This window comes from Salarias fasciatus, chromosome 23, assembly GCF_902148845.1.
Source record: "Salarias fasciatus chromosome 23, fSalaFa1.1, whole genome shotgun sequence".
In the NCBI taxonomy this organism is placed as follows: domain Eukaryota; kingdom Metazoa; phylum Chordata; class Actinopteri; order Blenniiformes; family Blenniidae; genus Salarias; species Salarias fasciatus.
In genome coordinates, this window is record NC_043766.1 from 5,344,868 (window position 1) to 5,574,437 (window position 229,570).

Consider the following 229,570-nt stretch of genomic DNA (forward strand, 5'->3'; position numbering starts at 1 on the left):
CTCTTGTTTACACACATCTTTAACTCTTTAATATAAAACTACTCAAACTGCATCTGGATCATTTAGTGGGATTGATGAGTCAGAGTCTCTCTGGGGAGGGGAGCCGGGAGCCTGTGAGAATGAACCCCATAACCCTTCCCTGCCTCCACCCTGGCTGACTCCCTCCCCCAAGCCGATCATCATCAGACACCAGCAGCTGGCAGCCTGCCCTATTCAACTCCCTCCGGCACGTACCGGGCCTGGCTAATCACTGGTGCTCAGCACCAAACTGTAGCCACCACACCTGCCCCCCTCACGGGTGGGACTGCCCCATCTGGGACCGTATGATTGGGTAATATCCAGGAGGTATCTCCGTGCTGCCCAGTCGGAGGGCTTGTTGTAGACAGCAGGACGTGGAGAAGCAGGTCTTCAATGATTGGCGTGAAATGATATCTTTAATGAGCCTATTGTTTTCAGGCTGTGGGAATGTAGAGTTCCCACTGATGAGAACCTGTGTACCTGCAGGAAATGCTTCACCGCAGCAGCAAATAACCTCAAAACAATGGCAATGATAATGTATGGAATGAAATAATTTCCCATGTACATACTTGGCAGAGTCTCAGCGGCCATAACAATACACCTCGTGACTTTCTGCCTAAAAATATTGAGTTCGATTACGGAATCATCCGTGCTTTTGTAATCAGGTTTTATCTATAAAAAGTATTGTATAGATGACAATGCAAGGCGGAAAGCTGGAGTGGAGTTTGTGCTGCGATAAGCCATCATCATTAGCAGGGACCAGATGGTAGGTTGATCATGTACATTACTGCGCAACTCTAGTATCTGTGCACACACACACACACACACACACACACACACACACACATACACACAGTGGTGATGTATTCAAATTCAGTCTCTTTTTTTTCTGTTTTTTTTTTTTAGAGAGAAGATCTTCCTCTGTTCGTTGTTAATGAAACAAATAAGTTCCTGTTTTCACACAACAAAGGCTTTGAGCTAAGCCTGTGAAACTGGGCCTTCCAGTTAAAACAAGCAACAGAAGTGTTGCTCATTTGCATTGATTCCAGCTCTCCACCCCTGCATGTTTGTCATTTTAAAGTAAATAAAATGTGTCAGCACAATTCAACTGTTGAAAACTTTCCTTTATTTTACTTTCTTAGTCAGATTCTGACACACTTGACGTCCAATTTGTATTTACGTTATTATTATTATTATTATTATTTTTTTTTTTTACATGTTCATACGAAAATATTTAACGTCATTGCCAGTGGCCATGGCTGCTCATACTGAAGCTGCTGCTGCTGATGGTGTGTTTTTATGAGGCGGGTCATATGGACGGGGTTGCTTGTCAGCTCCGAGTTCAGAGCAGACGATGAGGATTCATCTCCCCAGACACGCACTGACACAGAAAACTATATTTAGCTGCTGGCGTCCGTGCGTAAAGTGACGCTGGCTCCGACGCACGAGCACGACGGTCTGAATGCTGATGGGCACAAGGCCGAATGAAAAAACTGAACCACGTGTGTGGTGGAGCGACGCTTTTGTCAACGCACTTCAGTGAGGAGAACGTCGGTACTACAAAGGCAGATGTGGCGTGATCACCCACGTGTGGCGCTGCTAATTATTAATTTACCTTTCAATTCTGAAGTCTGATTTGAAGGTTAAAGAAATATACGTGGCTAAATCCTGAAAAAATATAAAGTTTAAATGGACTAAACAGAGTATTTCTTATGAATATTAGTCATAAGCAACCAGAGGTGTGAACTATATGGCTCGTGGCCCATAGTTGACCCTGGCAGAGTGTCTTACACAGCTTGAAAATATGAAAATTCAAAAAGTATTTAATTTTAACAGACTAGCTGTTTCTAAATCATCTACTGGGTGTTGCACTGTTTAATGAATGAAGCACAACACCTGTCCTAGGACCTGAGCTGATGCATGAGTAATGAATGCATGGGTTGATTTTTACATACATCCATGCTGAAGTCTGAATGAAACACGTTTTCAAACATCTCACTGTAATTTTACACAAAGGCATCTTCAAACATGTCAAAATGCTAAAGTTGTTCTTGTTATTTTTTTAAGATATTCATGATTGTGTACTTGTCATAATGTATTCATGTTTCACCACTGAACAAAGTAAAGCAGTTCTCTTACAATTACTATTAATTTATTAAGATTCAGATTATTTATGACATTTAATTATTGAAACAGAGAAGATAAGGGGTAAGTTTTATTCTTTTGTTCTATATTATTATTATTATTATTATTATTATTATTATTATTATTATTATTATTATTACTATTATTATTATTATTATTATTATTATTATTATTATTGCTGTTGTTGTTGTTGTTGTTGCTGTTGTTGTTGCTGTTGATGTTGTTAAATGCTTAAGTTACTTTTTTTTATCCCTGTCAGAAAAATAGAAATTGCACAGAGCTGCATTCAGTTAAAGAAACATATAACAACAGTATGGAATTACTGGATATTTTCAGGTGAGATTGAATAGCATGCAGGCGATGATGGCAAAGATGCAGGTGATGATGGTAATCAGGAAGCTTTTCTAGGTGTAGTCATTTCAACAGTTTCTGTACCTTGTCCTAGATGCTACACCTATACACCACATCACAGGTGACGCCATGTGGTAAAGAGTCTACAGTGGGGTTGAAATAAGCAAGATACAACTTTCTCTCAAAAATGTTTGTGGATCATTTTAATACTGAATCAAATAAAACGCACCTGAATTACACTTGCAGTTTCTCCTTTTAAAAATAAAAGAAACTAGATAATTCACCTGACCTATATGTGCATGTGTGGATTTGACAGTGTCCTGCAGAGAGAGAGAGAGAGAGAGAGAGAGAGAGAGAGAGAGAGAGAGAGAGAGAGAGAGAGAGAGAGAGAGAGAGAGAGGTGCATTGAGGTCATCCTCGCTACCAGCCCCCGCGGCAGCAGCTCCTGAAGACGTGTGCAGCGGTGTGTCCGGCTGCAGGTCACATCGCAGGGTTGGCTGGGGGCTGTGCGGAGGGTGTGCGGGAGGGTGTGCGGGCCTGCTGCACTTTATGAATAATGAAAAAGTGACGTAAACAATGCGGTCCTCTTTGCAGCGCGGGCGAGAGGCGGGCGCTCGGAGGCGTGATGCGGTCGTGACGTGCTTTCGGTCGGGGATCTTTAATCCTCTGCCGCAGCAGCGCAGCCGGTAACCGGAGGAGGGGGGAGCACGGTCGGACGGGAATGGACCGCACAGGCTAGGCTAGCGCTCAAGGCCGAAATAGGTCCGGTCTTTAGGTGGATGATCATATCCCGGGTGAAACGCACGAAGCGACCAGAACGAGAAGACTCTCCCCGCAGAGGCGAGACCCCCTCCTCTCGATCCGAGCCTGCAGCCCGTTTCTCGGGACAGACCTCCCCCGGACGCGCTCCTCTATTTAAAATCGGTTTCCCGTCGCGCGTTTGCCGCTTGCCGAACCCTCGACGCGGCTGTCGGTGCGTCGGTGCGCGGACGCTCGGCCTCGTCCTGCCGGTTCTTCGCTCCCCGGTTCGCCCTTCAGCCCGCTGTTCCTGTCAGCTGCTGCGCATCAGCAAAACATGCAGGATGAGCCTGTGGGGGTGACAAGCACGCAGTTACCCCCGTCAGCCGAGGCAAAGGCCCGCAGCGGATCCGACGAGCGGCCGGACCGAGCCGATGACCTCGACGGCGGCCAGCTGAGCGCATTCACGCCGGATTACAACCATCTGAAGCAGAAGATCGCTTTCCCCGATTTCGAGCCAGATCGCTTTTCCCCGACGCGGTCCGCCTGTGACCTTCAGCACGGCCGAAGCCCCCATCAGCAGTTAGGTCAGCGCTCCGAGTTTAGCCCCGCGGAGTCGCCCCCGCCCCGGGGACATTTCGGTCACCTGCCGCAGAGGCAGCCCTTCCCCAAGCCCGACCCCAGCGCCGACCCCCGCCGCTACCCAGTGGAGGAGGCTGAAGCTGATGCTGCGTCGCCATCGCCCACTTCCGTCAACCTGAACCAGATCCAAATGGACTCCCCCATCGCGCACCATATCAATAACGGCAATGGCAGCGGCGGCGGCGGCGGCGCCGGCGGTGGCATGCTGTCCGGGGGTCTCAGCGCCGCTTTCCCCAACCTCCCCGCCCAGGACATGCAGAGCGCCAGCGGGGGCTCGTCCTCGCCCTCCATCCCCGGGTTCGGCACGCCGTGGTCCGTCCAGACCAGCTCCTCTCCTCCGCCGCCGCCGCCCGCGCCCAACTCCATCAACCACATCCACCCAAACGCCATTAACCAGATGCCCAACGCAGACTCCGACAACAGCTTTTACCCAGGTATCCCCTCCTCCATCAACCCGGCCTTCTTCCAGAGTTTCTCGCCGGTGTCGGCTAATCCGTGCGCCGGGATTAATGTGCAGGGCTTCAGCGGTCCGTTTTCGCCCCAGATAAACGTCCCCCAACAGCCGCAGAGCCGCAGGTCCCCTGTCAGTCCCCAGATGCACCCGCAGCAGGGCGCCTTCCTGCAGCAGAGGAACAACTACAACCAACATCAGGTGAGCCGCTGCTGGACGGCATCCATCATGTGAAGGTGACACTGGGTGGGAGGCGGGCTGGTGCGCAGGTGTTCGCTTTTTGCATTGACCACAGCTAGTTATCATCAACCCCTGACAGCTATAAGCCTCACATAAAATGTTCATGAAAAGTTTAGGTCCATGAAGGCCGGCGCTGGGATGTTCTCAGGAGAGGAAGCGTCCTGCCACAACTTGAAAAGTAGAGCATGTGCAATGACAGCAGAGTGCAATGCAATATTTTCCTTGTTTTTCATTATTCATCATGAATAAACAGAATGTGCCTTAGAGTGGCTCAAGTCACTACTCTCAGGACATGGGGAGGGAGAGAGGGAGGGGTGAACACTGGAACAAGGCAGCATCACTGAATCTAGCTGTTGTTTTCTCCTGAAAACTGGCAGTGGGATACAGTCACATGGCACCCGACCCATCCCTGTCTTGTGAATACACAGGCTTTCACCATTCAATGTCCTAAATGGCTGCTTATATATGTTTTGCAAAGCCAAAGCATCTGTTTATGTGGATGATGTGATGGCGGTGCAGATAGGATGACCCTAAAGGAAGGACAGCGACAGTAGATGCTTAAATGAACCTTCCAGTTATGCAGCACTGGGGCTTATGTGTTAGCAGCCTGCAGCCTCAGGTTTCTCATGTGATTTGCACACTGGTGTGATTATCAGTGGGTGTGCCTTTGGTACATCTGCAGTGTTGTCATCTCACTGACCTTTAGCCTTTTGCTTTGACTATCAAGCCCATGCAAATTAATTTGCATGAAGGCTTCTCATATGAGAAAAAAAGCCAGCTTCATCTTTTTTCTTTCAGAATATGAAAGTTGGCCTCATTGATCAGGGTTATATATGCTGCCTGAGACAGAAAGTTTTAGCACAATGTGATTCAGTGTCCAGTGCTTTAGAGGGGACACAAGGTCCAGGTGAACAGAGAGAGAGAGAGAGAGAGAGAGAGAGAGAGAGAGAGAGTGTGTGTGTAAGTTACAGTGTTGGTGTTGCAGTGCACGGGATACTTAGTATTAGTCTTAAAGCCCTAAATCTTCTTATCTACCCACCCGTCACAGGAGCAGATCAAGCCTGGCTGTGGCTGACCAAGAAAAAAGAAAGGATAGAAATACAGATTACATGAAAATTAATATATAATGAATATTTGCATGTATCTAAAAGAGGTGTGAATGATTTTTCTAAACCCTGCAATGCTCTGTTTTTTTTTTTTCCTTTCACATGTGCACAGCCCATGATGAAGCCATCTCCCTGGGGCAGTCACCAGGGGAACGGCTGGGGCTCTGGTGGGATGTCCTGGGGCCGGGACCACCGCAGAGGGAGCGGTATGGGCGTACCTGGATCGGTTAGCCACATCTCGCCCCTGAAGAAGCCCTTCTCCAGCAACGTCATCGCCCCTCCCAAGTTCCCACGCCTGGGAGGATCGCTGGGACCTAAATCCTGGATCGAGGAGAACATGTTTCGCACAGACAGCAACAGCAACACCTTGTTGCCCCTGCAGGTGCGTGTTTGGGGCTGTCACTGCATCAGCTGGTGACCATGGCTTCTGTTTTAATTTGTTGTGTATTTGTGTGTGTAAGAGGAGGTTAACAGGAGGATTTACCTTTTGTCAGACACTATGGGAATCTGTGCTTTTGGAGGTGGGAAAGAACTGGAGAGAGAGGTCATTTGAACCACAAACTAGAAATTAAGGCAATAAATACAGAGTTGGCTTCACTTGAAAGCTTCTTGTTAAATAGAAACTACAGGATAATAATCATGAGGAGATGCTCTTTGCCTCATGAATACTTCCATGTTATAGTTGGAGGTCAGATGTAACAAGGTGCTCTCAGGGTTATCTTTACCTTCAACCAGCATGTTGGATTTTTAAAAAAATATTTTTATTTTAACGTGTGTGCTTTAAGAAAAGGGATTTTGCATATTGGAAACACTGATAGTTCATTAGAGAAACGTGGCCTTTCATCATCTGTTCTGATGAATTCCTCCAAGAACGAATCAGAAAAAAAAGTAGCCAAAGTAACAAAATGTGAACATTCACTTTTTTAGTGTCCTTTGAGCTGAAACCACAAACAGTATGTTTAACAAAATCAGCACAAAATCTGTACGTGTAACAGTTGCCCAGATTTTATCATATTTTACTGAACTCTAAAATATTTTATTTTATAAATTAAAATGATTAACTATTCCTGTTTCTTCTGGCTTAAAATTTTGATCACAAAGTTTACGATTATAATTTCGAATTATAAAGCTGTCAAAACATGGTGAAATACTTAAATTGAATTTCATAAAGTCTTGTTTTTACACATTGGGATAGTGGATAGCATTTTTTTTTCAGTAAGAAAACCCAGGTCCTGGTCCAGTATTGCTCCTGTTATTCAAAGGGGTCAATTTCATCGACTATTTGTAATATTTATTTTTTGTCGTCAAACTTTGTGCTCCTAATTGAATTCCTTCGTAAACCAGTTATACACAGGATCTGTTTCAAAGTTGTGAGACAGGCAACCGACACTGATTTTCCCTTCCTCCACTGAGCTCTACACCGCTTGCGTAAATGACACTCCGTTTCCAAAGAGCAGTTTATAATTCATCCTCTTCACCTAGTTACAGTTCGTGCCAAGTGAAATCAATGAAGCTCTGAACTGGGATAATGTATGTGCCGCCTGAGTGTCTTCCTCTGTTAAAGACACAAATCCGTTCCCAGAGGATGGCACTGTGACCGTGACTCACTCAGATTCAACTAATGATATCACCTTAAATAATGGTGTCACTGAACGGTTCGACTATTGCTGCGAGGCTCGGATTATTAGCGTGATCGGTGCCAAGAAGTACAAGGCTTCCTATTCCAGGAAGCAGGCCCGACTGCATGGATTGTTAATTTCCATAAACAGTGTCAGACCCAGAATTTTTCAGATTCCAAGTCTTTTCCTTCCTTCCTTTCTGTTTAATGTTTGGCAGTCAGTGACTGACTGTATCTCTGCTGTGTCATGGTTTCACCATCACTCGCTGCTGGTTTCTCTCACAGTATTATGGTTCCAGTCACTCTGCGCACTTTTCTGCTGTTAATACATGTTGTCACTATAAAACACTGTGCGGTTAAAATGGACAAAGGAACATCCAGCCCACATCATAATTCCCATTTCATTTGTTTTGTCAGGAAAGTTAAGTCCTTTACGAACATAAATCCTCTGTAAAACCGGGCCTGTCATGAAAATGACTCATACGCTCACCACCCAACTCTGGTGGCTCCATCAAATCACTACAGAGGACATCTTTAAAGGGTTTGCTATCAGCAAACGTAATGGTGATGGAATCAAGCATCTACTGAGGAACTTTATTCTAAAAAAATAAATAAATAAATAAATAAAATGTGTTCCTGTTTAATTTTTTATAACATAACCAAAAGATGTAAACAAAAGCGACTAAACAGCAATATTTCCAAGTGGAGAACATGAATCCCTTTATGGGATCAGTCCTGTCTGTGTTTCACATTTAGCAGGTGTTGTTTGTCATGTAACACACAGGAAGTGTGAACAACAATGAAGTCCTGGTGACGCTAGAAATTTCATTCAGGCAAAGTTCAGACCTAAGCTTTAGGAAGATTTGTTTGTCTTTCAAGGGACTGACGGAGCAAAAGCACCATAGTAACACTGTCTATGTAATCAGCCTACCACTAAGTGTATTCTGTACAGTAAAACACTTGTTTGTTTTTATAAAATACACAAAAACCTATTCAAGGTCTGTGAGGATGGTTAGACTGTACGGTGTATAATGTTTTAGAAGCAAAAGGGCGAAAACATGAGTGTGATGTTAACCAGTGTGATTGTTTCGTAAAATGTCCAAATACACTGTGGACCACAGTTTCTTGTTTATGGGCTGCAGAACAGTTAGAACACCTAAAACCGTGGAGCGAACAAAGATGGTGGCTTGGTCTGATCCACCTCACAACATCCGGGACTTAGAGGATGCGGTGCTAACATCCGGCATCGTAAAACCCCACTGCGGAGGTCTAGAGTCCACGCCAGAAAAGACGGCAGAAAACAGCACAATGTGCCAGGTGGTCATAAATTTATGACCAATCAGTGTGTTTGCCAGCCCACAGTAACTAAAGCAAAATGATTTAGGTGGATACATACTTCAATACCTAAACAACAGTTTAATGGGCTTTAATGAGCTGGTCTGTCATCCACTGGATTTTTATAACAGCAGTTTGCAGTAAACAGCAAAGGAGTGCTATGATGCCTAAAACCGTAAATTACCCAAACATTTCAGCTGTACACACATAATATGTGATCTTCTGTCTCGGTTTTCTAACCTTGTCCTGCAGTTGCAATACAAATAAATGTAATAAATGTAAAAATAACACCAAAGCAGCATCTCGTGCTCGTCAGCCAGCCTCGAACCTGCCATTACCCTGGGTGTCCTGAGGTAAATGAGGCAGTCGGTGCTATGCTATTCAGCAGAATGTTACCCTGTGAGTCTCTTATAGTCGGTCATTAACGTGAACTGTCTCTCTGGCCTGCTGGTGATCTCATAACCCCAGTCCCAGACTCCCAAGTCTAAATGCCACTCCTGGTTTTGGTTTCCATTCTCTCCTCGTCTGAACCAGGAATCAGTCCAAACATCCCGGGGAATCCGTTGTATAGGCCGACCATAAACTTACCCTCAGACTCCTAAAGTGAATAAATATGGAAAGAATGTTAATCCCGGCATGAGGCACGCGTAAATCTCTTGCATGTTAAGCCAAATACCCGCGCTTCAGCGGCTTTATTATTCATAAGCCAAATCATGAAAATGTGCTGGAAACGTGAGGATTTAGACGTGCGCCGTGATGCGTGCTGGATGATCTTAACCTCACACCTTTGTGTTTCCTGTTTCTTCTTTTCTTCCGCTCTCAGGACCGCTCCAGGATGTACGACAGTCTGAACATGCACTCCTTGGAGAGCTCTCTGATCGACATCATGCGGGCTGAGCAGGACCCAATGAAAGGTGAGATCGCCCTCTCCCTCACCTTTTTTGCGTGCGGGCGTCGGAACGAGACGGCCGTGTTTGTCGAGGCAACCCACCATTGAGCAGGGAAGCGACGGGCCCGCCGCCGCTCCCAGAGCTGTGTTGTTTTTCCACACACCAGCTTATTTACTTCCCGCTGAGAGCTTTAATACTTGCGCCACCAGCTGCACATTTCATGACCTTCCCGCTCTGATCCTGGAGCTGCTTAACCTGCACTGAGCACAGATCTGAATAAGAAGTGAGGGACAGGTGAGAAATTAGCCTTGGTGTTTTTGCTGTGCAGTGAGCCCCTCTCACTCAGCTTACATGGATCAGGCATGTGGCGATCAAACATGATGAGGAACTCTTGTATCGGTGGATATGTAAGCACCCCGGGTTGCTCTTGAATAATTGCTCAGGGCTTGGCAGCAGCCAGCAGAGAATGTTCTGCAGTGTGACACTCTGCCCCCCCCACCATGCTCAGCTGCTGGACATCAGAGGAGGAGTGTCAAATAACTGCACCGTTGTCAACCTCCTCTGCTACAGAAGGCTGCTGCTTGTAGCTCATTTACAGCCAGATACACTTTCACTTGAAAATACCACCGGGAGGGAGCGTCACAAGACGGCAAGCATTAAACGGGGCGGTCGGTGTGCGAGCACTGAGTGTCTCTCAGCCGGCTCTGCTCATTTGCAGTCTCCTGAAGTCGTTACTCAACCTGTGCCCTCCTTTCCTTGGGTGAGTTTCTTGTTTTTCCTGCCCAAGCAGATGGAGAGGACATGGGCCAGTGTGCACGGCAAAGACGGAGGAGGCGGGGACGGGGGTGTCCAGACTAATTTTAGACGTGATCACACTTTCACACACTGCGTATGACAGCCAAGAGAGGAGACGAGAGGGAAGGAGGGTCTGCATAGGTCTGCTCTGCCATTTATAGCGTAGCACAACACTGCATCCGGGCCAACAGATCCAAAATACAGGAAAACAGCAAGCTGCGCAGTAATGCTGCAGGTGAAGAGCTGTGTTTAAATGTGTTTATCTATTTGTTGTCTTGTTTGTATTTTTGTATTTTTGAAACTTGAATACTTGCAGCACAAACATTTTTCCAGGTCCCATGAGGTTCACCAGAAATGATGAAGTTAGTTATTTCAACAGCTAAATTGAATGAAAGTTCTCGACTGAAAGTCATGCATCACATTTCATATTTATGATAGTCATATTTGAGACTTTTACAGAGAGTGTCTTCAGTTTAAACATGTCTAACCTTGGTAAGCCCCTGTGTTATGGCTGAAAACATCTGTACAGGATGAATGGTGTTTCTTGACAAGTGATCTGATAGGACTGCAATCCCATAAGTTAACTGGAAGGGTTTTCACACTTCTCTAATAAGCCAAATTAGCAATAAATGAATATAATGTAGGATGTAATAAAATATATGTACACTTTTGTGACATTAAAATCTAAAACTGACACTGATCCACTTCGAAATCATGAAAAAAAACCCATTATACAGTGATTTTATCTGAAAACTGTATAACAACATGAATATGACAAAAAAGTACTTTCAGCTCTTAGTGACTGAGCGAGGTGAGAAGAGAAAGTCTCTTTGTGCCGGCTGTAGACATGTGACAGGCCTGTGGTAACACTGTCACAGGCAGGCATTGTACTTTAATGTGTGCGTGTGATTTGTATGTTTATTCCCACGTGCATGCATTGGCCTCAGCCTGTCCTCTCCATCTGTCTCATCCTCTGTGTGTGTGTGCGTGTGTGTGCGCGTGTGTGTGTGTGTGTGTGTGTGTGTGTGTGTGTATGTGTGTGTGTGTGTGTGTGTGTGTGTGTGTGTGTGTGTGTGTGTGGGTGGGTGGTGTGTGTTTCTCATGTCAGGCCGTGTGGGATGCCCTAACCCCGGGGCTGACGGTCTCCTCATGCTCAATGGTAATTATCTCTTAACATCGTCTCCTTCTGTGTGTATGTGTGTGTGTGTGTGTGTGTGTGTGTCTCATGACGCTGTCACTCCTCTGTTGCCTAATCACACACACTCAGCAGACTCACACGTGTGCACTTAAAACACACATTAGTAGATCTGGTGTACAGATGAGAATACCCTCCTCATGTTGCTCCGTCGTCGCTGATCTAGACACGTCGCTATGAACAGGATTGTGTTAAAATGTTGTCTCTCATGGCTCAGTTTTAAATTCAAACCCAGCTCCTGCCATCACTAACGGGGGTAAAATGAGTCTCGCACAGTCAGGGTAGTTTTACCATTGTTGTGCTAAGTCACAAGAGGACAGTGAAGGCACCGCCAGGAGAAGCTGGCGACACCTTCTCGCCTCGTGGTTGTAGCTCTTCAGGATCTTGGGTTGCCTTGTAGAGGTTTTCTCATGTTAGCTTAGCCTACTGAAATCTGGGTCAGACAGTTTCTCTTTAAAAGAAAGAAAGGAATACTGTTTTGTTTTTTTTGTGTTAGGTATTTCCTCCTGCGTCCCAACAATCACAGATTTGTTATTACCCTCTTGTTATTGCAGTTTTTGGCTGGCGGCTTCGGGGCAGTGCGTGCTGCAGTGTGTGATGGTCTTTGTCATCAGTGACAAAGGCCGTCCGGGGCTTTTCACTGCTGTAAGACGTGCAGTCAGCCCTTGACTAGTTTATTTTTCCAGTTTTCGAATTGGCTCCGAAACCTTTTTTGGGAAAAAAAAGAAAAGAACCTGAAGCTGGAGAAACATTGTCACATGCAGTCATCAGATTGTGTAATTTGTTCCATCTTACATGGAAAATACTGAAAAACATCACAAAATCATGGGGTTTATTTAATATTCATTCAGATAAGGATGTGAAGAGAGGCAGAGATTAAAAAGATGAATTTCATTTTGGGTCTCAGGAGGATTTTTGCCAATAAAATTGTCTCACTTAAGATCAATTAAAATGAAGAGCTGATATAGTTTGTAGCTGAATGTAAGTGATGAGATATTTGTAATGTGTGCAGTTGAAACACGTCTGCACACCTGAAACTTGCATTGTTGTACTTTTCTACATGCAGCGAGGAGCTATGGGAGGCGTCGAGGTAAATTCCGTTTTTTACAATGTGTCTGTCCTGTGGCCCTATTCTGCTGTGGCATGCTTCATTTCCTAAACAGAAACCAAACTGATCCCTTAATTCTCCAGTGACTTCTTTATTTTCCTGTTATTGAATGTGCTCACATGAAGCAGTGCACATGTGAATGGAAAATTTTAAGTTTTTCCTTTAAATTATAATTGGCTTTTGCAAAAAAAGTAAATTGATTCTGACTGTAGTTTCTGCACATGCATGATGCCACTGGTTTAAGGTTTGGTCATGTTTATTTAAAATACAGTGATTGTGCCTCTGCTCCATGGAACCTCAAAGTTCGCTTATTGTGGTTTTTAGCAACATTTGTTTTGATAAAGACATTATTTCTATAATAATGTATTAATCGGCACTTAATACCAAATATGTCTTTCAAAAAGGATTTAGTGTTTTATCTGTCTTTATGTTCTGTTGACATGTTTCTTAAAATTGCATATTTAGCAGTTGCAGTCAGTTTTTGTGAGTCAGTCTCCATTAGTATTATAGATTAGAGAGGACATGTATCCAAAGTATGCCTCTTTAGTATGGACAGTTATATAACAATAACAAAATAATACCTTTCTCTAACCAATGGCACACATTCACATAGGCTTGTGAGAGGTTGCTCGACATGCTTCAATATGCCAGGAATAATCTGTCCACAGTCAATAAACAACTTAAAAAGCTCTCAAACATAATTCATGATAGTGCCTTCTTTATGGTATTTTATGGGCTCTCTACGTCTGTTTCATCTGTTTGTGAGCCGAGCAGAGCCACACGTCCCTGTTTTTCACAACAATTTACTGTAATATTCTTAGTTTTCACTCTGTTGACATGAGTACACTGTGTTCACGCAGTGAATCAGCAGGATAATCCAGTTTGAGCTTTTATATTTTACTGTATTAGCTTGTATTAGTGCAAGTAAGGTAAAGACTAGATTATCAATAAGAAAAAAAAAAGACAAAAAATTATCACATTGCTATTTTTGTCACTCATTTCGTTCATGAGTGACGACTGTGTGTCTTTCGTTGATGTGATAATACTTTGGGGCTCCATGCGTCTGAGTTTTGGTATTTAACAGCTTCGCTCCTCTCGGCCTGCCTTCCCACACCTGCTTCATCTGCAGCACCGCTCAGAGTGGAGCACACATGATTGCATGTCCCAGTCTCTGATCTGCACAAACGAAATTGTACGTAATCCTCACGTTAAGCTGGTGCTTTGTCCCGCCGTCGCTCAGTGATGAACTGCAGTAAAAAGCAGAGACGCTGTTTGATTATCAGCAGCCTCTCCTCTGAGCGTGTTCTTGCCGGAGCAGAGACATAAAAGACGGGAGCTGGGAATCCACTGGGGTTTGTGGGTATCTGTGTTTGTTTGTGTTAAACAGCGTGCTTGATGTGTTCCGTAGCTCTAACCTGTTTTCTGTTGCTGTCGTTGTTCGTTAGGCCGCTCTTCCCTGTTCCCCATTGATGACAATCTCCTGGACGATGGCCACAGCAACCAGGGCGTCCCTGGAGTCCTCGGCTCCCCAAACTGTTACCCCCACCAAAACGGCGAGCGCATTGAGCGCTTCTCTCGCAAGGTGTTTGTTGGGGGTCTGCCTCCTGACATAGACGAAGGTCAGGACATGTTAAAGGTCACTTAATTGCGTTGTTCTGTTAGCATTTACCCTTCGTTGACCTCTTCATCATTCTGTAACCTCCCTCAGATGAAATAACCTCCAGCTTTCGTCGCTTTGGTCACCTGGTGGTGGACTGGCCGCACAAGGCCGAGAGCAAATCCTACTTTCCTCCTAAAGGTATTCGGAAAACAAGACTTTATAGATGATGTTGATGACCTGACACTTATATAGAGCTTCGTGCAGGATGCACAGACATTCAGGGTGTGGTAAAGAACACACTCACAGTGCAGTAAGAAGCAGAGGCTGGATGTGTGTTCGGAATGTTTTTAATCCTCTGATGGTGATTTAGCTCTGATTTAAACTGTGTAGTTTGTCAGAGTTGAGGGAGCTGCAGTAAAGATCGTCTTGATGAAGACGAGAAGCTCGATGCTGTCGACGAGGCAGAGGAGTCGGAGACATTGACAGTAGATTGTGTGACCAAGGGAAACCCGACATAGGAGGAAGAGCAAGGGGCCGAGTACTGAACCTGGGGGGACACCTTGGGAGAGGGGAGGAGGGGAGGTGCTGGTCAGATAGGATTCAAACCAGTTGAGTAGACTGAGAGATGTTTAAGATGGTCTGTTTGAGGAGGACGTGGCTGACGGTGTCATTTCTGCTTGTGTTTTCCAGGTTACGCCTTCCTGTTGTTCCAGGAGGAGAGCTCGGTGCAGGCTCTGATCGAGGCCTGCATGGAGGAGGACGGGAAGCTCTACCTGTGTGTCTCCAGCCCCACCATCAAAGACAAGCCTGTGAGTACTGCAGCAGCTCACAGCCAGCCAAAACGGCCCGGCATTTTGCAATGATATAACGGGTAACTTTAATCTTGGTTTTGTCTCCAGGTGCAAATCCGACCCTGGAACCTGAGCGACAGTGATTTCGTGATGGATGGATCTCAGCCCCTGGATCCCCGCAAGACCATCTTTGTGGGAGGCGTCCCTCGTCCCCTGAGAGCCAGTAATTACATCCACATCATTTTTTGGCAAAGCAGTGCTGCATCTTGTGTTGCCATCTGTACATTTGAAGGGTGTGACGTGGAAAGTAAGAGTGTAGATCGCATCCTCGGCCGCAGTTGGACTCACTTCCTGTTATGCAACCTCCTCGCCGCTTCCCACAGCTTTTCTTAATTGTTTCTCTGACCTATTTTTGTCTTTCCTGCTTTTCACCTTCTTGATTAGTTGAGCTGGCCATGATTATGGACCGTCTCTATGGTGGAGTGTGCTACGCAGGAATTGACACAGATCCAGAGCTGAAGTATCCCAAGGGGGCGGGACGAGTAGCATTCTCCAATCAGCAGAGTTACATCGCCGCCATCAGCGCCAGATTCGTCCAGCTGCAGCATGGCGACATTGACAAGCGGGTATGGGCTTTTGTCTGCTTTTCAGAAACTAGTAATGATGCTGGTCGTCAGAAGAATGTCTCATACAGCTTTTTAATGAAGCATCGCCACAGAAAACCATTGCACTGCAGTGCAAAACCTCATGAGGGCTGGCTGAATTAGTTTACTTTCTTGTCTGTTTCTTTCTTTAGCATTCACGCGAATTCTATATGAAGACATGTAAAAGTTAAAACGCTTTTTTATTTTTTGTTTGACCAATATATAAAGAAATATTAAGTCATGAAATTGCAGGATGGAACATTTAAGCAATGTTAGTTTCATGCATCAGGTGGCAGCAGTGAGTTAGTGAAGTACTCCTTTTAACTTCTGTCAGCTTTAGCAGCTTATTATTATTATTATTATTATTATTATTATTATTATTATTATTATTATTATTAGTTAAATAATCCATTCTCTGACAGATGAGGGTGTTTTTCTGTTATTGGACTCACCTAAATGTTGGCTTTTTTTTAAACATTTATCTGAAGGTGAGATGCTTTCATGTTTGATTGTATTTTCTGGTGCAGTCAGGCCTGGAGGACTCTGCAGATGCTTTAACTCACAGTCTGATGTTTATTCTAAATCACTCGGAGGATTCTTAGTAATTTGCTTGTCTGGTTCTTTGCTTTACATGCTGGCAGCACTCGCTTCATGAGCGTCGTAAACCACAAAGCCTTTATGTCAGAAGTTTGAATCAGCGATGTAGTAGAGCCCCTTTTAGCCGAGAATTTTATATCTAATCTAAAAACAGGTACAGCTGCGATTGTCCCAGAAATACAAAGAATTTGGGCTTCAGGAGGAATCAGCTGTGGCTCTCTTATATTTTCTACAAGCTGTGAAACTGACTGGTCTTCAGAATGAGACATAATATACACTTAATCCACACTTTGGTCTTTTGTTTGGTAGCTTCCTGTCTGGTCTGAGCGCCTCCAAGCACACTGTCCAGAGTGAAAGTTGTGACAAGTGCACTAATTGGCGTCACTTACTGGTACTTGCACACGCCGTCGGACACAATATTGATGTCTGATCTGTGTGTCCACAGGTTGAGGTCAAGCCTTATGTCTTGGACGACCAGCTGTGTGACGAGTGCCAGGGCGCACGCTGCGGCGGGAAGTTCGCTCCCTTCTTCTGCGCCAACGTCACCTGTCTTCAGTACTACTGCGAGTTTTGCTGGGCTAACATCCACTCCCGCGCCGGGCGTGAGTTTCACAAGCCGCTGGTGAAAGAAGGCGCCGACCGCCCGCGCCAGATTCATTTCCGCTGGAATTAAAGATCCGTGACGCAGGCCGAGGAAAGGGAAATGAAACACTGGCTAACAGGAACACGAGCATCGCTCTGACTCTCCTGCTTTCCTAAGCTATCAGTATAATCAAGTACGTAACACTATACAGTATATACTATATATATATATATATATATATATATATATCTATATATCTTTTGTAGCAGCCAAACACCACAAGCCTCAGTTTTTCACCAAAACCCCCCTCACATCTCAGGCTCTGACAACTCTACAACTCTTTTGTGGTACTTTCATCTTTTCTAAGAGGAGATTTAAAAATGAAGAAGAAGAGATTGATTTTTGTAGCTTTTTTTATTATTTTTATTTTTGTATGTGAGATTTAAAGTAGATACAGGAATGTTTTTTGCATGGGGGCAGCTTGTCTGTCTGTCTGTCTGCTGCTATCCACCCCACGGTGCGTTCAGTGCACACTTGTTTCTGGGAACGAAGACAAACACGAAACAACAACAACTTGATTATCTTAATGTTGACTCCTACACCAGTTCATTAACCAAAGTTAGCTTAAATAAGATAGGAGGCTTAAAATTGACACAGTTTCTGTCGCAGATAACAACGGTTGTTTTATTGACATCGCCATAGAATTCCTCCGTGAAGAGTTTATCAAAGAAACACAAAAAAGATGTTATTTTTGTGCTCGTATGACCCGCACGGTTTCTGCTTAGTATATTCAACATATATACTCAAACAAACTATTTCAGAAGCTTTCCTGCCATATATATATATATATATATATATATATATATATATATATATATATATATATATATATATATATATATATATACATATATATATATATAATGTGTAGGTATTATATTTAATGCCATTTTTAAAGCGGAATCGTGTAAAATTAAATGCAGTATGCACTCAAACACTAATGGTTCCCCATTGCCATTGGAAGAATTAGAGTGCATGTAGGCTTAGCTACACAAATAGCATGCAGGACAGATGTGGGAGGAATAAAATACCCTGAGGAAATAAAAGAAAAAGCTTAAAAAAAATAAATAAAGCATACCACTGAATCCTGATCAAAAATGAGGTGAAAAATTCTATAAACAAATAGCATGATTGTCAATTACAGATGCCGAAGAGGGAAAAAAAATCAGATGAAGATAGTTTAAAAAAAATGAAGTTTGAAAAAAATAATATATTTAAACTTGCATGAATTGATGTTTCTCTGTTGTTTGATCCGTTTACATATTGACAATACAAGAAGTGGTTATTGGTTCTTCTGTAGACTTAGTGGACGCCATCTTTTTGTGACTTATATGACGGTTTAAATGAAAAAAAAAAAAAAGACAAAACAAAAAATCCAGGCGAGAAACAGAATGGTGTTCAGTGGTTTGTGTCTGTGTGTCGTCCATGTGCTGTGTGACTGTTGTTAGTGTAGACTGAGGCTCTAGTTTAGACACCCACACACTGCGTAAGGGAGAACTCTCCATCACAGCGACTCTGCCTTCGCCCCCTTCCTTTCCCGTCCGTCCCACGTGTTGCCCCTTCCAAAGTCTTTAACCTGCTGTAGCGCTGCCCTGGTGGACCGCATGCAGGGCACAAGACTGTCGCTTTGGACGAATTAACTGGTTTAAAGAATCTTTTTAGTGCTCCTCCACTTCACCAAACTGCTGATTTTATAAGGAAACAGTCAGGCTCTGAGAAGACACAGATGTTCTCTTGAAACTCTCCTCTCTCTTTGCTTTTATTGTTTGTTTGAGTTCCACCTCGACCCTTGAAAGACTCTTTAAATACACAATTTTAGGGACAATCTTTTGTGAGGACGGCGCCCCTGCCGTCCATTCAGTACTGTACAAGTGTGTGTTGCTCTGGTGTCGTCGTGGTTTCAGTGTTTCATGCCTTGCTGTGTGCTCCTCGGTATCAGTGTTCAGGCGTTCAGTGTGTACTGTTACTTACCCCTTAATGAAGCTGAGACTCAAACTTCTCTGTCTTTATTTTTTTTAAGCTTACAGCTGTATTCACGTGATTTGCTTGTAATCTAACTACTTAACCTGTCTCGGTCTTTTTTATAAGCTATATTATGCACTAGTTTTCTATATCCTCGCCCATTTCTCTTTTTTCTCGCTCCGCCCGCCCCCCACCACCCATATGTGATTTTGTGCAGATGTGGACTCTCTGAAACCCCCTACCTATTTATAATGCCACAGATGATTTGTGAAATTTCTTATTTTTTCACAGTTGCTTATTTAGGATGTTTTGTCTGTGTGAGTAGAGCAGGAATCCTGACATTTTTCTATCATGGCGAAAGCTAACAAACGACCCTCTGCTCCTCCTCCTCCTCCTCCTCCTCCTCCTCCTCCTCCTCCTCCCCCCAGTGTGGCTTTGGTTCTCATGGTGTCCGATGATGTTTGGATATCGTCACCTGTAACACTTGACTCGTGCTGTTTTTGTGAGGTTCTATTTTCTATGTTCAACACTGTTTCTTTGTTCTGTGTGTGTCCTTGTTTTTGTAAAAATTATATTTATTTCACTATTTTTGTAGACAAAAAAAAAAAAACTATTTGATTTTGATTGTATTTTTCTATTTAAATAGGACTAATATAACGATTTATTTCCCCTACTCCCCATTCCATCTAAAACTTGTGTTCACAGACAAAGAATCATGTCATCAGTAACAACATCAGAGTTTTTGATATACAGCTGATTCTTATTTTGATACACATGACACGTTTCATTTGAAGGAAGGAAACATGAAGGTTTTACTATATTCTGGGAAGACACTTGAGATTCTCCCCTGTTGCATCGAGGCCCCGGCTGCCTGTCCTCGTAGATACTCTGAAACTTGAATATAACACATTTTGAAAGGCTGACTAACCTCGAATCTGTGTTGTGATGTGCAATACTGTTTCTAATGTTTGTATAAAAGTAAGAAATACAGTGTAAACCTTTTTAATGCAGATTTATTTTTTTCATTGCATATTTTGCAGATTTCTGATCCACAGTGTCATTTTTTACTGTCAGGAGGAAAAAATAAAAAAATAAACCCCGTTTTTTCATTGCAAGTATTTTTAAATCCAGATATCTTTGTACTGATGTAAATGATTGTAGTTATTTTGGATAGTGTTTTGCTAACAAAAGGAGAGACTTTTTCATGCATATTTCTATTTCATTTCATCTTGTTTTATCCCACATTTTTATTTCATTTAATAGTAGCAGAATTCTTGGAATAATTTTTCATATTTAAATGTTATTGGTATTATTTTGTATTTTTATGTGGAAATACACTATATATAATTTTAAGATGCTAATTGCTAATATAATATTTTGAGTTTAATTATTTTTAAAGCTAAATATTTGTAATTTTATTGTTAAAGTGACTAATTTCTAAATCAGAGTTTGTGTATAGAATCACAAAAGTGGTATATGAGGTGTTTGGATTGTAATTATTACTGAATGGTTCTTTGATATGCAAACTGAATTTCATGTTTATTTTTATTTTTGTTGGTTTTGTATTTAAATGGGGTGTTGATTACAATCTCTTTTTTTTCTTCTTTTCTTTCACTTCCTGAATAAAGACCCATTCTGTTTGGACACAATCCCTCTGTATCTGTTTTTTTTTTTTTAATTTCTTTATTGTTAATTCTTTTAATTGTTTCTGGGATTTACAGTGTGTCGGTAATGAGGCCGTAGTGTGGGTCAGTCTGGTTCATTCATAAAGTTTGGCTGAAGTTACATGAGAGAGATGGAAGTCATAAGGTGGAACGCTCACTACGTTGGCCTTTTGAATCGTAATCGGTCATTATTAATATAACACCTCTTCTTGAAAGAAACATACAAATGAATGACAATGAGAAGAAATCAGCTGAGGTGACTCTGGCTACATTACAGCTTCTGGCTTCAGTTAATGTGGAAACTAACCGCCAGCACAGAGCCTGAGAGAGACAGCAGCTTTACAACTGTCTTTATGGACAACAAGACTTTTATTTATATAAATAAGCTTAATGAATTGTCTTCCTCAACATTGCTAAGGGGAATTAAACCACATTTTTGAGTCATTTTGGAAAACAAAAGCAGGAGCTATTGTATTGAATGAAGAGAAAGTATGACTGGTGTCTGAGAGAGTATCCTTCATCCAAACCAAATGTTTAATTCTTCCCTGTAGTCCAGGAGTGACAGCACATGTGGCCAGGCAACCTGTGCACTGCTCGCTCTCAAACATAAGGTCAGTGGCCCAAAACCGGCCCAGCAGAGTGACACTTTAGACCCATAGGTTAACAAAAAAAAAAAAAAACTGAAACTGCATGTAATTTCAAATGTCACTTCTATTCCTGGTTTGTCCACAAGGGGCAGCAGGATGGCTCTCCTGAGAGTGAACATGTACAGATGAGGCACTAAAATCAACTGAGCAGCAATGCTCTTGATGTGACATTGATATGTCTCATATGTCATATTATGTATGTAAAACTCACTAAAAACCTGAGCTCATAAATCCCCCAGATCACCAAGAAACATCACTTTTGTCACCATCTAGAGGCAAATGTCTGAAACGGAATATAAAAGCCCATACTGGAGTCAAAAACACACGGCCTGGTCACAATCAACATTGACTCCAGGTGGACAGCAGACTAAAAAATTCAGCCTCAAGAAACTGTGCCAATTTTTATTTTCACTATACTACAGTTTTCGAGCAATCAGATGCAAAAAAATTCATCCAGTAATCTTATTTGGTAGTAAAATGGTGATCAGTTAAAGATGTCGAGGTAAAATGGGGTATGGACTCTACATTAGCATGACTTGGATAGCATAACAAGACTTAAAACAGATGAAGAGCATCACTACAACTTAATAAACTCAGTTGTTTGTTTAATTTAGTAAAATATATGAACAGAACTCTGCTTTATTGCCCATCAAATGACCACAAAAGACTCTATAACGTGCAAATGTGATGAAATACGTGGAAAATAAATGATCTTTTCTGCAAACTTAATATAAATGTCTGCACATACAATTTGCACATTGCTGGATTGCTGTAATGTATGTTTCTTAACTGATTTGTATCAAATGAACAACAACAACTGCATTATTTCTGAAATCTTGACACTCAGAAGTTTGTAAAACGTCCTATCGGGCCGATGAATCAGCCAATCCGATGAATCGGTCGACCTCTAACTGGTAGTGCAGTGAAATAACATAAAGTCACTGAAATTGTTGTTTAAATTATCTGGCAATTACCATTACCAAATTTACCAAATGAGAATTTTCCCGTAGCATTATGCGAGTTATTCAAAAAGAGGAATTTTGGAATTCAAAGTCCTTGCTTCGATTCTCTGCGTTAGTTTTCTGTGGGTAAAAGATGTACTTTTAGGCAAATATGTTGTCTTGAGAGTTGTAGATAAATACACCCCTTTTCAACATGCTCACATGTTCCAATAATATCAAGAATTTCAACTTTGAAGTGGAATAACAAAATGCGAGGGTATGGACACTACATTGGGTACGGACACTACAATTGCAAACAACAGATCCCATTTGCAACTGTTGTAATATTAATTTTGTGCACTATATCCACAACATATCATCATTCAAATAGTGCTACCCAGGTATATAAAATAGAACATTCAGCTCAAGCCAAATACATAGTAGGAATGAGGAACTGGATAGGGGTACGGACACTACCGGAAATTCTGGACATCGAGATACTATATTAGTTCAGCCTTTGTAACTTCATAGATAGTATATTGCTGATGCTATTTTTGGTCAGAAACTGATCCAATACCATAATAGATATATTTTAGACATGGCCTTGGCTTATATTGTGCTTATTTAAAAAAAATAAGTCTCCATTAAGTCAAAAATCAGCTGAAATAGAGAAATATATAACGAGTTGAGCTTCCAGCTTCGCGGAACACAGCTCGGCCCCCACAGCTCGAATTTGCACGAAACAACCTGCAAAATAAAAGCAATCACATCCATTATCAAAAAACATCACAGTATTTCAATATATTTCTGATTTCCTTTGAAAATGAAGCTCCTAAAATTCAAACAATCTTGTTTTGACCAGATATAACGCCCTTTTTCCTACAAAAAACCTTACATCAAATCGTCTTGGCGAAGATGATCAATGAAACATGCAGAAATAAATGCATGTTGTTGTTTCAGTAAGCCATTGGCTGTCCAAACACACTCTCAAATGCATTCAAACACTAGCCTACACCACATTAGAAGACAATAACAACACACACAATACATTTCACAGGAAGATTGTGACCAGGCCGACAGGAAGAGTCCTGTCATTCATTATTCTGGCTGAGTTGTGCTGTGGGAAGCTTAAAGGCGTCTTCCTCTGTGACATAATGAAGCTGAATCTGCAGGCACATACTGGAAAACACTTGTTTGATTTAGGAGGTTTGACAGGCTGAGGGAAGGGAGGGGACTGGGGGGAGTGCAGGAGGAGGAGGAGGAGGAGGAGGAGGCGGAGGAGGAGAGGAGAGCTGGATGGACTGATCTCAGGCTGCTGTTGCTGCTGAACAAGCCGCAGAGGAGCAGCTGAGATCTGCAGCAGATGTCCCAGAGTAACATGCTCAGTGAGGACTGCGGCCACCACCAGGACAGGGATCTCAACAGTGTGGAAGGACGGAGACACTTGTGAGGAATATTGGTGTTTTGACGATGAACAGCTGCCAAGTGTGGGGTAAGGGAAGTGGTTAGTTTCAAACTCTTCTGTCTGCACAGTTGCAGAACACAGTGAACTGGACTCAGAGAAAACAGCAGACACCTGGTTCATGAATACCTTCCTGTGGTCAAATGTGAACTCATGCATGCATTCAGGATATGTGAAGTTGCATCACATAGCAAAGAATGCCTCTTATGCAATGCATTTCAATCAGCTGCAATGTTTTATTTCCTCTTTATAAATAAAAATCTGTTCTTTCCCGTGAGAACACGAAATAATGAACTACATCTGGGAATGTGACTCAGGTCTGGCAATGATTGAAAACATATTTATTGTGAATGTTAGGAGTAGAAGCAGACCTTTTCTGAGAATGAGAGCAGCATTATGCGCCTCGATCCACCTGTACACCACAAAATAATCCCTTTTCTTGGAACGAGTTATGAATAAGATACACCTTTTCATTAGTAACAGAGCCAAGGCAGCATTCTTAGATTACAGAAGACGGTTCAGTAAAAACTTTACAAACTAGTTTCTTTAAAATGTTGAACTCTAAACCAGTTTTCTTGACACACTCCAGAAAAAATGTAGAAATATACATACAGCAGTCTTCAGTCTTCATTCACTTAGCCATATCAATTATGTTGTCTGTTCCAAAGTGCTGTGATAAAATGATCCTGTAAAGTAAATCTGACCATTTAAATATATCTTGACAGGATGCATATATCTTGCATAGATATTTTACTTTCCTGAAATGAAGACCTGTGCAGGTGTAAACCTGCCCTCTGGGGTCTGGTCCTGCACCCTGAAACCTTGAAACAGATAAAGTGACATAGAAGCTGAATGGATGCATGGATGGAAATAAGCTCTGTAATGTAGCCAGATTACTTTTTGCTTAAATTTGTTCATCATTTATGGTTTAATTGTTACTTCACATGCAATCTACTTTTTAAGAAGAGCTCAAAATAAATTTCAAAAATACAACAGCACTCCACAAGCAACCTCGGAGGAGAGCTTGTTTATGCGTATATGTCTGCACTCATTTGTTTCTTTCCTGTTTATCTCTTAGAAACAAGACATGTGATAGCAAAGAACAACATGTTATTTGGAAAAAAAAGTCTTAACAAAATTGTTCTGCATTTTTCTTTCAAAGCCAAAAAGTGGTTACTCTATCTTCGTGAACCTGACACATGTTAATCCACCCCCATCAGCTTGATATAAACAACAGATGCAGCCCTCACATTCCCACACCCACTGAGGCAAATATGCAAGCGGCGAGCAAGTGTACAAATCAAGTTTGCTGTCCTTACTCCAAAACTTGCTGCATTTCGTCATAGGAGATCACATTTTGTCAGTACTTGCGAATCTGACTTCATTGTTTTGGAATGTTTGTGCAACATCTGAAAGGCTGCCTGAGCGCAGAGGAAAGAGTGCCACTCATTCATGGCTGCTGGATCACCATCGCCAGCGCTGGAGCTTTGGCTTTCTATTTTCCGTCGGCGCAGCGCGGCTCACATTATGTCACTGTCGCCTCCCCGGTGTATTATAAATGTGTAACTTCTCCTACGTGCCATGGCTTCATGATTAGGCTCCCCTGACGGACGCTCTGCTACACGTTATGTCACAGCTTGGGAATGTCTCAGCAAAAAACAAAAAGGAAGAGAAGACTTGGAACCGAGACAGAGGTTTTGTTTGAGGTCTCTCACATGCAATTCCGTTGTTGGAGGAGAACTTGACACAGAATCAAATGGCAATTCCTCCTTGTTACAAGAAACACGTCTGGCGTCACGCAGCATTTGATCCCAAATAAGATGCAAAGATGGGAGTTATTGTTCTGTCTGTAACTGTGACGGCTGATGTCTGTCTGGTGCTGTTTTGGTAGAGATGCTACCATGTTTTAAAGTCATAAAGGTGTAAAATGATCAAAGCTCTCCTGAAATTGTTTTTGCATCGACAGATTTGAAGATGTGGGTGCTGATGGGAGCGCTCTGCCTCTGCCACAGTGTGTGTGGACAGCTGCTGGAAGCCAGGCTCAAAGGGGCTCAACGACTGATCTGCAGTGTCCCCGGCTCGCAGGGCCCGCCTGGCAAACCCGGCCCCAGCGGCCCTCCGGGAGCGGACGGGAATGTGGGTATCCCGGGAAGAGATGGCAGAGATGGCAGGAAGGGTGAAAAGGGAGAAAAGGGAGACACAGGTATAATATAAAATGCATAAACAAGATACAGCCTTAGCTTATGTTTGCTGATGAAGTTTAGAAATTCAAGAGATGGAAAAACTGGCACAGATGACTTTTTTATTTGTCAAAGAAAATAAATGAGCAGTGAAAAATGCATATCCTTGATCTTGAGAGTTTAAACAAATAGTTTAAAACCGCAGGCTTAATGATCAATGTCGAGTCAAACATTTATTATCTGAATGTTATTAAAGAACATTGGCCACAGTGAGAAATCATATCTTGAGTTGTACACCACTTCAACTGTGCACACTGCTGCCACAACATTGTTCCAAATCATGCTAAAAGCACAGATCATAGACTTCAGAAGCTAAATTTTGATTGATGTGAATGAGGTCCGTCAAGTTGAATTGAAATATTGATAATTTTAAGTAGCTCAGCCGACCCTGAGTGACCCTCGGTGACGGTCAGGGAACCCCCTGAACAGATCACCGCTTCATCAGGACTGACAGAGAAACACACAATAACCCACGACACATTCACTTTAGAAAGAAAATTATAGTCACTAGTTACCTGACTTGGCATTGACCTGTCGGGGGGGAAAAAAAAAACCAAGGAAACATTTAATGAAAAATCTGATCTTATTTTAAATATAATGGGTATAATACATGTCAAATTAGGTGTGACAGGGCCATGCTCTTGTTGCCGATCGCTCTACTTTTTGTAGCAACAGCATCTAAACATCTGCAAAGCAGAAAGCTGTCCTTTCACTGAGTTTCTGTTTTATGATGGTCCAACTGTTCCCTATTGGTGGAGAGTTTGGCCTGCGGGCAGGCCAGTGCAGCGCTCGGACTATTCTACAATGAAGCCATGCTGCTGTGATGGATTTCTGAATTTTACTCATTTTCAGCTATGTTACTGTCACGACTGCTATTCAATAGGATTTCATGCAAACTTAGATTGTTTTTCTGTTTTGTCTTGTCGTCCATGTCCAAACATTTCAAAGCATGTTGAAGTCAACCCAGTCAACATAAACAAATACCCAATGGTCTTATTTTTCATGTGATATGTTGACATGATAGTAAAAGTTCAAGTTCATGAAAATTGCAAACCATTGTTTCCTGTTTTTACAGCTACATTCATCATCTCAGCCTTTTAGAAACGGCAGATGTACGCTGCACTGTTGTACTGTATTATGTCTTTATAATGAGAGCAGAGCTGGCTGCGTCTACTCTTTTATAAGCCCTGGGACGTGGTCATCCATGGGGGTTTGGGTGTGTCTGAGTGTGGGAGGATAAACTGCTGGTAATGTCTCCCTAAAGTGCTTCTCGTTTTTACATCACATGTTTTCTAACAAATTAGGTTTTACTCTAAGATACGTCAGTACCGAACATTGCCAAAGATTCTCGTGTTTCAGAAAATCTATCATCTTCATCGGATGGCATAGATTTGTTTGTTGTTACTTTCAGGAAGAATTATGTTGGACACGATACAAAAATGTTGTTGGAGAATTGTAGCTGTTCACCCCGGCGGAGCAGATATCGTCCACAAAGTTTGAGCTCACTGTAAATCTGTCAGCAGTACCCAAAGGTTTCACACCTGTGGTTTTTCCATTATGTGTGGAAACAGGAATTCATGCGCACACCTTCAGTTGGTCATGGAAATACCCTTGCAGAAATGCCCGCAGCATTCACACAAACATACAGTGAGTGAATCATAGTGTTTCCTCGCTCCAGGGTGTTTTCTGTGTGGTTGAAATTTGCTGCATATAAGATAGTTTGGATGTATTGAGCCAAAGCTGTACTGTTCAGAAATCGAGATGGATTTTTTCCAAGGGTGACTTCACACATAACACTGGGTGTGGTGAGTTCCTTTGCTTAAATAAAACTTTGATTCTCTGGTTTAGTTGCAACAGAGTAGTAATCCATTCAGCAGTAATCTAAAAGGGAAAGAAATAACCCTTTGCTGTCAGCCAAACTAAAGCAGCCATGGCCTTTCTTTTTCAGGATTGAAGGGGAGGGTGGGACCAACAGGTAAGATTGGAGAACGAGGCGAACGAGGCCCAGCTGGGAAACGAGGCCCTGTAGGAGAGGATGGAGATTTGGGCCCACCTGGTCAACCAGGCCGCAACGGAGACAAAGGGGACAAGGGCAAACAAGGGCCTCGTGGAACTGCAGGAACCTGTAAATGTGGCAGCCTGCTGCCCAAATCAGCCTTTTCTGTGGGGATCACCAGTAGCTATCCGGTGGAGAAAATCCCTATCAAGTTCAACAAGGTCCTGTTCAATGAAGGAGGGCACTACAACCCACAGACGGGAAAGTTCATCTGTGCATATCCAGGCATTTACTACTTCTCCTATGATATTACGCTGGCCAACAAACACTTGGCCATTGGACTGGTGCAGAATGGACAGTATCGCATCAAAACCTTTGATGCCAACACAGGAAACCATGACGTAGCCTCTGGGTCTACTGTCATGTACCTAAACCCAGAAGATGAGGTGTGGATGGAGATCTTCTACCACGACCAGAATGGTTTATTTGCTGACCCGGGCTGGGCTGACAGCCTGTTCTCTGGCTTCCTTCTCTACGCAGACACAAACTACTTTGATGCACTGGCAGAAGACTATTCATAAACTATAAAAACCAAAAAACTGCTAGTCACAACAACTGGTTTGATACTTTTATTACAAATATAGTGTGTACTATATTTTTTATACAAATGTTTGTATTGTTGGTTATATATGTATAGCGAGTGTTGACAAGTGAAATTTATACTATACTACCCACATCAATAAACATTGTTGATGTTGACAGATCAAACTTGGCTTGGATTTTCTCTTGGAAAAGACATTAAACTGTATTTTGTAAGTGAAGAAAATTTCTATTGGGGCATTACTGCAGCAAAACTATTGGTCAATGCAGCCTTCCTGTGGAGTTTGTATGTTCTCCCTGTGTGTGCATGAGTTTCCCCGAAGTACTCTGTTTTCCTCCAACAGTTCAAAAACATGCATGAGAGGGTAATTGGTGACCCTAAATTGCCCCCAGGTCAATGCAGGAAACAAAAAAGGCTTCTTTTTTTTATATATTTTGATTGCTTCTTTCATTACTGTGAAATTATTACCTCGTATTTTATGAAAGAGGAATTTTTTTCTCTATTTATAGTGGTTTTCATGTTTATATTACACATATATGCATAGTATTTCCATTGAGATGACTATTCATTTGTTTGAGACGTGATAATTAGCAATAAAATAAAAAGGACACTAACCAAGATTGGGAAGTATTTATGAAATTTATAAAACAACTAAATGCATGTTCAGCCCGCTCCGAATGTAATGCAAATATATTAAAACGCTAAAAAAAAAAAATTTATTTTCTTTATGTGTCTTTTCTGCTCATTTTTGTCTTATTGCGGGTCCCGTAGTAGGCGGGTCCAGGAGCGCTCAGTCGTTTGATTGACAGCTCTTCTAACGAATCAAGTCGTCGGACTGGTAGAGTAGGTTACATCTTTACAGCTTTTAGCCAAGCTAGGTAGAGCGGTAGTGTATGGTTACTAGGTAACGGACCTTGATAAAAATAAGAGAAATCATCAAGTAAAGCTCAATTTTTGCTCAAAACTTTTAATCGTTGGCGGATTCAACATCGTTACCATCCTGGCTTCCCCAAGGTAGTTTATTCTTTAGCATAAACACACAAAAGAAGCCTAGATGAGTTGCGCTAAAGGCAGCCCTGTTTGCATTTTGCTTCTCTTTTAGCGGTATTCGAGAAAAGCTGCAAAAGAAACGAGGCGCTCTGCAGAGGACGCTCGGGAAAAATAAAAATGAAGACGACGTCCAGGTAGAGTTTTACAAGTCGTTCTGATCCAGATGGGCGTCACAGTGTGTGTTGTTAGTTTAGGCTGCCGGTGAGCTATTTCCAACATGCCTCAACTTGACTCGGTGCAAGCCAGGCTCATTTCATACACAATCAACACATGGAAACAGATTAAATACCTTCTAACCCTTCAGTGAATCTAACTATACTTACTAGGCTCTGGTACCGTCTACCAAGTTCAGTGAGGAGAAGCGTCCATCTACGATGCAGGTTGGTCTATGTTTCAGTATTTTAGGCTGTACTTGCTCTTCTGTGTATGCTGCTCCTTGCTCAACACTAATTTGCCACTATTTTTTTTACCATGTTCCAGGTTTACAATGCCAATTAGCAACACAGACACTACTTTTCTATTTACAGTCCACTGTATTACTGTCCCTGAAGTTTCTCAGAGACAGTGGTGATGTGCAGACGATGGAGACTACTGACACTTTATAATCAGGCACCATGGTTTACCTGGGAGGCAACTCACAGGACCGAATAAATCTCTCCCTGGATCACAGTCCAGTAATTCCTTACATAGCTCCCTATTAGCAGTTCATTGCATATTCCAACACAGGAGACCTCAGTCCTGCAGACACATGTGGCTGAGTTCATCCCTTGCACAAAAAATTGTCATGTCAACAATTATATGCATGAGGCTGTACAGAGATACCTACAGGGCATTTTATTTGATATTTCAGATCCATTTAGGGAGTAGGATCAGTCATTAAAACATCTATACTTCTTATACTCCTCATGACACCAGGAACTTGAAGGCAGTGAGGAAGACCCAGGAGAAACTTTGAAACGCACCTTAAAGGCTCAGAGACAGAAGAGGAAGAAAAAGGTATGTTTGTCTCTACCTTCGTCTCAGTATGACATCAGTTATTCCCACTGAACACTGTTGATTGTGTTTTCATTTATTAGCTGCTTGAGCAGTCTTCGGTTCAGGGGTACCATGATGACAAGAACGAAGAAGATGGGACTTCCGCAATTCAGTCTCATGTGGCCGACGAGGAAGCATCCAAGAAACTGGATGTTTTATCACGATCTGGCACTGGTTCTCAGAAACGTTTGTATCCATTTCAATGCCATTCTCTCCTTTTAAGATTTCCATTGTTAAAGAATGTATTGTCTGCGTTGTAATATACACATCATTATTTTTCAGCATGGGGAAAACATTTTGCCATTTAATGGTATGGCCCAAGAGTCTTTAAAATGAGGCACATTTCTGTAATTAAATAGCTATAAATGTCTGGTAATATTTATTTAATCCCAAAAGCATGAGAGAATTTGTCAACAATCACCTGCCATTTTGTAGAGAAGATAGGTGATGTCAGTTAATTAACAAGCCTGAGAAATTAAATGAAACTGTTTTCAATATTCTTTGTATTCTAGGACTCACCTCAAAAACTCATGGTTCCCCCAGTTCCCAGCATGCAGACAACTTAATGATTCGCCATTTGGAAGAGAAGCTGAGAGCTGCCATAGTAAACCCAGCTTCTGTTTTCCACTTTTTTTTTTCTTTTTTTTTAATTGTCAGTGTTTGGAAATAATAGTTATGTGTGGCCTCTTGTGTTCCAGTCTAAAGCTGAGACTCTCCAGCAACAGGAGGCACCTCCTGAGCCAGTTAGTCACCTCCAGAGCCTCACAGACAGAGACACGATAACAAGGTTTGACAGAGAGGTGAGCATCTGCAACACTGCTTCTAAAAGCAATTGGAACCTTATCTGTAATCAAAGTACAAACAGAGATCATTTATGTGCTAATAATCTAAACCCCAGAGCAGCCAAAATCTATAGACAGTTCATACAGTTTGATTCCTTGTTTCACAGGCTGATTTGGACAGAACTGGAAGAAACGATGTGCCTCCATCCCTCAGTACCAGAGTCAAGTTTCGAGAAGCAGCAAGAAGAGTAAGGCTGAATGGGAGGTTAAAACCATTTATAGAAAAAAACTGCTCATGTTCTCAGACCTCATGTTTATTTATTCTCTGTAAATACAGGCAGTGAACGGACATCCAACTGCAGAGGAAGCGTACAACTTTTTTGCGTTCAACTTTGAGCCAGATCCAATTGACAGGACTGAGAGGATTAGCAGGAAAAAACACAAACACAGAAAAACAGAAGAAGGTGGTGGTGAAGATAGAGGAGAGGAGCCTGACGAGCAGGAGGATGGTGAAGCAGATGAAGATAACCGGGATGAAAATGAAAGCCAGGTATGACACCAAAATTTTATTGCAGGTGTTGTGAACCTTTCTTCCTTTTCTGTACCTACAATTACAAGGCAGAGAGTAAATATCTTCATTCTGCCTTAGAATGAACAAGCTCCTCTCGTAAGAAGCGAAGAGGAGAATCTGTTTGCCATCGACCGGTCACCCCAGGACTTCCTGGAAATTAGGAAGGCTGAGTATTCTGGGTACAGAAAACGTATGCAGCAAGAAAGTGAACTCCTGTTTACAGCCAGCTTTCGTCCAGGTAGTGTACAATTTTACTTGATTTGCATCCACACATTCCAAAGCACAATGAAGTTTTTCCATTAACTTGATTTAACTTTTTCTTAGTTCCAACTTCCATTAAGCTCCCTGAAAATGTGCAGCCTCGCTTTTTAGAGGATGAGGGCTTCTATGTTGGAGAGAGGCCTGTTGTGTCTGTGACCAATGAGAACATTTTGGAGAATCGCATTTTGAAAACAGAAGAGGTAAACATCTACCAAGATATGAAATCGTTCTTATATTTGAATTCCTTCTGTTGTAAAACTTTATAATGTTTTGTTTTTTCCTTAAAAACTCGAAAAGGGAAAGAAATGGTTTGGAGATGATGGCAGGATCTTGGCTCTGCCTGACCCCATAAAGGAATCCTCCACTCGGCCACCTCTCTTCCAGTTTGAGGAAGACCTGGACCTTGCCCTGCAGACCGTGCACAGGAAGGTCAGACCACAGTGACACTTATTATCATCACCTCAGTCATTTTGCATATCTTAAAGGTGCTGTAGGCAGGATTTTGCTAGTCAATGCTAATTGTTCTGTGTTTTCTTTGGATTAAATGTCAGAGTATCCATTGATAATCCTTTAGGAGTGTAGCATAATTGCACTACCGCGAGGGCGCAGCGTTTCCATCTGTCTCTGTTCTGAGCTGAAAAGGAATCTCGACAGCTCCAGGTATCTTTGACCAATCTGAAGAGCCCATGAGGCTCTAACTGATTGGTCGAGGGGCATTCGTCACATGTTCTTGTGGGAGGGGCTTAACTTGCGTAAGGGCGTGTTGTCAGAGAAAACAGGACAGGATTGGCTGTGCTGGGTTTCAAGTCGCCATCTTCGATGGGTCAAATCGCCATCTTGCTTAGGTAACCCTAAGCAAGATGGCGGAGATGCCGAATCCTGCCTACAGCACCTTTAAGTACGATGCAGACTCCTGCACTGAAAACATTATGGAACTTTTTGGTTGAAACTTTCGTGTAGCTTCTGTATCTGCTAAGATACACTAAGCTAAAGTGTACATCGGTATTTTTTGCAAAGGAACAGAGTGGAGGGACTTTTTTTATTAACAGAAAAAAGAGCAGAGGTGTAGGCCAACACATCTGTGATGTTATTTCTCTTGACAATATACAGCTCCATCAGAACTCCAGCTGGGCATTGTGGGCTGTGGATCAGAGATTAAAAGCAGTTCTGATAAAATGAGTTTTTGGAACTACTGCTCAAATCACTGCAGTCTCTGATAGGTTAGAGGAACTGTTCCAGCTTTGGGAAAGGCTCTGTCCCCCAGTGCATGGTCCATCACCGCTGTGAAAGGAGGTGGGCATCAGCTGAGCAGAGCAGAGGGAAAGCGTGCTGATAGAAGAGATCACAGAGACAGAAGAGTCCCACATGATGAAGAGCTTTGCATGTGATGAGCAATACTTGAAGCTGAATGTATTATATGACAGGAAGCCAGTGAATATTGATGAAGTGTCTCATTTTATTTAGGGCTTTGGATGATAAACAATAGAGGAAGGATCCTTCAGCAATAGTTGAATCTGAAGGTGATGAAGGCAGGGATCTTACTTTTATCCAGCAGCTGATGGATTGTCTATCAGGTGGAAGAAAGCAGACTTGGTGATTGGACTGATGTGGAATTGGAATGACTCATTGCTGTTGATGATGATAGTGAATCTTTGGGTGTGTGTAGTGAAAGAGGTGTCAGCGGTGAGGGAAAACTTCTGATGATAGATTTACAGACATCGATTGTAATGTTAGTCACAGCAGTTCAGTTTTTGAAGTTTTAGTGCAGCCAGGGTTTTGTTGTGACGTTACCAAGAGGAAGCAGGTAGAAGGTCACCAGGAGCGAGCCAAGCATTAATCCGTGGGGAACACAGTATTCCCTCATCAACTGCTGGTTTTTTTTCTTCTAATGAACAAACTTTCAATTTTAAGACATATTATTTTTTTAAGTCGAGTACAAATTTTCCCAAGGTGTAGCACTCCCCAAAAATGGACATGTGTGAAGTTACAGCTGTGAGGAAATCTGATCTTTTGCAACCAAAATCTAATCACTGTCAGTCTCTGTGTGAACATGACCATATGAGGAAAAGAAAAAAACACACACACACATTCCAGGGATACTGTGCTAAAGATCGATCATAAGAGCACAACTCTGAATGTTTGACATCTGAATTTTTTTTTACTTTAACTTTGAAAACTCAATAAAAGCTCGTCTTCAACAATAGTTCTGTCAAAGAAATACAATTTAACAATGTGTGTAGGTGATGAGAAAAAGTTGAATAAAGAGATTTAAGAGAAACAGTGTAGCTATAGTAGTTTAACAGATTTTTTTTTTTTTGTGATAACCTGACCTGTGTGTTGTTTGAGCAACGATGAACCGAGTGAACAGACTACATGAGCTTCCTTTCAGCAAGCAACCGATTCCTGACTCCGTTCTTGCTCACCTGGTGTTGGCTGCGAATCACCAGGAGCTTAAAATGACAGATATGTACATCAAAACATCAAAGAGCAGTTGTCTTCAAATTTATGTTTTTATTCTAAAACGGTAACAGCTGTTACGTTTATCTCATCTTGAGATAAAGGTGGTTATTGTTGTAGTTCAGTTGGGTGCTTATAACACATTGTGGTCATGCATGAGCGTAAGGCCTTTTTGATGGTGCTATTAATCTCTCTAATTGGTTCACGCTTCCCTGACGCTTGATTACATATGTGGTTATGCAGAAATGATTCACAAGTGAGTTTTTTTTAGCAACACTCCTTTTCCAGCATGGTGCATGATGGATGATGTTCTTTAATCCCGCAGGCGCTGAAGTCCAAATATGCCAACCTGTACATCGCTGGTGGAGCGGACCCTGAGGGAAACTACCAGCTTGATGTTGACGTTTCAGGCCTAATCTTTTCCCACCATCCACTCTTCAGTCGCGAGCATGTCCTCGGGGCTCGTCTGGCTCAGATGTACGATCAGTACCTCACCAGGCAGCACAATAATCTCACGGGACACCTCACTGACAAGGTTTGACCGGTTTGCAGTTTAGTCACTACTGGCTGGATTTCTGTACATTTTTGCAGTGGTCAAAGAAATAGGTTAAGGAGAACAGAATTTTTTCTCAAGAAAAATTACTGTTTCATTGTCTCTGTTGTACTTGTTACAAGGTACAAGTAAGTTTATAAAATATGTAAATTCAAAGAATTTCTTGGAAGGAATCTCTAGGTGTTAATTTGTTTTGTAAATAAATGTTGTATTTTTGTTTTTTTGCAAAAATAATCATATCTATCTGGGACACAAATGCAGACCTGTCTTTGAATGATAATTCAAATTGTGGCTGTACCCCCAGAATAATGCTCAATTACATTAATGTATTTGTAAGTTATTGCTGGCATCCCTTGGTCACTGAGGTTTTGTTTTTCACTGCTGTAGCTGAATGGATTGAGGAGGGCGCTGCACAACATGCTGGAGATCCACGGCGGGCAAAACCTCAGTCCGGCCATGCAGCGGAGGATTTCTGAGTACAGTCTGGAAGTCAGGTAAGTTCATCTCACTGTCTCCCACTCGAGTCCTGCTCAGCATTTAAATGAACAGCACAGTTTTTGTCCTTGACAAGCCGTCTTGTTGCTGTACATTTGTCCTTCTGACTTTAATAGGAACACCCGGCAGCTGCGGGACAACGAGCAGGAGAAAGACAGGACTCTGCTCAAGAATATAGTCAAAGTGTGGAAGGAGGTCAAGGCCCTCAGAGACCTGCAGAAGTTTACAAACACCCCATACAAACTGTATCTCAAAAGGTAAATGTTGAATTCATGCGACTCTAAAAAAAGTATTCCATATTTGTTATTTTGTGACAGAAATTTCAATCACATTTTGCCTACAGTGCGATGGTCGGTGTGTCTCTCTGTGTTTGTCCTGTGGTGGACTGGTGACACCGTACTGGGATCGCCTCCCAAAAACACTTGGCGGGATGAAGCGGTTTGATAGAATGATGAAAAAAATGGGTTGTCTTGTCTGTCGCCGCTCCAGAGAAAACGTGGATCGGGAATCAGATGAGCGAGAGCACGAAGATGAAATCTTGGCAGAAGTTGTGGAGTTGCAGGCAGAGGGTGAGGAGATCTACCTCAAAAAGTTGGCCGAGTACAACAAGCAGCTGGAGGTGTGGAGACTGTGGAGAAAAAAACAGGTGCCAACCTTTTTATATTCTGTAGCTCAGCCTAGTCAGCCGCCTGCTTCTGAACCCTCTTAATGATTAGATCAGGTCTCTGCTTCTTTTCTGCATTTTCATATTGGATGTCTTATTTGATGCTGTTTTCAGAAGGCCAAAAAGAAAACGAAACGAAAGAAGAAGAAAGCCCAAGCACAGGATGACAAAGAAAATGAGGAGGACCAGGAAATGAGCGAATCAGAAGGCCACACCGAAGAAGGTCCCCCGAAACCAGAACTTCCCGAGAAGCCAGACTTTGACTCCATGGAGCAGTGGGTGAGAGAGAAGGTCGCAAGGATTCGCAGGAAACCAGGAGAGGCCATCTTGATTCCTCAGCTGACCGCCTCTGGAAACATCACTGCGACTGAACTCTGTCCCAGGTATGAGTACAAGCAGGAGTGTCTTTCAGCGCGCATAAAAAGCAGCTGATACGGTGTAGTTAGCTCAGAGCGGGGCCGGGATTTTAACACCTATTGCAAAATTAAGAGGATGACGTTGGACTTCACCTCTGACTGACGGTTTGATTTCTCACGCATTAGGGCTGAGATAGCCCGAAGAGAGGATGTGTCAAGACGCTCTCTTTTCATCAAGATCCTCTATAACGGGAAAGAAGTGTCCCGAACAGACAGCCGCGCTCTGAACGCTGACTTCAGGGTGCACTTTGGTCAGATCTTCAATCTCAAGATCATAAACTGTCCCCAGAGCATCAACCTACAGGTGCAGTGAAGAAAAGCTGAGCTTGTGTCTCCTCCGTCAAATCCACACGTTTGCTTGCTGCAGTCTGTCCTCACTCCCGTCTGCATGTTTGTACGCTGTGCCTGAGCAGGTGTTTGAGGAGGTCGGGTCCTCGCTCTCCCTCCTGGCTCAGGTCTTCGTTCCTGTGCCCGAATCCTCTGTTCTGACGGGCAACGTTCCTCTGGAGGAGTTTGAGTTTAGCAGCAATCAGCGAGTGATGTTTGACCACGAGGGAGTTGGAAGCGGTATCTAACATGTGACATGACTTCAAATGAAGCACTCACAAATGTTTTCATTATCTGTCTGACACTAATTAACTGGCCACTCCTTTCATCCGCCTCGATCTCTCACGTCTCATTCTTTAGATGTCCCCCTCTCTTTCGAGGCTGATGGCAGTAACAAACAAACCCTGCTGACCTCTGGGAAACTGTCATGCTGTGTTTCATGGGGGATTGGGGAAGACGACGTACCGCTGGCTCCTCCCGTGTCTCAACAACCTGCAGGCATGCACAGGTGATGACTGAAAAATTCACCACACACTAACACCAACAGCGGGGTTTTAGTCATTTGCTGGTCCTGAAGGTTTATGCTGCAGATACGCTCCAAGAAGAGTTTTATTCTTCATTCAAGTCAGAATGGTTTTACATTGTTCCAGGTCAGCTTCATTCAAAGAACTCAAAAAAATCAAACTTGGCGTTGTTTTACAGTCTTGTCTAATGAGATGGGAAAAAGGGGCCTAAAGCCTTTCTGAGATGCAGTCTGAGTGCTCCAACGTACAAAGTCTGCTCTAGGGTACTCATGGTCCCACTGACTGGCAAATAGGTAATTCTGTCAGAGTTAACATGCTAACGCTGTCTCGTGCCTAGAAGTGCAGCTAAAGGAGGACAGAGGAAGACCATCGTTTGTGTTTCAGCACATTTCTTCTCAGGTTCTGAAGAAACTCTTGTCTCCTGCAGCTCATGTGTTGTTTTTCTATAAGCCTCCAACATCACAATTAAATCACAAAAATTGTGCAGTTAATGAAGTAAAAAACTAATTATTGACAGTCCCAGAAAAAAGACATCCAACACGTAAGACATGATTTTCTTGACTGCCAGTCACTGTGAGTGTGGTCACACTGCTCAAAGTATTTTATTATTTGAGCTCAGGCTTCTGTTATTCATTTAAGTTGCGTTTCTTTCTTTAACATGCTAAATTACTTAACCCTAATATCTTAAATTAATACAACAAAACACACATCAGATGATCAAACAAACTTTTACAATCACACTTAATTGTTTGCCTGTGTGGCAAAGACTTAGTTTATTTAATTTCATAATGCTTGTTGTTAATAGATATTTATCACTGGTCTTGTAGAGACTAATGGGGATCCTTAGATAAATAAGAATTCACTGTGTTGTTGTTTCAGTGGCCTGGACCGCCTCGATGCTGTCACGTCCATCGGAGCATCTGGACTCTACGACATGAAAAAAATCAGCGAGTGGGCCACACAGTCACGACTCGACCCCAACGATCCGAATAACGCCTCCATCATGCAGCTGCTGAAGGTGGATTTTTGAACTGTGCTGGAGTTTTTTCTTTTTTTTCTCTGTCTTGTTTGCGCTTTGAAGATGTTTTCCTCTCTTGTTTTTCCAGGTGGCCTGCAGCGGGGAGGTAACGGCTCCAGAGTACTTCCGCTTGGAGCATCTCCAGGAGGAGTTTAACTTTGTGACTGATGAGGAGATTGAGAAGTCCAGAAGATTTCGGCTGCTCAGGCTCAGAAACCAGGAGGTTGCAGAGTTTCGTAATTACAAATACGTTCCTGCTCAGGAGAGGGAGGTTACTGATAAGGTGTTCCAGGTCCGTCCCTCAAAAGTGTACTATGCAGAACATGGCAGAACGAAGACACAGAGGGTGTACATAAATGACACTGATTTCCTTATTTGTTTGAAATTATTTCAGGATTATGAAAAAAGGTTGAAGGACGGAGACGTAATTGACACCAAGGAGCACCTGGATTCACACAGAGCTTTGGTGGCTCAATACCTGCAGAAGGTGGGCAGGCCCACCCGTTGTTTCCCTTGCTGTTAACAGATGCTTAGTGTTGTGCGATCTTTATTTTCTTCCCCAGATCCGGGAGTCGGTCATCCACCGGTTCCTTCTGGCTAAGCATCACTACCTTCTGTCTGATTTGGTGGTAGAAGATGAAATACCGAGCATTGGGTAAATACCTCTGGAGGCTCTTGAAATACCGACCTGTCATTCTTTAACAGCTGCCAGTCTTTTCTGTTTTCTTCATTGCCCTCACCAAGTATTAATTCACTCCTACTTTCTGGACAGTAATTCATAATTTCTCAGTATCACATGATTAATCATCCTATTGACAACAAAGCTGAAAACTGTAGTTTTATAGGGAAAGATAACTTGGATTACCTTTAGCCACATTCACATCAGTCAAATCAGCCCATCAGAAGGAAGGGACAGCGCTGATATAAATCCCGGCCTGATGCGTGCTGTTTGGCCCGGAGCTGCTTCAGTCCATTTGATCTCCGGCTCAGCCCGGCATTCCCCTGGCCGGGCACCGCTCGCTCCTGGAACCCGTCTCAGTGGCAATTTAAAGCAGGTTTCACAACATGTGGACATGATCACAGAAAATCAGAAGAGATCGGATCAGTTGGCATCACATTTAGTCATGTTAGTACAAGTCAGCACCAGTCATGTGTTGGATGTTACTCATTATTGAAGTCAAATGTTTTAATTTTTTTCTGTTTCATTTTCTGTTTTTCTTCCATTTTTTCTTTTTTATTTTTTTCCCAGTGGTCCAGGTACAGGGTATGTTTTTAGAGTCTTTTATTTCTTATTTTCCCATCCACCAGTCCTCTGTTTCTCCATTCAGTTTGAACCTTGTGCACCAGTGCTGTAGCAGTGATATAGCTCTTTGGAAGTACTCAGTCCTCTCAGGATTTTGCAGAATCATTTCCCAAGATGAGTCAGGTAAAGTCCAAAACGATACATAATAATATTGAAATCAGAAAAGGTAACATGAAGAAAATAACAGAAATCTTAGCACTATTTGAAAAAATGTTTGACATGTTGAATAAGGTTTTTAAATAAGAAAAAAATACATTCTCACACACTGAGAAAAGTTTGAAAAACAAAGCAGTCAACCATGAAAACAGCTGTAAGGTGATCCTCTCACTGCCACCCTGAAAACGTTTCCAAACACTGGTTTAAAAATAATTTTAAAAAAAGGCATTAGCCTGCTAAACGAAGATATGTTCATGGTAAGGTTTTTCTCTCTCTCATTAGTAACTGTTGAAAACCATACAGCGAGAAGGCAGTAATCAGTTGCATTTGTTCCAGGAGCTCCTCACACTGATAGAAGATAAGCAGGACTACTGATGTGACTTTTTTATCAGATAATAATCAGAAGAGCGTCTAGCAAATTTACAAATTGTGTCAGACGCTTTGACAGGCAAAGGACAATGACGATCACGCTGATCTGAATCAGAACTGACTGTGTTTTTGGAATGCGAATGAATTACATTTTTGCTGAATAAGAAAGTTTTCAATTCAGTGGCAATCATTTGAACAACTCATAAAAGTCCCAGAGCGACATTCTTCCCATCTGTGTTTTAACTCAGAAGCAGCAAATACCTGTGGGGACTGAGCACTGCTGGTTTTAGCTCCCCGCCTTACAGTTACGGTGTGATATATTTATGCTTGTGTCCATTTTAGTGAGAGATCATTTCAAACCCTCCGGGATCCTTGCCGGTTGGTGATTAATCCACGTGATCTGTTGACTGTGGCAATCAGGTTTCTGGGAATTAACCTGTTCAAGCTGGCTGAACCGAAGAGACCGCTGAAGCCTCAGAGGAAAGAGAGGAAGAAGGTGACGGCACAGAATCTGTCTGACGGAGACATCAAGCTACTGGTCAACATCATCCGGGCTTACGACATCCCAGTCCGCAGGGCTCCCAGCAAGTGAGTGCAGCAAGGCTCCTTTACTCCCAGAAAGCCACAGGAGAGAGTGGGTGAGTGTGAAGGTGTTTTAAACTGTGTTTCATCTGGTTTTGTTGTCACAGTAAACCAGGACAGTCGTCTCAGACCGCCATCCAGGGGAGCGACTGGTACCTCAGCCAGGTACCACACCCCTCATCCTGTCTTCACCGCTGCTGGAAGCCTGGCTCCTTCCATCAGGTTCACCAGGCCTTCTGTGTGACGTAGGTGCAGGTCAGGCCCTTCGTGGAGGTGTCCTTCCAGCGCACGGTGCTTCAGACGACCACGGCTGATGGACCAAACCCGTGCTGGAACGAGGAGCTGCAGCTTCCCTTCAGGTCAGCTACTTTACAGCTGCTTATTTGATCTGCATGTACAGAAGCGCTCCAGGATATTGTGGGAAACATTAGTTATATCGCAGCGTAAAGGACGACATTTCTTGACTCTGTTGCTGACTTGATATACTTTCTGTTGGCAGCGCTCCAAATGGAGACTACAGTACTGCTAACTTACAGTCGGTGAAAGACGAAGTCTTCATAAACATATTCGATGAGGTGGTTTTCGAGTCAGGAGCAGTAAGCACTCTTCACGTCTTTCTTTTTCTCTCTTCACACACGGCATCCATACGCCTGCCTGCACGCCGAGCTGCATTTCAACGTGTAAATTCTCCTCCTCAGAGTGACAGAGACAAAGGCAAAACGATCCAAACACGTGTGGAGAAACACTGGCTGGGCTCCGTGAAAATTCCTTTCAGCACCATTTATTCTCAGCTCAGGGTGAGTCTCTTCTTTCTCTGCTGTTGTTCAGACGCTCTGTGACGGCCTGACATCTTTTATTGCACCTCGTCTGGCAGATTGATGGCACGTTCAAAGTGAATACACCAGCTGTGCTGCTGGGATACAGCAAGGAGCGCGGCCACGGCCCCAACGGTGGGTTCGATATCTTGCGGAGCCTGAGCGAAGGAGCCTTCATCACACTCTTCATCACTATCGAACCTCAGCTGGTGCCTGGAGAGTCTATCAGGGAGAAGGTGAGTCTAGACTCTTCCTGCCTCGTGGCCTTTTCTCTCTTCATCACTCTGTTCCTTTCCACTCTGTGCATTGTTTTCTTCCTCCAAACTAGTTTTCTCGTTGACATTTAAGTTTCCATCCTTCCATCTATCCTTCCTTCGCTTCATTTAGTTCACGGTCATGGGAATTGAACCACAACAGCACATTTTATCATCAGAGAAAATGTCTAATCACGTTGGCTCATGAAAAGTTCACCAGTTTGAATGTTTGGCCACAGTTAAGCTTTTTAGTGTTGAAATTGTTAGTCCACAAAATAGAACATGTTTTAGAAGCATCAGTCAGTTTTAGCTGTTTGAACGGAACTCTTCCAGAATGTTGTTGGCTCTCTTTCTCTCTTTTCACCCAACCATTTGTCATAAATTGATTTGTTTTTCTGTTCGCCATCCTCATGTGTCACTAATTTGCCTTTGCTGTGCATCATGGGCTAGATGAAGGAAATGAAGGTAACTGTTGGGTCACGTCTCCCTTATTTCTCCTCTAATTCACCCATTTATGGTCTCATCATCCCGAGAGGGCATTGCCCCGTCTTTTTTTTTTTTTTTCTTTTCTCATCTGCTTTGATGGCGTCCTGCGCAGTCACATGTGACCTTTGTTGCAGTTTGACAGCCAGGAAAACGAGCGGTTACTGCAGGCTTCGGACAGATTTGAGAAGGAGGCGGCGCAGGGCTACCCGGACCGGCCCTGCATCACCACGGTCATAGACCTCAACGGGAAAACCGTCTTCATCACACGCTTCATTCGGCCCCTCAACCCCCCTCAGGAGTTCCTGGACGCGTTCCCCGATAAGCTTCAGGAAGCCACGGTCAGTCCGATCCAGCCACTCAGGCACTTGTTCTCCTTAAAGACACTCTAGAATTCACACCTCTTTTGCTTTCAAACCAAACAGAGCCTGGTTGCCAGATTCGTCTCGCTGATTCCTTCTCTGCCGGACCGAGTGACATTCTCTGGATCCTGCGACCTTTGGAGCACCTGTGATGTGAGTGAGCTGCCTTTGGTGATGTGTGGAGCTGCAGGTGAATGCTAATCGTTGACCATCTTGTTCTTTTTTTTTTTTAAATTGTTATTATTTCAGCAATTCCTCACATTCCTAGCAGGAGATGAAGAAGAACACGCTGTCCTGTTGTGCAACTACTTCCTGTTTATGGGCAAGCGAGCCTGGCTGATAATTGGCAGTGCCATTCCCGAGGTGGGTGACTTTCATCTGTTGGGCCTGAAAACGTTTCAGGTGTTTGATGTTCAGCTCCTGGTTTGGAACGTTGTCTGTTCTCAGGGGCCGACAGCTTATGTCCTGACCTTAGAGCAGAACCGCTACCTGATCTGGAACCCCAGCACCGGGCAGTTCTACGGTCAGTACGACACCTTCTGCCCGCTGCAGGCCATCGGCTGCCTGGTCAACGCTGAAAATGTGAGTTCATCACGGGGCTCTTCTTCTTCTTTTTCTTCTTCTCCTTCTTGTTCTTCTTCTGGTTTCATAATTCCCGGACTGGTTGTTTAATCTTCTGCTGCTTGTTGTTCAGGTTTGGTTCAACATCCAGCAGTACACGACTCCGATGAGGATGAGTTTTGACGTCACTAAAGCCAATTTCTGGAAGCCGTTTTTCTCCCGATCCTTCTCCCACCCCGGGCTGTCGAGTGTACAGGCGAGTTTTCAACACTAACACGCTTTGGATGTATTTTGTAAAGTTCTAATTCATTTTCCCTCCGTCTCTGCTTCGTATCTACAGCCTGATAAGCTGGCGTATCGCCGCACAGACAAGGCAGCTGCAGCAGAGCTTCAGGACAGGCAAGTAAAACAAAACGAGCCCTTTTTTTTTCCCTCTCATTGCTTCCAACTACAGGATGAGCTAAAGACACGCGTCTTCTCCTCTGTGTAGAATCGAGAAGATCCTGAAGGAGAAGATCATGGAGTGGCGCCCCCGGCACCCGACACGCTGGAATCGCTACTGCACCTCCGCCCTCAAACAGTTCCTGCCCAGACTGGAGCAGAGTTTGGGGCAGGACATGGCAGATTCGCACTGCCACGACCTGCAGAAAATGCTGGGCGACTACAAGGTGAATCCCGAAAACGAATCTGTACGATCCCCTGAACTGTAGCCACGACTGCAGAACATTCCCTCTGTAAATGAACGCTGACTGTATTTTTATTGGTTTATGTGTAGATTTCAGGATTCCCTCTGCACCTGCCGTTCTCCGAGGTGCGGCCCATCATTGAGGCGGTGTACAGCACCGGAGTTCACAACGTTCGGGCACCCAACGTGGAGTTCGCCTTAGCCGTGTATGTGCACCCGTACCCCAACAATGTCCTGTCGGTCTGGGTGTATCTGGCTTCACTCCTCAGCACGTGACGTCAAAAACCCGTCAAGATTTGTATATACTGACGCTGTAAGATCAGCCTCCACACTCACTGCAGTTTCAATAAAAAGTTATTTTCAGATGTTGCAGTTCTGTCTATCTGAAGAAAGAGAACTATGGAGCTTTCATTTAAGTTGCATTCTAATTAGCAACGATGGCTGCAAAGCGTCAAAGCATCTGATCAAATGTCGGTCCTTCCTCTCAACAGGGATCAGTAACGTCGCCTGATGTTTCATTTTAGGGCAGGAAAACTGAAAACCAAAGCCGTGAAGAAGTCTCTCCTACATAAAACTTTCTGTGCATTTTTTTTTTTTTTGATAAATTATTTTGAGAGTAATTGCTGGATAAAATATTCCAGTCTGAAAACAGGGGTGTCTACTAGTTTGTAACTGTGGATTCAGATCAGTAAAAAATTTCTGGAAAAATTTTTATTGTGAAAATGACTTTCTGCAAAGAATACTGTCAACAATGAAAACGCAGCCTATTCAGCTCTAGAGTTTATATTGCTGTGGGGACAGTAGTATCTGCAACATTACATACCTCTTATCTTACAGACACGCTCCTCGTTTTAACATCTGTCTCCTCTAAAGGAAAGACTCGACTCACTTTGGGAATCATTCACATTATTCTCAGAAAACATTGATCCATTTAATTTCCTGCCAGAGAACAAAAGCTGCGTGAACGTCCATCCGTTCAAAGCTCGGCTTCAATCTAAAACCACTTCTTCCCTCATTTCCCACAGAAAATAAAACATTTGATCCCATTAACTGTGTAAGCTATACCGACAAAAGAATCAACTAATGCGAGACACTCATGTAAATCTTTATTGTTGGGCTGGGTGACATGATCATGGTGCATATAACACAATGTTCAGTTTCTCTAATATTTTATTTTTGAAAACCAAAATACAAACAAATTTTTTTATTTTTTTTCCTTTTAACCAGAAATACCATTTTCATACACTTCAAATCAACCATCACCGCTGTGTTTTTTTTTTTCCTTCCTTTTCTAAAGGATTATTTCCGTTAAATATTGATGGAAATAACAGGGACAGAAGTACAGTTCATCAAGAAACCTCTTTAAGTAAGACAAAATACAGCAAATGGTATTCCCAGGATAAAGTGCAATTATAACGACAAGTGACATTCGAGGAGAGCGTTGCTTGGCAGGGTCACTCCCCGGAGCGGCAGCAGGCCCTGAAGCCACACTGGAGGTTCTGGCAGCCGCTGGCCGTGTCTGCATGAGGACCTGTAGGACACAAACACACACACACACACACACAAACACACACACACACACGGTCATCTGCTGAAAGCTACAGTCTAAAAAATTACAGCTTTTTATTTTAAGTGGGACGCTTCAACACGGGATAAACTGTTTCTACAAGTTTGTTTTTTGCCTTGATGTTTCATATAAAATATGATAAAATAGAATGAGCAACACCTTCCAAAAGAAGGCCAGTGGAGACTGAACATGCATGGAGAATGCGTTCTGTACTTTCTCTCTCACTGATGAGCGGACTGTTCACACACGGGGTCACAGCAAACGGCCTGCAGGCAACAAACCAGCCGGCTGCGTTTCCTCATCCATCCACCGCGTGTCTCACTTTTCCATGCAAGAAACTAACTTCACTGATCCAAAAGGACATGGAAATTAGAGACTAGAACCAAACATCTAACTGCAGCAGTGAAAACTCCTTTAATAGTGGATTGACACTGAAGCAAACATTAAGAAAGAAGCACACAGAAAACTCTACAACCGTTTCTGCCTCGATGAGAAGCATAAAATCTTCCCCTGTTCCAAGACGTTATTTCAGGCTGTTGTATTTATAGCTGCCGCTTGCATTATTGATATTGTGTCGGTCTGAGACAGTCTGAGTTTGAGTCTAGTCTACATGAAGGCATGGGCATCAATGCAGGCAGTAAATACGACAGGCACTGTGCACCAGCTCCACTAATGCTAACTTACCTTCACCTCGGCAGCACATTCACACGCCAACACAAGGCTGCGCGAGCGGAGGTAATGACAGTTGTTACAGCTGCTGCACACGGCCGTCACTTATGCCGCCCCTCAACCTAACATTACCGAACGCCTTCTGCCAAGTAAACACGTTCTGAAACCGCGAGCGTGCGGCGCTTCGCGTCCGACTAGTGTTACCGTTGATGTTGTCGCAGTAATAGAAGTGCTCGTCGTTGAGGGAGGGACAGGCCGACACCAGCTCCTGCAGCCCCACTTCAGTGATGAAGAGGCAGCCCGACAGGTTCAGGTGCTCCAGGGCGGGGAGCCCTCCACGCTGAGACAGCATCCTGAGAAACACACACACACGGCTTCATCACAGGTGCAACAACATGCAAACAGCGAGAAACATCTAGACGCTGATAATATAGCCTATTGCAGCCCGTTTCCCCACTGTAAAAGTGATTTACTGAGACTTTAAATCATCATCCGAACTACTAACACATAGAAACGTCCACAACGCATTCGTACGTCTTCATTCTCTCTCGTCAGGCCATGAAACCCTTTACATGAGAAACACGTATAGCACTGCCTCCGATTAGACAAAATCTGCTGCTCCCACACACACCGTTGTGTTTCAAACTGCATCAGTGACAAAAACATGTTGTGTTGAAGTTGAACTCAAGACTTAAATCACACCACAGCACTGAACTTGTAACACACCTCAATTTATCAAATAAAATGTACTTTAGTGACAATCCTTAAGTGTAGCAACAGCTGCAGAATATATATTTATAAAGATCAGACGTTACATTTTGGAAGAAACGAAAAGAGCTGTTTTTTTTCTAATAATTATTAAATAAGGCTGTTAACAGCCATTACAGAGACGTGTGGTCTGTAGCAGGACAATGGAGTTTAATATTTGTTTTTCTGCTGCTTTTCATGTACGGCAGGTGCACTCTAAACTTTGTAACTCAATATAATTCCATTCTAAGTGAAGCAGAAGCCGTTGTTTTTCATGAGTTTACCTCAGGCCCAGATCTGTGACTTGATAACATCCAGAGAGACTGAGGAATCTCAGCGGGCGTTTGGCCTCTGACCGGTCAGTTCTGTTTTCAGGCTCCACGCACTGCGGCCCCCCAGACGGGGAGCATTTAGTCCTTAGCCGTGCAGCGCTCTTCCTGATGGTGCCGAACTCGCACTGCGGCCCGGTGTAAGTCCTGAGGGCCACGTCAGCGGTGCAGCAGGTGGAGTGACCGCAGAACCCTTCCCCGGCCACGGCGTACGGCTGGTGGAAGTAGGAGGCGTCCGGGCCGGTCCTGTGCCCGCCCCTCCTGCTCCGCCTGCAGCAGCACAGGCCTCCGACCAGCTGCGACTCGAAGCATTCGGCGTCGGGGAGAGGCACCCCTCCGCGGTGGCTCCACTCCACGGCGTCCTCGATGTCCGCTAGGTCCGAAGCATCCAGGACCCAGACCTGGGTGGGGGTGCATGCGGCGCCCCAACGGCCCGCCCCCTGCTTGAAGATGAGCGCCTGCTGCCGTCGCCTCGCCGGGTGCAGTTTCCTCTCGTCCACGAGCGCGATGGGAACTTGGGAGCTCTTCAACAGCTTGGCCCGCCGGTCCGAAGGCGCGTCGACGCAGGACGGCGACGCCAGGTCGCCGAGCCCCACCGACAGTTTCTTCAGCGTGTAATCCGTGATCTTCTCGCAGCCCGACAGGTCCAGGTGCTCCAGCGAGCGGCAGACGCCAAGAGACGACCAGCTGGAGGAGTGAAGACACAAAACAGCCAGCGCTCGGTTTTATCGCTGTATCCACTTCAGACGATTAAACCCTCTAGCTTTCGTTTCATTTACCTGTCAAATGCAAAATCGGTCACATCAGTTTGAGTCAGGTCCAGATGCGTGACGTTGGGGCAAAGACTGAGGATCTGTCGAACCTGGCAGCAAAAAGTTAAAAAGGGAGGGTTCAGTTCAACATTCCAAGCTTCCTTCAATAACCTCCAACATTTCAGATGCTCCTGTAGGGGAATAAAAGCTTTTGCACCATTTTACTTGACACTGTTGAGCTGTAGGCCAGGATGATGGACTTGACTGACGGGCCCACAGCCGGCAGGAGGTTCTGGATGATCCCATTCAGGAGCCTCTTCTCCCTCTGAGCAGTGCTGATGGCCGAGGAGCCGTCCGTACGGCCCGACACGTCTGACGGGACAGCAGCAAAGATCAGCCGGTGCCCAACAACCCCGCTTGCTTCAAAACCACCGAAACTGAGATCTCACCGGACTCGTCAACGTCGGCGTCCTCGTCCCATTCCTGGAAGGCTCGACCCTCGTTCTGCCGACTCTTCACCCACGCCTCGTCCGGCTCCTGGTCCAGCTCCCCGGGGGGGCCGCTGTAGTAGTCTCCTGTTTAACAAGCACCAGAACACCGATCAGCAGCACATCGTCACAGGACAGTCTCATGAGAGCAGTGACAATCACAATCCACTCAGAGGACAGAGCCAGTGTTCAGAGATAAAGTTATTAGACATTCTTCTGATTGATTAAAGAAGAAAAAAAGGTCCAGAACGCCAAATGCTTTCAAAAAAAGCTCTTGCACCTTGACAACAGTTTATTTTCTTGACCTAATAAATCACATGGGTGGTGCAGGACTCATCACCCTGGGCCTCAAAGCAACAGAGACAAAGCTGCGTCTGTCTAATCTGGAGCTCAAGAACATATCAGAAAACAGAAAACGCTCGCTTACTGTGTTTTCACAGTAAAAAGCCTCATTTCACTGCTTAAAAGTTCACTTAGCAGCAAGCACCAGCATTCAATAATATTTAATCATCGCGGCAGACCAAACCTGGAGCTTACCTCTGGCCCAGCGCACAGGGTAGAGGTGCCTCCACAGGGAGCCCGTCTTGGCCAACTCCGACCACGAGCTGCACACCTGACTGCAGCGACACAGATCCTCAGGGCCCAAATAACGGAACAGCCTCAGCATGATTTCTGTGGGGAGCTGAAAGATGTGGGCTGAAGAATTTCTGTTCTTTTCCAGCTCTGCGGACAGGAAAACAAAAACAAAACACAAACAGCTTTACTTGAAATATAAATGTCAAACACGTTCACGAAACAATGCGTTCTTTCAGGAAGCCTGTGACTCACACAGTTAGGCACTGAAATGTTTACCACAGCAGACCGCTAAAACAATTTAGCACAGCTAATTGCGCTCACTGACCATAATCTGTCTTCTCGTGGTCGGCGTATTTGAAGGCTTTGTGCAGCTCCTCGGCCTGGCTCCACAGGCTGAGGCCCTTCAGCATCTCGGTGGCACAGGACCACTGCTGCTGCTGCTGGGTGCAGTGCTGCGCGATCACCTGCTTCTTGATGTCCTTCAGCTCCTCGTAGGTGAAGTACTGCATAAGCATAGGCTGAAACACCTGCAACAAGTCTCCTCGGTTTACAAACGGAAAGCTGCCGTGCAACTCGCTGCCAGGCGTAAACAGACGACTCTACAACACGACACGTTCACCTTTGTCGTTCGTGAAAACGAGAATTTTGAGTTATGGTCATACCTCTTCCTCCTCCTTCATGTGGGGCAGAAAGTCCTGGGTGAAAGCCTCCAGTCTCTCCTTTAGCTGCTGGGCATAGTTAAGCTGCTCATATTCACTCTAAAAACACACAAAAAAAGCAGTCAATTTGTCTTGTGAGTGAGAAATCAGCCCCACTAATCCGCTCCTCCTCACACGGCGGTCACTCGTGTGAACACAGCACCACATTCATTGTTCCTTTGTTGGACTTCTGAGGCCAGTGATGGAGGAATTGGACAAATTTCTTCAACCAAAACACTGAGCAGTTTTTCAAACAGAGGGGAACGCAAATATAATCAAAGTTAAAAAAATAAATAAATAACTGGCTGCGGAGTTTTATTTATCTTAGGAGAAACATCTTTTCCTTTGTAAAAGAAAAAAATGCAGGATGGGACTGCAGAGCCACAAAAAGTTCTTCTCTGTGCTTCATTCTGAAAAGGCTCGGCTCATGACTACAGAAAAAACCCTCACTTTTGTTTGCTGTTGAGCTGATTGAAAACCACGCCTTTAAAGCCTCCACTGATTTCTGCACTTCATCTGTTTCTATTTCCACATCAAGGTTTAGGCGAGCGACACTTTTCCTCAGCAGCATCTTTCAAATGACGCATGACACAAAAACAAACCTCCAAATATTATCAAACGCATTGTTTATCTTACAGTTTCATTGATTTTATGTTTTTTGCATTATCAATGGCAGATGTGGCCGTGTTGTATGTACGTCAGTCTGGCTGCCGGGTAAAACTTTGGACAGTTTAAGGGTTCATCCATTACCGAAGTGAAACTACAAACCTAAATTGTGCAGGTTCGGTGGTTTACAAAAAGCAAAAGTGTAGCAAACTGCTTCTTGTTTCAACAGAGTACGTAACAGTTTATATTTTCAGAAAGTGGCACATTAAATAGAATGTTTCAACCCTAAGCGTGTTCCTCCTGTCGTAGTGACTGAAGCTACTTCAAGAGCAAAGCAGACAGAACTCGTCCAACAAAACGAGGACTCTGCCGTCCCGGCACAGCCAGACGGAGACCAAACCTGAAGAATCACCAAAGCTCGTGATTCCAAACACACTGATATTCACACACAACCAGATTCTATCAGTGCTTTTCAGCTCCACTCAACACTCTGTGCACTTACATTAGTCTCTCTCTCAGTTTCTGAGCCCATGAGATCATGAGTTTCCTTCAAACTCATGATCTTTGCTGAGCTTTCTCCAACAAGTACCCGACGCCACCTTCAACATGAGGAGAGTCGCTGGAGAAGATTCACACGTTAAACTATACAGCAAGTGAGGCAATTTGCAGTAGGTCAACCATTACCTGTCCCGTCCTCACTGTCCGGCACAACGTGTTTGGGATTGGGGATCTTGGGATTTTGTTGTGGATGGCGATGGAAAGACAAATCAAAACCTTTAGACCGTGGAAGAGAAAAACTATCAAAGCGTCAACTTTCTGTCTTTGTCTTCACTTGCTGCTTGCCTCTCGCAGATCATCTTTCTCAGAGTCCTTAGCATCTTCTAGTGCTGAATACGAACCATCCTATTAACCATTAACTGATTGGCTGTTTCAAACATCACATCATATACCCCAACAAAATAACAGACACTGTTCTCTCATGCTTGAATGAGAAATAAAGCACTGACAGACTGTTTCAGTCAAATGTTGCTTCATCAGCATTGAACTTGCAGCAGGACAGCCAAATAAAATGTTTTACTGCTTGTTGATTGTTTGCAGCCATTTCTGAATTGAACAGAGACACATGGGTTCAGTTAATGTGCAACACGCCAGCATAGGCTAGGTACTGATGTAGCCACGTGTCAGCGTAATGTCATTTTCACCATTTTATTTTGGGCTGTTGTTGGCTGGGCTCAAACAACCACATGATGTTCTCACAAGTACCCCCACCACATCCCACACCAGGGAACCAGGTCAAGGTGTGCGAAACAACCGAGCAATTCTCATGATTGGACACGGGACACAAGTTCAGGCTTCATCACCCTGAAGCTGCTGCCTTCCATGAGGGCTGTCCAGCACTAAAAGGCTGAAACACCCCGTGATTCAAAACACTACTGACAACGTGTCCCGGGATTTATGTCCTTCCCATAAAAAAGACAAAACTCCCATGCAACTGTCAACATCAAGGAAAATCTCAGTGACACAAAGAACAATTTTCCATCACGTCCTGTGTTTACTGATCTAGAGAAAATTAGGAAATCTAATGTAGAAACTTTCGGATAGCCAAGGCTAAAACATAAAGCAGCTTTTAAAAGTGAACTGAAAGGCTAAAACAAACAAAGAAAAAAGGAACAGCAACAGACCACAGCTGAATAGACAGCATGCCATTATTACAGCGACATAAAAATCCCTCCTGAACTAGTATTGACAAAGTGATGTTGAACCTGAAGTTTGAAGCTTGTTACACACCAGCAGCCTTACCACACTCCTCTATATTGTATGTCGAACATGCTCATGTTGATCACTGAAATCAGGAGAGTTAAACTCAGATCCTGCAGGGCTGCAGCTCCCTGCTCCAACACACCTGAATCTCATCAAGGTGCCATCACCAACTTTAGTAGAAAGTCTGACAACGAGCCACTCATCAATACAATCAGCAGTGACATTAAAAAAAAAAAAAAAAAAAAAAACCCTGCAGGGTTGCTGCCCTCCACAATCTGCACCTCACAACCACCGATTTAAATAAACCTGATCACCGGTACTTTGACCAAAACACAATGAAGAGTGACATCTTGACAGGCGCTATTGTTTTGCCAGTGGATAGGTGCCAACAGCAGGCCGGCCCATCGGCTGCACCGATGCAGAGTACACTGGGATTTACTTTGACAGGCAGTCCAGCAGGAATGGTGCCGCCCTTCCCGTGGGTCAGTCCCCGGCCTGTGTCCTGCATTCAGAGTGAACTCAAGTGATTAACTCGCATGCTGCGCACACACTTCGCTTGCCTGACCGTCTGTATCTTCATTTTGTAAATTTCACTAGCATATGTTTGGTGATGACTTTATTGATGGTGTATGTTTTTTCTTTTGCTCTATTGAATTGAGCAGGACTTTAGGACTGTAAGCTTGCTTATAATGATAATAATAATCGAAGATTTTGATGATGTACAGTCAAGTGGAAAAAAAAAAATATTTCCACTCATATCTGTCTTCTACACTCAATCCTGTTGTGGTACTTGATATTTTTTCATTTTAAAACAAGACATAGTGACAATTTCCAGCTTTTATAATCGACGTGGGTGGATGGCAAACAACAGATCCTAGGTTTCCCCAGTTATTGGGACAACAGGGTGGGTGTGCAGTGACATCCTGGGGGGGGGGGGGGACACACGGAGGCCGTTTACCTTGACGTTGTGCAGCCCCTTCTCGAAGAGGGACAGCATCTCCGAGAGCTTGTTGTCGGAGTGCACGTTGTAGACGGTGCAGCAGCGCTGCTGCAACAGGCCGATGATGTACTCGTTCTCGATCTGCTCGTGCATCTTGAACTCCTTGAAGGTGGCGCACAGAGACTGCAGGAACGAGCGAAAGTCGCTATTGTTGGAGAAGTTCGTCTTGGACAGCTGCGGGGAGGACAACAAATAATAATAATAAAAAAAAAAAAAAAATCACATGGGTCACCACTTCCACTCGCGGACCGTGTGATACGTGCCGGTCGCCAGCTCTTATATGGTCGGCAATAACCGACAGGGAGCTGCGGGATGACAGAATGTAAACACACACCGATAACGGAGAGCAGCCCGAACCTGCGGTATCTCACGTTCACACACCCACCGTGCGGCGGCGGCCGCTAAATGAGCTTATCTGACACGTAACAATGTGTACAACTGGGTCTGGCTGCGCTCTTCGCTTCTCCACATTACTGGAAGCAACTTATAAGCGTTGTGACAGCCGATCACGTTGCATAACAGGCCCTCCTGCGAGTTTTCCAAGCTAACAACACACGAATGAGGCGAGGAAAACAATGCGATGTCACAGCTTTATCTGGGGGATTAAAAAAGGAAAGAAAGAAGGAAAAACACGCAGGTTGAGTCACACCGCCTCTACACACGGAGCGGGAACGGTGCCGGTGCAGCCGTGAGAGCCGACAGTCCATCCGCCGAGGCTGGCCCGACCCTCGCCGCTACAAGCCCCGAGCTAAAGCGGGCTAGCCTGCGTTCACTCCCCCGCCGGCTCGCCGCCGTCAAACCTCCGCGTGTACCTCCTCAAATCCACGGCCGACCTTCTCCAGCACGCACCTTTTCGCAGTACAGGCCCACCAGCTGCTTCATTCGCCAGTGTGGCCCGGTGAAAACATCCACCTCGTCCGGAAAAGGAGCCATCTTCAGCGGAGCTCACTGCGTCATCCGCACACGGTCCGCGATTAAATCAGACAGGGAGGCGCGCGAGAGGCGGGCGGGAGGCGGACCGGAGGCGCGCGGGGAGGCGGGCTAGAGCGTCCCACGTGACCGGGTGCACCGGAGCTCAGCTGATCCGCTGGAGCCTTCAAATCATCCAGGGTTTTTAGGCAAAATACAAAGGCGCCACTAAGCAATAATTTAGTAAAAATGCAATAATATCATGACATTGTTAATAATATTAACATTCCAGCACATATTGAGCTTTTACAGCTTTTTTTTATCCGTAAATCAACATTTCGCCGTCATGATCTGTATGCAATGCACATCAGAAAAATACCTTGTTTAACACATGCATGCAACAACATGCATCTATTAGTTGGTTTTTCATTACATGACGAATTTATGATGAACAATGAACCATTTTTTTATTCAATCAATGTACAAATCATATGTAATGCACAAATTCAACTAACCAACACTGTTTGGAGGAGTTGTCCGTTCATGAGTAAATGTGTTCCTTTACTTGTAATAATCCCTGTGATGCGCACTGAGCATGTGGCCTCCAACCCCGTCCCAGCAAAATCTGACCCATCAGAATCTGTGACTGTGGGGCAATCACGATTTTTTTTTCTCCTTTTTCTGCAGCTTCTGATCTTTTCTAAGATCGGTGTGAAAAGTATTGGTACGTAAAGCGTGAAATCCGTACGTAAACGTGTGGAATGTCTTGACCGGCCTCAGCGTTTCACTGGCGCACCTCTGCGGTCTGTGATTCAAGTAAATAGTGTATGAAATTAATAAATTAAATATTGCTATCCTCCGTCAATTCAGCTTGTGTGAGCTTTTCTTCGCCCCCACAGTATTAACCGCATCATATACATTTTGGGGTGAAAAATGTCACTAAGACCTTTTAATTAATGGTTGCTAAGGAAAATGTCCACAGCAACGGTCTGGGGTGGGGCCTAAGTCATTGCTGACTCATCATTGGTCAGAAATGTTGACGGGCAGCTTTGAAAACCAATCCACGTTCAGGAAATGTGGAGACTCTGCTCGAATGCGGGAAGTCACAGCTGAAGTTTGTTAGAGAGCTCCAGGGCGGCAGCGAGTGCAGCACGCGAGACCGATGGTGAGCAAACGCTTGCTACAATAAAATTAACACGCTAGTTTGTGCCGAGTTATGACAGTAATCCGTGTTTCTCGCCTTGACGGCGCTGTGTTTTGCTCGGCTGATCTTGTTCTTCCTCGATCGTGTAGCTGCTGCAGCTAGCTGCGTTGTGTTGTGTCTCAGCATCACAGCCCGTCTGAGAGACATTATGCTTTGTCTGACAGCAGTCCTCCACTCCTGCACAAGTTAGTCTTCATTATATAACAAAGGCATGGTGATCACTTAAAACAAACAAACAAACAAACAAAAATATTTAATCGTTTGCAAGCTGTCGATGCGGATGCTTTCTCTGTCCGGTCCTGGGCTGAAGCACTGTGTTGTTGGATGTTTCTGCAGAGCCTGCATGAGGAGCCAGTCATTCCGCCAACATGGACAAGTATGAGAAGGTGAAGCAGATAGGGGAGGGCTCATTTGGAAAGGCCATCCTGGTCAAATCCAAGCTGGATGGACACCAATATGTCATCAAAGAGATTAGCATATCTGCAGTAAGTTAATGTGCTCAGCATTGCTCAACCTTCACGTTTCTGTTATCATTTACACTTTGTTTTGTGGTTGTTTCTCTGATTGATGCATTTTCCTCTTCCTCACTGAACAGATGTCAAGTAAGGAGAGACGAGAATCCACCAAAGAAGTAGCAGTTCTTGCCAATATGAGTCATCCCAACATTGTGCAGTATAAGGAGTCTTTTGAAGGTATTAAAGACATCCAAACAGCAGATTCTCTGATTTGAAATATCACAGAGCATCTCAAATCAAATCATGCCTGCTGGATCATGTTAGAAGACATCTGACCTGGCCTCACGGCGAAGCAGTGGATGGTGCTATCACTGCATAGCAAAGACTAATGCATGCCCTCTCCCTTTCCTATCACGGTCCAAAAATGTGCACGGGAGGTTAACTGGAGACCAGCGTGTCTGTGAGCGTATGTGCTCGTCATCTCTCTGTGATGGACTGGCGACCTGTGTCTGACCTGAATTGTCAAGACAGTGATTATGTAAATGGAATTAGAATGTGAATTTGCACAGACCAGAATCCCAGGGAGTAGTTTCTGCAGTATGTGGCACAGTGTGTCTTCACAGTTTACCACAGATGTTCTTTTTCTGTTTTCAGAGGCTGGCTGTCTCTATATTGTCATGGACTACTGTGAGGGTGGAGACTTGTTCAGAAAGATTAACTCTCAGGAAGGAGTGCTTTTTCAGGAGGAACAGGTGAGTTTTTCTCTCTTTATTAAGACAACGGGAAGCTGAAGATTTATAGTAACATATGTAAATACTTTGTTTTAGAGAATGTGTAAGGAAGCCTGTGGAATTGAAAATATGGCAATAAAGTTGATTTTAAGAATTATTTTGACATCAGACGCCCTTGTCTTGGACTAAGTGTGTCTCAGAGCGACATCATGGATGTATCAAGCTTTGTTGAAATATCTGCCAAGCCCTTCCAAAAGTCCAACGATGAACTTGCGCTGCACTCACATTCTAACACGACTGAGCATGTTTATAGGCCATCAGGATTTTATGGACTGTGTTGGTGTTGTGCTGACCAGATATGTATGATGTTCTGCACTGTTGTCTGTCAAGATCCTGGACTGGTTCGTGCAGATTTGCCTGGCACTGAAACATGTTCACGATCGGAAGATCCTCCACAGGGACATAAAATCGCAGGTATTGTTTTAGCAAAACAAAATCCACCTTTCAGTGACGATGCTTTTTGATGTTTTCATTTTCTTTGATTGCGTCTTTCTTGATTTCTGGACAGAATATATTTCTGACAAGAGATGGGACTGTGCAGCTTGGAGATTTTGGGATTGCAAGGGTGTTGAACAGGTATGTACCCAGTCAGCTGGATTAATCTGACTTTCTTCAAAGTAAAATATAATACAGTGTGACCCATTATCTTTTTTCTTTTTCAGCACTGTAGAATTTGCAAGAACCTGTATAGGGACACCATATTACTTGTCACCAGAGATCTGTGAAAATAAACCATACAACAATAAAAGGTACTCACCATCTTTAGCATTTAACCCCCCCCCCCCCCCCCCCCCCCCCCCCCATTTCTTTTTCAAACTGCACATTATTCATGAGATAAGCTGTGGCCACAACAGTTTGTGGGTCTTGCAGAATTAGGTGGTGACTTCAGACTAACGCGAGGATATAATGTTTCCCCTTTATTGACTGAACCAGCATGTGTACATCTGCAGCAGCAAGCTAGTATTGATGTCCGCTTTAACTATTTTAAGTATGCATGTCATCTAATCCACTTTGGGGACGAGTAGTCAAATTATATCGCAGCATGTTTAACTCACTTTGGAGGGATTTGTTATTTCCCTCAACTGGTTTACAGTGAAGAAAGTAAAGGATGTTGAATTACTTTTGAAAGCTTTATAAATGAATGTAAACTTACCCCAGAATGTATCCCTGCTTGTGTATTGGTTCTCTCCTTCCATTTCCTTACTTCTCCTCTGTCTACAGCGATATCTGGGCCCTAGGGTGTGTCCTGTATGAAATGTGCACTCTTAAGCATGCTGTAAGTATTGTGAGTCAGCTGTTTATTTATTAATGTGTATGTAATGTATCTTGTGCAGTATTTCAGTGCCCTTACAGACGGAATTTCATCTCGTCTTTGTATATGGTTCAAATAGTATTTTTGCTTTCTTATATTTGATCCTCAGCGTAACCCTCCTCATAAGTGCCTGCACTGATTGTGTGCAGCGGTTATAACTCGGGACATTTTTCTTTTCTCAGTTTGAAGCTGGCAATATGAAGAACTTGGTCCTCAAGATAATTTGTGGCTCGTACCCTCCCGTCTCCACACACTACTCCCAGGACCTGCGTGCTCTCTTGAGGCAGGTGTTCAAACGTAACCCTCGAGAGCGGCCTTCAGTCAACGCCATACTGGCCAAGCCTTTCCTCTCCTGGCGAATAAAGAAGTTTCTCCCTCCACAGGTAGTTACACACATTTGTTTTTCGTATGGTTCCGAACAGTCTGTGTGTAAGATTGATTGTCAAAACTTGAACATGTTATTGATATTTGGGTTTTCAGAGATTGATTTGTTTTGTTTTTCCAGTCTCACAAAGAGCTTTTCTTGTCTACCAAGCATGTTTACCCAATACAGTGTTAATATAGATTGTTCCAGTGCTCCCCAGAGCCGACAGATTGCATCTCTGGCCTCGGTGTCATTCATTTTAACTTCCAAGGCCACCGCCGTGCATCTTCTGTAGTTGAAGTTCTGAGGGATGGGAGGGGTTTCCAGCGACTCAAATTTGCAACTCAACGGCTAAATCTCACATAATAAATATTTAGTTTAATTTGGTCTCTGCTTATTTTGTTGCAGGTCATTGCTCAGGAATTTCGCCATTCTTTTCTTCACAAGCAGCCTAAAGGGGTTGTGGCCCAGGTGCCCTCAGGTAGGCACAGATGTAGTCGATTGATCACCTACCGTCTGCTACACCATCTTTTTAGACTTTAGTAGAAGATGCGAGTGTCCATCCATCCATCCATCCATCTTCAGCCGCTTATCCGGGGCCGGGTCGCGGGGGCAGCAGTCTCAGCAGGGATGCCCAGACTTCCCCGTCCCCAGACACTTCCTCCAGCTCTTCCGGGAGGATCCCAAGGCGTTCCCAGGCCAGCCGAGAGACATAGTCTCTCCAGCGTGTCCTGGGTCTTCCCCGGGGTCTCCTCCCGGTGGGACATGCCCGGAAAACCTCCCCAGGGAGTGTGTGCGAGTGTGTGTGGCACTTTTAAAAATGCTTCAAAATTTAAGGAAAGCATTTTGTTTATAAAGATACTGTAGTGTCTGCACAGACGGGTATTACTGTAATACTGTATTGACAACATTCCCTTTTATTTCTTCTTCCTAAATTTTTTTAACAAGGCTGAAAAAGGTTTTGCTGATCATCTCCCGAGCACGATCATTGTTCTTTCCAAATTGTCCGTACCTTTGTTATGCTAAATATTTCAAGAATAAAAATACAAGTTCTGAAATGGGATCCATACAGAAGGTTGTAGCTTACCAGGCAGCATTTTACATTTCTGACTGTGGATGAGTGTCTAAGTAGAAAATTGAGGTTTTCCAGAATGTCCAAAACTCCCCAGATCCATTCTTTTGTTGGCTATAAATTAAAACGCCACTTCATATATCGCAGTAAATTTATCTAATGGTTTACACATATTTTTTTTTGCAATTATATTTGACTCTTTTTTTTTTTCTTTAAGTGATTTTTTAAATTTCTCGCTTTATATCACTCTATCCAGCCCAGAAGATTACAAAACCAGCCAGCAAATATGGAGTGCCTTTGACTGCAAGGAAGGTGTCAGACGGAGCCAAAAAGCCTGCAGCAAGGAAACCAGCTGTCACACATAAACCGGTGAGTGACCTGTTCGGGTTGCACTTTTTTTTTTTTAATTTAATTTCTTTTTTCCTTTTTTATTTATTTATTTTTTTTTTTGCTTCGCATGTCAGGCGCCTGTTTGGCATTCAGCCTCTTATCTGGATAGTCAGAGCCCTCCTCCCATGTGTGTATGTTTTTTACGTCAGACTGTATTGGTGACCTCTGAACCCCGTTATCATATGTTGCTCAGGCCCCTCTCCCAGCATCCCCACAGAGGAGAGTCAGTCAAGTGGCGGAAGAGAAGAAAAAACTTGAGGTACAGCTGAGAGCCCCCACATGACTTGTATTCTTCTTAGATTTCCCTTCCTTTTCTCCCGTCCATTCACCTGCACACAAAGGTCCCTACTTTATCGCTTTTCAGTACTACTCATTCTCATTACGCCTGATCCCCACTGTTACCTGCTCTCCACCTTGGGACCGTTCGGACTGCTCTAGTTGGTTGAGCTCTGCCTTTAAACCAGCGTTTCCCTCTTTGCCGTCTGCCTGTCCTGCAACGCAGCTCACGCTTCTTCCTCCGAGTCTCTTTTATAAAGTGTTTCTGGTGCCTCCCTCTGCAGGAAGTCATCAGAAAGAAGAGGATGGAGTTGATTGAGAAGGAAAGAAAACGGATTCATATTCATTCATATCTTCATTTCATATTTTGCAGATTAATAGAATTAACCAAGCCAGAGAACAAGGCTGGAAGCACGTCTTGAGTTCTAGTGGAGGTAGCAGCCCAGAGAAGAAGGTAACGGTTAATTGTTTCCTGAGACAGTTTAAGTTATAGCTCAATATTTTCTGAATGGAGGGTTGTAGTAGAGTAAATATTTTTGTAGTAAAATATATTAAAAAAAAAAACAAAACAACGACAACAAAAAGTTCTCTCTTTTTTCTCTCTTAACTAGTGTTTGGTGGGCGGCAGAAAGGGTCCTGCAGGTGTCGGCCCCTCTCTCCAAGCCCCCATTCCAGCACCCGTGGTGAGCAAACGCCCTTACGAACACTACCACTCTGCTCTGGACCAAATGGCGAAACCGCAACCTAAAGAAATCAGCAGGGAATTCCCCTGTCCAGGACCGCGGAATTCCACCAGGTAAGGTGAAGTGTTTCATCCCTATTCCGCCTTTTCTGTGTATGAAGTCATTAATGGCGTCGCCTTTGTGTGGCAGGGGCATACCAGCCGGCGCCGGCACAGTGGCTCCCATCAACCGTGCCCAAGGCCTTAAACACAGCTCTTTTAGAGCGGTGCAGAGGCGTGTTGAGGCCCAACGAGCCCAGAATAGGTCAGTCGGTCAGTCGATGCGTCCTCTCTCCACAGTGTGGCGGCCCGTCAGGGTAACTGCCGCTGTGTTGCGTTTCCAGGCTCCACGGTCAGGTTGAGGAGTTTTTACAGCGGAAGAGAGAGGCCCAGCTCAACAAAGTCCGTGCTGAGGGACAGCTGGTATGTAATGTGACATGGCCGGTTGTTTTATGGGGAGCCTTTTTAGACAATGAGATGCTGATCGACAGCCAGTTTCAACTGGCTGTAGTTCTGTTTGGATGGAGACAGAAAGCAATCTTGATGTTATGGCTTTGTAATTATTCAAAGTCCCATTCAGAATTACTTCCAGGCTCAATATTGACTAAAATGGCTAATTTTAACAGCAGAATTCTTTGATTATTCTTAGTATCTGCTCCCAGACTTTGATTAAACGTTGCAACTGAGGTTTTTGAAATAATTGGTCAAATGGATAATAGAACCTACGTATCAGCTTTTCATTGTCCCATCAGGTTCCGCTTAAGACCTTAATGATGATTTGCTCACGTAAAATAGAAATTTACAAGTAATGCTTCACTCTGAACACATCAGGTGACTAAAAGTCAACAACTTAACGTTTGATTCAAATGTCGAAATTCAAAACAGAAAATATTATTTACTTTGAGTGTTGACATCAAGCATGTCCCCATCATGGATATCCTTACTTGACGCCAGAGCCAAACGCCATTCCAAAAATATAAAAGTGTTGAATGGTTTTGAGGGTTATGAGAGCGGTTGGATTCTTCAGCTGTAGTGACATGCTGCATTTCAGCTGATGGTAAATGTCGCTGCTTATTGTGAGGGTGTACATCCTTCTAAAGTGTGGTCAAAATAAATGGTAAACAGGGAACCCGGCAAAACCTGGCTGTAATCAATGGAAGCCGGGCTGGTGTGGGTCGCTTCAGGAGGCCTAAAGTCAACAGGGAAGAGGAGGTAGGAGCCAACGCCTCAACTCACCAATGACTGGCGTTGCACTTCATTTCACTCGTCGCACGACTGGCTTGGCACGCCTTGTTTGTCTGCACACAACCCCCCCACCCCCCGGTGCTTCCATAATTTTGTCCTGGCCGTTCGAACTCGTGCCCACTCCTTCCATAATGTATTGTGTCCCACACTGAGCGCTGTTGATTTATCCCAATAATGACTGCTGTCCCATGTAAATCCGTAACATTTTGATTTTGCGTTTGGCCATCTGAATGGAATGCTTTTTTTTTTTCATCTTCTCCTTCTTCTTTTTGGGCATTGTTCACCTTTATGCTTTATATAAATGGCTGTTGACATTATCATCGTTTGTGTGATAAATCTGACACCTGTATCCACAACCTTGTTCATTCTGTAATGGTTCTTTGTTTTGTTTTTTGTTTTTTTCCCCCCTCAGGAGTATCTGGCAAGACTGAGGCAGATTCGCTTGCAGAACTTCAATGAGCATCAGCGGATCAAAGCTCGACTGCGAGGAGAAAAGGTACATTACTCCCATAATGTGAAAGCTCTGAGAATCGCTGTAATTAGAGTTTGACCGTCTCACCATTTGGCTCGTGTCTGTGTTCTTCTGTCTCAGTATGATAGTGACGGTTCTGACAGCCAGTGTTCTAGCGAGGAGGTAGAACTCAGGAAGAAGAAGCTACAAGCTCTGAAAGTGAGTCTTCAAGGAGAATGCTCTGATTAAACTGTACTTCTTATTTCACTAAAAACTACAGAAGCTGACAAGTGAGGCCATTCCATTTGATTCAAGTTGCACCTTTTCTGACTTCCTCAGTCTTGCTGTGGTGACTGCTTCAATAAGGATCACAGATACATTTTATAGCCTCAGTCTGAAGAAACAAAAAAGGAATATTATCTAAAATGTTAATCCTAAAGAATGCATTGAAGAACAGATCATTAAAACTCTGTATTGTACCTGTACATATATATTTTGAATCTGCTTGTTTGCTTGATCGTTAAATGCAATGCTGCATCATGGCATTAAAATCGTTTTAGCCACATCTGTTTCTCCAGATAATCTGAACCCTTTAATATCATGACTATCGGTCTTCTCTTAACACAAATGTAATTTTTTTTTCTTCCTTGAAACATCTGACAGTTTCCATACCTAATGAAGGCTCTGACCTTGTTGCCAGTCACCCATTAAGTTTAGAATACTTTTCTCATACAACAAAACAGCCAGTGTTGGGTATGCTGTCTTTTTGCCACTTCCAAATATGCATGTTATTGCAGTATTTTTGTTTGCGTCTTGTGCAGTGTACGAGTGTTTATGTTGTACTGCATCCCTTTCTGCTCGTCAGGCACAGGCGAACACTCGTGCAGCAGTACTGAAAGAACAACTTGAGAAAAAGAGAAGAGAAGCTACTGAGAGCGTAAAGAAAGCTTGGGGGGTTCGTGTAAGTGTCTGCTCTTTGTCAAATCCCAACATTGCTCCTAATAACACATGACTTGCTCCCACCTGTGCATTAGTCCTAGTCTTGTCTAATATTAGCTGTTGTGATCCTAAAGCTGTCGGTCCGGGGTGATAAGGCAGCAGCATGTAGTGCAGTGGCGTCAGTAGCAGCATCGTCTACCTCTGAAAGTCCTCTTCCTGAGCCCAGACCCTCTCAGCCAGACCCAGCTGCCAAAGCCCTGGATTTGCCTGCATCCACACCCTCCGCCCCTGCCGTATCTTTGACTGTTGCACTGAAGAACCTTGAAGCTGTTAGTATATATTTTTATTTCGGTTACATTGAATTATTTGTCAGATTTATGATGTTTTGATCTTTGTTTGGTAGAGTACTCTTCAGGAAAACCATCCTAAACCAGAGGTGGCTACAGAAATCCAGAGTGTGGGGAACATATTTCTGCACCGGTTAAACCAGAGAATCAAAGCCCGGTGCGCCTCGGAAGAAGCGGAAGATTTTCATCTGGCCACAGCAGAACCGGGGCCAGCTCCCCAGCAGCCTGACACAGAGAAACGCCCTCCTTCAAATGGAGACCGGAGGAAATGGGAAGCAGCAGAGCTTCCCGTGCTCCCTGTGGGTCAAACCATAACGATGACGTGTTCAGCATCCAGTGAGTACAGCCTTCACTGGACTGAACACCTGGAGGCAGGTTTACGCTGCGATTCCTCACTGCTCCAGACTGAAGTTCAACTAACTGTGACTCCATGTAATATATCAGACCACTCTTTTCAGTCTTCTGTAAACAGAGAGGCTGACCACTTCAGAATTTTAAGGATGACTGTTTCACTGCATCTCATGGTGTAACATAGACATGCTATATAGGTAAGAAGAAAAAAAAAAAAACCCGAAACACCCAAACCATCTGTGGGTGTACCGTCATATGAAGCAAGTCTCTTGCTTTCTCCCTTTTCCGTGCACATTAATAAATATTTGGAGATTTGACATTGTGTGACTGACAAATTTATGCATTTCAACATATGTTGCAAAATACTTCTTCTGCGGACGTCTTCTCTTCAAATGTTGTAAAAACATTTTTGTGTCCAGCCACTTCAGTGTCTCCTGAAGACCTGCCGTGCTCCGGAGGTGACAGGAGGAAGTGGGAGGCAGGAGATCCATTAGTTCTCTCTGTAGCCCAGCAAACCTTGGAGGACACGTGCTTCAGGACCATCGGTGAATGTTACACCTTGACATTTCTTGGATGCCAGTTTTCTTAAAACCGACTTTAAAAAAAAAAAAAATTTCACCCTTTCTTGCATCAAATGTATTGCAGAACAAACAGCGGGTGAAGTTATTCAGATGGGCGACCTACATGAAGAACCTCAAGGAGAGTTTCACGTGCCGCTCACACAGCAGCTCAAAAACCTTGAGGAAGCAAGACTTCGGCCTCTCAAACAGCAGCTGCAGAGCACCTTCACACTGCCAGGTACATTCACTCATCCTGCCGAGTTTTGATGGAGAAGCATGTTTTCTTTAAAAGACATATAAAATGGGGGAAGAAGTGGTACCAACTGTATTGCAAATGCTGTTTTTTTTTTACCATAATTCTAATTCTGTCATTACGTAAGAAACATTTAGATGAAATAACAAACACTACTAGTACAACTAAGGATATTTAATCCATAACTGGAATATTTCAGTGCTTAACGTTTCAGCAGCAGTGGGCAAAAATCTGTTTTTGAGCTACTCTACATTAGTTACATTCTAATCATATAAATTATGTCTCAAACTTATCAATGATAATGTCAGCTTTTTTCCAGATAATTGCACAATTAGATTTTAAAATGCATAGATGTAAAATGATTAAGGAAGCTTTACTAGTTTGGGCTCTTATGAATATAGCAGATTGTTTCCCATTCTTAACATTTTTACTCTATTCTGAACTATGATTTCAGTCTCTAAATATGTAGGAGAAACATCTTTCCTGCATTTTCCATTACTATAGCCCATTTCTCACTAATTCCTCTCATACAGTTCTGCACAAAGAGTCTCCATTTTGTTTGAAGTTATCCTTTTAGTGTTTGACGACAGTCTAACTCCACTCTAGCTAAGCCCAGCCAGCTTACAGGAACTGGTGACCAGCTGAAGATCCCTGGAGGGGTGTTGACTTCTGCTGCTGATCCCACGCCTGTCGCTGAAAAGGAAGGGACACATCAGAAAATGTGTGTAGCTGGTGCTGCACAAGCGACGGCGCTGCCACCTAAACTTGCTGAGAGTCACGGTTAGTGGTTCTCTCAGTTTGAGATTCGACATGTGTAAGTTTGTTTATGTCGTCAGTGCCGTGTAATCAATGGCTGACTTTATTTAGACCAAGCGGACATCGAATCGGTGCATTTGGAGGAGATTCCCAAAAAGGCTTCACTTCCCCCAGCTGGTGTGCAACAGGCGTGGGAACAGGAAGCCCACCAGCAAACGTGACTATTTGTTTTCATACATTTGTGTATTTCTACAGGAATCTAATATTTTCATTGAGATAAAAATAGGTTGGCAATTCTCCTTAAAAATATTTTTTAAATCAGTCATGTCCTGTTCTCAGCACTACTTCTGCAGCACGTGAGCTGAGATCAATTGTATTTCTCCTGTAGACCACCAGGGGGCGCTGAAAGACCAACAGGTAGTAAGGACCTGACTGCAAATGCAGAGAAGTCAGCTGAATCATCTGGTGAGATTAATGTGTGGCCGGCCAAGGCTACTTTTTTTTTCTTTTTCCATTGTAATTATTATCTTAATTAAATCTACCGTCCTTTGCCCCTCTCCAGGTTTAGCCCAGTATGAGGAGCCACTTTTTATGAAGCTGTGTTCCCCGGCCCACAGACGCACTGCTGCCCTTGCAGTTCTCTCAGCCCAGTCCTCCATGGATGACTCCTCATCCTCTCTGGCCTTTCGCTCGCGCTCCATCTCACCTCTGCGCTCCAAGCACCAGAATGACCTCCTCTTCGGCCTCTCTGCCAGCATGTTCGATGCCAACAACCCCAAGGTGATTATTACCGGCAGAGTGGTGCGTTTTCCGTGATATTACTGGATGAACTAAAAGGCAAAGAGAGGAAAGGCTTGTCATCTGGTGCAAGTTTGGCCTGTATAAGGTGTTACAGTGATCTACAGAAATTCCTCATCTGTTCTTCTGCCTACTGTCACGTAGAGGCTTGTGTGGTATTTCAGGGAGGAGTCCAGTCTCCTTTATTAATGTGGGGGCTGGAAATACGCCAGAGCCATTAATCACATGGCCTGAACCTGCTGTGGGTCTGATGGGTTGGAGGAAGCATTCATCAACCTATATCTTTCATGAACTCCATCAAGGAGGCTCAGAATCTGCACAGCAGAGATCAGCGTTGTTCATAGAGACACAAAGTCAAAAATCACAGATCGTTCCACTGACCTCTGGTGCTCCAATCAAATGTTGCAACTGCACAACTCTGGCTACTCCTGGGGTGAATGATACTGTATAGACAGAATAATGTCAGAGACTCACGGGAACATTTGGCTTGTCGCTGTGCCTTGTACTCCTCAGATGCTGCAGACGTGTTCTCTGCCAGACCTCAGTTCTCTCTTCAGCTCTCAGCACGATGCAGCCGTGGCGAGTGAGGCCAACGCTGCTCCGGACAACCACCTGGAAATCGAAGACTTTGAGGAAGCAGATAAAGATTATGATCAGTCGGAGACTGAAGAGTAAGTTAAAAACAAATGCGTGAGCCCGATGCTAACACAGGATGAATAGAGGTTATGTTTTGCACAATATTGCAGAGGGTTTTTTTTTATCAACTTGATTTGTGAGTAACTTACTCAATATATTAATCATAGTAATTTAAATTGATTTTAGTTATTCATCAGACAGATTACAAAAAGAAGACAGGAAGGCGCATGCCTTCATTTGCTGAGGAACTACAGTTTCATTATGCTGAGTGTGTAGTGCGACCGTGTTCTCTTCCTCAGTGGTTATGAGGATGAAGACCTGCAGGACATGAGATCGTCCATGGAGAGACTGCTGCAAGAGGACGACAACATGATGAGGGGCCCGCTGGAGGTCGGCACTGGAGACTTCAACGGAAACCCTGCAGAGAGCGCAGAGCAAGACGTATTCGACAGCAATCAGATGGTTGTTGATGAAGTAGAAGAGGATGAGGATGAGGAGGAGGAGGAGGAGGAGGAGGATGATGATGATGCTGATGCTGAGGAGGAAGAGGAAGAAGAATTAGGTGATGATGAGGATGATGACTATTTTGAAGAATGTTCAAATGGAAGTCCTGCTGATGAGGAGGCGCTTACCAATGGCGTGGGAGAGGAGCAGCACAGCGATAACAGTCATTTCAATGAAGAGTGGCATTCAGGTAGGAGGAGACGGCATCCATACATCTACGTTTTGAACTCATTAAACTCTGTTTTAAAGTAATTAACCACCAAAAATCAGTCCTTTTGGGAAAAAAAATGAGCGCCTCTTAACCAGCTCATTGGTGTTTTTTGATTGTTTGGTCCGTTTGATGCCTTGATTTATTAAAGGCAAAGCACCGTTAGAAAAGCCTTCTTTCGTTCAGGCTGAATTTACTGACTAAAATCTGTGTTGTTTCACTGTATCTTATCAGCACTCATAATTTGCATGAAGTTATTTGTGCATTCAGTGATGAAATGTCACTGCATTAATGTTAAACTGCAGATGACAGCGGGGAGGACCAGGGCGGAGAGGCGCAGCATTATGACAGCATCTTCAGTCGACTGGAAGAGCTTCGCTTTAATCTGGAGCAGCAGATGGGCTTTGAAAAGTTCATTGAAGCTTACAATAAGATTAAGGTATGGAAAAACTAAATTATCCTCGTTCGAAATCTCCGGGTTGCCCCCAACCAGCTCGCTGTCGACTGCCGAGATGCAAAAAAGTGTTTGAACAAATTTCCTCTGCGCTCAAGGCTATCCACGAGGACGAAGATGAGAACATCGATCTGGGATCCAGTTTGGTCTCGAGTATCCTGGGAACTGAGCACCAGCATCTGTATCCCAACATCCTGCACCTTGTGATGGCAGACGGAGCGTATCAAGAAGGTTAGCAAGAGCTGTGTTCACTCAGCTGGAGAGCAGCATAGCGTCTTTGCATCTCATTTATTTTCGTCTCTGCGTAGTTTTTCTCTACAATTGTAGCGGTGTGCACCTGAAAGATGGCTGTTATTCACAGCAAATCTCTGCTCCATCTTCTTACCTGGATGCAGAGATACAAAAGATAAGTTTAAGTTGCATTTCTTTAGTTAATGCCTTTGAACATTAAAGCCGGGCTGTTAGGTGTATCGATCACCCCTGATTTTTCCTGGACGAGACACTTCCTCATTGGGCTGGGCAATGTGTTGAATCCACACTGCGGTCTCAGCAGAAATAGAAAAGGAGTTTTCTTGTGGGAGGGGCGCTGAAAGATTACCCTCAGGAGTGGAGCAGCCCTTCAGAGACATCCTCTCACTGACGACCTCCCTGATAAATCCTTTGTTTGCTATTTTTACTGTCTTGTGAAGGGGAGATGACGGATGCAAATGTCAGATGTCTCCCTCGAGGGCTTGCCTGGAGTTCGGTGAGAGATGTATCTCACAGCTCCCTCACAAGCAGCGCATAGTTAGAGGCTCAGAACAGCCGAGACGTCGTCTGCCGAGCGCTGTCGCAAAATAATTATCCAGCATGCCCGGTGCCCAAATTCATTTCAGAGAAAACACTGCAGTGAATTTCAAGTTTCATCATATTAAAATTAGTTTTCAGCAGAGTCCCATCCTCCTTTCAGATGAGTGTTGGTGCTGGTTGGTATTCAGATTAGCATGAGTTCAAATTTAGTGAGTTACCCCAGTTACCGTTTCAGATACCCGATTTACAGAGAGATTAAAGTAAGGCCAAATGCATATACGGAGTGGGCAGACTCTCAAGTCTCTTTTGGATACTAAAACGTGTCTTATGGTTTTCGTTTCCATGTTCAAATCAAGTTTCAACGCTCTCGGAGCAGGCGAAGCTTTGAGGACCCCCCTCTGATCTGGTGCAAACACACGATGGGTACAATCTGCCCGCCTACATGTGTGCATTTACCAATAAATTTTTGCAAAATTTTGTTTTTAAATGGTTTTTACAGATTAATAATTGCGGGGTTAATTTTGTCTTGAATTTTGTGCAATAGTGCCCCCTGACACGTCACCTTTGGACCTCTTCCATTAGGCTGCCCACGGGCATAAAGCGAGCGTGTGCAAGTCAATTTATGCCATGTTCCTGCGGATAATTTGCATGTCAAGTAGGACACGTCATTCAAACGGTTGAGTTTAGTCTCCTAACCAATCACAGGCATAACGCGAATTGGCCGTAACAGAAAATAATCGGAGTGACATGTAGCTAAGAGTCAGGTTTGCTTGCTTGTTGGTGCGTTGCCATTATGAGAGCAGATTTTTCAAGCAATGGAAAACAATTTTCTGCTGCAGTGGAAGCCAACCTACTCCTGTTCGAGGTGAAAGTGTAAGCTTGTTGTGTAATAAACGGCGACGTGGCAGCTCACCTGTGTTCACATTTCTTTTTTTTTTAAGGGCACTATCATCAACATCTATGGCCTGAGTAATTATGCTAATGTTGTACCTGCTCTACTCGGAGATAAAGCTGCAGATACTTAATAAACCCAGAGGGAAGACTTCTTCAATTCCTCATAACATGCGCCTTATCAAATAAAAACAACATAATGCAGCATTGCATTAGGTAGCAGCTGTCTGCTGCTCAAAGATAGCAGCGCTCCGCCTGCGAGCCTCGAGACTCTTCATCGTAAGACAAACATTTGCTTCCCAACTCCGTAGCACGCTGTCAGATTGAAACTATCAAAGATATCCATTAGTTTTGTGCACATTTTGCATCGCGCTCCTCCAGTGACCTTTGCCTCTGTAGTGAATAATTTGTCCTAACGCGATTCTCTCTGTATGTTCTCTCTTGTAGATAATGAGTAATGCCCTGTGCAGTGGGGCTGCTGGCGGCGACGACAATCTGCTCGCTATCCGATGTCTTCCCGCGATGTGCATCATACGCAGAAGGGTCTATGCATGAAATGTCGAAGCCACACCATGTGACAGTGTTTCAGGCACACTTGCATGATGTATCTAATAGTACATTTGAGACTGTGTTTCGTACTTCGGCTCTTGGCTCGAAATGCTATTTTATAACCAGTGTTAGTTCTGAAATGCATTATCGAATGCGTGGCATTATTAACCAAAGTTAACTTCAAGGTCTGTGCTGTGTGTCTCCCATGTTTTCTCCTTGTCGTAGTTTCAGTTGGGCTCTTCGCAGGCGATTGTTTTTGTTGGATAAGGATCTTGTCCTCTCAGGTGCTCTATTTCTCTCCCACACTCATCATGACTTCAGATCTGACTTTATACAGATTCACTAAAAGCCAGTGAAACCTCCTTTTTTATATATATATTAAAAAAAAAAACAACAGATCTCACCAAATGACAAGTTTAAACATTTTCTGAAAGGTTTTCCAATGTTTTCGTACCATTTGAATGATACCATTCTATTTATTTTATTTCGTTCGTAATAAATGGCGCTGTTGTATGTCACCGAGGTACTGTAGCAGGACTAGTTGGCACTGTCTGTGTGAGCCTTGCCAGGTTGGTACAACCAGTTGTAAAATTTTGACAATGGTACTTTTGTTTCTATTTAAATATTGTAATTCTTTTGAAATGAATAAATATTTACAAGAACCTATTAAACTTCTTCTCTTTCTTTCTGTAAGGTTTGGATAGATGTGGTTCTTAAATAGCTGTAATGACTTTTTTTTTTTTTTTTTTTTTTTTTTTTGAGAGCCTTGCATGTCAGAAGTAAAGGCGTGCTGTTCACGGGTCACCAGACTGCTGGGCACTATTTTTGTCCGCAGCCCTTCAACGGACCACTCGCCCTTCTGTCTGCTGGCAAGATTTATTTGCAGTCACAGGCCCTTTAGTATAACGCAAACATTCAGTGTTCTAACAGCGGATCTGATGTAGTGTGACAGGAGCGGTGAGTGTGCTTTCTCCGAGCCGGAATACCACCAAGTAATTGACTTCAGCAGCAGCAGCAGCATCTTATCAACAAGAACAAACAAATCAATTGTATAATTGAATTTTGCTGCTTTGCAATATTTGGACTTCCTGCGGTGGACCAGATCTGTCTTTACTTGACTGAAATGATCCTGTCGGTTCGTGATTACTCTCTCCTGCATCCACTGTGAAAAGTGAAACTTCAAAAAGAAAAAAAATAAGCTACCTACGCGTATATAAAGCGGCTTTGGCTAAATTAAGATAATTGAGAGCAGCACAATCATGTTATTTTCATTCAAAGTGTTGGTGCAATTTTGCCAGATTTGGTGATCGTTTGTAAATTCAGTTTGCAAAATGTGAAAACCTCTTCTTAATGCCGATTTAAAAAATATACGCATCTGTGAATGAGATGGGACTGAGTCCAGGTCACACACCTGCACTGCAGTTTACAGCTTCTGCCACCTCTGTGGTCAGCTTGGGGGGGCAGCAGCAGACAGAAACAGAAGGAGGCTTAACAAACTCGTGAGGAAGGCCAGCTCGGTCCTGGGATGCCACTGCGACCCAGTGGGGGTGGTGAACGATAGGGGAATGACGTCCAAGCTGTCTTCTCTAATGAACAGTGACTCTCACCCTAAGAAAGACACCATGCCAGCACTGGAGACTCCTTCACTCAAAGTGTGTGAAGCAGTGATATCACAAGTCCTCCTTCCTGCAGCTGTGAGACTCCATAACCTCTCAGAAAATACCAAACAATTCACACGGTACTCTTTTACATATTTATTGTCCATAGTCTTTTCTTCTGCTTCTCTTTTATTTACTGCCCTCTTGCTACTGTTGCAATGTAAATAAAAGAAGGCCCTCTGCTGCCAACTGATGCAAACAGCAACAGATGAGGGAGACAAGCTCATCCCAGGGTTTTCGGAACGACCCAGGCCTTTTTGTGGCCTTCTTCACCTGTTTAGAGAAGTTTGTAACCCTGGAAAGGACGGCTGAGTATTGGTCAGTAAGGAATTTGAAGGTCTCCACACTCTTCACTTTCTTGTTGTGCATATCCAGAAAACAGAGCCAACAATCCTCGGGCCTCTGTCAGGTGTTGTGCTCCCAAAAGCCAATTAAATCTTGCCTCCTCTGTGATGAATGGAGCCGCATTGATTGCCAGCATCAGTTCCAACGCAAAGCTGCCATTACTGAAATACAGCTGCAAAATACAACTAGGATGCACTTGTCATCGTGTGCATTTTTTCAGCTCAGGCAGAACACCGTACGCTGTATTGACTATGCCACTGAAAAAAAAAAAAAAAACACATTGGGCTGTGTGGGAGATTCTGCACACTTCCTTGATTAAACTGTGAATTAATGCAAAATGTAGTGAATGGATTATCACTTTCGGTAAGTGATTAGCATCCTGGTCATAAACAAATAAACTAAACCTGAGTTCCTGCCAGGTTGGACCCTTCACTGAACAGTAACTACACACTTTATGCAGCCTATTGGTCAAAGTCTTAAAAAAACAGCCTTCATTTAATATTTATGCTGCAATGTGGCGTTATGTTTGTTGTTCCATTTCTGATTTAGTCATTCTGTTTTAAGTCTCACTATGTGCCTTGTATTATTCACGAGTGGCTGTTTTATCTTCATAGTGATTTGCATTTCACTTGTTAAGAGGCATATACATTACTTGGAGGTAGTGTGCAGCTGTCACTGCAAATCCCACGATAAGCACATGAGTGCTTTGACAAAGTGCTTGTGGCTCGCTTTTTAAATATTTAGTGTGGAAATATTATTATGTGCTCAGTTAGAAGTCACAGTATAGCACTTCTGTTTGGGTTTGAGGCTGAAGATGATTCTGTTAATTTTACTATAAGCAGAATGCAGCAGTGCGCTTTTCTTCACGAATCCTGTTAAACTTAATGAGTGCAGTAAAATTATACTCAAGGAAAAAAACATAAAATTATTGCCTAATGTTAAGTCACAGCAGCCCCAACTAAATACATTTCTGTTTGACCTTTAACAGTTGTGTGTAAAAGTAAGAACAATTCAGTTATAACCAGTGATGTGCTGAAAGAAAGAGCGCATTAACCTTTGTTCCTCATTAATTTTCCATAACAGCCATGAACTGAATCTACATTTTGCGAATGTTTATATGTTCACAGATACGCTCTCTGTTGACTGGAAAACTATGCCAATCAGCCATAACACTGTGACCTATGGAGCCTTTCTTTTGCTTCCCAGACACAACAAACTGTAATATCCTCTGTATCAGAACCAGCATTAACCTCACCTGCACAGCTCGTGGTTCACTGACGCACCCAGTGCTTTTGTTTTAGGTCCAATATAAGTATTGGAATTGAATACTTTATAGTGAATGATAATAACTGAGAACTGTGCAGACTGAGTGCGGACCAGGAGCAGCAGGAGAAAACACATTATGGTTTTTATTGCTTCATAAAGCACTTCGAGGTCTGGACTATGACCAATATGCTCACTTTGTTTGAGCTGGTGAAACCTCTCAGATTCTCAACTGTGGCTCTGTTAGCCGTATCAAAATGTAAAACAAAGACGTTTGGTGAGCTGTCCTTTCGCTCCTGCTTTTACCGTCTGCCTGAGCACCTGAGGGCAACCACAAGTATTGAAACGCTATTTATTTCATTGCAATTCTTCCTAAACACTGTTTAATATTCTTCTCTGCCTTTTTTTCCGACAATGTTGATTTTTGATTCTTGTTCTTAGGTTTGTGTTGTTAGCATTACATCAGCCTTCCTCTGAAGGATTGTGTCACCCTGCATACAACATGCTGCTGGCTCGCACTGCATCATGGGCCTTGACCACCTGACTCTCCTCACCTGCACAACGCTTCTCCTTCTGGACCGCTGTTGACAGACGCTGACTGCTGCAGACAGAAAACTGCTTGCTCCAGCCATCACACATAAATGCAGCATCCATCTATACACCCATCTATACATCCATTCAGATATCCAGTTATTCATCTACCTGGCTGGCAATGGTTAATTAAAATGTTCTCTTTCAGAGAGAATTAAAAGTTTAACAACCTTTTATGTGAAGAAAAAGTCTCCAATCTCATTTCAAAGCAGGCTGCCTCAGGCTCATTCGCTTGCGTTTGAAAGCACTGTCACAGTCCTGCGAAAGAAGAATGATAATAGGATCATATGAAGTCTGGGCATTTACGACTCACTTTCAATTAAGAGATCGTTGAAAGACAATGAAAAGTAAATGTGGACTTGTGAACAGCACAGTGGGTCTGTAATGTGCCCTCTTAAGAAACGGGATTTCAGTTTGATGTTCACTGTCGTTTTGCCCTCATATCCTGAACATCTAGTTTCAGTAATGAATTGTGCAGGAGAGAGTGATATTTCTGTCCCGGTTCATCCTTTCAGGGAAATTGGGACATATGTCTTGTCATATCTTCTCCTGTAATGCAGCTGTCCCCTCCATCATACTCCAGTGTGTGTGTGTGTGTGTATGTGTGTGTGTGTGTGTGTGTGTGTGTGTGTGTGTGTGTGTGTGTGTGTGTGTGTGTGTGTGTGTGTGTGTGTGTGTGCGTGCGCTTGTCCGTTTGGGTGGAGGGATGCAGCCAGACTCAGGTAAAGTAATTATGAAAGATTATTGCCTTTCACAGTGTACAAATCATTCTTGCCAGACTTCCAAAAACCATTAAATCACGTCTGCTGGAGCCTTTTCCGTAAACACCACTGGATGAGTGTGTGTAGTAAAACATTAGGGTCAAAGTGAAAAGTGTGTGTGTGGGCAGCAGGGGTCATTGTCCCAGTGGAGGTGGAGGGCGGAGTGAAGCAAGGCCTCCTCAGAGTGAGGAAATATGACCTGGGGCTCCTACCAGCCCCCCACGGGACCACATGTGACAGAGCAGAGCCACCTCCAAATAAATCTCCCTCTTTATTGCTCTCTTCTTCCTCTCCTTCATCTCTCCCTCTTGCTCAATATGCATCGTCCTCGGAATGAGATAAAAATAAATCACATGTTTATTGTCTGGCTGTCCCTCCCTCGCTCTGCTCCTCGTTCTTCTGCAGGTCTGCGTCGGTGCATTGGCCACGGAGGCGGGCAGGACATTAAAGGTCTGCTCTGAATCTTGATTTCACAACGCAGATATTTAAAAAGGTTCTTGATTTCTCTGATCCAGAGGACCTTTGGTGTCTCTTTGTGTCGTGTCCATTAGTTCATTAGCTCACTTCTGCCCTTTGAGACCCAGTGAAGCATCGCTAGCAGTGTTGAGATACTCATCCTGTGTGTGAGTGTGTGTGTGTGTGTGTGTGTGTGTGTGTGTGTGTGTGTGTGTGTGTGTGTGTGTGTGTGTGTGTGTGTTTGATTTGAAATATCAGTTTGCTGATTAAAGATTCTTGCTTCTGAGCAGTTTTTTTTTTCAAATGAGAAATAGGCCCACATTTACCAGAATACACATAAAAATGTGACCACCAGATGGCCCTGTTCACCTGCCAGGCACTCATTCTGTTGTAACTCATTACAAGATTTATCAAGACCAGAAAAGCTCCAATTTATGACAAATATGGCTTAAATCAAAGGAAGCACTTTTCTTGAACACATTGACAACCTTTCCATTAGGCACACTTTCGCAATCTACACAACGGCCTTTGTAAAAATTTCACTTTTAATGAAACGTGTAAATTGTATGTTTTTGACAGACTAATGGTGCATTGTCTCCATGGCTTTGTCCACTGTTCTGCCTGTCTCATGTGTGGGATATCCTGGTGGTCGGAATAAACATATATTCTATATAGTATATATAAATCAATAAATCAATACTTGTCAAAAATGCTTATGCATGTCAATGTAATATTCAACCTCAGTCTCCAACAGGTGGTTTAATGTAATGTTACCAGCTACAGCATTCTACTCAGTCATGGGGCACTATCCTTGACACTTTCACATTCACACTGATGGACAGCTGACAGTCACTATTTAGCTTAAAACACATGGTTTTGGTCTCTGGTGGGAAAGTAGAGTTTTCAGAAAGAACCCATCCACAGTGAGAAGAGCCAAGCAGAGACTCAAACCTGTTCACATTTGTAATTCTTAGATAATTACACATATATAGTGCTGATTCCAATCTCAGGGGAGGATTTTTTTTCATATCGCCACTTACAGGTGATAATGCATTTTCGTGTTTCAACATGGTGTATCATAGGTACATGTTTGCATCCAGACCTGGGTCAGGTTTGTGCTATAAAAATAATTGTCTGGATTAAAATTAAAGCTGAAATGTTTATAAACTTTATGTATTTTAAAACAATTGAATAAGGTCAGAGGACTAGTCAGACTAGCCGTTTTAAAAAGGAACAGCATGAACTGCTGATATATGAGCAAGTGTTGACTTGATTCAGTTGCTATGAGGTGCCCCTCACCTTTATGTATAATTTTGCATAAGATTTCAATTAAGTCAATATTCTAACAATATTTAAAACATGAATTTGAACATGATCAAAAACGGTGCCCCCTCTATCCGCCTTGGTTACTGAACAGAAATGAAAAATGTATATTGCTGTTAATTTAAGAAGGGATCACGTTGAAGTACCAATGGCGTGGAATTCCGTTTAACAGCCAAACATGCCCGCTGGGCACAGAAGTGGAATAATAAAAAAACAAGTTATTTTGCTCTCGGTGGAGGAGAAGATGCTGCTTTTTGACACATCATTACTTGTTATTAGACGATTCAGTTCACGCCCTTCTGACAGCGCTAGACGATGCCTTCCAGAGCGCCTCGGAAATTCCTCATGCGTGGTGTTGGTGCGTTGTTCCCGAGTCGTTTTTTGATTAAAATATGAAACAAGAGGTGAAATAAAATATTATTCTTGTTTTTAATGCAGAAATGCTCATTCTTGCGACTGGCAGCTCGATGGTACGGTGCTCCCCCGGAGCGTCACGGCTCATGTAGTTTGTCGCGTCTCTGACGCCCCGACGGCCCGTGAAGCCCACGTCCTCCCTCCCCCGCTCTGCTGGAGAAGAGGAGCAGCAGGAGCAGCCGGAGGAGGAGGAGGAGGAGGAGTACGAGTACTAGTACTAGCATGGCGCTCGGTGCGGCAGGAGTTCCGTTGTGTCGCCTCTGTCTTTTTCATGTTAGGCTTTACTCGAGTTTGTAGCGCTTCTTCCACGCGCCGCGTGTCTCGAAACACAGAAACAACTCGAGACTATTTCTCCGCCGAGTCTCCCCGATAAACTAGCTCGTTGGTTTTTTTAGGTAGCCTGCTAACTAGTAACGTTAGCAAGGAGGCAGAAAAAAAAAGGAAGAAAAAAAAATAGAAGATACGAGGAAACAAGAGGAGGAGTCCTGTTTTAGAGGAGGTAAGCTGAGTGGTCGTGTAGTACTTATAAGTGTTGAATAGACTTTGTTTTGTACCATAGAAAGTTGTAGACGCTGGTTTGCCAAGATTGTCAAAACTCGTCTTGTTGTCCTAGAGACATTTTAAAAAAAAGAAAAACAATAAAACAGGAAGCCTGATTTAGTTTGAGATAGTTTTTTCTATGTCTGCCGTGTTTGAGAGAAGTCCACATGGCGGATTAGTAGTGTTTTGGAAAAGTCACATTAGTGTGAGGACGTGTTTGTGGTCCCGTTAACTGTTACGTAATATTTACATTTTCTGGAGTGCCGACCCCGCGTTACTACACGCGCTTATAAACACTTGTTCCTATCGTGGAAACAACTCACACTAACATCAGCCATTTGAAGTTATTTTCCCACTTGGCGTTTGTCTTCATCTGTGCAGCTGGAGTGTTTTTCTTTGAGTATTTGTAGAAATTCCCTCCATGTTTTGGCTGTTCAAAGACAAATCTCGGCATTTCTCTCCTGCAGCGCTGCCCTGGGTTTCCTCTCTTGTGTTGAAGCTCATGGCGAGCTGCCCGTACTGTCAATTTAAAGGGTCCACGGATCCAAGATCACAGTTACCAAGTGTAATTATCCGCTGTCGAGTAAATTAGATTAACTTTGCCTTCAGAGCCTTACTCTGTAATCCATAGGTGCACTGAATGGCCTTATTTAAATGTTTCTTCAAGCTTTGTTAGCTCATCACTTACACTGTCGTATTTGGCATGCATATATTCATCTTCATTGTGAAATTATTTCTCATGCTTAGTTATTTAAGTAGCACAACCCAGCTTCATTGGTGCCATGTATATTGTACCATGACCTATTTCCTCTGTCTACACTGTTGACTAATTTGCATGTCTTGACCTTTTTTCATTGTATAGATGATGCAGATACCATGGCAATAGCCGCGGTATGGGAGTGACATGACAACACTTGATCTGCTTCTGAACAAAAACCTCATCATCTTCATCATGTTTGTCTGCTGAAGTAGCGGCAGAAGACACAGAGAATGGACGAATCGGTACTGTTGGATTTGCTGGAGTGCCCCGTTTGCCTTGAGCGGCTGGACGCTTCAGCAAAGGTTCTCCCCTGTCAGCACACCTTCTGTCGGCGTTGCCTTCAGGGCATCCTCGGCTCACGTGGAGAGCTGCGGTGCCCAGAGTGCCGGACGTTGGTGGAGTGTGCTGTGGACGAGCTTCCAAGTAACATTCTTCTCGTGCGCCTGTTGGACGGCATCAAGCAGAGGCCTCGAAGGGCTGGCCCCGGAGCGGGAGTCTGCACCAATGGTACGTCTGGAGCTGTGGCCAGAGCGCATGGAAGTGGGACCAGGGACCAGGGTACCCCAGGAGCACAACCCCAGCGGGCTCAGGCCAAGAGCACCCTTGTCCGGGTTAGTACATGTGCATGGATCACTGAGTTTGAATCTGTGTTTCCCATTGTTAGGGTCAAGCTGAAACAAAACAGAGAAAATCTGTGTGGATTAAAAGCAGCATGTTGCATTACTGGCGCTCTAATCTTTGCTGCGGCTTAGCGGTTATCATGGTGATCCGAAAGCCAGCCAGTAGAGAGCAGTTAATAGTTGAGCCACCAAGTGATTTTTCTTTCTGTGCCAATGATAGATGCACCATTTCCCATAAAAGGGCGTCTTAGTTGTTTCTTAGTTGCTGACATTGCAACATACTAAAGTTCATCTAGGTTGTTGCTGCAGATTCGCTAGTGAATGTTTGTTAGGATTGCAGTGTCGGACCGCATGATGCCTTGTTTTCAGGCTGCTGTTTCAAGAGATGTTAAGTATGTTTTGAGGAGAAGAAGGTTAAGAGATGCTGTGCGAGTCTGTGTTTCGGCGGGTTATTCAGATACATTTGATGTGACGGACAACAGCAACAAGGGAGAGTGCATGCAAAGTTTCTTTCTCTCCAAAAGCGCTAACATAACGTGATGCATAAGTTGTTCTTGTGTGTAATTGTGCTTTTTTTGAGATGTTTTACATTGTTTTGGTAAGAATAGAGATGTGTAATACTGTTATTACAATTGTTTTTTTATCATCTTTCACTTAATTTATTAAGAGTCTAATGCCTTAGAAAGAGCATTAAAAAAAGGAAAAGGGGAAAAAACGGCCAGTGGGCCCCTCCGTGAGTGACTCTAGTCTCTATGAAGGGAGGATAGAGTAGATGAAAAGATGTCAAGCTCTTGTGTAGAATCATTGGAATGTCAAAGCGCTGATAATGTATCTGCCTAGCCATGCAGGTATGAAGATCAGAGACCTCGCTGTAAATTGCTACCGGGGGACTCGCCTCATTTGCCAAAGTATCACTTCAGAGGATTTGCACTCATTTCAAAGCTGTTTTGTGCATTTTGGACTTTCCCTGGTTTCTGAAAAGCCCGTTTGTTGGCGGTCATTTGAACCTTTTCATTTCATTTTTTTCTTCTGTTTTGCGGCAAATAGTGACAGTTGACCCCAGTTTCTCAGTGCAGGTGTGAAGAGTGTATTGCACTCTCTTTAGTACTGTAGAGATCTGAGTTAATGAACTGGTTATCACCGTTTAATCACAGTTATCAGTACACTTACAGTGCTGTTGAAATGTGCCACATATTATAAGATTTCTCTTTGATGAAAATATCACCCATTCCTATTTTACTTTCCAATGGGCGGCTGTGGTTCAGTGGGGAGAGCAGTCATCTCACAATCATGCTGTTGTAAGTTCGATTCCTGTCTCCCCTGTCTACATGTCCAAGTGTCTTTGGGCAAGACACTGAAACCTAAATTGCCCCGAGTGGACAGATTGAACTCCTTGCCTGGCAGCCGCCGCCACTGGTGTGTGAATGAGGGAATGTGATAATGCAGTGTAAAGCGCTATAAAGTGTAGCCCATAATCATATTTTCTGACTTCTGACTGATACAGATACTTCATTGTTGGATTGAATACCACTTCACCGACTGATATGGCACTGCTGGTTAGTCAAATGAATGCCACAACAGTCCAGTCAAACTGAAGGGTTTCACTGATGCTTGATATTTGCTGTCGCGCTTCCATGTTAAGTGCTACTATAGTCATTTATCTGTCAGCTAAATGTTAGCTGTAGTTCTCATGAATGAAAATATTATTTGTGATATGTGTTTCAAGAATTTCCAAAAAAAAATCAGTTATTTCCTCAACAAGAAAATAAACCAAAATACAAGAGGATGATTAAACATATATTCACAGCAATGAAATAACAGGACTACATTTGAACTGAGTTTGAGTGTACAGTGTTCACGTCGCCTCATGATAGCCGTCACTTTGGCTGCAGATAGAATTACTATTTCAGTAGCAGGTTTCTCTTCATCGTCCATATATGAGTAATCTTCCTCAATGAAGCTCAGTCAGTTTGTATTGATCATACAAAGTTGTTGGGTTTGGTTTTTTTAATGTTTTTTTTTTATTGTGTGGAAACCACATCACTATCTGGCGATGGTTGCGTTTTGGTTAATATGATCAGTGTAAAGGAGATTTTAACAAACATGAATACAAAACACTTCTCTAACACACTGTTCTCTCATTTTTTTAAGTTTTGCTACTCTCCTTGGTATCTAATTTTGGGATCGTATTTCCTTTGTTTTTCAAGATATATTGGTATGTCGTAATATTGACAGTCAGTGTCTTGCTGGTGAACTTTGCTGTCCTGAGGCATTCTGCTGATGGAAGAGGACAAGCGAAGACTTGGCTGTGCAAGTAGATCAAAGCTCTTGCTGATTGCCCAGCCTGATCTCTGGTCACCACGCCATGGGGACTTAATGCCTCACTGCCTCTGGGTGACACCCTCGGTCCCTCTTCTTTTTTTATTTCCATCTGTCCCTTGATTTTTGAGGTGTCTTTAAGAAGCCCCTCTGGTGCCTGTTCCTCTGTTCAGGCGGAGCTCCACCTCCGACTCCTCTATGCCCAGAGAATAGCTGAAAGGGTAGAGCGGTGGGGACTGCCTGACAGACACACAACAGGGTTTTGTTTCGAGTCCCCTCTGATCCTACTGACTGACCGACACGTGTAAGAGCGGCCTAGAGAGATTGTGTATGAGTGGAAACCCACCAGTAACAGAAACTGATGAGTGTTAAGCGAAGGCGTCAGGACCAAAAGGGACAAATGTTTAGAGAGTAACCTTGCACAGTCGGCTTTCTGCCCCTCCTCTTATCCATCTCCAGGGTTGCAGCAGTATCTTGACACAGCACCCTGGCATTTCTTTTGAAGAGGTGGAGAATGAAAGGGCTCTGCTTGAATGTTAGCGCTGTGGTTTTCTGGCCTTTCTCAGTCAGGTTGTGACTCACTGCCATGGTGCTCAGTTACATGGATGTTTTGTCTTCCTCTTGCCCTTATTGACTCATATAACATGGTGTGTTGTTCACACAGATTGAGAACAGATAGCTTAGAGGTAATGCTCTTGCATGAGAGTGAGGGAAGCCCATGAAGCTGTCTGGAAGTCAGAGGTCAAGGTTCGGGAGTTGTGGCAGTCAGGGGTCGGAGCCAAGCAGGGAGAGGGAAGAGGAATTAGAGGGAGTATCCTGTGGATGTCTTCACTTATCATTGTAGGTCTCTGGAGAGTTGGGCTTTTATTCCCACAGTCTAAAATGAAATAAATAAACATATAATATGTTGGCCTCCATAACAAATGCATAACGGTTGATTTTCATTAATTACACACACACATGCACACAGCTATTGAGGCTTTAATTATTTTTCTTTCATTGGCTTCTTGCATTCATTTTTGCATTATTTCAATTTACCTTCTCTTCTGTGTATTGAATCTAAACACAAATGTAAACATCTTTTTTTTTAAGCGGCATTATCGTCCATTGTTCGTAAGACGTTGTTGAACCTTTTCCCACAATACGTTGCTGGAGTTTTGTTTTTATAGTGACTGTTTCTCCAGAGTGAAAGAATGCTTCTTGTGGGCTCCTCATGTAGAAATATCTCATTAAAATTCCTGTGCACCTCCTCGGTCTGAGGTCGATGAGTCACGCTGGCCCTCTTTGATGACGACATATTGTTGCCGGGACCCTTCCTTTTGGCCGACTGGCTGACCTCTTGCTTGCTCGACACAACCCCATCATTACACCCTCGCACTACCCACATGCTGGCAAACACATACTTAGTGCTTTCCACTGGGAATTTTTCAGGAGTCTATTCATTCCTGTTCTCTCATAACACGCTCACACTGCTTCCTCCTCTGTATTTCCCACAGAGGGCTGCAAGTAGCTGTGACCTTTCAGGACAGTACATGCAGGGGGTTTTAGGGACACCTGCAATTTTCTCTTATGAGTAACTGACACAGGCTTTATCCCTCCCCATATTGCTGCCCCGTACCTCCTCCCTCTTCGCTGTCTAAGTCCAGGCTGGAGCCCGTTAAAGGTCTAATGAGATTAGAGTTTATTAGACAGTGAGTCGGCACTGCTCCCTGCTCTCCTGTTACTGCTGACTCTCATTCAGAAGAAAGAAAACACTTGTTTTTTTCGTTTTTGTTTTTTGTTTTTTTTTTTGTGAGGCAACCTGTCTGTCTGCATCTACAGTTGCCACTCAGTCTTTTCACATACTTTTCTCATGCACTTATAAGTGATAGACCTCCTGTGTTTTATTCTAGCTGTTGTTTGTGCCTTGAGAACTTGCAGACAGTTGAAGAATAGTGAAAAGTCAAAAAGTGACACAAATTCTCACATCCACGGAGATTTTCTGGAGCTTTGTCACCTTGAATAAAATCCTCAGCAATTCACGTAGCATCAGCTGAGGCTCATGTGGTACAGTGAAATGTCCCCAGTCCTCATGTTTGGCATTTCATTCCTTATACACGGCGAGCACTGGGGATGCAAAAGTTCTTGGTAAAATATTGAGCCATTCAGTTCACCCTGCAAGATTCAGTGTTCCCTTATGAACCCTGGGTTTTGGGTTTGGGCATGTTGTTGTTCAGCCAGGTCTCAGTGAGAAGAAAAAACAATTTCTCATCTTTGTGGAAGTACAGTCTCAGCCTGAGCAGATTGATTTTGTTCTCCAGGGAGCTGATGTTAGACAGGAACAGATTTGAAGCGTGGGTCTGTTGTTAGCTCTTAGCTTGGTTAGGACGCCAGATCTCTTCCCCATCTACTGCTCTCTCCTTGTGTTTCCCGAAGTCGCTGTCTTTAAGGAGTCCAAAGTTTCCTGAAGCTACCTTGTTCCATTCCCTTGTTATGATTCCTCAGAGGATGTAGGTAATGAGCGATGTAAACCATGGACTACCTGGACCATTGCAACCCTGGTGAACATCTTGCATTGCAGCTTCAGTATTGTAAAAATGTGTGTGTCTGTGGTGTGACTAGTGAGAAGCAATTTGAGACCACTAAGGTGGTTAAAAACAAGTAATTAGAAGCTGGTGATGACAATGCACAGCATAGGTGTATCACCACAATGTTGGGTGTCAAGTGGTAGACCTCTCCAGTAATGGGTTCAACCCCGTTTGGACTGCCTCAGTTTGTGGTTGCTTGAATTCAAAATTCTTAAGATATTTTGCTTCTTATAGACGTGCTAGCACCATCCAGTTGCAGAGAATTTGTCAGCTGCACAGTCATGATGCTAATGTCCAGTTCCACCATATCCCCAATATGCTGTATTGGATTTAGATCTGGTGAATATTGAGGCCATTGACGACAGTGAATTCATCATCTTGTTCAAGAAACTAGATTGAGGGGATTTAAACTTTATGACTATAAGGTGTTTAAGTCCTGTGGGAATACCAGTTGAAGATTAGTTCACCGTGGTCATATAGAGATGGACATGACCAGAAACAGAACAAGAGATAGCTGGGGAAAGTCGTGCTCCTTCATTACCAAGACCCTCCGGAGTGCACCATGAAAACACCACGAAAACACCAGCAGCAGCTTACACTGTTTATATGATGGATTCATTCTTTCATGTTGTTTAAAAGTCTGACCCTACCATCTAAATGTAGCATCAGAAATCAAGTGAAACCTGAGTGAATTGATTGTGGTTGACTGGAGTGGTACCCAGTGTGGTCCTCTGCTGGTTTCAAGGTTCCACATGTTGTGCATTCAGCCAAGGTCTTCTGCATAGTTTGGTCATAATGAAGAGTTATATGAGTTACTTTTTATCACGTCGTAGTCTGGCTATTCCCCTCTGACCTCTGGTATCAACAAGGTACTTTGAAGTAGAGAACAGCGGTACTCTGGGTATTTTCTCTTTTTTCTCAACATTCTCTGTAAGCTCGAGATGGTCGTGTGTGAAAATCCCAGTAGATCGCAGCTTTTGAAATATTCAAACCAGCCCGTCTGGCATCAACAACTCTGCCACAGTCAAAGTCCTCAAAACTTTATTCCCCCAATCTCTTGCTTGATTTACAGCAAGTCAAAATGTTTACATGCTTAAATATATTGCACAGCTGCCAAAGCTAATTGGCTATTTGCATTCAGAAGTAGTCAAATTGTATTAATCCTGTTTTTATTTTGTGACATGAGTTAGTCTTTAACAAACCACTTTAAAAACATATTAATTTATTATAAAAAAAAATATTATATTGTAAAGCAGTGTGATAGGTCATCCTGCACTCGAATGTGTTCACTCATTGTGTCTCCGTGTGCCACTCTTGCACAAACTGGACTGAATGGAAGTGTTGACTAAAACTGGAACACGAGTCATTGATTACTTGTCTTGAACATTTTTGTTTTTTCAGAGAATTGTCATTTTCTTCATTTTGAAATGATATGCATCTCAAATCACCCATTTCTTTCATTTTGTCGATGAACATTTATTTAATCATTTTCTACCTTTTTAAAGAAGTCCTTGTGTTTCTATTCAAAGCTTTTTGTTTAACTTTTTAATCACTTTGTTTTTTACCATTGTTTAGCTGTTTTCTATCAATTGTAGCACATCAGTTTCTTAGTGTATTGCCACGCTTCATCATCAGACACCACACATATTACAATTGTAGAATTTATAACCCTAATTCAATAAAAGCTAGGGCTTACAGAGGAATCAAGGCTATCCTATTGTGAATTTTGAAAATAAGCCCTTGTCTGGCGTGGATGTCAGCATATTGCTTTGTTGTCACTTTGTCATCACAAATATCATTACTTCAACACCCATCTGAGATTTTAAATGTCAACGTTGTTGGTCAAGCCTTGCAAAGCAGCAGTTCTCCAACATATACGTTTACATAATACTCAACAAGAAGTTCAAAAGGCCCAATCATGTGATAAAGGTGCAGTTCTGGCAGATTCCCTGACTCCTCTGATGAAGGGTGTGTGGCTTTCTTTGTTCATCTTGAGGTATCAGGATTTTCCAGCCCAGACATATAGAGGAAAATACCTTTGTTCACTCACTGTTCCCAGACAGAGTAGGATGTTTTGTGAAAGCTCGTGTCTCTGAGGAATGTTGTGAGCAGTTGCAGGTCACTGTTTCTCCTCTAAACATTGGGCTTGTCTGGTCTCGTCCTGCTTGCCAGCTCACATTTGCCTTCTAGAAAAACCCTTCAGGTATCAGCGTGTTTTTTTTTTTTTTGTTATTTTTTTCCCTACTAGAATTTCAGTGCATCCCTTCCACTGAAGGGTTATACGATGATGAGTTACAGATCTGTGTCTGTTATATGATAAATTAAGGTCTGCAATTGTGTTAATGAGACATGTGGGGTAGTGATGTGATTGCACACTTCAATGCCTTCAAGCCTTCTGGCCTCTTTATTTGCATAGCTTGGGTAGTGTCCTCTTTAAATTTGGGATTACATTTAACTCAACTGTGAAGGATTTGTAAACAAAGATGTGTTACTGTGGATTGTTTTTACAGTCGTGGTTTTGACACCTGTATGTTCTGGGTGGTCCCCCCCTAATCAAAAGGACAAATTTTCTGAGACCCAAGGTCCCCCTTTGCGTCTTCCGTCCATGTGACATCTCATGCTCAGTCTGTCAGCATGACCATAGCAAAGGAAGGATCCATGACCTGCTGTAGCACAGTCCTGTCACACCTGTGTTGGCCAACAAAAGGCTTTCTTTACATCCTGCTTTATGTGTGGTCCATTGGCTTCTGGTGAAAAATCTTATGGGGACCAACAACTTACCACCTGTTTGCTTTAGAGTCCACTTTAAATATTGCTGGTTGTATAACAGTTCATAAAAGTGTCATCCAGCCAGGCCTGTGGTGAACAACAAATTGTTTTACAAATGTTTTCAGTGGACTTTATTCTTTCAATGTTTTGTCAGCTGTTAAGCTGCATGTTTTACTCCCGTTACAACAACGCATCCCCACCAGGCCTCCATATTCCCAGAGTACCTCTAATACCTGCCTGGCCTTAACACAGCAGTTTGACCTCCCACCCCATGTTGTGATTGGTGGGCCAAGACTGGTCATCCATGGACCGTTTCACTGCTGGCATTTTAAGTGTTCAGTTCCCATCCCTTAGGCAGCATCGTGATTTGCTCAGAGGTTCGTTCAGTTTTTTGACCTCTGACTCCAGCCCCTATTATTGACTCGCGATGCATCTTCAGGCCACATGCAGCAGACCGTCTTCAGCTCGGATCTTCGCATCATGAGTGATGTTTCCTCACAAACTGTCTTCTCAGATGGAAGAGATGTATTCTGTCAGATATATTTTAAATTTTCTTCAAAGATCTCTGTCCGTTCGGAGACTGTTGTTCTAGTCTGTACAGAGGAGTTTTCTTGTTTTCCTTTGAGGCACAGAGGTGCAGTTAATCTGCAGTAAACCCCTAAAGTGACTTATGTCTCTGTTTGTGAAGCCACGAGATACCAAATGCAGTTCAGCGGTGACATGTAACCTTCTACAACTTGATGTGATTGTTCATGAAGATTTAAGCTCAAGTGAAGACAGTTTTAATGTTGCAGTCCAGCCATGTCCGATGTGTTATGGGCCAGCATAAAATGTCCTAATGCAAGCAGAGAGCCGTAATCTAAAGGTCTGGAAACAAAAGAAGAGTGTTTGCTTCTTTGGAAGAAAGGATGGAAGACTTTTTTTTTTAATCTGAAACAGTGGTATAGTGTTATAAGTTGCATTCAACATTGACAGAAAATTAATATTTATATTTAAATTAACCTTCTGATATATTGTAGTCTCACTTAAGAGTAACAGGGAACAACAATGATTGACAAAAATAGTGGTTTGTTTTATATTATGATATGTATTTATATGAACTAATATAAAAAAAAGACGGACTTTTTCCCACGTTGTCTAGCGCTATCAATACGTCACCAGTTTTCGGATAAGATGAGAGCATTAGTCAGCTATGGGCTGAAAATGTTTTGCATCAGTTTATAGCCATAGAATGTGTAGCAGTTATAGAATGTGACAATTTTAGAATGTTTCACCGTTTTGGAATGTTTTATATAGGGCTAGACAATAGTTCAGAATTTCAGATTAAAATTAAATTTTGACAAGTAGATATATTTCATATTAATGTAGATTTTTAGGTTAAAATATTAGTTTTAAGTTGTTTTGCTATTCCACCCCACCTGCAGCCTCGTCCGTCTCCTCGCCACACTCTTGCCCCACTCACGTCTCAACTTTGCAGACACACAACATAGAAACAGACAAAAATGACCAAAAAGGTTCAAGAAGAGGTGCCTGGATCTTTAGCATGATGTGGTCTGATATATTAAAAAAAAAAAGGATCCTTAATTAGCACACATACTGGCCGATGGCGCACATTACCCATAAGTGCTTCACAGAGGAACTGGTGATTTCACCCATCTGACGTTGTATGTAGAACAATTCAGTCTGCGGAGAACGCAAGAAACATGTTTCCCTGTGCTTCTCTGACGGAACGGAGTGTTTCCTTCATGTTTTCTATCGTTGTGCTCAGCTCTGTCAAACATATATTCTGTGCACCAAGCCCGGGATGCCACAGGATCCCGTTCAGCCTGTGAGATTACTGCACACATTAGTTTGGTCATTCTTGCATCTGTAGTTGCAGCAGAATTCTGAGAGGAATTTCTCTTTGTTTTGCACCAAGGTGCAAAGTTTGAAATTAGCATGATGTCACAGGAAATTATTCCACAGATGGAGCAGGGCAGTACAGCAGTCTCAAAACAGGATCACAGTGAAATTGTAATCAGTTGTGATTATAAGCTTTGCTTTGCTTTTTAACATGAAAACAGCTGATCAGCATCTGTTTCTTAGGAGAGAGATGGAGAGTAGAAATGCTTCTTGCACCGGTTTTCAGAACTTTCTTAGAGTGTTAACCTCTGTCAGCACACGTCAACAATTTGCTTAGGGAGCATTCATTGACAAAGCTATCACCGTGGAAAAAAAAGGAAGTCCAGCATTCACCCAAACCTCCAGCCTGGCATGAGGAAAAATGTGTGATGTTTGAGTATTAGCTTAGAGTTGGTGGTGCAAGTTTAACTCTCAGTGAGTGAGCTGTGTTGTTTCTTTTGTGATCTATTGTTAAAGCCCTTTTAATCGATATGGTTATGTATGAAAAAGAACACTGCGAATAAGTCTGTTGTAAACCAAAACCATATGAGTCTCGAAGCCCCAAGTACATTTATTGCTATTATTATGAAATCATGAAGTCAGCTGATATGTTTGTGTTGTCCAAATTAACTTCAGTTAATCATGATGAGAAGATAGAGATAGGAATTCAGTTCAAGGATATATAAAATATGTTGACTTGCCACTATGAAAAAGTATTAGCAAAAGTTAAGTAAATCAGTGGATGTCATGAAAATAGTTGTGTGGCTTTCCACATTCGCAGCATGCTGCGTATGAGACAGGTAGATGAACTTGTGATCAAAATTTCATTACTTATCAAATCATAAACCGCTTTGAGACAAGTGATCTATTGGGTGGTATATTGAGGGTTTTTTTTAGCATTTAAATGATACTATAGAAAACACACATTTAACTGAATGTATATATGAGAAACTGGGAAAAGAAATACACGCACAAAAAAATGATTGGTCATGTTTTATTGATTTTGATTACTGCAATCACTTTAGAAAGCAGGGTAAGGCATATTATTTTTACCGTACTTGTAATTTCAACTATAAATAGTAAACAGATTTCATTTATACCGCAATTCTCCACAGCTGGAGCGGTCTTCAAAGTGCTTTACATTGTTAATCACATTCACCCATTCAAACACACATTCACACACCATTGGAGGCGGTTGCCATGCAAGGCACTCTATCCACCCAACGCAGTTTAGGGTTCAGTGTCTTGCCCAAAGACAATTAGGAATCAAACCCACAACCTTAATAAATGTAAAAAAAACAAACAAACAGAAAAAACATATTCCCAGGGACTATTGAAAGACTTTTCACGTTATGAGAATACCCGCAAAAATAGAATTGTCTGAGCACAGATGAATGATCGTCTATAGTTTTTGAAGAAAACGCCACATCGTATTGAAAAGCGGACTACTGAAAGCCTCTGTTCTCAGTTACTCCACATGTGTGGGGTCTTTCTCACTGACAGCATGTGATTAATTATTGAAGGGCATTTGAATTGGAGAGAGTACTGGCAAAGACTCGGGGTGGTTGGTTGGGTGCTTTCAGCCGTCATACTCTTTCTGCATTTCCATCTGCAATAAGAACAGAGCAGAGAATTACAGGCGTACTGCTATCCCGTCGTAGCTGCTCTGATTAGAGACCTATGTACTTTGAGCCCAGTTGTTTGACGCTAAAGTCACACACACACACACACGCACACACGCACCTACCCCTCTACGACTTTGGCCTGACAGAATCAGGGCAATGTTTGTTTTAATGACTCACAGACTGATTTAGATACATGAGGGCCCATTATGTGGTGCACACCCACAAAAACACAGGTGTGTGCTGGGTACACAAGCTTAGCATGTGACAACGCAGTGTTGAAATGTCAACTCAGGTTTTAAGCCAGCCGACTGTGATCCCTGTAGTACAACACAGATATATTCACTGTGATGATACTAATTAGTTCCGATGTGTCAGGACATCCTGCTCAGTGGTATTACTTGAGGCGGACGAACAAAAACAAACTAGGATTTGTTTTAGATATGTTTGTGCACCAGTAGAGTTATTTCACTGTTAAATGGTGAATGAGGCCCAGCTGGTTTGTTTATCTCGAAGGAGCAATCTGGCTGTAATCAGTCCACACTAATGTGCTTATTAAAAGCCTACATCTCTTATGAATAATTTTTTTTTGTGTTAAAAAGGTTTTGAACTTTCTTTCAACCATTAACTATTCCTCAAAGCCAAACTTAACTGCACTGGGGAAAAACTAAACTCTCAGTCATCAAATCTGAAAGAAAGCAGATGATTGGATTGTTTGGGGGGTTGACCAGACACACACCTATTGAAGAAGTTCTGGGGGTGTAAAGATCTCAATAATAATTATACTTGTTTTTGCACCATGGTTTTAAGGAATTAACCAAGCTGCTCTTTGAATCCCAAAAAAAAAACAAACGAAAAACTGGCTAATCAGTGTATTAGAACCAAAAAAAAACACAAAACTTTTTTACTGATTTGAAAGTTTAATTTGAAATGATAAAACTTGTTCTTTTGTTGGTAGACATTTTGCCTTGTCACTTACTTATTTTATGCTTCATTCTTTAAAATTGGTCAAGATGTACTTATGTGTGAGATCAGGATGGAACAGACGACGAAAAAAAAAGAAAGAAGAAGAAGTGAAGTGCCGAGCTGCTTCTTCAAAGAACGGATGCAGTGTTTGTGCCTTTGACCCTCTCCAGAACTGTGTCAATATCCTGACTTCGTTTGCTCACTGTAGATGTGGACAAACATGGGCCAGTATAAGCAAATGTACCTCAGTTTCCCACTTGTGAGACATGGTCGTACGATTAAAAGATAAGCAGGCATATGAGGAACTGATATTTATCAACAATAAGATCAAGACAGCATGGCTTGAGCCTAAACCTCAGTGACAAAGTGGGTGGTTTTCCTGTTTCTTGTCTGATTTTTCTCCCAACTTGCAACACCCTCTGCAAACTTAAGCCAGTGTGAGCGGAGCAGAGCAGGTGGCTCACCCTGAATGCCGAAGAGGAACAAAAGGCCACAGACACTGCATGCTTTCAGCAGCACAGTGGATAGTAATGTGAGGAAATGCTTAGTATTCAGCTCATATTGACTAGTACTCAATTGACAGATACTGTGACATTTGTGAACTAATCCTGCTGTAGCTTGGATGCAAGTTAACTTTATATGCGTGATGCCTATCAGAGTGCTAATCCTAACTAATAATTGTGATTATTGAATAAAGTACAAAGGATGCTTCTGAGCTTATAATCTCAGGGCTGAATGAACTGATGCGTTTCATCCTCCTTCTGTGCTGATTACTGAGGTACTTACTCAGCCATTGCTGCCGAAAGTGTTTAAATTGTAATTGCAGCATTAGGTCTCTTTCTGTCCTCTGTGGTTAAATAGTTCTCTTGTAGTTTAAGACCGCACAGCTGAAGGATTTGTTCTGGGGCACATTCAAAGATTTTGGATTATTTCTTCTGATAATCACTGACCCATCGGCTGTGTAGTGTAGTATTTTTTATTTTTATTTTCGCAGTTGTCTTTCCTTACTAAATTATTAACTGACCTGTTTGTCAGTTCCACAGAACCACATTATAGGTTGAGGAGGGCAAGCATTGACTCCCCTCTACGCCTTATTTTCTTTTCAGCCTTTGATCTTACACTGCTTCACCGCCCATGTCTCTCTGGCTTGCACTTGCGCTTTCCCTTCTCACTCATTCTGCTCTGAAATGTGAAAGTGTCCCAGTGAGAGCAACTGCTAAGTCCGGTGTATGAACTGGCACAGAGTTAAATAGTTCTGTTAGCTTTCTTGGTCAGACAAGCAGACTGGGTGATCCCCCGGCCACCCAGAACCAGCCCCACTTACCCCTCGGCCGAAGCCAGCCAGGTAAAGAAAACAGGCCATGCGGGCGAGCACAAAGGGATGGACTAATTTGTGTATGAGTGGTTTTCCGTAATTGCTTTTTCACAGCAGAGCATGCACTCACACCCAAACACGAAAGCTTTATGAAGACCGCATGCGTGACAGATCCACAGTGGGCATATGCTTGCCCATAAATCCTCACTCTCTTCCTGTGAAAACGCTCCCTCTCTGATGACTAATCTGTAGCTTACAAAGTGCATTCAGCACAGAAATGTCTCGACGGTATGCCCATGTGCTCAATGTTTTTATAGACCTCACCACCGTAGCACAGAAATCTCAATCGAGTTCCCGCTTGTGCACATGGCAGCATTATGGGGCCTGTAGCTCCAAATGGACTGACTTTGATCATAGTCTAGCCCCCGGATCCCCATGAACCCTCGGGGTAGCGCTGAAGGTCAGGGACCAGCAGTAAACCGCAGATTGTTGGGGTCATTGTTTGGTCACTCCTGAGATGTGCTTTTGTACCTTGCTGTAGACATTGTCTCTCTCAGTAAATTACTATCAGACAAAGTGACAGATGCCTTTGCTGACCCAGGAACATGAGGAGGAACAGGAGGAGAGTTTCAAGTGCTTTTGAAAACTTCCTGTTCTTCTCACATGTGATCCAAGCTCCCATCTGGCCTCCAGACTGCTCAGTGTTTTAGTGCCTGCTGCAGACTAATGTGTGGGATCCTCATTTGGTATGTAGCGAGGGAAACAAACAAGCACAGTGAGTTGTCATAGAGTAACAGCTTTGGAAAACTTGAATGGTTTATCGCGTCTTTTCCTACTTACAAATTGTACTCAAATATATAAAGAGTTCCCACTAGAGTAGGGCTGAATGTTAAGGGGAAATGCCTGAATGTGGATTGTGCATGTTGATTCCTATCAGTAATTAATAAAAAATAAACTTTTTTTGTAAATATTGTTAAATCAATATGAGACAGATTTTAATCTATCAAATTGATGCATACGTGTTTTGATTTCAATAGATTCTTTACTTTCCTAAAAGCGAACAGCTTGGCCAGCTTGTGCTCCCGCACTGCCCATGTCCAAACTTTATACGAAGCTAAGATGCCTGCTTGTAGGAGCTTTCACATTCACGAGGCAGGCATGCGATTGGCATTGATCTTTTCATCTAAATCTTGGCTGAAAAACAACAAAAAAAAAAAGGAGTGTATTCCTCAAATGTCAGTGTCCCATTGGGGTGATTGCACATTAACTTCAACACCATTCTGGGCCCCATCAATGACAGCACCCTCTCCCAGAGCTGGACACCGGCTGGATTTTAAATGACTCTCTTTCATAAGATTCACTGCACTGTCAAGAGACCCATAAATAGCCAAAAAAAAAAAAAAAAGTGCTCCTGTGTGGAGTTTCCATAGAAACCAGAGAAAGGAAGTTTTTCTTTTGTCTCAGACTGACAGAGACAACAGCTCCAGATGAGTAAGCTGTGTCATGATGTTGAGCTGTGACAAGTGCTCAATAGGAAAGCCTCTGTGTGAAGGAATTATTTTAACATCACTGAAACTCAAAGTTTTGTCACTCCTACTTTTTACTTAGCAATTTTTTCCCTTGATTCAATTGTTTTCATGCCATTCCATTGATTACCCAGCACTGCATTCTCTCCCTTCAGAGCAGAGTGCATGTCAGATAAAACTGTTGGTTTGTGCTGATACATCAAGTAGAACCTCCTGATTTTCAGACTTTTGTCAGCCAACTCTAAGCAAACAAGCACACAAGTGTCGCACAAAAACCCAAAAGAATTCTTGCATGAGTGTCATTACATCTGGATTTTTCCAATTATCTTAAAACAGGAAAAAGACAAAATTGCATTTTAGCCCATTTCACGTTGCCATCACAGTGACGTTTACAGCACCATGACAAAGGATTTGCACAAATGCAATGCTGGACTACAGTAGTAATGTTTATTATGTGGTAGAACCCTCCTAACTGCTATAATAAAACTGTGCACAGAGCCAGTTTGTACTTAAGGCCATATTTTCTTAAGCTGAAAACGCGCTAAGAGCTTGTAAGTGAGTGAAAGCAGCAGCATGAATTTTACTGTTGTCCAAAGCCATGAACTGGATATTCTGCACGGACACAATTGTGGTATAGGTGATGTTATTTTGTTGAAATATCATTCACATGCACTACATTCACGCACCGATCAAGCTGTCTTAATGCGATTTTTGTTTTGACATTTGGTCAAGAACGTGCTTTTCACATGGTTTCAGAATGCTTTTTAGCGTGCATTCATTTTCTAATCTCACAATTCACACCATTCCTTACTGAAGGGGAATCAAAACAGAAAGAATTGTAATTGAATCAAATGTGCCAAATGCCAAAACACATCCACAATGCGTAAAGTTAGATTTTGTCTGCATACTAATTCACTTAGCAGTGTGTTTTTTTCGGTAGTTTTCTTGTGATCTTGTGGTAAATTAGGTTATAGTATATCATGCTCCTCCTCTTTCTGTAATTTATGCCCAAAAGTCACCCATGTTTAGACAGTGCAGAAACATGGTGGAAAAGGTCAGATCTACAGTGGTCACTGAAAAAGCCATTAGGGATCAATTTGAACTAATGCAGCTCTAATGGAATCAAGATGGTCCATGCTCTGAGAATGGCTCGCTCCCATTATGCTTCAGTAATTGTGCTACAGTGTAGGTGGTGAGATCTTCAGTGAACAGAAACTTGATAATGAACAACAAATGTCCAACAAATGACCACCTGGTCTGTGAAGCAAATCCAGTTTGAACATTCTGTGTCGAACATATTTTTGCCTTGGAAATGTTCTGTAGGGTAAACCAGACAACCCCTCCCCCTTCACCTTGCACACTGTGTTTTGGCAGAAGTGCCCCCTGTTCATTCTTCGCCTCCTGCTGAGACGCTGGAGGTATCCATATGGGAGTGGAGTCGTGTCTGGCACTTACACATAGGGGGTAAAGGTTTCTGTCTGCTGTGGTTACATATAACCCCTGAAGTGCTGATAGAGCAGGAGCTACCTGTGTCCCTGATGAAAAGACTAGCTGCTGCACGAGGAAAGCAAAGTTATTTCACACTGGGTTTGATGCATTGCAGATGCAAGGTTTATTGTGATATGCTTGAACTGCTTGATTGCCCCGAGCATTTATATTCTACATGTTCAACAGAGTGTTGCAACTGTGTGCAACATTCCCACAGAAGGCGTATTATTTCTTTATGTCTTCAAAAATGCCTCTTGTAAACCTGACATATGTTGAAGCAAGCTGTTAGTGCAATTATCCCCATCTGACCTAGTCTTACTTGCAATGCGTGCATGCATGCGTGCGCTGTGTTTTTATGCCTGTCTACTCACTGGTTGTTGACATTTGGCTGTGCTGTAGAGTAGAACGCTCGGGTAATTCAGTTATAATCCAGCACTGTGGAAGAGAACACTATAACTGCTAAATCCCTTTAGCACACTGGTCTAATTACATTATCTGCAATACAGGCGTAATTGCACAGACCAGCTGATGCTCTGCACATTGGGCCCGCTCTGTTTATCTGGCTGGAACTCTCTCAAACATATAGGTGAATTAGCATCAGGCTCGAGAAAGTGTCTGGGACACAGAGTCCCTGACCTCAGGTACTAATTTACATTACTGACTAATGTCTGCGTGGTATTCTGTTGCTCCAAATAATTTTAGAAGTCAGACCTGTTTTACTTCACATTTTCCTGGAATATTAGGAATGCATGTTTAATTTCAAGACGGCTACTCTGTTATATAATCGCATCAGATCAAAGTAACAGAGGTTTGTTTTCTCATTACAGTCTGCAGGACAGTCTCATTTTTGAGAATTTTCCTTTTATAATGCTCCTGTGGCACATGATTGAATGGAATTTGTATCTCAGCCACATTTTGGCTTTCACCCATTAGCTTGGAGAAGAGTTTTCTTATTTTAGCCTGAAGTGAACTCTAAATCACACTTAAACCATTAGTGATTTGATCTGATGGGATTCAGAAAGCAGCTGTCTGGTGTACTGCACTTTTCAAAATAACATTTTGATAGTTGGTAAAATTCCAAATCAAAAATAGTCCCAACGTTATGCTACACAGTATTTCATTTGTAGCTTTTAATTTAACATTTTCAGAACATGTAAAATCAACCGCTGAGCCTTGTTTAGGCTCATTTGTTGCTGTTTTACCATTGATCATTAAATACAGAGTTAGATCTAAAAGTAAATGAAGAGTATATGCTTCTATAAGCTTCTTGTGACCTCCTAGCTGCCTTTTAGTTTTCTGGAGTCAAAGCGAGATGTTGCCGCTGTGAGCGATCGTGTTTTATAAATCTTTAAAGAGGCTTGAAGTCATTAGATGTTGTATGCATGCTCTCATTAAGAGAGGCAACAGCCTGATGCAGCAACCCAACAGTGGTATCTGCTGCTGTATAATTACATTTTTAAGCGTTCACTTGCACACTTTAAGAATGCTTTGAGAGCTGTAGTTTTTTGAGGGGTGATTTTTAAGCACCCAAACTGTTTGTTTCTTGTGGTTGAAAAAAACAAGTCAAAGCATTTTTGTACGGAGCATCCAGACAGAGGTGCTATGTGACAAAAGTTATCTCAGAAATCATGTGTATGTGCAAATGTACTGTCCAGGGGAGATGTTTGGTCAGAACTGATGGCTCTTTACTCCTGCTGGTCCGTTGCAGACACAACAGTTCTGTCTCCATGGACTCACACCGGATATTAACCCCCCCCCTCCCCCCCTCCCCCCCTCCCCCCCTCCCCGGACATCACTCAACCCCAGTTCTTGTCCTTACAGACTCTCGGCAACTCTTGAATCCTGAGGCCCTTACAGTGACTCTCTTGATTTTCCTCCCCTCTCTCCCTTTCCCTCTCCTTCTCTCACTGTGCTACGCTGGGTGAAACATGGAAATGTAAATTTGCTGACAGCCGCTCTTCCATGAGGCCAGCACAGGGAGATCAGAATCCAGCTGAGAGGAAGGCAGAAAGTGTGGGACTCAAACACATTCTGCTGAGAGTAGACATTGTCTGTTCTTCAATACAGAACTGATTAGTGGACATCAAGAGACAAATCTTGATGCTAAACCCTTTTTATCTACCCAGTCAAACTAATAAAATGACCATATCAATCAAGTACAGTGTTTTAAACTTGAAAGGCTTTGTTGCAATACGCTTTCAGCATTTGTCAAAGTAACGACATAGCATTTACTTTGGACACTGTGCTTCTACTTAAGGTTTTATTGGGTCTTGGCCTCAGATTACAAACAAGTGCTTACGAATGTCACAGTGTCAAAGGGACAAGCATTTCATATTTACCATGTAATTAGATCGCATTGGTTTTGTGTAGCTTGAACCTATTCTGTCATCTGAAACCAAAATGGCAGAGCTTCCACTTTCATTTGCATTTTCATCACGAAACTCCCTGCCAGGCCTGGGTGGGCTCAAAAGCCCAGCTTTTCCCCTGAAAGGAGGCCCAGTTTCAGTGCAGTGTGCGAGGCGGGCTCGTGTACCCCCCTTCTCTGCAGCAGGGTAATGTCACCCTGGCTCACCATCACGATTCATTCTGTACTTTTATTCTCCTCTGAGCCTTTAAACGGTTCATTAGCCTTTAACAAGACTGCAGAGCCTGCTCCAAACTCCGCGTTAACCCCTATCTCTCTGGCTCCCTTTCCACTTGAGTTCTAGACATTTTTCTCAACCCGGTTGATAGTCTGTGTTGGTTTTTACAGTTTCAGTTTCAGAGTTCACATCCAGTTAGCTGGCAGTGTTTGTGATTCTGATCACTGCGAATGGTGTCTAAGAGAAGTGGGATAAATGGTGGGGGTTGTTTGGACCGGAGCCTTCCTCATGGACACCCACCCTGAAAGGAAAACATTGATGCTGCTCTATCCTGCTAACCCCCCCTTGCTTGCTGTCTCTCTCTTCCTGGATTGTCACTCCCTGAATGAGCCTTTCAGGACTCCGGGTTCGCAGTCTCAGATACAAAAACCTTCCTCTGAGAGATAAAGGCACAGAACCCTTGGCCTTCTTAAGCTTTTAGTCACAAGCAGCCAGGCTCACATTTTAACTGTAACTACACAACGCTGTGGTTCATAGTGTAAAAGAAAAAAAAAAAAAAGTACATTTGGCATTTTCTGATAGGTTCAGGTTATTGATTCCAGAGTAATGAGACCGTTTATGAACATGATTTCAAAGGTTGGCTGTGAGTATTTTTTATAGGCTTCTGAACAGACCTGTTAAGATGTCTCTTTAGAGGTTAATTTGATTTTTTTTTCCATTCCACTGCTCAGTACTGTCATAAAAAGTATACTTCACTTAGATCCCACAGCTTTGACATTAAACTGAGCTCCACTCCCATGATGCACAAAAAAGCAGGAACTTCATGTTGCCATTAATTCACTAATGCTTTCTGCATGAATTACCTATAGTATCCTAGCCTGTTAAAACAAGTCTTCAGCTTTACAGAAATAGGGTAGAATAAAACTGCCAGTCTAAATTTGTGTACACTGTACATTCCTAACAGAGTGAAAACCTTGTGTATGGCCAAATAGTGGTTTTGATTTTAAGCAGTAGAATCACAGTAGATTGTAAGTAGATTGAAGTGTTGCCCCGGCAGAGTGTTTTCTTTCGTACATGTTTTTCTCTCAGGATAACTATCTCTAGCCAAGTTTCTCCCGGTGCTTTGATGAATTTTTAATCTTTGTCCCAAAACCAAACCAAAAAACATCAGATTTCTGTCCTCAGCTCAGTCCTTATTCATCACAAACTTTCAAAGCTTTGTTATTCCCAAAGTTATTCAGTAAACAAGAAAATAGCTAATCTCCAATTGCTAATGAGTACAGGCCTCGGCCTTTCACTGTTATTCACTTTTCTCCCTGTCTTCTTCCGTTTTCAGGGTGTACCCCAGCTTCCCTGTGCCAAGGCGCTCTACAACTATGATGGCAAGGAACCAGGAGACCTCAAGTTCAGCAAGGGGGACATCATCATCCTGCGCCGGCAGGTGGATGAAAACTGGTACCACGGGGAGATGGGCGGAGTCCACGGCTTTTTCCCCACCAACTTCGTCCAGGTCATCAAGCCGCTGCCACAGCCGCCACCCCAGTGCAAGGCTCTCTATGACTTTGAGCTGAAAGACAAAGAGGCCGACAAGGACTGTCTGCCCTTCTCCAAGGTGAGACAGCCACACTCCTGCCACATGGTCAGTCCCGTAAAACCAAAAATACCTCTCATTACAGTGACTTCCAAGCATTCATTTTCTCCAGTTATGTGTGTGTCAGAATGTCAGGGTTGTTATCTGAAACACCCAGAGAAAATGGTTTAGATTTCGAGCCGGGCTCCTTGATGAACAGCTGTAATTAGGCTGGGGAGAATGAATGCGTTATACAGCAAGGCTCAGCTCAACTACAATAATTAAGCGGTTATGTGTGTCCAGCTGTCGGGTCCTACTATGGTGTTTTCATATCTGTCATCAGTTTATGTGCCACATGAGCCAAAAAAAGAAAAGAAACACGCTTACCAAGTAGTTTTCCAAACAGATCCCCCCTCCTCTTCATCCTTTTTACTCCTGGGCATGTCCCATTTAATAAAACATTGTCCCCATCTCATTATTTCAGTTTAGTGTTTGCTCCTCAAGGAAGACCGAGACACTTAGTTAGCACTATTCTTAATTACATTTCTCATAACACATCATCCTCTCTCCCCTGAATTCTAGGACGATATCCTGACTGTGATCCGCAGGGTGGATGAAAACTGGGCGGAGGGAATGTTGGGAGATAAAATTGGAATTTTCCCCATCTCGTATGTGGAGGTAAGAAAATGTAGGATTTTTTTTTTTTTCTCTCTCTCCAAAGTCACAATGTCACCAGTCGTGGGTAGAGCTGGAGTCCCACAAAGATCAAGGTTCCAACATCCTTTTGAAGTCTTTCCCCCCCCCCCCCACAACTATCCTAAAAAAAAAAAGGTGTAAGATACCTCTCATCCTTTTGAAATGCTTATGTTTCATTGAAGAACTAAACATGTCTTTGAAGATTTACTCTCTCTGCACGGCTCATTTTAAAGCTTTAGGAATAATATAGACCGGAGGAGGGGAGTGCTTGGCCTTTACAGATCATTACCTTCTTTATTTGATAGCTGTGCACAAAACATGCATTGTGGCGAATGTAAATATGAACGGAATATGAAGAAAAAGTCTTTTTGTAGTGAGAGTATTGTTTATGAATATCATTTGTATTAACTGATGTTGGATTGAGGCAATGCTGTGGGTTGTTTTTCATCCCTCAAAGCAGTGACAGTTTTCATTTTTATTTTAAATATTTTATTCTTTATTTATTTTTTTCACTGCTTCAGTTGGGATTTTTGCTAATATTCAGTATTTTATATTTGTAAGGCCAGAAATAGGTTTTGTTGTTGTTGTTGTTGCTGCAGAATGGAACATTTTGTAGTCTTCTCTCTGAACAGTACATTGTTGTGATTAGATTCTATAAACAGCTACATTTCCATCAGAAAAATATAGAGTGACCTAAAATGTCCCTTTTGTTTTGCATAACCACTGACTATGTAGGTCATTTCATGGCCGGAGGAGTTTTTATTGCCCTTTCTGTTGTGTGCATACGGTGATGTGCACTGACTGTTCCGTTGGTCTTTAGCAAAACAAGGTGAAGGAGCCTCACCTGGAATTTTTGCTTTTAATCCTGCATGTCTCCCTTAATGTGCTGACATGCCGGTGATGAAGCTGCGCAGGCTCGGTGCTGGATTGGAGCAATACACTGAGCTTTCATGTCTTAAGTAGAGGGAGATGCTCGGGGCAGCGTGTGACGGCAAGTGAGAGTACCCTGTGATTAAGACGAGCCTTTTCTGCGCGCTCCCCCCTCTTTGATTTTTACCTTTCAGCCACTCGTATATTACAGTGTCCAAAAGGGGTTACCAAGCCTGCAGTTTCGTACCTGGCTTAGAATCACGGGTTGTCTCAGACGGAAGCTGTGTTAACATGAAAGGTAAAAGCGTGAGAGGCCCCTTATCAGAGCACAAGCTCCTACTGTTTTGCAGGTCGCGTACGTTTGGAGAGTCGCTGCATTTTGAGGGTAAACATAACGTTAAAGCTTGAGTTTATGTGTGAAATAGCCCCAGAAAAACAACAACTGTGTAGGCAGTGGAATTGATTAAAATTAGAGCACACCTCCTCCTCCAAGAAACACATGGGGCAGATCAATAAAACACAGCTGAGTTTGATTATAGAGAATGACAGTTTTCATGATCATTTTAATACTCCTGCCACCATGATTGCTTCGTCTATCTGATTTCCATTTCCGTTTTTCTCCCCACCCTGTCCTCTGGTTATGTCTCTCTCCCTCGCAGTTCAATTCGGCAGCTCGGCAGCTTATAGAGTTGGACAAGCCATCAGACTCCAGTGGAGATTCTGGTGAGGGGGCCTCCTCGGGGCCCCAGAGCAATGGTGCCCAGCGGGCAGGGGAGAAGAAGAACAGCAAGAAACGACATTCCTTCACCTCTCTCACCATGTCCCACAAACCCATGCTCGCTCCTCCCCCTCAGCGCCACTCCATGGAGATTAGCGGCCCGGTGCTCATCAGCTCCAGCAACCCCACAGCAGCAGCTCGGATCGGGGAGATCAGTGGGGGACTTTCCTGCAGCGCACCTTCACAGGTAAGAGTCTGCACAGAACAATGGGGGATGGAAGAAATCTGCTAATGATTTTTTTTTTTTTTTTTTCAATAAATTCTCAGAGTCTTCACTTAAAATCCAAATCCATTCACAACACAGATACTGTAATAGTATCTTCCATTAAGAAGTGTTTGTTTCTGTAATTTATAGCAATACATACAAGAAATTTGCCTTGTATGTAGGATTTTCTTTCAAGCTTCAATCAATCAATCAATCAGTTTATTTTTGTACAGCACAGTATCACAACAACAGTTGCCTCAGAGGGCTTCAAGATGTTACATTGGTTGGTAAAAATAAAAACAGCGAATAAGCATAATGTTAATTTGTCAAATTCACAGTAACGAGACAAAACGAAGCAACCACCGCCTTAGACCCTCACATCCAGCAAGAAAAAACTCCAAAAACCCAGTGGGAAAAGAAGAAATCTTGGGGAGAACCACAGTATGGAGGGATCCCACTCCCAGGGACGGACAGCTTTGGCAACAGCTAGCATGAGACAATAAGAAGTAAAGCTTAGGACTATGTTCTTCACAATCCCATAAGATGAGATAAACATTTAATAGTCCCGCAAGTGGGAAATTGCAGTGTATTACTAGAATGGTTATATTTCTGGGATGATCTTTAGGCCCTCTGATTCTTCAGCATAAAAAAAATCTGATGTGATTGTGGAGTGGAAACCACTGCATAGCATCAGGAACACTTCTGAAAACCATTGTGGGTGATTTCAACACATAAGGTAGAAACTCAATATTAACAAGATGCTGAAATATGCCCTTCTGCTCTTGGACATTGAGCTCATTGAGGATGAAGTCAAAGTTTTAATGTGATAATTGATTTTGTAAACTAAAGCGCAGAGGATCCATTAGGCTTGCTTTCAGCACGTAGTCCAAAAGCCAACATCTGTGACGGGATGGACAAGAATTAATTCACATACCATATTCCCATATTCTGTTAAAAATTCATCACCGCAGCTCTGTGTGTGAGTACAGTAAAGAAAACCACAGGGTGTACCTGTAATGGACGCCTGCCATCAGCCAAAAGTATTCATCGCAACATAAGTCATGTGATGTGGGAGTTTTCAGCAGCTTGAGTAATATATCAGCAGGAGAAGAAAACTATTTTCCTTTTAAATTGCAAGCGGAAATGTATTAGTTTCCAAATCCTGACAGGATGCTCCTTGAAAAGACCCAACTTATTCTAACGTGGGGCTTTGACACGATGCTTCACATTCAGAACAGCAAAAGTGCAGATTTGCGACAAAGTCAAATTACTTAGCTTCAACCTGACGCCACGCGCGTTAATGAGCTGCGCTGTTACATTGTACACGAGTTGACCTTGACCCAGTACTAATATTTGTCAGCGTTCCCAGACCGTTCTGTATCCACCGATCTGGTTGGGATGGTTTCCTCAACCAGCTGACTTATCACTGTCCTGTTCAGCAGAGCTTATATGCAAAATCATGCATTTGGAAAACAGTGTTCAGTCTCAGCTGTTTTTGTTTTTCCAACGGTTGTTTGTTGTTTTTTTTTTATTTTCCGAGGCTTCACTCCACTTCTGTCAGCAATTAGGCTGACTTCCCTTTTCCCTGTCAGACCGAACAGACCGCTGCTCCATCCAAGCGTTAGAAATCGCAGATGCGTGACTTAACTCATCCACAAAAACGACTCTGGCTTTGCCCTTAAGGTTTTCCACACCAATCCCGGCATGACAGCATCTCACAGCTGTTTTGAGGTTGCCAGCCACTTGAGATTGAGCTTTGAGTCGATGCCCGACATTCAGAACAGCACGAGTGCAGATATGCTACGTTGTTGACTTGCCTGTCTGTGCCTCTCTGTCAAATCCATAAAATCCCGTCCAGTCGAGACTGTCTATTATATCATTACAGACCTTTTTGAAAAATCATGAATCCATTGTTGAATATCAACACCAAACAGTTTTATTACCAGAAATAAAAGAATTGCCTGTTAGCTTTGGAGGGAGCGCTGCCTTGTGATCAGTCTTCATCATATTCATCACAGCAGCGCTGCATTTCCTTAACAGCATAAAAACAGCGTGAGGTTTTTATTTTTGAGGGCTGTTAGTTGTTTAATGCGAGTGGCTTTGGCAGTGGCATTTGCATTGATGTCCCACTTCCACTGTCTGGGAGGTTGTAACTAATCTTTTTTATGACCGTCTGCCTTTTTGTGAGCATTTCTCTCCTGAACATACTGTACGTTCTGTGCTGTCTGCTTACTTACAGGCTTTCCAAACTGATATGTTCCAAAATCCCCTATTAGGCACAATCAGTAATCTTTCATCCACAGCGTGAGTGTTTGTGCTTCTTTGTAAGAGGCGGACAAGGAGAGTGCTTGTCTTCTGTCAAGTGGATCTTGTGTCTTTTTTTCAGTGCCGAAACCTTTTTATGTAAATATGATTTATGTATCATCAAAGAGTTGCTTCCATGCAGAAGGTATACAGACCTTTTACCGCTAATCACCATCAGGGTCCTTAAAAGATCAAACAAAACTGTCTTTTCTCTGGCAAAGCGATACTCCCACTGTGACAGCAGGGCCCACAGTATGTTTGATTTACAGATTGTTATATCATTAAAATAAATAAAGAATGAAAGAATAGCTCTCCAGCTGCTGGATGCACACCGTCTTTTGTCTCCTGTTTCCTTGACTTCTCTTCTAAGTCTCAGACAACAAACAACACAGATAAGCCCATGTTTCCTCTAGGGCCGAGGAGTCCTTTGAAACAAACATACCGTCTCCCATCATACAAAATGATGAGAATGCATTGGACAGAAAAGGGACTTTCTTTTCATATTCCAAAGGAAAATGAATGATTATGTTTATCAGACTCTGGTCCGTCATCCGTTCCATAATTGTGGCACAGTTACATTTTGGTAGGTGTGTTCTCTGGAAGGTTCACCTTCGGAGGCGGTGCTGTCTGGGGCAGTCGTCCATGGAAAGAGACTGCAGGTTACAGGGAGATATTGTGTGTCTAACAGTATATGGCCTTGTTTCCAGGACACCAGCTTGACTCACGTGGGCGGCTGATTGGGGCAAGCCGCAGTTCTGCGTTTGGCCAATGAAATGCCGCTCTGTGTGGTCACCTGTATTCTGTGGGCCTATCCGACATGCGGGGCATAAAGCCACACGCTCTGCTTTTCTGTCACTCACTGAAACACAATGTGACTTGAGAGTGGGCCACATATAACCGCGGAGACAGTGATGTACATGTTGTTACATTGTTGGCCTGATTATTCTCTGTCACCTTCACTTAGAGCATATATTCCTGTTCTTCTTGCACTTCCTCCAGATGTGATCTGTACACTGCGTTTATTCGTCACTGTTTCTCTTTTATTTACAGGTACATATTTGCACAACTGGACTAATCGTGACCCCTCCCCCGAGCAGCCCCGTGACCACAGCAACGGTGTTCACGTTTCCCCCAGAGACGAGTTACACATCCATCGCTGTGGTGAGTGAAGTCTTATAAGGAGGGTAACAAGTTAAATTCACATTGTGCTGCATTATTGTTAGACTTCTGGATACATCTTAGCAGTTGGCCCTTTCTTGTAAATCGGTTAAACCAACCTTCAACTTTGATATATGGTAGAAATACCAAATGCAGGCACTTTAAGCCTCCCATGGTTCATAAGGTAAAAACAAATTCTGAAAGATAAGAAAGCCCAGGACCATTAAGACATTTAAAGGGCATTAAAAGAACCTTAAATTTGATCCTGAAGCACGCTGAGAGCCATTGCAGTGACTGTAAAACCAGTGTAATGTGCGCCCGCCTTCTGGTCTTCGTCAGAACATATGCTGCTAGAGTTTGTAAAAGTTGTAGACCTGGAGTATTCTTTTTGTTTCAGACCAGAAAACAGGGCCTTACAATAATCATTGCGACCGGTGATAAAAGCTGCTCCAAAATCTCCGTGTTGGCCGGAGAGGGAATGGGGCTGACTCCATGTTCTTCCAGTGATAAAAACTTATGTGTGTGATTTTATTGATGAGTGGAATTAAAGTCAAGCCAGAGTCAAAGAAAACACCCAGGTTTGTTACTTGAGGTGAAGGATTCAGGGACAGCACCCGAGCAGATGTGCAAGCTTTTCTCAAATTAATGATTATTACCAATAAGGAACTAAACATTTTGGAGTCTAAAAATATGTAATTCAAGAAAATTTGTGTTGATCAGGTTTACTTCTTCATGCAGTGTTACTCTTTTCACATTGTGATATTCCTCCACTGGTCACTGTCAGAAAATAGCACATCTGCATATTAAAGCACAGCTTCTTTCAAAAGATGTTCGTGAGAGTTTTAGTAGATTTGTGTGCACTAAGCTGTATTAATGCAAACTTCAAAGTGACATGGTAACATTATGCATAACAGGAATGTAAAGGTTGAACCTGTGTGCCTAAAATCAGTAGATGTACAGAATGTACTGTGCCTCCTGTCTGCCTGCGTGGGTTTTAACTGCGCTGTAGCACACAGTAATGCCACCTTCAGAAATGTTCCTGAGATGGTGACATTCCTCAGATGAGTAGACCCTCCTCATTTTGCGCTACGATCTGGCCTATTTGCAGGTTTCTAACCTTGTCAATGAGGTTTCTGCCAGTTATATAACTTTATTATTCCGTTTCATATAAACGGACTGAAAAAAGCAACATGCAGAAACTTTCTCACAAGTTTGTGTGACTTTTTATGCAAAAGGGGGGAAAAGAAAAACCGAAGCCTACAAAAACTGTCACGAAATCCCTTCAGCCCACACAAAACAGCACCACACTTCCTGTCTGTGTGTCTGTCTGTGTGTATGCTCCAGCATGTGGAGTTTCTGAATGAACAGGAATGTGTACACAAAAGGTTGAGCTCTCCGCTTCACTTGGGAACCCTACATGATGTTTTTGTACAGATGATTCCTCTCGCCTGCAGGCAACCTAATTATCTCAGCTCAAGCGTCAGCGGCGAACCGAAATGCGCAGCGACACTCGCACATACACATCGGGCCTATGCACATACCACGGCGCTGTCTGAGTGCCACTCTCCTCCCCCAGTGTGTCATGGAAGCTATTACTCTACTGCTCAGTGCTGCCAGTGTTGAGCTGGAGAAGATTCGTTTCCCTGCTAGGTGTCGGACTTTCCGTCATTCTTGCACGCACCAAGACCTCATCCGGGCTGCGGGTTTTTCTCAGTGCCAATAAGTGTGTCGTGTTTTGTTTTGTTTTTTAATGGTGACATCGCCAGCTGGGAATTACACATTGATCTGGTAATTCTAAAAGCGTGCAAATGTAATCTTCTGAAAACGGCGGTCGATGCGATCATTTCCCTCAAGTCAAAAAAAAAAAAAAAAACGAGTTTCTTTTGACCCTGCAGACTTTCAGCAAGGGAAAACAAGTGAGTCAAGATGAATCTGCTCATGCTCCATTTGAGGGTTGCTCTGAAGTGTGCCTGCAGACATGTTTTTTTCATTTCATATGGTCCTAATTAAATACTGCAATGGGTTTAACATCTAGCTATGCGGTCACCTAGCAACAAACAAACAAGCAGAATCAGGGATCCTCTGCTGCGAGGGGAAGTCAGGGAACAAAACTGCGCCGCCTGCCAAACCGCTCTCTCTTTAGTATCGGCAAACCTGAGGGAAAAACCTAAATGACAGATGATCTCTCATTCTCCTTTTCTCTTTGTTGCTCATAAACAAACTGGTTTCTCTGCTTACGCAACATGTACTCACTGCTGTTTGGGGCTCATGTTACTTTTTGTTTTTGGCTCTCTGCTTTAACACCGAAAGCAAGCGGAGACTCAGCTGCTGCGATGACGCATGCAGAGAAACTATGTCCTTATCGAACTGCAAATATGATTTCACTGTCCTTCCCCTTTTTCAGGATGCTCTCCCACCGCCGCCGCCTCCTCCTCCGCAGTCCTCCGTCGGCGGAGCGGCGTTCTCGCTGGCTGCTGGACAGAGACCCTCCCCCAGCATAAGCGACCAAAGTGGGAGACAAAGACCCACAGTGTGAGTTATAACAACAGTCTCGCGCAAAAATATGCAGTCTTCTTAAATGTGCAGTGAAATGTCACAAGCGGTTTGTGCACTGATGGCCCAGGGCTCTTAATGCACACACTCGGTTCAGCGGGAGGAAATCCTCGTCTGTTTGCGACACCCCCTCACCCCCACCATCCCCAACCACCCCCCCATCCCCACAACCCTCAGCTGTCAGTGCAGGCCTGCAGACCCTGGGTGAAAAGGTCAAAGCCTTACGGGTGACAGTCTCCAGGGTCCTATTGGAGGATCCTCTCAGTCACCCCTGGCTTTTGACCTACTCCTCACCTTCACCCTCATTACTCCCCCAAGACAGCCTTACACACCTGATAGGAATTAGATCCACTCATGCCGACTTTCTCTCTGCCGTCACCTGGGTCTGCCCGTGTACGCGCGGCAGACCAAGGCGTTTATGTTACGCTCCCACCTGACGGCGCTGAAATGTGACTGAGAACGTCCCAGCTGAGGCTCCTCGTCTCCTGCACTGCAGTTCCAGGCCTGTTCTTGCTCTGCTGTAGAGAGATGACCTGCAAATTGTTTCGTCCTCCGGTGCTGATTTTCTCTGGGTCAGAGGGCGCCGTGTCTGCTGGAGGGTCTCAGAGGAGATGATGACAGATGTAGGGCCAGGCTGCGGGATGAATTCACAACAAATGAGTGCTGCGATGAAACAGCTTTCGTTTCCAGCAGGGGCGGGGGGGAATGCGGTATTTAAGCTGCATATCTGTTTGACTTTTATAAAATATCCTCTTCCTGTTTTCTGTTTGTTTTTGATTAGCTATGTGGCAATGTTCCCCTACACTCCCCGGAAGGAGGATGAGCTGGAGCTGAGGAAAGGAGAGATGTTTCTTGTGCTGGAGCGCTGTCAGGACGGCTGGTTCAAGGGGACTTCCATGCACACTGGCAAGATTGGCGTCTTCCCGGGGAACTACATGAGTCCAGTCAGCAGGTCAGTCACTGACTCACTGTCACTCCTTCATTACTGTCATCAAACCGCAGGCCCAGTCACAGAGGCGTGCTCGCTCATCCACTTGTCTCAGTCATACCTGAATCATTCCTCAAGCTGTGTAAAATTATTATTCTATTAAAGATAAGTATAATGCTTCTTTGTTAAGTTGCTACCTGCATCTTTAGTCTCAGCTGAGTTTAAATTGCCAGAGACAAATTCCAGCTTTGCAGAGAATTCCCATAAAAAAGCCACTTTTCGTTGCGATGCAGATTCCTTGTGGGAATGTGCAACTAATTTATTTTGGCTGTGTTCAGTTCCCAGAATCTGTTGAAAAACAAAAAAAATTTCCTTCTCGTTCAGGTAGATCTAGTTGGGAAGCCGCCCATCCACTGATCAGCACATACCAGTGTTATTAGACTCAAACTCCTTTATACAGGAAAACACATTCTTAATGCACATATACTTGTGCACACACTCATATTCTGTATCAGTATTGATGCGATGGATGCACTGCTACGTGTTCACTCTCAAGATGTTGATGCTTTCGCAGAGATTGATTTTGTCTCAAAGCTTTCGATTGAAAGAACATTTTACGTATTTACAACAAACAGATCACAAGGTTTTTGCGCAAACTGTCAGTAGAATAACAGAAGTTACTCAGTCAACAGTACCACCGAAAACATCTATCTTTTACAGCCGCGGTCTTCGGGGAAACGTCACCCAATCAGGGTTTATGGCATCGTTGCTGATTTTTCGGTGAATGTGTCATGATGGAAAGCTGTTTCATATCTCTCCTCTCTCCCCCACAGGACGGCGTCCGGGAGCAGCCAGCCCAAAGTGCCCATGACTCTGTGCACTCAGGCTGGGAGAGGAGTCACCATCGTCAGCCCCTCGTCTGCTCCCCTCGGGGCCATCGTCCCAGGGCCCGATTACAACAAACCGCTCAGCGTCTGCCCCGGCGGCGCACCTGCCAGCTCCCAGGCTGCAGCTGTGGTCAGCTCAGCTCAGACGGCCACGGGACAGCAGCCCAAAGTCCCGCTGCACGTCAACTCCCAGATGACGGTGAACCAGGCTCGCAACGCCGCCCGGACAGGTAGGCAGAGCGGCTTCCGCCCGGCGCCTCTTTACACGGCGCAGGGGTGTAATTCATGGTGTTGCGCTCTGCTTGCAGCTGCGTGTCACAGTCAGGACAGGCCCACGGCGGCCGTGACGCCCATCCAGTCGGCCACGCCCGTGACTTACATCCCGCACCTGGCCGTGTGCCCGCAGCCCCCCGGCCCGGCTCAGGGCTGCACCCGGGCGGGCGTGGCCATGGGCTGCGCCGCCGCCTCTCTGACTCCACCCAATGTCAGCGCCGCGTCTCTGGAGGGCGACGCTCTGAGGCCCGTGCCCGTGCTCGCCGTGCCCGTGGGTCCAGGGAACAATCTCGCGGCTAACAACGCGGCTCTCGCTTGCCGGCTGGATAAAGACGCCAAGGTAGGGGGAGGAGTATTTTTACCTACTCTGTGATGTGTCCTCAACTGTCAGTTGCGGCTTCTATTTTTATCTGGCGTCTGAATGTTTTATCGTGGTGTAGAATCTGTCTTCTTTTCCCGCAGATGATTGAAATGCCTCAGGAGGGTCTTATTAATAGTTGCATCGAGGAGAGGTTATTATTATGCACTGTCGTTTCTGTCTTTCTGGTGCTATTTCTGATTCTCCAACAAAAGGCTGTTTGTAATTTCTAGAAACTTGTTGAACTGCAGCCTTGGAGTCAGAAGGCTTTGAAAATTACCCACACAGCTTCACGGGTCTCTGCAGCTCGCTCACACCAGAAATTGATGCCGCTCCGTTCTTGCAGAGAGAGAAGAAAAGTCTCTTGAAGCTGTTGTCCTCCAACAAGAAGAAGTCTCGTCCCTCTCCCCCGTCCTCTCCCACCCTTGAGACGGAGCAGTCCGCAGCAGGAGAGGTGCTCCACGGCGCCGTGGGACCCGACACCTCCGCTCCCTCCAACTCGGCCAACTGTCTGGAGCCTGAACCCGCCGCCGCCGCTGTTGCTGCGTCATCTTCATCCTCCTCATCCTCTTCGGTCCCAGATTCCTCCCATCGAAGGAGCAGTCCCCTTGATGGATGTGCGCCCATTGCTCCTCCTCCTCGCCAGCCCTGCTCCTCTCTCGTGTCTCAGCAGCACGACGCACGCCCCATCATATGTGAGAGGTAAACCTGCAGCGTCACCGCATCGTCTCTGGCTGTTCTGCTCACTCCCGCTCGTCCGCAGGGAGTGTAACAGTACATCACAGCCGTCGCGCCTGAGCACTCTCTGTTCTTCTGGCTCTCCTTCCCCAGGTACAGGGTGGTGGTGTCATATCCTCCCCAGAGCGAGGCCGAGCTGGAACTCAAGGAGGGTGACATTGTGTTTGTTCATAGGAAGAGGGAGGACGGCTGGTTCAAAGGCACACTGCAGAGGAACGGCAGGACCGGACTGTTCCCCGGCAGCTTTGTAGACAGCATCTAATATTATCTCACCCGGCTGACTGCTGCTAGCTCCGTTAAGCGTCTCGCGGTACACAACCGGACGTGTCGGCACTCGCAAGGGCGCCGGGACGGGACCGTCACGTCCTGAAACAGCAGCGTATGAGACGCGTTATCAATGAAAGCACAGTGGACAAGAGTTAGAGGAGAGCACACTACTCATGAACTTTTTGTTTTTGTTGATTATTTATATCTTTGTAATATTTCAGCTGTTAAATGTGTGCCTTGTACTGTTCCTCACTTTATTGTACATAAGGACACAAATACAATTAGTCCTAAAAACAACCAGTATGAGCTGTTCATATCAGTATCTTAACTTATTTCATGGACTGACCTTTTTCTAGTGCCACACATTAAGGTGTCAAAGTAAAGTACATGCCTTATTGCCCCATTTCACCGCCATCAGTCGTACCTTTCTCTGCTCGACTGCGGTTAAAAAAAGAAAAGAAAAAAGTTTCCGCCGTTATTTCCAAACGTCAGCGGTCAGGAGACAGTATATCTGGTGAACTGGATCAGAACAAATCGCTCATGCTGCTGCACAGGAGGAAAACGATGTTCCTCCCCCTGCTCCAAATGCATTACCTGCCGCAGATCACAGGAGAGATCTGTTGTCGTGCACGTTCATGCACTCAGCTGGCGACACTTCACCGCCTTATGATGAAATATTGAAATGCCCCTGTGTTCTGCGCACAGTCACCCACTTTCCTGTCGTCGCTCCCTCCGGGCGGGGCGTTGCGGTGGCGGTTTTAACGCGCCGTTACCTGCAGCCATCAAATACTTGCATGAAATGAGTGAAACCACGTGCCGGGGAAGAAGCCTCGTCATGAGACTGCTGGCTCCGTATTAATACTAGAAAAACAAAACAAAACAAAACAAAAAAAACAAATGCACACATACACTCCATTGTAAACTTTGCAGTCAAATATTGCTTATTTTGTACCGTCTTTATATTTACTGACCAGAGTAGCTGCTCTCTTAACCCACAGCGGCCAGACGCAGACGGCGCTCCGCGTCCCGGGAGCGCCGTGACGTTTGAACAACGGTGCACAGCCGATTTCCTTTGGGAGCGTCTTTATTGACACGTTCCGAACGGGCCGACGCCTGCTGCTCGTATAGAGTGTGTCGTGTAACTAACCTGACGCAGACGCCCTTCGACTCATTCCTAATGTGACTTGTGGCAATAAAAACACTGCTCGCTAAAGCACAGAATGTTTGCCTAAAGTAGCATACGATCATTTCACTCCGCAGGAAGAAGAGCTGCTTTGTGTATTTCTATTAAATCTCAATTTGTTTTTCTTTTATTTTTTTTATTGAACTCAATCACTTTGACCCTTGATTTCTCTCTCTCTCTCTCTCTCTCTCTCTCTCTTTTTGTGGGTAACTGTTTTTGGGTTTGTATTGTTAAGTGTTGTACTGACTTGAATTACTGTAAGATTTCTTGTTGATCGGAGAAGACTTGGTCGTAGTTTTGGTGCTTGTTAAATATGAAAGAACAGAGTTAGTCGGTTTAGAATGAATTCTTATCTAAATTTTGAAGTATTTCCTCACAGCAAAAATATGTTGTCAAATACTTCCTTGTGTCTGTGAATTTTGGAAATATTAAGAAAGTCCTGTAAGTAATGTATCGCAAGCCGAGTTCCCAAAAAGTTGGGACACTGACAAACGGATATTGAGATAATATATAATAATAACAACTTTTAAAATGGTGAAACAAAGTGAAAATCAGTGGACCGCCATATTTTATTTAAAACGCCACGAAGACAAGAGATATTTGTCAAAGCCAAGTTGTCAGTTTATCTTTAGGCACTCCACTAATGTGATGAAATGCCAAAAGAATAGTAAAAGTAAAAGTGACAGGTTCACCACTGCGTGAAGAACTGCTGTTAAACTCCAGCTGGAGACCAGAATTTAATATTTCATGGATTAAATGTGTTGTTTAAAGGCCAGTAAGTCTCTGGAGCCGCTGAACCATCCTGAAAACAAACATGAGAAGAGTCAACATGGCAGTGTCCAGCCGTGATCACAGTATGGCCTGAGGAGGGGAAAAAACCCCGAAAACCACTGTCTGGGAACACAATTCACTCTTCACTGGATTCCCTGGATTCCCTGGCAGAAACACAGGATGCTGTTGTTTTATTGCGTTACTTTTAATTGAGGGAAAGTCTGAAACATGTTGATGCAACATTCTGCTTATTTCAGTGGGTTAGCGTCAAACCATAATCCCTTCATTTTAAAACTGCATGGCTTCACAGCAGAGCAACATGTTCATAACGTTCAAACGAAGACGCCAAAATTTTAATAAATTCAAATGTCGTATCAAAGCCATTGAGACAAAGGTGTGTTTTAAACTAATTTAAATTTGAATTAAACATGTATTGGGAAAAATAGAAAAAAATCTCTGTAAACTTGATTTGCGATTATAATTAAGGAAAAGTGGTTTAAATGATTTTCACATTGTTTTGTGTTTTATTTACGTTTTGCAGTGTCCCAGTTTTTGTGAGCGGAGGTTGTGTTAGGTATCACTGTAGGTCCGCCCCCCCCCCCCCCCCCCCCCCCCCCCCCCCCCCCCCCCCCCCCCCCCCCCCGCCTCAGGGGCCCTCACAGCTGTTAATGTAATGTGACTCATTGGTCTGATCTTCAGGAAGTCTTACGAGGTCTGTGGGGGTATTAAAACCCTTGTGAGTGGAGGAGATCACTGAATCGTGCCAAATTTGGCTTGGAGAAGGAGTTCACTGACTCACTTGGACTCAGAGTGCATTTCTTTTTCTCTATTTGTCGTTTTGGTCTTTATTTGTTAATTGAAGGGGACCACTGTGTAACTGACTGCTGGAATATGTTTATAGTTGTTTGAAAATGTGGCGTTTGGAGGAAAAAGATGGTACAAATCACTGTTAGGGCCTTTTTTTGTTGTTGTTGTTGTTGTTGTTGTTTTTGTTTGTTGATGTCTTTCTACATTGATTAGAATGAACCTGATGTCTCTCAGTTGTCTTGGCAATCACCACATCAACCTCGGGCTCTAAACCCCCTCCTCTTTAGTGTCTTTTCATTTCACTGGTAAGCCTTTGACACACACACACACACACACACACAGATCTGACCGGCTCCCAGCGCACATGCACTATGAACGCCATCTCTAACCGTACTGACTCCTCATCCTCGTGTTTCATGCGTAGGCTGCACAGTTTCAGATGAAGCATTTCTTATAATTATTACTCATCTTTACTTTCATTTATGGGAACACAAAAAAAACCTTAACAGATTTTCTATATGCCAAGGTGACTTACTTGATTCTTTTTTTTTTTTTTTTTTTTTTTGCGTCTGTAGTTAGTTTGTTTTTATGTTGAAAAATGGTGAAACTGAAAACAACCTATTTGGCACAAGTCTATTATGTGAAAAAAAACAAAACAAAACGTTCTGAAGTATTTGAGGGAATCGCACATTTTGTAAAGAAAATCTCTATAACAATAAAAGCTAAAGGTTTCAATAAATTTCTGATGTGTTCGATTATTTTCTGTGGCCTTGTGTTACGCTGGCAGACCCCATGGCACGACTGAGCGCCCTGCTTACCCACACACACACACACACACACACACACACACACGTGACAACAGTTGTTTCTAATTAAAGCGTATTTTGGGGTAAGTCACGGTACATGTGGTCATTAGTGTCTCGAGGAGCAAGGACGGAAATTCCTTGTTCCCGTTGGGCTGGTTGATAAACGGAAACATTTCTCATGAGCAGGTTTCGGGGTTTCACTGATAATTGTATTTCAGGACACTGGTCCCACCTTCTTTCATATTATAAACTAAGCTAATATCTTGGTGAATTGTTTCTTTCCTCCTGGCGGTAAATCTCGTGGCCTGTTCATCTTTTAAATGGCATCACACTTGTAAAGACCTTGGTGTGTTTCAGGCTGATGTTGGTGTTATGGTGAGGGTTGAATGTGAGTGTGTGTGTGTGTGTGGTTGTTGGGCTGTTTGTGGCCTGTGGAGTGTGTCCTGCGTTCACCTGTTGTCAGCCCTGAAGCTGCATGTGGGGGAAGCCCATGGAACATTTCTCAGTCTGGCTCTGGAAGCTGTCAGTGCACGGCGATGCGGGGATGGAGTCTGATTCCAAACTCAACGACGGCTCAAGCAGCACTGCGTCCGTCGGACCAGCTCCAGCCTCGGGGGGAAGAGACTCGCTGTGTTTGGGTGGGTCGTTTCCGAGGAGAAAAACAGGACGACTTTCACCGATTGCAGTATAAGTCACGAGAAATTCTTGTTTTATTATACACATTTTTCTGATGAAAATGTATTTTAGCTTCACTGGAATAAACTAGAGTTCACTCTCATCCTTACACACTCTGAAAACCTTCAGACTGTGTTTCCTCAAATAATGTACCAGAGGGGGAAGCAGGATTCCTCCCGGGGATGGTGGGATCAGACCCCCGCCCCTCCTGCTGCACCACCCTCTGATTTCCGTCTCTGTCCAGAAGCGATGGGGCTCTTGCTGTGGACATGGACTTCTCCTGTGACTTACAGCAGAGCTAAGCGCCGCGGCGAGGGGAGGAGAAGGAGAGGTGAGCTTTCCCGGAGCGCTCAGCTCAGAAAACACTGACAGGAACTGACAGGCACCCAGAGAGGTCATTGTGCTGCACACTGCTCCCTGCAGAGGATGGGTTACCATGGAAATAACTTATTCCAATATCCCAGCGCCAGTCTTACACCGAGTCGTAACAATAGAAAAAAATGCATTGGTTTTTTTGCAGAGAACGTATGTATGTAATTTATATTGACTTTATTAGATTTGTTTCACATTATCTGTCCGCTTGGCTCATTTTGCCTCAGTGAATGACTCTGCCAGTGTTACTGCTGCAGGAATGCTGCGGACTCCTTCAGCTCCATGCTGCAGATTTGAGGAGGGCTTTTCCTCCTGCTTGATGCACAGTGGCTGTAAAGTATTCCTTGCTGCAGGGGCTCAGTAAAAGTTCAGGAATTGAGCCCGGAAGTGAAGAGTTCTTGATAATACTTGAACCCGAGGCATGTGAGCCATTTGAAGTCTCCTCAGTGAGAGCAGGGTTGGATCAGTCCTTCTTGAGCCTTGCTTGTGAAAGAGTGGAGCCTCGTGCTGAGCGTCCTTCGATGGATTTCTATGAAGCAGTGTTACAGTATTCAATCTATCTCTGTGTAGAAAAATAAGTAAATGTAATTTAAAAATTACATGAATGACGTCTGAATGTATATTTTTAAAAATGTTGTGGAAAAACTAAATCAGTGGATGCACCTTAACGATACGCTCTCAATATCCTCCAAAATTTATAAGGTGTAACCTTATAAAATGTGTGTTTTTAAAGCTGTTCTGGCACAGAAAGCATGACCCCGTAAGCAAAACATGTTTAAAGATCAGACTAGGGATGGAGTCAGGTTAAGTTTAGGGTTAAGAAATGAAGGGTTAGGGTTAAAAAAAAAAAAAAAAAAGTCTGCAAAAAGTTGATGTAAAAGGTCACATGTGTAGTGTGTCTCTCCTACTGGTGAGAAGCTAAACCTGATGGTACTCTAAATCTTAAAGACTCATGTCACTGTGAGGACAACGGAGGAGATCCCCAAGAGAGAAATGTTTTGGACAAAACATGTTTGAGGGTCAGGCTGTGATTAAGGTGAGGTATAAATCAGAACCGGAATACTTAAAACAATCCCAGAAGAGAGTTATTTGTCTCCCTCCTCTGTGTAATTAACAGCTTTACATGGCCACAGGCAGGAATGACTTCCTGTGGCATGCACTGAGGGGGATGAGTCTCTGACTGAAGGTGGTCTTGTGCTTCATGGGAACGTCACTGCCAGTCGTTCTTTACCGTAGCCTGACTCACTTCCATCCTAAGTGCAAAATATGAATGTGAATCAATGTCCGGAAGGCCTGAAAACAGGTATTTAGTACTATTATTTGACCCAAAATGTGTTGAAATGCTCACTTTAAGTTTAATCGTCATTCCCTGTGAGGACAAAAATCATCTACCTGCAATGAAGATCAATAAATACTTGGGTGAAAAGATGTTTTAGGGTCAGTTTGAGGTGGTTGTGTCAATTATAGGTGAGTTTAACATAGGTCTGCAGGAAATGAAGGCGACTGAAAACAGTGTGTTTGTGCGCGTGTGTGCGTGTATGAACATGCAAATGTAGGGTTACAAAGCCACATACTGTGAATATGAGGAAGCAGGATATAAAAAAAAACAGCTCTGCTCTGCTGGCAAATATTAGATCACTAAGGTGTGTGAGAGGGAAATAATGAGTTCAGGAAGGTGATCTGAATACTAATCCGGCTCAGTCTCTCTCTGACATGCAGATAAACTCAAGTAAAATTAATGAAAGCTGGGATCACACTGGAAGCCAACGACAGTGTCTGTGCTGCACCCTGGGTATGATTCACAGGACTGTGTCCGGCTCAGGTTGTGAAGAATTTGATTTAACACCAGCAAATCAATCTGCCTGTGTGTGTGTGTGTGTGTGTGTGTGTGTGTGTGTGTGTGTGTGTGTGTGTGTGTGAGAGATAAACTGCTCAGGTGTAGACCAAGACACACACTCACACACACACACACACACACACACACACACACGCCCAACATCCGGATGATACCTCCGCTGCTGTTCCCGGTGAGGTGTATTTCCACGGGGGACAATGATGCATTGAGCCAAGAGGATAAATAATGACAGCAATTAAAAATCAATGAGTTATTCCAGCCGGCAGTAAACCGTGAATAATCTGTCTAATAGCACCAGTTAATCTCACCAACTTTAACTCCACTTTTCCTGTTATCACAGTATTTAACGAGCTGAAATATTTATAAGACTTTTTTTTTGTTAATGTAAGAAAACCACGATAAACAAAAAAAAAAAAAAAAAAAGGGCTGTTCTGTAACTTGCCCGCGCAGCGCGTCCACAGCGCCACCTGCAGGCCCGTCGCGCGCATCGCAGCCACAATGTCAACAAATATGGCGGCGCCCGTGAGCGCCGACTCCTCCGACGGTCCGCTTCTTCTCCGTCTGTAAACACATCTGCACCCGAGCAGCTTCAGTCCGACCGGCCCAACGCGGGGAAACGAGGTAAAACACCGCATGTAGAATAAAATCTACCTGCAAAAATCTGATTTTTACATTAAAGTGACGCTCAGTCGGGCTTTGCAAAAAGCATCCACCTGTGTGGATATAGAATGTTGTCTCCCAAAACGAGTAAACCAACAATCACACTCTGTTTTTATCTAGATCATAGTTCATCTATATTATATATTATACTATACAACAAGAATGAGGACGAGAAAACAATAGAAATGGTCAATAACTAGGGATATTTCTCAGTTTGTCCTAAATGTTTCTTCATTGTTACTGCATGACTCCCATTCACTTCATTTGATATTGATTAAATGCAAGTTGAGAAATCCCAAAATCCTAAGTTGTTTTTATAAAGAGGCTGCATGAAAAACTGAGACTATTGTGGAGATAGGCTGACTACAGGTCTGCTCAGTATGACTACATCTCATCAGAGAGGGAATTTTGGTTTTGATGAGCTCCTGCTTGGCCTCAGTGTTCTGCGTATAAATGGTAATTCCTATTTGTAATCCTTAACGCAGCGACCTCTTGCCCTCAAAATAAGCACAGGACTTCACCATTTATAAATTGAAACTCTTCATTCTGCATTGAGCTTCCATTTTTCACTCTGACTACACAATTATTGAAGTAGCCCTCAAGGACAAACTTCATACACGGGAGCAAATAAAGCACTTGCACATTATTCATGTTCAGTTTTAATAGTAATAACAATAAAACAGTAAAACAGTGACCCATGAGGGCCACTCAGGACTTTGCAGTGAATTTTCCTTCCTCCAGGACAGTTAATCTATTTACAAACCCTGTGCTGCTTTGAAATTTGTGATCCCTTTTACGCGTAAGGCAAGGCAAGTTTATTTATATCGAACCTTTCAGACACCAGGTAATTGTATCCATCCATCTGTTTGGCCGGCGTTGGTCAAGTTATGGCTGCAGGAGGCTGAACCCTTTTCCATCTGACATTGAATGAAACTCAAAGCACATCCTAGCTGTTAATCTGCAAACACACACACACACACACACACACACACACACACACACACGCACACACGCACACAGATGCACATAACCCAAGTTATAATGAAGCAGGTGCAGAAAATTAATGGGTGTGCAGAGTAGTGTGGTTAAGGATTAGGTTTAGTTTTTCCACTTCCTGTAGTGGTGTATGTGCTGTGTGTGTCTCTGCAGGGCCATGTCCAGACTGGCGGTGGTGTGTGGCGGCTCCAGGGGGATTGGGAAGGCTGTGTCCCATCTGCTGGCACAGAGGGGCTGCAGGGTAGCTGTTATCTCCAGGAGTAAAGATGCTGCGGATGCTACTGTGGCTTCTCTACACGGAGGTGAGACTGCTGTGCAGAGGTGTACTTATGTACAGATATGCATATAATTCAGTGGGCATAATACACAGCAATCCTACACTGATAACAAACCACAGCCACTTGTTTGCTCACTTTAGAAAACAACTGGCACAGCTGGACATTGACGAAACGGGGAACTGAAGCCTCTTTGTTAACAATAAAAGTTGATCAGCATCCCCATTTATTTACACACCACCTAATTGGCCTTTTTAAAATAAATTATTGCACCAGCCACAGTGTGTGTCCCTCTGGCAGGAACAGTAAGTAAGTTTCATCAGTTAAACTTTAATGCCAAATAAAACAGCTCAGTGTGTAATCAATACTTGATGCTGTTTGATCACTGTGGTCCCTTCGGAGCTCAGAGGAAACAACCAGACTGCCGATTACAGTTCAGTCAGACCGCCATCATCTTGAAATAGGAGCATATGTCCTAGTACTGTTGAGAGCAGCTTGAAGAATATACACTGCCGATGAATTTTAGCAGTCTGAAAGATTTATAAATCACACCCTGGTCTCTACATTGAATGCATACTCAACATTTTTCAACATGCATTGTTTAATAAATGAAACTCTTTGTGTGTGTGCTCCTAAGACAACCATGTAGCTTTCAGCTGCGACGTCTCCATCGAGCCGGAGGTGCAGAAAACTTTTGAGACCATTCAGAAGACCTGTGGAAAGATGACCTACCTTGTAAATGCAGCAGGCATCAACAGGTGAGCTGGAAAAGGAGCCTCCCTGCTGAGGTATTATTAACATATTTGAAAGACATATATGATCTAATTTCAACTTTATAAAGACTTCACGAGTTGCTCTTGCTTTTCTCAGGGATTCCTTATTACTGAGGACTAAGCCGGAGGACATGGTGTCTCTCCTTCACACCAACCTGCTGGGCTCCATGTTGACCTGCAGGGCCGCGCTGCGCAGCATGCTGCACGTCCAGGGGGCCTCGATTGTCAATATAGGTGCATACTGTTCCAGTTTATCACCAGCATGTTGTCAGCCTGGTCGCTAGATGGCGCTGTAAATCACTGCCACTTTGTAAAGGGGTTTTTTTTTTAAACATCACATTGAAGATACAAGGGTATTTGTTATTTTTTTTGGCAACATTTTAGACTAGTCACTGCAAATCAGGCACTTTTAGCCATTTCTGAAAATTTGACACATGTTTAAATCATTAACAGTTCACTTTGGGAACAAATAGTTTTATATTAACACTCAATTTGGTAATATTTTGAAAATTATGAATAAATCTTGAGTTTAACTAAGAGTCTCACTCTTAATTTGTCATGCAGAAATATATGCTAGTAACGGATAATATTTGTACAAAAAGTCAAAACATGTTTGTTTATTCTAGAGGGATTTTTATCTCACTGAGTAGTTTGGATGGGTTTGTGTGTCGTACTGACAGGCTCTGTTGTGGGCCTGAAGGGGAACGCCGGCCAGTGTGTCTACAGCGCCTGTAAGGCTGGTCTGGAAGGCTTCACTCGCTCACTCGCTAAAGAAGTTGCTTCACGAAGTGTCAGAGTCAACCTGCTGGCTCCAGGTACAGCCGGCTTCGTCTCACTTCTCTCTCTGACCTCTCAGTCGTCAGAGTTCCTTTGTATTTTATGTCTTTTCACGTTGTTGCTGTCCTGCCTCCAGGGTTCATTCACACTGACATGACCGCAGCGCTGAAGGAAGGCGACGGAGGGCGCTACATCCCTCTGGGCAGATTTGGGACACCGGAGGAGGTCGCCCAGGCGGCCCTTTTCCTCTTGGAGTCTCCGTACGTCACCGGACAGGTGCTGGTGGTGGATGGAGGTCTGCAGCTGGCCATGTAGAGAGGGTCAGACGAGGTGAACGCAGGATTCTCCACAGTTGTGGTTTTGTTTTCTGGACTCTTTATGATTGTACTTAAAGGTGCACGGTGACACCCACACACTTCAACTGTGAGACTGTTTTGGTTTGTTTCACTCCTCACAGTGAGACGCGAGTGGAATTTATAATTGTTTTTAAACAGACTCTTCCATGTACTTCACAAAAAGAATTAAAGAAATAATGGAAAGACCATCTGCCAGTGTGTGTGTGTGTGTGACTTTCTGCTGAGTCACTGTCCGGCCGCAGGGCCGCAGGGGGCGTGGCCTGATGCGTGCAGCAGTTGATCATGACTAACACAGCTGACTCCAGAGTGTCTGGCCCGGTCCAGACCTCCATGCCCCCAAGGTCCCTAAATGTGATCCGTAGATTTAACGCTGCTGATGTTTTTTCCATGACTGTAAAGCACACCGCCGCCGATCGTAACCCTTGAAACATGTTTTGTTTCACCTCGCTCCCCTCTGGGGAAGCCGCCTCGCAGCCGGCATGCTGCTGCCCCCCCCCCAAGCATCTCCCACCACTGGCCCCCTGAGCCCACCTCTGCAGGGGCCTGTTCCAGGGCTGGGGGGGTGGGGGGCGGTTTGGCATGTGGGGCTGCAGCTGGAGGAAATTAGAGGTAGTGGTGGAGGGGAGGGGGTATTTTTAGCTCTGGGAATGTTTCGAGTTTCTGGTTACGGCTCTGGAGCTGCAGTGCGGACGGATGAGGTTGGAGGTGATTGTCTCTCTGTGTCCATTTAACCTGCTGTTACCACTGATAAGTGTGAAAGTCATGGCTGCAAAGGAGCCCTCTCTGTCGCCGTGTGCCGAACGGCTGCATCGCTTTCAACTTTGATTAGCGCTCTCAGCAGGGGGGATCGCTCCACTCGGATCAAGTGTCTTCTGCCGTTTGTTATTTCTTTAGGAGGAGTCTGCCGGTCTGCAAAAACATCTCACACTGTTTCTGGAGATTCTGACTTTTATTAACTTTCATAACCTAAAATAATATCAGGAGAACAATCCATATACAGGCGTGGATTGGCATAGAAAGGTGTGAACACAGTGTCAGCTGATACAAGCTCTGAACAGACACAGGGTAAGACGTCCACCTTGTAGCATTTCACAGAGGAGACAGAAACATCGATTATAAATATATCTGTTTTTGTTTGTCATGTTAGAGTGTTTACTACCCCTTAATACTGGAAGAAAAAAACAGTTGTGTATTTATACATCCTTGTAAAAGTACTATGGCACTATACAAGTGTCCAAAAAGAACATGCAAAGACGTAGTGCTTGCATTTAGTGATTTAAGGCAGTAAATACATTTATAAAACTTCATGATACAGACAGGATTGTTTTTATCAGTGAACAGAAGGTCGCAGGTATAATTTATGTCAAGATTGTCAAGAAAGCAAACAGTCTTTTTTTTTTCATACAAAAATAAAATGAACAATCTGTGATGTGTGTGTGAGACACAAACACTGAAACCTTTCACAGCACCCTCTCTCCCGTGAGAACATTTCAATTCACACTTCTAAAAATGAAACCATCAAAGAAAAACAAGAAAGAAAATCGGCAAAACGACCCGTCCTCGCTAAAGTTTTTACTCTTTTTAATATATATATATATATCGGTATCACAACTGCACCTTCAGCATTCTCACATTCCTCTCATTAACCTGCTCTTTCCATCATCCTCATCATCTCCTGTCCAACTCATCATCACAGAAACTCTGCCACAAACAAGCCTTTTATTTATATCCAGCCTCGTTTCTTCTCCTTTAAAAAAAAAAAAAAAAAAAAAAAAAAAAAAAACAGTTTGTAAGGCCCGGCCTTCCCCTACGTCGCTACGCTAATCTGAGACAGCTTGATACTGTCCTACACAAACCTGTCCGTCACGTCAAAGCTATGTTGCTTTGAATCCCCTCTTTTTATTATTATTTATTTTATTTTCCACTTAGAGAGAGCGCTACTTGTCGATACAGTAATGGTGTCTGGCAGGCGGCACCACTTGAACATGCATAGAAATATTAAGTTTTGTTGTGTAACCTGTGCGGTGTCTGTGGAGAAATGTGAGGCACTTCTTTTTGCAAACGGAGTCAGCCGTACCAGTTTGTGTTTATGAGCAAGTCTACTGTCATCCATCTTTTTTTCCAGATGTCAGCTGATCAAACCAAAACTTGGGGAAACATTCTGTAAAAAAAAAAACCACCATGGTTGCACCGTCTCGCCCCGTACGTCTCTCTCTGCAGTTCAGTGGTGGTGGACAAGATTACACTGTGCCCTCTTCCCCCTCCGTCGTTAAGTGTGAGGGTCTCGGGGGTAGCTGGAATCCGGGGCAGCTTTCGGGGTTTTCCCCAGGGGGGGGGGGTTGTTCCTCCTGGCGCCTTCCCTCCCCCCGTCGACTCTACAGGTCGTCACTTTCCACCAGGCCGCCGGGAGGCAGCGGGCTGGAGTCGGGGAAGAAGGCCGCCTTGACGTCCAGACCCCGCTCTGTCAGCGCGGCGTAGCGGCTGGTGGACGGACGGACCTTCTTGGGTTTGGGGATGTTCGGCTGCTGCCACTGAGCTGAGGACGGACAAGAGACGGTTTTGAAAAATTAAATAATGCAGTTAATCATTTTTTATCTTGGTCCTGTGAGATAGATTTTCATTTATCTCTTGATGTCTGTCAGACAAACATCAAAGAAAAATATTTAAAGGTTTTTATATTCTCTTCCTTCATCATTTCTTTTTGTGAAACAATGTCTGATGATTCATTTTTGCTCTCGCCTTAGTGGCTTTGTCTGATATCTCCTGTTTAAAGGTGCATGTGTAACTTTTAGGCCATTCCTTCTTTGTGCAGTAGGCGGCAGTAAGGAGTCAGATTCTGACAGAGTTCCCACTTCTTTTATGTTCAAGATTAAATCTCTATTGCTGTTCCCAGCTGGTCCAGAACTGAAGACTGCACAGCAGTATTTTTGAAAGTTTAAATTAAACTGCCATACACTGTCCCTTCAAAACAGTTTAAAAAACAGAGTCGAGCATCTCTGGATCACATGACTTTTTGACCAAAACTTGCGTGACTGAATGATCTGTGTTGAAATGATGAAAAACCTTACTGTGAACATCGAGCCGGGCGGTGCTGGAGACGATGCCGGCGTCGTTCTTGGCCGACACTGTGTACCAGCCTGCGTCTTCTTTCATGGCTGGCTGGATGATCATGCACAAGTAGCCGCAGTTGTCCTGGTGCATGCTGGGAACAAGCATTGACATAATTAAGATCATAGATAAAGTGTTTTTTTGGAACATGTATTGAACAGTTAGGTTTTTTAAAAAAAATTTTTTTTTTACCTGATTCTGTCTGTGTTGTGAGTGAAGGACTCGTTCTCCCTCTTCCAGAAGATCTGCGGGTAGGGCACCCCCGTGACGCGGCACTCCAGCCGCACTGGGTGACCCTCTGCCACGCTGGTGTTCTGCAGCTTCTCCACGAACGAAGGGGCTTTGTGTATCTCTTTGGCTGCAGGAGAGAGCTCGTCAGCGGGCCGCGCCTTGGCAGCTGGGCCTCGGGCGTGTCGCCTGCGTCTGCTTACCTGCGACGATGAGTTCCAGGTTGAAGGAGTTCTGGCCGGCCCGGTTGCTGGCGATGCAGGTGTAGATGCCCGCGTCCCGGCTGGTGACGGGCTCGATGACCAGCGAGTGCACGCCGTTTTCCCTCACCAGCATCTTGTGGGCGGAGTCGGGGCGGATGGTCTGGCCGTTCAGCTGCCAGATGAGGTCTGGAGTGGGCAGGCCGCTCACCTGCAGATGGTTAAAACACAAACACACACACAAAACATGAGATTTATGCGAGTGTGTGAACGCTCGCTCGTGCTTCGAAGTTCAAGATGCTTTGAGTTTATGCAGCCTGTGCTTGTTTTTGTAGCGGAAAATGAGCATATCAGCCGCATGTGTTCGGAGGGGCCGGCGCGCTTTTTCGCTGGGAGCCTGAAAAACAGCAGTGTTTAGTTAATCCGTCTGTGTTGTGTTTGTCTGGAGGAGCCTGGTCGCTGGTGTGTTTTTGTCAAGGGAATTAGCCGCCCTGAGAATCGAGCCGATGCTCTTAGCAGAGAAATCCAACACCTCCCGAGCTGCACCCAGCTCAACCTGGGAGAAAATGTGCCATCAGGCATCCGACCATGTGGCAAACGAACAGCTTTCAAAGACAACCCCAAGTACAGCAGACCAAACATGTTTACAATGGAAAAAAACACAGATAGACAATCAGGAAGTAAATATTTGCTGTAAGTATCCTCGACATGAGCGACTCTGGAGGAATGGAGATTGTCAGTTTATTCCTGACAGACATAAAAAGACTTTTTATAGCAAGTTGACTGCCGGGTTTCTTTTCCTTTTTCTTTATTTTGTATGACATGTAGCGGCTTTGAAAGAGTTCCTGAGCTCTCAATACTTCGGCAAGGTGACGACAGAGTGGATGAAGAAAGAAAATGAGCACAAGAGGTGGGAGTGGTTTGAGGGGAAATAATAATTGCAGAAAACCCAATCCCACTTAATCCCTGAAAAGTGACACCTCGGGATTCTCCCTGTCTGCTCTGGGCCATTGATAACTGGAGGGAAGAGATGAAAAATCTTTTGTGTGTGCGTGTGTGTGTGTGTGTGTGTGTGTGTGTGAGAGAGCCAAAGAAAGTGGAATGCACAGGAAGGGAAATGTTTGTGTGGCAGTGCCGACAGCGGAGCCTCCCTGAAAGCAATACAGACAGTGAATTAAAGGGCGGATCTGAAATGGCTTTCTCTATTACTATGATTAACATATTCTCTTTGGTGCGTGCATTTTTTTTCTCTTTCCATTCATGTTATTTTAGAACATCTTGCTCTCGGTTTCATCACAGAATAGCAGAATTAAAAGATAAGGTGTGCACCTACATACTCCATACTGGCGGCAAGCAGGTTAAATTAAAGTTGAAGTCTGCCTTGCTTCCTCGTTTTGATCGATTTTTCCTTCACATTCGACACATTGCAAGCATGCAGTCGCTGTTATGAAGTAAAAATGGCAGATTCTGACTGAACTTCAGGCTTTCAAACCACAGTCACATTAAATTTCAGTGCTCGACATGCCATCCCCGGCCAACAAACGGCCTATAATTTGTTCTTTCTTCTTTTTTGAGTTGAAAAATTCCCCTCTGCACTTGTGACAGCTGACACAAAACTCCAGTGACTGCTGCCATGATTCCTTTTTTTTACCGTTGAAAGAAGCTATAATAGATGCTATAAATACATTTTTTTTCATTGGTTTTGGAATGCCCTCTGCCCCCTGGAGGTAGGCGGCAGCAGACTGACCCTTGCCCCCCTCGTGCACGCCTGTTGCCCCAGGTAGCAGCTCAGGGCTGTATTTACCTTGCAGTCCATCCGGCACAGTCGGCCCTCCTGGACAATGAGGTCCCCGGGGGCCTGCAGGAAATGTGGGCGGAAGTGACGCTCTTGGATGTTATCATTCTCATCGCCACTGTCTCTGGACCTGGACCTGGGCCTGGTAATAAAAAAAATAAAATAAAACTTTATTTCCTACATGCTTACAGAGTGCTTTGTACAGAGCTACAGAAAAAGAACCAGTTACAGATACAGGGACGACAAGGGATTGCTAAACAACAGACTAATAGAAAATGAGTTAGGATGAAAGAGAGACATGTCGCGAGTGCCACATTCATTTTAATTATAGTCGGTCTTTAATGTTGAGGGAGAGAGAAGGGAAGAAAACATGTGAGAAACTTCTCTTATTGCAAATTAAATGATCGAAACAGGGCTGTTAGTCAAAAAGGACTAGAATGTTCAAATGTAAGGGAGCAAAAATTGAAAGTTGCATAGAAATAAGTCTTTTTTTTTTCATTGCTTCATGAATTTAAAAAGTTTCTCGAAGCATTTATGTGGTGTGAGCTAGAAATGTTTTTAACAAAACTAAAGCCTCTAAAGCCCTTCAGTCTTCTAACCTTTTACCTATTCCCCCTTTTATAGACATAATATCAACCTTCTGCATACTATTTTTCAGAGAGAGAGAGAGAGAGAGAGAGAGAGAGAGAGAGAGAGTGAGTGTGTGTGTGTGTGTGTGTGTGTGTGTGTGTGTGTGTGTGTGTGTGTGTGTGTAAGCCCTCTGCAGCAGGTCGGGACCCACAGGTGCTCAGAACAACAATGACTTCACCAGCCTGCCTGCACGTCGGCCGCGGAGGGAAACAAAGACGGCGTGAGACACCGATCGTTATCTCCATCGCGTCTCTTTGCTCAAAACATCCCTGAACTCTCATCTAATCAGGGAGTGCACGTCGAGATAACAGCTCGCAGGTGGTTTTTATCTTCCGTGACCTGCCATCGGCGCGTCCTGTGATCATCTGTGCGTTTTTCAATATCTGGGCTCGGCTGAACGCACAACTGGGTGTAGAGGTCGCCGGAGCAGTGAAACAGGTGTTCGCTCTCATCGGCACTGAGCACACACGGCTCAGCACGGAACAACGTGCTACTTGGCTCACGACAAATGTAAACATGAGCCTCTCCAAAGGTTTTACATTTGTGTGAAAGTGCGAGCGAGCGAGCCCAGAAGTCATGCAGATGTTGAACAGCAGCCTGCGACACATGTGCCAGCCAGCAGCCGCAGTCTGCGAGGGAAAACACACACAGATCTTTGTCTGTTCGTCTCCCGTCGGGCGCTGGAGCCTCACCTGCGCATGTGTCCGGGAGCCGAGCGCTGGCTCCGGCCTCGCTGGTTCACGGCCTGGACCATCATCCTGCCGGTGCAGCTCACCCTGCCCTGTGGAGGGGAGCGGGGCGGAGGGGAGGGAGGGGCGAGGGAGGGAAGAGGGAGGGAAGAGGGAGGGAGAGAGCTGATGAGGTGATGACATGCCACAAGCAGCAGTCAGGCTGAGAGGAGGAAATAAAAGTGAGTGTTGGAGCTGGAAAAAGCAGTTTCAGTGCCTGTATAACATGAACTCCTGACCCCCGCCGGCGCTTTGGTAATTTCCTGCCCTATTCAACACCCTCTTCCCCTTACAGGCATATCACATTATTCTCCAGCTAATAGGTCCTGATCTTTCAGGGCTGATGTCCAGTGGAGAGAAAAAGTTTGTGAACCTTTCGAAACGTCAGGGGTTACTACATACACCAGCCAGTAAATAGGACTGGGTCTCAAATTACATAAATTACAAATGGTTCACAAAACAATTATTATCAATGTCTTCAACAGACCTAAAGTTTCATAACTACTGATTTTTATTATTCATTAGATGTTAGTGGTTCATTCACTTCACCTGCAAAACTGTATTGCTTCAAAAATATGTTCAAATAACACATTATCATAATTTGTTTTTGGTGAAGAGCTTTATAGGTAGAATCAGATCACATTTTGTTTGTACTGGAAAATATCTTTACAGAGTCTCTCGCCCTCCTTCATTTGCATAGTTTTTCTTTCATCGCTGTAATGTCCTCTTTAGCTCTTCCTGAGCTCACCTCAGGGTTTCCTGCCAGAATAGTGTAGTTGCCGTCGTCGTCCAGCGAGGCTGCCGCAGTGTGCAGGTTGCAGGTCCCGTCAGGGTCCCGGCTGATCCTGTAGTGCTCGCTCCTCTTTGAGATCTGTTTGCCATCTTTAAACCAGTAGACCTGTAGCACACAATAATAAAACAGGAAGAAGGTAAAATGAATGTCAGACATATATATATATATATATATATATAAAAAAAAAAATTTAGCTGTTGCTCGCAGTGCCTCTTTTACGACTATCTCACTTCATTTATTTTCCGTGGTGAAGCCTGTCATCACCATATCATTAACAGAGCTGGGCAGCCTTCCCGGTTCAGTGTGTGTTCTTGCAAAGGGCCTCTTCTTATCTCAACACACAGCACATGTATAATATCTCCACCTCCCATCATCGGCATCACACATCAGCAACTCGCCGGGCAGCCGAGCCAAATGCTTCAAAATTATATGAAGATTATCTTGTGGCAATCACCACCTGCTGCATTCCCCCACCTTTGGCTTAGGGTCTCCGTTGACCTTGCAGGAGAAGGTGACCGGCATGCCCTCGAAGACTTTGTAGTGTTTGAGCTTCTGGTCGAAGGACGGCGCCACGCCTCGGCCGGCGGAGTCTTCGTCGTGCTGCACGTCGTCGTCCGACTCCTCCACAGGGGAGCGCTCCAGACGAAACTCGATCTCACTGATGAGGCGCTGCTCAAAGCTGGACACTTTGTACTCCTGCAGGCCCGACAGAGAGAAACACAGATAAGGCTCAGAGAAACACCGAAACTGGAAATGCCGGCGAGCGAGAGAGCACTGTGTGAACACGCGGCGTCGGCTGACATGAAGGGAACCATCAATGAAACCCTGCTTGTTCGTGTTTCAATGTGTTACACACTCATCATCGGCCCGTCTTCATTGTCACCCGAACTACCAGCTTTTGTCCAATTTCCTAATTCTTTTCATCCAGAGGAGCCACTCCTCCATCCCACCAACCCCATCAATCTCTCATCCCCGCCGCTCTGCGGAGGCAGCGGGGGAACATCTGCGGCTCGGGCCGGCCTGATGACACACGGCGCAGATAATGACAGGCCACGAGCGCAGCTGCAGAGCCGCCATTTATCCTCCTGAGCTCACTCGGCCGCGTGCAGCCGCAGAAGTGGCGCTGAGGCATCACCCCCGTAATGGCCCTGAGGCAGCTGGTTCCTTCAGAAAAACCTCCTTCGGTTAACACTGTGCTCACAGCTAAAAAAAAAAAGAAAAGCAAAAACGTGATTTGATTCCTACTTTAATCTCACATGCAGAGGAGAACTGCAGCATGCTGTGCACGATGGCAACAAGTGGTGAAGAAGTCAGAGGCCCACAGGCGCTTGTGTTGCATTCAGACTATAAACATGCTTCAGTGTCTGTTATTATAACTGCACATACTGAAGGACAAGAGCCAGTGGGTGCAGATTTACACACAAATGCTGCATACACACTACTTTTTCTGCCTCTTTGTGTTTGCTATTCATGCCCTTATCAGCTTATTCCCAGGCTTTATCTTGCCCGGGGCGACTTGTGCACATCTAAGAGGGTGGTGTGGCTTTGTGTGCAGAGCTCCACGCGGTGACCGAGTGAAGGAAAAAACCAGCAGGTGTCAAAATGAGAAGGTTTCAGTAACCTTTTGAGGATCAGAGTCTCTATCGGATGGCTTGTCTTCCTGTTGAGAGAAAGCAGAGGTTTTGTTTGCGTGTCACGTTGTGGAGATGTGGCTCACGGGGAAGCCGACGCAGTTTTGTCCCAGTGTGCTGCGTTTGTTTCAGTATCAGTCTTACCTGTTTTGGAAACCAAAGATTCAGAAAAACAACGTACAGTATGGAAACACAAGGTCGCACCATGCATTGGTGGTAAAAGGGGTTTTTTTTGTGCACAAAGGCATGCGGGTCTATCATGCGGCACCCAAGCAGTGGAGTTGCTCTTCGTGCTCACAGGCTTCAGCACACACCGAGCGCTGCGTCATTCTGGTTGGTGTTCAGCGACACTGCTGGCTTCTCTCTACTGTCCACGCTTTCAGGACAAGGTTGAGACCGTGTCTCAAAGCCAGATGAACACTTAAATCCACCAAAATCCACACTAAAAGATAAATATGTAACGGAACATACAAAAGTAAATTTAAATGTCAAGTGATTAGAGATTTTTCTTCGTGTTATTTAGGTGAACATAATATTTATATATTCTTTGCTATGTGTTCTATTCATCAAGCAATAATTCAGTGTCTACATGTCGCACAAGCTAATTTGGTCTCTGGATCTTTCCGCTATGACGACGTGCTGAGTTGCTGCCGCCGTCCTGCGTTTCCACTGAACGGTGAACCCGTCTCGCTGTCGGGAGTCCAAACAGTGCTACTTCCCAGCGTGTTTGCTACAACACTGGTTTCCAGCAGTTTGCATAAACAGAGCTTTTTATGGAGGCCCATGGATGACTTTGCAGTGTTTACACCCGGCTTTCATAACTGGCTCCTATGCGGTGTTTACAGTGACGGAGGGGGAGGGAGCGGGCCGCAACACTGTGTGAAGCAGAGTCCGCAGCCGCGAGAGAGGAGCGACACCGTCCAAGTATCAGAGCACAGAGAACAGGAAGGTGATGGTGCCGTGTGCATGCAACGTGTGGGGAAGTGGGGGAGAAATGTTGATGTGTTGGTTTTCCATGCCTCTGTGTGTTTGTGTGAGAATTATCTCTCCAGGTGTGCAGATCCTGATAAAGAGCCACCGTACCTGTGTGACTGGCTCCTCCTCTGTGTCCTGTGTGTTTAAGACTGTGGCAGCGTTGTCAGCACCCAGCAGTCTGCGAGCCATCTTCTCCTCATAGGTTAACCTCTGGAAGCAGGGATTAATGGGGTCAGCGCCGGGTTAGTGTGTGAGTCGCACAACAAACACATGGGATGAAATTATTATCTTTCCAGAGGATACTGGGTTTACTTTGATGCATGAAACTATAGAAAACAAACAGCTTTATGAGGGATAGACAACATTTGTTACCATGAACTCTTGTATGATATGAAGTTAATGTTTGTTAATGACGTGTTACTGAACACGCTCAATCTCTGATCACACACACCTGTATTTTCATTAAAATGAGATCAGAAAATAATCAAACACAAACACACACACACGCACACACCTGTTGACCATTACTTATGCGCTCCTCTTTAAAGCGCAGTTTTCTCTCCAAATCCTGGATGACTGCATCTTTAGATCCCTGGATGTCGGAGTCGGAGGCGATGCGCGGCGTCTTGGTGATGGAGGACTTCCTCGGAAACGCTTTGCTGTAAGAAGGACAAAATGGACAATTTTGTCACTACTTCAGTTGTGGTTTGCTTCATCTCTGCAACACACACACACACAAAATATCTGCAACTCCTTTTTCCTTGTTCACCCTCTCTCAGGCTCCCTCACATTCACCCTTATCTGGACATGTGCAGCTATGGCATTCTGCAATGTGTCTTCTTATCTCGTGCAACTGCAGCAGGAATGCCAGGAGGAGGAGGAGGAGGAGGAGGAGGAGGAGGAGGAGGAGGAGGAGGATTCAGTGAGGGCCTGATGAAAATTTACTGGCAAAGAGCTGAGGGAGGAATGCCCTTTGATGGAGGGAACAAAAAAGTAAATTTCCCCCTGCTGAGATTACCTGGATTGGATCTGGATTACCTGGACACCAGATCTTTATCAGATAACTCAATAAGCAAAGCCCAGGATCAAAATCCAGTCCCCTGCAGTCCGTATCAGCAACTTGGGATCTGTAATCTGAGTTTATTCGATTCTGACACACATTTCATTCTGAGGCCTTTTCACGTCAGCGTCCTGCGCTCTACAGATGGAGTCTAGAAAGGGAACCTATGCATCCAGTTACTGGCAGGTGGATCTTTTCATGTGTTGCTTCACTTAACACACCAATGCTGCTTTAAAAGAATTTCTGCACAAGGTGTGTTTGTGTGTGTGTGTGAGAGAGAGAGAGAGAGATAGAGTGACACCTACACAGTGCCGTTGCCTTTAGGCAGTCCCAGGGCGTTGACTGTGGGGCTGCTGGGTGTGGAGGGTGTAGCGGGTAACACAGAGGACAGGAAGCTGGAGGCGGGAGACGGAGGAACGGAGGAGAACGGCGAGGACATATCCGAGTGTGCCGGGGACATAGAGACGGGCGGAGGGGGAGGAGGTGGTGGAGGAGGGAAGTCCTGGCTGGACGGAGAGGGCAGGTTGCCGGGGCTGAGGAAGGGCGGCGGCGGAGGTGGGAAGGATGGGGAGCTGGGAGACTCCATGCTGCCGGCCTTGGTGAAGGGGGGCGCGGCGGTCCTGCCAAAGGGCTTGTGCGAGGTCGGTGGGGACAGAGGGGAGGAAAGGTTGGACCCGGAGGAGCCGGACGACTGGGTGACGAAGCCCGACCCGCCCGGGCTCTGAGCGGCGATGAACTGCTTGGGTCGGGCGTAGTTGAAGGTGGTGGCGTGCATGGCTGCGCTGCTCTCCAGCTCCTGGAAGGAGGGGGGAGGGGGGAGAGGTGGAGACGGTGGAGCAGGTGGAGGTGCTTCCTGAAGCGGAGGTTGAGGCGGAGGCGGGACGTCCTGGTTCTGCTGCTGCAAGACGGCTGCTTCCTGCTGCTCCAACAGAATCTGATCCTGCAGTTGCTTCAGCTGGAACGCGTTCCTGTGAGGAAGAAGAAGAGGAGGAGGAAGAAGCACCGTGAGGTGAGTGGAGGGAAAGTCATCCCATCAGACCCATTCTGAGCGTCTCCTCCATTTTTATGGAATTCATCTCTAAAGTAACAGTAAAAATGTTACAAAATCTTGCATCTGCTTTCACTTTTATGCCTGACACAGTGGTCTGATCTCTCTCCAGCTGCAGTCGGAGCACAGCTGGCAGGAAGGTTGGCCTGCAGATGTGAGCGCAATCAGTGAAGCCTTAAAATGCCAATCAAGAGTTCTGCCGAGCGCGGCGGAGAAACAGCCAGCATGAAGATGTTACTTCTAAATGACATGAGCACAAAGCCCGAGCGTAGTGGACAGGTGGTGAACCGTCTGAAGCGTTTTCCTCTGAAGGCGATGGCCTGTCGGGCCAAAGGTTGGCGCTCAGAGGAAGTAAGTGGACGACCTCTGAGAGCAAAGTCACCGCATGAGCAGTTCACCGTCCTCCGGCCTTTTAACAAAGACTTATAAACAAGCCAAACTGTTGACAGTGTATCGTGTACAGCACTATATTAATACATATTTAACCACGCTAAAGGAGAATGTTATACTCGATTAACATCATCTTGATGTCAACTTAATCAATCATTTCACCATAATGACCATTGAACATCATTTTCAAACTTATTTGACAATAATTACAATACATTTTCAAGCAAAACCAAAGATTGTCGTCTGTTGTTTTGAACTACTAGCAGCAGCCGTCCTCACTGCTGCTTCACAGTGATTCACCTTCAACAAGCATCATTTTGCAACTTTTATAAAAGCTAATTTATAACAATAAGCAGTGTTTCTTAAACCTGAACGTCAAAGGTGAAGGTTACCTGCTACATAAATTCGGTTTCCTGGCCGTGACAGCATAAACAAGCACATCTTTCATTGCACATACATGAACGTTTCTGCTTCAAAGCAAAGGGCTGAACTGATTCCCAGCGATGTAACTTTATGGCACTACTTCAGAAGTTACTGTGGTATCAGAAACCTTTCACCAGGCCCGAGCAGCAAAACGAGCTGCCATGCTACAGTGTCACGTCACTGTTTTACAGCGTTGTGAGAAAAGACGTCCTGTTCCTGTCGTTCGACAGAGTAGCAATCAGTGTTTTTCTGTGTCAAATGGGGAAAATTAAAGCACATGGACGGTTAAGGTGTGGCCTTTTGATTGTATGCGAATGGCTTTGTGAAGGGAGGAAAACTAAATACTAGTCTCTTTTTGCCAGAGATTGGTCTAACGATGAAGTATTATGTGTTTATACAGAGGCGTGGCCCTCAGCTGATTCTCATCATTGTGGAGAAGTCAGAAATTTTCTCGAGTGTTCGTTTCTAGTCTTGTTTTCGTTTTGTTTTTTTTGCTTGCGCTGCAAAAGTCTTCAAAGAGGGCTGACTTTAAAAACCACGAGACAGAACTGACTCCCGAAGCCCTTCTCAAAGATCAGGGGAACGTGGGTGTTTATGAAAAGGTTAAAAGTTAGAGAGAGAGAGAGAGAGAGAGAGAGAGAGAGAGAGAGAGAGAGAGAGAGAGAGAGAGAGATGCTCACAGGCAGCTTGTGGAGAGAAATACTGTACATCCCAGCGGCGCATGGAGTCCACCAAGGTCACGTGGCCTAATCTCTTCCAGATGCTGAATAATCAGTGGAGCGTTTCTACTATTTTTCATCTGCGACAAAACGGAGACCCTCTCCACCCTCCCTCCCTCCTTCAGGCTTCCCCTTGCTATAACATTTGGAAGTGGACAGACGGAGCGTCGTGTTGCACATCCGTAACGACGCCGCGACTCACTGGTGCGATCAGATCAGCGCCGTGGCTCACACTGTGCCTTTGAGCAGAGGTAGTGCGTTCATGCAGCTCGAAACTCACAACTTCTGCTTCCGCTTTGAGAGCATGCATCGACAGGAACAAATGGCCGATAAGCTTTCGAAATAAGAAATGATGGACGACGCTGACATGCCGTTTACAAACCAACATTCAGATGAAATGTGGAGTTAATAATCCTGACAGCTGCACCACAAGAGAACGCTGGTGATTTTCATTGCTGGCTAGCTATGTAGGACAGGCTAATCAATTTCAAGGTTACTTTCACATTGTGATAAAGTCCGTTTCTTATTCAGTGAATAATCAAGAAACAGTCATTTTTAAGTTACGCACAGTTTCTGTCGTGTTGAGAGGAGAATTACAAGTTTATGTTTTTTTTTCTCTCTTTTTTTTCTCCAACTCGGAAGTGGGGCCATTCCCACTTCTCAAGATCTCATGGCCTCATGGGAAACTTCATTAAATTGAACACTGCGATCATACCAACCTGCCGTTTTCCTCACCAGACTCTTCATCTGCAAGCATTTGTATGTGTCCCACTCCTCCTCTTTTTTGTATACATTTTCCTTTACATTCCCCAAAGACCTCCCGTTCAGGCCTCCACTGAAGGAGTGCTTTTACAGGAATAGTTTGGCAGCTCGCGAGGCTCTCGAGCGCTTAGCGGCTGTCTGATTCCTTTTTTGGCTGTATTTTCTCAGCGGCAGAAGCACCCGTCCTGTCTGCTCCAGCAGAGAGGAAACACACTTAATTTCCTCGCCTCATCCTCTCTCTCCCTCTCTCACTCGCTCTCTCTCTCTCTCCTCAAAGACCTTCTCGGTGTTTACATATGCGTTTCATGCGCTCTGTATGCAGTGGGATTGTGTTTCTGTAGATTCAGTCTGATAGGTTTATTACTTTTGCTTCTTTTCCGTTTTATTTTTCCATGCTGAGCAAATGTTATCGGGCTGTAACTAAAGTCATCCTCCAAGCCTAAAAAGGTGTTCCTCACCACCTATATAAAGTAACAACAATGTGAGCTCCGTCATCTACTCAATATCCCCTCTGTATGGTCAAGAAATCCATGACTGAGGGAGTCAGAGTTGTCCGTCAACATTAACATGCTCTCATGTGACATTTGACCTTCATCCAAACACAAGTCAACCTAAAAGGGTTCTAATTTTGCCAGATAGGATTGAACTCTGACCCCTGCTAAGATGTTTACTTCATATTTAAAAGCACCCGGTAAGGTCAACTCTTGTTATTTGTGGCTGCATGAGTGGTTTTATGGCCCACTAAAGGACTCAGATCAAGCAGAGGACCAGAGGCGGGGGTGATGGGTGCCATCTAGACTCAGTGACCCTGCAACCATTACAGCCTACAACTCGTCTGCAGGGGTTTACAGGACGGCCAAAGTCCACAAACTGAACCGGCAGATCAATCCCAAAAAAGTTGAAAACCAAACCCGTGGAAAATCATACCATTTTCAGACAGCAACCAATGGCATTCATCGGCAGATTACTGTGAAGACAGCGGGAGACTTAAACATCTTAAACCTTACAGAGCAGATTTATGTAACATCAGATATAAGGGGAAATAAAAACTCCTGAAAAATAACGGCATTTTTCTCTCTTGCCCAGGTTGTGTCCAGACCTCTCCGTCCCACCGTAATTTCTGCCCATGGTCATCTGGAGACAGCTGGAGAAGCTGGAGCAGGCCTCCATCACTGGCTCTTTTTCTCGGTCGTTGCGGTGGAGCAGGCTGAATTAAGGAGGGAAGTGTTCCTCGTTGTCATACCAACAGTCCTGTGTTTTGCTGCTCTGGTCTGGGCCAACTGGCCCGCGGAGCGCCGAGCCTCTCCGAGAGAAAAACTCTCCGGCTCCTCCGCTGTCCCTCATTCCTTCAAGTCTCTCCCTCTCCAATCGCCTCTCCTCTTTCTGCCCTAGTTTTTTAGGGCATATAAATAGGAAAAGTCGTTAAGTCTTCCCATCCTTCTCCTGAAGATATTCTTTCCAAGAGTTGGATCCTGTCTGAAAATGTCTTTCTTTTAGGAGGGAATGAAGCGACTTTGGTCTGAAGTCACTAGGAGGTTGTTTTGAGATGGGACGGACGCCGTGGGCCTTTACCAGCTGCATGCCTCTTTAATAAACACAGACCTCAACATTTTTACACGCCCGTGTTTACTCCGTTTACTCTTTGTGTTTCCTGAACAATAACGGCCCGGGGTGCGTGAGAAACTCCGGCGCTGTTCCGACCTCCCGCCAGAGCGAAGCTGGGAGCCATCGCCTGCTTTATCTGCTGCCCGTCCCATTAGCTCTGCAGCTGGCTGTAAAAGACGGAGCCGCTTTATTAGACAGCTGACGACAGGAAGCGTGCAATGGACGGAGAGGGGGGTAAAAGAGGAAGTTGTTGAGAGTGCATCATCAGTAATGAGGGGTTTCCTTCTATAAACAACAACATGAGGAGAAATGAAGGTCGCGTCTGTTCTCCTTGAAAGGCCGAAGGTGTTCATAAACAGATTAGAGGCGTAAAACAAGCAGTCGTCTGCGATGTGCAGAAACACGGCGGAGGAAAACGTTTCAGAGGGTGTTCTCAGGCTGCGGAGTTTGCGTTACACCTCTGCATGTTTGTTTCTGCAAACACCTGTGTCTTAGGAACAAGCCAGAGCCTGCAATTCGCCAATGATTTACACTGAATTAGTGACGCTTACAGCAAGAGACCAACCTCAGTGTTCATTACTGTAAAAAAAAAAAAAAGATTAAGGTTATAGCTGCCGTTAAATATTTTCCAATCCTTTCATACATAAAATGTTCTTTAAATGCTTAACCTGAAGGAATACAATAATAAAAAAAAATAAGTAAACATTAGTTAAAAAACAAATGTATGATTTTAATGCTCCGAGCTGAACTGCTGAAACAAACCAATGCTGCTGAAACAGTCCTGAGCTGATTCTGCTGTGTGTGCAATTATCTTAGTTTATGCAACGTTTTCATGTTGTTGGAACCAGAAATAAAACTACTTGAAATAACTTGTTGATATCATAAAAAAAAAAAAAAAAACTTGTTAAACTTGACATATAATGTCAGTCCAAATAATCAGCACGTTTCCTTCTGGGATCTCAAAGACATGTGCAAACAACTTGGAATTCTTGCCTAACTCATCATTTTAAGGATGCCAGATTACAAAATATGTCGTACAGTACAGTGCTTCACCCACACAGGGTAGAGGAGATGTTCCTGACAAAAGCAAGATTAAATCCTAAAACCTCATGCAACAAAAGCACCATCACACACCTGGTTCACAGCTACCTCATCTAAATTCAGCGGCGAGCGTTGCATCACCGCCCCGGTGCGTCAACACGAGCCCGTCTGATGCCCTCCGGCGGGATCGCACATTATCGGCCTGACAGAGTCTGGAGGGTGATCACACTGACAGACTGTGAGTAAGGCTCTTCTGACTTTGTTTCTCCCTTTCTCCAACTTTTATTGTGCGGCCCGTCACTCTCTGCGTGTCACGGAGGGAAACTTCTAATCGTTTGCCGAGAGGAATGTGATTTCAATGACATCTGTCAAGAGGAGTCGAGTCGCACGCACAGCTATTGTGAAACCACAGTAAAAGAGAGTGCAAAACGCTTCGGGATGTAACACGCAGGAATCAAAGAAGAGAGGAATGACACAGAAACCTGGCTGCTCCTACTGTCGTAAAAGAAATGAAACCATCAAAGGAGCAAGTGCTTTAATATCGCAGCTTCCTCTGACCCACAGAAACGCCGGACCGCAAACCCTTCAGTGTCCGTCCACCGTCCATCACTCACTTCGTCCGTCAGACCGGCGAACCCCCCCAACCCAGCCTGGGTTCCCCTTTCATTTTCAGACTGGCTCCTCGGTCGGCTGGTACTTCCACCTCCTCTCCTACCTCCTTCTCCCGGGCTCTAATTGCACACACACCACATAAAACAGAACCAGACTGTTTTCCTTCCCCTCCACCCCCTCCTCTCTTTAAAGCGTAGCACAGAGCGTTTTTCTTATCCCAGCCACACCAACAGCTCAAGGCTGCTCCAATCACCCACTTTCTCTCTGCCCTACTTTTTTCTTTCTTTCCTTTTTTTTGTCTGTCTTTCTTCTCCCACTATAAGTTTTCCCTTCTATTCTCTATCGGAGCTCGTATTTCACGTTGAGTGCAACATGTGAAGAGAGCTCTCCACAATCCCTGGGCTGCTTTTTCTATGCCTCCATCCATCCATTCCTCTTCTCCTCGCTCTTCAACCTCTGTCCAAGTGAGACAGGGAGTGTTTTTTTCCCCTCTCTCTCTCTCTCTCTCTAAAGCAGGAATGCTGAAGACATTCTTCTCTGGATTGGAGTGGGAAACACATCACCATCAAATGGGATTAGCAGCAGGAGAGGAGGAGGAGGAGGAAGGGTAAAGAGTAAAGAAGAGCCAGAAAGAAGAAATCAGTGATTGTAAGAGTTTCAGCCGGGTAAGACACGAGCTCTTTCACCTAACAGACACTATTGTGATAACTAATCCGCCTGACTCCACCGAGAAGCCCTGCAAACAAACAGGGCTGCGCAGCATAAACACAGGCAGAAAACCGAAAAAGTCCCTGTGTCTGCCAAATTATTCTCACTGATGACAATCTTCTTCTCTTCTTTTCCTCCTTCAAGTCTTGCCATCTTTCTGCAGGAAAATGAATGGCTGTCACGCTCATCCTCCCCGTGTTAAAATAAAGATACAGAGCCTGACTGCAACATCAGCATGATGGAATCAATATGTATCCTTCTACCCCGTAACTCATCAGTAATAAACTATATGGTTAAACTACTTTCCATCTGAGGAAAAGACTTATTCCTGAGACTCAAAAGTTTGAAAGTGAAACAGAAGCATCCTCTCGGTTAACTTTCATCCATATCCCTGTCAAAGTTTCACTCACATATCGACTCTGCCAATTTGCCCATAAGAAAGAGAAAAAGCTTTACCTTCAGTGTTTATGCCTTTTTGGTGTGGATATTTTCCTGCAGGAGAGTGAACTGCGTCTCAGTGCTGCCCTGCCAGGTACGAGGAGCATATATAGCCGAGAGCAGCCAGACAGTGACGGACGCGGTCGCTCTCCCTCCGCATGAGTCAGTCCGTCTGCGAGGCTCCTCCTCTACACAATAAAACCCTGCAGGCTGCCAAGGGCTGGCCCCTTTCACAGTCACAGCGCAGCCAGTCTGTACTGTACTGATTTAGGAGTTCGGACTTAAAGAATACATCCAGTGAAAAGACAGAAAACACGAATGCCTGGATCACCCATATCTAATTGCTTTTACTGTGCTTTTGTGTTAGAACCTATAGTGTGGACTGAGGGAGTGAAACAGAGTGTGACAGGATGATGGAGGAGAGAGGATGAAAGGCACATTTGATAAATTAATCATCTGTACAAGCCTCTCAGTTTCAAGTGATTTCTCTCATTGTAAGGTAACATTTGAAACCGGGCCACGAGGGGGAAATGAAGCCCACATCCTCCTGCTCAGGTCTGCACAGAAACATTATCCACCATTCATAAGTTACCAGACTGAATCTATTATCGGCACGTCAAGCCAGTGGAACATAATAGTTTTATGTAACGTGCACTGTTTTGGAGGATAATTTGAGAAAAAGACCACCACCACCTCCCGCCTTCCACCTCCCACCCTCCACCACGCTGACATATGTGCAAACTCCCGCATCGCATCACGGCCACGCAGATCTGGTTTCATTTGTTGAAATGTGTCCAGTTTCTCAATCAGGGATTTTTGTGGGATGAAACAACTCTTTTCAAGGAATTTATCGTTTCTATTTTTAAGTGTGATGCCTCTAATTTTAGAGGCCAGTGTGTGAGTCACAGCGTGGCGGCGGGAGGGTGGGAGGCTGAGGATCCGGTCCACTCGGGTGTTTTGTGTGTGTGTGTGTGTGTGTGTGTACTTGATTTCTGTCGGAAGGTCAGACGGCCATCAGGAAGGAGTCGGTGTCTCCATCTCTTTGGACCGGCGAGTCACTCGCTGCAGGTCGACTCACTCGCACTCGGAGGCAAGTCAGAGGAGATGTTGTCTGCACTCTGCGCCCCTCTTGGTGACAGTGGCTTTATGAGAAGTGTGTGTGTGTTTGTGTATGTGTGTGTACACTTCATTACAGCCTCTAATTCTCAGTGACAACTGGAAGTTGTGTATCAGTCCCACTGAACGTTTGTTTAAAGATAGATGCCGTCGATGCCACACATGCGACCGTGCTCGCCACTTGCTCCAGTCAGGATCTAATCACAAGATGATTGACCTCATCCGGAAACAATGCCTTTCACTCCGTGTGTGTGTGTGTGTGTGTGTGTGTGTGTGTAAACTAGTGTGTATTTATTTCTCCATGTTTAACATACCAAGCTGCTCTTTTCTGGGGGGAAACACAGTCTGCTTCCAATGAGGGGATCACTGAAGCCGCTAAGTTTCCATGCTCTCAACTACCAAGCACACACCCCAGTTCTTCCCTCATCCCACTGTGTGTCTTTCCCCTCTCCCTCACCCCTCGTTTCTTCCAGCTCCCTCTCTCCCTCTCTCTCTCTGCGATGAAGGTCAGCTCCCACAGCTCTCTTCCTTATTTGGAAAGTTTCTCCATTCCACGCAGGTCAGTCTAAGCCTGACCAACCAATCCAGCGGTTTGTTGGTCTGGCGTCTCAGCCAATCCAGAGTCTGCCATGTCCTTTTAAGGACTGCCCATCACTGACTCCAGAGGCCGATGTGAAATTATCTGCTTTCCTGCTCTCTCATGTCTCCGGTGACTTCATTTTAACATTTTTTTTTTAACTTTTAGTTTTTTCTCTCTGGTCAGATCTTACTTTCTGCCTCTGCATTCACTCAAATTCCTGCATCAAACTCCCACTGAAGCAAAGGTGTCCAATAAGACGGTGGCTCACAACCTTGAGTTTGGGATCCCTTAGGGGAGGTTTCCAAAGGTCGAAGGGAGGATCAAGGCTTTGCCTGGTCTCAGGTTGTCAAAATTAGGTTTTCGCATCTCAAAGAAAACCAGAATGACTTGCTTCCCAGATTGCAGAGACAATGTTTGGCTTCACTGCAGTGTTTCGGCGAATCAAGGACAAGAGAAACGGTTTCTCTGGGAGGATCCAGTCAGTGCTGCATTTCCATTTCTAATTAGACGTTTGACGGACCACAAGCAGAGTCCACAACGCGCCGCAGTTCCGTACGCGGTTCTTTAACGTGCATGTTTCCAGCTCTCCATAAAACCACGAGCAACACCTCGACAAGAAAGTGATTGTTAATACTTCATTACAGAGTTCATGAGTTGCACCTCGTAAACACAAACACACTGCTGAGAGGAAGCTCTGAGTCACGCCGCAAAAATGCGACAAATCCTGGCGGATGAAGCCCCCCTTGCTCAGCAACGTGGGCCCGACGCGGCGTACAGTAAATCCCGCTTTACATTTAACGGGGGGCATCCTACTAGCAGTGTGAGCAACAAACAGCATCAGCAGTCATTGGCTGTTCTCTCTGTGTGTGTGTGTGTGTGTGTGTGTGTGTGTGTGTGTGTGTGTGTGTGTGTGTGTGTGTGTGTGTGTGTGTGTGTGTGTGTGTGTGAGAGAGAGAGAGAGAGGAATGAATGGAAGCTGTTGGAGTGGTTTGTTACTCTGAGTTTGTGTGCCGTTCCCCGGACAACAACCTCAGTGAGGTTAAAGAGGTTTGGAGCTACTGCTGAAACCGTTTAATCTCGGCGGTGTGGTAATTATGTCAGGGAACGTGGGCTCTGAGGTACAAGGTGAAGCCGCATGCCATACGAGCCACATTAAAGTGGATTAGGCCGCTCTCCGTCTTTATCACTGCAGATACTGGAAACATTAACGACGTGACATGAATGACGTCAGCTACACACTGTTGCTGTTAACCCATTGTTTGTGTGTGTGTGTTTACGGATGCGTGAAATGAAATGCAAACAAAAATACAAATGCTGGCATATTAGTATTCATATTACTAAGAATGGTAACGCAAAAGTGTACATCACACAATAAAATCTTAAGAATATTACCAGAATTTCAAATACACTGAATATACTGTTAATAATAACCCTGAATTGTCCATAAGTGTGAATGTGACGATGTGACAATGTGTCTGTCTCTCTGTTTTCAGCCTGTGATGGACTGTGGAACTGTTCAGGGTGTAAACTCCCCTGAACACAGTCTCACTCCACAGCCCCAATTAGTTGAAGTGGTTAATAATATGGATGAACGAAGGACAAACATGACATCTGACCTCAGGAGGGAGCAAGACGACCTGCACAATACAGGGAAACATGCAAACTCCACATAGAAAGGCCCCAGTCCAGAAGCTAACTTAGATCTTTTTACAGTGACACTCTAATCCACTGTTAATCCACCTGTTAATGCTTCAAACTAATATAACTAACTCAGACACGTGAGGGGCAAAGAGAACAGATTTGTGTTGAAAACTGATATAATTGTCATAATAAGAAAAGGTTATTTCGCGGTTAGTCTTGCATTTAGTCCTTGATCATTGTGACTTTTCAGTTTTTTCATTTGATGCAAACACATGTAGACAGATCACCACTTTCCTCCCCCACTTGCTTCTGCTTGCTCCTCCAATAAATGTCTGGAACGACTTTTAATCCAGTGCAGATAACGTCTGCAGCAACAAGTCTGTTTGAATTCAAACTGGCCGCTCCTCTCTCAAACTTTGTGTCCGGCACACTCATTCTGCTTGTCAAGCTTCTCTTTTACAAAATAAAAAAAAACCCTCTAATTCGTCCTCGACCCAAAAATCTCACAATCAGTTTGGTGAAAAATAATCATGAAGCGGTGCAAAGTGCCAAAGTGAGCCTGTTTTCCATCAAACTGAAAACAACCAACAAAAAATAAAAATTACAAAAAAATAATCCACAGACACATTGGGAGTGAGAGTTCAACTCTCTCATAAAAACTCCCTTTGTGTAGCAAAATCCGTGCAAGAGAACGATTTAAACTGTCAGAGTTGATTCCCCGGTCCGATGAATGAGAGATTAAGTCGTGGAATTGTTTGAGGATAATTGCTGCCTCTGCTCCTCGGCGTGACGCCCACCCAGACGCCATACCAGCCTGTAATACGCTGCCTCACCCCTATTATCACCGTCAGTGTCAAGATGGTCACACCTTTTCTCCATCTCATCCTCTCGTGTTTTTCACCTTAACTCAGTAATCCCGACATGAAAACTGCGACATGCTCTCAGACGCACGGACTCTGTTAGTGGTGGGACGACTGTCTGGACTGTTGCTGTTAAACACTGCAGAGACCTGAACAGGAAGACCTGTGGAATAATTAGGAGGGACATAAATCTGTCCAACATGGCCGTGTCCCTATGTTGAGATGTGAAAGATGAATTACAGCCGGCCTCATGTGACACCCCACCCCCGTCGCATAGTAGACCCAAATAGTACATGGTCTTTATTTAAGCCCTTCTGAAGGAGCTCTGGTTTATTTTACAGATCAACACACAATCAAACAAGGTCCAGGGCCAAAATAGATATTAGTTGCTTTGCATAGCACATGGGCTTGAAGCAGGAGGTCGCTCAGGCAAATATTTTTGTCCCGTATGTTTAATACTTCGAGAAGTTTATGAGAGGGCAACCAAAACAGTGGCAGGACATTCTTGCCTGAGTTAATTTTATCCCTTTAACTGCAGTCTGGAAGTAATACATCCATCAATTTATCAAACACATAACCAAAATATTATTTGTGTCTGTGTGTCGGGCTGAAAATATGTGGAAAACGGTCAATTCCACTGAAAAAAAAGAAAAGAAAACCAAAACACTTCCAGTCTGCTATTTAAGATTTAAGAATAGTTTGGATTCCGTGTTGCTTGGAATATTATGCAAAAAAAGAACTGAGAGATTTGCAACAACTGAAGAATAATGTTTCCCAGCATAAAATAAAGACAAACATGTAGGTTTTATTGATATAATGCAGCGGTTTTGTAAGGTAGTCATCCTGTGGAGCGCATCAGGACGCCACAGCAGGGAAATCTGGAGATGAGGGGAAGGTCTTTTTCTATTTAAAAGCATCATGATGAAAGGCATTATTGAACTAGCTTAGTTTATAGAGACTAAGCAAAATGATTAAAAATCTTTTTTTTAAAAAGGGTTACTGTAAAACCACAGGTTGCAAGTTGTCACGTGAAATATTTAAATAAAGGTACGAAAACCACCTTATTCAAAACCTTAAAAACTGCTGCAACTGGAGAAAATAAAAAGCTAAAAGTGTAAATGACAGAAAAGACTAAAAACCCGGCACTGCATGGTCTTGATCAGTCCACGTCACATTATTAAAAACAGACAATAAGTTGTAGAAGTCACTGCATGAGCTCAGTCCGCCGCTGTAAAATCACTTCTGCTCTGCGTCTCAGCTTGTTTACGCTGGATTGAGGAGAGGGAGAAAGAAATCCTGTGGTCCAATAAAACTGAAAAATATAAAACTTTTAGAAAACTGTGGCTGTTCTCGGAGGATTAGTGACACGAAGCGCAACATTTGAATGTTCTGGAGAGGAAAGTTTTCCCATCCGAAAACCACACATTTTTCTTCAGAGATTTAGCTCATTTTACTGAGATAATGTTACACCGAATCTGCACATAATAAAGAGCTGGACTGCAGAGGAAGAGTCCGGGTGATAGAACTGGACAGTTGCCATGATGCCGGGTGAGCGATGTCCTCTTGTTGAGGCCTTTACAGGTGAATTTAGGCTTTGAACGAGCTGCACATCATTGTGTTTTTATTTACCTTTCAAACAACGGTCCAGCTTGTCTGGGATTCAGGGCTGTATCTTCTGAGTAAACTTGTGGTGAAAGACTTTGCTTTCTCTGTAAACTTGAACTGAGGTTCACATCCAGCCGGACAATCTCAGCCTCTCCCCTGAGAATTTCCTTTGATTCTTGTGCTGATGTCTGGCATCAACGCCGGGCATCACACCCAAATACCTAGCAGCCCGGCTCTTTCTTCCTCCAGCACAGAAAAACAGCAGGTCTGTTTTCACAGATCAGGTCTCCTGCAGACCCTGCAGCCTGCCAAGTCACACAACCACTTCCTCAATCTCATCAGCTCCTTATTATTGAGGCGAAACCCGTCCCGCACACATGCTTCCAGTCATTTATTCCTGTGATTTAGGACAAATTATTCTAGATTTGTGAACAGGAACTCGGTTCCCCAACCAGGCTGTAAATTTACATGAAGCAGGTGTTATTTTGAAAGTACCGAGCAGTGCTGTGAAAAACAATATTTCAACTGGTTTTATCTGCTTATGCACCAGATTTATGTTGGGTCAACAGGTTAAATGTTAAGAACAGCGGAAGAAAAAAGGTTTGCCCACGTCAAGCTAAATAAACAAGTCGCACAGATCGCAAAAGGCAATCCATTCAGATCCTCTTCCTTCATGTAAACTTAATAAAACAAAGCTATTTCATGATGAGGCCTCACTTGAAATATACAGACGTGAGGGTCATAGTTTCCACTTTCCACTGCCTAATGAATTTATAGCAGTTTAACAAAGTGCTTTCTTAGAAAGCCTTAGTGCTTCTTAGGAACAACCCTTGTAAATTGTAAAAAACAAGTAATTAGAATAATGAAGTGGGACGGTCGTTTCGCAATGATGAATCGCAGCAATATGTGGCTGGCAGAGGGAGCAGGCAACAGGCGCTGTGTCGGGCGAGGCGTCCGAGCACCGGCAGCGGTCAGTCTCCGTTCGTACCAGGCCGCTGGAGGAAATGCGGCTCAGTGTGGCAGGAACATGACCTTTGGTTAATGACAGCGCTGCTGCTTTTACTGAGCAATTACAGAATTTAAAGGGGATGGGGCAGGAGAGGGGAGGCCTACGCACACTAATTGCCTCACAGCTGGGGGCTGATTGCCTCCACCGCTGAATTCGTGCTGATTTTTGTGGAAAAACTCTAAAATAAACCACTTTACTGACACTGGCATCCGTGCCACTGCCAAATGAGAGCAGAACAGACATAAAAATGTTTTTTTTTTCCTATACAGAATATAGAATAAAGATATTTTCTGCAAAAAAGAAAAAAAGCAGCAGACTTAAACTGAGCTCAAAGTATGAACACAACTGCTGCAGCAGTTACCATCTACTGTGTGTTAACTAGCTACTTTTTTTAATTTCCTCAAACGGATGAGGTGAGGAGGCAGATTAATTCACTGAAAAGCTTAGTCTTACTAACTTTGAATGGAGACAACAAAGATTCAGTTATTATCCGAGATCTACGGTCCCAAAAACCCCAAAGGACAGATTTAACACTGCTGTACACCGACGTTTTGGTGACGTACTGACATTAATCAGATATGTTTTAAGCTGTACTTGCTGTTCCGATACCTCAGTCTGTAAACGGCTCAAATGACACCCCCAGCATCACTCTCACATCCAAATATTTACCTGTCATTTTCTGTCTCCGCCTCTATATTCTCAGCTCTGGAAGCACAGAATTAACAAATCATAATGTTTCAGTCAACAGATATGCAACAGCACCCATGAAACAAAACCAGCACACATGCAGCCATGTTGGAGACCGAGTTTTACCGCGCTGAAACGGAAACTCTGGGCTACATGCAGCAGACTGACGTAAGCCACAGCAACGCCCTCACTCGTCTTCGGTTTTGAATGGGATGCATGGATTTGTTTGTAGAGTAGAAGAAGACCTTACGATGCCTTACACTGGCATTACTTAAAAATGTTTTAAACTCTTTAGGATATGTGCAAATTTTGCTGAAGGTACATTGTGTGCAGAGGAAACATCCAGAAATCTTATTAGGAGGCAATAATTTGCAGGGCTACAACTATAGAGATGTTTAATGTCAAAGGTCAAATGTCAGCCTAATCTGGAGCTACAGATAAAACCTTTCATCGTCCGCAAGCCGAGAACATTTGATTATAATGTAATGACTGATCATGTAAATGCTGAAGAGTGTTAAAGATAATTCTTGATTTTTGAAAAGACCAAAGTGTCGTTCTTGAGTGGTCCACCAACCACATGGCCAAAAAAACTCGTGCTTTCACGTCTATCAGGGACTTAGCTTGGCGATGAACAAGTGACCTAATGAAGCATCAGTTGGGTTTTTAATGCTAACCAAGTCGCCACAGTGACCCTGGCCAGGGTTTTATTGTGAAGTTTTGTTGCGTCGAGATCTGTGTTCTTATGTAAATCTGCATAGTCTTTACAGTAACACCCAAAAAGTAGGTGACGTCCTGCACACTAAAGATGCAAGGCTATATAAATGATGTGAATTCTGGTTTGACCTGCTGTTTGATACATTTTAACATTGGGTGAAAAATAGAGATTATAGACAGTGTGTTTGGGAGATGATCCAAAAATTAGACTGATTAATATTCACTGCAGTCTAACATTTGAAGCAGGGATCTGACATGACCGGCACTTACTTTTCTCCAAAGAAATAAATGATTCGACTGAACTAATTAAAAACAACTGGCGAGTCAAATAGCTTCAAACTGCTAGAAAGAGGCAGCATGATCACTCACAAGATAGTTTACACAACTGCTATCATCATTCTTCTGATAGTTTTACCTCTACAATATAGTTATTTGTACTTGTTTTCGGTTAGTTAAAAAAAAATAAATGTTAGGTTAAACTTAACATATAACAGTCTGCGACAGGCAGGGCTCGGCTATTTTTTTGACCCAGTGTGTTTTTAGAGTGTACACAGTCATTCACTGCCGACGTCCCGAAACACTGGACTATTGAAAATAAAGCTGCTCATTGTCTGGCTCTTATCTAATTACAGTGACATTGTACCTGATCCCTATAGAGCTGTCAAAGAGGTGCTCAGGAAAAATAACCATCATGACTCTGTCCTGGGTTGGGCATGCAGTCCGAGGTCAGACAGAAACAATAGGAGCCATCCAGTAAAAGCCAGTCAGATCTGTTTACAGCCGCAGACAGACGGACAGCAGCTGACAGACTCGCCCTGGCATACACGATGCCACACTGACACCAACATAAAGGCAGGGGAATGTTTTTGTTCTGACAGAGGCCTGGGATTCCCCTCTTTAACCCTTTGAACGATATTGAAACACAACGCTATTATTTCCCAACACGCCTCAGACAGTCCTACCTGTCTGCCCCCCACAACAAGGAGTGACCAGCCCGCCCCCGAGGCACAGGCGCCACTCTGGGACACAACAGGTACTCACAGCTTTGGCTTAGGCTTGGTGGGGAGCGGCGGGCCGTCCTTTCCGGGGGTTGGCGACAGTTTGCCTGAAGTCGGAGGAGAGTCTGGTACCAAGTGGGCCGGGTCCTGAGCTGTAACCGGGACATCTATTGTTGGGTCGGACTGTTGCAGAGGTGGAGGCGGAGGAGGGGGCGGCAGCGAGGTGTCTTGCGGTAGACTCGGAGGTGACGGTGGATTCGGAAGCTGGCCGTTCTGCTCCGACTCCTTCTCTCTGTCGTTGTCTTCCACATCTGAGCTCATCTGAACGGGAGGCAGAGCCGCCACGCTGGGCCAGAGCTCCAGCTCCTTGATGAGGAAGGGCTCGCTGCCGGGCGGAGGAGCCGTCTTGGGCGGCAGCTCCAGGAGGCTGATCTCAGTGGGTGGAGGCGGAGGAGGGAAGGACGCCGCATCCTCAAACCCGGAGCTGTCGCCAGACATGCCATTACTGGATGAGTCCTCTGCTGTTGAGGCAAACAAACAGGAGCAAAGTGGAAAATTGAGGACTATTTAGCTTTTATTTATTGGTCATAATGGCCACCTCAGGACATGGAGATTAAATAAACATAGATCTTCACAGTTAATTTTCAGACGACTTTCAGTGACTAATTACATTCTTTAGTACGTAACTCTAAAAAAATAAAACTTTCATCTTACAGTTACTTCCAACCATCAAATAGAGAATGAACACGCACACACACACTCTCACACACACAGACTGTATCAAAGGCCATATCTAAAGCAACAGCTGGGTCCACTCAGGCTGATGCATTTCCTGTTTATTCAGTATTTCCTTAAAACGTTGTGGTGAATCCTGTCCTCTGCTGCACAGTAACAAAGATCCTCGGACTGACAGTAACTTTCCACCAACTTTCAGAGATGCGCTGAAGTTGCAGGGCCTCCAGAGAAACTAATGGATGTTACTGAAGACGCACTGAAATGCAGTTTTGTTTGCATTTCAATTAGATGTTTTCTCACATTACAAGAATTCCAGGATATTGAAATTTGACATGTAAAATGTGTTGGACCAGTGGTTAGCAGTACAGACCAGGAAGATGACTTGGGTCTGAATCATGTGCTCAGAAAGTCACATTATGTTTCACCAAAGAGCAGCACTGCAGCCACTTCTTCAGACATGCGTCTTGATATTCAGCTTTGTCAGCTCATGTAATGATCTAGACCACGGCGTGCCGACCTGGAGTGACGGTGAGTTGAGCCGTGCTCTCTGCAGAGCCGTGGGGGTTGGACGCCGTGCAGCAGAAAAGTCCTCCGTCTTCGGGAAAAGCCTCAGCTATCACCAAGGTACAGATCTCTTCTAATGATCAATACATAAAAAAAAAACACCATAAACACTTTGAAGCCACACACTCATTACATTAAAGGAATAAAGGTTAAGCAATGGCAGTTCATGGCGTGACGCGTGGAAACATGACTTGTTTGCCATGTCACGCTCGAGACATGAGTTGCAAAGGGGGGGACAACCTGTGTGAGTTGCAGCCTGTTGATGCCTGGTGAGTCACAAAAGACGCACACGGAGCGGCAAGCAGTGAGAATACAAACTTGCCGTAGAGTGACTACTCACGGAGATCCGACGGAGACAAACACATAAACAGCAGAGCACAGATGTTCATCGACGTCTGAGTGACTCACAGCCGGAGAGAAACACCTGAACTGACCCCTGAGTCACTCAGGTGAGAAATGTCTGACATGTGTTGGCGTGTGTGTCATTGTTTACATGTTGGTGTTCGCCGTGAATGTCAGACTTTCCCAGGGACTCCCTCCGACTGTGGTGAACGCGACAATGAGAGGACAGACTTGCCGAGCTGCTATCTGGCTTATTCACCGTCACAGCTGCAGCTCAGTTTGAGTTTCCATAAAAACCTCATCACCATGCGGTTGGGAACACGAACACAGTGTCGTCATTAACAGTGCCGTCCAATAGCGAGCCTGTGAGAAGCCGGGGTAACATACCTGACTCGGCTGCAGATCGGGGCTCTGATTCACAGTGTGTTACGAACGAGACGGAAGAGAAAACAGTAGTGTTGTCCGTTAGCACCTGATAGTCAGTTCTGTACTTAAAATAAGAAATTGTTTCTGCTGCAATGACTTCGTCGGTGTCTCACTTTTTTGCAGGATCCGGAAATCAGGGGAGTCCATGATCTCCTTCCCCTGGCGGAACCACCGGACCTGCAGGGGGGGACCTCCACGGACCCGGCACTCCAGGACCACCACCTGGCCCTCGGACGCCTGCGCATCCTGCAGGAGCTGCACAAGGAGGAGGACGTTCAAGTCAGGGAGGAGCGGGTGACAGATGGCAAGAACAGGAGAAGAGGCTGAAAGGGGTATTTAAAGACTTAATTGCGCCTCAGCGGAGAGACATGGTGTTGTGATTGAAATCTGAAAGCTGAGACATGAGCCAACAATACTGACAGTTCCAAATCATTTCAAAAGAATCAAACTTGCCAAAACATGTCTGTTTGTTCATGAACAAAATACATTCTAATTGCACAGATGTTTTTTTTTTTTACCTGTTTTCTGCAGGTTTCACAAATACAAACCCACATTATGTGCATGAATCCAGTCACATTTTATTGTATTTATTAAATAGTTTTCTTCTTCTTGTAATTTGAAGGAATTCTCCAGGGCCTGACTGTCCATTCTTTTGTAACTTAAGCCTAAAATGAGCACCTGTTCTCACTTTTCATTGACAAACTTGATGAAATGATTCCCTACATGCTGGAACAATGACGACCCGAATCTGCAGGTTTCATCCAACAGGCCGTCAAAAGCAAGTCATCTTTTAAACATCTGCTTACTGTCACTGACAGACATGAATGCCTTTTGAAAAGGCAGGAAATATGATCTCTTCAACAAGTGTTTTATGATTTTTTTTTTATATTTTACAAGATCACTGTGAGGCTATATGTCAAAAAGTATTACTTTCATAAATAATAAAGCTGTAACTACTTAAGCCAGTTGCTTTAGTAGTATAGACTTTAATATTATAGACTTATGGGTTACTCCACGTGAAATTCCTTCACCTGGGAGACTTTATCACACACACGTGCACTAGAGATATCGGTCTGACTTGTTTTTTCAGACTGTAGTGGCCAATGTAGCACAATTACATGATGGTTCTGTTTCAAAAGTCTAAAGATCAGGCAAGGCTTGATGAAACAAATCAAGGTCCAAAATTTAATATTCCCTAATAAAATATTCACAAAATCGTAAGTCAGTTAGAATTGATTATTTAAAAAGGAAATGTGACCAAATGTGTCGCATAATCTCAAACAATTTCAACAATCTCAACTAACGTTTGTATCAATGTTAATATTTGAGTATCGCTCTAGATTTAAATGTACTTTCACTCAGGATCAGTCATTACAATTCTTACTGTCTCAGACAAGACAGAAGATATCATACGAGGATTACATTTTTGCCTACCGATGGTCGCGAAATTTCTGCTGATTTATCACTGATGACAACATATATTCACAAGAAACTTGTTACCCTAAACCGTTGGCACGCTGCCTCCTTCCTACCGCTCCGACTTCTCCTGTAGTTAACCGAAGTTATTGATGACATTTGCTCACATAAATCAGCCTTTTGAATTGGAGGATGCCCACTGCCCTCCCCTTTAGCCTTACATCCTGTGTCCTCCTCCTGATGTTGCAGGACAAAGAAAACATCCAGAATGGAGGCTGACGGAGTGACACACACTGTTAAATCTATCAACAGGCAGCACTCCACATCTCCACACCCTGCACGGTGCTTCTGACCCGGGCACACTACAGGAAGACATAAGGGTGTGTGTGTGTGTCTGTGTGAGAAAGGGTGTGTTGTCTGGGTGACATCACGGTGTTGACTTCACTTTGAGGTGAACATCCTCTCATTGAGATGATTAAAGCTTGCAAACGTGTGTGTGTGTGTGTGTGTGTGTGTGTGCGCGCACGCGCATGCACTGAGGGTTCAAGGGAAGAAAAAGAAATGTCTTTCTGTAATGAAGTGGAAAATGATTTAGGGGCTGACTGGCTGAATGAGAGTGAAAGAGACCTGACCCTTGCGGGTTTGGCAGGGCCTTTTGAAGCTCTGCCTCGGCCTGTCTCGGTCCTGCCATCACAGGACCCGCAGCCCCAGGGAGGCGGGGGTAATCGAGGGGCTGTTAGGGGAGTGTTGAAGCGTCTGAACTGGAAAAAGGGTGTCGTGGAGCCGGAGTGGGAGGAGCTCCCATCAAAGTCTATGTTTTATCTGACCCCCACTGCTGAAAGCCGCAGCGCAGCACACCGTCATTATGGGGAAGGCGGAGAGTCTGAGGACACGGCTATCAGGCTCTGTTTATGTATGCGTGCACGCGTTGCATGCATGATGTACCGTAAGTAAATATAGATGTGTTTGTGGCTGTTTTCTGCGGTGTGTATGATTGTCCCTGAGCTCCACTTAGAAGGAATCTGAATGGTACAGTATACGGAATATTTTAGACTATGGTAAAATCGGAACCTTAGCAACTGTCTGCGGGCAGCCTGAGTTTTTCTTCACTGATCGAAGATGTCTGGACGGACTGGAACGCCAACTGGTTCATGGTTTAGTCTGAAAGGGTTCAAATGGTTTAGCCTAATTCCCACAGGAAGTGAACTCCTCGTTAAATATTGTCAAAAGAATTCATGCTAATTCATTTTAAACTGCGACTTTATGCTCTCTCATTTCAGCCTTTCTCTAAAAAAAGGATGTTACAGCTGCTGGCCATTCGCTTCTAATCTCTCTCAAAGGCATTCTGTCTTCTGGTTGTCCAGCTTCCAAGAAGGCTTTAACAGCCATGAGTCTGTTGATATGTAGCGTAAAATGCCAGTTATTTGACACTGGCTTTATTATCTGTACGGCTTTTTTTTCCCAAAGCAGATAATCTTATGAGGAAATCCAAGATGACGTGAAATTAGTTCAGGAAAACTCAGTATAAATCCAACTCTTCAACAGTCTGCGGCCTGAGCTTCCTCATCAGCTGAGTTACTTCCACACATGTTCAACACGAGAACCCAACATAACGACACGACGTGTCAAGACCAACAGTTTCAGAGACAAGGTCGTATGTCTGCACACTCACTTTGGTGAATAAAGGAGGACCTGACACCTCAACTCCGTACAGTGACGACACTGGGCTCTGCATCTGTAAGACAACACACACACACACACACACACAACCACGTTTGAAAAGTGCTTCAGCAGCTTGTGTGCCTCCGCTTTCCGGTGTGCTGTAGGTCCTCACCCGCTGTGTGGGCTGAGACAGGGACTGGACCAGAGTGGAGCGGCGAGGAAGGACCTCCGGGTTTTTGGGAGACGATGAGCGAATTGTTAGGGACATTGAAGTAGTTTTCTTCTGGACTCTGGGGGAAAAAAAAAAGCAGAACAAAAATCAGCATGCAAACAAATGACTGGTGGAACTTCTTGACTGTGCCTGCTTTTAGGTAAAACGTGATGCTTGAAAGAAAACTGCCTCTCCTGCTGTTCAGATGATATCAGTGAATTTTGGCCTCGACGTGTAAACAGAGAGGGAAACAGAAATCAGGAAACAATCCAGATGGAGGCAGATTTATCCAGCAGATAATAATAGGAAAAAATGATTAAAGGACCAGGAAGCACTCAGAGTGTTTACTGTCTGATGGAGAGAAGCAAATTATTTATTTCAGTATGAGAGAAATGTAAGAAATCACATGGTGTTGTTTCACCAGGATAAGAGTGAAAGTTTTTCAAGAGAAACTAAAGAAAGTAAAGTAGCAGATCTTTTTAAAAATTTGGAAATAGGTGCGACTGACAATCTTCTTCACTTTTAAGGTAATGTCCTTGTTGCACCTGTTATTAGTTAGTCTTCATAGCAGGTTAAGGTTATGGCTCTTTAAGGGTCTTGTAAGTCCTGAGTTAAATGGGTGCAGGCAGCAGACCCCATTAGCTCCTGCAGGCCTCAGTTAACCTGTTTGGGGGTTCAAGGTTTACAAGTTCACATGGTTATTAGAGGTCATGCATAAAACACACGTACTGAGGCATGGTTCCTGATCTGGACTTGGATGCTGCTCCTTCTCCCTCCGAGTCCGACGATGAAGCTCCTGCAGCGGCAAGAAAGAGAAAAGCAGTGACGACATTTACCGTATGATTAGGGTTGTTTGTTTAGGGAGGAGATGAGTTAGATTAGAAGGGAAAAGTGCCACCTGTACACTCAGATCCACACTGCAATTTAGATAGATGTGGAACAGAAAATAAATACAGTTTCTTGTCCTTTTAGTACATTCAGTATGGAGCTGAGTTGCACTGAGATGAGCCTAAATACATTTAAATAAACAAAATGTAACCTTAACACAACAAACGCAGAAAGTGATTGCTACAAAATTGTAATAATGACATGTAAAAAAAGAAAAAAAAATTTAAAGATCTACTTTTTTAATTCCTGTAATGGAGCTGTCCAGAACTACATAGTAAATTCTCAAAGAAATCTTCTATTAGCTCAGTTTTTTGTCGGCACTAGTTTGTTGGAAGGATCTGTCCTTTCAGTTATTCAAATCCTGTTAATGAAGCCATTATGATATTTCCAGGTTTAAGCTAATCATCACCAGTGATACTGGGTTTGTCAGCTGGGATAGGCATGTTAACCTCAGTATAGACTGGCGTTTTGGGAAAACGAATGAATGAATGAATTACAAGAGTTCAGCTTGATTTTTATGCCTCAAACAAGATCATAATTTTATGTGTAATTATGGGTGATTTAGCTCGATGGAGCAGTACCATGCAGCAGCCAATGGATGCCACATTGGTGAATGTGTTGCTTTCCTCCTGACCTTCGATGTAGACCTCAGCAGAGGTGTTGTCAGCTCCCAGACTGTTGGAAGCCACGCAGGTGTAGCGTCCCGTGTCGTCCTCAAAGGCTTCGGCGATCACCAGCGTGTGCAGGTCACCATCCCTCCAGATCTGGATGTCAGGAGAGTTATGGAGCTCTCGCCCTTCACAGAACCACCTGACGGAGAAAGGAACACCCACTTTACATTCACTTGGGACTTCATGGGAGTAACAGAAATGGTTTCACGTAAAAATCACATGAAAAACGACACTGAGGCTGTATGAAATATTCCCGTGAAAGTAAAAACTGATTATAGACCAGCTGGAGAAGGAGTCATGAGAGAAATTTGCAATAAACTGTAATCTGACAAGGAAAAGCCATTATTCTTCTCCACACGTACATGAACTTAAGTACATTTCTGCCAAACATGATGGAGGCTTGCCAATCAACTCCACATTAATCACTACTCATTCACACACACACCACACACACACCACCACCGGGCATGTCTGAGTCGTTATGTCTGCCAGGCATCAGCTCAGCCCGAGGCCCTGACGAGACGTCGTGTTACGGGAAGCAGGAACACCCCCTTCCCTTCTTTCCAATCAGAGGCCTGTGTGTCTGGACGGGCGCCCGGGTCTCCTTCCACCTCCCTGGTGCTTCGCTGGCTCAGGATCTGTTCACTGATCTGAGACCCGCGAGGGATGGCAGGGAGAGACTGGATGACACAGCCCCTTTAATCTGTCTCATCTCTCTTCACGGGATTGTGATTAAAGCAGATCCCCGCCCCGGCACCCTTCTACCACATCAAGTACAGGACCGAACACGAGATCGGACGAGCATCAAACTCCATCGGTTCAGTTTTCTAGTTTACCGCATTTGCGTCTCTTGCATCCACAAAGAGGGATACAGAACAATAAAAGAGATTTCAATATAGAGATATCTCCCCAATGTAAAAAAAAACAACCAAAAACTAAAGTTTTATGTTTTGAATGTTTCTTATTTCAAAAGAGGAACTCATAAATCAATAGCACTACAAACTAAAAGTGAAGAAAAGTTTGAATAAAAGTAAATGTTTGATTGGCCTCTCTGATACATCTCAGTTGTAGTAATTCAGTCGACCTCAAAAGAGAAGGTGAATCTCTGGATTTTTAAATGATCGAGACATCTGAAAAAATTCTGAAAACTCTCAACTTATTTCAGTGAGAGGCTCATGCACACAATGTTATTTGTGAATCTCCCCTTTTCACAAAGTAGACCAATATGTGACTTTCTCATTTCAAGCTATAACCCTTAAACTCAGCATTTCAAAACCTATTTGTTTTTTTTCTTTTGACTTCATTACGCAAGGATTTACATGTCCATGTCTTGACAGAAATTTCACATAAAGTTTTATCTTTTTGAGTATGAATGGTATCCCTGCGACCCAACACAGTTAAAGGTTAGACCCAAAAGCACAGAAGCATTTTTTTGAGTAGATTAAATTTCATTCGATTCATAATGTCTCACTGAACGGTTTAGGGTAACTAAAACACTCAGAGGTGTTTCAGAAGTTCCTCAACCTTCGCTGACACACAACACACACTGTATCGCCAGCCTTTTAGGAGACGAGGCCCTGTTCAAATCCTGACCTTTGCACTAACGGGTGGAGGAGGAGCAGGAATTCCCAAACTGCTGGAGCAACAGCTGTTCTGTCCATCTGAAGCCCCGACCTGAGCACATTCCCGCCTTCACTCGATTTTATACACTGCGGCGTGTCAGTCAAAGCCACAGGCTGACTCGTTTTCCAGAAAGTCATCAATCAGCCAAAATATCCAGACGGCTGCTTCATACCGGAGGATTTACACCTGACAGAGTGGGCGTGGGAGCAGGAACCGGGCAGAGAAAGTGAATGAATGAGTGAATGAATGGCAGGCAGAGGAAGGGGAAGCGAATAGTCATGAGTCAGGCCGGGTCAGACAGGAAAAATAATATGCTGTGTCATTACTGCGACGGATCGCAGTGAGCGATCCGTCAGTGGCAGTGACAGCTGGTCATGAGTCTCTGCTTTCTCTACTGGTGTTTTCACACCCAGCCTACACACAATAGATTCCTCCAAGTATTTCCTCTGTCTTATCACCCAATGAGGCGAAACAAAGGAAGCCTGGCTGGTTCCGCCGTGCAGCCAGACGTCTGTGCGTCAAACGATAAGGAGCAGGCAACGGGAGTAATGAAAAGCTGCTCGTGGCACGAGCTGGGAGTTGTTATCCTCCCGTGTGTCAAAAACCCTCCAAGCAGCGAAGGCCAGGAGTCATCCGCCCTCCAGCACCCAGACAGCCCAGCGAAGAGCCTTGCCGGATGGAGAGAGGCTGAGACGGCGCAGCGCACCTCTACAATGTGACACCGGCCAAAACTGTCTGGTTCCAATTTGACAGCCGCCGTTGCAAAAAGCTGATTTTCTGCGCAAACCAATATGTCTGTGTGGTTTGGAAATCCATTTTTCTGGATTACAACCAGGCGCAGAAAAGGGAAAACAACTCGATTGGGTGGCTGCCATGTCTGCTGGGGATTCGCTCGGGATACTCAGATTTCTTTTGTTGGTTACTTGCTTTCAAGTCACCGGGCGTATTAATCAAAAATGATTCACGATAGACTTTGCAGCCATATGCTTTACATGCACATCAGGCAGCGACCTACAAATCCCTTCCAGTGCAGGAAAATTATCTGGACGTTTTGCGAGTCGTGTTAAACACGTTCAGGAAAGAAAGGGGCTTGACGTAACACATTACATCATTAAACTAATGACTATGGGTTTTATAATGGGGGATGTTAAGGCTGCTGGAGGTATTGTAAGCAAGTATTATGTGCATGTGTATAACTGCTGTGAAGGAAAGCCAGCAAACAGCAGGAGATTGTGTTTTCCAATGGAGTAGCCTAAATCTGTGGCCTAAAAAAAGAACAGCCATTTCCTGACAGGCAACATTTGTGAAGTGCAAAAAATAGAAATTGCAATTCAAGTGTTCATGGCTGTTTTCTCTTTAAAATCAAGCATTTTCAGTAGTTTTCCACTCTTGATATGGCACAGAGCACTGCCGGTCTCCCAGATCGTCCACTCAATAAAAGGAATGGAAAAGGAAATTTGTTTGGGTGCACAATCTGACAAAACACAGATGGGGGCAGAGGATTGGTGGGCACGGCCTACAACACCCAAAGGGCATAAACCACTCCAGAACAATAGAAACCCCTTATTAATCACCCTTAATGATCAACCATTATTTACAATCACTGCGTAAACTCATTGAGACATCAGTGCTGACTTAATATCCCCTCTTTTTCAGAGGAATGTGCTGAATATGGCAGCGCGCCCGGACAGCGTGGAGCATTTTCCTCAGCTAGGGGGAAGACGAGGACTTTGTTGAGTCATGTACAAGTGTGGCCAGCGCAGACAGAACTCAACCATCACTAGGCCCATTTTGAGGAGAAGCAGGGTGTGTTAGAATAGCACTTGGTGCTGTGAGAATACTGTGTGAAGGTAGGAAGAGGAAAAAAAAATTCTTGGCAGGTTGCACCTTTACCACCCATTTCCTCTTTACACAATACCATTATAAAACTCAACTATTCAGAACATGCACGCAAAATAGCAGAGTGAATCGGCAGCGGGAGCACCACCTCAACTCTTCATCCAGCCAAGACGTGATTAAGCCTCCCACCGCACCATCAAGCAGCCTCTCGTCAGTTCCCTGAACAATAATAGCATGTTTGAAAGCAATTTTACACATCTCACTTGAGACAATCGAGGCCAGATGAAGCCTCAGATATCACTGGAGGCTTTCTGAGCTAACCTCGCCCCCTACTAGTGAAGACAGCCTTCCCTGAGACGGGCCAAGCCACAGCCTGCTGCCCCGGCCTCGACGAGTGCGTGCTGCTGAAGGCCTCGCTCTCCTCGTCTGACCCCTGTTGTTATTTGCTGCTGTTGATGGAAACTTTTATGAAGCAAAAGGCAGTTTCACCACAAACTCTATGCTGAAGGAGGCCAGATAACCAGGGGAAATGAGAAAATAAAGAAAGCAGGAGGGCTCAGTCACAGAAATGGCCTTGACGTGATGTAGGAGTGACCAGCTTGCAAAAAACACACCCATGAGCTATTTAGCGATCAATATGGGTTGTAAAACCCGGGCAGACTGCTTTCTTAGACATGTGTCTTTTTTCCTTCCAGGTTGGCTCCAAGTGTTGAGTTTCAAGCTTTTCCACCACAGAAGTCAACTCCGGTTCAGCTGGATAGAAGAGCGGCATCGGGGCTGTCTTTATCCCTAATTACAAACTACAACAGAGGTCAGTGGGGGCTGGCCGCATACTGTAGTTTGGGCAAGCAATGTTAGCTTAACCTGCTAATTTATGCAAAGCCAAAAGAAATATTAGGTTTTCTGGTTCCCATAGACAGCGACTGAAAACATCCATGAATGCATCTCTGAAGTGCTCTGTGAAGGTCTGCAGCAACTTGACCGGGGACAAATGTTCAACACACCTGAGTGTAACAATATTCCATGATAACAAATGGTAAACCATATTGTATTTAGTGAATGGGACATTTCAATGAAGAACAGAAACAAAGTCTTTTTCAAAAAGGTTAGGGTTCCCTGTCAACCATTAAAAACACAGCACATTAAAACTGTAATTGTTTTTATATATGCAAGTAGCTTCGCAGTAGACATGTCGATGCAAATTTAAACACAATTTCTCTTACTTTGATGAATTGCAATGACATTTTGTAAAGAAAACCATCGGTTCCAGCAGAGAGTTTCACAAAATGCCATCAGGCCCAGATTTCAGTTTGTGTTAGCAAGCCTTTACATTTCTATCCCATCACTGCTGGCAGGACTTGGTGTGTATAGTTCTCAAAACCATGCTTTTTTACACCATCTATACTAAAATAACGTGCACATATTAGCCATTAGAGAGTCTCTCAGGAAACACAAGTGGTCACACAACTGAACCTTGGGTGTTGCTGTAACATCCAAAACACAGTGATATTAAATATCTGACAGAAGCACTAAATCATTCACCTGACAATTCTGCACCTGTATAAGCCTGAATAAGTCAATCTCAATCATAAGCTGCTTGTGTTTTAAGGCCCCAATTGTAAATAGTTCCAGTTTGTCATTAGCTGCACGAGGCAACTATTTCAAAGTGCTCAGAGACACATATATCATCTTCTCAACAACAACTTCAGGCAAGTAAGAAACTAGCGAACAATATTCAATCCTACTATGGCACATAAAACAAGACGGATGTTTTTTGTTATAATTACTGTTAGTTTTGGTTTAGCATGACATTCATTCACAGTAATAAGTTTAACAATTATTTTACACAACAACAAATCAGTGCTCATGTTGTTCTGAATGTGTTTTTTTTTGTCTGTATGTTATTGTCGAAGCTGATGCCAGTCATGCTTTCAGTAAACTGAAACATGTTAAATATAACATAAAAGTTGAGTACAGCTTTGTGTGAGAAAGTCCAGCAGTTGTGTCGGCTATACTGACTTTAGCAAACATCAGCTGTAGCAGGTTTGGATGTAATCAAAAACTAATAAAAGTTATTTCTTCAGCACTTCAGCATATATAGTAGGAAAATGTCTGCATAAACTTTGAGCTTTTCTGTACATAGAACATAATGGGTTTTTTTTTCTTTAGCCCTATCTACAAACATGCAACAATTTGATGGACTAACGTAGCCACTTCTAAAGTTATTAATTCCTTATCTTTGGTAATTGTGATCGGTCAGAATATTGGGGAATAACCAGGCCTGATATTATTCAGCTTTTACATCAGATAAAGTCTAAAATAGTTTATCTTTTCACTGCATATTGGTTCCAAGAGCCACTCACAACACTTTGTTATGCTACTTTATTTTTTAAAGAAGATTTCAATCCAAATTTATTTCTCACTGTGAGAAAAACAAAGTCCAGAGTGAGCGTTGGCGGGGCTCGATGTGGTTCACGTTCTGCAAGAGGAAGCTCATTCTCCTAAAGTTTGAAAACCTCTCATCTCAGTAAAGCCCCACATGTATACAAATGCTCCACATGACCGCCCATTGTTTTTGAAGGTTGTCATCTGGACTCATCAGTAAACTCCGCCACAGCCTGAGATTTGACTTGAAGCTGAAATGAAACGTCCTGCTACGTGACTGAACAGCACGCTGTCACAAACGTCCTCAACAAAGATGATTCATGCAGGAATCCAGCCTATTACAGAAGCAGAAGGCGTCCGATGATGGAGCCCATTAATTGTGGACCCAGTGTCACAGTTCACTGGAATATTCCGGACTGCAGACAGCTGCAGACGACAAATGAAGCTCTGACCACAGCCAACAGTTTTAAACCCCAAGGAACTTAAAGTCTGTCATAGACTCTCACTGACGCATCCAGCAAGTCCATGTCGGTGTCAACATGGCAAACGGAGTCATTACAAGCACAAAAGCACTTTGTAAATCGCACATTGCTCGTAGCAAGCAGGCTTATTTTAGCTGCTACTGCGAATGTAGAAACTTAAGTGGATTTAAAAAGCCGATATCTTCAGTGGAGCATGTGCGCATGTGCTGCAGAGAGGGAGAAACAACTAAAATAGTGACAGACATGTGCAGCAGCTGAGCTACAAATGGACACACCTCAGCTCTCAAGGGGGATGCCCCCTCCACACACACAAACACACACACAAACACACTGAATTTCATAGTGGGTTGAGGTAAGCTCACTTTAGTTCACAAAGAACACAGTAACCTATGAATATCTTTATTCAGTGGAGTTACACTACAGGAGCCAGGACCTAATTCTGACTATATTTTAGTATTTTATGACTAATTCAGCTTCTGAGCTAGATTCAATGAGAAGCTGACCATGATATTTTAAGCGTGTGTCTGCCAGTTATCTACCCAGGCAATGAGGTGTGACTAACCTGGTCATACATCTACAGTGACGCGCCACACAGGCTTCACTTCCACTTGATTTTACCGGCATATGCAGCAGTGACCGAGATGGGAGCTCAAACTGCATCTTACCTGAACTCCTGCGCTTGTTCCCCGTTAGACAAACCAAAGCAGCGGATGACTCCCCTGATATGAAGTAGCACGCTGAGCTTGTCCTCCTGACAGCATGACACTCGCTGAGCCACTGACACCCTCACCCCAGGACAGCCACTCTGAGTCACGCAGTCATACACGCACACACACACAATGCTCAGACTGAGCAGAAGGCTGGGAGGGAGGGAGGGAGGGAGGGAGGGAGCAACCCAAGAGCTGCCAAATTCCACACAAGACAGAAGAGCAGGGGAAAAAATACATTTAAGACTCATTTACAAGACAAAAACTGTTTCAGAGCTGCGCACACTAAGTTCATTCATACGATTCCAGGGGTTGGCTGAAATGCATCTGAGCACTTCTCCTCCGAGAACAAGCCTAAAACCCACCTGAACTTGTCAATCTGACTGTAAGCAAGTAAACCTGGGTTCACAAACACAACAGGTGAACCAGCAGGCTTTTTTTGTTTATTTTTTTTTAAGAAACTTATTGCGGTTTGTGAAATCTGCCTCCATAACTGGGTTTTTTCTTTTGCTCCTACACAGTTCCTGGCCACAGTCTGCTGACCATCAAAAACACCACAGCGGGACCTGGGCCCTGAGCCAGGTGACCCCGTCTCCATGGAAACCTCTGGAGCTCTGATCTGCGACGGCATTAACATGAGAGATGACGGCGCCTCGGTACGTACACCGCATCGGACCCGAAAAAAGAAAGGGCCGCAAACATGCCGGCCCTTACTTAATAAACCTCACATGCCAGAACTATGTAGGGCACTTTAAAAAAAGCCCAGTTAGACCTGAACAAAAATAGCAGAATAAGTCAGGATCTAAATAGACCGCTTTGAGTTGGCAGCACCTGGCAAGCACCAGACAGATGGTTGTGGCTACTGTGAGTGTATGTCATGTTTCACTCACACACACACACACACACACACGCACACACACGCACACGCTCAAAAAGAGACTATAATAACCTAAAACACTCTTAACTTGAAACTGAATAAGCTCAGCAGACATAAATGTGGTGCGGTTTGTTTGGAGCCGGAGGGTGAGCGAGTGATGCACAGTGCGCCGCAGAATGAGAGGGTGCGGTGTGTTTCACTCTGCGGGGGCTCTCCTCCGCTTGGGCACAACTCCTGATATTTTGGTCGCAGGCGGTGGGGACCCCGGGAGGCTGCTGCTGGGCTGTGGCAGGTGGGATTATTTGTGGTGCTTGTTACCAAGAGGGGTCAACCCTTTGTGTGTCCATGTAGGACATTTGACAATACAACACAAAATCAACTCACACCTGATGACTGTGGATCAAGATTAGATTTTTTTCTTTTCTTCAGAGTATGCTGGTTTGTGAAGAAACTTGCAATAACAACACTAAAAGCAGTGCAATTTGCCCAAGTAACCATAAAATGTGGAATGAGAAGAGACTGACTTTTTAACAACCCCTCTGGATGTTCCCATTAACTAATGAACAACTGTCAGCAGCCCTCCCAGGCCCACCACTTTAGTCTCTTTAGTTTCGTCCTCAAAAAAAAGGAAACCATGTGTGCAGATGGGAACAATTATCCAAACTCGAGTCAACAAAATAACCTTGAAGCAGCATGCTGACTTTAGTGGTATGAAAACAGGCCCAGGTGAACAGACATCCGTACTGCCGTCCCAAATGCAAATGCATTCACGCGATAGCACCGACATCCCAAGGATACGCTTTCTTATACAACAGCATCGCGCGTCTGATGCATGTGATTCCGAAGAAGGCAGTACCCATTATACAGCGAGCGTTACCAAAGTGACAACATGCGTAGAAACACAAGAGCACATGCACACTCGCAAAATAAATAATTTAAAAAAAATATACATGAGAAGAAAGAACATGCAAACCACACCCAGAAATGTATCATTACCCTGTAGGTTTGAATCTGGAATACATCCCTCTATAAAGTAATAACCTTTACAATTTCATAACTGCTCTACCTCTTAAAGCTCTTAAGTAAAGAAAATATGAGATGGAACTGCAGTTTACCTCTGAACACGTGATCAGTTCCACTGTGTTCCTTTTCAATGAAGTGTCTCAATAGATCATGTGCAGCTGAGTTTGATTGCAGATACGTGTACTTTGACACAAAGAAATCAGCAGTATCAGTGAAATATGTCAAAATTGTCTTAAATTTCTTGTTAGGCTTAAAGGAATTCACATTTCCCTGAGAACCACACATTGTTATATAACTGAAAGATAACACCAAATAGACAGTGTCAGCGACAGAAGTTGAACACTGACTTCTTCTTCTTTTTTTTACACTGGCTTCTATCATTTGAACCACATCTGGAAAACTTTGTTTAAATTTGATAGATTGAAAAAAGAGTTAGAAGTTAAGTGGATATGGGATAGGCACAGTATCAGAAGATGGTCACAAGTTTTAAATGGAAATGTTTGTTTCGAATAATCATTTTAGCGCATTTGCACAACCGGAAAGTGACTTCACGTCAAACTGGACACACAGCGCTTCTCCTCTGTTCAAAAGGTTTTCCAAGGGTCAGTTGACATTACAGAAAAAGGGCGCCTGTTGTCATGACAACTTCTGTCACACCAACACAAACAGAAGCTCCGTCCTCTCATGATGTCAGGCTGCAATGAGCGCACATCTCCCCAGCTGTCGAATAAATCCTCACAAACAGCATCCAGAAGAGCCCAAAACCAAACCTATCAGCCACATGAAATACGTGTACTCGCTTATTTGAACACCACCACCAAGGCTCCACTAAAGAGAATGCTTTCTAATACGATCACATGTCTAATTGGCCCTCTCTTGTTGAAGTTTCTGGCACTTTGACAAAACTACAAGTGACTTTAATTGTGGTGTGCGAACTGAGGAAACTTTCAGGGAGACAATCACGTGAAGTTTGGGCCTCCACCCATGTTGGCGTTCTTATGAAATCCATCGAGCTACACATTTCTAAGTTCTTCAATACCCACAAGCAGTAATCTTTGTGGCGCTGAGTAATTCCAGCTGATGACAAAGTACACAACAGTCGAATAATTTTAGGTATGGATCATAATTTTCTGGGAACGACAATTAAACGTAGTTAATGTAATAGCTGAGCCACACCAAGCGGCTCTGTGGCCACACGCTGCTTTGCCCTGACTCACCTGCTGCACAGTCAAATCTCCCCAACAGCAGTTATCTATATAAAGAACGTTTGTCTGCACTGTTGCAGCTATTATCCTGTTAATTGCTCAAATCGGGTGCAATTTCTGGATCGGGAAAGTTTTCATGTGGATCATCTGTGGCTTTAGACAAGTGGATACATGAGAGAAAAACAAATGTGCATGCATGACACACACACACACACACACACACACACACACACCCCCCCAACACACACACACGCATACACACAATGGTAGCCACCCACGACCTTTGCCACAAACATGCAAATACACAAAAACAGCTGTTTCCAGTACAGTCGGACCAGCTCTCCGGGTGTGTGGGTGAGTAATACAGTCCAGCTCCACAGAATATTTAATATCTTTAGTTCTGAAGCCAATTCTGAGCCCATCTCGAGCTCAGGAGGGCGGAGGTAAGGGAAGCACGCTTCACAAAGCCTTCTTCACAAACTGGATGCTCATTTGAAAGCCGTAAACACAGAGACACCCTGCAACTAGATGGTGTAATTCCTGAAAAAAGTAGCTGTGGGGGTGTAAACACTTTAGGCTGGTTATCACCGCCTAAAGCTATTTGTAAACAACACAGAGCGTTGTGAAGCATTTCGGTTGTGAGTATCCATCACTGCTTTGTGACTAACTAGAGCTCGAGTGCCTCTGAAACCCCCGTTGCACCACTGTAAGTAAGATGCATAAACAGACATTTGAGTGAGTTAAATTTCTCTAGTGCCAGTGTTGAGCCTAGATTTCAAAGAAGCCAGCTTGTCAGGGAGCGTTTGCCAGTTAAAATCCCACTGCTCGGAGGTCACCACTGATCAGGCCCTGGCATGGGCAGCTGAAAACTGCAGTGACCACTGATGAAGTAAATATTCAAAATCCTTTATATGCATTTGGATTGTTTTGTGGAATTTTTCTGTTGTGCTATTAAAAAGTGTCTCATGTCCTTTTGTGGTCCTTTCAATTCAAACTTGACCTTAAACTCTTTAAAATATCACAAACATCCAATTTGTCAGGTGTTTTGAAAAGGTCTGAACTGCCAAACATTTATAGGAAATCCCAGTGACCTGATTTTTTGGGGGGGAAAAAAATCTATCAATTTCCAGTATAAAAACAAGAAGCTGTACAACAACACATGATCACGCATTGTGAAGACTATGACAGCCATTTTGAAATGAAAATAGAAAAATTGCATCCAGTCGGTGGAAGCATCTTTTAAAATGGTTCCACCAAGTTTGAAAACAATGAAATTCAAAATATAGATAATTAACTGGTGGTGGTTAAGAGTTGAAATGTCCACCCCGTCACTCCCTCCACTCGTTAAGGCTACAGAGCTGACGACGGCAGTTCCCCTCCACAGGGTTCAACAGCGTGGTGGAAAACTGAACAGACATCTTCATTCCAATCCAGAACAAAATGTCAGTATTTCAATATAGAAAATGCAAATAAGGTAGTGTGCAGGTTCTGCTCGCAGCAACAGATCGCTCATCTCACGCCAGTTTGATGCTGTCTACTTGGTTAAGCTCTTATGAAGCCTGGCCTGAGGACAGAAAGCAACTCATCAGACGCAAGTTTGTAGAAGCTAAAAGTTTCAGGAAGTTAATGGAGCATGAACCCGGTGCATCGATGCAAAATAATCACCTCAAAATGACCTGAGTGCTGCAGCACAGCCTCTTAATTCAGCTGCATTTACAATCTGACATAGTGACTGAAGATTGTGAATAAATGCTTCAAATGTTCTCCAGTGCAAATAATGTTTCCAGGGACAACATACCCAATGCATACTGTGGTGAAATTTGACTGTTTTCTGAGGGTTTTTCTTCTTTAAGATGAATTGTTTTACATATTTAATTAAAAAAAAAAAAAAAATTGTCAGAGAAATTAGTACCGAAGAATATTCTTGAAGTGTCTATTCAGCTGCACCCTGTTTTATAAAATGAGTCAAATTTGGCTTTCTGCAAACATATATTTTTGCTATTATATAAATTATGCAAAATTACAATTACAATTTCAAAAATATTGCTGTGAGCCACATTATTAAATATATGACAACTCTAACCCTAGTCCCTTCACATATTTCATTTATTGTGCTTAAAATGTGTGGTTGAAAACTCAGAGACATTACATGTGATTAAACATAATTCAGTGCTGAAGGAGTCGAGTGGAAATGTTTCAACTTGAAGTGGTTGATGTACCACTATGCTTCAAGCATAGGTCTCTTAAATGTACCAAAACCACGGCATTTATTAAAAAAAAAAAAAAAAAAGAAAAGAACAAAAAACTTCAGACATTTCAGTTCAGATATGAGAAAGGAGTTAAGTGTTTGTCACTGTTTTCAGTTCTATAGCTGAAATTTAGCAGATGACAACTCATGCTGTTTGAAAAATATTAACGATGCAAAATTGCAAATACTAAATTACTTGTTCTTTTGAAACAAAAAAAAAAGCAGTGGTTTTTTTTTTTCCCAAACACTGTTCTTGTTCATAAGTAGCAGCCTGATTAAGAGCGCGTCGTCCCACTGAATATCAGCACGGCTGCTATGATTCAGTCGTAAAACATAATTACAACCGTGCTAACGTCCAACACAAGCACACACTCTCTCTTTCATACTGCTTTTGCTGAACAGTTACACTCGGACCATTCATAAGTTGACAGTAACAAAAATAAAACTATCAATTTATAATTTCTTTTATGACTTCGCCAACACAAGCATGATCGCAGCTCAACCACAAAGTCATTGTTGCCAGAAAACACAAACGTCTCTTTGTTACTGCATTTCTACAATGCTGTTTATTCTGCTCCTGTGAATCCGGCACATTTATTTGTATGTTTCTATTTGTGTAACCACAGTTAAAAAAGAAGAGGATGAAGAAGCAGTGGTGTCATTCGTGTTGTTAGCGAGGCAGAGTTGTTGTTATTAGCGTCATTACGGACATTAGAAACAGCTGTGGGTTGGAGCGATACAGATGTGAAGCGTCCCACTGCTGTCTTACTGAATATCAACACTCATACGGAGCAACTCTCATCCAATCAGACTGTTCTGTACAAGCTGTTGTATAAAGTCATACAATTTAAAAGTAAATACTCTTTCAGAGACTTTTGAAACGTGCAGCTGAACCCTGTGAACATGGGGCGTAACAACACTGCACAGGCCATGAAGAACATTAGGTTATCACAGCAAGCACAGGCTAGTTACACTCAAATATATTCGTAGCCATACTTTTATACAATCAATCCATCAGTTTTTTTTACAATGTTCAGATGGATAAACTCCTGAAAAAGGGAAATTAGACACTTTGCTGGAAGAACAGAGATAAAGACGCCACATACATGTTGTGAAGTTTGTTGTTAGTGTACCTTAAAACCATTTTTGCTATCTTTGACCAAAATATGTGTTATACACTAACACTTTTGCTTGGACAATATTAGAAAAACCAAAAGAGAAAATGTGTGACTTTTTAAAGTGGTAATTTGTCTTTGACCTGAGAAAACACAATGTGTGAAGTAGTTTATAAGTTTAACTTGCTCTGAACCTTTCTCCTGTTCAGCTAAAGTTCTTTTGTTTTATTTGCAATGAATCTTTTTTAGATTTTGAGGGAATAAAACATATGCTTGAAAAAAAAAAAAGTCATGAACACGAGCGAGTGCGTCATCTTTGGCATTGAAAAGTGTTTGTTAAACAAATAATGTAATATAGGACAAGTTGGGTCTGGATGTTTTAGTGAGCCTATGTGAACAGAGGGACTTGTGTTGAGAAACGAGAAGGATGAAATCACACTCAATTCCCTGCAAACAAAATGTTGCCAAAGGAAACAAATGCCAAGAGAGGCAGCAGACTTCGCTGTGGCAGTCAGAGGCTGAACCCTGCAACCCTCACATCTCCCTTTCAAATTTATGAACTTCAGTCAGAGCTCCCATCAAACACACATGGTCCGAACATTAAACATCGCCGTTTCTCCTGCCTCCCCTGCCCCTCACAGGACACCGGATCCTGCAGACCCCCGCCGTAGCTGCTGCGCCCCTTTACATCAGGGGGCTTCGACGCTCAACTGAAAGTGTGGAAAAGTCGGGATATTTTATTTAAGCGAAGCACAAAAGACAATAATGGAAAGGCGAAGGAACCAAGATGCATATCTCGGGTATGTGCGTATGACAGTTTAACATTCACACAGCTGTTATCCTGTCACACGTACATGGGAAGGAAGACTCGAGCTTGTTTTTATGAGTCCCATTTGACCCCTCGTCTGGCTGTAAAACAAGCATCCCCACACAGACTCTGGTTTTCACACAACACACTCCAGTGGACAATACATGCCCCAGTACGTGTACAGATCGTAACACTTGAGACACACAAAAAGCGCACACTAAATTCCACCACCTCGATATTGTCGGAGGCACATAATTGAATCGGGCTCCACTTCAAACGCCGTTCTCTGGCAGCCACGCAGGAATCCAGCATCCAGGAAAAATAACAGCCTGAAATATCCCATCAAAAGGCAGATTACCGTAAGCTGAATCTAATGGCCATACCTTATCAAGCATGATGAATAGCAGAGAGTCATTTAGCAGGTGAACAGAGGAATGCAGGCCTGGTGCTCACTGTTCACAGCCCAGCTGTGGAACAAACCCCGAGGCCCGAATGACTCGAAACTACAGACCTGAACCGCTTGCACAGACAGACGTGACTCCAGCGTCTGGGCAGAAAACTGAGGATCCTGCTTCTGGCAGATCGATTTTGTCTCCTAAGCCCCTTTTCCTGAGTCGTACCTGGTGCTTGGCTGCAGGAGATAGTGAAGGATTTGGTGTGAGGCCTCGGTAATCTGAGCAGCTGTGATCTGTGAATGATGGCGGCTTCGCCGGTCGTTCACGTGTCACTGGCCATGCTTGTGTTGACGGACCGAGCTAATGATCACGGTGAGTGTGCGCGTGTTTACGGATGAGGTCAAACAGGCCTGCTGACACTACAGGAGGAGAGTCGTTCATACAGAGCTCAGATTTATGGAGTGTCCTCTGCCCATCCTCCTGTTCAGCTGGTTTTGGATTACATCCTCCTGCCGTGCATGACTGCTGCCATTGTCTACAACAGACATGCTTCATATTAAATCTGGTATTCCGCTTCTTCAACTGTCAGTGATCTACTTATATAACTCCCAACAAAATCTAATTTCCATTCTACTCTCATGTCTCATCTTAACCCCTTCCTAACGAACAGTTTAGTGTGGCACTGACTTATTACCACGGTCAAGGTTGTGAATACCAGTGGCAGAAATGGAGAATTCACAAACAAATTCGACCAGCTTCAGTGTAACTTGTAAAACTGTTTTCGTTTTTATTATAGACCAGCGTCGCAGATTTGTGATTTACCTGCTTCTGCAATGCATAAGGCTTCGTGGCATCACACGATGCTTCAATAAGTCTGAATAAGGTTTGTCTTTAGCGAACAAATTGGTGAAAAACAGGAAAAAAAATTAGCTTGTATATCTCAGCAAATAAAAAAAAAAGTTTGAACGACCACACCTGAAGTGTGCTAACCATATGATTAGTTTTGTTTTTATCACAGTGCTGCTCCTAAGGTTTTCTAGAACCTCAATGAGTCCACACATCTAAACTTATAAAAAAAATCATTGATTAAGATCTGGGAAGTCAAAGCCATTGTAGTTCAGAGGCCACTCGCATCCTAATTTAAATTCCGATGGGCTCCTGGCCACTAAAAAAACTTAAAAAAAAAAAAAAAAAAAAAAAAAAAAAAACTTCCTATAATTGCAACTACAGTTTTCCTTGTTAAATTGCAAAGACTTGAAAAATCTACATTAGGAAAAACTTAACATTTAATAAATTGATATTTCACAAAACCGTAAAAATCGGGTGAAATTTTATCGTTGTTATTGTAAGAAATGCAATTGCAACATTGTGCCATTTAAAAGATGCCTTCTATGTTGCAAAGGTTTGTTAAAGGCCTAAATAAAAAACGTCCTTCACCAGTTACTGCATCTTTCAACCTGCATGTTTTCATAAATTCACCCTCGCGGTACGTCTTTGATGCTAAGATCACTTTGCTGTTTGGATCTGGATCTCGTTGTTGTTTTATGGCAGCTACTCTTACTGAAACAGAGCAATCAAATTAGATCAAATCAAGCAGCTTACAAATTAGAAACAGCAGTTACTTTTACTGAAAATATTGAGTTATTATCCTCTCTTCCTACACTTGGCATGGGAGTGAATCCTGCTGGCTGGACAAGATCCTCTGGGGCCTCAGTTTTGGCATCGGGGTCGTGTTACGTTTTACAGTAATCCTACAATGCATCTTCAACATGAGCTCGAACAGCGGAGGATCCCTCAGCTGTGGAAAACTTCCGGCCTCATTCCAATCCCAAAGAAACCAGGACCTGAAGGGCTGAATGGTGAGCGACAATCAACCTGACGCCACATGTGATGAAGATCAAGGAGTGACTGCTGCTACACCAACTGAAGGAGTAGGGTACATCAGGAGGAGGAGGACGATGCCATTGACCGCATGCTACATCCATTGTCTCTTACACCTAGATAGGGGCAGTGGTGCTCTGAGAATCACATTTCTGAAGTTCTCCTGCACCTTTAACGGTCCAGCCTCTGCTGCTCAGACACAAATTAACAGGTACGGATGTATTAAGGACTACCTGACCTCAGTATGTGTGACTGAGTTACTGCAGGTCTGACACGAAGGTCAGCAGCGCGGGAGCGAAGCAGGGGACTGTGAGTCCTGTTCACCCTGTACGCTTAAAATACAAGTCTGAGTCCTGCCTCACGCAAAGGCTGATGGATGACACAGGGCTGCACAAAGAGCAGACAGGAGGAGTACAGGAAACTGACCCAAGTCTTTATCACATGGTGTGACTCCAACTACTTGCGCCTCAGCACCACCAAGACTAAAGAGATGGCGGCTGATTTCAGGAGGTCGTGGCCACAACCGGAGCCTGTCATCGTCAATGGAGGCTGTGCTGACAGTGCACAGACTTACACCGCGAGTACGCCTGCATGACAGACCGGACTGGACGGGACGGCCAGCACAGATGTTCTGAGCAGGAAAGCACAGAGCCGGCTGGACTTCCTCAGAAGGCTGGCGTCCTTCAACATCTGCAAAAAGCTGCTGCAGATGTTCAATCATTCTGTCCCAGCGAGCGCTCTCTTCTGTGTGGCAGTGTGTTGGAGGGAGGCAGAATTAAGAAGGACGACATGCATGTGGACAGACTAGTGAGGAAGGCAGGCTCTGTTGTGGAGACAGAACTGGACAGAACATCTGCGTGTGAGCGACGGGCCTTGGACGGACTCCTCTCAATCATGGAAGCTCGCTGCTTCCACTGTACAGCATCTTCTCTCAGTGATAGGATGCTGTCATTTAATTTGTCTAACCTCTTATGACTTTATTTTATTTTATTCTATAGTGCATCAGTGCTGCTGGCACTGTGAAGAACATGTCTGTCTATTTGGACCACTTCAGTCCGATTTCAATTCATTTTAAACAGCTCTTAGATGTGTCATTATCATTCACAATTAAGCAAGACTGAAAGCACAGTATGAAGTCATTTCCTGTGTGATCACACTTTTGATTCGGACTTCCCTTTCATGCTTTTTTTTTTTTAATTTTTTTTGCAAACTCTTTGGCTCAACACTGACTTTTTTGCACAATAACCAGCCTGTTGTTGGAAAAGTTACCACACCAGCTAGCAGTTTACAGTAGCCCTTCCTCCTACATTTAGTGGAACAGACTCTGTATTTGGTCATAGCAGATGACCCACTGCTGACTCATGACGTAGCCCGCCTGTAATGCTGACTGTTTGGCCTGTTTCAAGAAAGCAGTAATTTTAAATTCTCCCTCGTGGACTCATTTGATCTCTGCAGGGGTAGTGGAAAAAGAAAAAAACTGGTATTTTTATACCTGCCTTTCGAGAGAATTTTTGCAAGCATGATGTAATTTCATATCAGAGCTCCAAATAATGAGCCAGCCTGGAGAGGCTGAGAGATGTATTAGGCCCTAACTTTATACTACATGGGGAAGTGCTTGAGAGAAACTTAACATTCCTGACACGTGAAAACATCTCAAGAGGTGGGACTTTAACTATTGATACTGTATGGAGACTTAGCGAGTCAATGTGAGACTGTCAGTTTGACGTATTGTCGGGTTCTCACCATGCTGATAACTCAACCGTGCTGGTGGCTGTGTGTTACACGTGTGTTCGGAGGCGAGTACAACTAAAAGCTCGTGAACTGCAGGCTGCCACGGAGCTTTTTTAGACAATCGTAAATAGACAAAGCAGCACTCCTGTGACTTACATCGCCACTCAGAAGACCACATGTACGTCCCACATTGCTAGCGCTGCCACCCTCAGGTCTGATCTGGACCTCCGACCACGTGCGTGCACACAATGAGAAATACGCCGTCAGACACTCAGACAGATGCACGACAGTTGGTTTCTTCACAATTGTGTTAATGACAGTCGAGACGAATGGAGCTGCCCTGTCTAAAAGCCACAGCGATGGCCCCGGCTCTCCGCTGGCCCGAAGACAGAGTGTGAAGTTTCACCCGACGAGGTGAGACTTTTCCTGCTCACCTTCTCGTCTTGGAGCAGGAGGTCCTTGACCTTGACTGCAGATGACAAACAGTCACAAAATTCACAGCAATCCTCTGATCCTCTGACCCACTGTCGCTTCCAAGCCAGACACAGATAAGTTAGCTCTACACAGTGGATTTCACTGAAGCCTGCGCTTTCATCAGACATCAGCTCAAAGTTGTGTGTTTGGTTCTGGGCAGGGACTTGACCAGATCCATAAAGATCGGTAAAGATCTGGTTAGAAGGTGGTGATGTGAGATAAAGAGATAATTGCCTATTTATGGTGAATTGCTGAATATGGTCACTAGATTAGGGCAGCAATGGTCACACACATACCCACAACTCACTCAAATATCTTGTTTTCTCTTTATCTATAACAGCAATAAGAGAAAACCAGGGTCTACATTACGTTAGGATCCTTACCTTTGTTGTTGTGCTCCTGCACTGGCAAACACAGCTGAACCTGAGTCCTGCTCTTTAGCCACGCTCAGGTGTGCGATGGTGGAAAATACCATTTGTTACTTGAACGGGGGTTTCCCTTACTTGTAATTCAATTTGACTGTGTATTTGCTACACATGAATGGGAATATGTGGAGCGTGATTTTGTTTTTTTGTTTCTTTCATATGTATTTGATGTGTGTTGTGTGTTTTGTGTGTGTTGTAAGATTCCAGAAAGATAGTGTGAAGGTGATAGGACCAGAGGGGAGGGACATAAGCCTTTGGCCTCCATGTCTCTGCGCTCTGGGGGGATTTAGACTGAGGGTGGCAAACCAGACACACACAGCCTGGAACGGATTGAAGCCTTGTGATATACTGTTACTTGTTCTTGTTTGTGTTGTTACTCTGGATGTCCAGCTGCTTTGAATTTTCCACAGTTTTTGTAAATAAAAAAGCACGTCAACATTTTGAAATTCAAGCCACTGTGTTTATGTTCTTCTTTGAACTTGTGACACCCGTACGAGAATGTGTGTGATCGTCTGTCTCTGTTTTTGTCCTGTGATGGACTGGAGCCCTGTCCAGAGTGCACCGTGCCTTCACCCACTTTTATATCTGGTGTTTTGCCTATGTTTTATTGTGGTAAAAATATGGCTTTGATAGAACTATACTCATTGACTGCAGTTTACACTCCATTGTAAACTAGCAGTGTTCATACAGACACACCGTATTTGCAGTTTTTCACATGTGACCTTGCTGCCGTCTGCGGTCCTTTTGATCAATGTTATCTCCAAAGGGGAAGCAGGTTTAAGTTTGAACAAGGATCGCACTGTATATTTGACAAGAAATTCCACCGTCAATGTCTGGAATGTCTTCTCTTCCTTATGTTGAACGCACTGCCTCACGGTGAGGCCCAAACTTACATATTCAGGATCCGCTCAGCTTTCACGATCTTTCACTGTGGTTTGGAGTCAGTCTGATTGAAACGGTGAAGCCGAAGCTGCTCCTCACCACACGTCTCTCTTCGCTATGGTTTGCGCTGCCTTGTTTGCAAAGCAGGCAGTTATTGTGACAAGGTGGAAGAGCATCAAAGAAAAGGCTTCAAAGAGTTTTCCATAATCTGAGATGGATTTTCTCTGTCTGCTTTGCAGACTGGAACTGTAAGATGTTTGCCAGCATGCACCTGTGGCATGTCTGCTTTTTCTTGCACAATGAGACATCACATGATCAATCTGATTTAGAAATACACTCTACAGTACATAGGCGTGGCACTTAATATTCAAATAATGCTACAGGTGTGTGGCAGGAGTCAGTGAGGTTCCCATTCTTTAATCCTTTTCAATTTCAACAACATCTTATTCATTAAGTAATTAAGAACTCCAGACTCTATTGTGCTTGATATTTAATCTACTATTGTCATTAGTGGAACAGATTAGATATTAGAATTGTCAGAATGGCTTGGCCAGGTGAGCTGGTATGCTTGTTAACTTGAGTGCTCATACCTATAGCACAGCATATTGAAATCATGATTTTTTTTTTCACATAATTTTATGTAGAAATGTTTTAGACTGATAGATTCATGCATTATAGGTGCACACACTCCAAGAGAGAGAGGCTTACACTGACTTGATGTCTTTCTTACACAGTGTGGCGACAGCTACGTTTGGCCCAAAACGAGGCCTGTGAGGGAATAAAAGGTGACCCGAGTGACCTCGGAGTGAAAAAATGCTCCCATGGATTAAAATTGCATGCATCCCAATAGCAAAAATGCATCATTATGTAAAAGACCACAGCATCAAAAACATTGTGTGCGGGGATAATGAAGAATACCAGACGCTCAGCGCTGTAGGACTCTCCGTCCGTCCGGGGAAAATTGCTGGTTGACCACAGAAGACCGCGCCTAGCACCCAGCCACCAGGAATGCCTTCTTCACTGGCTGTGCAAAACCCTGGCATCAGTTCAGGGCCAACTCTTTAGTCTGAGACTTGACTGAGAGAGGTGGAGAGGTGTGTCATGTGCTCACATTGGCAACTTCGTCAAAGACACGGACATGTGGAATAAGGAACAAGGAACTAAAATCAGATTTAAGTCGAAAAACCTGTGACACATTTGAATGCACCACCTCGTTGCAGACCTAAACAGCAAACCTTTAAAGAAAGGCTGCATAATATTTAAGCTTTCAAAGACATTAAAAAAATCCTTTATAGGATACAAAATCATCTCTTTATATTGTGACTGCCGCTGACAGATGTAACATCGCAGTGTGATTAAAAAAAAAAAAGCATGCATCTTTGACTGCCCTACTCTCACTGTGTGCTTCTCCCACTTCAAGCATTTCTTCTGGAAGATGCTGAGAACTGAACTTCTGGAAATAAGCAATTTGCTGCCCTCTAGTGTTCAAACTAAATGGACAATACAATAAATGACTGAACTTTAAACAACTGACTGACTGCTGTCAGTAAAAGAGCAGAACAAACAATCTATAGAGAAAAGCAGCTACTCTTGTCTTCCAGTGTACAATAATTTCATCTTACTCTGTCATTGGTCTTCTATACTACACCCATAACTGAGTTGGGGGACAAATCACTTAAATTTTGTACTTTCCATCTCACATTTCTCAGCTTTTCTCTCACTGCATACGGTACATAAAGCCAGCGCTGCCATGGATTTTGGGCTATCCATGTTTCCTTACACACTACCTTCATATTCCCCAAGAAGGTGTGGGCAGATATCGAGCCTGGTGACAGAAAATGCCTCGTCATTGCATTGCCAGCATTCCTTAGCCTGGCTCCCAATGGCCTGATGACTATTTATACAGCAGCAGAAAAGAGGCCCCCGATAGTTTGCTGGGGAGGTACGTGTCCTGAGAAAGAAGCTTTATGCCTTCTTTTTTAACAGAAATGCTGAAAAAAAAAAAAAAACCTCTCTGAAACAACTGAACCAACATGGAACCGTTTCAAATAAAAACTAGTCGATCCCACAAAACTTAAATATTATGTAAAGCTACATGTTTTCAAAAACGTGATGCTTAAATAGAGCAAAAACGGAGTGTACTTTGGGAGGTCCATGATTGACACCTGAAAAACATACTGATTGTTTAACCCAACGGTACAATTTCTTCAAATATACAAATGTAACCTCAAACAATATATTGGATTGAAATTCAGTACTGGAAACACTAATTGACTTAAGTGCAACATGTGGCCTGTGGGTAAATATACACAAATTAAAGTTGCTATTCTAAATATTAAGAGGTTAAAAATATGAGTTAGTGATGTGATGGCATGGTCCTGGATTTGTAAAATCCATCAGGAAAACAAAAGCTGTGCAGAATGCCCACCTGATCAAACGAATCAAGACCTTAATGAGCTCAGGTATGTCAGTGTAGTAAACAGCAAGCACGTTGACTGAGCTGTGAGGCTGACACATCGAGAAACAAGAGAGGGGGGTATTTTTAGTTTTCTGATGAACTGGTACAGAACCAGCCGCAGGGAGGTGCTGCCTTCTCGAAAGGATCACCAGTTCATCCAGGCATAAATTACACTGGCAACAGGTACTGGTGAACAAATGTGCTTACAGTGAGTGGAAGTCCCCCCCGACTCAAAACCAGGTGCCTCGCTTGTCAACAGGCGAGTGATTCTCACCTCTCACCTCGTGGACACCTCGCTCACGATATCTGAAACAGCCATGTGAGCACGGCCCGATCCCGACACTCACTCTGGTCAACATCACCGACGCGGGGATATGAAGGACTGCTTCAACAAATGAAGCATAATTTTTTTAAGAAAATATCAAACTCAAATAGACTCTGAGTTGCCTTTGTTTGAGGCTTTTGCTTTCAACCAACAGCACATGAGGAACATTCATCACTAAACAGTTTTTCTGTGGCTGAACCACATGAAAACATTTCCCTCTTCATTTAAATAAAGAGTCAAGTTTCACTTACTAATGAATGGCAGATCTTCTTCTGTTCCAAACTAACTGCAGAACAGGTGCCTGGACTTCTTGACACATCGCACCTTCTACTTTGTGCAATCGTTGCCTTAACAGCAAAGCTAAACATTCATTAAATTCATTCATTCATTTATTTTATTAAACAGTGTTAAATAAACACATTATAAATTAAAGTAATTCTCTAATGCCACTATTTTTTTTCTGTAATGTGATTTTAATTAAAATTACCACTTCTAAGCTAGTTAAGGATACAGTTACAATTACTGAAGTTTCAGCATGCTCATTACTCTACAGCTGCTGTCCTGCTCACGTTGACGGCTGTCACTGTTAGAATAAGCATTAGCCAAAGCTTTGTGTTTAGTGAAGAGAAAGCAGCTCTGCTTCTGTTTCACTAAGCTCCCGTTTAACCACGGAGAAGCACCTCATTGATCAATGACAACCTCAATCCTGTTGACAGACACAGGAAAGATTCCCCGCAGCGAGTAACATCAGTATTAGCCTCCAGCCACAGTCCCTGTGATGCATTAGCAGTTTTAAATAATATTCGACTCCCACAGAACTGTAAGTGGTTACGTGAATGTTGGAGGCTCATCTCAACTGTTTTGGTGCTCCAGATCATAAAACATTTTGCTCCATGCAATCGATGCAACTTCCGCTGAACTTCATGAGAGAGTCAGTCCCACACAGTGTGAATACACCCAAATGCAAATTAAGTGAACTGTGGAAGACAGCTGGAAGCAATCCAAGAGTTATGTCTGAGTGCTTTTCTTTATTTTTAATTTTCAGTGACTAGTTGAGTTACTCTCCTACCTTTTTAAAGAAATAAGCATTAGTTTCAAAAAACACTGCTAAATTGTGCAGTGAAGAAAATAAATAACAGTAGTGTAGATGATCGGCCAAAAAAAAAAAAAAGAAAGAAATTCCTGTTCAGGGTTGCAGGCCGCTGGAGCCGATTGCAGGTAAAGATTGGTGAGGACAGATCCACCCTGGACGGGTCTCCAGTCCATCACAGGGCAAACACACAGAGACAGACAACCACACACACTCATATTCACAACTACCAGCAATGTAGAGTCGGACGAGCTGGAGGAAACCAGAGTACACAGAGGTAACCGCCGCAAACAGGGAGAACATGCAAACTCCACACAGAAAAGCCCAGTGTTTGAACCCAGACTTTGCTGTGAGGTGAGAGCACTCACCACTGAAATCATGAAGTTTATATAATCATATTTAGGCTGAACAATCTGACCTAATAACAATTTATAAAATCAATCATACACTGAATTAATCATTTAAATTTTGTTACTCTTTTGGTATTTTTCTATGTAATGGCTCACTGTATATACTTGAGTTTTTATGAAAAAGAAAAGTACTAAACTGTAACACTCACAGCTTTGAGACACTGTATCTTATCATTCTCTATAAATAAATGTAAACCAGCAAAAATAATGAACTTTAAGAAACACTGATGAATATCTTTTTATGTACACGGACCTATAAGCCGCCCAATACAGTCACATCAACTGTAGGTAAAGCCTACCTGACGAGCGGCAGCGGGTTTCCTCTGACTCTGCATTCCAGGCGGATGGGGCTCCCCTCGGCCACCTCCTGACTCTTCAGCTTCTGGAGGAAGCGAGGAGGGGACAGCGGTCCAGGTGCTGTTGGAATTCCAGATTCTTGATACCTTCCACAAGCTGCTGCTTCTGCCGAGACTTCAGGATGAGGGCTTGTCTCTGACTGGCTGTACTGTGTCTCCTCTTGGTGCCCGGGAGGCAGAGACGGAGCCAAGCCTGAACCCTGCGGGAGGGCCTGCTGGCCTCTCGGAGACAGATACCCGCTGTCAGGGGAAGAGGAGTCCTCCTCCACCTGCTGCTCCACATGAGCAGACCCTTTGAAGATGGAGGACAGCTCCTCAATGAACGTCGCTGCCCGACTGCAGAACTCCGTGGCTGAAGACGCCCGGTCGTTCAGCTCCAAGCCTTCATGAAGCAGTCGGGGCTTATCCTGTTTATACACTGGCTGGATGGGTTTGTGACGGACCGCCTTCTCGACCGAGGCCGGGGCCTCACCGGGCGTGACTTTGCTGTGGACGGTGTTCTGACTGGAGGGAATCTTAACGGCTGCATTATCGTCTGGACATGGCACTTTGGTCGGTTGGTGCAGGTTTGGACTTGTGAGGTTTTCAGTGGTCTGAGGGGGCACAGGAAAGGAGGGAGTAGATTGAGGAGCCTGCTCCTTTTCTGTGGGATTCGAGAGAGATGGAGCTTCGGGTTCACCTGTGTCAACAAAGGCCTCCCGGGCCAGGTCTAGACTAAGATTGATTTCATCAGCGCTCAAGAAGGCAGTCAGATCTACAAAGTCCCCATCTCCAGATTCCAGCTCTGTCACTGAGTCCAAGTAGAGTTCTCCATCAGAGGACGCCTCCGAAAAAACGCCGACATCCCCTTCCAAAGTCCCGCCTGCTGCCGACTCCTTCAGCAGCAGAGAGATGGGGAGTGGCTGATTCCAACTCCCGTCCTGCATCCTAAAATGCACATAAAAGCCAATTACTTAACCAGTAATGGACTATCACAATGCAGAAGTGCTGTACTGACCATGGGTGGACTGACAATGGCTAACAAGCAAAAGAAAATATAATATAAAGCATCATTTGCTCTCACGCTCAGACAGGATGACTCAGATCGCTGTTGTCAGGATATTAGCAAAGGCCTTCGCTGAGGTCAGACTTAAAATGATTGGCATGACTTTACTCTCAGGCTGAGTTTGGTAAGAGTGGTCGACAGCTACGTCTTCATTCACTGCCACAGTTTTTTAATATACGATGGAACTGTGATGTGGATCATGTACAGCAGCTAACTTGATTTTATTAGGTATTCATTCAAGTATGAACTGACCAAAAATAGTAATGTGCTGTGATATTTTATTCTAAAGTTACTGTGATGTAACTGGTATACTTTTTGATTTACCAACAACATCAAGAAGAAATATGTTATTTTCAGAAAGCAGTGTTTCCATCACACTTTTTCAACAGATCAATTTTAAGTCTCATATTTTCCTGTGTCCACGGCATTAATCAGTGATATTTTTATCTCTTTTTAAAGCATTTGTGATTTTTTTTTTCTGTTCCTTCCAGCAGTTTGCATTGGTGGATTTGTTGCCATAAATTGGTATCCTGGGCCAATGGAAAGCCGTAGTGAAAACAAACATGAAGCCTCTTCACGAACAACAACCTGGAGTTACTTCTTATGAGTAAAAAGTTGCGAGTTCCTCTGTAAAGCAACACTTTGGTTCATTTCCCCCCATGTTATCCATTAATGTGTTCTGCCTTAATAATCTGCACATAGTCTTTCAAAGTTGGAGTTCCAACAGTTACTACAAAGTCAATTTCTGGTGCACAGATGTTATTCTGGTCTGTTTAGCTTAATCAGAACTTAATTAAAGAAAAATCAAATATTGTGCTCCTGCAAGCGCACAGCAATTTTCATAAGTCATGACCCTGACAGGACATTTAAGGACTGGTGACGTCTGCTGCTGGAAATAACTGAACTTCAGGAGCATAAACACACCGCAGCAAGCAGAGATTTACCGCGTCATTAACTACGGATAAAATGAACAATGTGCAAAAGGTGCTTATGCGAGATTTAACATACTCTAATGATAGTAACTCCTTCTGTGTCTCATGGTTTGCAGATGTATTGAGAGCCAATAAACAACAGGGTTTTAAAAAGAGCAACAACATAAAGAAAAACCTGAGTTAATGTGTGATAAGGAAATTGCTGATAATAAAATATTGCATGAGCATTACAACAACACGTTAGCTTTCCTATGCAGCCCTAGTATATATAAATTGAATTTTCTGTAGAGTCATCCATCTGTTTTCTACACTGCTCTGTCCAACCATGAAGGACTGGTCTTCAGTCCATTACAGGGAAAACAAAGAGAGACAGATAATCACACACACTCAAAATCAAACCTACAAACAATTCAGAATGACTTCAAATTCATTTATATGTTGGATGAAATGTATTCACATACAAGAGGAACATGCAAACTCCACATCCAAAAAGACCAACTCAGACTTAAACGACGACGACGAGGTAAGAGGGCAAGCTACTGCACAACTGTACAGTCCTGATTTGAACAAAATAACAGAAGAAATGAATAAAGTTCACTTGGGAACTAAAATTCTTACAAAAACATAGTTTGTTCCATTTAGTTACCAAGTGATGGAATGAGCCCCGGTTAGTCTAAGCCATAATCTAAAAAAAGGATGCAGACAGACATCCGTGAGTTCATTTATTTCACTGGCTGCATCCTTATATTTCAGCTTACTATAGATGTAACAGGAGTCCCGCTTGTGGACTCAAATATAAAACAGACTGCATTCAGATGTAGCTTAAAACAGTCCTGGAGCTTCAGCCCTGATCGCTGCTGAAGCGGACTGTGGATGTAAGGTGTGTTGTGAAACGGTCGGTGTACATGTATGACTCAGTGGGACACTCAGCACCTCATGGCGTCCTGAAGACCAGCTGTTGTTATTTTTAATCCCCAGGGCTATGTTTCACAGTAGCAGAGCAGCCCCATCCACCCAAAGCACAGAAGATAGGGTCGCCACTTCTGAACAGGTATAAGTCTCACAGACGTGATCATACCAGTCAGTGATGATCCTGCTCTTACACGAAAACACCCAGACAAAATGTCTTAGATGTTGCTTCAGCTGAAGGGGAACAAAAACAATAGCCTGGGGCTGATTAAATATAAATGTGGAACTGAGACACTGAAAGGGAATGATACAATGTTAACAACTGCCAGTGCTGTCAAAGTTTCCAGAGCTGCTTGTATTTCCTAGTTTTTACAATGACAAGAAATCTAATTCAGTGTCATATTGATTTATTTATCAAAAACAGAAAGGCATCAAAGAGTCTTTAAAAAACATGATGGTGAAGATGCTGTCTATGATATGTTTGTGCTTGATATACATGAAGTGTTTAAAAAGAAAAACTGTTACTGTAAATAAATTAGGTCAAACACTTCACAAAGAAAAGTAATAAGATCTGGCAAAATAATCCAGAACATACCTTCAAGTGATGTGTTCCTCTGAATGCTCTCTCCTGGCTTTGTGTGTCCAGGTTTGTTTAGTTTCAGTAAGAACCAAGCAAAAAGCAGCTTCTCTTTCCAGAAGAGCAGCCGTATTGGTCAGACGGTTGGAAGGATCTCTCAAGCTCAGGGTCCAATGGCGTACTGCCTCTGCAGTGGCCCGCTGTCCCATCTGTCCCGGTCCCTAACTGCTCACTGTGTGTGGCTATATTTGGCCCCGGGCTCAGGTTTCACAGCCAGAATACTGGCTCGAGGAGAGAGAGTGCATCGAGATAGTCCTGGGCAACAGAAGGTGGCGGTGACATTTTTATACTGAACAAGTGCTTGTTAATTAAACGTGATAAACACAGGCTATTTCAATGCTTGAAACCACGAACCTCTTCAAGCGTATGCAAACAGGACTCACAGTGCTGGGAGACTGTCTGCACTGATAACACTTGCACAAAAAAGTGTTCAATCAAGATGTAATTTACAGGATTTGCTGTCACTCTCTGACTGCGTTAGTTAAGACGTTCACGATGGCAGTGAGGCTGACAGCAGGTCAGCGTTGCCACTGCTGTTGTGTCCAGCTGAGATGACCCTTTGCTCTCGGACCAGTCAGTCATCTGTTTCAGCTACAAGTACATTATCCAAAATGTTGTCGTTAATTGGTTCAGCACCATTTCAATAAAAACCAGTACTGCACTCATAGCAGTTAAAGGGTTTATATAATAGCAATCTCTAATATTTGTAGCTTTCTACCCAGCCTAAAATTAGTTGCACCAAATTTTGGGATTTTAATAAGAATCGGTTGGCTCAGATCACACCATAACAGTGACTTATAAAAGAAGCAGACAGTTGAAGACCATGCAGCCTCACTTGGTCTATTTAGAGGTCACTATCACATTTTGTGCTCTCAGAGCTATTCTGGTTCATCATCAATCTACTGATTACAGTTGAGTGCCAGTGATAAGTCCAGAAGGAATTTCCACTGTAATAACTGCATCATGCACAACAACTAATGAGCCCTCCTCATTAGTTACCCCCCTATTAGCACTACCTCTGTGCATGAGGATTGTTTATTTTTTTACAATTTTTTAAAGAGAGGATTTCTCAATATAAACTCCAGACTAATGCTTGTGGTGTCCCGTGTAAGAATAGTCCTGGAACATTTCCAGTGTTCCTTTATATCACATGCATGTACAATAACACGTGCGTCAATCTCAAATCATGCAGTGATAGTGCTTGTGTTGACAAGTATTAGGTATATGCACAGAGCACTTCAGTTTAGTTTTGCACTGCTGCAAACTGTCTGATGAACCTTATTTGCTAATAATAGATAACAATTAAAATTACTTTTAAAATATCACTGCAATCACTAGGATATGAGAGCTGGTAAAACTATTGTCCTTTCTTCTCATTGTACTATCTTGTCACTCCTTCATCAAACTCCTATTTGCAGGAGAAGTGCCTGAATGATCTTCACCTGAATCAGTCTTGACAGAAACATGATAGCTGTTTGGTGTCTTCATGGTGCTAGTTCATTTCAACTGTGTTGCTGCTGATTCTTCTCATTGTCAATAAGTCAGAAATTCCCTGAAAACTGGTAAGGAAGTGTGTTTTCTCAATGGATGTTGGAATTCCGAAGTCTCACCTATATCCACTGCATTTTCATGGAATGGGTGAATTGAACGAATTAATTTTTGTCACACTGGAACTTTTTGAAACAAGATTGGTCCCATGGGTCTCTTTAGAAAAAAAAAATTGTATGTGGATTTTCTGTTAAAAAAAACTATTTTAAACATTTTTCATATTTTCAACTTGAACTCTAAATCTAAATATTGGGTGTTTAAATTCAAGATTAAAAAAGGAAAAGTAAAATGATGCAAATCCAGACAAACAACCTTTTAAAAAAAATCAGCAAGGGGCCAAATTAAAAGAGAGGTGTGTAGCCAGAGAAGCTATAGCTATATTGTAGCTAAATCAAATTTGTCCACTGGCTCAAAATTTTGAATTGTAAAAATGCCTCCTCCACTGTATATTGGCAAGTGTCATTCAATTTTATTTATTTATTTATTTATTTATTTATTTATTCATCCATTTATTTTTTTATAGATCATCTAGTATCATGTTTGCCACCTGGCTCAGTGGCCTCTGGTTTGCTATGTTAGCAAAGGTGTGAACTTTGTTGCTGGAACTCCATTTCATTATCAGGGTTAATTTGTTTATTCTGAAGTGCATGCTCCAGCTGACAAACACAAAACCTGCCCATATATGGTAACATGAAAGTGCAATCTCTTTTGAATATTAATGAGCAAAATAAAGTGTAGCAGAGATTTCTTGAACTCTCCAGGGGGTTCAACAAAGTGACACAGCTGAGAAGTTTAGAGACTTGAATTATATGAACACAAATTCAGCAAGCAGTTAGGTAATGATGTCAAGTTATTTAGAGGCATTACGTCCTTACCATGTTTTGGGTTTATAGTTGCCTTTGCACCTTAAATCTAGGCGACTCTTGGATTCAGGTGTGCTCCAGAAGAGGGACAGGTCTGCTCACTGGCTGGATGGAAGCAGATATAGTAGATGTCAAACAAGTTACTTACTAATTAGCCTCATTAATGTTTTTTTTTTTTTTTTTTGTATCGGGAGGAGAACCAGAGTTAATCCAGTTAGCATACAGTGACTGCATGGTTTGGACTCCAACCAATAACCCTGCCTCCCTAAGGTGAGAATACGAATCTCTATCACGACTTAATCTTTATTCATTTTTCAGTATTTGAGTGCTCAATGACGGAACGAAGGGAAAAGGGAAATGCACGATTACATATTATCATTAATTAATAAATAAAAAACCTTTCAACTATCTCACACGGGTTTCCGTTATCCGCGTTCCCTCCCCTAGAAGAAGTTTGTCCCGCTGCGCTTGCCGTCGCCGCGCGCTGGTTGGCTGTGGGGGCGCTATGGCGGCGTCCGCGTAGTTGTTAAAGAAGGAAGCTAGTGCACCAATATTCAGACTCCAATGGTTTGGAGGATGGCGTGTTCTTGATTTCTAGCTTTATTTAGCCTCCTTTAAAGTTCTCGAATAATAGCGTTTTGGGTCATTTTAAACGGATCTGACTCCTTTGACAGCTGGCCGAAAGGCTCGAAGCAGGGAGCCTCTCCTGGCTTCACTCAGCGGTGAGAAACATAAAAAAGTGCTCCGTGTGAGTATGAATTCTGGTTTGGGGTAGTATTACCTGACAGTGGCCTCGTTTTTAAGTGTATTTACATCTGTCGGAATGATAATGCAGCTAACTAGCTTATCGAGATGTTTATCAATGCCGTCTGCAGTGCCGTCGCTGTTGTCTGCTCCCTCTCTCCCACCTGCGGTCACAATACGACTGGTGTTCTGGATAAGTCTTTTAACTCAAGATACATTTGACCATCCAAAGCTAGACCGAGTCAAGAACAAGCCTCCAACGGGAAAAAAACTAAATTGTGATAATATTGCTGTATTAATAAATGTTTGAAGTTGAGTGACAAGACATCCCATTCTTTCACCATAGTGTTTAATATGGAATCGGTCCCCCTCTTTGCAGTTTTGTCAGCTTCAACTCTCCTAGGAAGGCTTTCCACAAGGTTTAGGAGTGTATTTATTGAAAGTGTTGAACAGTTATGAGGTAAGACATGCATATCTTACATTTTTTTTTTAACCAAAATTTGTTCAAACATTTTTTAGTTCCAACAAGATGAATGCCTTCAGGCAAGTAGGGGAAAAGCAACTTCCTAATACTGTGCTGTGCATGGCATGGTCTCCCAAGAAAGATCTGATTGCTCTGGCCAACACAGCAGGAGAGGTAAGCTGAGACACTTTATGCTCAATCAACACATTTTTAGGATTTTGATGATTTTCTTGAACAAATTTATGATTCATGTTGGTAGTTGCACCTTCATCGCTTGGGTGGCTTGCCACGTGTTTGGAGCCTCCCAACAAGTGAATACCCTGGAGAAGAGATCACTGCAATTGCCTGGAGACCGGATGGCAAAAGTAAGGCATCCATTCAGTATTCATCTTGGACTTTTATTAGTCATATGCATGATGAGTGCTAAACATTGTTTTTGTCTCCATTTCACAGTATTGGCATTTAGTGTGGAAGACACCAAGCAGGTGGTCCTGTGTGGAGTTGAGAAAGCAGAAATCCTCCATGTGTTTCCGGTTCAGTTTTCTGTGACTTGCATGCACTGGATGGAGGTGACGGAAGAAAGCAAGTAAGCTTGAGGCTCAGGAATAAAACCGTGTGATGGGGGTGGCGCATGACAGTTTGCAACATTGTGAGTGATTGTTTTGCTGTGTTTCAGTGACCTCAGCTCTTTTTACAACACAGAGGATGAATCTAAGGTGTTTCTTCCAAAGTTACCAACACTGCCCAAGAGGTAACACAAGCACAATTTGTGAATTATATCTTGAATAAAAATGGAGGTACTTGGTTGAGTAAAAATAATAAAAAATTGTTTTTGTTCTCAGCTATAGCACAGCTTCAAAGATTTTCAGGTAGGACAAGATTTTTCTATCTAATATCTCTTATATAATGTAAGGTGTTTTTTTTTTTTTTTCTTGAGTAGCATTGTTGCAAAATCTAAACGTATTGACCTGTTTGTATCACAGTGAAGAAAAGTCAGACAAGATGCTCAATCTCTTGGGAGAAATCAGGTAAACGGTGCATATTGTCTAAACACAGGGAAAAAAAAAGGCAATGTCTGTTATTCTTAGTGTCTTGATAACATTTTGTTATGATTTCAATCAGACTGAACATTCTTGTTCTTGGAGGAAAAGATGGCATTTTGGAGCTTTACGCCTACGGGATGTGCAAGATTGCAACTGTCAATGTGGTATGTTTATTTTTATTATTATTATTAGTAGTAGTAAATTTGTATTTTCTGTAACTGACGAATTATTTCCAATCAGCTGTTAATATACCTTGACACTTCCAAAGTTGTTTAAATGAAAAACACAATGATATGCAAAAAAAAATTCAGGTAGTTCACGATTTGTGACAAGTTATGTACTTGATTTTTGTTGCACTAAAAATAAGAACATTTTGAGCTTTCTTTATTTACCTATTGTTTTGCTAAAGAGAAAAGCTTGGCATAAATGTAGCCTTTATATTAAAATGAGTTTCTGATACGCAGGTTCCAGGGTTTTGTCGCAGCCTGAGTCTGTCCAGTGATCTGAAGTCTCTCTCTATCATCGCAGTAGTCTGTACTGTTAAAGGCAAAGAGGTCTGCTACATTCAGGTGGGAAGAATAATTTTTGTCATTCCTGGCCCCCTTGTTCTTCCAGCCTGTGATATTGCTTTCACTGTTTTCCCGCAGCTGGACACTGGATTGTTGTCTGATTATCTTCCGGAAGTCACTCGGATGGCACGCAAGTTCACCCACATCTCCACCTCGCTGCAGTATTTGAACCTCTCATTGACTTGCATGTGTGAAGCCTGGGAGGACATCCTCACCCAGATGGATCTGAGACTCACCAAGTTTGTACAGGTTTGTAGCCTATGTTTGTTGTCTGAACTCTTTGAAGCATACAAATGAAAGAACATCACTTCATGTCAGGTTATCTTTCTTTAAAGGAAAAGAACACAAGTACACAAGTTCAGGATGAGTTTCTGGAGCTCCTGCTGTTTGGAAAATCCAGGTGGGAACTGATGGAAGTTTCTGCTTTATGATTTCTTACATTATTGTCTTATATCTGAAGGTGTCCTGTAGATGGCATTAGAATGCCTCTGTGAGTTGAACCTTTTTTTGTTTGCAGTCCAGAACTTCAGACTCTTCTCATGAACCAGCTGACTGTGAAGGTGAGGAGGAGGACTAGAAACATGGTTTTCTTCTTATAGGTTTTTTTTTTTTTTTTGTAGTTTCGGTCTGGATGATGGTGAGGAAAACACTAAACTAAAACTTGTCTTTCTCTCTGTGTCTCTGTGTGTCTTTGTGATTGCAACATACACACATTGTAGGGTCTGAAAAAGCTTGGCCTGTCCATCGAGTCATCTTACTGCAGCATCCAGAAGCTAGTGATCAGTCACCTGCTGAGGTTTGTGTTTTGTGTTTCCTGTCGATGTTTTCTGCTGTTTGAATAGTTTTCATTGAAAATTTCTCCCTCCCATTAAATTTCCTCTTGCTGGCTGCAGCGGTGCAGAGGCTCTGTTGTATCACCTCAGTGAGGTGAAAGGGATGTCCCTCTGGAAACAAAAGTTTGAGGCCCTTGGTTTGAAGTCAGCGGCAATAGAAGGTAAGACTGCAGTCTGGCTCAGTGATTACCTCCAATAGCCAAGATTTGATGAAGAGCAGAAAAATATTCAATAAAGTTCCTGCCACTATGATTGTGTCTAGATATTTGTATTTTGTTTAACATGATATGGAAGTAGAGTCATTTTCATCTTTTTAATGATAAACCACACATGTCTTTAATGTATTCAGAGGCCATCACAGCTGTGGGCTCCTTTTCTCTCAAAGCTAATGAGCTTCTGCAGTAAGTTAAGGACTATAAAGCATCAGTTACCATATGTCTTTGTGAACTGTCTGGCTTCAGTCCCATTGAACTTTTTTTTTATCATTTAGGGTGATTGACAAGAGCATGAGGAATTTCAAAGCCTTTTTTAGGTGGCTATACGTGGGTAAGAATTCAGTTTACTTTCACACGTTGTGCAAGTTCAAATGTGTTTGTTTATTTTTATTAAGCAAGTGTTTGATTGTATGTTTTTTTTATTTTGTTCAGCGATGTTGAGAATTTCCGAGGAGCACGTGCCTCCAGAACTCAACAAGGTGAGTTTTATTAGAGGCGTGTAATTTCAACACAGTTCTCAATTCAATTCATTAAGTTATACATTGATCTCTTCAGATGACCCAGAAGGACATTTCATTTGTTGCTGACTTCTTGTCTGAGCATTTCAGTGAGGTAAGACCAGCAAAACAGCATAATGAGGAGTGTGGCTATGTCAGCTGAATTTTACAATCTGAAATCTGATCAATGTTTGACATAGAATAAGGAACTCTTCCTTCGTAAAGGAAAGTACTTCAACATTGAACGAGTTGGCCAAGTAAGTGGATTTATTGCATTGGATTATTTGGAATGAAAGTGGCATCACAGCAAACTGATTTGGCTGTCTTCTGGATCTTTATAGTATTTGAAGGACAAGGATGAGAATCTTGTTTCTCCGCCCGATGCGACAGGAAACCAGTGGCTGGAATTCTTGAAGAATACTTGCAAAGATGGTGAGCTCACATTTCAAAGTGCTGATAAGAAAGTCTAGCTGAACCAATGTCTGAGTGATATTTGATGCACAATTTGTTTTTTGATTTTTTTTGTTTTTTGCAAATGACACATTTGTTGCTCTCAAAACATACATTGACAAGATGTCATTCAAAAAGGAGGGTCAGGGATCATCTGTAAAATGATCTGAAGCTGAACACCAAAACCTTTGAGAGATTGTCATAAACTTAGGAAACATAAGAATCATAACGCTATTCACAAAACATGGACATTTGTCCCCTCTCATTTTCTTACCATTTGTGACTTGAGATTCTAACTTATTTCTTTTTTTGTGTTACTTCAACTTCTGTTTCTTTATTTCATTTTATATTTTAACCTTTCTTCCATTTGAAAATTATTATAACTGCAGATTGCTGCAGGCAGTGGTGGTCTATAGGTTATGAAAGAGAGCTTCTAAGCAGAAGTACAAATCTAACAGATGGGTCTACGCTACGGCTCCCTGAGCAGGCTTTTATCAGGCTGGAGTTGCATCAGAATGTTCACCCGGGCTAACGTGTCAAATCAAACAGGTGCTCTGGTGAGCTTGGAAAGGAGCAACCTCAGTGCAATTAAAGAAAAACCATGTCAAAAAAATTGCCATCATTTTATTTCCTGCCAAACTAAATTTTATGTCGTATTGTATGATATTTGCTTTCATGTGAAGCCCCATTACTTCTCAGTCTTGTTTGCAGTGTGATTTGTTGACTACTAATCACTTATGTATTTTTTTTGGGTTTTTTTGTTGTTGTTTTTTTAGGGAGTCCTTTGCTGTTTCCTTCATATCCACAAAAGTCGGTCCAGTTTGTGAAGAGGCTGATGGAGATGGTGATTGAGGATTGCCTTGAGAACCCTGCAGTAAGTAGTTTGGCTTTTGAGTATCCTCTCTTCCCTCAAACTAATTACTCCGTTCGTTGGGAAACAAAATAATCCATGACATCCAAACTCACTGTTTCTGTATCACACTTCATGATTGTTATGCTTATTTGTTTGCAGAATGTAATTGGCAAGTCTGTAAAAGTTGCTGCCTTTGTGCCACTGTACGCCATCCCAGAGAGGTATGATCCCATGTGCTTGCTGATACTAAAGATAATGTTTTAAATGTCTTTACAGTATTCCATATAGTTAAATTGATTTTATTTGTTTCTGCAGTTCCGAGAAGACGCAACATTTTGAACTTCCATCTTTGTAAGTAAAAAGATGACACAAGTTTTGTTTTTGTTGCAGGAAGATGAGAATTACTTTATTTTTACTTGTCCTTTTTCAGATGGAATGACAAAAAAGCCCAAATGCACTACGCCGTTTTCTGCATGCCAGAGATTTGCCCCTGCAAGCTTTTCATCATGCGGCGGGGAACTGACCCAAGCAGGTATGTTTATGTCTCTGAAATTTCAACTGAGCCTCTTCATATTTATTTTAATGTTCTTTGAATTAATCATTTTGTTCTGTTGCAGGGAAATTTCAAACAGCGTCATGTCAGTCAACCTCAGCCACCAGTATGGCTTTGGAGATGGTGAAGTTGCTGAAGCCCAGTGAGCGTTGCGAATGTCATTTTTGCAACTCAAATTGAGTGTAAAGTTAGAGCTAGGGTTGGCGATCTTGGGAAAACTAGCATGTATTCGAATGTAGCATCTCCCCAAGGCTCCGCCTAGCTCCACCCAGCTCCCGCCCAGCTCCCACCCCATTGGAGGAGCTCCTGTTGGGAGCTCCTCCAATGGAACGCACCCGCTTACATGCACAAGCACCGCTGTTGCAATACTAACCTGTCCTCAGTGGTTCGTTTCTTCGTTTTTCTTTATTTGCACTACGCCAAGTTATGGCGCGCGCAACGGTAAGTAAACCCCCAAACATTCTTCTCCGCCATTCTGCAACGACGCTCCGTCCTTCTCAGCTTGGCAACGCCTGCACTGAACCAGGGCCAGTGCACGCCATTGACATGTACGCGCAGGGGGCAGGTAGAACGGCGAAGGGATTTGATTGGTTTACAACCAAGGTGTCCCGGCAAGGCTATTGGTTGCTGTTTTTCCTGTTTTACTTCTGCTGTAGATAGCGGATATTTTCCGCTCTACTTTAAAAACACGCTATGAATTGCTTCCCATCAGGGCATAAAGATCATTTTAACCAGTATTTTTAAAAATGTATCTAATTCAGATCGCCAACCCTAGCTTTAAGCCTCTGCCAATTTTTTTTTTTTTTTTTTTAAATAGTGCCATATGTGTTTTTTTGTGACTGTTAACTGACGTCATGTTTACAGACCCCTGGACGCTCGCTTTTATGACGATGAAACGCTCACTGTGGTCTTTGAAGGACTGAGGGAACAGAAAAGCCACCGGGTGCTGGCTCAGCTGCCTTTCGCTTCCATTCTGAGTAGCAGCGAGACTAAATTCAACTGGGACTCCAACCTGAGGTGCAGATAGACATATTTCTTTACCAAATGCCGTTGTCTTTTTGAGCATCAGGTTGAAAGAGAGAAGAGTTTTAATTGCTTGTCACATTTTGTGTGTGTGTGCATATATTAATATAATACAGTGTTTTAGATTTCTTTCAGTAAATGTACACAGTAATATTTCATTTTATTTTGCAAGACTATTAAGTACAACGGTGAACACAACGCTTTGATACTATGAATGAAAATCATTTGGAGTGTACATGATACATTTAGCATTTTTGCGCAATCATTGTAGAACAAGCACATCTTCAACCAGAAATATTTGTTATATTCATGTGGTCATCTAAAGTGAAATAAGTTAGTCTGTAATGAGGGAAATATTGAGGGAGTGTCATTCATCTTTACTTGGAATTCGGATTGTCATAGACTGATAAAAAGCCTTTTCTGGCGGTGTGTCATTTCCAAAAGTGTGCAACTTATTGATTTCTTTGGTTTGAGCTGAGATAGATATGGCAAACAGAAAAAATATGTCAGGCAGACAATGCCAATGTGATAAAGTGTCATTTACCCACGGTACTCATTGCAAAGGAGGTCAGACCCCACCCTACTGATTAGACTTCCTCCTCCCTGCTGCAGAAAAAAACTAATTAAGTTATATATATTCCAATAGCATCAAGGACAGCATTTTAGACTTGGCATTTGGTTGACATTGTTGAATAGAAAAATCTTCAGTCCTTTGATGTCATTCTAGGAGATGATAGTTAATAGGGAGACAAGAAGGTGAGGTGTCTAGAAAGTTTCATGTTTTTGTCTTTTGACATTTTTAAAACCCCTGATTTAGTACCCATTCGTCTTCTTGGTTAGGTTGGACCAACAGAGCGAGGCCATCCCTTCCCAAAGTCTGGTGTTGGGGAATCAGTGGCGTGATCTTGAGAACATAAAGGCTCAGTATGTCGCTGTCAATGGAAACCGCAAAGTGGCCTGCGTGGTACGTTTAAGACTTACCTAATCTGAAGTTATCTTTAGTTTGTGTGGGATGTTGTATGAAAATGATTTGGAGACACCAACAACTCACCACATCAGTATGGGCAGTGCTGCCGTTGTATTCTGTGTTTAAAGGACGTTATCGTTCCTGACAGGTCAGTGCCAATCTGAGGCACATCCGTGTTTTTGAGATGGACATAGAAGAGGACGATGAAGGAGGTGACGTTCATAATGCCAGCGCCGACATGGACGTGCTGGAAGGTTCCTCAGCCATCCAGAGGGCGGTGGAGGAGGGCAAAGGTGAAGCTGTGGAGGAGAGTGGACACTCTGCTCTGAACCCGGAAACGCAGCTGGAGTCAGAAGAGGCTTTGGAGCTCTCCTGAGTCTGAGACATCTGGACATTCAAAAGGAAACTGGGCGCCAAGTCTAATTTTCCTTTTTGATTTTAAAGTACTTGTAGACATACAGCTCTTTGCTCATACAAGACTTTGTTGTGTATTTAGTTTTTGGAATATTTTTAAGTTTTTTAATTTTTAACAATGTACTAAAGTGCCCGCTAGATTTTTACTAAAGCCTACTAGGAGAAGTAATTATGGACCAAGGTCTCCTTTGTTCTTTTAGTGTTTTTTCATCCTTCTTGGTTATTATTACCATGCGTAAAGAAACCCCAATTTGACCCCCTAAACTTGCATGAAAACTCAGAAAAATTGGCAGGTACATCCAGACTGGTGAAACATTAGATAAAATGGAAGAATGAACCCCTTAACCCCATCTGCTCTCTAGTGCACCTAAAAACAGTGAAATACCCGCCACGGCCCGTCGGAATGTCGTAGAGAGATCAAACCAATGTTCACACGTTCATCTCGTCAAGATATCAAATTCATGTATTGACACCCCTGACCTAAATCCAACAGGAAGTCCGCTATTTCCCTTTCAATGTAAAATTTCGCTCAAAACATCTCGCCTTTTTCATAAACCGAGGCTTCTTCTGTCAAAACTATAAGTGTGACTGCTCTGAAAACCTCGGGACTGAAAGACAACTAAATTCCCTATCAAATGAGACCATTTTTGTTCACTTTGGCCCACAGGAATGGATTCTGGAGCAGTTTTTTACCAAAGAGAAACTGTTTTTCTTTTCCCTGTCACACTCTGACGACTTGTGACCTATGTAACCATATCTGGGCATAGAGCTGCTCTTACTGACCTGAGACCAGCTGTCAAGCATTCTGCATGTTGTACTTGGTTTCCGCAGCAGGTGGCGCAAAGTGACAATGAATCACACATGACTGAAGCAAGAATGCCACAGCAGCAGCCCGTGACTGGCTTCCATGCTTAAAGCTGGTGTCAGGAGTTTTGAAAGAGGGAGGGTTTTTTTTAAATCCAACATCTCAGGTTCCGCCCTCCCTCTGCTTTCATAAGCGACCAAGCCACGCCCCTTTAATTGTGCACGCTATTATCCGTCGGGTGAAAATGAGAGCCTCCCAGTCCTACAGCATCCTACATGTTTAACTGTTTACGGTGGATGTTCAGCAGACAGTGGATATATCCGAGGTAAGCTGGCCGGCTGCTGCGGAGCTAACTCACCTCTGCCTGGAGGAGTGCACGTGCTCTCTGGCTGCGTGCACACTTTGATTGACAGCACGAGAATGCGGAAGCTCGAAATCTATTGGCTGATGCTGACCGGGGTCTATGAGAGGAAGGCGGGGCTCATAAATAAATTTTTATATTGCTTTATGCTAATATTATATTGTAGTACCGAACCAGACTGACACATTTAAGCTCTGTTGAAAAATGATACATACAGTGGAAACGAACGGAAACTCCGGACACGTTTACGTGAAGTCACTGCAGAAGCAACACTTGAATAACATTGCTTTTCTTGAGATCTCTAAGTTATTTTTCTTATCTTGAGAACATTTGAACATTAAAAAAGATAATGTAACTGTGAAAGCTAATTAAATGAGAATTTCATCCCATTTTGTTTTTTAGTGAACATTTTTGCCTTTTTTTTCTACTGTGTATGTACTACTTTCAAATGTTAAACCACAAAACAAGTCTTGCAATAGCCTTCATAAATCTCAAATGGATGAATGTTTAAATTGCCATTCTTGTTCCTTCAGATTTCAATATATCATATAAGTCAAATAGACTACTACTATAATCAAATAGAAAACTGAGCTGTGTACGTGAATGTGTGTATATCTTTCTAACAAAACACTGGCTGCAATATATTGGCTTAGTTGTGGTGCAATAGAAACGAATGCTGTCTGGGTTCCTGGTAAAGACAACCCCCATTTAAAGAGTGTTCTTCTTGGAGTTCATTGCAAATTAATTAATTAATCCGTCTATTTTATTTTCCGTGCGGCTTTGTCATCTTCAGGTGTGCTGGAGCCAGGTCAAAGAATTCATATCGACATTTGCCAAATATAAGCAGACAACTAATGTTAGGGCAGTGTTCTCAGTGGTGTGTATGGTGTCGGACTCGGAACATGGGGACATTGTTGTATAACTAAAAGCTAAATTCCACGCTGTGCTCCATAAACAAGTCCAGAAGAAACGGCTCAGAATAGTCCTCAGGTACATACCCGGGTGATTTGTTTACTTTCCTGGGCTTCTGCTGGCTGTCACGTGGACGCAGCGGGTTCACGCACCGTCACATACTGGCGTGGCCACGTGTGCACGCGCATATAGGTGTTGGTTACGTGCTCGCCCCCGACACCGAACGCGGTGACGTGCGCGGTCCGCCGCCTGTTGGTCTTTCACAGCTGGTGACGACTATTATGAAAATGGCCTCGACCCTGCCCGTGAGCGCGATTAACCGGAGAAGATGACGATGAGAAGCTTTTTAAGTCGGCCCAACACCAGCGTGTCTTCTCCGAACACTTAGGTAAACAAGAACAAAGAGGCTCGCGGCAGAGAGACGGTTAAAAATACCACAGACCACCGCGTATTTTCGTAGTGCCGAGGAGTCACTATGGAGGATATCAACTCCAATATCAACGCGGACTTGGAGGTGCGGAAGCTCCAGGACTTGGTGAAGAAACTCGAGCAGCAGAACGAGCAGCTCAGGAGCCGGTCCACGATGTTGTCCTCGTCCGGGGCGATGTCAGGGCATCACAGACCCCTCAGCGCCGGCTACGACTCGTCGTCGCTGTCAGCGGGGATGGCAGCCGGTCTGGCCGGCTTCCCTGGGGTGGGGTTCGGTGGACTGCTGGAGAACAGCCGCTGTCTGAGCCCCAGACTTTCTTACGACGGAATCAGCTTCAAGAGGGCGTATGACTGCGAGGGGGCATCCGCCGCCACCTCCCTGTCGAGTATGAACTCACTTTATTCAGACAACACCGGGGGCTTTACGGATGAAGCGACCACCACGATCCTGGACGAGGTGGAAATCTTGGACCTCGAAGACATGGACTGTCTACACGAGGACGAGGACAGCTGGTGAGTGTCAGGCTTGTGTCGGGAGGCGACCAGCCCCTCCAGTAGGGTCTTTGGGTTCTCGCTGACGGCTTTAAATGCTGGGCACAGCTGCTGTGCGCCCGGCATAAACAATGTACCTGAACGCGATCTCTCAGAAGAAAGCTTCATTCTGGACCATCGTTTGACAAGTCGTACAGGCGATGCCAAATAAGCCACTTCCACGACTATCACACCAATAACCAAAGGCTTTGTCATAAGGCCATTGAGAGTTTTCATGCTCACTGTTTCACAGGTGATTAATGGATTTTTGGAGTATCTTGATTGTGTTATGCGTCTCTTGGGAAACCGGGGGCCTCATTCATCACCCTGCGCTTAGAACAGGTTCTAAATTCTTTCATACGAATGAAATTTAGAATGTGTGTACATACACAAAATCCGTGCGGACGCCTGTCATACGCACACCAGTAAGTAGTCAGTGTTGATGAATCCTACCTGTTCTTAACTAAGGGTCATTTAAATTCAGAAACGCATCAAATTTACCATGTATGGAAAGAGCATGCATCTTTTTTTCTCTCTCACCTTTCTTAATCATGGCAAAGACAAACACTTGTCAGCAGGTTGAAGCAAACCAGAAAACATTGTTTGGTACATTGAATGTTGGGAAAACCAACAAAAGAAGATATGCTGCCTGGGATAATGTGACCACCACAGTTAATGCTCAGAGATCACCAGAAGGAAAAAAAAAAGATTGTTAGCAGTGAAAGTCCATTTTCTAGGACAGTGTGACTTCACTTCCTTCATGACCATCTTTCCAAAGGTTAAAACAAAAGCAACAGACCATAGAGACTGTCAAAACTACACCAGTTTAGGCTCTGATTAACATAGCAACATCAGTTTTGGAGCACGTTTAAGCTACAAAAATACCAGGAGCACTGTGTGACTTGTTTTATCCTCCATCAAGGTTGCTAGGCACGTGGAGTAAAAATTCACAGATGTCAGTCCTGGAGAATGTCAGAAATCCCAGGGTGGACAGGAGCTGAATGAGCTCTGGGATGGCTTCATTTTGTCTGTGGTTCCAATACAGTACTAATAAATCATGGCATTAATCCATTCATATTTGTTTTGCCAAAACAATTAGAATAGGTAGATCCCACCTGGGAATCGAGTCTTGGTGTCCCACATGGCAGGTATTATTCTTGCCACTGGACCAAGGGTTTTTATATCAATTCATGATTCTTCCAAGGCTTTTGTCAGTGTTCCACTGATCTCACAGAAGACAGAGCAATCAATCAACCAATCAGCGCATTGATAAGCTGCTGTGCTCTCAGCAAACAGATCAGTTGCACTTTGAAAACTTGTCTCCCACAGAGTGTATTGTTTCTCAAAACTTCAAAAATGTAGCATACATTTATACAGATGTCACGCCTTGTTTTACAGCCTTTCACCCCACATACAAAATATCTTTTTCTATCTAGAAGAAATTATTAATTTAGCCTTTTTAATTAAAGCAGCCAGATAACATATGCTGTGTTTGCACCTGCTTTGACTCTCTTCATGCTTTCTATTTGTAGTTTCTCTATTCTGCCCCTAGATTTTGTGTGTACGCCTGGCCTGAGTTGTGCCTAAATTTTTCTCACGTTCCCAAGCACAAATCCAAGTTGCTGAATCCCACGCTTTGCCTGGAAACGCTCGTATGCACTCAGTACACACATATCTGTGTATCTGTGCACATGGTTGATAAATGAGGCCCCTGGATGCTACCTAGAGTGGTAACACATTATCCAGGTTTATGATCATAGCCAACAAGGTAAAAGGACATTGAACATGTGATTAATCATTTAGCTACTGAAATGGTCATCTTTACACGGGGAATTCAGGATAAAAGTGATATTGTGATTATGATTGAACTCAGCATTTGTCATCACTGGTGTACTCAATGACACGGTCTTTGTCCTTTGGCCTTGTATTAAAATGTCCTTGGGAGAATCTAAATGCCAAGTTGCCCCCAATAGTGTGCATGTCCATTGCACTGGTGAGTGATAAAGTGGATGTTGAGTTAGCTGAAGACACAGATTCTACACATTCTGCAGAGCTTGATGAGCAGATCCTTTGATTCAGGTATATGGGAAGAGGGGAAATATATGAAGCATGTTGGACAAGGAGGGCCTGAGGATCAGGACAGGGAAGCACTGGTCCGTAGAACTTGGATCCATTTGCTATCATGTCATGTGAGTCACTTTTCTCAGGTTGTGTATTTTTTTCCAGGAACAGAGCACTTGCACCGCTCAAACACCAGCCTCTGTCAGGACCCTTATGTCCCAGATCATCTGTTGAACGGTTTCGGTGTTGTGATGTGGCAGATTGCTTGGCTTGTCATGGCAGAGGTGGCTGGAGATTTGTGTGTAAAGTTGTTTTCCTGCCCAGCAGCCATGTGGGAGGTGTAGCTATGGTTATTTCCCTCCTCTGAATTCCCTTCAGCACAGCAATTGGCACACAGTTACAAGTGTTCAGTAGCACCAAGCAAGAGAGACGAGCGATGTGAAGTAGGACAGTCATCTCATAACGCAGGGATAGAAGCTGTGACAGTATCGTGGAGCTGATCACGAGCATCACATTCGCTGGGATCACATATAATGGCTATTATTATAGTGCAAACTAATCACATGGAGCGTTGTGTGTTTGTGGGCATGCATGAGCTGATGCCACGTTGGTGTGCCTGCTGTTTTGAGGCTTATTTTTACAACTCTTACCTGTAACTTTTCTTCATTGTCTCCCACATTGTATTTGTCAGGTTTTGTGGGTGTTGGGAGATAATTGAAATTTGACCTTGCGTATCAGGTAAAGATTTCTTACTTGAGTGACATGATTATGAATATCAGTATATATGCCAAAAAGACCAGATGAAGCTTTGCCAGGGCTGAAATGAGAGTTCATAATGGTAAGGCAACAGTTCCTGACTAAACATAAATGTAACGTCATCCTGTCTCAAAGCAATGAGCCATGCTATCAGTCCTATAGGGAAGAAATTGTTTTATTTCCTGCAAGAATAATGACACTAACAGGCAAAAGTGGGCCGTAGCTTTTAGCAAAACGTAATGATGGCTGCTTCGTTCAGTCAGGGAAGGTCTGTTTCAAGTGTGCTAAATAGCTTTAAAAAGAGCATCCACAGTGAGGCATAGTCAACAAATGACATGACACTTAGCATAGAATATGGCTCACAGATGCTGCTAATCAATACGCGTGTTTGTACTTTGAGTGTATTCTTAGGATTGTCTTCAGACCAGCCCATGGCCCTTAACTGGTAGAGCAACTGAAGTTCATCCTCAGTTGCATGCTGCAGTTTGTCAGCCAGTGAACCCTTAACATCACACCGCTCTTCAGACATTGCTCACTCATGCCCAGCGGAGCCCAGTCTCATTATTCCCTGGCCGTTTGTCTGCCCTCTAGATCAGATTGATATCTAGGATTACCCCGCAGTGCCCAGCTCCTGCCAGCTCCTGCCAGCTCCTGCCACAGACTCCTGTAATCCCGAGAATTAGCATCAGAGTGGATTTGAAGCGCTGCTGGCCCCTGTAGAAGTACTCTCTGCCTAACGAGAGATGCTTGTTAGACCCGTTACTGTGAGTGTGTTTCACAAACCACTGAGCCAAGAGTTCATGTGTGAAGATGCAGATTTGCAGTGTGCCATTGTGCGCGCATGAATGGTGTTGGTTCTGTTGGTAAACAACGAGAAGGAGATACCCAGTTTTCAGGCTCGTGCTCTTCTGCACTGGCCTCTAATGTTTCTGCTTTCATCATGAAAGCTTTCCTCTGTGACTGCAACAGTGCTGACAGCTGCTGACTCAGATTTCTCTTATGAGTACTCTCTTCTCTTCTCTTCTCTTCTCTTCTCTTCTCTTCTCTTCTCTTCTCTTCGACGAGAAACACACATCTGTTCATGTTCGTAGTTTGTAGCCTTACTACACACTTTATGGAGCTCCCATTTACATTTGCAGAGTTTGACAGTTGGAATCGATGCCATTGACAAAGCTCTGTAACTGATGCTCTTTTTGGATGATTTATGCGAGGTGTTCACTTTGAAAGTTTGTTGCTGCAGGGCCTTAGTGCTGCATGTTTCTTATTGCTGAAGGAGACTGCCAAGGCTGACAACAGTGACTGGTGCTCAATCAGTGCATGAACACTTAAATGAAAGTGAGAATACATAGTCACTTTTGAAAGATAGAAAGTCACTACTTTAGAGAAATGTTTGTTAAATCAATTATTATTGAATTAATTTTGGTTAATTATATATGATCTAAATAAAAAAAACTGTTTTTTTTCCCCTTCTGCTTTATAAAGGAAATTAATTTGCTTGAATGCATTCCTAGTTGTCTCTATTATCTGCTATGATACAGAAGTTTGTAATAAAATTAACTCCAAATATTTGTTATCCTTTCAATCTGGTTTCCTCCCGGTACTGTCAAGTCACATTGGACACAAAGTGTGTGGCAGAAGTGAGCCGTCTTCACAACAGGAGGGTGACCTGTGTTTTCTCTCCATGTTTTTTCCAGGTTGTACGTGGCAAAACTGGACAGTCCTCTCCAAAAAGCCCAGAGCCCGATCGTGTGGTGCCGTCAGGCTCTCGACAACCCCAGCCCTGAGATGGAATCGGCAAAGCGCTCCCTAATCCATAGACTAGACCTCACCATGTTGGGTAAACCAAAACATTGTGCTGTCGCCTCTTGTTTTTTTTTTGGTTCAGTTTGTTGTTTTTTTTGTTTTGGCCACCTAAATTGTCTCCCCTTGCTCCTTACTGGAGTTTCGATCCAAAAAGGAAAACGTGGTTTCAACACTCAATTTCCCCCCCCCTTCCTGGTCAAATGAAGCAGAATTCACTGTTTGAACAATAGGAGATTTGAAGATCTGTGGAGTAGCTGTTTTGGTACTTGCCCCAGTTTTACAGGAAAAGGTAACCTTTTAACCCGCTGAACAGATTTGTTCTCCTCGCTGTGGTCGCACTGTGCACATTGTGTTCATACCTGCTGAAATCGAACCACAGTGAAAACACAACAGCCTCCTCTGGTGCTGTGGCTCATCTGACTACACTGTGATCTACTGGCTGTTTTTTTTAACCTGATCTAAGTTGACTATGATAACGGGTAGGGATATGACAGTAGGGAGGCATTCTGTTTGTTGTCTGTCTTTTTAGGTTTTTTTTTTGTAGCTTTTCTTTTCAGATTTATTTGAGTGATTAATGTTAAGGAAACAAAGAATTTTCACAGCCTCATTTCATCCCAGGTGATAATAACTGACTGCTTCCAAGGCCAGAGAAAATGATCTTTTTGATTTTCTTTTTTTCTGGACCGGCCTCAGAAACTTAAGTATCGGGGGGGGGGGGAGACAACCATATAGAAAGTGTTGATTGCTGTCAGGCCGGTATGCTAACCACAACGCAACTGTCTAATCCATGAACATTTACAGCAAACGTAAACGTCTTTCTGCTGTATCCAACCCATCCATGAGATTTGGTGAAAGACAGGATCGTCTGGATAGATTACAGTCCAGAAACACACACACAGAATGTGCGTAATCCACTCAGGAAGGCCCCAAGACCGAAGTAAAGTTGGAGAATTTCTCACTTTTTGTTGACGAGTTCACCGCTGTTTGTCTCTATAATCAAAACAATACATGCTGCTTACTGTACTAATTGGTAACTGCAATAACGATATGCCATTTTCAGACTGCGGAAAGTAACCAATTAGTTAGTTCCCGGTCTATATTAGATCTGTTACTGCCTGGATTTATCTACATGCGGATTGCAGAGAGAATCAGGGTGGTTTACAGCAAATGTGAAAACATCGTCACTGTACTGAGCTGACCCACGCCACATTGCAACGTCTGTTTTCTAAGCTTTTGGCTCCCACTAATTTTAGTCGACCTCTCCATGAGGAGGCCAGGCCTCAAATCCCCGCTGCTAAACTGAGCGCGGGTCGTTTCCATTTTGACTGCGGTATGCCCATGTGACCGTTGGATCATGTTGAGCAATACGCCACAGCAGGCCCATCACCGAGTCGAAGAGAACCTCTCTGCCCTGTTGTGCAAGTGTCAGTACAGCAGCCGGACACAGAAAGGTGTTGTTGCTTACTGATACTCTCACATGTAGGAAGGTGGTCCTGCCTTTTCCCAGGCATTGCAGGAGGGAGTGCAGGTTTCCAAATGTGGAGCCTCGTATCCTCAATGACATGAAATAAGGAGATCAAATCTCCATATTCATACCTTTACTTTTTTACCAGAAGTTTTTGCCCAGTTGTATTGAAAGCTAAAAAACATGACCTAAGTTGAACCCTCATAGACAAAGGACACTGCCTGTGTAGCAGCTGACTAATGCTCAAAAAAAAAAAAAAAAAAAAAAAACCAGTTGAGCTTGGGGAATTGTGCCTGTTAGTGCTGATCTCATCACCAAAAGTGAGCAGGAACAAAAACGTCATTCTGCTTTGGCCTGATAATTCACCCCCTCTCACTGATATCACCCACTCCAGTCAATTCTTCGCCCTTCAGTCGATGCATATTGGAAAAAAAAAACAAACAACCACTAATATCCTCTGTTATTACGCCTATAAATTTTGACAAGGCAAGGGAACGGTCACAAGGCTGACCGATGCTGAGGTCTACGTGGAGATCTGTTGTTGAATATTCACGTTTTTTTAAACATCTTTCTACATCTTTGACACCCAGTGTCTACCATTAGCATCTTGTATCCATGGTGTTGATCAACTTATGTCACCAAATTAACAGCAATTACAAAAAAATACCTTCTCGTAATTCATGTAAAAATGACATGTAAAGCGAGGACTTCAGTTTAATCTTTTGATATGTGTGTATCCAACAATTTGTGAAGGCCAAGGGCAATGGAGACTCAGCATAAACCAGAGGCGATACTTCAAAGCGCAGCTAAAAAAAAAAAAAAACATTGAAATGACAATATTTACTTTTGGGAACAAGTAGCTGAATCTGAAGTATTAAATTCCAGATGTTCCAAATGTTGAATCTAAAATAAAGTTTTGAACTGAGGTGACATAGTAAATTAATCTTATTATCTGAAGACTGAAGGCATTTAACGCCATAGTGCGAAGACTTCATCTCTCAGTGGTGCAAGTCAAGACTTATAAAACCTAGAGAAAAAATAAAAGGCATGTGGAGATCATGAAGAAGCAGCCATTATTCCCCTTATTCTTAAGAAGGGTGAAACGGGGACTAATGTTCTCATTTGACATCGATAAGTATATTTAAAAAATGTTGTTTTTTCCACTCAACAAAAAGGCTTGAGATATGCCTTCCAGGTCTCATCAGCTTTGACCAAGCTGGTTTTATTAAGCAGAAACAAACAGGAAAAGTGTTTGTGTCTAAACATTGTGTTGCTTTGCTTGCAGCAAATACAATCACATGCTTCAACTGTTGTCTCACATTGTATCTCAGAGGAGTGACCAAGTCTTCAGCAGGCACACACCCTCATAAAATCCCATCCCTGCATGACGTGTCTCAGTTACATAACTAACAGGAGGGAGGAAACGCCTGGGAGATAGTTGCTTGAGTTGATTCCAGCCTTTGGACGGCACAAGTTTTCATTCCTGACGGGGAGTGAGTCCACTTTGTTGGTACAGCCCAGCACCCAAACACAGTGGCTGCTTTGACAGCTGCCCCGCAGTCTGGATCCGGAGGGCAAGCCCAAAGGTCCCGACTGCAGTCACATGGTCAACCTGCCCTGTTTTTCCTCCCATAAAAGTTCTGACTTTTCCTCGACCTCACTCTGTACAGTCAGTTCTCCTCCTCCTCGCATGTCTCTGCCAGATTCATCCTTTCTTCTTTATTCTCTCATTTACAAAAGTGTCTTTGTGCACTCTTTTCTTGTGAAATGTTATGCTCTGTGCAGCTGTTTTAACTTGTTTCTTTATTTTACTGTTGCTCCAGATAGAGCCCAAAGCTTCTACTTCCTTCTTGAACACTGAAACCTATCAAGCCTTTAGCAGTCTGTTATGCATGGCCTCCTGTAGGGATTTTCTTTTGGGGGAGCCTGTGGAAAGTGCCCTGAACTGAATAGCTGAATAGCCAAAAGGGGAAATCCATCCTTCAGAGGAAAGAATTAGAAGCTCTGCTTCCTCCTTCCATTTTCTTGATTCAGGACATGATGATTTCAGGACGTTCTATTTTCATAGGTCCCTGTGCTGCAAATCCCTTCAGATCTATGTCTGTCGTGTTACAAAGTGCCAATAGAATTGCTCTTATCATGGATGTGACTTTTTGCTGTGGCCCAGTGCAGCGTAAGTTTTGTCAAGCGTTTCTTAACAGTGGCTGTTGCGATAGACTTGCTCCATAATACACACCAACATACACACGGACATTTCAGATTTGTACAGCAAGCGCTCAGAATTGCGTCGTCATGCTGGCCTGTTTTGTCTGCAGTGTGTAAATACTTTACGTAGATCATGGACTGTCTCTCTCTATTTACATGGATGACTTATGGCTCATTAACTTGGCCCTCTCTGATTAAATTTAGGATTGGATGTAACCCTGTTTAGGAGCCGATCACAGCCCCATGTAAACGGCACGTCAGGTTGCTTCTAGTTGTCAGAGCTTTAAGTGAATGTCTGATTCACAGTTTCACAAACTGATGCTCCACATGGTGTTTTCAGAAAGAAAGCAGTGACAAAGCACGACTGGTAGATGCCACAGACAACCATACTCCTAATTATTTATGAAGACTTTAAAATAGGTGTGTGAAGTTTAGTTTTTTAGTTACCGAAGAATCACAGCTGGATGGATTAACCTTGATAACAAATCCATCGTCCATAGTGGCGGACTTGCTGAGAATCATGTGTGTGTGTTTCTAGTGACCGCCAGCATCACAAGGCAAAGCATTATGGGATTGATTCAGTAATTCAATCAAATGAATTTTAGGTGTGTCTGAGGCTCAAAGCAATATGTGTGTCAGTGAGACAATCTGGTCTCTTGGTCACAAAAAATTCAATCACATTGACCAAAAGGCAGCCATGTAAACATAGCCGTTGATATTTCCTGTGTCTTATTTTCATCTGTCATTGACCGGAGTGTTATTCAGTGAAATACAAAGCATTTATTGGTTGAGTGTGAGCAATATGTCTGAGCAACCACTCCAAGTGAAGTGGACATGATGGTATTTTCTAAATAATGCAGGGAGACAAGAGGGAGGAGGAAATGGAGGAGGAGGAGGAGGAGGAGGAAAAAGGAGAAATGTAGAGCAGATGTGGCAGTTGGTCTTGGAAAGGCAACTTTCCACTCACCGCTGCACTTTGTGAAACACATCCAGTCAGGTAGGAGAACAGAGACACCGGGAGATGCCAGACAGACAAAATCTCCTGAAGTTTGTCAGTGAGCAGCAGCAGCAGCAGCAGCAGCAGCAGCAGCTTGCTCAGGCTCTGATCTCATGATTGAGACCAGGGAGTCTCGACTGGAGCATTTGACCGCTGCTTCGCTGCATTTCACAGAGAATTGCATTGTGCTCTGTTAGCATGCACTGAATGGTTTGTATTGTTAGACGTGTCTCCCAGCTAATAATGTAGGAACTCTCTCTCCATCGGCATACGGCATAAGAGGCTTGACCAGACTGTCGGCACAGTGAGACACTTTCACCAGACACTGCTGACATTTGTACTTGCATACCAGCCTCACCATCAGACTCCGTTAAGGCCCTTGAAGGCTCGCAGTGGGCAGATTGTGACATGTTAGCGTGCTCTGAAATGAAGTGCAATGAAGGTAGAGCTTTTGTGTCCATCCTTTTGGTCTACTGGGGACATTTTATACCACCTTCACCCGACTCTTCTACCGCCGAGCGTCTGTTAACTTTGCATTTCAATGTTTCCGTTGGTTGTTATGCTTTACACTGTTTGTTAGTGGTTAGCCTATTCATACATTTCGTTGTTATTAACGTGATCTCTCCAAAACGACATGAAAGATTTTTTTTCAAAACGTGAACATGTTCACCCAAAAAATGACAGGATTACCTTTTTGCTCCTGAAGGTTCCAGTTCAGTGTGACTTCTCACAGAAGGAAAGCCTCCATTGCCTACATTTTATGGAAATTATTTAAGCCTGGATAGAAATTAATGATACTGGTGAAATGACTTGACGGTTGTTTTTTTTTCTTAGCTAACTTAACTCACTTTCAAATTCATGAAACTTGGGATATAATCATATTTGGACAGGGCTTTGTTCTTCATAAGTCATAAAAGAGCAAAACTGGTTATCAAGTCACCAAGTCACTAATGTTTCCTCTCTGTTTTTTAATTCTGCAGCGAACAAGCGAAGGAGCCTGTACGGAGGTCCCTATCAGCAGAGTTATGGAAGCCCGCTCAGCACAAACACAGCCAACAGCCCGTACAGCAGCGGCTTCAACTCGCCCTCCTCCACGCCCAGCAGAGTGCCCATAGTCAGACAGCAGCTAATGCCCAATAACGCAGGTACGCTGCCCTCACCACTCTGGCTCTCTCTGTGGCAGAGTATCTGTTCAGCTGGTCAATAAAATGTTCTTTTACCTCGTCAGCACACCAGCGAAACACCGCGACGGAGAGGAATCCTCCAGCAATCAGTCCGCAGTCGTCTGTGGACAGCGAGCTGAGCACCTCGGAAATGGATGAGGACTCTGTTGGCTCTTCAACTACCTACAAACTCAACGATGTCACGGACGTCCAGATACTAGCACGCATGCAGGAAGAGAGTATGCTTCTTTAGCTTCATTAGTAACGTCTGTCTTCTTTTTTATGCAACCAAACTGTGCTTTCTTAAACAATCTACGTGTATTTTTTTGTGATTTTTGACAGGTCTGAGACAGGAATATGCTGCAACAGCGTCCAGACGGAGCTCAGGTTCGTCCTGCCACTCGCTGCGGCGCAGCACCTTCAGCGACCAGGAATTGGACGCGCACAGTCTGGAGGACGAGGAAGAAGCGGTGCACCCGGCCTTCCACCTGCCTTCCAACCGCTTCAGCCCCTCGCCTCGCCACTCACCTCGCGCCTCCCCGAGAAATTCCCCTCGCTCCCGCTCCCCCGCTCGCTCCATCGACTACAGCCACAGCCGTGGCTCGCCTCAGCCCATCATCAGCCGCCTGCAACAGCCGCGCCACTCGCTGCAGGGCCACGGCCATGACCTGCAGACCAACGTGGTGAAGAACGAAGGTTCGACCATGCCCAATCTCTATATTCTATTTATTTGTACAATGTAGTTGAAACTGATCTTACCGCACGTGACGCTGTTGCAGAAAAATTACGCCGTAGTCTTCCCAACCTCACACGCTCCACGGTGGCGGCTGCAGCTCAGGCGGCAGAACCTGTCAAGAACAGCCGGAGCTGCGAGTCCAACCTGCAAGTGCCAAACGGTGGATCTCCTCGACACCAGAACCAGTCTGCGAGTGAGTATTGTGACGGGCGCCATGACTTTAAGTTGATTTACAAAATACACTCAAACACTTTGAAAGTGTGCATGAGACTCTTGGCTGCTTTCAGATTCTTACCGTCAGATTCATTCTTAAAACCGCCGGGGCGGCGGCTGGTTTCATCTCAATACTTGTCATGTTTTTTTTAAGTTCAGCAAAACGACAGGCTGTTTAGTCTCTTGCTCGTCATTGCGTCTCGAAGGTGTTTTCTCCCTCTGGCTGCACCTACACCGAAGGGACTTGGCTGCTTTGTAATGACGTGGCTGCAACGTTCGGGGAATCCACTTTCTTTGATCATTTTTTGGTCGCTAATATCTTTTATTCACTCACACCCTTCCTGTCATGCGGTTGGCGTAGCATTTACTTCAAAGAGATGCGCTCATTCTGCAGAGTAAAAAGCACAGAGCCGGCAGCACCACGGAGCCACGGCGACTCCTGGCATCTGTCACACCAGCGTTGATTTCTGATGGTTTCGTGGCCTCTTTCGAGGTTGTTAGGAATCCTACTCTATCCATTTGATGTAATCCTGTAATGGGAGATAGAGGTAATGGATTTGTTCTTAATCCTGAGTGGTAATCCCTCTCTGTTACAAGGAGCAGATAGTTGTGGGGTCAGAGGGCAGATTTCAGCAGGTTAAATGTGTAGGTTATCCTGTATAAACAGCGCTGCTCTTAGGGTTTGAGCTTTTTGGCCTTTATACTTCGGAGTAGGAATTCTGTATGCAGTTGATCTCTGTCGATTTTCTGATGTGTGACTCATGGTTGAATGAGGGTTGGCTGTGCATGTCACACAGCTCCATGGCTGCGTCCGTCACTGACTTTTCTCTTCTGTAAAGCATGCTTAACCGACGCCACCCTTCTTTTCTCTGCCCGTGCTGATGCTGGTGCACTGGCTGTTAAAACCCCCTGACAGTGGCATTGACACTTGGCTCCTTCGCTTGACTGAGGCTGCATCAGGACATTTGCCTGCAGAGCCCCCTAGTGGCCTAAAACTTCACTTCAGGCTGAAGAGGCCTCCTCCAAAAACCTGGACAGCTTTAGTTTATCCTGAGGCTGCCGGACGAAATGATTCAATGTTTACGTGTCCCTGTTTTCCAGCAGCAGCTCAGCTCCCAAGATACTCCACCCCTTCTCGCTCCTCCCCGAAACCCAAACAGCGCCTCCAGAGCCCCACAGCCCTGCGAGGTAACGGTCTGCTCACCAACCGGCCAGAGACCGTGACGCCGGCCTCACGCTGAGTGCTCATGCCTCTCTTTGACTTACGGAGTACTGAAGCAATGGGCTGCTGAAAATGTGCCTAAGCGTTCATTGTCGTCGTTGCCATTGTTGTTTGGATCTCTTAGGTGTTGAGGTTGGCGCTTTCTTTGTGAGGGGGATAACAAGATTTTGTAGAAGGAGGCTTGTCGTTAGCTCGGATGAGAATGACCTACAGCTCCTGCCGGTGATCATGCTTCTCCACCTGTACCCCAGTGTGTGAACATGATGCAGTCGCTTGAACCCCCTCGTGTGATCGCGGAAAAACTACATTCACAGTTCTTCATAGTTGCATGAGAACACTGGGTAGGGTAAGTGTAACAAATGAGTAAATACAAATTATTGCTTTAATGTTTTAACACCAATTCTTACTTTCAGTTTGATTTTATAAAATACTTTTTCCATTTTGACCAAATCCCTGGGATTCAAACCAGGGTCCCATAGTCTCAAGTTCACCACCTCAAAGCTACAACATTCTTACTTGATTTGACTGAATGTCCCATAGTGATACGAGGCTCTTATTTGAAGAATATAAACAAACCTTTGAAACTTATACAATCTACAATTAAATTTATGTAACAGAATCTCAGTTTTGGGTTTCTGGTCAACACCCCGCTGCCTTTGTCGCGCTTTGTAGCTCCACTTCAACACTGAAACTATGACATGCAGGAGTGCTGTTGTTTCAAACTAACCTGGTTTTAACCTTTTAGGAGCGATGCAGATGAAAAGTCCACAACATTATTTTTTTGTTTGATGACTTCCACAGCTTTAGGCCCCGTTTCAAAATCGTTTCTGACATGTTATGTGTTTACACAGCAACTTCTTGAAAATATTGTCCATTTACAGAGCAGTGGCAGAAACACTGAAACTGATGTAGTTAGCATGACAGGCCACAAGTTGGTGGCTCTTGTGATGGAAGTACACGCAAGCAAACATGAAGAGAACAATTCACTGCAAAACTAAAAATATTACCAAGTTTATTTGTACTGTCTCATCCCGCTTGATTTAAGAGAAATTCACCTAACAAGTAAGTAGGACTTTTTTTGTTTTTGGATTTTGATTTTACCAAGGCAATTTCATCTTGTTCAGTTGGCACTTTTTTTTTTTCAAGTTAAAAGTACCTAGAAGTCTGAAGTTTTGTTTTGTTTTTTTATCTTGTTTTGAGAGGGGCATTTTTTTCAGCGTACACAGACATTCGTATGAATAGAAGACTAACTTGGATTGTTGATACAGCGACTGTCGACTCTAAAATCATCTGATGGCACTCTGGAGGTGTGTAAACCGACCCTCCTCTACAGTCCCAACAAACCCAAGTTGCGGTAGATGTAGTTATTTGAAACGACGCCCTCTGGAGACTGAAACTGTTATTGAACTTGTCCAGACGTGAAGCAGCATCAACAGTTTGATGCTGTTTTAAGAGTGACAACACAACCAAAGCCTACAACACGCCATCCACAGTTGTGTAAGTCTGTATAGATAAAGGAGCGAGAAGTCCGCCCACATGAAGCCTCACCTCATCCTCTCCCACCCTGCTCTGAATTAAGGACTGTTTGTTTTGTCTTCGTCTTTGTCTAGTCCCACTCTCCTGTTGCTTTGGAGAAGAAGGGGATTTCAGTGAGTATTCACTGAGGGTTTCCACCTTTTCAATATCGTGATTATGCTTCCACACCGTGGTTGTGTTGATGTTGTGCTGCTGGTGTTCATGATAAGCTCTCTGTGTATTTTTCACCTCATTGTGTTTTCCATGTCCAGATCCATAGATGCCAAGTTAAAAATATGTAAATAAGTTCTTTGTTTGCGTTTGCATTCGAACATAATTGGATTCATTTGTGGGTTTTGGGTGGCCGTGGTTTGTGAAGAGTCTAATAGATGATTATACTCTTGTACTCGGGCATCTTATCTCACACCATTGTGCTCTTTATCATTACTTCATTGTTATTACGATACGCTCAGATCTATAAACCTGCGACCTCTGACCGTCACATCTGACTTTGCTCCTGCTCTGCCTGTCCTCAGTCCCTTCTCCCAGTAAGCTGCGGACCCCCGCCACCCCGTCGCCGCTGGCCCTGAGGCAGCCTGTAAAAGCCACGTCCTCGCCGAGTTCTGCCGCGTCCACCGCCACCCGCTCCCTGGCTCCTCCTCGCAGCGGCCTGCCCCGCCCCAGCGCGTCTGCCGGAGGAGGTGGAGGAGGTGGAGGCATCCCTCTGCCTCGCAGCAAACTGGCCCAGCCCGTGCGCAGGTACGTCACTGCCGTCATTTGAAGACCAGAGGTCAGCCTTGGCGCAAACGCCAAAAGATGAGCGTCAAGCTCACACTCGCCGCGCTGCACTGAGAATGAAGAAATCAGCTGGGTCAGCCTGAACACATCGGGTGTGATAGAACACAGCGTTCTGGAACCGTCGGAGGACAGCGTAAAAGCATGAAGGCGTGGGAACGATGGGCAGCAACACTCATTTGGGATGTTGTGTTTAAATAACACTCAGCTCAGCTGGTAGGAAGTTTTCATCTCAACCTCAACAGCAGACTGAGCATCTCATGCAAAGCAGAAACATGGAAGCAGAAAGTCTGCGTTTCTGTGATCCAAACCTGCCTGATGATTGTCATCTGAGAACTGCTGTTCACCAAACACTTTCTTTGTCATTGTACAGTGAATTCTACCATTGGTTTTGTGGGAAAGCTTGCAGCAGATTCATGGAGCAGCAGATGTAGTGCTCATTAGCAATGTCATATTCAGAGCCACGAAAATCGCCTTCGTACTGATTTGAGTGCTCATTTTGAACTTTAACACTACGTCATGTTTCAGAAATAACTTTCGTTTAGTCCTTGTTCATTTATAATTTTCATAATTCTGTTTTCAAAGTAGGAATATAACAAAGACACATCGGTGTGGCATTTTGAATATTTAAAAACCATAAATGTTAAACTGTGACATCTTCACGTTACCCTTCATGTTTGCGACGTCTGAAGAATTTGTTTTGTCATTGTCTCCTCCTCAGATCTCTTCCTGCTCCCCGGACCTACAGCGGCACGGGCGAGAACTGGAGGGAAGGCTGTTACTGAGGCGGGCCAGCAGGGGGCGCTCCTGTCGAACCATCAGCTCCAGGAGGCAGACATCACAACATGGCACTTTATCTACTCAGATAACTTTTACAATGAACTGTCCAGAGGCAGTCTCTCAACTATATTCAAATCAGAAGTGGGCCTAAAAAGGAAAGGACGGTATCCACACGGCGTCAGAGGACCTCCTCCTGCGTGTCTCTGTGGGGGCTGGTTCTGAAGGGGTCTGGCATGTAGTGCAGACATCCCAGATAAAGCCAAAGAAACCAGGCCGACTCCAGCAGAGGACATGTCACCTGCCTTCAGCTCATCTGCAGTCATCTGTGAGACCGTCTGCATTTCCGCACACCCGACGTTCCTTCTCTGACCCGCCACACTTCTTCTGCATTCACCTCCCTCAGGTTGAAATGTTTCTGCAATTTCTTTGTCTTTTTTTTTTTTCTTTTTTTTTTCTTCTTTCATTCTGAGTCTAACAGATGTTGGTTAGCGATATCTCTGATGACGCTGTTGCAGGTGAATGATGCCGTAAATGAATTGTCGAGGTCTCGCCGCAGCGGAAGCGCCTGCGTGTGGGTCCCACATGGAAGGATCTTTCCTCGCGTTAAATCAGCCAGAATGTATGCACAAGTTTGTTTGAGAAGTTATTTATTCAAATTATTAAGAATCTATGTCCAAACATCCATATCAGTATTTTGTTGCAATGTTTCAGTTGATTATTTAAACCTCATTTAAACCTCAACTGCAAGCTAACGCTCCAAAGCATTTTTATTCCCCTCGGTTTTGAAAGCATCATGTCAGGACTCGAACGAAACTCCAGCTATTAACGCCACCTCGGCCAAAGCCTTCGTCCTGTACTTGTACTAGATTTTGCCAAGTTATTATTATTTCTTTTCCATTGAAGTGCTTTGATTTGTTGCTTTAAAAAAGCAGACTTGTGGGAGGTCTTGAGTCACATGGCGAACCAAGTCCTCTCAGTAAGAAAGAAACTGTCTGTTAAAGCGACACTAAGGAACTTTTCAACCTTAATAAAACATTTTAATATCTTTTGTGATGATACATCAACTTAAAACTAGTTGAATGACCCCTCTGTCACAGGCTGAGGGCGTCAGTATTGCTTTCACTTGGACTGAGCAGCTGTGAGGAGGGTGGTAGGAACCCTGGACACTAAAAAACTACAAATGTGCGGACTGCTTTACGGCATGCGTCATATCATGATATAACATTGTTTAGCCACCATTAGATTCATGACCTCGTTGCTGTCCGTCCTTCACACAGCCACTGGAAACAAATGAAGGCGAGTTCAGTCCGACAGCATGCCACCGGGAGCAGCATTTTACGACACCGCGCGCTAGTCCTCATGGGAACTGTAGTTTTCTTTCAGGCAAAACACTACCGCTTTTGTCCACTGGCGCCGCCAAAATCAACGAAAACCGAAAGTTCCTTAGTGTTGCTTTAACTCGTTCAGACCAAAAAAACAAAGACCCTGGATGTGGTTCCTTAAATTTCCTCTAACAAATGTGTCAATGTAATTCTGTCACGGGGGTGGGGGGTTGAGTTAAGTTAAAAACAAAACAAAACAAAAAAAAAATAAAAAACAAGAAGAAAAAGAAAAGTCAGCTGGCTTTGGCCTCTTGTGCTCTGATCATGAATTAAAGGGTTGCCGGTGTGGGGGAACCTGTTCTGGTGGCGGGTATGCTGAGTGTTAAACTAGTGCCTATAATTTAAAGTTTTTCACTTGAGTTTGAACATCTTGTATTATTTGTTTGCTTATCATTTTGTGCCTAGTCCTAACTTTGCCAATATTTGCAATATCAATTTTTTGCCTGTGTTCAATGGGTTGTTTTGCCTGGTTTTTCTTTCAGTTTCTTTTTGTTTGTTTATATCGACCTTATACACTTATAATTGCATACAAAGATATGTGCTCCTCCCTATTTATAAGTAATTACCTGTTCTGTAAATGAAATTATTTATTGAAGAGAGAGGTGCCTCTGGGGAAGTTCAGATTCAGCGGGAGCCAGAGCAAACATTGCAAAAAGATTATGTACCGCACACCTTTTGTGTGACAGTTTTTGTTATTGAACTTTTTTTTATTTTCATATACATGACATTTGGTTGCCCAGTGTAAAGTCACATTTCAAATAAAAGAAAGAAGCAGAATTTCTCATCTTGTTTATTGTTTTTGGGTGGGGGTTTCATGATTGCAGCAGGATCGTCCTGTCAGGTTCGTAGCACAAGTCACAGATGTTGGCTCAGCTGCATAATCGCACCAGCATAATGACGAGCTGGCATAATCCTTGTCAATCTAAACTTTGTGCAACAACAGCTTCAGAATTTGTGCGCATGTAATGCATCATGTGTAATATTTTGTGTGTGCACGCTGAGATTTGTATGGAGCTGTAAGAGTCTGTAAACATGTGCTGACACCTGCACCTTGCACTCCAGTTGTCCTTTCACTTGGATGAATTCTTATAAGCGCACATGTCTGTGAGTGAATTTTATTTGTCTTGAAGGAGCCGTGGGACAATAGGCATGTAGCCTGACCAGCGTGAGCCTGCCAGTCTTAACCAGGGGCAAATCAGCCCTCCGTCACACTACACAGCTTCTTGCTGGATCAAATCGAAGTACAAACACACAAAACACAATTGTGTGTCCCACACAGTCCAGGGACGTCAAATCCACCTGGTACAATGACAATGCCAGTTGTAAAACTGGCAAAATGGGACACTGATTGCATTTTTTTAAAATAAAAGTAATTACTGTTACTTATTTGTCAATGACTGATCAACAAGCTCTAGTTTGAGGAACAGCATAAAGGACAGGGCTGCCTAGACCCCTCTGTAATATAAAATATGTCCGCAGTCCCACAAGATGCTTTCGTAAAGTATTTTGTTCACTGAACAACCACGAGAAAAATGTGAGTGTAACGTAAAGTGTAGTTGGTTCTGTGGCGAAGAGAACATAAGTAGAAGGGAACCAAGCAGCAGATGTTTTCCCCGTGTGCTACATGTTCTCCGACTGATCACTTTTCACATGCAGCTGCTCTTCTTTGGTGTAAATGTTGCCTGATATTTTGAGATTTTGGTTCCCTGGGTGAAGACAGTCAGGTGCCTTTGTGGAGCATCTCAATGCAAAGAAATACTCATAGGCTGAGATTCTCATCAGCATTATTAAACTGGAGAGACATTCTCCCAAGCATTTACATTTCTTTTTTTTCTACTGCTTTTTACGTTTTTGATGGAAAAACATATCTGACGGCGGCTGAGGGCAAAGTGGCCCTTTCTGTATTCTGCACAGAGACAGTATTACGTACCTGGAGTCACACTCGGGTTAACGGGGGACACGGCGTCTCTCAGGAGGAGGAGGAGGAGGAGGAGGAGGGGCAAAATGAAAGTTTTTCACTTGAGCCTCGGCGCTGTGAAGACACGAGACACCAACAAGTATAACATGTACTTGTAGGACACCAAAAATGTTTTGTTATAAAAATAAAAAAACAAAACGTAATCAGTTCATCCATCTTCTATACTCACCCTGTTCGGGGTCAAAAGTCAATAGCAGCTAACTCTGGGAGCAGGAGGCCCTCTGTTTCCAATCACACACACTCATATTCACACCTTGGGGCAATTCAGAGTCAGTGATGAACCTCACAGGCATGTTTTTGACCGTTATCAGAATCAGAATCGTTTTTATTGGCCAGGTACAGTTGTCCATACAAAGAATTTGATGCGGTGGAGCCACGTTATGATCTCTGGTCTGCTTTTAAATCAACAGTCACGGCTAAGTTCACGCTTCAGAATCACGCATCGAGCGGTGATGGATTTAAAGTGTTTAACCTAAGTTGAAGATAAATGATAAGTGAAAAAGATTTTCACAAGTGAAGTGTTGCTCTGACACAGTTAATAAGTCTTTCATATGATTTACAAATCAACCATGACTTTTTTTTTCCACAAAAATGGTTCTTGAATATTAATGATAAAATGCAATGAGAAAAATAACAAAAACATTCTTCAAAAAAAACAAAAAAAAAAAAAAACAATACACACATTCATTAATCCTCTGTATAATCTATAGATCTGAATGTAGTTCTACCACATGGGCTTCACAGACCAGCCATCAACGGTTCAGTACTGGGTAGTGGAGAACGCTTTGGCAGTTTTTTGGAGAGAATAATTCAGTGACCTCACTGTTATAAAATATCTGCGCAGATGGGCAGTGAGTATCCTCATGATAGTGCAAATGTTAAAAGGTCTTTCTTCCACTTGTTTTCAATTACTGTTATTAATAGTGAACTCTTAAATTTTATTGTTATTCGATAACTTCTCTTTAAAAAAAGAAATTATTGCTCCACTTTACTAGAAGACTCTGTAGACTAAATGTCTGTCTGGCAAGTTTTGGTCACTGTTAACTCAAAAAACAAACTTACTTCATTTTTGAAGAGTGTAGTGGAATTCATCTGATGGTAGCATCAACACAATGTGATGTGTAATTTATACAAAATTTACTTTGGAACATGTCATCATGCACTGAACATGAGATATGAGATAAACATGAGATAAACTCAGAGAGCTAAGATCTTTTTCTATGTGCACCAAAACCCTTTTTCTATCAAATACTGTTCACAAAGGTGTCTAAACCACAGTAAGAGAGCATTGTGTCCGTTTGTGTGTGTGTGTGTGTGTGTGTGGGGGGGGGGGGGGGGGGGGCTTTGAAATGCTGAAGTCTAAACAGGACTGAACACTGTCAGGTTCCACTGCCAGCTGGGAGCATTGGTCTGTTTAATGCTGCTCATGTCTGCTTAATGGACCGTCATCTTATATGTGAAGTCCGAATGGCCTCCAAAGTCTTCTTCTTTACGTCGAACAGAGCCGCCGCTGATGCCAAAAGGCCTGGAACTCACACCGTGTGGAGGACGTCACGTGTTCAGTAAGTCAGGGTTTTCAGTTCTTAAATTCAAACCTCTTGTGTCGTTGTAATCCAGGTTTTTCCTCTCCTGCTTCCGGGACAGTGGGAAACAGCATTGCTGACAATTGCAGATTCCCAAAGGAGCTGACAAACTAAGTGTGTCTGAGGCGTACAAATTCAACCTTCCCTGTATCCCTGCATGGCGACAAACATCAACATAAAATCACTGCAGTGTTAGAAAGTGATCAAAATGAATAAAATATTCAGTCCTAATTATTCTCACCATGTACTTTATCTTGTTACTTGGGCTCACAATTTCAATTTGTATTTTAACTTTCTGATCAACCCTTTTATTTACAGTTCAGTGTTCTTCCAAAAAACAAGATTCATTCTTTGTGTCTAAATTTCTTCCCAAAACACATGAGCTTAGTGCTGTACCTCCCAATCCCCATGACAGAGACCAGTCCGTCATCTCAGGCCAGGAAACGATCACTTTGACCCGAGATGTGCTCGTGCCACGATAAGCTGGAAAACCTGACTGAAAAGTCTCCAATGAATCATCGGTGCGAGAATGTAGGTCATGTAGCTGACTTGCAGCACATTTTTTTCCCGATTTAAGAAATAAAAACGAGGTTACATATCAGCTTATAAGTTGCTCAAAGAAGAAGAACCAAGGACAGTTTCCAGATGGTTAGACTCAATAACGTCTTCAACACTAATGAAAGTGACTATCAGACCCGAACACCGAGAGCAAATGTGCACATAGTTAAATTGCAGTTAAAGAGTTGTGCGCACTGCAGCCTCTTTGTGTAAAGAGCACGGCTAACAAAATAGATCTTTCCGGTTTGCTGCACAAGTATAAAGACCAGCACAGTTTTCATTCATGCCGGCTGTGCTTACTCAACCGCGCCAAACGCCTGTCCACACCAAGCCCTCAGGCCACACCGGTGTGCAGCAGCCACCCCTTCGGCCGCTGCGGAGCCTGTCCGTGGCTCCAGCATGGTTGAGTGGCTCATTTTAAATGCAGACACTCACAAGATGCTCGGCTGACATTGGGAGAAATTTGGGCTTCAGTGTCTCACTTCATCGGCATTAGGACAGATGATAAAAGGCAGAACGGGATCGAACCTGCAGCCTTGATCGAAAGATAACCCACTCATCCAACTGAACCACAGTCTCCAAAAGTCAACACCGCAGCTCGATCGCAATTCCTGGTCACAGAGTCTTCTGCAGTGTCTTATACACTGATGGGGAATCAGTGCACTCATTAATGCTCTTACATCATATCAACAAATGCACGATGGAGGCTTGAGAGACTTTGCTCCAAATGGACCTCAGTTTGGATCCTTAGCAAGGATGTCCTGGTCCTGACAGACAGACTGACTGATTTATTGATTGACTGACAACAGAAGAAGAACAAAACTGTTCCAACAGTATGAATATACACATCTGAATCAATGGTAGACGATAAATTATTTAATTATTTTAAAAATCAAGCAGGAGTTGTTATTTAATGCCTAGAAGTGTATTTGGGCAGTTTAAGAACAACAACTCGCTCCGTGGTGATTAATGTGATGCTGTTTGCGGTTCCTCCTATAGAGGATGTGTGGCAGTTCGGAGTTGTTCCCTCAGATGGAAGTCTGTCTGGCATGACATGTGCCTGTGCTTATAGTGATTATATGAATGGTTTCAGAGGTGTGTGGGACTTTAAAAATAATTCTGTCCTATATGGAACCTCGTGACTAAATTGGGTGACACGCAGTTTTGAGTTTGGTTCCTTTTTATTTATTTATTTATTTTGATCGGCTACAGTAGTGGGTGCTCCAGCACCTATGATCACACACTGCTGTCGAAGAAAATTAATGCAGAAATGCGTCGCGTAAAAAGTGAGGCACGGATCTACATTTTACGCACGTATTTCACGCTTTACGCACGGGTTTAATAACATGAGTACTTAGCACACAGACGCCATCGGGGGCTTGTTGGAAAGATATGGGGCTGTACTTTAACCAGGAAAAAAAAGCAAGTCAATAATTTTAACCACTGACTAGTAATGATGCTGGAAAGACAGGGTGGTATTTGGGGCGCACAGGCTCAATGTGACCACGGGATTAATGTTAGGATAATTAAACGAATACATTTACTCATGAAGAAGCCACTCCCCACACAAATTTGGTTAATTGCATTTGAGCATTTCATATGATCTTTACATCAATTAAGAAAATTTCCTGTTGACACAAACAAATGAATAATGTGACGGCGCTTCTTTGGCAATGTGTGTGCAGTCGACAGCGCATTCACAAGACAAATAAATAAACAGGCTCCAGCTGGAAATTGCGCTTTTATGTTGAGCAGTTCACCACCAGCACATCACATTTATTCATTGTAAGTTTTTCAGCGACTAATGTCGCCAAAGCGTCAACAGGTGTAGAAAGCAATTGTCCCTAACGAGGCTCCGCTGCCACACCTGACCGGCATGAGGCCTAATGAGACACACGGGGGTATAAATAGAGAGCCTCGCGAACCAGCCGTATCCGCCCCACGAACATGGATTGCAGCAAAGTCAGCAGCCAGTCAGAGGTGAGTCAGTCCACGACGAGCTTCCGGGCCTCGTGTGCCACATTCTCAGACGTGTCTGTGCAGGTGACCCCGAAGGAGGATAAGGTCCCGGTGGGCATGCGACACCCTCCTACTCCCGGCCTCTACTCGCCTGCGTTTGAATATGCCGAGGTCGAGGTGAGTTCACTCCCACGCGCATCAATTCAATTTCCATCAGTGTATGCAATCTTTACTGGTAGTGTGATTGATCTCCACTTTATTTTCTTGGTTCCAACTTGATCTGTGTTCAGCTGATGGCAAATTCCACTTCAGATGATTGTTTCCACCCCAATTATTGCTGATAAACCATGTTTAGACAGGTTCATCACAAGTGATTGAACTTTGACTGAACAAATCCACTCTCCATGAGTTTCTGATGGTGTGACTGAGCCCTAACAGTGTTGTGTTCCTGCTTTAAGGAGTCCCGCCAAAAGGGCCCCAGTCAGAAGGATGACTGTTTCAAGTGCCCGGTAAGACTCTCTGCTCCTTCACCACATCAACTTGAAGTTGTCTCATCTCACAGGTGTTTTTCTTTCCTTCTCTCAGGGGTGCTACAAAACTAAATGCTGCTGCTGCAAGAAGTGAGAATTTCTTTTTTCTTTTTTTTTTTTTTTAAACGCTGTAAATAAAATGACTTCACATCTTGGTTAAAGTTTCCTTTATTTACCCCCTGGTGCAGTACAAATCGGGTAATTCATTTGGTGTAAGGCTGTAGCTTTCAGTCTGGTACAGCGGTAAATGGGGAAGACAAGGGCAGACACGGAATCCTTTTACAATGCAGACTGAAGAGGGATGGCTAGACTGAGTGAACATCGAAGTCTTCTTGAAACATCATTTAGATAAGGGGTTCAAATTGTCCTCTGGAGGGTTTTCATGTTTTAGATGCATCTCTCTCTGGTTTCTGATGTCTCACAAGAATACAAGTGTCCATACGAGGAACAAAAACCTCTTTAAACTGCTTAGAATTCAAGTGGATTTTTAAGTTTACACTGTAAAAACATTTAACACAACTCAACACATCAGTCATCCCTGTCTGAGAATCCTTCAGCCACAGTCAACACGGTGCAGGACTGGCAGCTTCTGTCACCCTCAGCTGTCCTTGGCAAAGGTTTCAGTGTCGAATGGACAGTATCATCTCTTTAGCTTTTTTTTTTTTTTCTCCCAAAGCAACTGAAGGCAGTCATCTCCAGCAGTCATTCCTCAAATGTAATTCAATGACCAGACCTTCAGACTACAAAAAAGAGGCTTTTGACCAGCCATATACAAGTATAAGTTGAAAGAGATTTTTGTAAGTGGTGTGAAGCAAACATACTCGTTATCGGGCTGTTAGGTCAGTACATCACACTGAATTACAATTCAGGTGTCTGCGTGTGAATTAAAAATCCTGGAGGTCATACAGGACCACTGTTAACTCACTGCCTGCTGGGCCTGTCCTCTGTATGTGGTGGAGTCTTTAGGAAAATCTTAAAAAACAAAGTGTAATTCATCTCTCATCTGGGTCTTTATTAGTGTTGTTGCTAGCGATTATAAGTTCAAAAACTGACTTCAACCTTCAAGAATGACAGTGGCTAAACTGTCCACTCTGAAGTACTTCATGTTTTTCCAAAATGAATATCCACAAAGGAAGTGGTCTGTTCTTGGTAATATTTGGGCAGATCTATTAAATTTGAACTGTCTGTCTGTTGGACATGATCTGGAGGCAACAGCTGAGGACAGGAAAACAAACTGGAACCAGAGTTTAGTTCATTAAAAACAATCTACTGCCTGTGCAGAACAACATCGAGCTTAATTGTATCACATGACTGTAACACACCGTGAAAACATGCTTCATTTCGATACATGTTATTTTTAAAATCATTTTATGAACACTGATCAAAAGTTTGTACTGTGCCATGGATGATGATGATGATGATGATGATGATGATGATGATGAGGGCCTTGAACAGATAAAAGTCGCACCATTAAGCTGGAAGTGTCGAGTCGTACGAGTCGTGCGTAATGCGCCCTCTCCTTATTAAAAGGGCATAACAAACAAAGGAAACGCGCACGCGGGTTTTCACAGTTTGCTGCACGACTATAAAGATCAGCACAGTTTTTATTCACGCGGACTCTGCTCACTCCACCGCGACAAACATCTATCCACACCACAGCAGCTTAAATTTCCCTGTAATCTCTGCAGTTTTGCAGACATGGTGAAGAGTAAACAGCATCAGTGTGGCTTGAGTGTATTTTTTCAGGTCTGAAAATGTCATTATGCAGCCGCTGCTGTGACATTTCAGCCTGGTCTCTGTCCACAGGGAGCGGAGCTCCGTATAAAAGGAAAGCCTGGGCGCAATTGATTGGCCAGACCACTCTTACTGAGCGCAACCTCCCCTCCAGCTGTCCAGCGCGGAGCCAATCCGTGGCATCAGTATGACTCAGTGAGTCTCTTTAAGTCGGCACCATGTCTCCATCATCACAGCCGCCGGTCCCTGGATCCTCTGCAGTGTCTTATTAGTGACTGAGCGCCGCTAGGGGAATCACTTTACGCACCAGCATCCACAGGTACGCACGGCCCTGTGGAGAGCCTCCGTCCTCCTGTTGCTCCATGGAGAACTCCAGCCTTCCGGGAGGCAGCGTGCAGACTGCTGGCCCGCTCAACTTTCTCACATCAGACACTTTGAAGCGAGTTGTGCCTTCTCCGGGGGACGCCGTCATGAGTGGACTAGGAGCGGTCGGTAGAGCTGTCTTCCGAGAAAGCGGCGCGTCCGCGCCTGCTGCCGGAGCAGCGTTCGCGGGGGCTCCGCCAGCGGAATCCCCTCACCTGGTGCCTGCTTTTTGGGATTCCCCTCTGAGTCACGGAATCAACGTGTTTGTGGGACTGGTGCTGTGCTTCACCATGCTGGGGCTGGGCTGCACGGTGGAGGTTAGTCAGCTCGGAGAACATATCCGCAGACCGATCGGGGTGCTGCTGGCTTTAGTGTGTCAGTTTGTGATCATGCCCTTGGTGGCCTTTCTTTTGGCTTTAGCCTTCTCTCTGGACGATGTAGCAGCGATGGCCGTTCTCCTCTGCGGCTGCTGTCCCGGAGGGAACTTGTCAAACATCATGTCGCTGCTGGTGCACGGAGAAATGAACCTCAGGTAGATTTTTTTTCTACTACATAACGCGTAATGAGTTTTGTGAGAGGTTCATGAATCCAAGTCTTTTCTAAGGAGCGCGCGTCTCTCAGTTTCCCTGACATTTACGCACGGAGATAAAAGTATTTTTTTAACTTTACGCGCGACTAAAGTTCTGTTAGTGGCTTTGAGGAGATTCTGAAATGTGACAAACTTGATTGAAATGATCTCAGTCTGTGAAGAAACCGCACGCTCAGTCAACTAAAGGCGAGTCACTGTTGTTGTGTCCTCAGCATCATCATGACCATATCGTCCACTCTGCTGGCTCTCGTCCTGATGCCACTCTGTCTGTGGATCTACAGTCGAGCTTGGATCAACACTCCCGTGGTCAACCTCATGCCCTTCGGGGCCATCATCCTGACCCTGTGCAGCACTCTTATCCCCATCGGGCTTGGGGTGCTGCTCAGGTACCGCTACACGCGCGTGGCTGACATCGTTCTGAAGGTAACGCGTGAACTTGTCTTTTTTTTCCCCTAAGTTATTTCCCACTTGAGGGATTCCATCCAGTTCGTGTCACTTGGCGGGTCTCTGAACAGAGGCGAGGGGACAAATGCTTTGCGCAAAAAGCGCAGTGCGTAATTTTCGGTGCCGCTGACCACAGAAACAGTGACATCAGAGGCAGAGTGTGAGGAGGAGCTTTCCTGTTATTATTTCTGATAAAAGACACACACAAGAGGGAGGGTCACTTCATCACAGGAGGCAGGAACGTCTGAGGTAACGATTCTGCCTCCATGGTTACTTCAGCTCCAAAATGGCTAATCACTGGCTGTTTGAATGATTTTATTCCGCCAGATTGTCAGAATCCAATCGCTGATCATGAGACAAATAAATATAAACTTAATTATTTACACTGAAACATGATGAATAAGCTTAGAGAATCATATACTGGAATATAAATGAAAAGTGAAAGAAAACAAAAGAGAGACAGAAAGAGAGAAAACAGAATCCAGAGCTTTTTAAACCACGAGCAACAATCTTTTTCCTGTTCTTCACCCATTCTTTTCTCGTTCAAATGGATCAGCATTTGATGCAAAAGGCCTCAGAGAGCCCCAAGGTGTGCCCTGCCCCTCCTGCTGAGCACACATTCACTCTCAGACATACTATATGGCTTACAGCGGAGGACTTAACTACAGAAATAAAAAACAAACAAATAAATAATTAAATAAATATATAACCCAGTGAAAGAAACAGGATGCCACTTGAAAGTTTTTTAATGCCTCTCATTTAAGTATACCTCGTATATGTTTGAAGATTATCCTTCACAGTGAACCGAATCGTCTAATCCAGTGAACTCTGACATGCAGACGAAATCTCTTCATTGTCACACCTTTCTTAAGTTTCATCAGAAAGACTTTACCAATATGGATCTTCATAAATATAGAGGTGTACTTGTAGTGCTGCCATGTTTGTGTCTCAGTCAGTGGTTTCAGTCCAAAGCCAGTTTTTCCAACCCAGGAGAAAATGTGCAAAGCCAAAGTAGCAGTGTCAGTATGGAAGACTTGCTGTAACTTCGCCCACGTCACTGGTTACAATGACCTCCGATGACGATCTCACCGTTCTCAGAACTGTTGTCCCTGTCTGTCCCGGACAGCGGTCTGCTACTTCATCTTTATTGAAGGTTAAAGGGACAATATTACGGTAGCACTGTGGTGAATTATTGAATTTATTTATTCATGCTGATATTATTCTTCACCAAAAAATAAAAGTTCCATGTTTGCAAGATGCTTTTATTTGGAAGCACTGTCGAAGCGAGCATGTGGCGTCCCTGACCCGGTGCGGTGGTCTCTGCAGGCTTCCCTGTGGTCTCTGCTGGTCACCCTGCTGATGCTCTTCATCCTGACGGCGGCCATGTTGGGGCCGGAGCTGCTCTCCACCATCCCGCCCTCCGTCTACGTGGTGGCCGTGCTGATGCCCCTGTGCGGCTACGCCGCGGGCTACGGCCTGGCCGTGCTCTTTGACCTGCCCCCCAACAGCCGGAGGTCCGTCTCCCTGGAGACCGGGTGCCAGAACGTGCAGCTGTGCACCGCCATCCTGAAGCTGGCCTTCCCCCCTCAGCTGATGGGAGGGATGTACATGTTCCCGCTGCTCTACGCTCTCTTCCAGGCGGCCGAGGCCGGCATCTTCATCCTGGCCTACAGGATGTACAGGAAGAAGGTCCTGCATAAAGCGGACCCGGCGGTGGACGGCGAGGACACGGACATCACGTATCAGAGGTTCCACGACGACGAGGACTTCGATTCGTCCTACGGCGCGGTGACAGTGAGCGACCCGAACACCATCATGCTGGACCCCTGTCCTCCCGATCCCACCGCTGTGTAAACGAGTATCGGCTCTTCTCTCTGGTGTCGGAGATAAAGCGGATTTAACATGTAAGTTGCCGTCATCGAGAAGAAAAACTGCAAGAAAAAGACAGAATATTTATCACTGAACTCGACTGCAAAGAGGAGCTTCATGTCATCGGCATAGTTCAGGCCACTTAACCACCGATTCTTATTGTGATCGAACAACAACGTGAACACACTGATGTTAAAGTGCGCGTGTGTGTCTGCGTGTGTGTATTATAATATGTAATTCTAAATACAAACTGGAGGCTAAAACTATTAAAAGTTTTATTTAAAAAGCATATGGAGAACAGAGAGGAGATGAAGTGTGATGGAGACTGATTCATGATGTGAAACGAGTGAGTGTGTGTGTGTGTGTGTGTGTGTGTGTGTGTGTGTGTGTGTGTGTGTGTGTGTGTGTGTGTGTGTGTGTGTGTGTGTGTGAATGCATGGCTGAATGTTTTACCCATGTTGTGGGGACCTCCAGTTTTCAAACTGGTTTGAGGTGTGGGAACAAAAACAGGTGAAATGTAGTTCTGAAGTGGAGACTTGCTTCGTCGTCGGCGTCGGTCTGCAGGGGATGAATGTACGTCAGTGTTGTTACCCGAAGTGAGACTGCCGAGGAATGTAACGCGGTCTCCTCTGGTCCTGGAGGGCCACGGCCCTGGCCCGGTTCTGATGAGGCCCCGGATCAACGCACCCGACGTTTGGGTGTCTGGATTCGAGGAGGGCCGGACCAGGAACCGGGAGAGCGCACCACTGAAGACACACATCACATTCATCTATGTGCAGATTTCCACAGCTAAACAGTCTGAACTGTACCACATGTGTATGTTATGAAGAGCTGTATGAAGAGAATTAAAGATGTAAAGAGATCAAACCAAACTGGCTGCTTTAGTCACGAGTCTTTTTTTTTGGCGAGATTGATATTTACTGGACCTGATTAGACCGAGACCAGATCGACTCTGTCCTGATGCGGAAACACCAAGTGGGACTTGAGCCATTGACTTCTTCGAGTTGCACTTTGACCACATGAGATCCAGGCTCCAAATTAAGTTCCTCGTAATTTTTTTTTTTTACACTCCAGAAAATCTTCTGTTACGAGTTAGTGGTTTTGAAAAATTAAAAAAAACAAACAAACCCCAAAGTGACTGGTTTTTGGGCCATATCTTGAATAACACAGCTGCCTTGTGAAACTGCTTCTCTCCATTTATTCTCATTGAGCTTTGAAATCCACATTTCTGCCGTTTTGGAAGCAGCCTGCTATCTGGCTCATTTAAAGTCCAATGCTCATACAATTTAGGAAATTAT

The 229,570-nt window shown here is 43.7% G+C and overlaps 11 protein-coding genes across 26 annotated transcripts; 9 read left to right on the plus strand and 2 right to left on the minus strand.

The window, feature by feature from the left end:
• Window positions 1-3,156: 3,156 nt before the first annotated feature.
• On the plus strand, window positions 3,157-20,513 carry cpeb2 (cytoplasmic polyadenylation element binding protein 2). 4 transcript variants are annotated; one of them, XM_030084033.1, is made up of 11 exons: window positions 3,157-4,546; window positions 5,804-6,073; window positions 9,468-9,558; window positions 11,438-11,488; window positions 12,591-12,614; window positions 14,078-14,251; window positions 14,341-14,430; window positions 14,923-15,041; window positions 15,132-15,246; window positions 15,468-15,649; window positions 16,710-20,513. In XM_030084033.1, the coding sequence occupies exons 1-11, from the start codon at window positions 3,590-3,592 to the stop codon at window positions 16,935-16,937; spliced, it is 2,301 nt and encodes a 766-aa protein (XP_029939893.1). In that variant the 5' UTR covers window positions 3,157-3,589; the 3' UTR covers window positions 16,938-20,513. The 4 variants fall into 4 exon arrangements, with proteins under 4 accessions (XP_029939893.1, XP_029939894.1, XP_029939895.1 ...); XM_030084034.1 differs by lacking the exon at window positions 12,591-12,614; XM_030084035.1 differs by lacking the exon at window positions 11,438-11,488.
• Window positions 20,514-23,463: 2,950 nt separating this feature from the next.
• c1qtnf7 (C1q and TNF related 7) lies at window positions 23,464-28,574 on the plus strand. The gene is made up of 3 exons (XM_030084039.1): window positions 23,464-23,613; window positions 25,550-25,786; window positions 27,772-28,574. Exons 1-3 carry the CDS (start codon window positions 23,592-23,594, stop codon window positions 28,398-28,400), a joined length of 888 nt encoding a protein of 295 aa, XP_029939899.1. The 5' UTR covers window positions 23,464-23,591; the 3' UTR covers window positions 28,401-28,574.
• A 728-nt stretch (window positions 28,575-29,302) lies between these two features.
• Window positions 29,303-44,479, plus strand: cc2d2a (coiled-coil and C2 domain containing 2A). 3 transcript variants are annotated; one of them, XM_030084028.1, is made up of 39 exons: window positions 29,303-29,434; window positions 29,523-29,604; window positions 29,797-29,850; window positions 30,386-30,466; window positions 30,547-30,691; window positions 31,018-31,109; window positions 31,204-31,305; window positions 31,455-31,535; window positions 31,625-31,837; window positions 31,937-32,096; window positions 32,183-32,319; window positions 32,417-32,548; window positions 34,902-35,111; window positions 35,517-35,623; window positions 35,741-35,881; window positions 36,114-36,270; window positions 36,403-36,671; window positions 36,831-37,008; window positions 37,118-37,271; window positions 37,392-37,539; window positions 38,435-38,573; window positions 38,662-38,865; window positions 38,968-39,060; window positions 39,137-39,228; window positions 40,822-40,989; window positions 41,091-41,148; window positions 41,233-41,342; window positions 41,483-41,579; window positions 41,682-41,780; window positions 41,858-42,034; window positions 42,503-42,517; window positions 42,673-42,876; window positions 42,961-43,050; window positions 43,147-43,260; window positions 43,345-43,479; window positions 43,592-43,714; window positions 43,799-43,857; window positions 43,949-44,126; window positions 44,234-44,479. In XM_030084028.1, the coding sequence occupies exons 3-39, from the start codon at window positions 29,845-29,847 to the stop codon at window positions 44,417-44,419; spliced, it is 4,854 nt and encodes a 1,617-aa protein (XP_029939888.1). In that variant the 5' UTR covers window positions 29,303-29,434; window positions 29,523-29,604; window positions 29,797-29,844; the 3' UTR covers window positions 44,420-44,479. The 3 variants fall into 3 exon arrangements, with proteins under 3 accessions (XP_029939888.1, XP_029939889.1, XP_029939891.1); XM_030084029.1 differs by having other exon boundaries at window positions 36,406-36,671; XM_030084031.1 differs by lacking the exon at window positions 42,503-42,517.
• Window positions 44,480-45,234: 755 nt separating this feature from the next.
• On the minus strand, window positions 45,235-54,326 carry fbxl5 (F-box and leucine-rich repeat protein 5). Of its 2 annotated transcripts, XM_030084037.1 has the most exons (11): window positions 54,186-54,326; window positions 53,295-53,510; window positions 49,934-50,029; window positions 49,597-49,798; window positions 49,233-49,418; window positions 48,657-48,782; window positions 48,425-48,579; window positions 48,235-48,317; window positions 47,411-48,142; window positions 46,584-46,732; window positions 45,235-45,674 (listed from the first exon to the last, which is right to left on the minus strand). In XM_030084037.1, exons 1-11 carry the CDS (start codon window positions 54,267-54,269, stop codon window positions 45,598-45,600), a joined length of 2,106 nt encoding a protein of 701 aa, XP_029939897.1. In that variant the 5' UTR covers window positions 54,270-54,326; the 3' UTR covers window positions 45,235-45,597. The 2 variants fall into 2 exon arrangements, with proteins under 2 accessions (XP_029939897.1, XP_029939898.1); XM_030084038.1 differs by lacking the exons at window positions 53,295-53,510; window positions 54,186-54,326 and adding an exon at window positions 51,078-51,122.
• A 1,011-nt stretch (window positions 54,327-55,337) lies between these two features.
• nek1 (NIMA-related kinase 1) lies at window positions 55,338-71,001 on the plus strand. Its single transcript, XM_030084032.1, has 33 exons — window positions 55,338-55,410; window positions 55,786-55,934; window positions 56,045-56,141; window positions 56,559-56,656; window positions 57,026-57,109; window positions 57,204-57,271; window positions 57,358-57,444; window positions 57,917-57,971; window positions 58,190-58,390; window positions 58,780-58,852; window positions 59,700-59,812; window positions 60,027-60,092; window positions 60,483-60,563; window positions 60,721-60,905; window positions 60,982-61,095; window positions 61,175-61,253; window positions 61,956-62,042; window positions 62,488-62,571; window positions 62,668-62,745; window positions 63,392-63,487; window positions 63,600-63,794; window positions 63,869-64,148; window positions 64,583-64,708; window positions 64,809-64,961; window positions 65,583-65,756; window positions 65,844-65,949; window positions 66,121-66,197; window positions 66,295-66,512; window positions 67,044-67,201; window positions 67,466-67,860; window positions 68,184-68,317; window positions 68,431-68,563; window positions 70,460-71,001. The coding sequence occupies exons 2-33, from the start codon at window positions 55,818-55,820 to the stop codon at window positions 70,468-70,470; spliced, it is 4,023 nt and encodes a 1,340-aa protein (XP_029939892.1). The 5' UTR covers window positions 55,338-55,410; window positions 55,786-55,817; the 3' UTR covers window positions 70,471-71,001.
• Window positions 71,002-77,560: 6,559 nt separating this feature from the next.
• sh3rf1 (SH3 domain containing ring finger 1) lies at window positions 77,561-115,396 on the plus strand. 2 transcript variants are annotated; one of them, XM_030083438.1, is made up of 12 exons: window positions 77,561-77,871; window positions 78,775-79,283; window positions 99,664-99,939; window positions 100,480-100,575; window positions 102,123-102,428; window positions 105,801-105,911; window positions 108,313-108,440; window positions 109,243-109,413; window positions 110,223-110,506; window positions 110,585-110,889; window positions 111,254-111,609; window positions 111,739-115,396. In XM_030083438.1, the coding sequence occupies exons 2-12, from the start codon at window positions 78,903-78,905 to the stop codon at window positions 111,905-111,907; spliced, it is 2,583 nt and encodes an 860-aa protein (XP_029939298.1). In that variant the 5' UTR covers window positions 77,561-77,871; window positions 78,775-78,902; the 3' UTR covers window positions 111,908-115,396. The 2 variants fall into 2 exon arrangements, with proteins under 2 accessions (XP_029939298.1, XP_029939299.1); XM_030083439.1 differs by lacking the exon at window positions 77,561-77,871 and adding an exon at window positions 78,383-78,477.
• Window positions 115,397-118,879: 3,483 nt separating this feature from the next.
• On the plus strand, window positions 118,880-122,396 carry cbr4 (carbonyl reductase 4). Its single transcript, XM_030083448.1, has 6 exons — window positions 118,880-119,002; window positions 120,191-120,339; window positions 120,950-121,070; window positions 121,183-121,319; window positions 121,766-121,900; window positions 121,999-122,396. Exons 2-6 carry the CDS (start codon window positions 120,195-120,197, stop codon window positions 122,175-122,177), a joined length of 717 nt encoding a protein of 238 aa, XP_029939308.1. The 5' UTR covers window positions 118,880-119,002; window positions 120,191-120,194; the 3' UTR covers window positions 122,178-122,396.
• A 1,609-nt stretch (window positions 122,397-124,005) lies between these two features.
• Window positions 124,006-185,524, minus strand: palld (palladin, cytoskeletal associated protein). 3 transcript variants are annotated; one of them, XM_030083435.1, is made up of 21 exons: window positions 185,458-185,524; window positions 181,920-182,903; window positions 157,201-157,376; window positions 156,408-156,474; window positions 155,640-155,757; window positions 155,478-155,540; window positions 152,503-152,644; window positions 152,351-152,374; window positions 151,575-151,694; window positions 150,366-150,843; window positions 133,672-134,334; window positions 132,821-132,965; window positions 132,415-132,516; window positions 130,175-130,396; window positions 129,656-129,805; window positions 128,872-128,960; window positions 127,559-127,691; window positions 125,758-125,965; window positions 125,519-125,684; window positions 125,287-125,420; window positions 124,006-124,754 (listed from the first exon to the last, which is right to left on the minus strand). In XM_030083435.1, exons 2-21 carry the CDS (start codon window positions 182,900-182,902, stop codon window positions 124,594-124,596), a joined length of 4,344 nt encoding a protein of 1,447 aa, XP_029939295.1. In that variant the 5' UTR covers window position 182,903; window positions 185,458-185,524; the 3' UTR covers window positions 124,006-124,593. The 3 variants fall into 3 exon arrangements, with proteins under 3 accessions (XP_029939295.1, XP_029939296.1, XP_029939297.1); XM_030083436.1 differs by lacking the exons at window positions 181,920-182,903; window positions 185,458-185,524 and adding exons at window positions 131,322-131,360; window positions 164,232-164,309; XM_030083437.1 differs by lacking the exons at window positions 150,366-150,843; window positions 151,575-151,694; window positions 152,351-152,374; ... (5 more) ...; window positions 181,920-182,903; window positions 185,458-185,524 and adding exons at window positions 131,322-131,360; window positions 141,131-141,277.
• Window positions 184,509-197,590, plus strand: anapc4 (anaphase promoting complex subunit 4). Of its 3 annotated transcripts, none has more exons than XM_030083440.1 (28): window positions 184,509-188,180; window positions 189,174-189,291; window positions 189,377-189,482; window positions 189,571-189,703; window positions 189,794-189,868; window positions 189,960-189,986; window positions 190,101-190,145; window positions 190,240-190,324; window positions 190,625-190,729; window positions 190,808-190,978; window positions 191,065-191,129; window positions 191,247-191,289; window positions 191,449-191,525; window positions 191,623-191,723; window positions 191,912-191,963; window positions 192,053-192,108; window positions 192,210-192,256; window positions 192,333-192,389; window positions 192,475-192,531; window positions 192,616-192,706; window positions 193,501-193,598; window positions 193,737-193,798; window positions 193,893-193,928; window positions 194,008-194,109; window positions 194,195-194,272; window positions 194,995-195,147; window positions 195,994-196,117; window positions 196,269-197,590. In XM_030083440.1, exons 1-28 carry the CDS (start codon window positions 188,074-188,076, stop codon window positions 196,494-196,496), a joined length of 2,499 nt encoding a protein of 832 aa, XP_029939300.1. In that variant the 5' UTR covers window positions 184,509-188,073; the 3' UTR covers window positions 196,497-197,590. The 3 variants fall into 3 exon arrangements, with proteins under 3 accessions (XP_029939300.1, XP_029939302.1, XP_029939301.1); XM_030083442.1 differs by lacking the exon at window positions 184,509-188,180 and adding an exon at window positions 188,408-188,658; XM_030083441.1 differs by lacking the exon at window positions 184,509-188,180 and adding an exon at window positions 188,408-188,632.
• A 1,273-nt stretch (window positions 197,591-198,863) lies between these two features.
• On the plus strand, window positions 198,864-215,885 carry slain2 (SLAIN motif family, member 2). 5 transcript variants are annotated; one of them, XM_030083443.1, is made up of 10 exons: window positions 198,864-199,554; window positions 204,084-204,226; window positions 209,840-210,004; window positions 210,088-210,261; window positions 210,365-210,718; window positions 210,802-210,951; window positions 212,073-212,159; window positions 213,804-213,842; window positions 214,245-214,467; window positions 215,225-215,885. In XM_030083443.1, the coding sequence occupies exons 1-10, from the start codon at window positions 199,088-199,090 to the stop codon at window positions 215,286-215,288; spliced, it is 1,866 nt and encodes a 621-aa protein (XP_029939303.1). In that variant the 5' UTR covers window positions 198,864-199,087; the 3' UTR covers window positions 215,289-215,885. The 5 variants fall into 5 exon arrangements, with proteins under 5 accessions (XP_029939303.1, XP_029939304.1, XP_029939305.1 ...); XM_030083444.1 differs by having other exon boundaries at window positions 212,076-212,159; XM_030083445.1 differs by lacking the exon at window positions 213,804-213,842.
• Window positions 215,886-225,261: 9,376 nt separating this feature from the next.
• slc10a4 (solute carrier family 10 member 4) lies at window positions 225,262-228,411 on the plus strand. The gene is made up of 3 exons (XM_030083549.1): window positions 225,262-225,902; window positions 226,172-226,382; window positions 227,730-228,411. The coding sequence occupies exons 1-3, from the start codon at window positions 225,370-225,372 to the stop codon at window positions 228,255-228,257; spliced, it is 1,272 nt and encodes a 423-aa protein (XP_029939409.1). The 5' UTR covers window positions 225,262-225,369; the 3' UTR covers window positions 228,258-228,411.
• Window positions 228,412-229,570: the final 1,159 nt, after the last annotated feature.

Bases quoted from the DNA above. Each gene is read 5' to 3' on its own strand.
- cpeb2 (XM_030084033.1), top strand. From the start codon at position 3,590: ATGCAGGATGAGCCTGTGGGGGTGACAAGCACGCAGTTACCCCCGTCA. The intron at 4,547-5,803 runs GTGAGCCGCTGC...ACATGTGCACAG, and splicing joins ACAACTACAACCAACATCAG to CCCATGATGAAGCCATCTCC. The intron at 9,559-11,437 runs GTGAGATCGCCC...TTCTCATGTCAG, and splicing joins TGAGCAGGACCCAATGAAAG to GCCGTGTGGGATGCCCTAAC.
- c1qtnf7 (XM_030084039.1), top strand. From the start codon at position 23,592: ATGAACAGCTGCCAAGTGTGGG. The intron at 23,614-25,549 runs GTAAGGGAAGTG...TTGCATCGACAG, and splicing joins GAACAGCTGCCAAGTGTGGG to ATTTGAAGATGTGGGTGCTG. The intron at 25,787-27,771 runs GTATAATATAAA...TTTCTTTTTCAG, and splicing joins GGGAGAAAAGGGAGACACAG to GATTGAAGGGGAGGGTGGGA.
- cc2d2a (XM_030084028.1), top strand. The intron at 31,110-31,203 runs GTAAACCCAGCT...CTTGTGTTCCAG, and splicing joins AGAAGCTGAGAGCTGCCATA to TCTAAAGCTGAGACTCTCCA. The intron at 41,580-41,681 runs GTAAGCACTCTT...TCTCCTCCTCAG, and splicing joins TGGTTTTCGAGTCAGGAGCA to AGTGACAGAGACAAAGGCAA.
- fbxl5 (XM_030084037.1), bottom strand. From the start codon at position 54,269: ATGGCTCCTTTTCCGGACGAGGTGGATGTTTTCACCGGGCCACACTGG. The intron at 50,030-53,294 runs GTAAACGGCCTC...GTGTGTTTTTAG, and splicing joins AGGGGCTGCACAACGTCAAG to AGTGAATATGAGCAGCTTAA. The intron at 45,675-46,583 runs GTAACACTAGTC...TGTGTCCTACAG, and splicing joins TTACTGCGACAACATCAACG to GTCCTCATGCAGACACGGCC.
- nek1 (XM_030084032.1), top strand. From the start codon at position 55,818: ATGGACAAGTATGAGAAGGTGAAGCAGATAGGGGAGGGCTCATTTGGA. The intron at 60,564-60,720 runs GTAACGGTTAAT...TCTCTTAACTAG, and splicing joins GTAGCAGCCCAGAGAAGAAG to TGTTTGGTGGGCGGCAGAAA. The intron at 65,950-66,120 runs GTGACTATTTGT...TTTCTCCTGTAG, and splicing joins CAGGAAGCCCACCAGCAAAC to ACCACCAGGGGGCGCTGAAA.
- sh3rf1 (XM_030083438.1), top strand. From the start codon at position 78,903: ATGGACGAATCGGTACTGTTGGATTTGCTGGAGTGCCCCGTTTGCCTT. The intron at 79,284-99,663 runs GTTAGTACATGT...TTCCGTTTTCAG, and splicing joins CCAAGAGCACCCTTGTCCGG to GGTGTACCCCAGCTTCCCTG. The intron at 111,610-111,738 runs GTAAACCTGCAG...CTCCTTCCCCAG, and splicing joins CGCCCCATCATATGTGAGAG to GTACAGGGTGGTGGTGTCAT.
- cbr4 (XM_030083448.1), top strand. From the start codon at position 120,195: ATGTCCAGACTGGCGGTGGTGTGTGGCGGCTCCAGGGGGATTGGGAAG. The intron at 121,320-121,765 runs GTGCATACTGTT...TCGTACTGACAG, and splicing joins GGCCTCGATTGTCAATATAG to GCTCTGTTGTGGGCCTGAAG. The intron at 121,901-121,998 runs GTACAGCCGGCT...TCCTGCCTCCAG, and splicing joins AGTCAACCTGCTGGCTCCAG to GGTTCATTCACACTGACATG.
- palld (XM_030083435.1), bottom strand. From the start codon at position 182,902: ATGCAGGACGGGAGTTGGAATCAGCCACTCCCCATCTCTCTGCTGCTG. The intron at 151,695-152,350 runs GTATGTTACCCC...ATTGATCATTAG, and splicing joins CCGATCTGCAGCCGAGTCAG to AAGAGATCTGTACCTTGGTG. The intron at 128,961-129,655 runs GTGAGCTCAGGA...TCCCCTCCACAG, and splicing joins TTCTGGCAGGAAACCCTGAG to GGCAGGGTGAGCTGCACCGG.
- anapc4 (XM_030083440.1), top strand. From the start codon at position 188,074: ATGTTTTTTTTTTTTTTTTTTGTATCGGGAGGAGAACCAGAGTTAATC. The intron at 189,869-189,959 runs GTAACACAAGCA...TTTTGTTCTCAG, and splicing joins TTACCAACACTGCCCAAGAG to CTATAGCACAGCTTCAAAGA. The intron at 193,929-194,007 runs GTAAGTAAAAAG...GTCCTTTTTCAG, and splicing joins CATTTTGAACTTCCATCTTT to ATGGAATGACAAAAAAGCCC.
- slain2 (XM_030083443.1), top strand. From the start codon at position 199,088: ATGGAGGATATCAACTCCAATATCAACGCGGACTTGGAGGTGCGGAAG. The intron at 199,555-204,083 runs GTGAGTGTCAGG...TGTTTTTTCCAG, and splicing joins CACGAGGACGAGGACAGCTG to GTTGTACGTGGCAAAACTGG. The intron at 212,160-213,803 runs GTAACGGTCTGC...GTCTTTGTCTAG, and splicing joins GAGCCCCACAGCCCTGCGAG to TCCCACTCTCCTGTTGCTTT.
- slc10a4 (XM_030083549.1), top strand. From the start codon at position 225,370: ATGGAGAACTCCAGCCTTCCGGGAGGCAGCGTGCAGACTGCTGGCCCG. The intron at 225,903-226,171 runs GTAGATTTTTTT...TTGTGTCCTCAG, and splicing joins CACGGAGAAATGAACCTCAG to CATCATCATGACCATATCGT. The intron at 226,383-227,729 runs GTAACGCGTGAA...TGGTCTCTGCAG, and splicing joins TGGCTGACATCGTTCTGAAG to GCTTCCCTGTGGTCTCTGCT.